Source organism: Pseudopodoces humilis, chromosome 18 (genome assembly GCF_049639895.1).
Source record: "Pseudopodoces humilis isolate 2021_Gansu_Grassland_sample_001 chromosome 18, ASM4963989v1, whole genome shotgun sequence".
NCBI classification, from domain to species: Eukaryota; Metazoa; Chordata; class Aves; order Passeriformes; family Paridae; genus Pseudopodoces; species Pseudopodoces humilis.
The window spans coordinates 4,791,807-5,075,183 of NC_142217.1; the positions used below are offsets into that span (position 1 = coordinate 4,791,807).

General features: G+C 44.9%; 7 protein-coding genes across 24 annotated transcripts; 3 read left to right on the forward strand and 4 right to left on the reverse strand.

Moving 5' to 3' along the window:
• The first annotated feature begins 619 nt into the window (after positions 1-619).
• RHBDF1 (rhomboid 5 homolog 1) lies at positions 620-37,812 on the forward strand. 9 transcript variants are annotated; one of them, XM_088063984.1, is made up of 21 exons: positions 620-720; positions 956-1,111; positions 2,409-2,464; positions 17,852-17,996; positions 19,890-20,023; positions 22,076-22,180; positions 24,987-25,200; positions 26,914-27,120; positions 27,793-27,915; positions 28,074-28,234; positions 30,441-30,692; positions 31,248-31,359; positions 32,224-32,298; positions 32,829-32,990; positions 33,095-33,195; positions 33,806-33,869; positions 34,292-34,386; positions 35,276-35,351; positions 35,843-35,943; positions 36,206-36,359; positions 37,056-37,812. In XM_088063984.1, the coding sequence occupies exons 3-21, from the start codon at positions 2,454-2,456 to the stop codon at positions 37,473-37,475; spliced, it is 2,712 nt and encodes a 903-aa protein (XP_087920110.1). In that variant the 5' UTR covers positions 620-720; positions 956-1,111; positions 2,409-2,453; the 3' UTR covers positions 37,476-37,812. The 9 variants fall into 9 exon arrangements, with proteins under 9 accessions (XP_087920110.1, XP_014108047.2, XP_087920109.1 ...); XM_014252572.2 differs by lacking the exons at positions 620-720; positions 956-1,111; positions 2,409-2,464 and adding an exon at positions 3,109-3,285; XM_088063983.1 differs by lacking the exons at positions 620-720; positions 956-1,111; positions 2,409-2,464 and adding an exon at positions 3,109-3,285 and having other exon boundaries at positions 22,079-22,180.
• A 124-nt stretch (positions 37,813-37,936) lies between these two features.
• Positions 37,937-40,602, reverse strand: SNRNP25 (small nuclear ribonucleoprotein U11/U12 subunit 25). Its single transcript, XM_014252577.2, has 6 exons — positions 40,477-40,602; positions 40,317-40,407; positions 40,136-40,241; positions 39,977-40,051; positions 38,946-39,007; positions 37,937-38,127 (listed from the first exon to the last, which is right to left on the reverse strand). Exons 1-5 carry the CDS (start codon positions 40,600-40,602, stop codon positions 38,953-38,955), a joined length of 453 nt encoding a protein of 150 aa, XP_014108052.2. The 3' UTR covers positions 37,937-38,127; positions 38,946-38,952.
• A 14-nt stretch (positions 40,603-40,616) lies between these two features.
• Positions 40,617-41,206, forward strand: POLR3K (RNA polymerase III subunit K). The gene is made up of 3 exons (XM_005522858.3): positions 40,617-40,748; positions 40,861-40,948; positions 41,019-41,206. Exons 1-3 carry the CDS (start codon positions 40,638-40,640, stop codon positions 41,144-41,146), a joined length of 327 nt encoding a protein of 108 aa, XP_005522915.1. The 5' UTR covers positions 40,617-40,637; the 3' UTR covers positions 41,147-41,206.
• A 13-nt stretch (positions 41,207-41,219) lies between these two features.
• GTF3C1 (general transcription factor IIIC subunit 1) lies at positions 41,220-79,435 on the reverse strand. Of its 4 annotated transcripts, none has more exons than XM_014252568.2 (37): positions 78,959-79,192; positions 77,897-78,106; positions 77,567-77,743; positions 76,345-76,488; positions 75,673-75,769; positions 75,099-75,222; positions 72,065-72,220; positions 71,314-71,429; positions 69,995-70,319; positions 68,834-69,045; positions 68,233-68,348; positions 66,379-66,532; positions 65,335-65,438; positions 64,914-65,095; positions 64,302-64,562; positions 63,924-64,069; positions 63,423-63,520; positions 61,811-61,907; positions 60,923-61,100; positions 60,390-60,525; positions 59,237-59,372; positions 57,397-57,478; positions 56,576-56,761; positions 55,942-56,099; positions 55,686-55,828; positions 55,419-55,500; positions 54,162-54,274; positions 53,159-53,221; positions 52,526-52,619; positions 51,429-51,601; positions 50,606-50,890; positions 48,390-48,643; positions 46,748-47,034; positions 45,577-46,240; positions 44,065-44,104; positions 43,210-43,402; positions 41,220-41,951 (listed from the first exon to the last, which is right to left on the reverse strand). In XM_014252568.2, the coding sequence occupies exons 1-37, from the start codon at positions 79,186-79,188 to the stop codon at positions 41,730-41,732; spliced, it is 6,438 nt and encodes a 2,145-aa protein (XP_014108043.2). In that variant the 5' UTR covers positions 79,189-79,192; the 3' UTR covers positions 41,220-41,729. The 4 variants fall into 4 exon arrangements, with proteins under 4 accessions (XP_014108043.2, XP_014108042.2, XP_087920102.1 ...); XM_014252567.2 differs by having other exon boundaries at positions 41,221-41,951; positions 59,237-59,375; XM_088063976.1 differs by lacking the exon at positions 78,959-79,192 and adding an exon at positions 79,380-79,435 and having other exon boundaries at positions 41,223-41,951; positions 59,237-59,375.
• Positions 79,269-135,451, forward strand: KATNIP (katanin interacting protein). 7 transcript variants are annotated; one of them, XM_014252571.2, is made up of 27 exons: positions 79,269-79,402; positions 79,983-80,110; positions 80,524-80,599; positions 82,074-82,243; positions 86,782-86,867; positions 88,429-88,566; positions 90,567-90,831; positions 92,175-92,324; positions 94,374-94,537; positions 95,554-95,666; positions 96,072-96,186; positions 96,557-96,763; positions 100,766-100,906; positions 105,695-106,580; positions 110,811-111,539; positions 112,109-112,317; positions 115,993-116,056; positions 117,966-118,143; positions 120,456-120,621; positions 123,760-123,917; positions 124,213-124,277; positions 124,627-124,737; positions 126,494-126,633; positions 129,427-129,528; positions 130,193-130,353; positions 132,694-132,782; positions 134,077-135,451. In XM_014252571.2, the coding sequence occupies exons 3-27, from the start codon at positions 80,538-80,540 to the stop codon at positions 134,130-134,132; spliced, it is 4,725 nt and encodes a 1,574-aa protein (XP_014108046.2). In that variant the 5' UTR covers positions 79,269-79,402; positions 79,983-80,110; positions 80,524-80,537; the 3' UTR covers positions 134,133-135,451. The 7 variants fall into 7 exon arrangements, with proteins under 7 accessions (XP_014108046.2, XP_087920105.1, XP_087920106.1 ...); XM_088063979.1 differs by having other exon boundaries at positions 90,570-90,831; XM_088063980.1 differs by having other exon boundaries at positions 86,785-86,867.
• A 10,797-nt stretch (positions 135,452-146,248) lies between these two features.
• On the reverse strand, positions 146,249-200,442 carry GSG1L (GSG1 like). The gene is made up of 7 exons (XM_088064030.1): positions 199,758-200,442; positions 183,937-183,984; positions 169,078-169,230; positions 164,928-165,039; positions 160,062-160,229; positions 147,455-148,060; positions 146,249-146,949 (listed from the first exon to the last, which is right to left on the reverse strand). The coding sequence occupies exons 1-7, from the start codon at positions 200,056-200,058 to the stop codon at positions 146,523-146,525; spliced, it is 1,815 nt and encodes a 604-aa protein (XP_087920156.1). The 5' UTR covers positions 200,059-200,442; the 3' UTR covers positions 146,249-146,522.
• An 11,265-nt stretch (positions 200,443-211,707) lies between these two features.
• IL20RB (interleukin 20 receptor subunit beta) lies at positions 211,708-224,885 on the reverse strand. Its single transcript, XM_088064342.1, has 7 exons — positions 224,825-224,885; positions 219,947-220,082; positions 219,069-219,259; positions 216,172-216,296; positions 213,303-213,453; positions 212,357-212,502; positions 211,708-211,833 (listed from the first exon to the last, which is right to left on the reverse strand). The coding sequence occupies exons 1-7, from the start codon at positions 224,883-224,885 to the stop codon at positions 211,708-211,710; spliced, it is 936 nt and encodes a 311-aa protein (XP_087920468.1).
• Positions 224,886-283,377: the final 58,492 nt, after the last annotated feature.

Consider the following 283,377-nt stretch of genomic DNA (forward strand, 5'->3'; position numbering starts at 1 on the left):
TTTGTGTTGAAGTAAACTGGGGAAAAGGAGGTTATTTTGCTAAGTGTAATTTCCTAAATATTTTGGAAATCATAGCTTGCTTTACACATGCTCTTTTCCCTTTTTTTTTTATTTTATTTTATTTTTCTCTGCCTTTGTTTTTGGCCAATTCTCTCAATGAGTTGACCAAGATGAAAATTGCCATTTTGATCCGAGTGGATTTTCTATGTGCAATACAATTGAAAATAAATATTTCTGTATGGACTAGCCATGAAATCCTAGTTGTATCTCATTTTCACTCCTCCACCTCCTCCTGGCACTGCAAGTACACACATTGCCTGTGGCTAAAGCCAGGAATGATCAATTGCAATTAATCTGGGCAGAAAATGAAGGGCTTGAATTTTGATGTGATTTCCTTGTGCTCTGCTGGGCAGCACCCCTATGGCTGTGAGTGGTCTGGGGTACCACCATCTTCCCAGATCAACGTTTTGGCTCCTCTCCCTGCTTGTTTCCTGCTCCCCAGCCCCAGGTGGACTTGCTGATGAAGTCTGTGAAGGGAATTATCTGTCCTGATTTGGGCTGAATAAGCTACAGGCAATAATGACGGGGCTTGGCTTTATTTTTGAACTTCTTCCATGGGCATAAACCTGCAGGTCTGCTGCCAGCTCAGCCACAACCAGCACCTGAGCAGCTACATGGAACTGCCAGGCCAAAGTCACCTCTGTGTCCTCCTTGCCACAGGTGTGACCCCACACAGTAATGTCTGCACTGTCTGCTGCTGCCTGAGGGTGACAGAGGCTTCAAAAGACCTTCCACCCAGTTTGAGGTTTTTGAACTTCACGTAAATTGACTGGCTTATAGGAAATTGATGTTGCGACATAGCTGCTTGTTAGGAGAAGTTGTTTGGCTCTTTGGGGTTTTTTTTGGGAAGTGAAAGGTTTACACTCAAAAAAATGTCAATATTTTTTTTTTGCAGGTCAGCAGCACCCTCCCCGGCTTGGCATCCACTCTGGGGGCACCAACACTCCCACGGTGTGTGAGACAGGGCACTGCTGAGGCTGGGTGCTCAGAGCAGCCCTCTCTGCTCTCCCTGGGGCAGAAAGCTGGGCCAGCTGCACACCAGGAGCTTCAGGTTAGTAAGGAACAGGGGGAGATATTTCTGTAGCAGCTCTGGTGAACAGATCCTGCTGTACCATCTCCACTTCTCCTATCCACAGGATTCCACACACCCATGTGCAGCTGGGGGTGAAAACCTGATCGGCTGTTGGTACCCAGAAACCTGGTTTGCTCCCCAGCAAGGGGCTGTAGGTCCAGCCCTCTGCCCTGGAAAGGCATTCCCCAAAGGGAATCCCGTCCTTTCCCTCCTGGCAGTTCCCTCTCTGGCTCCTGGCCAGGCCACCTTGCGTTTGAAACTCCGTGGGACTTCGCTTGGGTTTCTGTGTTATTAATCCTCCCCAGAAGAAATCCCAGGCCTTTCTGGACCTCTTCCCTGTTTGCTAGGACAGCTGCCAGGGCTGTGCTGCTGCTTCATGTCAGCACAGGAGGCACTGCAAAGCCCGTGTATTTCCAGAGGGCAAGGGGAGCTCTGTTTTTACTGGTCAAGGCTGCAATCTGATGCTCTCTGCTGTGCTTGCAGGTACTGGGATGCTTTCTTGGCATAAACACTGAACAAAGCGGGTTGGAATTGAATCATCTGTCTAGGGAAACAGTGATCCTGATAAAAACAGACCTCTGTGCTCCTGGTGTGTCCTAGCTGTCCTCACAAAACTGTCAGGCAGGGCACACAGGCTGTAACATTCCATTTCCCTGCTTGGATTATAATCCACATTTAGTAGAGCCGCAATTTAACACTTGGTGACACAGGATCAGAGCTCCAGGGAGTGTGGCAGACAAATGTGCATGCAGGAGGGGATGCAGCTGGAGATGAGCTGTTGAACAGTTCTGTCCAGTACCTGAGGGCCATTCTGCACCCCTCCTGGCTGGTGCAGACCCAGCAGTGCCTGGCTGGAAGCAGGCAGGTGTGTGGCTCACCAGGCCTCGAAGCAGTTTTAGCAAGCTGCAGAAGTGAAAGTGCTGATGGATATCTATTTCATCGGGTCTTTAACCAAAGATCACAGTTTCTCATGGGTTGCAAGTAGGGAGGAAATCTCAGTTTCCAGCAGAGAAGAATGAAGCAAATTCATGTAATCACATGTTTGCCTTAAACATAACAAGCATCAGGAAAGAGATCTCCTTTAGCTGGTCCTCAGAGGCCACATTTCAAATAGAAGTATTCCCTGAAGAGGGAGAAAACAAACAAGGTTTTTGGGCTAGATGACCTGCTCCAGGCCAGGAATAGTGGGTGGTCAACACTGAACTGCTGCCATTCACCATCTCGTGCTTGAGCAGTCAGAACCCCCCCTTAAGTCACCTTTTTCCATCTATTTTAGGCTAGGAAGACTCAGTGCACCGAAGGAGAACCACCCTGGCTGGTGATGGCAGCAAGGTAGGTGTATTCTTTACCAACAGGGTAGATTTTATCCAGCTCTGCAGATTCCTGCAGCTTGGCTAAAAGAATCCAGAGTCTGGGAGCTGGGCAGGAAAGCACTGGGGAACAAGAATTTGTGGGATGGGGTTAGCAGCAGTGCCTGCAAGTGTTCTACAGGAGCAAGAAGTCACGTTTCAGAGACATAGCTTTGGTTGCAAATTGCACATACTATTGGCAGGAGGCAAAGAACGAGCAGGGGTGGGTCAGATTCCTACTCCAGCTCCAGAGCGTTCCTCCCGGGAGATGCTGAAGGGCCCGGCATTACTCGATGCTTCTTTTCCTTGTTTATGTGGTAGAAACATCTGAAAATAATTTGTGCCTGCTAAGCTTTGCGGACAGTCAGGGTTCTGCGTGCGATTTGGTCTCCACCTCAGCCAGGACTAGCTGGGGCTGCTCTGTGTTTGCTCATTAGCTAACGAGACATGATATGGTTAGCAGGGCTCTCTGGGGGCTGCCTTCGATGCGTGGCCGCCGTGGGCACGCGCAGCGCTGGGTGCGGTACCGATGAGCTCAGCTCGTCTGGATCACGCAGGTCGGCGGGGAAGATGCAGTAAGATGGGAAAGGAACATCATCCCCCCAGTTATTACTAACATTGAAAGGCATCTGGAGCTGTGGGTTGGGGACCCGCTCAAGAGGGATGTGCAGCCTGCGGGCCTCGCTGGAGCTCCAGCAAAGCTCTGCGTGAGCAATGCGTGCTGACTGATGCTCCTTGGAGGATGGATGGAGAAATCCTCCGCAGCGATCCCAGGACAAAGGCGAGGATGGCTGAGCAATCGAGGTGGGAGGATGCCCTCCAGAAGGGTAAAATGTTTAAACGGGGAGGAAAGAAACAGCTTAGAGGAGGGATGATACGCTAACCACATGGCTGGAAGAGGAGGTGTGAAAACTTGATGGGAAACACAGCCTTAAGTGTAGGGGAATGCGGCGGGGAGAAAGTAAAGTACAGTGAAACAGCGAGAAAGAGCGAGGGGAGAGGGGTCCCCGTCACCCCCCGAGTGCGGGAGGCTTAGTGGGGAAGGCTCCCGTGGGGGGCAGCGGGGCCAGGGCTCGGCAGCTCAGCGGTGCCCAGCCAGGGCACTCCCGGCACGGGAATCGCGGCGGCTCCCGCAGCGTTGCCAGCAGCCGCGGGGCCGATGCTAACGGGAGCCGGCGGGGCTAAAGGGCGCTGCCCACCGCCGAGGCAGCGGGGAAGGCGGGGGCTGCGGGGGCCGCGGGCGGGCCGGTGGCTTCCGCCCGGCGCGGCGCATTCCTACCCCGTGAGTCAGGGCGGCGCGGCGGGATGCGGCGTCCCGCGGCCCCGGGCGCTGGCAGCTCCCCGCCGGGACTCTCAGCGCCGAGCTCCGCTCGGCTCCCGGCTCCTATTTGCATGCCGAGGCTGTGAATGGCGTGCCCGCCCGGCCGGCCCCTGGCACGGGGGAGGAGTCTCCGCGCCCTCCGCGGGCCGGGCTCGGCGGCGCCGGTCCCTTAAGCCGCACTGGGGGGGCGGCTGGAGCCGAGCGGCCGCTGCGCTTCGCCCGCCTGCACGGTGAGTGCGGGGCCGGGGGAACCAGGGGGGGGCTGGCCGGGAGGGGCATCCCGCCGGGGCCGGTCCCTGCCCGGCTGAGGTACCGGGACCGCGCCGCTCAGCCGGGCAGGAGCGGCCTCGGCCGCCCGCGGGGGAAGAGCGTCGCCGGAGGCAGGTGCCGCCCCCGACCCCCGTGTTTGGATGTTGGGAGCTTGGCGAGCTCAGGGCTTTGGGCTGTAGGTGGAGGTGCGCGTTCACGGCTTGTTTCAGCCCATCCGAGTCCAGCCCATCTCCGCGCTTTCCCACCCGTCCCTCCCCTGATGCTGGCACCCGCGCTTTTGGCAGCGACTTTGGGAGATGATCTGGTGGAAAAGATGTGGTTCTTTACGTGTAAAGGTTAGTTTTCCTGCCGGATCGGGTCCCTGAACTCAGTTCTCACACCGTGTACTGCTGGCACGAAGCGAGGGGATCACGGCAGCCTGACGCGAGCAAGACCAGAGCTTTTGCAGGATTGCACCCGCAGTGCCAAGTCCTTCTGGACTCCTCAGCGAGCAGCCCCATCCTGCCACACACATCCCCGCAGTGCCAAAGTGCCCCACGTGGGTATTTTGCGCTGTGTTTTTCTCCAGTGTAACTCAGGAGAGGAGGGTGGCAGCACAGATGAGTTTTGTCCTGTGCACGACTCGGTTCTGTGGCTGCTGCTTCTCTTGCAGGTTGGCTTCGTGGCGGGGTGCACGGAGCTGGTCAGGGATGTCTCCAAGCCGGGTCTTGGAGCAAGCAGGAAGTTGTTTCCTTTCTTCCTGTTTTTGTCCCCATGCCTGCTAATTTCCTCTGGGAAGAAAAGTGCATTCTGCAGTAAAGGGAAAAAATAGTCACACGTAACGGGAAGGGACAAGGCAGCAAAGCTTCTGAATGAAGCATGGGACAAGGAAGGAGCGCACAGCAAGGACAAATGGCTGCCTGTGGGCTGTGGCCACGGGGATAAAAACGGCCCACTTGGGACAAGCTGGGAGCAGACCCTTGGAAGAATTGCATTTCCACTCCAGTGTATGGAAGGATGTTGCTCCTCGGCTCTTCCACCTCAGTGGTACAGGTTTGCCGGAGGAGGTGATGACTCGTGTTGGAGTGCTTGATATAGTTGGAAGAAAGAGGTGAATTTTAGATACTTCCTTTAAGCTTTGATTGTTAAATGGACTTTATGAAAGGGCTTGTCTGCCTTTCTTTTTAACCCTCAGTTGCTCTAATAACAGCTACCATCCCTCCCTCCTGCTGCATCCCTCATGTCCTTAAATCCTCATGGCTGCCCCTGCTCAGCCCAGGTCTCCCCTGTCTGTGTGCAGGCTCTTGGGGAGCCTGTGCCATTTCTGAGCTGGGATAATGCCAGGCTTCCAGGAGGTGCTGTGCATTTGGAACAGGTCCCCAGCTTTGTCCTGGTCTCTGTGCTCATTGCTCCTGAGTCCCAAGGAAGGCGGCAGCTCTGGCATGTGGACGTGTGTCCATGCTGTTCCTGCTTCTGTGCGTTCCCATGAAAGGAGGTTGATGCTGTGCAGCGTAAAAGCAACTCCCACAAAACTAGTTCTGCTCTGGGACTTCCCATGACAGGCCTTTTTTTTTTTTTTTTTTTTAAGCAATCCACTTGCAAGAGATCTGCCTACAAACTGGCTTTTCAGGTTCTGGGGAAAGCCATGGGCTGGCCCTGGTCTCGGGAATGTCTTGCTCTGTGCTGGGTAGGCTTCAGCCAGCAGGATGAGCTTTGAATGTGGAGAGTGCGGCTGGCCTGCAGAGCACAGCAGACACCTCTTCCAACAAGCTTGTCCTCTCTGTGTCCTGGTACTGAGACTGTGTGGCCCTGATGTGTCACCTCAGGCAGGAATTATGTCCCTCAGAGAGGGCCAGCACCTCGTCACTGGGCTTGGCAGACAGTGCGTTTCACTTTCGTGGCAGGGACTGCAACCAGGCTGCAGCTGTGCGAGGTCGCCAGGCAGGAATAGGAATTCCTTTTGGGGTCATCAGTCCTGTTCCTCTGGAATCCAGCCCCGGAAAGTAGCCAGCAAGTCCCAACATGTTCCCTTGAAAGAGGCAGGGTCTGCTGAGTGTGGCATGATAGGACAGTTTATTCTGGGCACAGAGCCCTCATGCTCAGATATAATTAGTAAAGGTTTGATTCTCTTCAGTGTGTTGGATCCCTCTGCAGTGCAAACACAGCCTGGTTAGTGCTGAAGGCCTGAGATGGGCAACATGACCAGGATTACCGGCTTGTTTTCCTCTTCCATTCTGTGTATCCAGCAAAAAGTTGAGCAGAGCGTGTGTTGTGTGAGCCCTGTGGTGCTGGGGATGTGCCTGCCAGGCAGGACTGGCTGTGAGCTGAAGATTCTGACATTTCTTTATCTGTCACTCTACAGCTTTTATCCAGCAGACCAGTCTTTTGATAAGATTCTTCCCTTGTGGTTGCTGCCTTTCTTCCATAGCTTTCTCTGGAGGCTTTGGCACCCTGTGGAGACCATGTGCCTTTCTCAGAGGTTCCAGCATTAATTGTGGCCTGACATGACACTTCTGTTAATTGCTGTTCCTGCAGCCACCAGCCTGTTGCCTCTATATGACCCATTTCAGTAGAAATACTTGAAACTCAAGGATGGATTCCTTCCTTAACATTTTCCCTGAGCTCAGATGTGGATTAGTTTCCTTTCTTTTCAGCTGAAGAGGTGCTGGACTTCAAGTTTGACATTTATCATCATCTAGTTGGAAAGAAAGGGACATGAACTGTGTAGATCTCACACTGTTGCTGTGAGGTTGCCTCCCAGCTGCTGGGTATGTACATGTTGGAGTTTTAAGGAACCCATGGAATGCACGTGCTGCCTGCCTGCTCAAGGAGCTGTGTTGCATCCTCTCTGCTGTGTGACAATATCTCAGTGTGTGCTGTGGGTGCTGTAGCTTGAATTTCCTGGGATTTGTGTCTGGGTCATGGGTAAAACATCCTGGTAGGATGGAGATGGTTTCTTTCTTCAGAGCAGGGGAAGCCCTGGTGTCCAGGGTTGTGTAGGTAGTTCTCTCCCTGGTGGAAGGCTTTTTTTTAGCTTTGTGGTTGACTGTTTTGTTTTGCTTTCTCTTTGTTTGTTTATTTTTTGCCTTGTTCAGAACTAGTGGACCTGAATGGGCATCAGGTTGCTTACTCTAGTAGTGCTCAAGAACTCCCCTCTGAGAGAATGACATGTAAAAGGGACAGTCTTAGCCCTGCAGCTCTTAGTCCCAAGAGATTAGGCAGGCAACAGGCAGGATTTAACCTTGGAAGGAAATGGATCTGTTTGGCAGCATTTCCCGTGGTCATGCTGGCAGCTCTGTTTCCATGTCCTCGAAGAACCCCAAGCTAATTTGGTGTGTGCTGTGTGCTCAGACCATCCAGGCCTGCTTGCAGCGAGTCGTGGAGACCCTCCCTGCAGTGCACCCTGAGGTGGGCAGGGCTTGCCTGCCAACCTCTCTGTTTTCACAGAATGTCTCTTCCTCTGAGAAGTGAGGTTCCCACAGGGAGGAGTGGAAATTGTGTCTGTGCTGAGATTGCCTATTGTCATATCCTTGTTTGCTGAACTTCAGGGATTTCTGACTGTTTGCTCCTTTTTTTGGTCCTACTCATCAAGCTGCTGTCCAAGAGCAGCTTCAAATCACCCCTTTCACTCTTGTTTCAGTCCATGCTACCGTACAAATGAGGAGGTTTTATTTTTTTTTTCGATTTGTTTTGAGATGATGACGCAAAGAGCAAATTAGCAACTGAGTTTTTGACCAAATCATTCAAACTGTGGTCAAATTCTTTTGAGTAACAGTGTCTGTTTCCCACTGGGTGAAGACAGAGAGCTTATTCTTCACATTTACCTTAGCTGTCAAATCTCTTAAAGCTGTAAGAGTGCATGTTTTGTTGCTTGTGTGCTCTGCTTGCTGCACAGACAGCAAATGTCAGATTGACATAGGGCTTGTTTTTGCTGTAATTTCCTTTGAATGCACTCTTCAACTATCTAGGTAAACAATTTATTTAAAATATAATTACAACTCCTTTTTGCCTACCAAAGAAATGTTGGAACTGTGATGATACGGACCCGAGCAGCGGATATGTTCTTAAATTCTGGGGCCTTCAGCAACAAACAGACCTTGCCTTAGTAATCAGAGCATCTCTAAAGTACAATGTTTATTAAAGGAAATGTAATTTCTTCTCAGAGAAGTCTGAGGTATCATTGCACAATACTTCCCTGGCACGGTAGAGCCTTCCCAGAGGGAGCAGAGATAGCAAGCCATGCCTGATCTTGCCTTTTCTGGAAAGCTTACCTTTGCCACCTCCTCCCCTTCCTGTTTCCACTCTGCTCAGAGCCAGCCCCTTGCTCTGCTGGTCAGCAGCGATCCCTGCTTTGAAGGTTTTCTTTCCTTTAAAAAGAAACAATCCCTATGAGGTCATCCTGAAACTGCACAGGATGCTGCATTTACAGTCCTTCAGGTCTGGCATTTACTTGGCTTTGGCTCAGTGAAAGTTAGAACTGATTTTAAAATCTGGGGGGCTCAGACAGCTGGGTTGACAAATGCAGCTTCTGTATTTTGGGAATCACTGCCCTGTAGCAAACACCACATGGGAGGTTTGTTACTCTTTTGCTTAAATTCAAAGCCTTAAAGTGAACTGTAGAAAACTCTTGAGTTGTTCTGCCAAAAAGTGTACCTTCCTTTTCCCTGGCTGTTTTGGGACCATCATTTCAGGGAGAACAGTGAGCAAGAATATGCCGTTCACTCAGACTGAAGAAGTGTGGTTCACTTAGAATTTTAATATATTTTTTGCTAAACCAAACTAGAATTATGATTACTTCTATTTGCATTATGAATGAGTTGTTGCACTGGGCACGCAGGGAATGTGCAGAGGTGTGCAAGGCAAGCTTTTCCTGCAGCTGTTTCCAGTTGGACACTGCAGGAGTTGGTGTGTGCCTGGCGATCAAGCACGAGCCAGGGGAGAAATCAGAGCACCAGTGGCTCTCCTGTGTCCTTGGCTACATCAGCTAATAGTGAGGAACAGGATCTCCAGCCAAACCAGCTCTGCTCTGAATTCTTGGCTGTTTAACTGGTCCTTTGAAGGATCTCCCCTGGGCCTTGGCTGCTGTGGGCATTTTTTATTCTCTCACTTGTACCCAGGTGAGCAGAACTGTGGTGGTGCTGGAGAAAGCAGGTGTGTGATGGGGAGTGAGGATGCTCTGAGTTTCAAAGGAACACGCCAAGAAAGCTGTTCTGAATGGCTCTGTGGCTTCCATCCTTCCTGAATATAAAGTCTGTCTTCTGGTGGCTCCAGTGTTTGTTATTGTTATTTCCTCTAAGATTTTTTTAGGTTGCTATTGAGTGTGGTTTTATGTAACTTTCCATAGGAAATGTTGTCACTTGTGGCAGTTTTGATCTCTTTTGCCATTGAAACGTTTTTATTTAGCACAACAAACAGTGATTCTTAGCTGCTTTTAGTACCCAGAGTCTTTGCTGTAGAGGATGAGTAGCTTTTGGTCTAACATAATTTTTGGTTTGGCCTATCGTGATCTTTTTAGGCGAGGTTGCTTTTCCATCAGTTGTTCATTGATATTGTATTTTCTAAATGAAGAATGTTGTAATCACAAAGACACATTACTTTACGAAGAAAATTGCTCTTGAGCTGGGTGCAGGGGCAGCAGCTGTTCCAAAATCAACCAGAGCCACTGTTGACTTCTGTCCTGAGTGTCATCCCAGTGCTCTGCTCCCAGCTTGCCTTGTGTCCTGAACCCTTACAGTACTTGTGATGAATGTGAGAGCCGGTAGAAAAAACTCCAAAATGCAGAATTTCAATGAAGAGAATACCTTTTCTGGGTTTGTTTTTTGCTTCCTAATATGGGGTCATGGCTGCACTGGCAAAAGTATTTTTGTGACTCTCACCTTGCTCTATAATTGAGGCAGTGACTGTGCCCATGGTACTTGGGGGCCAGCCAGAACTTAACCGAGTATCTGTTTTACTAGTGATGGAAATAAATCTGGAACAGGGTCCTCTGAAGTCCTGTTGAATTGTTTAAATGAGTTAAATGTGCACTGAAGCAGGGTCTGGTCACTCTTTTCTGAAGAAGGCGCAGACCCATGCAGAGCACTGAGACAACTGTGCTTTGTGTCTGCTGGGGACCCTGAGCAAAGGGCTCTGCTGGCTCAGCCCAGGCACCACTGAGCCAGCAGGCAGCTGTGGTTACCTTCAACCAGGGTGCAGGAACAAGGCTTGCACAGATGATGCTTCCTCTAGTGGCTGACAATGGATCTCTTGGTGGAAACAGCTCCTTTGGAGGACCAGGCAGTGCTGACTCTGATGGCTTCCCAAGGAATGGCAGTGCTGCCACAAAAGAGCTTGGTGTGCCATCACTGGAGCTGTTGGCAGGTATCTCATCATGCTGTGCCCTGATGCAGCTTGTGACAGGCTGTGACCAGGCTTTTAGGATGTGGCTGCTGGAAATGTGGCTGTTGGATGTGGTGGCAAAGCCGCAGGGTGTGTTCACAGAGAAACATAAACAGGATGAAGGTGCCAAAGTGCTCCAGAAGGTTTCCACTGCCCCTCCTCGTTGTTGGATGGTTTATGTGCAGGCTGATGCCCTTGCTGGTATCTCAGGAGGTTGTAGAAGGCTCTGGGCTGGATTTGCTCTGGAAGGTGGAGTTGGAGATCGCTCATTGCTGGGCCCTGTGTGTGTTGGCTGGTGCTGCAGACCCACCAGTCTCATCTGGGCCACACGTGCCGAGGAGATGAGAAAGGCTCCTCTGCCCAGCCTGCTCTGCTTGGCTCCCTTCCACCTATTCCTTGTGGGTGCTCCAGGCCATGGGTGAGCAGGGGAAGCTCCTCCCTTGGGAGCCCCTCTGTGAGGCTTGGCTGTCAGCTCTGGAGAAATCTGTGGATGGTTTGGATGTTTTCCCATCTAATGACCCCACCAAAAAATTCACTCAGCCTCTGGTGACACAGTAGTGTTTTATTCCTGTTGCACTCAACACCTGCACTGAGGGTGCTTCTCAGAAGATTATTTAGAGATGCTGAACCCACCACATCCCTGGGATAATTGTTGACTTCCCACAGTGCTACAAATCAGAGTTTTTGGCTATGTTTTCAACAATCACATCAAACTGTACTGCCTTGAGAAGCAGTCCAGTCATCTGGCTCCAGCTGCTCTGTTTGTTCCTGCTTCTTCCCTTTTCCTTCTGCTGGCACAAGTGTTTGTGGAGCCATGTGGGAAGGAGCTGGGGCTGGAATGAGCCATTTTCTCTGCTGAGCTCATGTGGGTTGGTTCCCAGTGTGGATCACCCAACAGCTGTGGGGATGCTGGTGCCAGCAGGAGGAGGAGGGCAACACACAGGGCTGGGTCACTGCTTTTTCTCTTGGCTTGCATCTCTTTCAAGTGTCTGAGACATCTTTTTAGCTCGAGTTTTGAGCATTGGTTTCTGAGTTCTTACTACTATTTTGCCCTTTGTCTGCTGCAACAAAAGGACCTTGAAGATCAGCCTGTTGTTTGTGAGTGTTTGCGTGTTGCAGTTGAGGGTCATCTTTTAACCTGCATTTGAAGTTCAGCTACAGATCTGGGGACTAACAGAAACCAGAAGAGGTTTTGAAGCTTCCTGTTTTTCTTCTGTCTTGTATATGAGGGCATCACACCTTCAGGTCCCAGGTGAAGCTGCTTTGAAAGCTTTTAATGCTGGTGTTCAAATAGGAAGTAATTTTTTTTTATTGTTTCCATCATGACCTTCATGTTTTTCTGAAAATCAAGAAAATCAGTTGCTCAAGGGGATATCAGGTCTCCTTTCTTGATCATGGAATTGGCTCATGTACATCCAGACTTCATTGGCAGGTATTTTCATTACCTGTACTTAAAACTCTCTGTTTCTGTATGCAGCTGAACTTTTTCCAAGTTCAGTGGGTCCCAGCTGAAACTTGGCCCTCCTGCTGAGCCATCACTGAATAGGCTGGTCCTACCCTCTCTCTCTGGGTTGAGCAGGGCTTATCTGAAATTGCCTGAGCCTCTTCAGGATGCCAGATCAACAGGAAATAATTTATTGGGTTACTTTGTGCTGGTAAAACACCTTGTAGTGGCTCAGTGGAGTAAGGCAAGCTGCTGCCTGGGCAGCAGCATAGCTGGCAGATGGGTTTGCTTGCAAGCAGAAGCCTGAGCCCTGAGGAGCTGTTGCTGTGTGATTTGGTGCTGCAGCATCAGCCTGTACCAGCACTCAGGCAGAGAGCAGCGAGAGGGACCGTGGGGTGTGTGTGGGAACAGCAGTGCTGCCAGCTCCCTGCGGGGCAGGGCTCAAAGGGCAGTGTGTCTGCACAGATCTCTGCCAGCCTTGTGCTCAGAGCTGCCTGGACTGCTCAGACCCAGCTTCTGCTGTGGCAGCCTGCGGGTCTGCAAAGCCTTGCAGCGTTTCCCAGCTCAGCTGCTGGTGTTGGGAAAGCAGGAGAGGGCCCTGGGCAGTGCTGATGGCCTTGTTAGGTTTCTCAGGTATTTTCTTAGGGTGTGCAGTGGTGGTGGTCTCGGCCAAAGCTTGGGTGTTGCTGTGCCCTTAGCAGCTTTCCCGAGAGTGCAGGGCCACAGGCCTGTCCCACCTTCCCCGTCCCTGCCTGCCCCCAGCTCCTCCATCTGGCCTGTTTCAAAGGGCTGGCTCACGCCTGGTGTTTGGGATATTGTTTGTAACTCGCTGGGTCTGATCCATGCTGGATGGTTTTATTGGCAGCCACGAGACTGAAACCCAAGTGCTCCTCTTCTCCTTGGACTTCCTGCCTTTTCCCTGCTGTGCCAGCAGCGATCCTCCTGGAGAGGGAGGCACAGCCAGGAGCTGTCTGCTTTGGCTCGTCCTGTCTGGAGAACACTTTGAGGACCTTGGTTCCTTTGCTGTGTCCGCCTGGGTTCCTGTGCCTCAGCCAGAATAGCTGCGTGCACAGACCCCTTCAGGTACATGGGGCTTCCCTGGGACTTTGTGTAGCAGGCACTGTGAATACAATTGTTGCAGTGATGGGGTTTGAAAAGTGGAGGAGAACAGCTGGAGGCTGAGCACAGAACGTGGCGATCGGATTGCAGTGGAATAACCCCAGTGTCTGTTACCTCCTGAGGGTGTCTGTAGGAACATGCACACACTACTGGAGAGGAGCAGTGGTGTTGGAAAAAGCAGATGCTGTTTGTTTGTGTGGTAGTGTTGAATTAAGCTGGGGTTTTGGTTTGGTTTTTGTTTGGAATGTTTCTTGGGGGGGAAAAAAGCCAGCTTTATTTTAAGTGGGAATGCTGGTAAAGTGGAGATTTTGGAAGAAATCAACATGGGAATAGCTTCAGTTGTCTGCTTAAATGGAAAGATGGCCTTTCTTTGAAATGACAGTGTGAGCTTCTAAATGTATTTAGGATGCCTGTCAGTTTTAGGAACATGCTCAGGCTTCTGGACAAAGCTTTTCCTTTGCTCTTTGGGTCAGTAGATTTCACTAAGCAGCTTTGCTTGATCATGTGCCAACTTTGGTATTTAATGTGCTCTCCCACTTTCTTAGCCTGACTCACAGCACAGTGGATTTGCCTTTCGTTCTGGTTCTGTGACCTTCCTCTGGCACAGACCTTTTGAAGATGAGTTTCCCAGACTATCTGGTATTGATACATTTTTTCTTTCATTTGTTTATTTTAATTGAAATGGACTTTTAAAATAATTTTTATGCTGCTACCAGCTGATCAGTTAGAAGAAGCTGGATTTGCAAATACCCCTCATTTAGCCTTGTGTTTGCATATTCCTGAGCTTTGTGGTGCTGGTGGAACAGAGTCCAAACTCAGCGAGTACAGGCAAGGGGTCTGAAACAGCCCCTGAACGAGGACTGAGCTTCTGGATGTGGGTGTGGGAAGAGGGGGTGGTAGGAAGAGCATGGAAGAGATCTGTAGAGTCAGGACTTGCATGGAGAAGTAGGATAGGGAAAAGCTGATCACTCTTCTAGTCCAAGAACTACAGGGCAGCAAGTGAACCCAGCAAGTTTGCAGGCGAGCTGGAGCAGGCTTGTCACACAGCACGTGCTTCAGCTCTGGAGCTTTTTCATGTGCAGTTAGGAATATTAGAAGTTTGCTTGGATTAAAAAATGATCTGGATAAATTCTGGAATAATAACCACTGGATGCATATAGAGATGTATACAGAACTGTTACATGCAAAGACATTTCTGGCACAAGAAGCCTGTGAGTTACTCATAGCATGTGCCATGGCTCTGTCCTGGTAGATAGGACTGGGAGTGATGCTGTGCTCCTGCCCCGTGCCAGGCATCCTCAGCTGGAAATGAGATAGTGGCTTTAGAGGGACCCTGAGCCTGACCTTGCGTGGCTGTGCTGTGTGTGTTCCCATCCTACTGCTGTTGGTGGCCTCTTGACAGTACTGAGAAGTAGGAATTGATGGTTTGGGACCATTCAAACAAAATATGTATCAATGCAGTCAACTTTGAAACAAAGCCCATTGGTCTGATGAAATACATAAACACTGGACCCTGAAACATTGACCCCTAAAAGTAACCAAGGGGTCAGTGTGAAACTCAGCAAATGCTTTCACTGCAGTGTTGAGACAGAAATTAGCAGCACTTGGAGTGAGGGCCAGGTGTAATATGGGGTGTTACCTGCTGTGCAAAGGCTGTTGGAGCGTGTTGCTGTACAGCTGTGCACACAGCTGTGCACCGATGCTCATCTGGTCTATATATATATCCATATTTTCAGCTGGATCCACGTTCAGGCTCCCTGTTAACCCCCTGGAGACCTGTCTCTCATGACCATACCCCAGGCCTTTTTGTGCCTGACCTGTGCTGTGGCTGATTATTCATACAGAATTCACAGTGCTTGCCCTGGCAGAGCCTGATCCAGTCTTAGGTGTTTGCAGGGTTTATTTTTGGCCACTCCAAGTGCACACAGGGAGTTGGGAATGCTGAACAACTCTGCCTTCACTGCACTCTTTATTGGGAAGTGAACCTCTTAGTGAGTTAAGAAGGTTGAATTGGTAGAGGGATTTGCTCCTATGTCCTCTGTTTACAGCCACCCTGGAAACTCCTCACCTGGGGATTAAATACTGAATGCATTTAGACAATTATTATATATGCATTTTTATGCTTTGCTACTTAAATAACTCTTTAACTGCTGAAGTGGAGAGAAAGCAGAGCAATCCATTGCTCTGTCAGAATGTGAATTTGATCTTGAGATCTTCACCTTACCTAATGTACAAAGTTGAGCCAACTTTGGTGTAATTATAAGGCCACAGGCTTGACCTCTGTGTGTGCCCTGTCCTCTTTGGCAGGTGTGTACACCCTGCAGATCCCATGTGCAGTCTGCAAGGGTGGCAAGGAGGCAAGTCAAGATACATGGACATCACTGTCTGTGCCAGTTTAGGAGGGGGAACTCAAACCAGATTTAATTGGAAGTCTTTCACAGGGTTTCACGTTGTTGCAGCAACTTTTGGGCAATACAGGCATGATTCATCCTCTGCCTTCCTGGCTTGGCCTCACTGATTGATAAAGCTGCAAATCTTACATGTTTGTATTCTTTACACCACAGCTCCTGCTCACAAAGGCAGCTCTGTAGGTAGACAGGAAGGATGTCGAGAGATGTTGGCTCAGTGGTGAGATGCTGAAAAAACCAGAGTTGCTACTTCAGAGGCTCTGAATTTGCCCTTGAAGGCACAGGAAGGAGGCTCTTGAGTAGTGTGAAATAGATTGTGTTTGGTCGTGCCAGAGTGATGGCTCTGTCTCTCTTGGCTGATCTCTGGTTAGGGCACCTTTTGGAGATGTTTGTGATCCTCGGGGGTAAATGCTGAAGCTGGAGTATTTCAGGTATGAGAAATCTGCTTTGCTTTCTGACCTCATCATGAAGACAAATTTGCAAGACCTTTTCCAGTAAATCATGTCTCACAGCAAGTTTACTCATACCAAGCACAGGCAGGAGTTTCCCTAATACTCTCACTGTTCTTATCTTATAGGAAGTCAGAACAGTTGTATTTAGCCACCCCTGCAGCTCGGCGGGGAGGGAAGGAAGGGTTTGTGTCCCCCTCATGCAGAGTGCTACATCTGTGCAACAGGACTGTGCTGCATGTATGGAGGGCATGTCTGTACAGGCTAGATCATGAATTCCCAGACTTTTGGGGGCCTGTGGTATTTGCTGAAACCCAACCTTCATCCACCTACAGCCGAGTCCTCCCTTTCTGTCGTTCCGGCTCAGCTCAGCACAGCGCTCCTGGCAGCCGGCCCAGCTCGCGCGACTGAACCAGCAGCTGGCCTTCAGCTCCTTTTAGATGAGATTCTCTTTTAACCCAATCCAGATCATCCCCCACTCCCATTTGTTGACCTATTTCCCCCCCACCTGCCCCCCTGCCGTGTATGTTTTGCAGTGGTGCGTGCGGTTCCCTTTCCAGAGCAGCTGTGGGAATGCGGTGGGAATGCCCTGTGAGGCGGCGCACGTTTTGGAGAACCAGTGCCTAATTTAGGTTGGGAGGTACCCGTGCAGGTTGACTGGATCAGCCACTGCGAGGCTGGGATAATTCAGGCAGCTCAGGGCCTTGTTTAGTTGTGTGCCAAGTGTCTCTCAGGGTGGAGATCCCTCTGCTTCTGGTCCTGGCCTAGGACTTGGCCTCTCTCAAGGAGGAATCCTTGTGTTAAACTCACTCTGCATTTAAAATAAATGGGCTGTGTTAACACTGTAAGAGCACTAAGTTTTAATTCCAACAGAGTTTTTCTCCTACTCCCTGTCAAAGCATGAGTGCCTGCGGATTTAACTGGTTGCTTATTCCATCTGTTCACTGTGGTGAAGAGGCTGTGGCACTTGATTATTTTTGTCCCCTATGGCTAAGGGCCGTAGGCCAGGCTAGGGCCATGCAAGGAGAGAGCTGGGAGGGAATGGAATTCGTTGTCCCATTCTGCACACATGCTTCCCACTGTTCACTTGAAGTCTTGTGTGTGATAGGAGAGGAAGAAATACAAACTTGTAGCATAATTTAGGTTGGAAAGTACCTGTGGAGGTATCTGAGCTGATCTGCCTCCAGTGAAATCTGTTTTCTGAATTGTTTCTCTGAGCATGCACACTGAAGTGGGTGCTCTGCCAGCCTGAAAGGCTCCTGTGGTCCCAAACAGGAGGGCAAAACTGCAGCAGAGTGGGCAGGATGACAGCGAGTCACTCCGCTCACCGCGGTGTTTTGATTACACAGTGGTTTTTATTTAAATACCATGTCATTATTATTTATGTATGAAAACCACTCTTAGTTCAGGATTAGTGCCAGTTCTCTAATGTTCATGCTATACTGGTATTGCTCTGTGCACTGTGTTGTGTTTTTAGAAAGTCACTACATTTAAAAGAGATTAGGAACAGCGATGAGAAGTGGCCACTTGTTAATTGCTAAGCGGTATGTGGGTTGGAAAGTGTGGTGTTTGGCTTTGGGTGGGCAAAAAACAGTGTCTGTGAATCACAGGCTGGTTTTAGAGGGAGGTCAGTGGCTTTTGATACTGCAGTTACTTAGCTGGTTGGTCTGGATCCAGATCTCATTAAGATTTAATTCATTCTTAAGGAATCTGGATCTCACAGTAGTCTTAGCAAAAATCTTAGTGGGGGCTGACTCAAACTTGTGACTGCAGTCTCTGTATCTGGCTCGAGGTTCTGTGTCCTCAGAGTGCCAGGTGCTCAATGACCAGTGTGGGCACAAGCTGTGACCCTGAGCCCTCATGGGGCACTTCGGGAATTCTTCCCACCTGGGCTTTGGGGCCCATCAGCCCCAGCTGGGAGGAGAACTCTGCTCACCCTGCCAGCATGGGCTGTGAGGGATGAGCCAGGCTCCCTCCTGACTCTGGTGTCTCCCTGTCCTAGGCCTGAGGAGCAGCGTGGGACGATGTCGGAGGCGCGACACGACAGCACCAGCAGTTTACAGCGGAAGAAGCCACCATGGTTAAAACTGGACATCCCGGTGCCGGCGCCCGTGCCCGTGCCAGAAGAGCCCATCCAGCCTGTGCAGGTACAGGGGCTGGCGAGGAGGGAGGGTCTGAGGAGCTGGGGAGGGATGAGCTGGCAGCATCCCTGTGCCTGGGGTTCCCATCAGTCCTGGCTGAGGGAAAGGCAGCGTGTGGTGGCGGGTCATGAGGCCACATAAGAGGGGGCAGAGCCTTTGAGTAAATTTATGAGCAGTAATTAACTCCCCTTGAAGGGGATGTGGGAGGGATGAGGGTGGGTGGCTGATGTGCTCACATCAGTGGACGTGACTGTTTGGATGTGGGCATTGTGAAAAGTGTCTTGGCTGGGATATGAGAGTGAGGTATTCAAACAAGCATTTCTTAAGGGGATTAGAGGGCTGAAGGTCTCCCAGACAAGCACGAAGGCCTGGAAGTGCTGGAGCTTGTGCTGAAATGAGCGGGGTATGAATTTGACTTCTGAATAGCCAAGATAATGACAGACTTTCATCAGTAACAGCAAAGCAGTTACTGGCAACACAGAGCTGTTAGCAGCATGAAGAACATAAGAGGACCATGTGGGATGAGAAATACATAACATTGAGGAGTGCTGAAGTAGAGATGAGGTGATAGGTTAATAGGAGCTGTGCAAAGCGTGAGAGTAAAACATCCTTATTGGTGCTGGGAATAGGAAGAGTGTCAGGAATACCTGCTACAGGGTATTGAAAACTGCTGTAGGGGTGAGACCTGGGTATGAATGCTGGCTGCTTGTGTGGCCTTGCTGCAGGAACAGACAATTTGTGCACTGAAGGCAGAGCCAGAGGGTTCTTGCTGCCCAGCTCCATGGGCGTGTACAGGGCCTGCGCTCAGTCACTGATGTGAAAAAAAGTTTAGTCATTAGAGAAATGGAGGGTTATCCAGCTTCCCTGGAGTGGGCTGAGGACAAGCTTGTCTTAAGAGGGAACTTCTAATGGACTTGGAACCGCAAGAACTGTCCTCTTCAGCATTCTGTGATCCAGGGAGTCAAATGCACTTCACTTACGTGACAGCTCCTGGCAGATAAATCTTGGTTATGGCCTTCCCTTGGAAGGAAAGAGTTTGGGGGTCAGTCTGTAGGGATTAGAAGTGGAGTTCAGGATTTTACCAGTGCAGGTTGAAACCTTCTGAATCAATTATTTAAGGCTTTGATGGATCTTCCCTTATCTGGAATCTCTAGATCCAGCTGGGCACCTGGAGAGACACTCTGTGCCTGATGGAAGCTGCTGGAGTTGATGTTCTCTGGGGTCTCAGGTGCACAGCCCAGGCTGTCAGAATAAGAGTGCATTGTGTGCTCCTCTGACTTACAGCCTGAGTATCTGTGCACTCTTTTAGATAAAATATACCAAAACTGTTAATGTAAGTGGAAATCATTAGCTTTCTGGGCTAGAGAGGCTGAAGTAGTCTTGAGGCAGAGACGGTGTCTGACCAGAGGATCGATCAGAGCTTCACTTGCCAGAGGGGCAGTCTGCTCAGCCTGCCCTGTACAAGTGGGAGATGGTGTCTCTGCTGAGTTGATAAAGATGTAATCCAGAGCAGCCCTGGGGAGCTGGTTGTATGAGCTGAGAACAGCCTGATGACCTTTCACCTTGTGTCACATTTGGTAGGTGACATTTAGCCAAGACATACCAGTGTGCCCAGGCAATCAGGTTACGAACAAAGCCTTTCCCAGCCTGCTTAGGCTCCAGCAGGCATCAACTACAGACCCACCTACAGCTCTCACAGGCTTTTAGTGCAGGTCCAGAGCCACTTAAGAAGCATATCCCACTGACTGTGCTTCTCTTGACCTTGTGGAGTGGTCTAGGAGAGTGTGATCTGGGTAGACAGCAGCCAGGAGGATGTGTTGCAGGAGCTCATGCAGTACACGTGGAATCGCTATCATCCTCGCTCCCAGAACTCTGACTCCCTCCTGCTTCCCTCGGCAGCCGACGCGGCGCCAGGCGTTCCTGCGGAGCGTGAGCATGCCAGCCGACAACAGCCGCGTGCCGTCACTGCCCCACGACCCCGCCAGGAGACCGGTGCTACAGCGACAGACCTCAATCACCCAGACCATCAAGAGGTGAGGCACGGAGCTCCTGCAGCCTGCTGTGGTGCATTCCGCCGTCCTGGAGCTGTGGATCCGTGATTCTCTGCTCATCCCTTGGCAGCAGGGTTGGGTTGACTCCCTCATTACCTCGTGAGGCTGGGGAAGGGTGGCTGCAGGTTGGCCCCAATACAGAAGCCCAGTGGTGCTGTGTAGTCTGTCTGTAGTATGTGAGAATAAAGTCCTAGGAGGAGGATGCTGGTGACCAGGACAACGAATGGTGTTTGCTGCTTACAGACAGATTTTGGCTGCCCCCATGCCCCACAGGGGGGCTGTAGCAGGATGTCAGGCCCTGATGTTTAGCTGTGCCTTAGATGGGGTGTGCTGGGTGTGCTTGGTGCAGTGTCTGGGAGCTGATGGTTGCCACTGGAGCAGTGCAGGGCTCTCAGCAGCTTGGCTCCTAGCACAGGCTCATTGGCAGGTCCTTGAGATGGCTTCAAGGGGTGGTGGAGAGCAGGGAGAGGCTGCTCTGGTCCTGTGTCCCACTCGAGTCTCTTGAGACATGGCCACACAGAGCTGGATGCTCATCCCTCACCATGGCAAAGGCTTATCCCAGTTTGCCTGGAGGGAGTGGCTCTCCTAGCTTCTCTCCTAGATGACTCGAGTCCATCTCTGGCAGTGTGTCAGGCCTTCCTGGATCCCAGGAGCATCCCTGGAGCTCCATGGGTCAGGGGTACTTTCAGCCAGCCAGGCTTCGCCCACTCACAAAGGAGCAGCTTTCCAGCTCTGGGAGATCTCCCACACACTGTTTTCCTTTGCCTCAGACGTTCCTCAGCTGCCTTGGTGGTGAAGCTCTCCTGCATCAGCCCACTCTGATCCTGCTTCTTGTGAGGTTGGGAGGGCTGAGCCTGTGAAGCAGCGTCTGCTCTTTTTAGGGTATTGGGCAGCCTCTGGGCCTGCTGAGGCTGTCCTTGTACACCTACACTGTCTCTTCACTTGCCTCCTTCCCCTTGACATGTTCCTTGCCAGAACAATTAGGCAAGAGCACGTCAAGGATGAGGGGATATCCTGGGAGGGTGCTATGGAAGCCCTGACAAGAAGCATGAGGTAGAAGGGCCAGTCCTCATAACATGCAGTTTGTATGTCAGGGAGTGAGGAACTGTGAACTGCTTTGGTGCTGGTGTGACAATTTTACTTTGGGAAGGACTTTACAAGGAGCAGAAGTGCAGGAGATGCACGCATTACACAATACTAGCAATAAAAGCATTAAATGAGTGGATCAGAAACAAGGCCAGGGAACTGGAGAGTATCAAGGCCTACACCCCTGTTTTCCATTTAGCAGAGTTAGGGATGCAGTGGAGAATGCAGACCATACATCCCTAAGTTGTCTTGGGATTTGTTCTGTGATTCCAGGAAGGCCGACTGCCAAGTTTTCTGCTTAGCACAGCCCTCAGAATGCACAGAATGTGAAACTGCAGCAGGACTCCATACCATCTTCCCTGGAGGACTCAGATCAAGTGTGAACATAAAGTCAAGCCTGTGTAGTCCAGAACAAGGCATATGGGAGTGATTCATATGAAAGCATCTGACACCATTTCCAGTCTCCCAGGGCGTCTGAGATGTCCATGCAAGGCAGCAGATATGGCACAGATAGACCTGTGCACTAGGCAAGATCCTGTCAGGGCACCAGTCACCTGTCCCCAAGCAGATCATATCTCGGCCTGCTGACACCTCCGTGGTTTCACATTGGTGTCCAAAGCTGTGGAATGTGTAGCTGAGTGTCTGGGCTGAAGAAGGCAGGTCTTAGAGGGGGAGCTGAGGGGGATGCCAGTACTCCTGGTCCCATCAAGAGCAATGTGAGACACTCATCACAGGTGCACCAAGAGGATTCAGCAGCCTCCTGGGTTCAAAGATGTTGCTGTGTGGCTTGAGCTTGGTTGTTTCTCTTAGGTCGTGCTCTCAGCTGGAGGCCACTGTCACATGCAGTGAGGCACACCTGCTGCCCGTGGGGCTATGGAAGGAGGTGCAGTGGCTGCTCCTCTCCACGGCCCCAGAGGTTCCTTCCCCTCAGCTCTCTTTTCTTTGCAGCAGGCAGGTTCGGTTTCAGAGGAGTCAGACCCTGCCCGCTCGTGGGCACCGGGGGGGCAGGAGCTCCCTGAGAAAGCGGCAGTCCCTGCCCCGATCGTTTTTCAGGTACTGGTAGCACCGAGTGTGAAACCCACCCCTGCATGTGTGTGCCAGGGCTGTTGTGAACTGCACAGAGTCTGGCTGTTGCTGAGATCACATTGCCTTCCCAGGACTGTCCAAGAGGCCTACAGACAGGCAGAGTGGGAAAGTTCATGTGTGCCTCTAACAAAAAACAATTGTCACTCCTACTAAATGTGTAGGCAGCTGTCAATAAGTAGCATGGACTAACAAGCTGTCCACCCGCCAGCCTCACTCCCTCCTGCCTTTCCTAACAAGCTGTCAACCTCCTGGTGTTCACCATGGCTGGAATAATATCTCCCCAGGGCAGCTTTAGCCCAGCCTGCCTTTGCTGGCAGCAGTGCAGCATATGTTGGCCCCAAAGCCTTCTTGGGGCAGGAGGGGAAGGAGAGGAAGCAGCAGCAAACAGACACTGTTGTGTTGGTCCAGAGGGGCTCAGAGCTGCTGAATGGAATACAGCATCCACTCTTTCCCTGTTGACATCATGGCTTTTTCTAATGCAAATGTGAATGTCTTCTTTTTGAGGTGGAGGTCTTTGTTTACTTAGCACCAAGGAGATGAGCCACTCCAGGATTCCAGGGCACAATGGCCAATCACCCCAAATCTGGAGCGCAGGAAACTCTTAAATCAGGCAGACAGTGTGACTTTGTGACATGCCCGGACTGGACCTAGTGCCCTGTATTCCTGTCCTACCATCCTCACTGCCCTTGGCCAGCTGGCACTCTGGCACTGTGACTGCCTTTGGGGCTGTTTGTGTTTGGCCTTGGGCTTTCGGGGCTGCTTGGCCGCTCTTCATGAAAGAAGAGTGACAGCAGGCTGTGATGTTGGTTGTTACAGTGCCCTGGGGACTCTGTAGGATGTGATGGAGTTCCCCAGCTGAGCAGAGACATTCAGCATCTTCCCAGGGTGCTCCAGATGCCCTAAAGTCTTTAGTGGACTATTTTGGCTGTGGTCAGGGAGTGGGACAGCTCTTCACCCCAGCCCTGGCCCAGCAGTGGTCTCTGGCAGTTCCGGAGTGTTCCTCACTGTGCCAACAGCTGTGGTGGTGCTTGTCCTTCCAGACTGGTGGCAGCACAGTTTTGGAGAGCTCTGAGGGTGCTGGTGGTGCCATTCCTCAGCAGGCTCATAGGGGCCCAAATGACCCTCAGCCCCTCTCCCTTTGAGGCCCTGTGTATGGGCTTGTCACCCAAGGTCACCTTGCCATTGAAGTGCTGGTTACAGCGGTGTGTGGGGAGCCCTCTGAGCTGGCAGGCTCTTCTGTGGTGTGTTGTGCCAGAGCAGATGGCAACTTGACTCTGTGCTATGGGCTCGGTGAGGCTGTCAGGGCAGGGGCTGGCCCTGGGCCTTTCCTCTGGATGGAGAGGAAGATTGATTCAAGGAGATGTGGGTCTGTGGGAGCAGAGAGGTGCCCCAAGGTTTTCACAGAGCCCATCTCCAAAGGCTGGCACGTTGACTTGCTGGTGGCATTTGGGTCAGTGAGGTCAGGTGAATTCCAGCAATAGCCCACATGACCTCTGAAGGGTCTGTCCTGTATCGCTGGGAGAACTGGGAGGGCTGAGGGAAATGCGTGGTGGTTGCATATGGAAGGTTTTAGCCAGTAAGGCCATGGATTTCAAACACACCTTTTGACATGGTGGCAGAGCACCTTCACCTGTTGGTTGATGGGGTTTTTGCTTGAAATGGTGCAAAACCACAGGGCTAGTTTCCTGTCTCCAGCAGACTGTCTCGGTTCCCCTGTGTGACCTAATTCTAGATTTATCCCAGTCTTTACTCCAGTGTGTATTTTAATGCTCCCTTTGTGATCTGTGAGATCTTGCTTCTCAGCAGCTGGAGATCCTGCCCCTGAGCAGAGGGGCTGAGGCCAGGGGTTTGGGTTTGGCTTGGAAAGACTTTCAGGTTTCAACACCTGGGTCAGTGAGCTGTAGGCTGAGACAACTTGTCATCTCCCGAGGATGGATTTGCCATGGTGGGAAATGCTTGGCAGGGCTGCCATGACCTCTGTAAGTTTAGGGTACCAGCTGTCCTGCAGGATTTGAAATAGGCTTTTAGTCTGACTTATCCTGATCCCTCCCTGCCTTCCTTGGGATTTTGCTTCTGATCCACTGCTCTTCTGTGGCAGCAGCCACTTGGCAGCAAACCTGCCTTGTGGCTCCAGCCTTGTGCTCCTGCTTCTGCAGCCAGCAGCTTAGAACTGTGTGTGTCTGCCTTTGCAGAGACCAGAACTGCAGCAAGCTTTGCTGTTAATGCTACCCTTGAAGAGGTTAAAAATCCTGCAGCGTGAGATGGAGAAGTTAGGGAGATTCTGGGAGTGTGGAGGGGAGGCTGGGAGAGAAGAGTGATTTCTGGTGGCTTTTGGGAGAAGTTACAGAGCTGTGAAACAGTACAGTCTCACAATGGGGACCTAGAGCTGGCCTGAAGATGGTAAGTGTTTACAATAGATGGTTTCTAAAGTAAAAAAACATCTTTCAGAAAGTTATTTTCTGAATTTCTGTACCATTTCTTTTCCTTTATTTTTAGAAAAACTCAGAACAAACTGTCCTTTACCCACAGTGAACATCTCCTGTCATTTTTCTTCTGTCTTAAGAGAGAGAATGCTGTTGATGGTCAAACATTTCTGGCCAGCATCTGTCAGGTTGCTAAAACCAGCTGAGCACAAGCTGCAAGATGCTCCTGGGAAAGAGTTCTATCTTTGAATTGGGGCGGGCTGGAAGTGACCACCAGGGCTTTGTCTTTTCACGTGCACAATCCAAGCAAACATCCTTCTTCTTAGCACTTGTCTGCTGGCATCTTTCAGAGGCACAGCAGACTGGTTTGGGGTGAGCAAAGACAGCGATGCCACTCAGAAATGGCAGAGGAAGAGCCTCCGCCACTGCAGCCTGCGCTACGGGAAGCTCAAGCCTCAGGTCATCCGGGAGATGGACTTGCCCAGTCAGGACAATATTTCTCTGACAAGCACAGAGACCCCTCCTCCCCTCTACGTGGGACCCTGCCAGCTGGGCATGCAGAAGGTGGGTAAGCTGGGACAGAGGCAAGGCCATGGCTGAGTTCCCTGCTCGGTGTGTTCAGCATGCTGGCAGTTGTGACCTGTCTGCGGGCTGAGCTCTGCATCCACACGTCTGGGCTCTGTGCTCAGACACTTCTCACGTCCCAGGTACGGTTTGGCAGCTCTCTCTCTCTCTCTCTCTCTCTCTCTCTCTCTCTCTCTCTCTCTCTCTCTCTCTCTCTCTCCCTCCCCAGCAGCCTCTCTCAGGTCTCGTTGGCTGAGATCTCTCAGCTGTGCCGGTGGCCTGGAGCCCTGCTTGTCATGCTGTGACTGTGGTGATCAGGGCTGTGCAGGTGTCCAGGAGCTCTCAGCTCAGCCTTTCTGCTGCCATTTTGCAAGGACAGAATTGTGTTGTAGCCTGAGTAGCCCCTATGTTGGACCCAAATGTACAGTAGCAGGGCTGGAATCACTGGGGACATTTGTCCTGCCCCAAGCAGAATGCAGGCTTGTGGCACAGCTGCTGTCCCCAGAGAAACCTGGTTATGTTTTAGGACTTGGAGAAGTGTCTCTTGCATCAGTGGTGCTACAGCTCTGCTCATGGGTCCTCAGAAGTGGTTTTGAGTGCCTGCAAAAGGCACCTGGGTTTGGTTCTACCTCCTGCTTGTTTCCTTTAAGTGTGACCCAAGGGGGCAGGGCCCAGATGAGCACATCCAGTGACCAGAACTAACCACAATATCCAGCCCTTCCCACTGCTCCACTCAGCGACTCTAATTGGTGTGGTTGATGACTGTGCTTTGGTGACCACCACTGGGTGAGTGAAAACAATTCCTTCCAAAGCAGGTCAGTCTGTGACCTGCAGCCTTGTGGCATCACTAAAGCAGAGGAGAATGTAGTGCATTTTTCAATCACATTTCACCTTGTTGTCCTCTTTTCTGTTGAATGTCTTACACCTAATCTTTGGTGACAGGAGACTTAGAAATATTGCTGAGCTCTATGTGGGCTACATTAAATCACAACATGGTGTCAGTAGGTGTGAGCTCATTAAGCTTTGTGTTGAGTGTGCAACTATGGATTAAAAAACTCGTAAAACCTTGGGATAAAGCATAGAGGTCTTATGGAAACCACAGCTGTGATGATGTAAGGACAGAGGCAAGGTTTGTAGCTGAAGGCAATATTTTCATTACGTTGATTTGTATGTTTGGAGTAAGTGAGAGCGCTGGCCTGAGGAGTCCCAAGGAAGGGCTTGCAGCTCCTGGAAGCTTGCCTGCTTTATCCAGCTGTTAAACTTAATTAATGGAAACAGATGTAAATATACAGTAAAGTTTCAACAGGATAACAGGAAACTGCTTAAGTCCTGGGCTGTCCAGTATCAGGAAGGAAACTAGCTGAAGAAAGAACATTTCTGTTTTCAGGGATTTCTCAGACTCCTATTTAGACAGCACATACTCTGACTGTTGAGCTCATTGGCATGGCAGACAATGAAACCAAGAGCTTAGGAAGGGCTGGAGGAGGTTTGGAGTCTTATGTGAGATACTGGAACAGACTGGTTGACAATAGTCAATCCTAACAAAGGAGAAAAAAACCCAATAGGCTCTCACAATTGTAGAATTGCTCGTTGGTCCCTCCAGCCTGCTTCTTGGTCAATCCCGGGAGCCAGGCCCCGGCCGTGGTCTCAAGAGAGGGGAGGTTTTGGGAAGGGTTTGGGGATGATGGACTGACAGGCTGCTCCTCTTGGCAGATCATCGACCCCCTGGCCCGGGGGCGGGCGTTCCGGATGGCGGAGGACACGGACGGCTGCAGCATGCCCCACACGCCCATCACGCCGGGGGCCACGTCCCTCTGCTCCTTCACCAGCTCCCGCTCGGGCTTCAACCGGCTCCCGCGGCGCCGCAAGCGCGAGTCCGTGGCCAAAATGAGCTTCCGAGCGGCCGCCGCGCTGGTGAAGGTACCGCCCGCAGAGACCACCGTGCTCCCTGCCCTGGGAGATGGGTGCAGGGGAGGGAGCTGCTCAGCAGAGAGGATGGGGATAGCTGTGGTGGAGGGCAGGAAATGAAGTCACCTCCTGTTGTGTTTCAGCCATGTGTACAGGAGGCAAGAAAGCAGGGAGGGTGGTTCAGGTTAGGTACGGGTGTTGCTTTTTCTTTATTGGCCTGGGGACTTCGATTCCCACAGCCAGCAGCCTCAGAGCCTTCTAGCAGGCCCAGTTCAGCCTGTCTGGAGCTTTGGGTGGTCCATCTGCACCTGGTAAGCAGCCATGGAAGAGCAGAAATACTTGAGACTCTTGCTATACAAGTCTCTTCATCCTGCCTTGTGCCTGCTTTCCTGGGCTCAGAGGTGTTTTTGCTGTGTCCAGCAGCAGCCATCACTGTGGTTTGGTCAGACACATTGTACAGTAAGTGGCAGAGGAGCACATGGCAAGCCTGGAGGTGGGTGTGTGGGTTGAGAAGGGTGACAGCTGTGAGCCTCACCAGAAAGGTGTCACACGTCACGTCTGCTGTGCTCCATCCACAAGCATGAGCCAAGCTCAGCTCTTGGGCTGATGTGCACTGGCTGGGGTGGGTTTGTGAGCTGGGGGCTCAGGTTTCTGGGTTCTCCATGCCCCTGTCCCTGGCTGCAGGGCCGCTCTGTGAAGGACAGCACCCTGAGGAGGGCCCAGCGGCGCAGCTTCACCCCTGCCAGCTTCCTGGAGGAGGACACGGTGGATTTCCCAGATGAGCTTGACACTTCCTTCTTCGCTCGGGTGAGGGGCAGGTCTGGCATGGGGCTGGCCCAGAGGCAGAGCAGGACTCTGCTTCTGGCAGGACTGTGTGTTTTAAGAGCAGCACTGCTTTCTGCCAGGGCTGCTGTCTCAAATGGGATGTTGGCTTCTTCTGATGGGACTGCTGTCTCTCTGCCCAGGAAGGAGTCCTTCACGAAGAGCTCTCCACTTACCCGGATGAAGTGTTCGAGTCACCATCGGAAGCTGCAATCAAAGATGCTGAGGTGAAACCTCCAGATCAGACAGATCTCACAGGAGGTGCCTTGGACAAAAATGAGCTTGAAAGAAGCCACTTACTACTGTGAGTATCTTCATGGTAGCTGTCAAATTCTAACATGGGGTAGCCAACCCATTTGGAGTGGGGCCTCCTGCATGGAGGAAGCCAAGATCTGAGTGCTGAGGGTGCTTGGTGCAGAGCTCAGAGCAGTGCAATGATGGGTTTTCTTTAAATCCAGCTGAAACCTCCTGTCCCAGCTACCCATGTGTGTGAAAGGTGACTCTGAGGCCACTTCTGCAGTCACTCCAGCAGCTTCCAGCCTCATACTAACGTGTTTCAGAGATTGTATCATGCCTTGAGGAAGCAAAAGACACTTCAAATCAGCTGTGAGGATGCTGAGGGCCCAGCCTTTGGCTATGGAGAGCATGGCAAAGTGAGAAAGCTGTTGCCATTGCCACAGTCACCAGTAAATGTTGTCATGCTCCAAGGAGCGGTGAAGCATTGCAGAGTGTCAAGCTGGGCTGCATTCCTCACTTGAAATGAGAGAAAGGTGTGGCACTGATGCTGAGAGCCCTACAAATATGTGGGTGGTGCTGTACTGTGTGCCTGGATTTTTTCCACCTGAGTAACTGGTACTGAGTAATTGCTCTGTGTTGCTTCCGAGTCAGCTCACCCCGGCAGAGAGCTCTGCTGGGTGTGAACATGGAGCAGACAGGGAGGTCCTTGTTGTGGTTCTGCTGCTCTCAGCCCGTCTTGCTGTGCTGGCACTTTCCCTTCAAGTGTTTCCAAGAACTTGACTCAGTTTAACATAAGGGGAAGCACAAATGGTGGGAGTTTGTTGTCACTCCTCTGAGATGGTTTCAGTCTTCTTGGCTCCCTTTGAATCTCCTTAAATAGTTTTATTTATTGAGGAAAAGACTTTTTTTTCACACTTCAGAGAGCTGTTATCAGTCGCAGCTGGGTGTCCTTTCACGTGGTGAGATGTTTGTTTGGGCATGGGGAGATTTCCAGTACTGGAAATACCAGGAAGCAGCACATCCACCACACAGAAACCTCTTGACCTCTTGGGCAAGGGCAGGCTGCAGTGGAATCTGCACCTTCTGCTGGAGAAGGACTTCCCAAGGGGAAGTTTGGATATTCAAATGCATCTCCTTCAAGGTGCAATGTGAAAAGAGCTGAAGCTTCCAGCAGTATTTTGGCTACAGAGGTTCAGATTCTCCCTTATCCTGTTGCTTGCCCGTAGTTCAGAGCTGTCATGATCTCTCCAGATACTCTAGTCACCTTTCAGAAGATTGTCGGCTGTTTCCTCTCAGCACTTCTGACAAACAATGTCTTTGTGCAGAGTGGGATGTTTAGGAAGCCAGAGGAGGTACACTGGAGCAGAGCACATGTCCAGAGCATGCCTGCTGCTGTGCCAGGCAATGAGGATGGTGAAGTGGGAGATAGTTGGGTTTGTTTGGTCAGGTCTGAGTGCTGCAGATGTGATCTGCACCCTGCTGTCTAACAGCAAGGAAATACAAAACTATCTGGATGTGATGGAGACTTAAAAAGTAGGTATTATTTATCAGTAACCTGTGCAATATTCATCAGATCTATTTTGACAAAAAAGCCTTCTTTCAGCTCAGGATGCTTGGGATTTTTATTGTGTCATTGAAGCCTGCTTTTTTATTTTATTCTGAAAAATGCACACATTAGTACAAATAAGGGAGGAATGGAAGAGAGATTATGAGAGGTAGTTGGTACAGCATGTGACAACACTGCTTTCTTTGTCTGGGAAGCTGCTTGGATTTGTCCAATTTGCCACTGTCATTTTGTCAATTTGCCAATCTCATTGAAATGAGACATTGAAATGACATTTAAAGGTGGATATTTCCACTTAAAGGTGGGTGTTTCCACTGCTGGGCTAAACTCCACTTCCATTTCATAGCAGAGGGCAGAGTAAGAGGATTGAAATAGGGGAGGAAGTAGATGTGCCTGAGGCTGCAGAGGTGCCTGTTGCAGCCTCCCTGTTTCAGCCTGAAACACTGGAAAGCCTCAAGAGCTCCTCAGTGGTGGAGCTTTGTTTGGTACAGCTGCCTTATGCCACTTTCTGTGTGTGTGCTCTGCTTTCTGCCACTTCTGTGCTTTCATTTATTGGCTCTGTGTAATACAGCTGAAATACAGCTCCCACTTCAGGGCACCTTGTCTGCCCTCAGCTGCTGCCTAGAGGGGGTGGGACAGACAGAGGCTGTGCTGCCACCAAAGACCACGGAAAGGCTGGTCCCTACCGCTGTCCTGCGTTTGATTTCAGCCCTCTGGAGCGAGGCTGGAGGAAGCAGAAGGACGGGGGCCTGGCGCAGCCCAAGGTGCGCTTGCGGCAGGAGGTGGTGAGCGTGAGCCCCCAGAAGCGAGGCCAGCGCATCGCTGTCCCTGTGAGGAAGCTCTTTGCCAAGGAGAAGAGGCCCTACGGGCTGGGCATGGTGGGCAAGCTGACCAACAGGACCTACCGCAAGCGCATCGACAGCTACGTCAAGCGGCAGATCGAGGACATGGATGACCACAGGTGAGAGCTGCACTCTCGGGGTGTTCCCAGCACAGCTGCTGGCCCTGGGGGATTTGGGTCACTGTGTGCTGCTGAGCCTCCCCATCTCTGTCCCTTGGAGCCAGCAGTGTGTCTGTGCCACCGTGCACTGGGACCTCACCCAGCTCCTCACAGTGTGTCCGTGTCTCTGCTGCCTGGGGGAACTGCAGGTCTCTGTGCCACCACCACTGTCCTGTGGTGAACAGCAAGGCTCAGCTATCCCTCATCATCCCCCTAGAGCCATTATTTCAGACACACAGCGCAGTTCAACGTCAGGCTTCGGTGCTCTCATGGATGTTTTCTTGGGAAAGGGTGGTTGTCCAGGGTAATGGGGGAATCAGAGTAAACAGGTTCTGTTTTCAGCAAGACCTTAGGTCATTGCCTCCTGCCCTGTGCACTCCTAGGTGATCCTGGCCATGTGCCCCAGATTTTGGTGAGGTTTCTGGGGGAAAACAGCTGCTTTTCCCCTCTCTTGTGTTAATAGATGTAATATGCCTGTGTTTCTGCCTCTGATCCTTTCCCCTTCCCTCCATCCAGGCCTTTCTTCACTTACTGGGTCACCTTCGTGCATTCACTCATCACCATCCTCGCTGTGTGCATCTACGGCATCGCCCCTGTGGGGTTCTCACAGCATGAAACTGTTGATTCAGTAAGTGAATCCCCCTGATGTGCCTGGAGTGTGATTGAGTTTCAGCCCTCAGCTGTTGTGTCACAGCAAACTGGCTCCGTGCCTCCTGGGCTGACTGCTGGCTGTGCAGCCCTGGGGGGCTGCCTGGAGGCTCTCTGGGAGCCCCCACACCTCCTCCTCTCCCTCCTGCAGCCATGTTGCTCCTGATATCAGGTTATATCTGACACACAGCACCGTGGCTGTGCTGGCAGCACTTCCAAACAGCTTGTTCCCCTCCTGGTGGAGACCAGAAGGATGGTCAGGGTAGGGAAATACTTCAAACTTGAGCTAAGTTTTCACAACAGTTGCAGGATTTAGCTTCTGCCAGGAGCAGAAGAGACTTGTGTGACTTTGGGAGCTGATCTTGAAGCTGTTTGTAGCCTTCCCACACCTTGTGAAAGGTTCCTGGGGTACAGGTACTTCTACAGCCACGTCCCTGCTCCTTGCAGGAGATGTTCTGGGGAGCATCTCAGCTCCATATCTGATAGCTTCCAGAGCACTGCCACGAGCACCTGGACCTGCACTGCCTATGGGTGCTACCTGTGCTGCTCTGTGGAGCTTTGTGCAGGCTCAGGCCACTCCAAGGGCTCCAGGCCCTGGGATTTCTTGAAAGTTGAAGTAGCCAGAGATAGACATTTTAAATGAAACCTTAACATGAAGCTACCCATATTGTGATGGGGCTTTACATGTGATCCTGCAAAAGACCAGTTGGAGAAAGCTGTGGGTCCTGTCATTGGCTGTGGGGATTCCTGTTCATTGTGGGGACTGTTTTCAGTACTCCCTGATGCTTGCCCTGCTGACCCTGGGGGCTGGAGCTCACAGGGCTTTTGCTTTCTATCCTTGTAGGTCTTGCGAAACAGAGGGGTTTATGAAAATGTCAAATATGTTCAGCAGGAAAACTTCTGGATCGGCCCCAGCTCAGTGAGTGCCACTGGTGGGACTGTTAGTGGGTGGATGGGGGTCTGTGTGCTGCAGCTGTGCCACCCCATGGAGCAGAGCCCTCTGCTGCTTGCAGCTCAGGGATCTGCTGTCACTGCTAGGGAGCAGCAGCGCTGCCACCCCCACGTGCCCTGCAGAATGGGGTGCCTGGAGGTTGGGATGGACCTTGCACACTGTTCCTACAAAGACAAGCACGGGGTTGGAAAAAATGCAGAAGTTGTATGGTGTGTGACAGCTTTCCTGATGCCATTCCCCTGGGAAAGATGAAAATTAAGAGGAAACATCACAAAGTTTTCTTTCCCAGCCACAGTGCTAGCCTTCGTGGGGCTATGGGCAAAGAAATCCCTGAACTTTTGTTCTGGACTTGTCTCCAAAGCAAATATGGAGAATGTGCATGCTGTGTGTTGGCCTTCATCATGCAGGACTTGTCCCTGGCCCTTGAGTCTGCAGTTCCCCCAGAACTGCATTGTTGCCTGTCCATTGGCTGAGCTGAGTGTTTCCATCTCTGCCAGGAGGCCCTGATCCACCTGGGGGCCAAGTTCTCCCCGTGCATGAGGCAGGACCAGCAGGTGCACAGCTTCATCAGCGCCAAGCGGGAGAAGGAGAAGCACTCGGCGTGCTGCGTGCGCAATGACAAGTCAGGCTGCGTGCAGACCTCGGAGGAGGAGTGCTCAGTGAGTGCCATGGCCCTTTCCTGCCAGCCCTGCAGGCTCAGGGCCACTTCTGCTGATGCCTCTTTCTCTGGGCTTCATGGTGACACCTCTCCTCTCTCCTGCAGTCCACGCTGGCTGTGTGGGTGAAGTGGCCCCATCACCCCAGCACTCCGATGCTGGCAGGAAACAAGAGGCAGTTCGGCTCTGTTTGTCATCAGGACCCCAGGTAGGTCCTGCCTGGCCCAGCTGCCATCGTTGGAGAGATGCTGGAGAGTCAGTCCCAGGCCAGTGGATTGCTGGATGAGGCAGCAGCTGCTCTGGAGGGCTGTGGGGCAGTGATGTCCCTACACTGCAGGGGAGGCTGATGCAGGGTGTGATCATATTTCTGCTCGCCCCTGGTCTCTGTTGTGGGCTGCTCACCTGAACAGTGGCCTGTTGTGAGCTGTGGGTGCCTTCCTCAACCTTCTCCTCCTCCTCACCTGCTCCCTGCTCCCTGTGGGGTGCAGCAGTCAGGAGCCTAGCACACCTCTGTCCAGGAGCCCAGCCAGCTGCTGGGTGCCCTGGCACAGGCACTGATGTAGAGCTGAAACCAGGTGAATTCCTGCCCGTGGGGTGTGCCCACCTGGAAAGGATCCAGTTTGTTGCTGGGCAGCTGTGTGCTTTCTGTGATCTCTGCTGGAAGGAGGCTGAGGCTGATGTGGTCTAATGTGTCAGTGTCAGCAGCCAGGGACACAGGGAGGTGTGGAATGGCAGCCTGGGCACAGGCAGAGTGTGGAGATCCTAGCTGGTGCTGGGGAAGGGTATTTCTCAGGCTGACCTGTGCTTTGTTGCTGCAGGGTGTGTGAGCAGCCAGCCTCGATGGAGCCGCACGAGTGGCCAGATGACATCACCAAGTGGCCGGTGAGCATGGCCAGAGGCACAGGGCCTGCAGGGCAGCTGCAGGGTGGCACTTGCATCCCCCTGTGCACAGCCCCAGCTGTGCTGGTGGGAGGGCAGAGCTTCTGCTGCTTGTCACAAACACCAGCTCGGGGCAGCTGTGCTCTGCCCAGCCAAGGCTCAAAGGCCTCCAACAACAAAAGTTGTCCTGTGCCAGCTAAAGCCCCTGGATCCTGTCAGGGTAACAGGGAGATGGAAACCAGCTCAGCCTTGGGCTGCAGAGGAGGTGTCACCTGATGCTCAGGCAGCTGGAGCATCAGGCACCGTCCTGCTGTCAGAGGGAGCTGTGTCTGGGATCTGGCTTCTTCCCAAGGGGCTGTTTTGATTTTACCCAGCCAGCAAGCAAAGCTGTGGCTGTCTGACTGCAGCCTGTTGTTGTTTTCCAGATCTGCACAAAAAACAGTGCTGGGAATTACACCAACCACCTCCACATGGACTGTGTGATTACGGGCCGGCCCTGCTGCATTGGGACCAAGGGAAGGTAGTGAGTTTTACCTGTATGGAGGGGCTGGGTGTTTGGGTGAGACACGGGGCCTTTTCAGGTGGTAGATACAGCCATTTGGCCTCCTTGTCCTTTCCACACACAGCCCACAGCCCTGCTGAAAAGGGTGGGACAGAGAGCCATGACAGGTCTGCCAGATGGAGCAGGAGTCTGGGATGAGCAGGAGTTAACAGCCAGCCTCAGTCTGTGGCACAGCAGGGCACCTCACTCCACTGCTCCTGCAGTATGGAGGGATTGAATAATTCTGGTGGGGAGTCCTGCACTTTTCCTTAGGAATGGCCAGCTTGTTCCTGACAGGCTCTATTGTCCCCAGCCTGCAGTCCCTGGGCACTCAAAGGAGATGCCGGGAAATGACCCACTCTGGGTTTGCAAAAGAGGAGAATGCTGGTTTTCTCATATTGTCCCTGAACTTGAGTAGTAACCCAGTGCTTGGGCTTCGCTTTCCCTGCTAGGGAGAAAAATGTGTGGCTGCCCCAAGGAGCTTCTCTGTCCCTGAAAGTCATGACCAGGACACTCTTGACATAGCCCCCCCTTCCCCTGTGCCAGCTGCAGAGGCACAAGACTCCCCCAGTCTGAGGCACAGCTTCCCCAGGCTCTGGTGCTTCTTCCCAGCTCTAAACAGCAGCTTTAGGACCTGCCTTGGAGCCCTGGCATGAAGGTCTGTGGAGGCATTCCTGGAGGAGCGGGGTGTGTGGAGAGGCACTGGGCTCAAATGGGAATTGGTGCCTTTGCTGAGACACCACAGCATGTCAGGAGCAGCTGAAGGCATCAGTTCTTATGGATGGGATGAGGAAAGGAGAGTGGGTGGCCTGGGAGGGCACAGGAATGATCCATTGTGCTTCCCATGTGCGACTTGTGCCTCCTGCAGGTGTGAAATAACCTCCCGCGAGTATTGTGAATTTATGCGGGGCTACTTCCATGAGGAAGCAACGCTCTGCTCTCAGGTAAGGGTGCAGCTGGGGGGGTTGTATGGCTGCCCTTCTCCCTCCAGGTGCCCCCAGCAGCTTGGCAGGATCTGGGGTGGCAGTGCTGCAGAGTAGGTGTGGGTCCTGTGTCCTGTCCCACCCTGAGCCTGGGGGAAGCTGCTGCTCCTGACTGGAGGGGCAGAGCTGGCTGCATGTGTCCTCCTTTGGGGGCCAGTTTGGGACTTGGGCTGGCAGCTGGTAAAGCCCAGCAAGGACCACTGAGAAAGCAGTGGGAGAAGAATCCACAGTCTGCTTCGTGGGCGAGCAGATGCCTCAGCTCTGGGTGCTGGGCTGAAAAATGAGGGCTTAAAGCTGCCACAGGGAAAGGATGGGGTCATAAAAATTTGTGTTGGAGACAAGGCTGGGGACATGGTTCAACAGAGAAGTGGGAGGGGAGGCCCTCTTCCAGGGCTATCTGCGGCCTGCCCTGGGCTTGGAAAAGAGCCCCTCAACACCCACTTCTGCCCTAGGTGCACTGCATGGATGATGTCTGTGGGCTCCTTCCTTTCCTAAATCCAGAAGTCCCTGACCAGTTCTACCGCCTCTGGCTCTCGCTTTTCCTCCACGCTGGGTAAGCAGAGGTGTACAACTTCCACTGCTGGGGTGGGGGCACCCTCAGCCCAGGGATTGCTGTGAGGGTTGTGGCTGTCCCTTGTGGGGGACACAGGGATGCTGAGCTCTCTGCCAAGGTTTGCCATCCCGTGTTTGTTGGGAGGGATTAGTGGCATGGGTAAGGCCAGAGCAGGAACTCTCAGCAAGGCTGGGGACAGAACACGAGCACAGGGGTGACTTCAGTGGCTGCTGCTTCAGCTCCTGTACTCTGCACTTGGCAGGATCCTGCACTGTCTGGTTTCAGTCTGTTTCCAAATGACGATCCTGCGGGACCTAGAGAAGCTGGCAGGATGGCACCGCATCTCTATCATCTACCTTCTCAGTGGCATCACTGGGAACCTTGCCAGTGCAATATTTCTACCCTACAGAGCAGAGGTGGGTCTCCTGCAGCCCAGGGTCCTGGTAACTTGCCCTGAGCACAACCCTTCTCTACATTCCTGTGCCTCTGTGGCTGAGGCAGAGCCAGCAGAGCTGGGCTCACCACAGCCTTGGCAGCCTTGGCACTTGTAGCTCCACGGCACCACACAGTCATTAACTCCTGAGCAGCAACACCCCCCGGGGTACCATGGGCTTTCCAGGCCTGGGCTGGCTGCAGGAAAAAGGCTGCCTCCATAACAGATGGGGGATTGTCCAACCACAGGGTGAGAGAAGCCCCAGGCAGGCTCGGAATCAAGTGCTGTACCTGGTGTCAGACGCTCTCCGTGTGAGAGTGGCAAAGAGCAAAGCTCACCTTGCCCACAGGAGACTGCTTGGCTCTGCAGGACTGCCTTCCAGCTCCTTTCATGAGGAAAACTGCATGGTGGGTGGGGGGAGCCAGGGGATGGCCTTCAAGGGCTTCTCCCCTCTGGCAACTTGAACCAGATGGACCCTCTTTAGCCTCACACCTTGATCCTAAATCCAAGCAGGCCCCTTTACTCCTGGCACCCTGTTATATGGATGAAGTTGCAGAGTCTCTCTGCCAAGAACCACTGAACAGGAATTGAGTAAGAAGTGACTAATTCCTGCAGCTGATTAGAGAGGCCAGGCAGGTGGCATGAGCCTGACATTATTTGTAATGCTCTTCTTCTGCAGGTTGGCCCTGCAGGATCCCAGTTTGGAATTCTGGCCTGTCTCTTTGTGGAGCTCTTCCAGAGTTGGCAAATCCTGGCACGCCCATGGAGGGCCTTCTTCAAGCTGCTGGCTGTGGTGCTCTTTCTTTTCGCCTTTGGCCTCCTGCCTTGGATTGATAATTTCGCTCACATTTCAGGATTTATCAGTGGTTTCTTCCTCTCCTTTGCCTTCCTGCCCTACATTAGCTTTGGGAAGTTTGATTTATATAGGAAACGATGCCAAATTATAGTTTTCCAGCTCATCTTCATTGCACTCTTCTCAGGACTGGTGATTCTGTTCTATTTCTACCCCATCAAATGCGAGTGGTGCGAGTTCCTCACTTGTATACCCTTCACAGACAAATTCTGCGAGAAATACGACCTGGATGCACAGCTCCACTGACAGCAAAGACTGGCTTCTCGAGCAGGCCCTGGAGATGGACTGTCTTTGCATTGCTGTGCCAGTTCCATGGGGACAAAGCCTCTAATCCAGTGACACTTCTAACCCTGCCCGCGGTTAATTTAAACTGTCTCCTTAGCACTTGGCAGGCATGGTTTGCCTTATCTCAGAAGACTCTGAAAAACAGAATGTTTGTGCCTTGTTCAATTGTATTGAACCTTTTCTGCTGCCATTATTTTTATTACACTAGTTTCAATACTACATTTTTAACCAGAGTTGTTTACTACTGCTAAGGTGGTGATTAAATGGTGAGGTAGCGTTTTAGCTACTGTGAATTGTTCTGAGTAGTCTGTGCCTACCTTTGTTATTTAATCTCATTTCTGCTATTTCCTGTACCCTGTGGAGCACCCAAACCAGCCAGATACAGATCTGGAGCTGGAAATAAGGGCCTGAGGAGCCCCAGAAAACCAGAGGGCCTCTTTAATCCTTGGAATCCACATACAGCTCAGAGGCAAACACCACAAACAGCAACTGTAAAAACACAAGAATGTCCAGTCAGTGGAGTTTGCTCCTCTTTGAAGTGTGACAGCCTTCTCCTCCAGGAAGGTGCTGAATCCACAGTCTGGTCTTGGTAGGGCTGGATTATCTGCTCTCTCTGTTTAAGAAAGAAAATACTTGTCAGTGACAATAATTACTGCTTGCTGGGCTCTTCTCACCACACTGCTGTGATGGTCCAGGAGGGATCAGCCAGTGCCAGAGGTGACTGCTGGTCACAGGCACCCTGGAACAGGTGGCTGTTGTTAGGGCACACATTTTATTATACTGGATCTTGAAAATATGGCAGTGTTAAAAGAGGAATAAAAGGTAACTGTGGTCTAAAAGGAACAGTTTTTTAACCCAGCTACCTGGAGCAGCAAAACAACACCAGGCTTTGGACAAGCTGCTCTTACTCCTGTTCTTCAGGCACTGTGACTGTTTTTAAAAGCATATTTTAAAACTTACTAAGCCTGAGAGTGTTGGCCCCATCGTGTATTTGTGTGCACAACTCTCTCAAAATAGCAGGATTAATACCAGAATTATGTCTGCATGAGTTAGAAACACAGCCACACTCCTGACAATGATTTCCAGACATTCAGAAAGCCTAAAAGAAAGCAAGGTCCTGGAAGGAATCACAGCACCAAAGGAACACTGTGTTTAATGAGTTTAAAGACAATGTAGAAGCAGATTGAGAATCTAAACCTAGTCAGTTATTCCTGCTGCTGCTCCCACTGTCTGTTCCCTGGAGTAGCTGAGTTACCATTCCCTGCCCCGAGAGGAGCACAAACATTACCAGGATCTGGAACCAGGTGCCAGCCCTGTGCAGATGTTCAGAAATACTCTGCCAGCCAGCACAGAGCAGCAGCATCAGCTCTGAGCCTCAACACCATGGCCTGGGGAAGATGGGGGAATGCCTAATGGGCATTCAGGACTTACCCCAAGGTTACTTGTGGAGCTTCTTTATGAAGCTGACCTCATCCCGGTTCCTGATGCCGTACCTGAACAGAGAGGTTGTTGACTTCCAGCTTCCCAGGAAAAACAAGCTGTGAAAGCTATAGGGATAGCTTCATCTTTCCCAGGGACAGATGGACTCCTGCACTGCCATGCTGTGCTCTACTAGAGGACACATTGAAATTCTCGGCAGTGGGATGTGCTGCCAGCACTGAAGGATCTGCTCATCTGCCTTTAACTGCAACAACCCCTTAACTGCAACATCTGTCACTCAGGCTCACTCTTCCAAGGACAGCTTTGATTAGGGCTGTCTTGCTGTATTTTTAGTACTTCTGACCACCTTTTCTCACTGGTCTGCAACAGGCTGGCAGACCCAGCACTGCTGGGAAGTGCCTCTTGCCTCCTCACCTCAAGAATGGGCAGAGAAACACAGGAATCACCTGTCAGTGTTGTTACCATACTGAGATGTGGCTGAGCACCTCCAAAAATCAACACCCATCCTTGGGTTTCTTCATAGAATCCTGGAATGTTATGGGGTTGGAGTGGACCTTACAGACCATCCAGTCCCAACACCCCTGCCATGGACACGCCACCCCTCACTGGACCAGGTTCATCAAAGCCTTATCTAGCCTGGCTTTGACCACTGCCAGGGCTGGGGCATCCATAACTTCCCTGGGCAGTTCCTGTTTCCTGTTCCTTCTTATCCTACATCTGTGCCGAGCTGAGTAACAGTAACCATTCTGCAGGAGTTTGGGAGAGATGGCCAAGGGTTCTGTGGGCTGGTCTGAACCGGCTGAACCCAGCACAGGACAGCGGTGGCTGAAGAACCCCCTAAGGCCATCCTGACCTGCAGAGAGCCTCAGTCTGCCTGTCCCACTTCTGTGGGCAGTGCTGTCCCACCTCCCAGCCACTTTCCAGCACAGGACCCCCTGACCCAGGGCACGGCCTCGCACCTCAGCCCAGCCCGTGGGGATGCTGCGTGGGCTCCTCTCAGCCCCCAGCGCTCAGTTACTCACTCTCTCAGCTTCTTCCTGTCATCCGCCAGCTTCTCTCCATTGTACGTTAGGTGGTACGTCCTCCAGATGTACTTCCTGGGGGAAAAGCACTCAGGGGGAGCCTCGGGAGGGGGTCTGGGGTGGGACGCGCTCCCGAGCCGCCCGCCCGGCCCCTCTCACCAGCTCAGGTGCTGGACACCGCCCTGCCGGGCCTGCCTCAGCTGAATGTGCCTCCGCAGCGCCTTCTTCAGCTCCAGCACCGAGGCGTTCTGCACCACCACCACGGCTGCGGGGCGGGGAGAGCCGGATCAGGCCCGCCCGCCGCGCCCCGGGCCCCCGCCCGCCCCGGCCCCGCACGCACGCACGGTCTCGCCGTCCGCCTTGCACACCCGCACCGTCATGGCCTGCCCGTACTCCAGGGCCACCTGCGAGCCGATCTCCTCCGCCGTCACCTACGGGCGAGTGAGACGGCCGTGAGCCCTGCCCCGCCGGCCCGGCCCGGCCCCGCGCCCCGGGCGCACCTGCGGGGGGAGGTCGCAGAGCAGCGGGTCCTGCAGCAGCCGCGCCAGCGCCGCCTGGAACAGCTCCAGCACCTCGGCGTGCGCCAGCTCCTCGGGCGGCTCCTCCGCCGGCTGCTCGGCCGCCATCGCCGGAAGGGGCGGGCGGCGCGGCGGAACCGGCGATGCTGCTCTTCTGCCCGGCCTGCGGGAACGTGCTGGTGGCCGAGGAGGGGCCGCGCTGCCACCGCTTCGCCTGCACCACCTGTCCCTACGTGCGCAACGTCACGCGGAAGGTACCGGGGGGCGCGGGGGGCGCGGGGGCGGCTCGAGGCGGGGGCCCGGGGCCCGGTGAGTGCTGCCCGGGGCCCCCGTGCCCGCTGAGGGCTCCCGGTGCCGCTCCCGCAGGTGACGAGCAGGAAGTACCCGCGGCTGAAGGAGGTGGACGATGTGCTGGGCGGCGCCGCGGCCTGGGAGAACGTGGACTCCACGGCAGGTAGGGCCGGGCCGCGGGGCCGCGGGGGCTCGCTCTGCCCCGCCGGCCCCTCACGGCGTTGTCCCCGCAGAGCCGTGCCCCAAGTGCGAGCACCCCCGCGCCTACTTCATGCAGATCCAGACGCGCTCGGCCGACGAGCCTATGACCACCTTCTACAAGTGCTGCAACCCGCAGTGCGGGCACCGCTGGCGGGACTGAGGGGCCGCGGGGAGCGGGGCCGCGGCTCCTGCAATAAACGAGGCTCTGCCGGCAAACAAGCGGATGCTGAGTGGTTCCTTTGGGCCTGGCAGGGACGGGGAACGGGCTCCAGCCCGGAGCTGCGGCCCCGGGGAGGGCAGGGGTGATAAAGCCGTGCTGGAAACAGACGGGCCTGGCGGTGACCGAGCTGAAGCACGGTGAGGAAAGCCCAGCCCTGGGGCAGCTGCTGTGCCACGGCACAGAAGGCAAAGCAGAGGTGAAGCGTTGACGTTGTGGCCTTAAACAGAGCCAAAAATGAGAAAAAGAGGCCTTCGCTGTGACCTGTGAAAAACCTGTCACTTAAGGCACAAACTGCAAACTATACACTGCAACCAATAACTGATAAAAGGAGATGTACTGCAAGTAGGATCACGTATTACTTGTGTTTTAACACCAAGCTTTATTCTCGGTTTAAATACGTTCAGAAGTAAAAAGGATAAATAATTTAATAAAAACATAACGGAGCACAAATTGTAACATTTAATCTGCATGAGCACTCTCTCCCACAGGCTAAGCCAATTTCAAATGATCAGCTTTACCCTTTCTATACAGGGATAATCTGCACCCATTTATTCCAGTTCATGTCACAGGGGAAGACTCTCCCCAGCCTGAGAGTACAATCTATTGTAGGCTCGTAGTAGATGGTTGGGCTTTCACTCAGTTTGGGATTCTGTAGTTGTTCTTCCACAGTTGGCTGAGAAAAGAGTGACACGGGGGATGGCTTTTTCATGTAGAATCGTCTGATGCAACCGAGAGTTTCCAGACCCTGCAAAAACATTGACGTATATCAATTTGGGCAGTTGCAAAAAAAAATAAATAAATATACATATAAAAAAGCTGTGACTGTTGCTCTATCTACAGTGTTCTCAGAAATTTATACGAAAAGTAGCTTCACTTGAGCCCCTGAGGAGCCCATGGTTACACACAAAGCTAAAAAGGATAAACAGCTTAACAAAAACATGCAAGCTCCGGCTATAGGTGGATGTATTTAGCTACTTTCAAGCACAGTGATTGATACATGGTTACCGACACAGAGGGTGCTCAGCAAAAGATGTCAACATTTAGGACCAGTTAAAAAAATCTAAGGCTGCTCTGGATGTCAATCCCAGACTTCTGTGCCAGTCTATATTAATGGTTAATAGGTGTATGACAAACTGTCCGTGGTTTCAAAACCAGTTCTTAGTGAATTCATTGGCACAGAATTTAGATCGAAGTTCTCCACTCTGTAAAATGTAGAGGTAATTAACTGCTTGATTTTGTGGGTTTGAATTCACATTTCCCAGGAATCCATACTGGAACACCCAGAACAGGATACCCACGAGTGGCAACACTCCCAGCTGGCACTGTCACCACGGGGTACAAGCCCTGGGGAAGAAATGGCACATGGACACTGGAAAATGGATTTCCAGTTAGCAGGGAAGTCATGCCTTTGGGAAGGCTCTGCTTAAGATTCTGAATATTTACAGGAAAAAAAGAAAGAAATTGAAGTTCCATGTCCAAAGTAGCAGTGGTGGCAATTGAATGTCAAAATGTGGGAACAAAATTATAAGAAACTCAAAATTTTATTGCCATCTTTTGTTTGACAATTAAGGACGTGTAGGCAGGTCAGAAGGTCAGATTTACACATTATCTAGCACAGACATGTTTCAGTTTGATTCTCATGGAAGATTACCCATCTAGAAAGTATATAAGAAAAAAGAAATTAAAAATAGTTGGATTATCTGTGGTGATTGGGAGAAGGTTCCTTCCAACCCAAACTATTCCATGATCCTGTGATACCACTGCATTAAACACTCAACCTAGAGTTTCATGTTGACAAGCCCCCTACCTAGACTTTCACCTCCCTGTACATACATTTCAGAAGCAATCTCAAACTGTAAAATCAGTGCCAACACTGTAAATCAGCCTTCCCTCCTCCCTCACTGCGAGCAGTGCCTCGCTCTGCCTTTGGATAATTGACACCCAAGGGAGCAGCAGGTTGGTTTCCCCATTTCCCTGGGCCTGCAGCGCTGTCCCTGCTGTACCTGCAGGATCTCCAGCACGGCCACGGGCTGCAGGACGCCGCTGTAGTGCTGCAGCAGCCCGGCCTGCGTCACGCCCGGCTTGGTCATCACGTGGTAGAGCACGGCCTCCATCATCCCCTTGCACACCGGCTTGTTCAGCTTCCCATCCACGGTCCTCCACGGCCTCCCGATGAAGCAAACGTCCTCACAGGCCCTGCCAAAGACACTTCAAACTCAGCTGGCAGCAATTCTTTGGGACAGGTTCCTCATCATTACAATTGCTGCCTAACACAGGTTCTCCCCACATCCATTTTAATCCTGTGGCTGCTCTGAGTGAGGGTTGGTGCTGCTTTACCAAATCTGCATTTTTCACTAGGGGTTCACCCCTTTTAGCACCAGCAGCTGCCTTGGGTCTCGATGAGCAGGGAAGCTTTGCTCTAATATCCTCCATAAGTTATCCAAGACATGCACCATGCAGCAGCAGTGCTCTGATGGGAAGAAAATTCCTAATTTTTAGCATTTTGCTGTCCAAAAGACATTCCCTGTGTGGAAATTCACATTTCTCATACTGCAGTTTCTCCAGGCCTTTCCTGGGCACTGGAAGCTGGCACTGGGCTTACTTGAGCAGTAAAATCAGTTTTGGTCCTCTGATATTTGGAGTTTGTTGGTTTTTGGGTAAAAATATCTATCAGAGACATTTATTTCAGCATGCACAGGAGCACAATGAACATTAACAGGAACAATGGAGTGAGGTTTCTCCATCATCAATGCTCACTGCTCATCAGAGCACAAAACTGAGGTTTCCAAACCACTGCTTCCAGTACTCTTTAGGCAGTGCCAAGTGTTTGGTATTCTGCAGACATCTCTCTTACTCACCGGTCCCTGGCTGCCTGGGAGACATCTGTCATGGAGCTTCCTGGAAAGAAAAGGACATAAATTTTCTAATTAACTCAAACTCCTTATCTAATGGAAGGAGAGTTAAAGGTGGCCAAGCTGTGAAGTGCAAGAGCTTGCTAAGGAAACCACTGCAGCAAACTACTCCACGTGCTGCTCTCAGTTTTGGGGAGCTCTGAGCTGCCCCTCTGCCCTGCCTGCAGCACACTCTTCCCACACCTCCTCCCACAACCACATCTCTTCACTCAACCCAGCTTTTTGTGGCTCCTTTCCCCAGTCCCAGCAGGTTTTACTCCTAGAAGTCCGGATGAACCATGGTGATTGTATGGGCTGAAAGAACTGAGCTTCACAGAGAGCTGTGCAGGGTCTCAGCCTGGAGCTCTCCCAGGGGTCTGGCTAACCTAAAGCTCCTGGAAATCAGAGGGAAGCTGGGCAGAACTCCAAGGAGCTGGACATGTGAATGCAAACTCAGGATTCCAGCAGGGCTCAGTTTCAAAGCAAAGGCTGTCTCTGCAACTCTCATTACATTATGTCATGGGTTTTAATTAGACAATTACTTAAAGAGGTATTCCTACCACACCCAGAGGGTAACAGCTTTGGCTTAAGCACATGTAAACATTCACTGGCTAGTGGGAACTCTGTGTTTGATAACAGAACTCCTGTTTTTTCCCTCTTATGCTGCAAACAAGTCAAGCATGTTAAATCCAGGAGAGTACTTCAGTAGTTTAATTTAAGAACTGCTGAGGTCTCTGCTGTTTAGACAACCTCGAGTGCATTTCCTGCAGGAAGGCTCCAGTTAAACAATCCCAAACTGTGGGATGTTAGGGATCACTCTCTGGACCTGGGTACTGGCAGGGCTTGGCAAGGTACCACAGGAGCAGTGAGCTTGTGGTTCAGTCTGAGATGAGAGCTCATAAAAACCAAACCAAAATGAAATCCCCCACAAACTACTAAATGTAAAGTCTGGCAAGAACTACTAGCAATTAGAAAACTGGCAGCAAAAAGGGAAGGAAAATGAAGTCCAATTGGGTTACAAATGAGGCTGTTAATCTCACTGGCATGTGCTGCTTCCTGGTGAGTGGTTTAATGAGTTTAGGACTTTTAGCCATGGACATTCCAGCTAAATGCACACCAGCAGTGCTGTGTTTTCTAGGCTTAGAGATGCCTGACCTTTGGACTAAAGCCAGAGATGAGAAACTTCAGATCCAAATTATTCTGGAAAAGGTTAAGACATGGAAACAAGTTTCTAAGGAAAACATACTTCTGGACTAGGCATTCCAGCAAAAGGCATAGGAAGGATTATGTGATGTATTTGAAAACTCTGAGACCTTCCAGATGAATTAGTGTTATGCCAATTTATCTGTGAGAAAAGACAATCTCTCTGGTACAGCTGAATAAAGAATCTAGGATTTGCTTACAAAGTGGAGCTACTGGTTTGGGATCAACTGCTGATGAGCTGGTTTGTATTTCAGGGATGCAGAGGACTCTCCATACCTTTAGAGACTCCTGGGTTCTCCTGGAAGTAGGAAAGATCATCATCCTGCTCACTGGCTGATTGCTCAGGGATAGGGATCTGCTTGCTGTGCTCAGTGCTGAGCTTATCGTTCTCTACTTCCAGCTCTTTGTCCTCAGAATGAGATTTATCTTGTTCCTTGTAAGTGTCCACATCCACAGGCTCTGCAGCAGGCTCTGGGAGTTCAGCTGGGGGTTCTTCCTGCCCTCCCAGGGAGCCTCCTCCTGGAGCTTCTTCACCCCCAGTAACAGCTTCTGTCCTTGGGACAGGCTCAGAAACAGCTGCATCCAAGTTCCTGCCATCTGCACTGGCCAGAGCAGGCTGTGCACCCTGGCAGAGGTGACCATCACCCTGGGGGACATCAGTCTTACATCTCTTCCTCGGGGGCTCCTCATCACTGGCACACTGTGTGTCTTTTCCCAGCTGCTCCTCCTCTCCCAGACATTCCTGTCCTTTCCCTGGCTCCGAGGGCAGGTGTTCCTGTGGCACATCTGGGAGAGCAGTGTCTGCCCCTGGCTGCTCAGCATCCTCTGCTTTGCTCTTCAGGCACACCGAGCGTAGCAGCCAGGGCTTGGCAAACACGATTGCCACCAGTCTGACAGTGTGGCCTCCGACTTCTAAAACCTGCTGCATTTCAATGAGGTCCTGCAAAAAACAAAAAACCCCACAACAAATTGTCTCAGGAGCTTTCACTGACAAATGTCACTTTAACCCAGTGTCATGGAGTTGTCATGATTTACATGGGAGGAGTGAGAGTTTAGTAGAATATTCAGTTTTGTTCCCAGCTGCACTGAAGTTGAAAAGATGTTTTACCCCTTAAAGCTTCCTGAAATTACAGCATGAGGTGTTTTTCTTCAGCCTAAAGTAAGCTAAAAATATAACTGGGAACAAGTACTTTGCTTCCAAAGGTTGATGTTAGCACCTCTAGGTTTCTGAAACAGTCCATTTCTGTCTTTGATTAAGTGCTGCTTTAATTTTTTGCCTTCCTAACTTTGAGGCAAGATTGCTTTCAGGTGTGGTGTGTGATCTCCTGCCTAACATAAATAACTCTGTTCAATTTATAGCTGCTTCTGACAGCCTGGAAGATTGTCCTGTTCAAGGGGAATACTAAGCATGCAAACATTAATGTATGGAAAGCAGCTGTAAACCCACCTGAACGTACTGCTCCAAGCTCCTGCTGCGTTCAGCTTCCACCTGTTCATAGCTGCAGAAACATTTGCTCAGCTCAGCTTTGCAAATCCCAAAGTGGGAAGTGGCCTCTATGGCCTTCCTGATCTCCAGAGCAGCTGCCATGTCCCCAGGGTTGTACCCATAACGCTCTGCACACACATGGAGAAACTTCTCCACCTCATAGTTTTCTTCCTGGATTTTTATCAGCCTGGTGAAAGTTTCAGGGAGGCAGGAGATGCCCACAGCCATGTGATCCAGCAGGGAGGGCACTGCAAAGCAAATAAACCATGGGAGTTTAAGCTGTAAAGCAGCAGTTACTGTGCAACACACTGCAGGAAGACAGGTTAGAGGTGTTCTAGAGCAATTAGAAACAGAGCTCAGCTTTCCCTCTTCATTGCTGCAGTTTCCTTTTCTCTTTCTGCTTTGTCTATCTGTCTGAAAAGACCTGTAAAGAGAAGCAAACTGGTTTACAAGGGCTCACCCTCCCAGCAAAGTGAATTATGGCTGGAAGGCAGTGAGCACCTAGTGGTGTTCTCTCTAACACTGGGTCAGCTCAGCTCTGAGTTAATGAGGGAATTCTCTCCTTTTTTCTTGAAGAAGGTCAAGTGAAAATTCTAGGGCAAGGAAATGCTGTAGAGGACACTTTTAATCAAAAAGTCCACAGCAGAAAGCTGTTGACCAGATACAGTTTTGAACTACCACTTGACAATGCTTTAGACAATGAGTTCAACAAAGCATCTCTGTGTTCAGTGGCAGGTGCAGCACTGCCCCAACGTGACCCCCCTGTACAGAGTATCCACAACTGAAGCCATGTAACCCCTATCCCAGTCCTGCCTGATGAGGGTGCAGCTCTGGCACTGCTCTTCTGCTCCCTTCCCTTTTCCCTGCAGGCCTCTGGAACTTTCAGGGCAGCTGCCAAGGAAAAATGGGCTCAGCTGTAATGAGCAGTCAGCTCAGCACAGCTGGAGGGCAGGAGAGGCAGCAGAGACAGGAGAAAGAATTTCTGTTTTACCTCTGTCACAACAGCAGTGGAAATGGACAAGGGCAGCACCAGGCCATTTCAGCTGAAGAGCTCAAGGCTCTTGGATGCAAATGGATACATTTGCATTACAGCTGAAAACAAGAGCTCTTTAAGAAGGGGCTCTGCTGGTGAACTGCACACAGTCAAGCTCTATCATAAAAATGTTTAAATTACTGAGGTTAAGAGGACAGATATTGGACACCACTATTTTAGCACCTGCATGCATGAGACAAGTTAAATGAGAATTTCCATTCAAGGAGCTCTGAAAGATTTTCTTTTCTCTTTACAGAAGAGAAAGCCTGTGTGACATCATATGGTATTTTAAGTTGTTGAAGGGACTCAAAAATCTCCTGGAGAGGGGTAACAGGGCAGAGGACAGATTGCAGTAACAGTTTAACACAACATGAAACAGAGACCAGGCCTTGTTACCAACAAAAGCCTAAGTCTGCCATCTGTTTTAAATCAAGAGAGAAAGCCTCACCAACTTGATGTGTAATGGAAACAGAATGTTCCTGTTAGGGGGCTTTGTTTAAATCAATTCCTCAGCAGGTGAGTTCACCATCTCTCCTGCTCCAAGCCACTTCTAGGTCAAACAGAACTAACCTGGAGAGCTGAGCCTTCCTGGGATGGGGGTACATCTGAGCCTGACCTTCACCTGGCAGGAGTTGACCACGATGTTGTCACTGGGGCTCAGGTTGCGTGTGCTGACAATGCCAGGGGAGTAGTAACCTCTCATCAGTAAATAATTGGTGTGAGAGGCTTGGCGAGGTTTCACTTCGATTCTGCGTTTGCCTCCAGAGCTGTCGTCCAAGTCATCATCGTCATCATCGTCATCCTCAAGTCCTTCTTTTCCCAAGCTACAGCAAACAAAGGAGGTTGGATTTGTTGGTTTTTTTCCCAAAAGAAGAAAGTGATTCATGACACTGAGCAGAGCAAGGACACGGCGCTCCTGCACTCTGGGCTTCAGTCCTGGAGAGCTGGGGTGGTGTCCACACCAGGCTGATTTACAGCATTGAGAACAAGAACTACAGAAAAGGAAACACACTAAAGCTCCCTGGGAAAGGAAACTCTCACTTTTTTTGCAAATGTGTTGAACTGAACCCAAAATATCTCAGCTTCCAGTGCTGAAGCTCTTTGGTTCAGCAGATGCTTCATCTTGAGGGAACATCTGTGAGACATGAGAGCACAAGGGATGCTGCAGGATGGGGCAGACTGTTTACTTTTCAGGTGAAAAGGAGGAGAGACAGTTACAGATTTCAGTTACTTTAAAAAACAATAATTAAAAAACCACCAAAAACCAAACTGCAGACATCCTCCAAGTCAAGGAAAGAACAGAAGTAGCAGCCAGGATGGATTCCCAGACACAAACTTCGTCACACCAACGCTATTCCAGGACATGGTAGGAGTCACTATGTATAAAGCTGAAGGCTCTGAACAACCTGATCTAACTCTGAAGTCGCCTCTGTTTTAAGCAGGTTATGTTAGGGACAATGAAAGGTTACTTCCAATCATTTCTAAAATGAGATAGACCTTAAGTACCTTATTTTAAAACACACTTAAAATTGAAACGGAACACATTATTTAGAATAAATAGTGAGTGCACAACTCAAGATGCCCCTACTCAGCAATGGGACCAGTCCAGGGCTCAGTGGATTTTTGTTAATGACCTGGCTGATAAAACAGCTCATTCAGCTTGTACAGGATCACCCAGCTGAGGACACTGCAAGTATATGAGAAGCTGGGATTTGTATTCACAGTATCTCCAGCACACTGGAGAATCAGCCTGGAAAAGAGCAGGGAGTAATTCCCTATGACAAATACATGTTATTTATGTTACAGTACTCTGCATCTGTCCCTCCACACAGAGAGGGAACAATTAACCAGATAAAGGAAAAGCAGCTTGTTAGGTGAGTCACAGGAATTATAAGCTGCGCATGGATCGCTGCACTGGGGAGTTTTGGCTGCTATTTTTTTGGCAAGGCCATGGCCCTTCAGAATCCTGGGATGCATTAGCAGGTGTTTCACCTATATAACAAGATGGAATTGGCACAGAGCTGCCAGCAAGAGCATGGCATTTGTTTTTTGACATCACAATTCAGTGCAGAAGAAAATAATGAGAAAGACAGAGAACTGGGTAACGTGAATAAAGTGAAGGAACCGAAGCTGCTCATTTTAAAGAACAGCACACTATGGGAGAGGGACCACAATAACAATCCTCAAGTAGGTACTAAACTGCTCTAAAGAGAAAGAGAACGAAGTGTTTTCCATGTGTATTCACAATAGGAAGCAGCAGGTCAAATTACTAAGAGATTGTAGTTGCACTTTTAAGAAAGCACATAATGACTGTAAGGAAAAGGGCTCCCAGGCTCCCACTGCCTGGGGACAGTTTCAGTTCATGCCATTGCTGCAGGCTTGCAGGAAAATGAAATCCAAGAGGAGACGGTGCACAGAAGCACTGCTGTGGTGAGAGGTTCCACTGATAAAGCTGAAACCTTGTTACCAACCCTCTCAGTCTGTGTGACATGCCAAGGCACAACGCTGATGAAAATGCTCCTGTAGCAGCCAGTGCTCTTCTTTCCATGTCAGCTCTGATGGCACTGAAGTGCCAAGCAATTGAAATGTCACATGTGAAGGCAAACGCAGCCCAGGGTTATAATGACAGCCACTAACCTAAGTGCCATTAAGTCTCCTCAGAAATAAAAATCTAAACAATAGCACAGTAAAAACGCCACAGTGCAGTGCAACAAATTCTAATTCCTGTCCAGTTTCATCTAAGTTATCCCCAAACTGTATTATCTAATGCAAATAACGGCATTTACCTTTTTATCACTTCATTTTCCACCATAGAGCTGTCCACCACAATGATCTGCTCTGGGATTCTCACATTCACAGCCACCAGTCCCAGGGAGAACAGGGAAAGCATGGCCACACACTGGCCACCAGGGCCATCCATTGGAAATGCCACCATGTCTTCTGATGATGCATTTTCTTCATCTTTAAATGTGAAGTTGTGTGGCTGGTCTGATTTTTCAGCATCCTTGAGCTTCTCCAGGAACTGGAAGGACTCTGTACAAATGGTACTGGGGAAGCGCCACGTAAAAACCCTGCACAAAACCGCAAAGAAGCACAAATCCTTTAAAATCTGCTCTGAGTTTTACAATTATGGAGTGCAAAAGAGCCAAACAATTGAAGTTTCATGCTAGAGCTGGTGACCAAGCACCTTACACACCTGCTTTCACTCTTCTACTTTTTCACTAGTTCTTTCACTATTTCCAGAACATTAGGTGCTCATGTACTGTGTAAAGGTCAGGTAGCATACAGCAAATAAAAAGCAAAGATATCATCTGCTGCTTCACAGGAATGCTAAAGAAATCTTCCCACCACATTACAACTGTGGTGCTGCATCTCCTCCCCTCTCCATGTGTCTCTGAAGTCCTGCCCAGCTCTTGGCCCTATTCCCTCAGTGCCCTGATTGCTCCCCACCTAAGGACTGACTGATGTCAGCTCCACCTTCACCTTCCTCTGCAGCCTCAGCTGAAGGTTCCTCACTCCAGACACTTCTCGTGTGTTGTCACCTCCATGCCACGCTGGGGTAGACGTTTTCCTTTGCTCCAAGCCCAGCAGTGTCCCCCTGCCACCCACCTGTAGTAGCTCTGGGACAGCTGGTAGGACATGGGCGCGAAGGGCAGGGCACGGCTCTTCTTGGGCCCCAGCGTGTGGTTGACCCTGCGCCGGTTCACCAGGCTCCTGCTCTGGCACTCCAGGAAAGCCTTCACCAGGATGTCATCCCGGTACTCCCGGTACAGCCGGAACGTCTGCAAGACACCCCCAGTGACAGCTCTGCATCACCCAGCTCACAGCCACTCAATGGGTGGGAAGCAACAAGCCAGAAGGAAAATTATCCTTATAAGTTCACTTCACTCCTCTGCTCCATTTATGGCCTTTCAGACTTGCCATGGTAAATGCCAATTAAATTAATTAAATACTGCACAACACTTGATACTCGAAATGGGATTGGGCTCCCACTGGAATTATAGATATGAAAAATGCTCCTTTGCCACACATTTTGGTAAATTCTTCCCCTCATTTCAGCAGAAACACTTGGTTCTGTGGGCTTGGCTATCCAGGTTCCACTCTTGTTTATGAGATGTTAAACTCCCTTTGAACTTTGACCTTACTTAAGCACTTGACTGACTGATGATCTCTTTTTGTAGTCCCCAAGGCTCCCCTGGAGAGGCCCCCCCAACACCAGTGTCAACTGGGTATTAGGATTGTTTTTGTGATATCTCCTCCGGAACATTCCAGCTGCTCAGGTGGGCACTAAAGCATGGTACAGCTTGACCTACTGGAAGTGATGTGGAGCTTATTTCATGTGGTTTTAGGGGATTGTTTCAACCTCACATCTTGCACTCTCATCCTCAGAGAGAAAACAAACTGAAAATCTTCCTACAATATATAATTTCCTAAAAGCAGAATACTCCTCACATAATGGATACAAATCCAAGTTTCTGGGTTTCTTTTCTCCCATTTGAAAAAGGAATGTGCCAATGGAGGGAGGAGAAACTTTAGGGTTCCATGACCACATGTGGATGTGGCACTTGGGGACATGGTTTAGTGGTGGCCTTGGCAGTGCTGGGCTGATGGTTGGACTTGATGATCTTAAAGGTTTTTTCCAACCTAAACAATTCCAGGATTCTATGAGCAGTGAAGTTTGGTCCAGACACTCGCCTGAAACATACCTGAAATGACTGGCAAGATTCCATCTGGTGATCTGAGAGTGCCAGTGTGCTCTGAATCAGATTCTGCAGCACTAGAAAATGAATATCATAAATACTGAAAGAAAAAAGAAAGAAGAGAAAAACATTTATTCCTGGTGATTTTTGAACATGAGGTACTTATTAAACCAGCACAAAAATATACAAATTCCATCACCTGCTTCTGAAATAGAAGCATAGAGGCACGAGATCCTACAGCTCATTCACGTAAAGGAATCTGTTTAAAAGATTCTGTTAAAATCTGTTAAAAGGTTTCCCTCACCTTCCACCCTGAATTTTTGGATCAGTCCAGATAATCTGACACAAAGCTTCCCTGATAACATCTCCTCCTCTTAAGATACAACACCCACACAGAAAATGTACACTGTTGTCCCAGTGATAAAATAATTTTGAGGTCATCTCTGTTATCATTTTATCTACCAAATCTCTGTCAGAGGCCCCTGCAGTCTGCTCAAAGTATTTTTCTGTTAATAAATTTATACACTGCAACAAACAGATGAAAACACTGAATTAGGACACTCTTTATATGACTCCCACAGATGGGAAGGGCTGATGTGGCCTGGTTCTAATGAGGAAAGTGGTGCTACTGCTACTCACCTGCTCAGATTATCCTCTTTTGTGCTTTGATTTGTGTCTTCTCCAATTGCCAGCACTCGAAATCTAGTTTAGGGAAGGGAAAGGAGAACATTAGAACCAGATTTTCTATGATTTCCTGTTATTTTGCATCAGCCATGAAGCCCAGAGGCTGATGAGCACAACTGCTAATGAGGCAAGTGCCGGGCCAGCCCAGGGGACAGTCTGCTCCAGCAGCCCTCAGCACAAGGGTCAGACAGGAAAAGAACTGTCCAGATCCATCTCCACTCAAATATCTGTTGACAAGGAGATAAAACAATGGACAGGAGATGGTTTCAGCACTGAAAGGATTTGTCATTTTATGGAGGTTTTGGACTTCCAGTTACTGCCAGCAGCACTTCTACTGTAATGCACAGCTCTTCCTAAAATAAGAAAAACTACAAAGGTGCTAAATTTATTATCATAAAATGGTCTGAGACACAATTCTTCCACGCTGCTCTTCAAGTGTTAAGCATCATGAAGAAGCTTAACAACCTGGAGCTGGAGAATTCTGTACAAGGCTGAGTGCTCTTACTTATCAATGCTTTTAGCAGCACTGACATGATTCAGCTAAGCAACCAGCTACAATTTGTGATACAAAATGGGGCTAGTTAGTCTGGAAAATGTTAGATTTCTATTGCAATGAGAAGTTACGTCTGAGTAGTAACATCTCTAACACTAAGGCTGAGGACTTGACAATTTTGGAAAATCTGCTGTAGTGAATTTCTGGTTTAAAAGTCTTATTTAGCAATAAGAATGGTTTGAAATCAGCAAAATTGTGCAAATAACTGAAAATCACTTATATGTATTTAGGAAGAGTGGATATGAAAGAAACACTGCTGGTTGTATTTAGTAAAATTTCATTTCTTACTAAGGGTACAAGTACAGAGGGTCTAAATCATGCCCAGAGAAAACCCTGCTCTGAATTGCTGTCCCCTCTCACTGCCTCAGCCCATGTGCAGAGCCAAGAGCAGCATGATTAAAATACCTGGAAAAGAGCTCCTCCAGAGTGTCAGGAATCTCCAGTTTGGGATTCCTCAGGGTTGAGCTGAATTTCTCTTTCAGTCTTCCCACAAACTCTTTAAACTCCTTTGCACAAACCTTTGAAAAGAGGAGACAGAAATGTCATTAACCTCAATTTCTTAGAGTGGGAAAAACCCCTCTACTTTTAAAGTGTGCATGAAATCCTTGTAGCAATAGCTGAATTCTGAAGTCAGAAGCAGTAAAACAGGCAAGGCAAAGCAGGGAAAAGCTTGTGCAGTTTGTGTTTGCTGATTCACTGAACAGTTGCAGGTTCCATCTGTAATCAGCTCACAGCCACAAGCCAAGCACCATCAACATATGTTCTAAGACAATTTCCTGAATTAACAGCAAGATCTCTTGCTAGAGCTATGTTTAAGCTTCTGCTCAAGCCCTACAGGCTCTTCCATGTTCTCCATGAAGTTTGTTTGCACAATCATGGCTTGGAGAACACCTGTTATATCAGAGGAATGTTCTCTGGAAATAAATTTTTACTTCCTTCCAAAGCCAGACTCTGGGGATGGGGACACATTTATTTCAGTGATGTCTCATCAATGAACAACTGCTCTTCCTTTAAGCAACATGAATCTAACAACAGAACCGATGGGCTTTTCTGACAATGGTAGAAATTGTCATTCCTGGATAAAAATGATCTTGCTGTGACACTGTCCCAGTTCTGAGAAAATTCTGAAATTCAAAATGGAATTGTTTGCACTGAAAGAGTAAACAACTTTTCAATTTGAAATTATGGTTCATTTAAATGGAGAAAAAAAGAAATAAAATCTTTTGGTTGCTCAAATCAAGTATTATAAAATTTGTTTGTGTTCCTGCACTCATCCACAGAAGCTAAGGTGACATTTTAACACATAACTGGAATAAAAAATTAGAAATTACAGAGCAAAACCATTTTCTTGCTCAGATAACAATGTAGCTGAAAGGATAAAAAAAGTATCAGCAGACAGAGATGTTAGTCATGGGTGTTTATAAACAAGCACATTGAAAACACAATGGTTGTTGCACAGGGGGCTGTTTATGTGCCTTTGGAAAGCTGCCCTGTGTCCACTTTACTCCCAAACCAGCAATGATGCTGCATTTTTACTGTGATGCTATTTTAAAAATAGCTAAAGGTTCAAGGGAGAGAAAAGAGATGAAATCACAGCGCAAGTACTCGGTAATCCGAACAGCATAAAGTACTCTATGAATTTTTGGAATACTTCCCTCCTACCTGTGGATCTTCATAGTTATTTTCTCTATTCATGAAATCGTCAATGAGGTCTTTATCTTGGTAAACCTCAGCAAGGCAAACTCTGCAAGGGATACAATTGAAGGTGTGGCTCAGAGCTGAAATTTTCCCAGTTCAAAACAGATCTGACAGCAGCAGGTTGGAAACAAGACGGTATTTTTAAGTGACAGGAAACAAAAGAAATATGTAGGAGGACCGTGTCCCTTCAGGATGATTTAGCTTCTATCTAGAACACAGAAAACTTCTTACTTGTAATTGAGGTAGGTCTGTGGGTTTCTGACAATGTAGCGGGCTCTCCGCCCCACGGAATGGGAGGTTTTATCCAGGGACTCCTCGAAGCTGGAGTGCATGAGGTCCCTCACCACCTGCCAGGGCACAAACGGCCCTTTCACCTGCGGGAGGAACAGAAGTGTCTGCGGTTCAAACTTGCTTTGTGCACACACACGCTGAGAGCAGGATGAAGCCCTGGCTGGTGAAATGCGTGTGCTCTGGGGGTGCTCAGCACCTTGGCATTGAGCACGTGGCTGGCAATCCTGCAGAGCATGAGCAGGCTGTCCTCCTGCACCGTCCAGGTCACGCGCAGCCGCGTCATCCTCAGCAGGGCGCTCTGGTCAGCCTTGTCATGGTAGCGCAGCCGTTTGCGATTGTCTGCAGAATCCTCTTCTGACAAAGCCAGGGAAACAAAAAAAGACATTTATCTCAGCACTTCATATTCTGATGAACTCAGAGGCTAAGCACCCAAGAATGAGAGATGAGCAGGGAAGGAAGTTGCAGTCTAAAAGTGAAATGCAGCAGTAGCTCTCCCAAACATGAGAAAACAAACTTTAATTGGCAAACTGACAACCTAGAGCATCATTCCATGAGGAATCTTTAAGCCAGCAATCAAGAGCTGATCATGGATTGCAGGGAGCTGCACTGGCACAGACTCCATGAGGATTCCTCCAGCCTGTGCAGCTGTGGCTCACACACAGCTCATGGGCACAATGTGCTGCTGCTTCTCCCCAGGACAGCTGAGCGTCCTCACTGACAGAGGCAACCCACAGCTATGGTCAAACTGCCCTGTCCCACACCCTCTTTTCCAAAGCAGCTTCCTGCAGGTGCAAGCAGAGTAAAGAATGCTGCTTTTTCCTGTCTCTTACCTTTCCTTTTCTTCTTTGTCTTCTTTCCAACATCTTTCTTAAGCCTCTTCCTCTTTTGGCTTTTTCCACCTCTCACTCGTTTAGTTCGATCTTGGGTTGGTTCTTTAGTTATTTCAATACATTCCTCTTTCTGGATAAGTGATTCTGATCCTACCTTTGCTTCTCCCAAAATATTAATTTTGTTACCTAAAATGACAAATATTTATAGCAGTGGACCTTTATAGCAATAACATTCTACAATGTTAAGGTATAAAGGTCAAATGACAAAGTTCAGTAAATTAAAAGACAAATGTCCTCTCAGAATTGCTCTTTGTTAGTCTTGTCATTTCATGCCCCTTCTCAGCAGTTCACAGAATAAAATCCTACATTAATGAGGAATCATCAAGTAATTAAGTCTAGTTTACAGTGCACAAACACAAGGGAACAGAGCTGAGGTTTTACATTCAACCTGAAGCATTTTCTCCTCCTTAGCTCAAACATTAGGCTGGATAACAGTGCTAAAAAACATTGGTCCCTCTGGACATTCTGCAAACTGCACATCAGAAATTACAAAGCTAGAAATTATTGTTCTATAAGAAGTTATTTACACATCTACTTTACAGCCCCAGAAGTATCCTAGATCATTGTAAGGAGACAGGACCAACCCATGTCATCAATAGGAGATAAAAAATTATTGTTCCATATAGCCAGTAATAGGGAATAAAATCATTTATCTGTTTTACTGTCCCAGAAGCATCTCAGGTTACTGGAAGAACAACCCACACCCTTCATGCTGGGTCTGACAAAGGCAGGAGGGGCTGTGGCACAATCTCAGGCCTTACCTCCAGTACTGAGTGATAGGGGATGTTTGGTGAGGAAGGTTTGGAGCCTCGCTGTCAGTCCATTTTCAGGAACTGTATTTTCCTAAGACAACACAGCTTTAAAAAAGGTGATGTGCAAAAGGGGTGCACTGGTTTTAACAACAATCTACTTTTATAATCTGAGTAGTGTCAGAAGTAAGTTTGCAGTTTAAAGGAAAAGATCCCTGGCTACAACAAAGAACTAATTTGTGTTATTACTACCACACATTAGAATGGCTTCAGAGCTTTTCTTAAATCACACTGAAATGACCACTAGACTGTGAAGGTTAGAAATCTCCTCAAGTTTAAAAGCAGTAATTACTAGAAAAGAAATGCTGCATTCTTTCATTGCTACAGAGGCCAAGCAGAGTTTTCTGTAAAACAGTATTTTTCCAAAGCATTTTACATTCCAAAGGAACTTCTGAAAAGCATAAAACCAAAATGCAAACACAAACACTGAGTAAATGCCGCCTACAGTACATTCTGCCCATCCTAAATCTGAACCTGAACCAACTGCAATGCACTGGGAATTTTACCATTCTCTGCTAAACCCATTTCTCTTGTGTGGAGTTCACTGGGAGCAGAAGTTGGTCACAAGATGTGGAGAGGAAAGCAGAGACCAAAGAGCTGCTGGAGGTTGTGTCACTGCTCAACAATGAGGTGACTGAACAGCAGACAGAATCAAGAGTGAAATGATCCTGCCTGAGGGAAATAAATTAGCAACTCTAATATTATATCCACTGATAGGCTCTGACTTGTGCACTACTTAGGGGAGAGTAATTACAGGCAGTTCTGTGAAAGTCCCTGCTCAATGCCTGGTAATGGTGAAAAAGCAAAGGAAATGTATGAATTTCTTAGGGAGTAAAGCAGCACTGAGCAGCTGTAAAAGTCTGTGACTGCCAACAACCTTCAAGAGCTCTCAGATTGTATTTCCACCTTAAAAAAGACAAGTAGAACTATCCCAGGTTAAAATAAAGGCAGTAAGAATGATTAAAGACAGGACAGTTCCATGCTGGGAATAGTAGATGTCAGTCTTAAAAAAAGGAGATGAATATGAGATACAGGAGAGATGGTTACAAAAATCCAGTGAAACAGTAAGAATAATGAAGAATGTGTTTTTCACAGCTTCCCTTAACTCTACAATTACTGGGAAGCTTAAGGCATCAAAAAGAAGTGGTGGCACATAGGAGGAATTTGAAACACTTTGCCAAAGGAGGCTAGGGATAGTAAAGACTTACATATGCACAAAAACCAGACAAATTAATGCTGAAAGAAAAAAGCTATTACTGCTTTGAAACATCAGCCCCAGATTTAGAATGGCCTTGAGCCAAAATTGCAGACAGCTAGGAAAGCATTCTGAGGAATTATCCCTTGCTCTTACAAGCTTCCATCAGAGACAGGACATTAGCCACAATTCTGATTTGCAATGTGTTGGGCTCCCTATTTTTTTATTTTTATTTATTTTTTTCCTTGTCCATTTCCTTGTTTTGAATGTTTTGGTTTTGTCTGACAACTTCTACATTCCAGAAAGGCAAGAGGAACCATTGAGTAGTGTAGACTGCTTGTTCATTGAAGTATTTCTCCTTTGGTTGAATGTCATAACAAATTCATTGTCAAATTCAGTTCTCAAATCAAATTTATGTCCAATTCTTTCATTCATTTCATCACCAAGATTTGAGAACATCTGGCACTCATTTTGTTCCAGTGCTGCAAACCCTTACTGAGAGCATGCAAACAGTAAGAATTTGGTGTCACTACCTCAACCTTAAGAACATTAACACTTGGAGAAGTCACTACAGTGTATAAATTTTAAAATACCCACCTTCCTGGTCTTGTTGATGATGTAGCTTGTCCAGATCCAATTGCGTTTCAGATGCCCATAGAAGCTGGAATCCAGACCTGCAGCTCCCAGCCCATCTCCAGGGATGGATCCATCATCAACCACCTCTCTGCTACCTCTACTAGCAAGAGATAAAAACCCCTCAGGAATTACTTTGTACAGATTCCTTCTCAGTGCTCTTAACTGGTGTGTGTGTGCAATGTGGCAGAAATCCCCCACTGCCTTCCCAGTTTAGGGGGTAATATTACACCATCAGTTACATCCCCAAACTATTTCTTTCTTAAAGATGTCGCAGTCATCCCCAGCCTAACTGCAAATAAACACCAGATATCCCATTTAAAAGATTTACCGACACACAAAGAGACCATATGCAGAAGTTCAAGCAAGGATCAGTGGAACTGGATCCCTCAACTCCATTATTTTTTTGAGCTAACTTGATATATCTACCTGCAACATGGAACTAACTGAAAATACTTTTAAACAGACTGTTTATTGAAACAAAATAGAATATTGACAGAGCTAAACCACAGTGAACAACACAATATAAAAAATGTAGCTGGGTTCTGCATAGCTGTCACAGGTTGTGAGCATGCAACCCTCCCAGGTATTCTGGGTGTGATTAGGCAGAAGATTAAATGCTCCAGAGATCACCTTCAGATCACAGTGCACATTAGAAATTAATCTGCAACCAATTACAGCCAAGTTAGCAGCACAAAGGGACAGGATTCAGAATGTGGCACTGGGGAGCTGCTGAAGCTACCTGAGATACCATGATATAAAGCACAGGAACAGAGAACCTTGAAATTTGTTATTCCTGGCATTCACGGTCTCTGGGAAGCATTCCCTCCCTCCCAGCTCTGGTCTCCTCAGGACTCCTGCAACACGGATTTGTACTGCTCTGGAAGGAAATCCCATCTGTTTATCCCTCCCTCCAGCACAACAACCTGCTTGGCAGCCAAGCTCTTGAGAACATGCAACAGAACTACATCTCCTTTGACTCAGTTCACTGCTGAACTCCACAGAACACCCAGCTGAGATGCTCGAGTCTCAAGGGCTTTTGCTCTTGAGTAACATCCTCAACACCTGCACAGTCCTTGCCCTGCTCAAACAGCTTGCAGGGGCCGAGGTGACCTACGTGGTGTATTCCATCATGGCACACTTTCGCTCCAGGTTGTGTTTGTTCACTGCTGACTCCTGCTCCTTTTCCACATCCAGGGCAGTCTCCTCCCCTGCAAGGTTGCTCCTCTTTGTCCGAGGACAGCGGACAACTCCTGGACAGACAAAGGGGTTTCACTCTCAGCATGGCAACTCAGAATTTTACTTATTTTCAATCCACCCTGCTTTGGCAAACTACTGCTCCCACATAGTACTGCCATTTTTACCCCTTCCCAATACAACATGCCTGCCTCTCACAGAGAAGAGCTACGGTCAACTTTGACACTTCCAACAGGGCAGCAATGCTTTGCCATGAACACAAGTGGATCATAACTTCATAAAATTATACAGACACAGCTCCCAACTTTTTTTTTTTTTGTTCGCACAGGACAACATTCCAAAACAGCAGAAGTGAAAAAATAGAGCCTGGCTCAAGTTTTAGGAGGGGAAGAGGAACTGTGGTGTGCCCAGAAAGAACAGTGAAGGTGCTCAGGAAGTCAAATTGTGCCATACCCAGGGGTGTGTTCAGGCAGACACACTGCAGATCAAACCAGAAGTTCTCCACGTCCTGCAGGGTGTTGAGGACGTACCAGCGCCGCTCAAAGGGGCGGCTGCTCTGTGCCAGGTTGTAGTGCAGGTCACAGATGGTGGTGTCCACAATCACAGCATTTCTCTTCATGTACACAAACACCTGCCAGACACAGCACAGCTCGGGCTGTAAACATCACTGAAACTGCCTAATTAATAGAACACACAGTCAGGTCAGGACTGGACAGTTTCTGTCTTTGCTGTTTTTAGCCACTGCTCTGACAGCAGCCACACCCATTCCCACACTACTGCACTGTATTCCCAAATTCCCTTGACAGCAATCCAGAAATTTCCTTTCTAGATTTAGAACAGTTTCTTTTCACCCTTGTACACAGGATAGTCCAAGTTTCCAGAGAGTGGCTATTTCCTGCAAGCCCTCACTCGGGATTTGCATGGATGTGTTTGGGAGCCTAATCTTAACAAGTCTGGTCTGCTTTCTCCTTTGCAGGTGCTCTCTAGCTAAAAAGATGCATATAAATCTCATTATTTTACTCTGATCAGTGCCTTTATTCTGTGTCAGACATCCAAGCTTAACATCTTGATGGAAAATAATGTGTCATACTCATTTTTCATTAAGCCTTGCTAGTCTGGGACCTCCTGGGTCATTATTGTATGCAGTGTTCAGCATTATACTTTTGAGTAGTTCTCTTCCAGAGAAAGAGGTGAAAAATTATCTGCACAACTTACAGTGAGACTTGGATCTGGAGGTTTGCACATACATCTGAAACATCAGTAGTTCATTTAAGGTAATTATGAACCCCAGATCTTGAAAAATTTATGAAGAGTTACTGTCTTTTAATTTTTTTTAATTACCTGGTCTTTGTCTTGAAACTTCTCTGTTGGGCCAAACTGCAGCAGCCCCATGTAACATAATCTCTGAAGGTTTTCTATCACTGAAAAGATGTACCTCCTGTAGCAATGGCAGGAGTGTTACAATTAGCACTCATGAAAAAAGAAAAATTATACCAGAAAATCCAGCATTTTCATACAACAACCTGAGCTTTCAGCAAACCACAGTTACAGAATTTCTGAAGTGGTATTTTAGCTTGAATTATCAGCCTATGAAAAACATGTAACACCCCAAGGGTCCAAATTCCCTTTCCTAAAATCACAAACCAAATATTTTAGCCAAATACTAATCAAAATTTTGCGAGCAAAAAAGAAAATTAGCCAGAAATAACACATGTAAAAATGAATTAAATATGGTCAACAGCAGATCTGCAGACAATTTCATGTTATGTAAAGAGGACAGGAGTAAGAAAGCATGGCTGCTAAATACAAGCCTTTGCATGTGTATGTATGAAGAACTGGGCAATGATTCTTGGCGTTCAGGTTGTTTGAAATTACCACTCCAAGAAACTGCTTTCAGTTGCTCAAAGCTTTGGCAGAGCAAAAAGTGCAGCATTTTCCATCCTGCATACGTACATCTATGGCAAAATTCTGGCATTTGAAGGAACCTCCTGCAAGATTTACTTCCTGAGACAGTTTGTAAAAAGTAGCTTTGGCCACATTTAACTTCACTAAGATAGAATTAAATGCAGTTAAATGGGAGTTGGATTTTGGCAGGAGTTTTCTCTGGGGGTCAGAAAGATCAAGCCTAGAAATTTGGCTCAGTTAGAAGTTTTAGTGAACAGAGGCTGAAGAGACAGCTTGGTTATGTGACATCTTGTTTTGCATCAACCCATCAGATGGAGCCTGCAGATTTCAGAAAATGCCAATTTTCAATTTTTCTAATTTCTAACATTTAGCAGTAGGTTTGGAATTGCAAACCTCGGCTCCCCATAAGCCTTGGCTGCTGATGCTGCCCAGCCTCGTTCCCTCACCAAAGACACATTTTCAGGTTTGGAAAATGTCATATAAACCTCCAACCATTCATAAATTGTTGGCAGTGACTTTCTGGGGAAAACTAACAAGGTGCTCTTGATTCCAAACATTCAAATCACTTTCCTTTCTTCAGTTCAATCTCAAGTTTTACATGTCCTGGAAGAGAAATGGCAAACCATGGCAGACATGCCACGCAGAGTATGAGGAGAAACTGAATGTGTGAGAGGCAGGAGCTGGGAAATGTGGCACCTCTGGAAAGATTTATGAAGGACAGCAACACTTACACCCTATTAAATTCTGAATTTAGTAGCAGTCAGGAGTGTGTTTTATCCAGAAGCAACATCCAGCTGATGAGTTATGAAGGACAGAACCTCCCAGCTCTCAAGCACTGCGTGACAGCATACATGAATATTGTTTATTAGTTTCTTATTACCTTCTATTTGGGAGAGAAAAATACAGTTTGGCACACTATCCTTTAAGGATTGATGATCCTTGTCTTAAGTGCCACAGTTCTCTTTGACACAAACAGGAAATAACTGAGAAAACAATCAGCCACTGCTGGTTCCTCTCTAGAGTCACTTATTTTGACTCAGCTGCTTACCTTTTGTAGAGGAGCTGCTGTCGGACTGGCCTTGGAAGAAATCTGATCAGAGTGTGCTTTTTTAGTGGATCATTTAAAAAATCTTCCAGACCTTCCACCTAGAATTATTTTAGAAGTTTATCAAAATGCAAAATATAACTATCCCCTCAAGTATAAAGCTTTGCTACCAGAATTGCCTACTAAAATATTTTCTAACCAAAACTTACTGCTTTTGTAAAATGCTTTAACATTATTCCTGTTAATCAATGAGGCAGAGGACTCAGTGAGATTATAAAAAGCTCTTGGCAAAATAGTAGCTTAAGAATTTGCAGTATTACAAGGCTATACATTTTTTTTTTTCCAGTGAGCCTGTGAAAGCAACTACTTTTTCTGTAAAAGACTAAAGTGTCTCCTCTCCTCTCCAGGGTCTAGTTTTGCTAAAACAGATTAAGGGGATATTTGTTCCAGCCTATAGGTAGAGCTGACATCATCAGATTTTGAAGGAAAACAAAAGAGCAGTACCTTGTAGCTGACTTGTACAATTTGAACAAAGACTGAGAGAGGCAAGCAGAGGAGAATGTCACTGACAAGAGCCCATCCAAACCCAAACTCCCTGTGCATGGGTAGGGGGGGGATGTAGCGCATCCACGACGAGTCATCCACGTACACTGCAAACAAGAACACTGCCTCAGACACAACTAACCCAACACTTACACCACGAGTTTCACTGTCAGTGCTCAAGCACAACACAACTGGCAGCTCACAGCCTGAAAATCTAAAATTACCTGAAAATTCTTTAAACCCTTTATTTTCAAACCTTTCTGAAGTAGACTTTTATCTGTTTTTCACTGTTGAACTGTGGTAAGGTCTGTAGTAAAGTCAGGATGTGCCACTTCTTACCTGTTTGATTAGACAGATCTACTTCAGTCTCCTGTGTCTCAGGATTCACCACAGCTGACACAATTTCTAAGGTCCCATCTGGTTGTGCTTCAATTATAGCTGCATTCTCATCCAGCCCTTGTGTTTTCTCACCATCACTACCTCCTTTTTGCCGTGTTTCATTTAAAGGGTGTCCATAAATTAAGTACCAGAGGAACATGTGGACCATTCTTAAACGGGGCATTTTGGGAAGAAAGCCGAGAGACCGTCCAAGTCCTGGAACTGGGAGGGAAGAATAAAGACAAAACAGAAATAAAAAGAGGATTAGAGCAGAAGAAATATCTCTCCATGCAAAACTAATGTGAAGAAAACTGGAAGGAAGGAAGAGCAGCTGAAAGTAAATATAAGTTACAAATAGTAAAGAAATAGTAAATACAAATGCTCCAGTTCACAATTGTAAAAAAACATAAGTAGCTAAGAAAACATTGGATTGTGAGACTGGTTTAATATAAATCAAATTTTATTTCTATAGGAGAAGAAAAAACCCCTTCGTATCTTAGGAAATATCTGAAAAATATTATTAATAATAACTGGGAAGGTGAAGGATGACAGAAACCCCAAAGTTGGCTGTACCTGTAACAGGGTGATAGTTCTTTAACTGTGTTATGCCCATTTTTTCATCAGTTTTTCCTGCCCGACTATTATCAGCTTTACATGAGCTCTCTTGCATTTTTCCTGAATCAGGAATTGCCTCTTGCCCCTGGTTTTCTTCTTCACCATAGTCCTGGGATGTTGGTGTCTGGGGGACTTTAATCCTGCAGTAAAACCACACAGCACTTAGGTACAAAATAAGCAGAGTTCAATTCCTGTTCTTCCCTGACTTCAGGAGACAGGAGCACATCGCCTCAGCTTTGTGCTTCCATTTCTCTTTTGCTAACGAAGAGGTTGTTTGTTTGGGTTTTTTTGTTTACCTTGTGTTTATTTCCTCTGCATAGTTTTGCACACCCTAGATAAGCCAAGTTCCCCCAAGCCATCCCAGGCATCCCTGACTTGCCTGTTTGCAGTGCTGGAGTTGGAGATGCGGAACCGCACCTGCTCGATGGCGCTTTTCACCAGGGGATCATTGGGGCTCACTGAGGGGTGCACAACAAACTCCACCTGCTCACAGCAGCACAACACAAACAAAAGGTTTATGGAGATACTGGCTCTTAATCAGCTGCATAAATGATCTGAGATTAACAGTTAATTAGCAGTAGCCACAATGGATGAATCTATGATGTTTTTAGTAATTCACAGAACATCAACACTTTTGGATGAAAATCTCTGTTGCTACATTGCATTAAACAAGCGGTCAAAATACATGGTCTTTGTACCAATAAACTGCTAATGACATTTCTACAAACCTTGGGTTTTGTGTTTTTAAAAGCTGAAATAATTAAGAAACAAATACTTTGACTTGTAAATATTAGGCTGAGAGGGATAAATGAAAAGTCAGAGATCATTAGGTGTAAGGCCAAGCTAACACATTGCTGCTGAAAGCACACAGTTCAGATTGGTAAGATTTCGTATGTGCTCTACACTAAATATGCAGCAGGTCATTTTCAGTGGATTCAACCTCCTGCTTATGAGCATTTCACACTAGAGTAAGTGACAAGTCTCTACAACCACAGACATCTGACTTCCATAAACCTCACTAACAGTGGATTTTTGTTCTAAAATAAAAAATCATATTCTGTAAACTTCAACTCAGAAGATCACTTAGGATTTTTCATATACTCTTAGCTTTTAAAAACTGTTTAAATGGATTTTTGGTGTAGCCTGGCAGTACAGAGAGAGAACCAAGAAACACACAACTGATCAGCAGCAGAACCTCTAGGAAGGGAGACTCAGAGACTTTGATCTCTGGCCTATTCCTTGTTCTCAATTATCTGCAGCCCAATAAAGGAAAACAGTGATCTGGTTCTGCCAGTAGCTTAGTTTGACACGAAGCTTCTGGGTAGCTCCATTGTGGGTCCTGCTATAAGAAGTGAAGTCACCCATGCATTCCAGCAAGAAGACACTGTGAGAAATGAGATGAGGGCTGTGTCTGTGCTGCCACCTTTTTGCTGATGCCATCCTGGATGACCGTGGTGCGGTAGAGCCTGAGGAGCCCGTCCCGCGCCAGCCTCTGCACCAGCCGCACGATGGACTTCTTGCAGCACTTGGTGGAGACACCTTCTTGCTTCTCTTGATCCATGACCATCTTCTGAAGTCTAAAAGATGCCAAAGATACCCTACATTTTAAGGCCAGCAATGCTCCAAACTGCCTAAGTGGTTTGTTAGAGGATGTGGGGATGAACAGCCATTTCTTTCCCTACTTCTAACAGTCCCTGCTCCCTATTGCTTTTTGCTGGAGACAACTGGGAACTTTTCTTTACATTTCAGCTCTGGTTTCTTTGTACTCAAGCTTTTCCTTGTTAGGGGAGAGCTGCTGTTCTGATGACAGTAAATTCTCAATGCCTGGTTCCCCTGTGTATGGCTACAGTGCAATTATGAATGCAGCCTCCCTAAGGTCAGGAGACCCTACAGCTTTTTTAGGTGGTGATTTAACAAATGCAGTCAGTTCTTGCAGTCTGTGAGCTCAGTTCAGCTTGGGGCAGAAAGGATTTATTCAGTGGTTTTGGAGCACAGAAACAACTCCTGCATTCATAACTTAGGTACAGACACACATATCCCACCCACGTGAAACCAGCTCCCTTCTCCCTTCTTCCCTTGCCACAGCTGGCAGGGGTGTGCTCACACCTTACTTTCCCCATGCCAGTTCCCATGCACTTTCCCAAAAATGCCCCAGGCCCTAATTCCAGGCTCTTTCAGTCCTGGGGAATCAATTCTGAAAAAGACCTGGAAGATAATACAGGAATCAATAAGGGAATTGAACATACACATGGACTTCAACTGTCCCGAAAGATTACCACATCCTGGTAATTAACAAATGGAAGGCAAACACCAGTAAATTTCCTTGGCAGAGACTGGGGGGGACAGAACTTCTGCTGATTCTGTGAGGAACCTGTTGGCAGCACTGAACGGACAGCAGAGATCTGAAATATCTTCCAAGCCTGCGCTTGGATGTGACTCAATCAATCACTGATGAGGCTCTAATTTTATAACTCTGCAAGTGAACAACAGAAGGTGACAGAAGGTTTCAAAATTCTCAGACCAAGGAGAGTAAGGCCATGATTTCTAACTAAATCCCTACAGCAAGCAGCCCTGGGTATACTGACATGCCAGGATCTTCTGTGCTGACACAGAAGATGGATGGTGCAATCCTATTTGTGACAACACAGTACTGAAAATTTAGGATTTAGCAGAGCACCGGAATTCCCATTTCTTTTCGAAGGTGAAATCTTAAAGGGCTGAAAGACATTATAACATTTAGGGAAGTATCTCCAGCTCAGATAAGGTGTCAAGAGAAGACAAATAACCACACCACACAAAACTGCACTGAAAAGCAAACTTTGGGGGCCCTGTTAGGCTGCCAGTGATCAGTGATGAGTGACATGAAAACCTGAGTCTCTTCAGCCCATACAGAATAACACATGAACAAGTTTTGAAACCATGCAGAGATAAAACTGATGCAGATGCAAGAATCGTGCAGCAGGGAAGTGCTGTACCTTACAACGTGGCCCCAAGTCTGGCATACTATAAATGGTATTATAATAAGTTCTTTGATCTGTACTTATGAGACATATAATGAATGAAAGCACTCTTGTGTAATTATCTGCATGCAACTATTGTTGTTTCCAAACAGCTGATTAAGATTCAACCTCCCACAGCCTCTCTTTGCCACCCTCTCCTTCCTTACAGCAATGGTGCCAGCAAAGATGGGACAAGCAAAAGCAGAAAGGAACAAGCCCCCAGTGCTCCCAGCACCCCAAAAGCAGAGCCTCCCCCATGCTGCTGTGCCCTGGCTCACGTGAAGAGGCTCTCGATGAGGCGCAGGTTCCGCACGGCCTCCACGATGAGGTTGCGGCGCTTCAGCAGCCTGCAGGTCTCGTGGGACCTCTCCACTGCTGCGGCCTTGGAACGCTTCTGGGGACAGCACAGCACATCAGAACAGGACATCAGCCAGCCAGGGGCTGCAGCCTAACGGGGGCTCCTCACACTCACCAACAGCTGAGCGGTTCCCAGCTTGGACGGATTTATTTGTAACAAACTACTCAGATGAAGATTCTCTCTTATTTCCCCTTCCCAGGAAGGCAGACAGTGGATGAGAAGCAGCACTTGTGTGCTACATTAAGCTATGACATGCATTCAGTCAACACAGAATTTGGAGAGCACCAGGAAACTAACCCAGAACTGTATTTTGGACATCTACCCTCCTATCTCCTAAAAAAATTTTCACTTACACCTACAATAAAACGCAGCCAAAATATGAATGTACTTTGAAATTTTTTTAATAAATCCCAAACAATTTGATAAATACAAAAACTCTAGTTTGAAGTCTTGCTAAAAGAGCACAAAACTTAGCTCAGACAGCTGTACCAACAAGAAGATATTAAGACATGTGGTCTTACCTTAGGATCTTCAAGTCTGACTTCCTCCACCACAGCCACATCTCCATCTTCATCCGTGGGATGAGCACAGGTTGAAACACTGGACTCCTGCTTTAGGGTTCCCAAAGTAGAACTATCCCCTGAAACGTTGTCTGGAAGCTCCTCAGGATCTTCAAGAATTTGAGGGGAAGGCTGCTTCTTCTCCTGAGACTTCACAGCTGTTGGCTTTGAGGCTGGTTTGAGAACAAAAAGCCTTTTATTTGTTCTGTTCTCCCTGTTCAGTGCTCTCTCTAAGAGGCATTCTCCCATCTACCCAGGTAGCTGCACTTAAAAGCATTCTGCTACACTTTTCCTATATTCTGCCCTGCTGGAAGCAGTGGTTTGCCCATGAAAGACTGCATTCAGCCTCCAAAAGTAAAGTTAAAAAAAGTATGAATTTTCTGTCATCAAATAATTCTCTCCATGCACAAACCTTTTCACACCTTGGAAAGCCATGAAGGGGTTATCCAAAAATTGCTGAAGAAAGGAGAGTTTCTGTCTCAAAGATTCTCAAGTTGTGCCAGAAACATGACTTTTCTGACTTAAAGCAGAATGAGAATTTAATTTTACTCTAAAGATAATCTACATAGAAAAATAGAGGTCTTCTCTTTTCCCTTGGAGTTCATCAGAGAAGATGTAAGAATATTTAAACAGGTAAAAAAAAAAAAATTAAGTAAACCCCCCCCATATATTTTTAAAAATGTCCCCCAAAGGCTGGTCTATTTTCTGAATAACTAAAGAAAAAGCTGAGGTAACTAAGTTCAGGGGACAAGACATTTTTGCAACAAAATACTCAGGTGAGTAAGGCTGTGGGTCAAGTCATCCCAGCTCTGAATATCCAAGGAGCACAACGTGTGAGCTCAAGAAAAAGGGGTGACATGGCATGGGGTCAGGAGAGACAGCACAAACACTACTGGGACACAGGCACCAGGCCACACTTGAGCCCTGAGAATCTCCAGAGGCTACCACACTTGATGTTCCAAACCATAACACCTTGGGGGAAAGCAGGGAAATAACCAAACAGGCTTAAAAATAAATTTGTGACCAAAAACCATAATGGAAATGAATAACAAGTTATTTGTTCTTTAATAAAATGATCCATAAGAAAAATGTTGTTGTTCAGATTTCCAAATCACAAGTTACCTTTGGTTGGTGTTGTCTGATGGACATGATCTTGGACACGTGATTTCAACGGAGAACCAGAGTTGGCCTTTTGACCTTTTCCTTTCTTCTTCCTGTCCTTCCTTTCCTCCTCATTGTCAGACTCGGAGGCCACAGTCTCCTCTTCTCCAGGAGACCCATCTTCCACAGGTGGAGAATCTTCTGGCACCAGAGCCAAAGTAACCGTAGCCAACTGCTCACTCCTGGCCTTCTCCCTCTCAAACTGACGGTTTAAATCACTCTCCTCGGCAAAAATGTAGGAAATGTACTTTGTTGTCCTCTGTCGACCTTCATCCTCCATAAAACCCTAGGGAAACAGTTGGAATGTTATTGTATCACTTTACTTCTCCCATCTTGCAGTGTTCTCCAGCATCAACAGTGGGAAAATGTTCTCAGTGTTACTCCCCACCATCAAAAGATAACGTGTTATTCTTTTTTTCTAAGTAATAAAAATGTCTCTAACCTTTATGCAGAGAAGACAAAAGGAATTCTGTGCTTGAAAAATAAACAAATCTGGATTACCAGTGTACTAGAATGAAACTCCTAAGGTATGTGGGATGGAGAAAAGTATGAGGAAGAACAAACAGTGTGTGATCAGAGTGGAAATAATTTTTTCCAGAACAATAATGTTTGTGAAATAAGGGCATAGGAGCTCCCTGAGTGACTCAGGCTTCAGTGCAAGTGCTGCTGCCCTGTCTGCTACAACAGGAGCTTTCAAGGATCTACAAACACACACTTCACCAATCAATAAAGGAAGATTTCATTCTCACAGCTAACTGGGGAAAAATATGTATAGCTATTCCAATGGTTTATTTTTTAACTCTACAGAACTTTTTACTGAATAACAATATTTTTCTAAAAAGATTCCCCATTGAGGGAAGATGGCAATTATCCTGCCTTTGTGGAAAGGGACTGTTGGGTGCATGCAAGACATGACAGCTGAATTTGTCTTGTGAAATGAAAAAAACATTGAAATATCTCAAAATAGGAAGTTTAATCATCATAACTCCTTGAGAAGTAACTATTTTGCTCCAGAATTTCATGGTACTTTCAAAAGGCAAGTAGATTAATGATTTTACATGGACAGAGAGGGTCTTTGAGAAGATCCTTCAGTGCTCTGATTAGAGCAGATTACAACCCTAATACTGAACCCTTGCCTTACACACCTTTTATCAACTGAATTAATTATCTTTTCAATCTTACCAAGACTCTCCCACTGTCATTCTCAAATCTCTGCTGTTTCTAATGTTTGAAGGTAACAATGTTACTGCCAGAGTAATCAAATTTTCCTTCAGTCTTACCTTGACAAGTTTGTACCTCTCCAGAAGACGACAGAGCATTCTTGCTTCCAGCTTCCCCACATTCATAGCCAGGCGAAGTTCTGCCTGAGAAATACCTTTGGTTCCTCTACTTTCAACTGTTGCAGAAAGAAAAGCAACCAAAAAACAAATCTCAGAAAAATAATCAGACTGAATTATATATATATATATATGTGTATATATATATATTTCTATATACATTAATTTTTCCCTGAACAACAGTATATGTCAGAATAGTAAATTTAAGATTCCCCACTAACTAAAGACATTTTCATAGACACATAAAATAGTCAGCCAAATACTGTCATAAACCATAATTTTACATGAAGCAGTGCCCAGCAGAATGCTGCATGGAGGTGACAAGCTTCAAATTAGAAGCACGGATGATTTTTTTCCCTGGCAGCTTTCCACAGTTGGATATTCATTTCTCCATTTGGAAAGGAAAAGTGATAGGAAAATAAGGAACACTTTTTGCTTCATCTTTTCTCATCCCATCACAGCATCCTCTTTCTGCTGGGTGGTACTGAATAGTTGCTAAGCTTCCAAGAAGGGCTAAGGGTGGCAGCACCTCCAGTCTAATCTGGACATAAAGCTCATTTTGCGATGAAAAATTGACACTTTCTGATACAAAAGCACCCAGAATGTCAAAACACCTGCAATACATACATTTCTTTTATACTACAAGGAGTAAGGACGTAATGGGAAAAGTCTTCAAATGTCTTACATCACCTACTTAGCTGATAAGCCTGGGTGAGCATATCCCTCTCACAAACAATATCCACAGGTGGAACAACTTTTGTGATGATCTCTTCATCATCATCATGATAATCTTCCATTTTCTTCCGAAATTCCTTCAGCAGTTTAAGGCAACGGACCATGACATCGGTCCCTGTGAAAAATGAGTGTTAGTAACAGCTCCTAACAAAGTGCAGAGGGCGTGTACAGCTTTAAACAAATCTATTTCTCTCAGAAACATGAAGAAGTAGCAGTGCAATGGGGAACAAATGACTAAAGAGAGCTGGGTATTTCTAGGAAAGGTTTGTTACAGCTTTTCCCTTTGTATGAATCTGGCAATCAGGTGAATTTTTGAGATGCTCCAAACCTTCACATCTGTGCCACTGATAGGACTGTCCAGTAGGAGAAACTCCCACAGCATAAATAAATCAATGGAGGGATTAAGCTGAACCACAGAATTACACCTGGAGAACACATATTTGACTGGGAGATCACTCACTGTGTATAAGCCCATTCCTTTTTACAAGGACAGAACATGCCCACCAGCCACAAGATTCTTGTAGATGATTTAATTTCATAGCATGTTCCTGTCCATCAGCTGCGCTGTGGTAACTTCTCCACTCACTGGGACCTCCCAGCAAAGGGTAAAGTAGGGACAGATGGCTGCAGGAGAGCTGAGATCCTGCTCTCCTCAGTGTCCTGATGGACCACTTCACACCAGTGGTAACTCAAACTGCGTTACTGGACACTGCCACCTTGGCAAGTTGCAGTGATTCAGCAGCTGCTGCAGCAGCAGCCAGTTCAACCTGCAGCAGTGGAGAGAACATCTCCAGCCATCCCTGCTCCTCTGCTACAGACTGCTGTGAAAAGGCCAGGTGAAGGCTTTAGCTGGAATCACTAAGGTTTCAGGTGATGAATTTTATCTTGTGTTTATATATCTGAGCAGTTACTGACGCCCAGCTGACACAAATTTAACCCACAGTCACTTCACCACATGACTGTGCTCCAGGCCACATGATTCCATTATTTTCCCTCAAGATGAATCCTTTCTCTAGGATGCTGCTTAGGATTTAAGTGCTGACATTTTGGTTGGGTTGCAAGCACTGTTTTTATATTCTTTGTATTTCTACAGCCCATTAATTTTCACTAGAAGCAGTATTTGAAAAAGCAAAGAAAAAAACTCCACAAAGAAAAGAAATCTCCCAAAACAAACCAATGCCTTTGCCTTTAGCTCCTGCTGCCCAATAATGTTCTTCCCATAGCAGATGCTCTGGCTTCATCCTCAGTGTGTCCCACATATTTCTATCTTCTTTTCTGTATAACTCCAGAGATTAGACTATCTTGATCTCTGATGAAAACCAGCTATTATTAATTCATCCTCCTTTAATACCTAGTGTTTTAAGGCATTTTTGTGGATTTTCAGCTTTTACATCTGTAAGATGGAATTATCATTCAAGTGAAAGATTCATCACGAGGCATTTTTCCCAATAAACTTAAGTAGTAAATGCAGCTGCTGTTCTGACAATCTCTGACAGAGCACAAAACACCACTGACTTAGGGGCTACCACCAGGTTTGTAAGTGAGCTCGTATTTTCTCATCTTCTAAGTAAATACCTTAACTGGAAGTTAAATGCTTTTACTCTTGCCTATGAACTGTTTTTTAGGAATGCTGTCTAATCTTTTGGAGTGTTTGCAGCTCACTGGAACACTCCTGAAAGACCTGGGTCATTTCTCTCTCAGCCATGCTTGATGCTGTACCTATTTTGGCCTCTGCTTCTCTTTGTTCAGAATACACCTTCCCTACAGACAATTTCCTTCTCCTAGACTTAAAAGATTTGAAGGAATTTGTCTTATCAAGAGCCTTAATCCAACTCCATGTAATCAGCACTCTTTTTTGTCCTCTGGAATTTTTCATGGTTCTATTGGCTCTTTCACTTGCTCCTTTAAGATCACTCCCATTCACAAAGACTACGTAATTTGCAATGTTTAGCTCATATCAGATTTATTCTTTTTTCTCAAAAACAGTTCATGTTATCTCTAAAATAGACACTGTTCATCTTTCAGAACTACTTTCTTTTTAACTCTGCAAATCTGCTTCCTAGGATTTTCTGTGATTAAGGATTTGGTTTAGATTTCCATCAGGAATTGCATTAATTCAATTGGTAGTACTATCCTTCCTCATACTTTCCATTATTATTTCTTGTAGTTTTTTCCCTGTGAAAGTTTTATCTGTATCTTTTGCTGTGAAGAAAAAAACCTTTCAGTCTTTGAGAAACTTTCTTTTGTTCCCTTTCCTCATGCAGTCCTGCTCTTCTTTGTCTTTCCACTACACGTTTGGAAGTCAGCAGCAGCTCTTGTGAACCAATTAAATTGGCATTTAAAGCTGGTTATGCATTAAACCACCCCTCAGCAGACTGTGACTTTTTTGGATAGCAGTTTTGGGCATCTCACCTACCTCAACCCTGATACCAGCTCAGCTGGTGAGAGCCAATAATGCCAAGGGTGTGGATTTGACCCCTGTATAGACTGTTCACTTAAGAGTTGGGCTCAATGATCCTTGGAGGTCCCTTCAAACTCAGAATGTTTCTTTCAGGAAAACTCATAAACAAGAATGGTCTGGTTTTTAACTTATTTTGTAATGAGCCTTCTTTTCAACATAACTTTTTTGTTCAACAACACTCTGCTTGTATTTTTTTTGTCAAGTTCATTGACTTGTCATTTAACTTCAACCTGAAAGGTCAGCAGACTGCTTTGTAACTACTCTGCATTGGCTTGAGCAGTCTTATTTGGTCCCAAGACCACAGATTACATTGATACCCAACAAACCTGATGATACTGATTCCTTAAAAATGTGTAACAAATGCTTAATTCAAGTGGGCTGCAGCATTTTGACTTTAATAGCACATTTATCTACATAATTGCATGGACAGATTTTTTACTTACACCTCCTTTAATTTAAGATACAAATCTCATAGATAGAATAGCATCAGTGTAATCACACAAAAAGAAAGCAAAACCACTGTTCCAGTCACCTTTCTTTGTCTTGTAGGGTCCTCCATTGGGGTTTATGTCTTGCAAGGGGACAGACACGACCTTGGCCAGGCCAGCATTCATCATGTACTGATAGAGACGTTTGAAGGTTCTCTCACAAAGGCCCTGATGCAAAGTGAAATGGCAAAAGTCACTGCAGCCGAAAAGCTTCACCTGCTGCTGAGTGGTATCAAATGCATTCATACCACCTGTTCTTACAACACAGTATCTTGGGCTAGGATGTCCATGAGAAACTTTTAGTGCAGAACCTGAGATGTTCCTGAGTGTCTTGTATCCCTCCAGCTCTGCCATCCACACAAAGAGCAGCAGTGGAAAGTAAGAACTGCATGATGACCTCCACTGACAAAACGTTTTTGTGGCTGTAGTTGGAACAGAACTGCTTCCCTGTGACAAACACCAACAGCAGCTCAATCTGGTATGTTTTTAAGATCCATTTTTTGATATCCTAGCCCAGAATTTTGTGCAACTTTAGAAGCAGGTAGTATGAATGAGAGCCTTTGATACTCAGCATCTAGATTCTACTGAGTGAGAATTTGAAAGAGTAATTCATCTCACCAATTCTTCCCTCAAGTTTCTTAATGTATCCATCTGGTTTGAACGAGCACTTAGCATACTTGAGAGCTTCTCCATCAGAATATCGTATTTGCTCCTCCTAACCAAAAAAAGAGAATTATTTTACATGTAAGTATGCATATAACTTCATAAACACGAGCTGTAGCTCTAGAAACTGTCAGTCTCTAGAGAAAGTATGCTAAGTGTTCTCAGATTGGTTCAGGAATTCTAGTTTTCATCTCCTCCTGTGAATAGCACATGAGATAATTTGTCTCTAAGAAAAGAGCTCAATGAGGAAACAATGACTAAGCCCAAGCTGTTACTTCACTGGCAACCCACAGAAGCACAAGTTCTAATCATAAACAAGATAGAAAAATGAAACAAAAAATCTACTAGAAATGTGTTTAAGTGAAAACAGTAAAAATTAACGGAATGATTAGTGCTACAAAAAGAAGAGTTATGTTTATGTAGGCAAGTGACAGGCACTAGAAGAACCTGTTGCTTAAAGCTCCAAGACTTAAAAAGCTCCAAGTTTTAAAGTGTCTGACATTTGGAAGAGGAGTTAATAAACTGAAAAACGTCAATTCCAAAAAACTTTGATGGTTCTGTGACAACAGAACAATCCCTCATCACAGTAAAAGGTCAAAGTGTACCCAGGAGACCCTTAAACCATACCTATCAACATGGAAGCGAGTCAGGAGCAGCAGAATCGAGTGCTGCTGTGCTCCACTCGGCAGTCGGATGACGTGGGACTGCATCGTTATCAGACCACTTCTGTCCAATACTCTCCTGTGATAATGAAGCTTTCCAGCATCCACTCTAAAGAAAAGATGGCAAGATATCTATAGGAATAGGAATTTCTGCAAACAAATTTGAATTATCCAGCACCCAGAACACTTTACCTATATTACCTATGGCCTTAGTGACACATGCTAATTTTCAAAGTTACTCAAAACCCAAAGTCAGGAAGTGCCACAATAAAGAAAACCTGTGAAATTTATTTTCATAGTTAATCCAATTAAACAGAGAAATACCTCTGATTTTCACCTAGAGCCTTTAGGCACAGAGTGTCATGACATGGTTTGATGAGGGGGTTGAATCAGCATTGTATCTCCATGCCCTCCTTTTCCATCCTCTAACTTGTGGCTATGCTGCAGTCACTGCCCTCCTTGGAACAACTCTGGGATTCATTTCCCTTCTTGATGAGCTGGCTTGGGCCACCAAACTGACAGAAAATCATCCATAAAAGTTTTCCCCTCTGTCCCTGTCATCTTAGTTACCTACAAGAGCCCCCTAAGCAGCAAAAAAACAGTGCCAGGTGGTGTGCAAGCTACAACCCACTCATGTCCTAAAAGCAGTGAATCCTTAGAGCAATACTGATATTCTCCAGAACTTCAGGACACATCCAGAAGTTCTCTAAGAAGGTGTGTAATGCTTCTCCATCAGCAAGATACAGGGCCTAGCTTGGGAGCTGGTAATTCAGGCTCCCACTCAGTGGGGGAGATGTCACACAGAGAAATGATGTGGGCAAAAGGTGGCCATCCAATAATCCCTTCAGAACTTGGTAAGATACTTAGATAGCAATTTAGAAAATGAAATGAAAAACATTTTTCCATCCTAAATTTGAAGAAGAAATTATTTAGAAAAAGCAAGAACTTCCACAAATTAGAAATCTGTGTATTGACCCACCAGACAGGTTTTTGGCTCTCTGAGAAAATAACAGGAAGGACAATGAACTCAACGATGAGACCAATACAGTGGTACCAAACAGGCTCCCAGAACCAAGCACTCCTGGTAGTAAGAATGAAACACTACAGTACAGATGAGAGTTCAAATATTCACAGGAAAACTTAAAAACAACCTTGGACTTAATTCTCAGAGCAAGACACAAACTTACTTGAAAGCCCCAGTGTGAAGGTCCCTCTGAAGCTCTCCCTGCCACCGAGCACGGCCCAAACGCTCCAGAATGCAGTAGGAAAAGTCAGGAAGTTTCAAGTCAGGGTCCCCCTCCCAGCCTATTAAAGCTCTGTAGCGCTGCTCTTGGGAAGCAACAATGACTAATTTCTCTCCCCATCTAAGAAACAGAAGGAAAAGTAATGTATTGTTACTGGCTCCATAAAAACAGACAGATCAATCCTTTTCTACAAACACCATTACACCATTACAAACTGAATAAGAAGTAAATTTTAGAACTTTGAAGTATTTTAATGCCAAGGATTTCACTCACTTTTCAACAGCTTCTTTGTAAGTGTAACAAGGCTGCAAATCCTTCTTCCTTATTTGATCAGTGATATCTACTCTCTCTTTAAAATACTGGCAGGAACCTTGTATGCCATCTTTGTTGTCCAAAATCATGTGGATAGGATAAATATCATCTGAAGAAACAGGATCTCTTTTGGATTCCAATATTCCTGTTTCAAGGTCTATTTCTTCATATCTGAAATAAAAGCCAAGAGCCAGTATTTAACTAAGGAAGGAGTAATACAAGATTGTCACGAACAACACTGATACCTCTAGGAAGTGTCTTGGAAAAATGAAACTCTTTTGAAACCTCCAAACTGGAAAAATACAAAGAGCAGAGCTGCACTCCTCAAGCATGACCAAACTTTTTCAGCATGGAGAGTGCAGGAGGGAGATGCATCATTTAATCTTTGAAAACTCAAAGATATGGTGGGAATAAGAAAAGTAGTGGGAATAAGAGAATCATATAGTTCACAGGTAAGGAAAATGACAGGTACATTCACCCTGATGTCCAGGACAAAAATTCTGCCTGTACCTAAGTAGCAAGTAGTCATTTGACTGGAAATCAAGCCAGGACTGATATACAGATCTCCTAAATCATGGTATAATCAAAATTGGAAGAGAGCATTAAGATTATCCAGCCATCCACCAGCACTACCACTGTGACCCCTAAACCCCATCACCCAGCGCCGGATCTTAAACACCTCCAGGCATGGTGCCTTCACCACCTCCCTGGGCAACCTACTCCAATGCCTGATGCCCCGCACAGTGAAAATTATTTTTATAATGCCTGAACAGCAGCTCAGAGCCACCCTGGGCCCCGCCTGCTGTCACCGACTACCCAAGCGCTGCTTCAGCAAAGCCTGGGCGAGAAGGGGCAGCCTCTCAACCGGGCCGGGTTTAGCCCGCGATGAGCCCCGGCTCAGCCCCTCAGCCGGGCCGGGTTTAGCCGAGTTTAGCCCGGCGACCAAGCCCACGTTTAGCCCAGCAACCAGGCCCGGCTTCTCCGGCGGCAAGGCCCCGGGGCCGCCGCGCTCGCTGCCCTCACCGGTCGTGCAGGCGGAGCGGCGGGCGCGGCCGGGGCAGGAGGTAGAAGCGCACGTCGGGCAGGGCGCTGAGCGCGGCCCAGAGCAGCTGCTGCGTGTCGGGCTCCAGCGGCAGCGGGAAGGGCGGCGAGCGGACGGTCAGGCGGTGCCAGAGCGCGGCCACGGTGATGCCGTCCAGCCCCTCCAGGGCCACCTCGTCCAGCAGTACCCACAGCGGCTCCATGGCCTCCATCCCCGCCGCCGCTTCCGGGCCCGCGGCGCGCAGGAACTGACGGCGGCACAGGCGCGACCGTCGCCAGGGAAACCGAGCAACAGGCCCGGCCGGGGCCGAGTCTGCCCGGGGCCGAGTCTGCCTAGGGGCCGTGTCTGGGGATTCTGCCCCGGGATCTGCGTTCGTCCGGGGTCTCGTTTCCCGGTCCGTACCGGTTCGGAAGCTCTGTCCCGGGGTCAGTGTCCGTCCCGTGTCCGTGTCCATATGAGCGCTCTGTCCGGGGTTATTGTCCTCTGGGGACTCTGTCCGGGCTCTCTGTCCTGGGGCCGTGTCCGACCTGGGGCTCTGTTCGAGGTCAGTGTCCGCCCAGTGCCCCTCTCTGGTGCCTCTATCCCGGCTCCGTGTCCATCTGGGGCTGTGTCCGGGGCTCTATCCCGGCTCCGTGTCCATCTGGGGCTGTGTCCGGGGCTCTATCCCGGCTCCGTGTCCATCTGGGGCTGTGTCCGGGGCTCTATCCCGGGTCTGTGTCCATCTGGGGCTGTGTCCGGGGCTCTATCCCGGCTCCGTGTCCATCTGGGGCTGTGTCCGGGGCTCTATCCCGGCTCCGTGTCCATCTGGGGCTGTGTCCGGGGCTCTGTCCCGGCTCCGTGTCCATCTGGGGCTGTGTCCGGGGCTCTGTCCCGGCTCCGTGTCCATCTGGGGGCAGAGCCGAGGCGGGGCCGGGCCCCAGCCGTGCCTCGGGCTGTGTCCGGGATGTGGCAGAGCTGCCCTGCGCTCGGTAAGAGACACAAGACGCGGTGCTCTCTTTGGTACAGAGCTCAACGAAACGTGCTGGTGGCACATTTGGACTTCTCAAAGTGCAAAAGCACACCCCGGCACAACTTGAGGCAGCGGTGTGGTGAGGACTGCTGGAAAAATTCAGGTTTCCTGAATGGCAAGCCAGGTAAAATCTTCAATTAAACACTTCAAATATATACAGCCTCAGCAGTGAATAAGGTGTAGGATGAACTGACCTAACGAGTGGTAGCAGCTCAGAGAATTCCTTCCACAGCTCTTCCGCTGTGCCCCAGGGCCATCTTGCTTGCCAGGTCTGGCATTATAAACTTGTTATAGCATATGATTTCTACTTTTAGTTTTTTTTTGGTTCTTCAGTAGATTGTGAAGGGTTCTGAAAATAAGTAAAACAATTGCTGTTTCCTCTGTTCTTTCAGGAGCTTTATTTACAGCCCTGATAGCTTTATGCATGGTTGAAGGAGGAATGTTTTTCAGTTTATAGCCTTCTCATCTATTGAGGGTGCAAAACCAGTGGTACTCCATAATAAATCATTCAGTGTGACCATTATATTCTCATTTCAGGTATATGTTAAGACATGGTGACTGACTTTGATGAAAAACATGACGAATATTTAATATCCCTTCAGCAGAGAAACCGGTAAGATTTGCATTTGTTACCACTTTGGGTATGAAATATTTGTTGTATCAAGTATCAGCAGCTGTGATGCAAAATCTGACTTGCTGTGCCTTAAAACATTCAGGTGTTCTCTCTTCTTCCCTTTGTTTTCTAGAAGTTCTTATTTCTAAATGAGATCACAATATTTCCTCAGCATTTAACATATAAATACATCTATTAAAATAGTTACTTTTTCCACAGCTGACAGAAAGATTTTTGTTTATAGAGCAAGAGGTTGTAGATTCAGAAGTAACTGGCAGCTCACGCTGTGTGAGGCTGTAGTTATGAGGCACAGTTGTTATGTTGTCAGAAATACAGAGAAGTGGGAAATAAGTGCAGCCAAGTTGCCTTTGCAAACTCCAGTGTTTCTCAGACAAGTTTCAAACATTTATTTTCCTCTTTGTTCATGTGCTCCTGTCACTATACCGTGGACAGATGAACTTCATAGCTTCATTTAGAGGAGTCTACAGAACTTTCTTGCTGGATTCCTTCCTTTAACACAAGTCATAAGATTTCTAATCAAATTCTATAACAAATTTGGTAAAAAGACCTTGAAGGCCACAATTATGTTAAGAGACTAGACAATTTTTGTGACCACATGTTTCTTTCCTATACAGTACCCTAAAGCAGTTTTAGAAAATGATAAAAACAGTTTATTTAATGGTTAAACCAACTTGCATCCTTGGTATCAGAGCTCTAATTCTGACTGCTGGGGATGTGCTCTTGGGAAAAGGTGGCTGGTGTCACAACACAGACATGTGGGGGACTTTGGCTTGTGGATTGATCCATCCTGGAGTCTGAGGGAAACCAGGTGGTGCAGGGGAGTGCACAAATTGTCACCCACATGATGCCAACCTCCTGGCCTTCATGTCACCTCACCAAAGGAATTAGCATGGTCTGGCTATAATCCATGGTGAAAGGAGAGAAGATGAGAGTTGGAAGAGGGAGTGCAGCTGCTTCACTGAAACTGAGCCCATGGAAGGGCATTATTTTGATTATTTTAACCAGCATTTAATTTTCTGGTATCTCTAACTGCAATATTGGCTGGGGGCTTTCCATCTCCAGTTTCAAGCCACAAATAATCTTTTTTTTATTCTTGAAAAGAGGCAAACAGTTTTTTAAGCTTTTTGAAATTCTAATTGAAATTCTTTAAAATTCTTAAGAGGAAAGGTTAAATATGCAAAATACAAAATGGAAGAAAGAATGTGAAATAAATAACATGGGAAAAATACCAGAAAGGAAAAGCTTGGTCAAACTTCATCTGTCATCTGTGTGTGGGTGCTCATACAGACATTACAGAACAGGAACAGACCCTGGGAGATGTATTCTGAAAGGGTTCCTTGAACTGGGAAGGTATTTTTCAGCTTTGTGACATGGTGTGTTGTTGTATTTATTGCTGATCTGACCATCTGTGTATGCACTGTGCAAGGATGAATTATTGGCCTTTCTCCTTCAGGCTGCAGGAACGGTTAAAAAGAAAAGACCCTGTGCAAATCAAACTGGAGCAGTTGGAAAAAGGATTTTCTTCATATGTGAATGGAGCTAACTCTGAGCTGAGAAAGCACCGCAGGAAAATCATCCCACACAGCTCCCTGAGAAACAGGGCCAAAGCCACCAGGACAAAGGGTGAGTGCCAGAGCTGTAACTCAGTCAGAGAGGTCACTGTCATCCAGGGACACCAAGCACCACTGGAGCCTGGTGGGATGAAATTCCATGGAAATCAGATTGTTTAAGCTGGTGGTGTGTAAGGAATAGTCTCTGTAACACCCCATCAATTTTTCACTCAATCCCTCTTTAATTCCAACATTTAACATCCGTGCCTCTTCATTTGTTAAACAGCTCTAACTAAAAGTAAAAGATTAGAAATGTATACAAATTGTCAGGGGAAAATAATGGTATACCTTTGACACATAACACCATAAGAGGATTTAAGATCTGATGGACTTCAGTGTTATCCAAGTCTGGTGTCCTGAGGACAAATGACATTTGATGACATAGGCTGTAATCAAATTATACCCAGTAATAGCTTCATTAAGCTCATAAATTATGTTTAAGCTATAATAGTTGTCTTAAAAGGGTAGCTAATCTTTATTTAAATATTTGAAGTAAAGAAAATTGACTATTTTTTCCCAGTGATTAGCTGGCTTTATGGAAAAATGGGTTATTTTGTTTCTAATTTCAGTCTGTCTGTCATTGAGAGCAGTGTAGTGACAGGAATAATTTTGCATGCATGAAAGTATAAAATATGAGCTTACTGGCCTTCTAATCTATTTAGCATAATGGAAAGAAAGTTGATTTTACTAAATCCCTGTGTAAAGCAGTTTACCAGCCTTAGTCAGTTATGTTCACACTTGCTACAACCTATCTCAGAGTGGTTTTTAATGTGTGATAGCCTGCTTAAGCTTAATTTTCACCTAAAAATGAAGACAATGAGTTAAAAGAGTTACCTAGTATGATAATTTATTGATTGAAAGTATATTAATCTCAGCTATACTGGAAATTAACTTTTCCTTCATTAACTGTTCCAACCATGTCTCTAACTTCATTTCCTTAATTTGTTTTCCTGCTACACTGGGCACATAGTACTTGTTTGGAGGCTTAGGTATATTCAGCTTGTATAATTTCCTGCAGGTTATGGGATGGTGATGAGGAATCAGCTTGTCACCTGGCTCCACTGTTCTCTGTGAGAGTGAAACCTTGTGTGTAATGATGTAAAAATGGTCCTGTTCTTGGATACTGGGGAATGGTGGAAATTGGGTGCTCTGTCACACAGGCCTGATACATCTTCAGGTAGCTAAAGAGGGTGTAAATCAATGTCTTGGACTTTATGCTCCAAAAATTGTGAAGGGATATTGTGGCAGCAGTTCTAGTGGAACTCTGTCAAGAGAAATTTCCTCTTAAAGTTCTGCTGTGCAGTTGTCATGTCTCAGCTTAACTAAAATTCTTTATTTCTGTGGTCCCTTAAAGCCATTTGCTTCAGCCAAGGTGGAATACATGTCCTAGGGATCTCTGAAGACTCCAGTTGCAGTCTGTGCTCCTTTCCTCAGCTCCATCAATCAGAGACTGTAGCACCAGCTCTGCAGAAGATAACTCAGTGTTTTGCTGTTTCTTAACTCTCCAGTAGTGTTGTTTTAAACACATGAAGCTGCAGTGAAAGATACCAACTGCACCATCATCTTGTCATTTTTCCTCTTCCATTTGGATTTGCCACTGGAGTTCAGAATGGGAGTCGTGCTGGTCTGTATGAGCTTCTTGCCTGGGGGTTCTACCTTGGCAATTTTGTGGTCTCTTTCATTTCTAGGCATTTCTTCTCTATGATTGAATATGATTTTACTTACAGGAATGATTCCTAGCTGAGATACAGCACTGAGTTTTCTTCCCTATCCATCTCCCATGAGAGTTATTGCATCATTTATTACTTCTAAAGCATCCATCTATGGGATTAGTCTTCACTGAAAAATTAGGAATGGGTGGTACTTAATAATCCAGAACAGGCATAAATCCCTCTTTCTGGTTCCTGAAAGTGTCATCATAAATCTGTTTGTCAGGACTGTTTTCTTTGTGTTCCCTAGGAGTAATTACTGATAATAGTGATTGATAAAGTTTTTATGCATAGGATTGGCAATGAATTAAAAAATGATGGGTTGGAGGGTAGTGAAGCTTGGCTCTAGGTGTGCTGACATTTCTTTGGGTCTATAACCCACACATGGTTTCACAACTCTGCTTGTTGTTCCAGTGAATATCTGTGTGGTCACAAATGTGGCTTGAGGGTAGTGTGGGGTCTGCTTGGATTAGGATTAATATTTTGAGGATGTACTTTTCAGTCCTTGCCTAGTCAAACAGGCACTGACAGCTCAAATCTCTGAGGGAATGACACCAGTGGAGCTGTTCTGTGTGCCCAGACAGGTACTGGTTGGTATTCACATCCCATCCACCCCATGGGAGGGATATTTTTGTTCCAAAGTAATGTTTGTTGCACAGATGACTTGCTTAGCTGCATCAACCTCTGCCTGGGATTTCAATTACTATTTTTCCTGACTTAGAGAGACCTGGTCACATGAATCCATCACTAAATAGAGTCATGGACTCACAGAACTGGGAGGGACCTTAAAGCTCATCTTGTTCCACCTCCTGCCATGGGCAGGGACATCTTCCACTATCCCAGGTTGCTCCAAGCTCCATTCAGCCTGGCCTTGGACAGTTTGAGGCCCCATGTGCCAGGGCCTCATCATCCTCACAGGGAACAATTTTTTTCTAATATCCAATCTAAACCTGCTCTCCTGTCAGTGTGAAGCCATTCCCTCTTGTCCTGTCACTCCATGACTTGTAAAGAGTCTCTTCAGGCACTCAAGCAGTTCTGAGGATGAATTACTCTGCAGTGGTAGCAGGAGTCCTACCATCTCCCCCTTTCCTACTTACATTTGCAGCACACTTGAGGGGCTTCTGGGCAGCTGCTTTGAAGAGATGGATTCTCAGAGAGTGCAAGGGAAGGGTGCTTCCAGTTCTCTCCCAAAGCAGTGACTGAATCCAGTCACGCTTCTCACAGTGTCAGCTCAGGACAGTTCACCCTCGGTGCCAGCAGAGCCAGTGCGGCAGAGCAATGCTGACTGAAAGGATTTCTGATGTTTCTTGGGAATAGCCTACTGGAGTAGCAAGAGCTCTGGTTGGAAGGGCTGTTTCTCTTCCTTGGAGCAGTCCATTCCTTTTCCCCTCTGTGTTTAGTCCTATTTTGGGCCTCTAAGATGGAGAGATACTTTGTGCTGGAGCATCAGAGCAACATCCTGTAATGCTGTGATCACTGCAAATGGACATAAGCAAACACTGTTCCCCCAGGATGCTCCTACCCTGGGCCTGTTCCCTCCTGTCTGCTTGGACCAGCTTTTGTGCAGTCTCCTAGTGAACCAGATTGCCCAAGGGCCTATAATTAAAGGAATCTTTTATGTTTTCCCACAGTCAAAACTTGCCATATCTATTCTCTGAACAGTTCACTGCATAGGTGCATGTAGGGTTGTCCAACCCCCAAAAAAGAAAATATGGCATTGAGAGCTGTAGTGAGCAACCTGATTTAATTCAAAAGTAAGCCCTGCTTTGAGTGGAAAGCTGGACTTGGTGACCCCCAGAGGTTCCTTCCAAATGAAATCTTTCTATGATTCTATGACCTTTGTAGGACAATAGCTTCTTTTATTGGTAGTGCCAGTTCTTGCAGCCTTAGGGTGACCATTAAATTATGGGTTTAAGAAAAAAGGTTTTGCATCAGCTGTTTTTCTCCTCTGAGAAGAAATGGAAGCTGTAAATCTGTCTTGGCCATAGGAAATGAGATGCCTTTATTTAGGATGCTACTGAGAGTGTTGGTGATGCCTTTGTTCCATTGAGGACGGTGATGTGACCTGCAAGTTGTTTGTCTCCTTCTCTCAATCAAAGCATCTTCTCAGAAATCCATTGTTCCACTCTAAGTTGGGGCCATTTCCAGCACAGAGACCTTTAGTTCTCCTTGACCATACTGAGATTTTTTGCAGAAGTTCCTGAACCAGCTCTTCCTTGCCTTAGAAATGAAGGATAATGGTTGTTTGTACATTTATACATGAAGAATCCTTCTCTGCGCAGTATGTTAAATTCCCAACACATTCTGTTTAATTTGCCAATACCTTCTGTTTCCTTAATTTTGTGAGTAAATACACAATTCCTTTGTAAGCCCAGCATATCACCTGTTGTTCATCAGTACCCTGTCTGTCAGTCTGCCTTTGGTAGTTTGGTTCTGGGCTCAGCTGGCTTCCTCAGACAGGTTACTTTCTACCCAGCTGGGGGTCAGAATGATGTGTACATTCTGTTCTAGAAAGTATTTCTATATTTTCATATCAAGAAAGGTGGGGTTTCCCCTGCTGTTAAGCTATTGTGTCTTAAAAGAATTTATTCTCTTAAAAACACTTGATGATAACTGTCCCTGAAGAGGTTCAAAACTCCTGCTGCTAGAATTGGCCAGGTTCTGATATAGGATGTCTTTGCAGCTGTTGATTCCATTCATGTGTTACATTTACTCTTCTGTCCTTGGCTGGGGGGAAAACAAAAACCCATAAACCCACAAACAAAGGTGTCTGTTTGTTGTCTAATATCATATTTCTGCTTTCTCTCTTCTGTTTCCTAATCCTTGTGTGTCCCTACTGAAGAAGCAGCCAAGCTAGAAGAGAGTGGGCTGCCAGAACACAGCTCTCAGACTGCCCCAAACAAGATACAGCGCAGGAATTGGCTTCAGGTATGGGGCAGGTGGAAGAAATTGGGCTTTGAACTAATTCTTAGGTTGCAAATAACTTTGGGGGAAATTGGTTGCAAGTGGTACAGAGTGGGCAGCTGGGATTCTCTGAGTGGCTTGGATACTGAAACATGAAATACTACCCTGCCCACATTTGTGTCTGCTTGGAAGCCTGAAGAGGCAAATCTCATTGAAAGGGTTTGGTGTCAGTGGCATTCATCTCAGAAACTTTTGTAGCCTGGACATGAGTGGCTCAATGTGTCCTCCAGCAGAATAGCTGCTGTTGGATGGCTCTGATGGCACCCTAGGGAATTTATCTAGTGCAAAGGACAGAGAAACTAATTTTGGAGAGACATCCTTGCTGCCTGTTCCTGCTGTTTTCCACCCTGCAACAGGATTGAGGGACAAAGAAATGTAGTTTGCATAATTTGAGTCATAATTTGTGATAAATTATTGTAGATCATAAGAGAGGGAAATGCATAAAAATAAAAATATTGCATCTATAAGAAATTTGGAGCCATCAGCTCCACAGTTGTTGGTTCACCAGAGAAATCTCAGAAGAGAAACCTATTTTCCTGTAGCCTAAAGAAGGATCTGAGTTAACCTGTCAAGGACATAATTAAAAGAATAAATGTGAATTCAGAACAATGGAGACATGTCACCCAAGTAATTACACTACTTGATTAGCTATTGGCCTGGCTGTGTGTCCAGTCTGTGCTTGAGTGATGGGATTAGAGGTCTTTGGCACTGTGGATCAAGTGTTTGTGCTATGCATGTTGTCTTTTCTTTCAGAAAATACTGCACATTCAAGCTTTAAGGCTGCATTACTTTGTTTACCACCCTTACTGCTTAGTTGAATTCATTTTCTCAGCTTCCATTATGGCCTGTCAGGACTTCTTTGCTGAATTTGCCAGATGTGTGGCTCTGTACTAAAACCTGGTTGCTACTTGGGACTAGCTTAGGATGATTCCTTAAGACTTTTATCCAGTTGGATGGGAGGATAGGAGTTATTATATCCTTATGAACAACTAGAATTATTTAGCTAAAGAAAAGTGCAACCACAGACTGGGAAGGAGGTTGTGCCAGATGGCAGTTTCCTTTCCCAGTGATTTTCCATGGGGATTTTTTTGATAACTGGAGGAGCCAGCAATTCCTGGCCAGACCTGTCAGAGTTGGGCTGTGCAAAGGGATGCTGTGAGGGGGAAAGATAGACTCACTGAAAGAATTCACCCAGATTGTCTTAGGATATTAGATGTCTTAGGACATCTCTGCCCCTGGCACTTAGAAAATGCTAGAGGAGTGTAGGAACAACAGAGAGCAAGGTTTAATATCACTGCCCACTCTGGGCACAGCAGCAGCAGCAGCAGATGGGGAGTTTGACCAAGGCTGTTAAACATAACTCAGGAGCCCAAAGGTGAGCTCAGGGAGGACAGAAACCTTCTGTGGAACAGAGGGGAAAATCAGTGCTTGATCATGCTATTGTTATATGAAGTGTGATGGTTACTCTTTTTGTACTGCTGATACACAGAAGAAATTGAATTTCTTTGAACACTTCTTTTGACAGAAAACTGTGGCGATTAAAACAGAAGGAGGAGGTAAACTCTACATTAAACCATCTCCGGAGTACTCTGATGATTTTGAACCTTATGAAAGCTTGAATGTGGAGAGCAGCAGTGATGATGATGTTGGTCCTCTCTCCCAGGTACAATTGGCAGTTGCCTTCTGTTGTTCATGGCAGTGTCATTTGAAATGTGATCGTGCCCAGGTGTCAGCCTTGGCTGGAGCACCCAAACACAGTCTATAGTGGTGTCTTCATCAGAGAATTTTGCTTTGATGAGATGTCACAAAATGAAAGAAAAAAATGAAAAGTAAAGTTTCTTGAAAAAAATCAAGTCTCAATCAGCAACACTACAAAATGTTAAACCTTATTTTTAGGAGGTGGGATATTGTCTCTGTTGGGTTGAATTGAGGTATTTCCTGCAAGGAGCCTCTTTCAATTCACTTCTTTCACTGGTTGCCTAAGTGAACATCACTCCTGGGTGTCAGGTTAGAGAAAGCTGAAGAAACAGCTTTTTGTGCCTTTAGGTTGGTCTTTAGATAATGATGCTAAAATTGTTGCATGTCATTGTTTTACCTAACAAAAATCAGACTATTTGAAAATGTTATAATCAATGCAGTTGCTTTGCATCAAGGGTTGTTGTTATATTGACTGTGCAGCCTTCCATTTGATCACTAATTGCAGTTTGTTCTAGCACACTTCACAAATGTGAAAGAAAATGAACCAATGAACAAAAATTTATGAATGTTTTTCTGCCTAACCAATTAATGACATAAATAAAGCTTTTCTGGGTAGTGGAGTAGCATCTATATATGAAACTGTTTACAGATCTTACCACTGATATCAGACGAAATTCCCAAACATATTTTCCTAGCTTGCATCTTTCTCTTGTCCCTGTATTGCTCTTGCATTAATGATTATTTTTTGCTCTACAAGCTGGTAACTTGTTTACTCTGATGGATATTTATATATTTTATAAATATTCTTTAATAGGAAGCTCATAATTTTAAAAGAACCCCTCACTTTTCTTTTTATTCAATATGGAAATAATTTTGATTTTTGCTGGGGCTATAATGTGTTTTTTTGAATGTCTTGTTACAATGCAGATGCAGAGGTTTCAAAGGAAAAGAAAGCTTGTGCAATTTCCTGTCAAAGAGCTGGAAATATTAGTTTTGACTGTCATAAAGACATGCTCGGTATCAAGGCTCAAGTTGCTTATAAACCCTCTTTTGAACCTGACTTTGTCTGCTCTTTGTAATATATTTCTGTCAACATGGATTTCCTAACAAGTGTAATCTGTAGCAGCTTGAAACTTTCATTGCAAACTGAATATAGACTGTCACAGTTCATTTGTACCTAAGGTAGCTTCAGGTTTTCATTTTATACAGTTTGCTTACCTATGTTTATCTCAAAACTCTAATACCAACGACAAAAAAAAAGCATTTAAGAGATGCAAGGTCTTTTCCTTTTGCATTCATAAAAGCCCACAGCTCCTGCATCATCTGTGCTGTTTGTGGTGTGTGGTGAGAGAGGCAGGGAAGTTTTTTCTACAGTAAATTTCAAAATAGGTTATTTTTTGCATAAAATCCTGTTACAGTGTGTCCACTTCAAAAAACTCAAGCTGGGAGCTTAGCCCATTAGACCCCAGCTCTTTTTCTGCTGGTTTTTGAAGTACAGATGTGTACAAGGCAGGACTATTATCATCTATCATGCGCTTAAAAAGGAGTTGCTGCTACATGAGCTTGACAGTCTTGTGAAGGCATTTGGAAATTTTGGATTGCAGCTACTCTTCAAATAGCAAGGCACAACTGTGAGACTGCACAAATATATGCCTCTGCTCTCCCCCTTACTTGCTTTTTTGTAACTTATTCCTAAAAATTAGTTTTGCACATAAAAACTCCTTGGCCTACAGAATGTTCCTGCTGGTTACTAATGAGAAGGAGCACAGGAGTTGTAGGATGACTTTTCTTTACAAGCTCTCATCAAAAGAGGCCAGACATGACATAGGAATGGGAATATTTTTAGCTGCATCACAGCTCCGGGTTCATCAGATTCTTCTTTCTCCTGGGGAGGAAGAGGCAGCCACTCTGGTTTATTTTAAAATACAAGTTTGAGCTTTTCTGACAGATGTGTTTATATTGTAGCAGGAATTGAGAAGCAACTTGCAGCACAGTGTGGAAGAGGAGAGGATGGAAGAAGACTCCCTTAGTGATGATTATGACTCTGTTGAAGAGGATGTGTTTTTAGAACCATCTTCCACCGAGGAAGCAATTACAGGCTTTGAAGGCCTTCAGTTGGATAGCAGTGGGGCATTGCAGAAGGAAGGTTCTGAACCTCAAGATGCTGGGAGACGCTCTGGCCTTGATTCTGGTGCCCCAACTGTGCTGGAGTTCAGCCAGGATCAAAGCAGTAAGTCTGTGTCTTCCATGCTACTACAGTGCTACAATAATCATTCTTTGAGGGAATTACTTTTAAGGTTGATCATTAGGAGTTATTCCATACCCTCCTAAATTCTAATGCTCTTCAGCAAAGCTGTTGTTTCCATCTGATTTGGGACACTTGCATCCTCTTGTACTTCATTAAGAATTTTTTTGGCAAATCCAAAGATACAGACCTAGTTACTGCACCTGCATTGCCAACTCTCTCTAGACACTTGAACTGAGATTGTCTCAGACTGTCTGTAAGATATATCAAGAAATTTTCATGGTTTTAGATATATTTTTGAACTGTTTTTACAGTAATTCAGGCAGCCAAATCTTCCCATTCTCAACTTTATTTCACATCCTGGGTTCTGGCTGTTTGTCCCAGTGTGTGCTGTTCATCCCTGTAACTGACATGAGCCACTTCTTTTTGTCTCTTTCTTTCTCCTTTGGAGACCTCAGTGTCCAAGACCACAACCAATCATCAGGTCTCAAAGATTATTTAACAAAGGGTGGAGAGTTCAGACAGAAACCAGACCTAGACCTACTTTCAGTATTTCTCAAAATTCCCTCCCTACTCATTTCTGGTAGAGTAATTGGTTTTGGTTTTTTGGGCTTTGTTATTTTACTATGTCCTTTTTTTCCCTTTCCCTAATCTATAGTTAATTGCAGAAATTCAGAGGAACAATATTGCAATAAATTAAGTAGAGGAGTGTTCCTTTCATTATCGTAGATGTGAGTGGAGTGTGAATGGGGAGAGGAGCAGAAAATGAGACCGGAGCAAGGGATGGAACTGTAGTGAGAACAAAATCACTGGGAGAGTGCAGGACTTTTTGTCCAGAGAGAAATTTAAGAGGTGTGATGGAAATAATAGAGGCATTAATAATTCCCAAATCAAAAAGTGAAGAAGTGCTTATATGAGCTATTCTAGGCAACCCTCTCCCCCTCTGAAACTTGTAAACAAGACAACATTTGCATCTGTATTTTAAGAATTTGCTTTGGTATAATTGTGTTCACAAATGACTTAGGACTTCTTTTTTATTTTTGCTTTTCTTGACAGTAATGCAGGTAAATATCTGTCAGAGATGAGATATCCTGGTACATTATAATACTATTTTTATTTTGTTTCACTGAGCTAGTGCCAGCCATCCATATGTGCTTCTACATCAATAGAACAGTGTCAGTGAAAGGGAGGAAAATCATCACTTTTAACTATGCCAACATAATTAAAGTGGCAAAACTTTAGCATTCAAAATCCAATAATTTTTCCTGGGCTGGCTGCTTCCACCTAACTTTAAAGTTTTTTATTTCTGTTTCCTTTTTATCTTGCAGAAGTGAAGCCAGTTCGAGTTCTCTCAGCCAAAAGAAAGGACAGTGCTGAAGTGTACATTCCTGTCAAACCAGTCATGCTGAAAAATAAAGGCACTCGGCCACTCTCTGCTGAGTTCTTGCACCAGGACAGACATAAAACAATTTGTTCTAGTAAGAAATAAGAATATATGATGTCAATAAGGAGAATTTTCGTGCTTTTCCCCCCTCTGGCTCAGATGCAATTTCAGCACACATCTGTCATTATGTGATTCTTTTAGCTGTCACTGCCCTTTTTTTGTTTTTGTTTTTAAATGGGATTTTCTGTGCTTTCGTTGTTGTTTTTAACACCTCAAATGTTCTGACTTTAGTGAAATTGTGATAAAGTATTAAAGCCCGTATACTTTAATTTTCTGCCACATCTTTACCATCTTCCTTCCCTTTTTGCTTCCACAGCACAAGATTTGCTCTCTCCCTTTCAGTCCTTGTTCAGTCCTTGCTCTGTTTCCCACTTCCCTCATGGAGGTCTATTCCCTGTGGTGGTATTAATGGACAGGTGTGTTCTCCCAGTCAGCAGTTGATGTTTGGTGGAGGAGTTTAACACAACAGATTTGTAGCAATACAAAATGCAGAGTTCTCTACCACAAGAAAGGCACAGTTTTACACTTCATGACAAAAGAGCCCCGTGGCTGCCTGGGACTGTACTTGAATTACACCTTGAGCACTGAGATCAGTCTGCAGTGTTGGGTAGATATGCCAGTATCTAGGACCATACTGGAAAATGTTTTTCTTGGACTGGAGAACATAATTTGAAGCCACTGCTTCTTATTCTAAAAATCTGCTGCTAAGGTGTGGTCTTCAGCTGGGGAAAAGCCTCAACAAAACACAGCAAACCCCAAATGTAGGGGCTGAAGTTGTGACTGCAGTTGTAGTTCAGTGCAGTCCTTAACAAGTCTGATCAGCTTGAGTTTTGAAAGGTCTGAGGTGAAGTTTTCAGACCTGCCATACATACTCTGTGGTCAAGCTGCTCTTTACAAAAAAGCCAGAATCCAGATGTGTCCCAAGAAAGCACTAAGGCCAGTGGTTTTGAAAAGGCAAATAATTAGTTTCTTAATTAGCAGAAAACCAAGCAGAGAAAAAGAAGTTAATTCTTTTTGGCTCTAGAATAAATCACCTTTGTAGCTTCTGAGACCCTCACCCACCATCTGTTGGAGCAGATGTTGCTTTGACTTCCCAGAGATGTGTGCAGCATTTTCTCAGGTTATAGTAGTGCTGTTTGGAGCTGTTTCTGTCCAGCTACTGTGATAAAGCCCAAATTAATTTCATTTCAGGGGGATGGTACGGTACAGAAGAATAAGCAGGTCTTTATTCTATCCCTGTTTTTGCAGAGATGACTGATGGTTGTTTAAAGTTTTCATGGGTGTATGTGCAAAGAGTGAATGCACACAAATCTCAGCCCAGTTTGAACTTCTTGTCTTTTCAAGGTGGATTTCATGTTATTTGCTCTGTGCTCTCCTCCCTGCAGCATTGAGAGCACTCTGGCACTTCAGTATTTCCCCTCACTCTAAATGTCTGTACAACTTGAGTCTCTTCTCTTCCCTTGACTTTTAAAGTCCTGAGATATAACCACTGTGCTTCTCTTTTAGTCCAATCTCACATCATCTGTTGTTAAATTTGATTTCCTTTCTTTCAAACCTGTTTCTAGGCTGTGATGTTTCTGTTTCTCCATGAAGTTTGGGAAGATTGGGATTCGTGTGGGCATTGTGATGACTGCTTAATGATAAGGTCATTTCTTTTGCCTTGTAAATAGCAACTCCCCTTGTTTTGCTAGAAGTCTCTGGGGACTCCTCCAAAATAGCTGAACACCCCAATTACAAATTCCTGCTGTGCTTAAATTATATATACTTCTTTTTAATGGACTATTACAAGGCATTTCCACTAAATACCAGAACAAAGCAATCTAAAAGCATAAAAATTATGTTTCTCATTTGTTGGTTTTCCTCTTCTTATGACCTTGTTTTAACTGTTGCCTAAAGAAGATGTGACTTGGTATCTTAACATAAAACCAAAGTGGGGGAATTCAGCTTCATTTGGGCTGGTTACAGACTGCTTGCAAAGCCCCATGTCAGTAACTGAATGGGAAGTAGATGTTGGAATGTTCCATACTTGTATGTCCTGAACAAATGAGTATTTATTTTTTTATTTTTTTTTTTTTGGTTCCAGAGCCCTTAAGTCGACCAGAAACATCCCTTTCACTGACCAGGAAGAGTGTGTGTGAGAAGGATCCTGACTTCTCTGTTTCAGCTGTTGTTCAAGCAGTGCAGATTGAAAATGAATTCTTGCAGGGAGATCTGCAAGGGCAAGCAGTTGCCACAAACCCCCAAGAGGTATGGCAAAAAAAATAAAGCTGTTTGTTCAAGTAGCAAAACCCCGATGAATTACAATCTCTTACACATTAGGATTGTGTATGAATGAATGGTGATGCCCTCTAAGTGTAATTCTATTTGTTTTATTCTTCCAAAGGGTTGTTTCCTTTAATCTGCTTCCTCAGGTTGGCATCCCACAGCTCCCTCTTGATTACAGGGATCACGGAGCAACTGATAGACCAGCCATATGATATGTCTATACAGTCAGATGCACAGCTGCAGGCCCACTTGAGCCATTTTCATCCTGCAAGCTTTTGAAACAAGGCAATGTGTGATTTCCATCCCAATAAATCCTGCCTTCCTCCAGGACTTACTAATATGGGCACTGCTCCCTGTTTGTGCATGCTCTGCTTTTGGAGCAGAGCTGTACACTGCTAGATCTCACTGAGGACAAGCTGGGGAGGGTTTTCTGCCCCAATGTGTGTTCATTTCTTACCTCCAAAAACCATGTTTAAAAACTCATAAGCAAGTAGATCAACAAAAATCAACAAAAAAGTTGAGTAGAGTGAGAAAGAGCCCATAGCATTATAAGAATGCAGCACTTTTCCTCTGTTTTCTCTTAGGTATCTTACTGATAGCTCTTTATTTAAAAAATATTTTTTTATGCTAATAGCACTGAAGGGTTTGGGGATTTTTAAAGACTTTATGATTTTGGAGGAGAAAGTCTAGTAGACCTGTGCCAAAGCTTTGGTCATCCCTGAGTCCTACCAAATGTACACAATGAGATTTTATGTATCTATATGTGTGTGTGTATTTTCTAGTACTCAGCCTTTGCTTCTATGTTTTCTTCCACACAGAAGATCAAGCTCCAAGTTCATCTTTTTCATTGCAAATCAAGACCAATTCCATTAAATGTGCTTTAACTTTGTATAGAGTTACAGATCAGCTGGGCCTGAACTCTTCTTCCAGAGATGCAAATTGATGCTGTTTTGGTGTGACCAATCTGAATGAAACATGTTCATCTTTTTCTTACTTAGAAAACATCTTCTGTTCCATCTATTCTTTCTGCAAAGACTGAACCTCCAGAAAAACGCCAGACAAGGACTACAGTTACCAGAACTGTGGAGAGATTCTGCCCTTTTGGAAGCAGGTATATATTTTTATATATTTGCTTTAGGATAACTTCCCTTTCTGAAGAGAGATTTTTTAGAATGCCACCAGTCTAATTGCTACACCTGAGACAAGTGCAAGTAGCAAATCAGCCAGTGCAGCCTTGAGCCACTTTCTGTGGAGCAGGATCTGCCAACATCTCACTTTATTTTCTTCAGATCACCTCTGCATTCTCTTCTCCCACTCCCTCAGAACCAGCTGGGAACTGGAGCCCAGCTTTTTAACCAAACTCTGTGTATCTAAGGTGGAATGCTGCAAAAGTTGTCATTCAGTGCGTGGGTACATTTTCCTGTGGGGTTCATCCTATCATCTCTTCACCTTTGCACCAACTATTTCTTAAAAATGCAGGAATGATGAGGAAATAACCCAGAACATGTTGTTTCAGACAAAAGAAGAGATTCCTGAAAGGCTTTGTGGAGCGTGGGAGCCATTCTGTCTGTGACAGTGACAGATCCCTGGCTGGTGGCAAAGCTGGAGTAAATTCCAAGTGGAGAAAGAAGGTTTGTGCATATGTTCACCATAATTGGTGCTTCCCAGTGTTATTGATACAAAAGTACATTGAATGAGCTGTGTCCCTCAGTTCTGCCCTACATCAGGTAATAAATCTATGGCAAGGTAAGAAAAGACAATTTCTCACTGTTCATCAGAATGACAAAGGAATCAGACAAAGAGCAGAGTTTGTTCCCTTCTCTTAAGGCTTTTTAAGAGCAGTATTGGTATAACCCTGAATGATTGATTGAATGTCATCCAAATAGCCTTGACTTTGCAATCTTTTTGCTTCTGACCCATCAGTTTTGCAGTCTGAACAGTTTTGTTTCACATATTATTGGTTGGTCACTGATGTTTTTACCATATTTCATTTTGGTCCAGGTGACAGCCAGTAGGGAAGTACATGATCCCATTTATGTGACTATGGAACTTCTTTCCAACTGGGGGAATCCAGCAAACGTGGGCCTGAGCCAGGTGGAATTCTTTGATTTACACAATGAGAGGATCTTTGTGTCTCCTCATGATGTGGACATTCGAAATGCTGACAACGCAGGGGATTTGTGCTGCCTGGTCAATAAGAACTTAAAGGTAAGACAGCTTAGTCCTGGATGTTAAAATCTCTCATTATGATACTCCTATAGTACTCTATCTCCAGGTTTTTTGTTCAGAAACATTTTGAACCTGACTGCATAACAACTATCTGAGAATTAAAAAAAATACCTATAAATATTGCTTCTTGTTAACAAATCTCTCTGTTCAAGATGCTCTATGTTCAAGATGTTGCTATTCAGTTACAACTTTGTTTTAGAACTGAAATAATCCCTGTGATCTCAAGGTACAGGAGCTTCACTGCTAATTTTTTTCAGATGGATAATACAAATTTAAGTAAATTTATAAAGAAAATGTGCCTGTTTTTGCTTGTTCCCTTGTTATCTTTTTACCTAGGGAAGAATTACAGAAAAATAAGACTGTGTAGATAGTTTTGAACAAGAGATTAGGAAAAATATATGGCAGGTAGAAGTCTTTCATGGCTCTTGTGTGAGATAGTAAGATGAGGAGATCTGAAATGCACCCATACTAATGACAATGGGCAAAAGATAGTGACAGGTGTGAAAGAATTAGCAAATGTCCACAGCCTTTCATACAGCCATAGTTTCATTTGTGCTGCACATTCACTCTGTGCCATTTTTCATGGGCCTTCAGAGCAAGGATTCTAGTAAAAAATTAGTATGATTTTAGTGGATGAGGATACTGAAGGAAGTCTATTAAAAACATAAATTACAGCTCATTTCATGCTAATGGTGCTTTTCTGCTCACAAGGTAGATAAGATTTGGAACAGGACAAATATGGAGTATTTTGAAATTTAGTTGAAACTCCTTATGGAGTATCATTTCCAGACAAATATTTTTACCTGAAGCATCTTCCTTACTGTCTCCTGAAAACTGTAGTTTGGATCTCATGAATACCCATTCTCCTTTTTAGGCTGTTCTGGCTGGCAGGTGGCACTCAGTAGTAGTGGTAGTAGTAGCAGTTGTAGTAGTAACTCTCAGACTCTAGAGATATTTGAAAATAATATAGTAATACATTCATTAAGCCATTATGAACCTGTTACTCTCAGTATTACTCATACATTTATAGATTCCATTATTCTTAAGTAATGAGCTTTTATATTTCATTGATTAATATATTCCCTTGATTTGTGACTCTGTAATCTCCTCTCTTGAGGCTGCATCCAAGATGCACTCTGGGCAGGGAATATACTCTTAGGCTGTGGGTGTGGGGTGCCTGAACTGCAGATTCCTTCAGAAGGCAGAGCAGCATTTCCAGTTTGTGTACATTTCAGATCATACAGGAAAGCTTTAGGGTACGTTACAAACCCAGCAGATTAATCAATCTCCAAGCAATGAACATTTTCAACAGAACAAAAACTTGAAATAAAAACTTATTGTGTGGAAAATTCATTTTACCATGGTTAAAACACTTCCATCTTTGATCATTTAGGTGTACTTTTGTCTTTGAGAATACTCTTATTGAAGATGATGGATTTTATTTTATTAGTTTATTTATTACCCTTGCAGACTTTTAAGAAGAGCACTTAAACTGCCTTCTTCCTTGTATTTTGTGATATACTGTAAAAGAAAAAAATGCCTGGCAGAATATCTGGTGCTCTCAACTTTTTAGATTAGCTATAAGGAAGGATTCTTTACTGGGAGGGTGGGGAGGCCCTGCCACTGGTTGCCCAGAGAAGCTGTGGCTGTCCCATTACTGGAAGTGTCCAAAGCCAACTTGGACAGGGCTTGGAGCAACCTGGGATAGTGGAAGGTGTCCCTGCACATGGCAGGAGGTTGGAACTGCATGATTTTTAAGGTCTCTTCCAACCTAAACCATTCTGGGATTCTGATAATATTTAGTGAGTCATAGATTAGGTATTTTATTGAAATTGTTTTCCACAAACCTTTTTGATTCTTATATGCATGTAGAGGTCTTTTAAACCTCAGAAAAACAAGGACAGATAAATATCTAACAAAGGTGTTTCTTCCCCATGGGGAACCCTTAGACCTGTTGTTCCTCTTCACAGTGCTTGAGGGTTCCTTTAGCCTCCATCTTTTACACCTTCAGTGCCCACTGGAAGCAGTGCCAATCTCCCTCAAAATCTTAAGACTAAAGATTTCCACTCTCCCCTTTTTCCTTGGTCCAGTTCAAATGTAATTCTGACTCCTTAACATACCACGTTCAATCTGACAGTACAAAGAGTTTTTGGGTTAGATTTTTCAGCTTCAAGACAGTATCCCCAGGCTCAAGTACCTCTTGTGAAGGCAAAGATGTGACATCACTCTTTGGCATAAAACACGAGAGTCCTCCACAGTCTCTTGAGTTTTGGCATGGATCCATCAAAGTGCCTTGAATTTCTGGTGTCAGATCTTTGACACCTCATGGGGACTGTAACACTTGTGTGGTTGTGTAACCTCATCCCTGTCAGTTATCTCCTCTGATAAACAAAATTATCTTCATGGCTGCCTCTCACTCAGGACACAGCACTCAGCCTGGCTCTGATAAACCTCTGTTTTTTTGGAACACCGTGTGCAGTTTTACAGAGAAACCAGTGAGAAGCAGGAACAGGTCATTTTGGTGCTGAATCAGGTACCCACCCTTCTGTGAAGGCACCTCTGGCTGTCAGTACACCCCAGAACCTATTGATTTCTGGGGAGTCAGCTCCTGGCTTGAGAGGTCTGCAGATGCACTGCTTACTAGATGTTGCCTGCAGTTGGGAAAAAGTTTTATAATCATTCTTGTTCATAGGATGGCTTCAAAAACATGATGCAGCTTTGAAGTTGAGCCCAGAGTTGGGTGAACAGTGATTTGAGGGCTGTCCTTCATTTGTTTGATGTCAAGAGGCTTCTTTCTTTTTAAGTAGAAAGGATAAAACCTGTCTGGCACCCTCATGGCTGTTTGTGCTCCAAACTGGTGTTAAAAGGAGAAGCAGTCTCCCAGAGCTTTTTGAGAGGCTCTGGGGCAGAGACCCCTCAGAGTCTGGATGAGAGAGATGACCATGGTGAGAAGTGGATCTATTCATGATGGCTCTGAGCAGGCTTCAGGGCGCTGTCCTTACCATCGTTAGTCACACAGCTAAAGGACTCTGGAGGAGAGCTCTGTGGTTAATGTATTCAGGAAAAACTGAAACACTCACTTCAGAGAGAAAAGAGTGGGAAAAGACTGCCTGTTATCTTCTGTGTGTGTATTTGTGTACTGTGTGTCCCTGAGAACCAGAGGGGAACTAATTAATCAGCTACTTTCAGATCACTGATATGCTACCCACATGTGTATCCACTTTGTGCCCCTGTGCATCTCTGTTTTTGGGTAGCACTGGACATCAAATATATTAATATTCTACATTTTGACTCTGAAGATCCTTCTTTCTGAGCTGCCACATATCCTTTTTTTACATTCTGAACATGTAGAGGTAGCAATTCTTAACGATGTCTCTTAAGAATGAGGCATTTCTTTGGCATTTCAAATCTCTTGATTGCCAGTTGTATGTAAAATTCATGTTGGGAATTCTGTGATATCTTAGAAAATTTCTAGTGTAGAGTCCAGTATAGCTCTGAGGAATAGACCTGTAAGTGAAGCTGATTATCTGCAAAGCCTGATTAAAATAGAGGCAGGCAGCAAAGTAAAATTCTCTAAGATTCCCCTCCTAAGGGGATGAACCAGAAGCGAAGAAATTGTAAAACGATTGTAGAATGTCCATTGTGCTCAGTGATCCCCCCCTAGTGCCAGCAAAGCTGATTAATTTGATAAAAATAAACTGGGCTTGCTCTGTCTGTGCTCTGAGCGTGCAGATGTTTCCCTGGGACAGCAGGCAGCTGACCTTTAGCTCATTGCCAGGTTGTTGGGAGCTGTCAGGCAGGCGGGAGAGTGGGATTTACTCTTGGGAAATGAGGCTGAGGTTTTGCTCTTTGCGTAGCAGATTTTATGAAACGTTTACTTTTCTAATGGCCGCCTGTTCTGCTGGGGGGTGGGGAGTTAATTAAAACACCCTGCTGGAGGAGAAGGAGCATTAGTGATAGTCTGCTTATCTGTGTTTTTAGCTTCCCAAGGAAAGATGCCTTTGGATGTGCCCTTTTCACCCACCCGTCCAGCTTTACTTTGTTATCCGCAATCCCACCTGCTCACGTGACTTTGGTATATCCAAGATCAAGATTTGGAATTACAACACAACAACCCCCAGTGTAAGTAGTCTTTTCTCAACTCCTCTGTATATTTGCTCTTGCCTTGCCTAGGGAAATTCAGTGTGATTTTCTTTCTAAAAGCATGAAATAAAAGTAGATACAATTTCCTGTAATAAAACAGGAGCTATGAGATGTCCCTGTCTGCTGTAAAATTTGCTTTTGTCTTAATTGTAAGTGCTAACAATGTAGTGATAATGTTTTCATGGGCACAATGAGCATTTGCTTTCAAAGCTATTAAAGATCGCTAAAGACCTAATAAAAGGATTGCAGGTCCTGTCATTAATCCTTTACTGTGGTAAGAAATAAAGATACAAAGGTAAGTGCGTCTCAATATTCAGGGCTTTCAGCTGTTTAATCACAGTGTAAATAAATAAGTGTTTAAATATGTGTTTTCTGGTGTCTATAAATATAAACAGGCTGACTGCTGCTCAGTTTGGGGTTTGTCACTTTAATGAGAATCATAAAATGGTTTGAGTTGGAAGGACCTTAAAGATCATCCAGTTCCAGCCCCCCTCCCTGGGCAGGGACAATTAAAAAGTCCACTACTGTGTGCTCATAATAAAATCAGTAATCTACTGTTACAAGAGAGACATATCATGGCAGATGGCAGATGGTCTCTTGTCTGTGTGTTTGAATGTCACCATGAATATTATTCTTGTTTGTACACTGCAGTGTTAAGAAAAAATCTCAGGTACTGGATCAAAGAGGATTTGCTGTCCTGGATTATAAATAAGAAGCTTTATCCCTCTGGTTTTGCTCTCATCCATGTTCTTATATAAGCACATATGGTAATTTATACATACAGAAATGGCCATGGAAGGGACAGCTTAAAACAAATTTACTACAACATGATTTATATTTCTTTTCCTGGAATTTTAATAGCTTTTCTCACTAAAACGTGGTCTACAGGACGTTCCATCATCATTAGAGTGTGGGAAAGGGCCGCTGTTGTTGGAGGTAATGGTGTGATTTGTTACCAATCTACTGAATAGAATGCAGGAACTACACAGAAACGTCTGTCCGTGTTTCAAGGCTCTGCTTCTTTAATAACCTGCTATGAGGCAATGTAAAAAATCCATCGGGAGTATAATCCTATGGACTTTGGGGGAAATGCAGCAGTTTACCCTTGCTGAAGAAATGTCTCATTATCCTTAAGATGAAAGAATAATGTTCTTATTAATTCTGTAATTTGTCATGAGAAAGTTTTGTCTAAGAAGTATAAACCCCTAAAATACAATGAACGAACAATTTTCTTCCTGCTAATATAAATCCAGAGCCAGATTTCTGTGTGGATTTTGGGAATAATTTTAAATGCCTTCTTTCCCTCAAAAAACATGAAAGTGAGAGATGTCCAAGTACTGCTTCCAAAAATAGGCCAAAAATTAAGTCAGACCAGTACTTTTGTATATTTGAATTTCAGAACTTAAGCCTGGAAGGAGAAAAAAATATGTCTGAAGGAAGCTGTAAAAGTCAGATGACATCATTGTCATGGATTCACTGATTAATTGAATGACAAGGAAGATCTCAGGCTTCATTTGTCTTTCTTTACTTCAGATAAGACCCTCCAAAAAGGAAGTGATTTTTAGTCTGCAGGAAGGAAACAAGTGTAAGGGCAGCCAGTTTTTTTCATGTTTATCTGCAACAGTCAGACATTTTGCAACTACACGATACAGCATTGAAATTGCATAGTTACTTGGTGCTATTAAAACTTTTTTCAAAGATCCAGTCTAATGTCTGTTGTATGTCTTCACAAAACTGGGAATGGAATCAATACCAAAATGCCTTAAGGTCTTAGTTGCTCTCCAGTTAAATAAGTCTCTTCTTCAGGTGGTTTCTTGTGTGTTTGTTCCTTTTGTGCCTGTGTTCCTGTCCATTCTCTTGGGGTTTTTTTCAGTGCTGGATTACCCCTGGGGTGCATTGTCTGTAAGGATGCAGCAGCTTTCTTCCAGCACAATCAGTTTTGTAGAAAAATTTTCTTTGGTTCTTGACTTCTTTCCTACTGCTTCTTTTTCACACTTTTCTGAAAAGTCAGGCAGAAGCAATTTCAGGTCCTCTGTCCAGGAGGAAGTCTCAGAAAAGCGCCTCTGGTTTTAAGCTCTGTCCTTTGTGCACAAATATCATAGAAATGGCCAGAAATACCATCCCCATTTTCTCCTTGGGAGGCACTATCCCAGCAGACACTCTGCGAGGGCTGAGGGTACAAGCTGGGAAGGAACATCAAAAGGAACCAGAATTATTTTCACAAAATATTTTTTCTTCCTGACACTTCTCATCCCTATCTGCTTGTTTTGAGACATTGTGCCCTTTTAATTACTCTTGCAGGAGGGAAAAGCCCTGCCTTGGATGAAGTATCCAGTGTTTGTTTACAGGGTGGGATTACTCCTGAGGAAAGGATTTTTCCAGCCTCCTCACGCTTGAGGAGAGCTGAGCAGTGGTGCTGGGGAAGCTGAGCTGCCAATCTTTTCCACCAGAACAGATCACTAAGCAACTGGAAACTCAGCAGAGGGGTGGGAGGGAGTAAAAAAGAGCAGTTCTTAGTCTTGTGCCTGCATATGTTTGTTCTTGGAGTCTCTGAGATCTGTTGAGATTTTTCCTCCCTGAGGCTCAGTCTGCTCAGGATTTTGGTGCAGATTTTCATTAGCTCTGCTGAGCTATCAGCTGTTGGAACGCCTGTCCCAGTCCAGTCTCTCTCTGTTATCCCAGAAATACCTGGCTGCTTCATCTTGGTACAGTTCAGACGCCTTTTCTGCTTCCTAAAATATCTATCCCAGACATTCCATAACATCAGAGAGTCTCCCACTGACTGGAAAAGTAGTTTTGAAGTGAGTGGCTCTTTTTTGGGCTTGACTGTCCCCTTTTCAGGGAGAATGAGCTCTACTATCTCATTTTGTAGTGTTTTCTCTGTCTACCTGACCTCCTCTGCTGCTGGTGAGTGCAGTGGGATTTCAAAACAAGTTGTTCTTAAGAAGTTGCTGATTTTAATTTAAAAAGATGACATTGACAAATACTTTTCAAATGTATATCTGTATTTTTGTGATCCCCTTCAGTTTATACCTATTTCCAGGTAAAAATGCAGAACAAAGGGCTGGGTGTTCCTAACACCAGTAGAGCTGGAATGTTATGGAGAAATATTCCAGTTATCCCAAATTCAGCTGTGAATATCCAATATCTCTAGCATTTAAGCAGTACATTGGCAGTTTAGATATACAGAAATTTTAAAAATAGCATTATTGGGACATCCTGATAGTCTTTCTCTTCCCCATCATAGTTCTAGGCAAAGACATGCAGGTAGTTTTCAACAGATTGCAATTATTTAATTATGTAATTATTGAAATGTTTTGATCCCTCGTTAGATCAACCTAGCACAGTGTCCTCATTCAAGGTGAAGAAATATCCTGTTTTATGGCTGACTGCATCAGCACAGAAATACAGCACTGGATGATCCTACAGGAGTTCCACAGGCAGCCAAGCCATAATGGCCAATTAAACTGGGTTTACAGTTGCTCACTGGGAACTCAGTGAAGGTTATCTTTTTCCTATCAGGAATGTGTCCTGCATTCCTTCACCCACTCCCCTCCCTCACCTGTAGCTTTCTTGTCATGCCTGCATCTTCTGCTTTTCCTCTGGGTAGGTCCATATTGCATTTTTTGGTCTCAGAGATGTTATTATTGGGAAGGCAAAAGGATGGAAGCTCTGAAAACTTGTAAGGCTTAAACAGTGTGTTCAGGAGTGGAACCAGAGAGACTTTTGTGCTTGGAAGGGAAGGAGTGACTGGTTTAGTCTGGGAGCAGAGGAAAATTTAATTCAGTTTTCAAGGAGAACTGACAGGCTGGAGATGAGAAAGAGGGATGAAACTGAAACTTCTTACTTTCACAAAAAGCTTCTTAGTTTTCACAAAAAGAAAGAACAGAGAGTCTCTGAAAGACTCCACGAGATGGACAAGTTAGAGAACAGAAAGGAGATGGATTGTGTCTCATCTTCTATATTTTCTTTGAAGATAATGGTATTTTTGTCAAGAGGGAGAAAAGGTTATATTGAAATGGTGAGGAGAATAGAAAGAACATTAGTTCTAACTTCAATGGAATAAAGAAAAATCAGGTATTGGTGAATGCCACAAAGAAGGAGAACATAGAGATAAAGTTGTGAGTGGCAGAATTGTGTCTGAGATAAAGGTCTGCTGTTTAAAAGGCTAGTTAAGTGTTGGAATAGGCTATCTAGGCAGATTAGTTGAAAACAGTTAAAACTAGATTTCTTCACAATGGTGTAGGTTATTTTACATTCTTCAGTGGAAAGAGATGGACTGGATGATTTTTTTTCCTCACTGTACTTTCTAGCTCTGCATTTCTGTGACTGTAAATCTTTTTAACTCTGGTGGCTTTGATCTGGGTGGTTGTTGGCTGTGGAACATGTCGTGAAAGTGGTGAATCTTAGAGCTCCTGAAGCAAAATGTGCCTCTGGAATTTATATCCTGATCAAATATAATTGTACTTAATCTAGGCTTTTTTCCCTCAAGCTTTTCTAAATAATCAAACCTTGTCAGACAAAGTGGTTCATAGCAGTGTCTAGCAGGGTTTTCAGTACTTTAAAAAAAAGAAAATCTTACATATTCCACAGTATTTTTTAGTAGTTTCAACTTTAGATTAAAAAGCAGTCAAAAGCATGTACTGACCCAGGGCTTAATTGTTTTCATCCGTCTATTGATTAAGTGTTTCAAGTGTCAGAGTCCCAGAGCTGTGATATCTAATGCTTGAAAGCTTGATTGAAATCTTCATACCTTTATTTTGGTAGGACCTGGATGTTGGAGCAAAGAAGGTGAAGTTGTATGTTGATGAGAACCTTGTATTTGATGGTGAATTAGAGAGAGGCTCTGGAGATTTCCTTGCTGACCAGAACACTACAATTGACCTTACAGATCACAAGCAAGATATCTCAGCATCTTCCTCAGCTGAGAGGAAAGAAGGAAATGCACCTGCAGGCCCAGACAAGAAAACAGACAGACATTTTAAATGCTCAGAATCAAACAGTGCTTCAGTGAACTGGAAAGCTCTGCCAGAAGAAAATCTTCTTGAGCCTAAGATGAATTCAATCAGCTTTACAAAGAAAAATTTGTCTCAGTTAGAGGATGATCTAAAAGTGTTCCCATCTCAAGTTTGTATAAAAGATGCCAAAGAGGAGGCAGCAGCAGAGCACGTTCAGTCTGATGATGAACTTTGTTTGAGTGAGCAAATGGAAAAGTTAACAGGAAGAAAACTGACTAATTCTGCAGGTGCAATTCCTTCTTGGTTACAGTCATCTTCCCAGGTAGCACAGAATAATCAAGTTACTCCCAGTAGGCAGAAGCCTTCGTGGCTTGCTACAGAGCAGAATTTCAACTCAAGATTTCAAACACAGCCAGATGAAACAAAGAAAAACTTCTCAAATGTGATAAACGAGGATGTCGAATGTCAGAGGCATGAACTGGGAGGACCCAATATTAGAAATGCAACTGGAGATGGGAGATCACAAACACTGACCAGAAAGGATGCTGATGAGGACTTGGACATTTTTGACCACCTTTCCAACAAAAACTGCTGCAGTTTACAGAACCCTCTGAGTGGAAGGAGAAGTGTCATGTGTGGTAAAAAACCAGGATTAAACTCTACAAATCTTGGAGAAGATGATTCTGCTCTCAAAGGTAAGAAGACACAATAGCAACCTCAGTACAAGTGCTGACGTGTTCTCCATTTTGCAGAAGCACAAACTCATTTTGGGTGGGAAGGGACCTCTTGAGAATCCTGGAAGTTTAGACAGGGCATATTAGTTTGGCTATTTGTGATATTTTCCTCGTGAGAATACTCAGTCTCTCTCCTGGTCTTACACCTGATATGAAACACTCTTTAGGAAAATTTACATTCTGATTTAGGGGCTTTTATTTATTTGGAGCAGCTGGAAGACTAAATTTCAGTAAATTATGTTCTAAAATTTGACAGTCCTGCAGACAGCAAATGTTTGCTAATATCAATTAAAATCTACAGAAGGATAAAGAAGATTGCATCCCAAATTTGCAGAGTTCATTTGTGTAGTAGCTTTGTGTCTTTCTCAGTGAGAATAGATGCTCAATATACTTATTCAGAGTGAATGGAAAACTACCCTTATTTTTCTTCTCTGCTCATAACTTTACAAACCTCTCCCTCAGACGTCTTATTTATAAATAAGTAATATAAATAAATTTAGCTGTTGTCTGCTCTGTGCTGTTGATTATCCTTGTTTTCCTTCCCCAAACTTCCTGTTGGAGGTGGAGGATCCTGTGGCAGGATCCAGCAGCGTGTCCCCAAGGAACAGTAGGAGACTTGTGCAACAAGTTCTCCTTTATGCCAACATCTGGCTGTCCATGGCTATGAAATCTTCAGGGCATGAATAATAAGATAATATTTTTGTCTTTAACAAGTGTAAATAACAGAAGAGTAGAATTTCTTACCCACAAGTTCTACTTTGTCTCTTTTTCACCCAACACACCATTGCTTGGGATATATTTTTGTCTTCCTTTTTCAGTTTCAAGCTATGTCACTCTGACTCCTGGTTTTTGGACCCTTCATGCCCCTTCCTTGGCATTCTGTAATTCTTCAGCATTCAGTATCTTGTCTCAAATGAAGAGTTTATTACAACAAGGACAAGAAGACCCAGAGAATTGGAATAAGATGTTACAAAACTACAAATTGAAATTTTGGGGATGATTGAACATCAGAAAAAATTACATGAATATGTATCTTACTGTATATTGAATTTGGGTGTTTGCATGAAAGTAAGGGTGACAAGGGACAGAAAATGTACCTAAATGAAGGAGTGCCAGTTCAAATTCTACTGCAGGTACTGCAGGGATTTTTTCAGACCAAGGTGAGGAAAATGGTTCTTTCTAAACTTAGAATGTCTGAATTTTTCCTTGTCTGACCTTCTGTGGAGAAAACAGCAATTTCATCAGTGTGTCTGAAGTTGTACCTCGAAGAAGAGAACAGCAAAGTTTGGAATAGATGCCACCTGTCCTTCACCCACCCCACTCCCTGCAGCCCATTTACTGTTTCACACATTTTACAGTATCTGTTACATTAAAACCTTCACATGCTGAAAGCTGTAAATAAATCCCACCTTGGGAAGTTCTGTTCAGTTGTGAAAATGGAGATAAATTAGGAACTTCAATGTAAACTATAAGATGAGGGTTATAATTTTTCAATGTAATGCCCTCTGGTTTTGTTCAGAGCTGGTTGTCCTGTGGTGCTTAAAGCTCCTGATGTGTTTTAGTCCCTGGGAAATTGCAGCCACCCAGCAGCTTTTGTTCTCTCTGCTGTGTGTGCAGGCTAAAGCCATCTTCAAAGCGGAGCTGAGAAAGCTTTAACAACAGGGAAACCTTTTAAGTGTTTCCCTGAGAGTGCTGGATTTTAATTGGCCTGGGGCTGGGAGAAGGACAGTTCCCAGTGGAGGGTGGGACAAAGGGAAGGCTCAGAGGCTCCTGTGGATGTCACAGCATGGCTTTGGTCACTAAATGGTTCGTAAGAGCAACAGGAATTAGTAACAGCACGTACAGGCTTGTCTCGAGTTAATGTTGCTATAAAAACATCAATTTTTCTTTGATAACCAGTTTAATGTGCCAAGGAAATGGCGGGAGTACGCTGATAAAATTTGCAAATACCATATAATTTGGTTTATTATGAGTTAAGGAGATTGAAGAACCACACAGAACGATGAACTTGAGGACTGGAGCAATGGAATGCAATTCACTAGAATGCTTGCAGGCTCATCTGGGGACTAATAACCAAAAATTAAGTTGTAAGCTGAGTAATCATCAATTGCAAATGACTGAGGAAGAGAAGAATCACGGTTGAGTAGCTGATAGCAGATTGACTGAAATGCTGGTGTGAGCAGTGATTGGAGCAGTGCACTCCCAGGATGGATCAGCAGAAGCATTTTGGGTACTTGGGAAACCTCAATATCTCAACACAGGCACTTGTGAGACCTCGGTTGGAAAGCTGCAGCTCTGATCATCCATTTTCAGGAAAGCTGATTACCAAGTGGAACAGATACAGAGGAGAGCTTTTAGAATGATTTGGGAAATGAAGCATGTGATTGCAGCACGGAAATATGATTGCTGTTTATAACTGCAGGGAGTAAAAAAAGATATTAACACAACAGAGGGAGAAGAAAGGTGATTTTTTTCTATGTAGTCTTGCCCCAAAATGTAGTCTACTAAAGTTTTGAGAGGATTTGTGTGTATTGCCATCAGAAGCTGAATTGGTGGTTCAAGACACTCCTGAGCCCACAGGGGACTTGGATGTTTGGGGTGTCAGTAATAAATAATGCATTTTAGAGTCTTAAAAAAGCCACACCCTGTAAGCCTGTAGCCATTCTGCTTTTGGGCCACCTCTGCTTTCCTTTCAGAGCTCCACTTGTGTTACACTCCTTAAAGTAGTTCATGAACCTCTTCACTTCCCATTGCACTGCCCGAGAGGGCCTTCAGAATTGTAACCTCTAGACTTTGGAAATACTTAATGTTTGAAAAAAAGAGGGAAAAACCTTCCCAAACAAGGATGGTCAATGGTTGTTAAGTACTCTCATCCCAAAATCTTCAAGATTTGACATTTTCAAGGGGTAAATATATGTACAGTACCTTGTCCAGGTGAATTGTGAAGCTCTGGGATGTATTGTTGGGGATCACCCACCTCTTGGTGATATCACTGATAGTGATGTGAGCAAGAAAGTGACTTATAAATGTCTGATGTTATCTGAAATATGAACCTTTCCTTCATGTCTTCATTTTCCTTGTGGTGTAAGGAATGGCCAGGTTGGTCTCCAGACTTTCAGTCTGGAAGACAACCCTTTTCTAGGTAGTTTCCCGTCTGCTTTAAAATTCTTAATTTTATCTCACGTGTCCCCACTGTAAATTATTATTTGCCATGGATAGATTAGGAACATTATATCTTTCCAGTGTTTCCAAAAACACAGTTAAAAGACTTGAGCAGTCTTTTGGGAAAACTTCATTTTGCATTTCACAGCGATTGGCATTTATTCTTGATAACCATTTGTTTTAGTACCCACCCAAGGACACTGTACAGAAGTAAAATCTGGCTCACGGGCCCGTAATTGATTAGTACTGCACTTCCTTTTCTTCATTTATTTGAGGAAAATACTTGAGTGACTGCTTTATTGAAAATCTTGGTTGTTATCTGTTCTTAATTGTTTTGAGATGGAAATGAAGCAGTTCCCTAGTGCAGCCATGAGGAGAACATGCATTGCTCCCACTGTGCCCCTCTGATCTCTTATCCTCACTGCATTCCCATTGGATAGCTTGTCATTATCCTCCTTCTACACCTCACAATTGCTGAAAAGTGGGAAAAATATTTGGACATTACCTGCCTAGAATGCAATGCTTACCTCATCCTCCCTGTCTGCTGAACCTACTCCTTTTCCCACCACTTTTCTTTATATACCTGTGGCTCATTTCAAGTGGAAGAACCAGCTTTTCTCTGTAATGCTTTACATTAACCAGTTCAGCCATTTCCAGCTGTATGAAAGACCTGCAGAAATGCAGAGGGATGGTTTAAACTCTTGTGACAGCCACAGAATAAGTATCACTGGGCAAAAATCCCCATTTCTTTAAGGGCTGAGGCAAGAATTTATAGCCTCAAACTTATTTGCAGTTTGTACCATGGCAGAAGTTCTGCCCCTCTACAGGTAAAAGTGATTTTGTTCATTGTATCCGAGTGGGGAAGGGAAACTGGGACATGTGGCCTTCATGGTAGGGAGGCAAAGTAAAAGTGCTGCTGTCAGAGAATTTCACAGTCAGGGACTCGGCATCATTCTGCAAAGTCAGTGTTGGAATGGTTTGCTCCCAGTCCTGTTTGTACATTAAATACCTTTGTAATGTTGTTTTCAGATGAAGGCTTTCCCATCAAGGACGTAGCAACCTCTAGAATGAAGTGGTGCAGTGAGCAAGAGCACACTCTGCAGGAGTCCTGGAACTCATTGGTGAAATTTAATTATTCCCACCGTGGCCGGATCTCGAACATGGATTTTCAGGGGGATATCTTTGATGAGTTTCTCCATCAACAGAAAATCAACCGGCCCGGAGAATATCAGAGAAAAGAGGGGCTGCAAACACTACCAAAGAGGCAAGAGGAAGAAAATTCTGTGGAGATACAGGATGGAAGTGATTTCAAAATCCCTGTTTTACCTTGTGGGCAGCACTTGGTGATAGACATCCGAACAACGTGGGGAGACAGACATTATGTTGGTCTTAATGGAATTGAAGTTTTCAGTTCTAAAGGAGAGCCTGTTCAGATTGCAAAAATAACAGCTGAACCCTCTGACATAAATATTTTACCAGCTTATGGAAATGATCCAAGGGTAGTAAGCAACCTAATAGATGGGGTGAATCGGACCCAGGATGATATGCACCTCTGGCTGGCACCATTCACCCCTGGAAAACCTCACTTTGTCTTTATTGACTTTGTGAATTCCTGTCAGGTAGCGATGATTAGGATCTGGAATTACAATAAATCCCGAATCCACTCCTTCCGAGGTGTGAAAGACATTATCATGGAGTTGGATGAGCAGTGCATCTTTAAAGGAGAGATTGCCAAAGCCTCAGGAACCTTGTCTGGAGGTAGGCTATCATTTCTTATTTTGCTTGTGGAAACAGGGGTACAATACAAACAAAATACATTTAGCTTGTTTGTTATCACTTTCCACTTCAAAGCAAGCTGGCCCTTTGTCTGGTGTTAGATTTAAAACCATAATGCAAAGCCCATTAATGCATTCTTCACTGATACTGGGGATTTTAGCAGCATACAGAGCTAATCTCCATTTTTAACTATGTCTTAGCAACAAGTCTGTGTTTCAATCACATCAGATAGACACTAGAAATTTCAAACTTGCAGCTTTTTGCTTGTTTTCACATGCATGGTCTTTTGGAAAAGGTGATTCAGAAGCTTTTTTCCCCCATTTTCTTTTATATGTATTTGAAATCTGACTGAGTTCTCTGGGTTTTTTCCACTGTGCAGTATAAATTTGAGAGTGAAACACTAATTATAGGCATAGTCAGTATCAATTTGCCACATATTATCTTTAAACACTGCTGCCAATTAAATGCAAAGAAGGACCAAAAATAATTTTTCTCATTCTTTATGTTCCTTTTGCATTATTTCTCCATTTAATTCTGTGTGTTGCCTTCAGCTCCAGAGCACTTTGGGGATACCATATTGTTCACTACTGATGATGATATTCTTGAAGCCATTTACTGCTATGATGAGACATATGATGCAGAAATGGGAGATTCCAGCTCCCTGAGATATGAGGAAGAGCTGAAGAGGCCAACAACTGCAGACAGGGAGGGAGATGAGAGACCTTTTACACAAGCAGGGTTGAGAACAGAGGATCAACAGGTGGGGGCCTCTATGTTCAAAACTCTCTATAAATGTCTGTTTGAAACATGGAAGTAATGGACACATTTCCAGGCTGGAATAAAACCACAGAAGAACTAACACAATTATGACTATTTGAAAGTTTTTTTTTCACCAGATCAATAATTTATGCTATTTTTTTAAAGCCCTAAAGGTCCTCCAAATGTTGGTTTCCCTGATTAATTAATAAGCCTACTTCTTCACTTGGACAGAGACTAGGGGGAGTTCTTTATGATTTGGGTACTCCTGAAGGTTGCAGCCCTGTCAGTGATTTTTCCCATGCATTTACTCCTATCATGAGTAGCTGTGCTCCCTGGCACTCCAAGTTAAAGGTTTTAGCATAGTTTTCATATTGCTGATTTTTTCCTCCACAAATTAGGGATGTCTCTTCCTCTCAACCCTTCCCTTATTTTCCCACTTTTTCTTTCTTTGACTAGCATTGTCACAGGTTTGGGTGCATTCTGCAGTATAAAAACACCTTTTTTTTATTCCATGCAGGAGGTATTACACTCCTTGGAGAAAGGCTGTATTTCCAAGCACTCGAGCTCTTGCCTTATGCCATTCCAGCCCAGCAGTCCAGTGTCTGAGCAAAGATCCCACAGGATTTTCTCAAGATGATGTGTGACAGTCTTTGCCCTGTTTTCCTTAAAATTTTCTACTTTCTCAGGATCTTCCTGAGCACCCTCTGTTGCATCAGTGTGGTTGTCTTTTTCTAGGGTTCACACTCTTGTGAGTCTGTCAGGAGATCCACACCTGAATCAATCCAAATTCCAGCTGCTCCAGCCAAAACCTTCCCAGGGATATGTGGTTCCTAATGAACCTTGTGGGGTTGCCAAACCTTCCCCTTCTGTCTCGACCTCTTTTTCTTGTGGCTCACAAGACAGGAGGAGATCCAATGGCATTGGCATTTGATCTCACTGTTAAGACCACAAGTCAGTGGCTTTAACCTTTGGACTTCTGCAGTAATTTTGATCTCATCTTTGCTTGCAGTATCTGAAACTGCTCAGAACCTTGTGCAGTGCACGATTTCATGAAGACAAGCTGAAGTTGACCTTTCTTTTCCTGTTCACGTGTTTATTGTGAGCATTCACCAGGACCTCTTCCATGGCAGAAGCTTGACCCTGGACTGTCTGGTCCTTGCTCAGATACAGGCTCTGCTTTTCATTTTGCTCTTCAGCTCTGATGCCCTTCACACCCCTGTTCTGACTGTGAAACTGCTGTATCAGCGGTGGAACAACAAAAGCTGTTGTGACTGAGCCATTGATCTCCCTGTCACTGTGTGTTTGCTGGTTCCATCAGGATTTCTGTAGGGGGATGTTTATGTTACCAGAATGATACAGATCCAGTGCACAATTTGTCTTCCCCAGCCTAACATTGTCAGAGCAGTATTGACCAGTTTGAGCAGTCCCTGCTGTTGATCATTCCCCTTTATTCCCTGTTGCACGTTCAGCAGATGAAATGGTGTGTTTTACTAAAAACTTCCCAAAAGCTTGTACAGAAGTGGCTTACTTTTCTGTCAGTGTTATCCATGGCCATCTCTCTGTCCACTTTGAATTCAAGAATCCTTAACATGTTTATTTTGTGGCAGATCAGACTGTGGCTACTGCCCTTGATTCAACTCTGGGGCCAGTAGTGGCTGCTTAGAGAGAATGAAAGAACAGCACAAACATAGAGCAGTGTTGCTCTGAAACACTCATTCAGCCCCTAGAAATGTGTCTCACAAGGATTTTTTTCACTTAACCTCTGTGTTTAATATCCTGCAACAGATTTTTATTGCATTAATTCATCCACCAGCTTTTTGAACCCACGTGCACTTGTAAAATTTACAGTGCTCTGTGGCAAGTTTCCCAGCTGAACCTGCACGGCACAAAGAACCTCCTTCTGTTTGTTGCTAGTTTCATTTAATGTTCTCTAGGTTTTGTGTTGGAAGAAACAAAACAATTCTTCCCCACTCCCTTCCTCAAGCCACTCAAGAGATTTATACCCCTGTGTTAGCATTCTAAATCTTTTCCAGAATGGTTGCTCCTACTTTAGTTATTCCTCCCAGGGAGGGTGTTGGACAGTGTGGTCAGGTGTTAAGACCGTGGTAATACTTTCTACTTTTTATTGGTAATACTTCCTACTTTTTATTGCTTTTCCAATAACTCCTGTATTATGGTGGTGTTTTGTTTTAGCTGTAAGAATCTAAGAACACAGGTAGGACAATGCCTACTAGCAGAAGTAGTTAAAATAATAGAAAATGAGACCATATCTGAAAGAAAATATATTGGGCATCAGTGGAATGGAATCATCAGGAAGGGATCTGAGTAGATAAGAAAGGGAGAAAAGAGGTGATAGGGTACCTTGGCACAGATGGTTTCTGGTCTGCTGGGGAGAGCATTGTTTTGCAGTCAGTAAACGCAGTGCCTTTTATTGTGTCTATGGGTTTTGATTTTAAATAAAGTTGCAAATTTTAATTCCCAGACTGGTGTTTTGGAATAGTTCTGAAGAACAGAAGTGGTTTGTGAGAGAGGTACCCCAGTGGGAGGGATTTTCCATGGTTTAGATTCTGTGGTTTTATTTCAGAGCCCATTTCTTGTTCAGTCTCACCTGAATTACCTTGACTGCCCCAGGGACATTTGCTGCCACATGAAGGATATTGCAGTCTGGGAACACATGAGATCCTGGGGATCAGTGGTTAAATTGCAGGGATCTAATGGAACTGTAGGACACAAGTGTTGACAAGTTTTTATTTATTTTTCTTAGGCACAGTGCAGATCCATTTGATGTATTGTGGATGACAGGAGGTTTATTTCTAATGATGAATTAAAGAGTAGGAGTCTGGACTTCTAATTTCCTGTTTGGCCTTTTGACTACTAATGAGGATTGAGCTGGTGTTTTTATAGAGCTACTTAGAAAAATGCTAGGATTTCATTCTAATCTACTATTATTTATTCTGGAGCCAGTACTGGTATACGTGAAATTAGGATTGTTTTCTCTGTGTAACATTTTTACATTTGTCCACAGAGAACAGGATTTGCCATTTTATCACACTCAGTGAAGTGAATTCTATCTGCAATCCTTTGCCATTTTTGTCTTTACTACCCTAATTGGCCCAGTGTGATCAGCAAATTTTGTCATCTGTTTCTTCACTTTTCTGAATAGCATAGGCAATTTTTAATTAGTATTGCCAGAGCACAAGCACAAGGTTTTGGACAAGTTTGCTTGTTTGTTCTGCCTCTTAATTCCTGAGAAGAAATTGTGGTGGCACTCTGTGGTCTTGACTTCCTTCCAGACTCCTTGTCTCTGCAACAGATTTGCAACATATTGCAAATACAGCATATTATCACTTACTGATGGCAGTTTGCAAGGAAATAAGTGTGATTTAAGGATTTCAGCCTCTTTCAGGAGAGGAAGCTCACACTATGGAGTCTCCCATTTCACATTTCTATACGCAGTATGCAATAAACCTGCCCTAATAGTCTTGGCTTTCTAAGAACCCACCTGATACTCTACATTTTGGGTCATGTTTTCCATTGTTTGCAGGACAGCCTGGGTGGGGAGGCAGAGAGGAGATTGATACACAAAAAGAAACAGGTACAAATATCAGACTTTATAAGCAGTCAATATCAGTGTACTACTGAACCTGTTCCTTGCACCTGTTGACTTTCTTTTTAGGTTCAAGAGCCAAACTCTGTCTCTGAATGCATACCAAAGGAAACAGGAATATTTACTGGAAAATGTAAGTTCTTACATTTACTTCTTGATAACCAGCCTTCCCCCGAACATGTTTTCAAGGAGGATCTGATTTGTCAGAGCTGCACAGCACTTTGTGACAGATGCCAGGTCTAGAATAAAGAAGAGTAATTGAATATTTAAGGCAGAAGCTTTGTTTGCTATGGCATTTACAACATTATATTGTAACAGTTGGTTTTTAATCTCAGAAAAGTAACATTAGCCATTTGTCTAGTCCCTGAATGGGATTTCTAATAGCTGTGTCCCTTACCCAGTAATTCTCTCCCAATCCTTTGTATTTATGTAGACTGACTGAATTTTTTAGATTGGATTGACAATAGAAACCCTAGAGTAAAGCTAGATCAGAGTGTTATATCCCTGCCTAAGTACCTGATTTATTATCCTATACCAAACCAGCTCTCTGAGGCCTTTCAGTTGTTGTCCAGAGAGTTTCTGGGTAGCCCAAAAGCTTCAGGAGCAGTTCCTGGTCCTTTGACAAGAATTTCCAGCAGGGTGTTAGGAAATTTTTTTCACCCTGAGAACAATCCAGCACTGGATTGGGAGGGTTTGGAGTCTGCCAGCCTTGGAGACAGGATAGCTTCCCCTGGATAAGCTTCTGAGAGCCTTGATGCTGGCCTTGTTCTGAGCTTGGAACTGGATTAGGCACCTCCAGAGGTCCCTTTTCCCTAAGTCATCTTCAGATTCTGTGAAGGAATCCTAAACTCTGGGGAATACTAAATCTGTGTGGATGGTTGCTCCAGTGCAGCTTTCCACTGGAGACCAGAGTGATTCTCCTGAGAACTCCTGCCTGCCTGTACCCTGAGCAGCTTTAGTCTCAGCACTGGGCTTGGGAGCAGTATCTGCTGGCAGAATAGCCAGAGCTGCAGATTTGTCAGCTGACAGAGCTGTTTATTTCTTTGTGTTCCTGCAAATGCTGATGAGGTCTTACACCCAAGTGAATCTCTGTGTGTATCAAGACTTGCTCTGGCTTTTAGGGGTAGCTGCACTGGGTGGCTTAAGAGGTTTAATTCTTGTTTGTTTTACAAACATCATGACTGCTGGTGTTTCTTTAGACATTACCTAACCTGATTATTTGTGGGTTTTCTGTAGTGTGTGAAATGAAAGGTATTTTTAATGTATTGAGATGGATTTTTATGGAACCTGATCAGATTGGAATTTTACTTGTTATAGCTGTAAATGCTATTTCTATCTTTTCAGTAAGGGATAAGACAGGTGGAACAGGAGATTCACATTCAGCCTTTTGTGCATCCAGCTTTTCTTTCCTGTTTATTTTCTGGAGATACAGCCTAATCAATATTTCTGCTTCTCACTGATGCTGTCCCATAAAAATACTTCTATGTGTCCAGTTCTGATGTGAAGAAAATAACTTAAAAACATTCGTAGACCAAATTTTTTCTTTGCTTTAAGCATGTGTAGGTGTTCTCTAAAAATGTATGGATTTCTGAGAGGCTGGATTTATATGAATCTATACAGTCACTTAGCTGGTGAAAGATGATGGATAGACTTCAGACTAATGGGTCCTCTCTGTGTCTGCATGATCACAAAATCTGTCATGGAACTGCTTAAATCAGTGTCAGTGGCTGGCTGTCAGTGTGCAGTCCCAGTAATGAGGCACTTGGGAACATGCTTGATCAGCACTTGTGTAATTTCAAGTGAACAAGGTGTTGGTAGCACATTACAGAGCTGTGACACAGATTAAAAAAGCTGCTGTTATGTGGAGGTGGACAAACAGAGCAGGAAATACCCGATTCCAGCATATAAAGTTATTTAATCTATACAAAAATATCCATGTTGCTAATCATTGGGGTTTGCACTCATGTTTATATTGGGTACAATAATACTTGCTACAAACCAGTGAGTTTACAGAGATATTAAATGTACATTCTTTTATGTAGGCCTGCAGCTGAACTTTACCATGACCTGGGGAGACTCTCATTACCTGGGACTTACAGGACTTGAAGTGATAGGAAAGGATGGTCAAGCATTAAAAATCAATGCAGAACAGATTTCTGCTTCACCCCAAGACTTAAATGATCTTCCAGAGTACACAGGAGATTCCAGAACGTTAGAAAAGTAAGTAACCAAAGACTTGGGCTGCATTTTACATCAGATTTTCTAAAATGACAGATTTCTATAAACTTCTGTTATGTTAACACATGTTAATGTGAACATGATTTTCATCCCATCACTGCTCATTCTTGGAATTCACAGGCTGTCCAGGAACAGCTTGTTGTAGAAACATGAATGAGATGTTTCCAAAAGATGGTGTTTGAGCTGGGAGATGAGAACATGCCTGGTTGGTATTTCTGCCAAGGACTTTCCAGGAAGAAATGTGGGTGTTCTTTAGCATCTGTCTGTGCATATTGAGTGATATTTATGCAGGATTTCTGGATAATTTCAAGGAAAACTTTCACGTTAGCGAAGAGTGAAGATGTGTTGGGGAATTGCACAAATAGGTGCCATTCTTTCGGCCACTTTGCAGCACTTTTTGTTGGCAAATCTAATGAAGTTTTATTCATTGACAAGTATATTTCCTCAGATTAACTTGTGCATCTAAATGGCAGCAGTATAGAAATTGTAGGCTGTAGATCTGGAGAGGACTTGGCATTTGGATGTTATTGAAGCTGCATCCTGTTGTTTCTGAGTCATCTCTCCATTTGAAAGGGTATTTTTGGTTGTAATCCTGTCTTGCTGGCATGTTTATGGGCTGTGACCAGGCTTATGAATTAGGACTTGTCTTTTCAAAGGCTCTGGAGTCTTCCTTAGAATGTTGTATTTATCTCCATGCACACTAACTCCGTTGTTTGTAATTTCTGCTAATCTGACAAATGCAGATATCAACCTCACTGGTGTGTAATTCCTTGTTCCTTCTGCCATCTTCTATCAAAATCTCCTCTGTAGGCAGTTGCTGATCTAAGAAATCTTCCCATGACATCCCCTGTGATGAACAGATTCTGGTGGGGGAGTCTCTCCAGACCCCACCCTGATGGACCCAGATGCAATGAATTAATTTACTTTTTTTGTTGGTGCCTTCTCCTCTCTGAATGCTCCTTTTGCAGCCTAGTGATGTGTTGATCCTACAGAATTTTTGGCAAGCTTTCAGATCCTGATGTATTTGAGGGATTTTATTTCTTGCATCTTTTGCTTGCTAGCCTTCAGACTCTTTTTTTGGCCTGTGCATATGCCTTTAACCTTCCAGAGTTTATGAGTCTATCAATTTAGGGCTTTTTTGATCATGAATATTGCTGAGAGATGGCTCATAATAACTTTGTTTATCCTGCTACTGAGCCAGGCTGGCTTTGAGTTTTCAAGTCCTCCTTCTTTCTAACATCTTTCTTAGTAAGTGGGTTATATTTTTAATTTTTTTTTTTTTTACATTCTTGATTGTTTTGCTGGAGAACTTTTTTGGGCACAAGAAGTAGAGTCTCTTTTGGCTCTGGGTATTCCTGCAAGCATGTTGAATTTGAGTATATTGCAGTGCTCTCAACTGTGGCATTTGGAATAGGTCCCGTGTACTATTCAAGACCAAATCAAGAATTATCTCTTTTCTCATGGACTCCCTAATCAGTTCCTCTATGGAAGAGTCATTATTCAAATCTTTTTCTTTAAGGAATTGCCAAGTCTGGCATTCATTCTTCCATTAAACTTTTAAATAAATAGTAAGTATAGACTTACTTTTTTTGGCAGTGTACCAAAGTAATTACAGTGGAAAATTAATTCATGTTTCCCTTTACTCCATCTCTGTATGGCACAGTTTCTGGTAGAAGAATATAATGTCAGAAAATACCAGATCTAACTTTGTTCAGTCAGCCTGAAGTGTGTGCTGTGATGAAAAGACATTGTCCTGCTGGTTGGAAGATAGCAGGGATGTGCCTAATTGTGGCCACGAGGGATGTGAGCAAGCCCTGGTCCTGCTCAGGGTTCTCCAGCTGCCATCCAGCTCCTCCTCGGATCCAGCAGAGCTGTGTTGGCATAGAAACACCCTGCAGGGTGCCAGATACACTGCTTTGGGCGTGGAGCTGGCTTAATAAATTATATCGTGGCTGGGTTTGAGTTCTGCCTTCAGCCACTTGGCTGCAAAGGCAATTGAGGTTTCCTTTTCCTGTCCCTGTTCACACAGGGAAAACCTAAGGATTTTGCTGTTTTTCCTTAAGCAGACCCAACTAAAGAAAATACTGTGGTTTTCTCCCCACACTGCCTTTAGTTCAATATTTGCATGCTATTTTTGATGTTTTCTATGCTTTTAATTGCGTGCACAAGGACACAAGAAGCTCTGGAATTTGGAAGTGGCATCTAGAATGAAATGAACCCTAGGAAAGTCCCTGCTTTTGATGAGAGAAGCCAGCTTTTCCCTTTGTGCAGCTAATGGACTTTTCTCTTTGTAGGTTAATAGATGGGACTAATATCACAGTGGAGGATGACCATATGTGGCTCATTCCCTTCTCTTTTGGAGAAGATCATCTGCTCACAATCCGTTTTGATAAAACTGAAAGTATTGCAGGGCTTCGCTTTTGGAACTATAATAAATCTCCAGAGGATACCTACAGAGGGGTAAGTAAAAGAAAAGGAGCACTGCCAGCAAAAATATACAGCATTGGAAAATTGGTAGTGTGATGAATGAATATAGCTGCCTTAATGGAACACCATAAATCTTTCTAGATTGTCTGAGGCTGAATTTTGTGGCAGGTATAATGCATTTCTGTCTCCACAAACAGCAGATAGTAAAAAAAAAGCCAGAGATGGCTTAAAGAACTCTTCAAAACTGATTTTTTTAAGAGACACATACAATAGCACATATTATTTTCAGGATATATGATTCTGAAGTGTTATCTTCTCAATATCTTGTATTTAGACCTGCTGTATGATTCTGTGTTTCCTGAAATGCAGGGGATGATATGAGGGAAGCTTTTCCAAATAAATTCTGTTTAGTTCAGGCTCAGAAGGCAACTCACTCAGTACTGCCTTTTCCAGGAACAGTCTTGTGAAATATTAACATTTAATAAAGGGAAAGTTGCCACCTTCAAGCAGATTGGCTAAAATAATTTAGCTAAAATTGTCTGATATAAATTCTCTCTTATTTCCAAATTGCCTGGTTTTTATTTTTTTTCCCATACTAAATTGTTGGGATTGACAGTTGACACCTAATGGGGATTATTTTATAGCTTTTCACTCTGAATTTGGCTGCCCCTCCTTCCCCTGCTGTACTTACACATGTAATGATAATGAACCAGAGGTTGCTGTTCATTGCACAAAAGTTTAGGAATCCACCTGTTCCCAGATTTTCCACCCCAAAAGGCAACTGTTACCCACTCCATGTCCAAATTCAGGCAATGAATAAGAATAAAAATGTTGGCACGTATTAAACTGGAGAGAGGACAAAAAGGATCTTCCAGTTAAATCCCAGCTGATCCAGAGATTTGAGCAGAGGGCCCTGGTTTTGTGCTCCATCACATTTGCCCAGCACGTTTCACACATGGGAGGGTTCCTGGAGCATTTTGAACATTACCATCTAAATATACCCCCTGTACAAATGGGGGCTTTTAGTGACATTTGTGTCCTGATTTCAGCTGGGATAGAGTTAATTTTCTTCCCAGGAGTTGTGTTTTGGATTTAGGGTGATAATAACGTTGGTAACTTACTGATATTTCAGTTGTTGCTGAGCAGTGCTTATTAAATCTCTAAATTCTAACGTGGAATTTGGTCTCTGGAGGCCAAACCAAGAAAAAAAAAGGTGTATTTTCAGCAGTTTACTTGGCTAGGTAGGAAAAAGAAGTGAGTCTGATACAGGTCTCTACCTGCATGAATACTGAAAGTCCCTTAAGAGTTAGTGGATCCCACTTAAAGGAGGAGCCCATACCTGCAGTCCTGTAAAGCAATAAAATAAATTATTTGGAAAACAAAAGATGCAAGGTCCCCTGGGCCACAGGAAAGGAGATTTTAGGCTGTTAACCCGGGGCATCCTTACATCTGTCTATTGAAGTATTTCTGCTCCTTCTAGGAACCAGTCCCTGGGTGTGAGATGGAATGATTTGCTGGGCAGCTGCAGGCTGGGGGATTCTATTCACAGCTTTAGTGTGAGAGGGTAATGGCAGCGACTGTCAGAATGAAGACTTGGGTGCTATTTGCAGCTCTGTGAAAAATCACCTTGTGAGAGCTTTGTTATGCCATTTGTAAAATGCAATATGTGATGGCTGAGTGCCTCCTCAGATGATGAGAATTACTTAGAAATGAGGGCTGTAAAGGGCACATAAATATAAGCAGCTGTGGTATAATAAGTAAGATTCCATCTCTGGCTCTCCAGACTTCCCATTTGCTACGTGTTTCCGTTTAGGAAAGTGTATTTCAGTGGATTTCTCACTTCCTCTCCTTAGCCTGGCAGACTTATTCAGCTGCAAAGCAGCATGCAGAATAGTTTCTCATATGAAAAAGATGTTTCCTTTATTTGATCCCAAGTGTATTAAAGATGAGGCCAGAAATAGTTATTTCTCCACATTTGGTAGTCATACAAACATTCCCGCCTAATTAATCTTCATGGAAATTAACTGAGCCCCTCCTACAGTCTAGCACAAACTGGTACTTAGTGCAAGACCCAGGGCAGTAAATGCTGCTTGTGATGAACATTAAGTTATATTTAACATGTTAGAGAGCAAGGTGCAGTGATTGAATGGTTCTGTGCCTGGGATCATGGATACGGCTCCACATGGTTCTGCTGGGGGAGGGTGAAGGGGCCAGGACTCCTGCATCGTCTGAATAAATGTGCCTGAATTATTCACTTTAATCTCCAGAGGTTGGATAAGGTGTGCTCAATTGTCTCTGTCTGGTACAGGTACCTTTTTCTTTATTAATATGCCCTGAGGTTACACATAGCCCTGCCCAGCAGAGGAGTTTGTGTGGTTCTGGAGAAGTCCAAGTGCCACCTGCCACAAAGATAAATAGAACTGCTGAAATGCAGGCTGCTGTAAATGCAACAGAAACACCAAAGTCTGCTCTGGAGAGAGCACCAGGCTGTGGGATTTCTGGAAGGTTGCCCCCAGCCAGGGTTGGGCAATCCCAGCTGATTTAGCAGAGCATTCAGGTGCATTCAGGTCTCCTCAGATTCCCTTTGTGACATGGGCTGACTTGAGAACTGAGCATTCCCATTCTCTTGGTGTGTGCAAATACTGCTGCAGGCTCAGGAATCAGAGGGTTGTTTAGGTTGGGAAAGAGCTGTAAGATCATCATGTCAAATGCAAACCTCACACTGCCAAGGCCAGCACTGACCCATGTCCCCAAGTGCCTCATCTACACCTCTTTGAAATCCCTCCAGGGATGGGATCTCCACCACTTCCCTGGACAGCCTGTGCCAAATGCTTGACCACCCTGTCTGTGAAGAAGGGCAGCTTCAGTTTGCTGAGATCCAGTGCCACACAGTAATTGAAGGATCTGTCAATACTTTTTTTAGTATTTCCCCCCCAAATCCTCACCTCTGCCATGCCCATCAGTGCCAGTGATGACATGGACACTATGGATTGCAGCTGGTATCTGCTGGGTTAGGTTTTCTTTTGCCAAAGGAAGTCACACTCTAGAGGAATGAAATAAATACAGCTGAATGAAATCATTTCAGTCTCTGAAGTGAATGGAATTGTTTGCAGTTATTTTTTAATGTAAGTCATGTCATGTCATGTGTTATGTTTTGTTCTTTTAAACCAGGCTAAGGTGGTCCATGTGATGCTGGATGGGCACAGCATTTCCCCCCTGGAGGGCTTCCTTATCCGCAAGGGACCAGGCAACTGCCACTTTGACTTTGCTCAAGAAATTCTGTTTCTTGATTATTTACAGCCCCAGCCAGCTCCTAAAGTACACAGGAGGTAAAACAGGATGTCTTTGTTGTCTGAATCACAGAGTGATTTCTCTTCACTCTTGTAGTGTCATTTCACATTGCCTGTTGGAGCTGTCTGTGTGAGGCTCCTGGATGAAAACATGGAGCAGAGCAGAGCTTCACTTGGTTTTAACTCTGACCAAATTTCACTGAGGTCCGAGGGGAGTCTGGTCCATCATGGGGTGGTGTCTGTGGAAATTTGGTTCTTTTTGTTTGTTCTCTTCTTTTCTGAATGAGCCAAGGGTACATATAAAACCTGTTTTGCCTTGGTTTTTTATTGGCAGGACTGCTTCAAGAGCACTGGAACAAGCCAGTATGGACTATGAAGCACCACTAATGCCCTGTGGTTGTATCCTTCCCTGTCATCTTCCTTGTCACATGGAATATTTAAGAGTTACGTGCTATGGTTAGGAGTCCTGAGCTTTTTGAATCCAACAATTTCAGGTGCTTTAAGATATTAACAAGATACCAAGAATATGAGAAAGGCTACCATAAAGTATGGCTTAAGAATAAATCAGTGAAACATCCTGTATGAATATGTGGCCTGTTTTCAGATCCTCTGGTAGCTTTTTCTCCTGAATTGCAAATAAGAGCGTCTGACATTGTGGGCTGCACAACCATTTTTCAAACTGCAGATTATATAGTCTGCTAGGACAAAGCTTCTGTATTGATATTTTCCTTAATAGCATTTTGCTTAGTTATTTTCCAGTTCCAGCTCCTGACGAGTTGGGGTGATCCCTACTACATTGGTTTGAATGGGCTGGAGCTGTTCAATGAACATGGAGACCAAATCCTACTGACTGAAAACAGTATCCTTTGCAGCCCTGGCTCTGCTGATGCACAGTTTACTCCCTGGCAAATTGTCACAGGGCATCACTTCCACATTGCCAGTTTGTCTGGGATAAACTCTGCTTCTATTTCTCTGTATTTGGGTGATGAATTTCTTTTCCATATGTTTTTGTGGCTTCTGTATACTTCCAGAACATTTCTTCTCTCAATGGGACACACCAACAAAGCAGGACAAAGTTAGAGAAGGGAAGGCTTAAGAAGGGTTTGGTATTTTCTGCTCTTCACATTTCTTCTATGGTGGGGAAGGACCAGAAAGTTTGCTGAGCTATAAATTCGTAAGAAAAGATGGAGTTCAGTGCTTTTTTTTTTTTCTTTTATGGAATCTTTCATTGTGCCCCAAGAAAGAAATTTTTCATAGCTCTTGCTCTGGAGATTGAGGCTGTTCTAGACAACCAATGCAGTCAGGAAGATCAGTGAATCAGTGTTCCCTGGATATCCAGCAGAGGGAATGAAGGACATGTTAGGAAGATGGGTGTTCATCAAGGTTACACTTTGTGTTCTGTACCAGTTAAGTCTTTCAAGAGCTGAAAGCTTCATAACCCAACATACAACTCCCATAGTTCAGGTACATAGAAGGAACATTTTTTAGCCCCTGGAAAGAATAAATATCACAAATGCTGCTGGAATTGTTTGTCTCTAAGGATCCTCACTGCCTAATAAACAGGGAATTAAATGAAATAAATGCTTTTTCCCAAGTGCTGTTTTGATTTTTATCTTGTACGATACACCCCGAACTCAAAACATTTATAATGGACAGGAAGCATTTTGAAATTGAGAAGTGGTAACAAGTTGTCTTGAAAAACCAGGGATCTTTAATTGACCTGGTGCAGCTCTACAGTGCAAAACAGTGCCAGGTAAAGAATCCTCAGCTCCTTTTGAATGATCACCTGTTCCTGCCTGTGCAGTTGTGTGTGGGATGTATTAGGATCCCAAAAGGGCATATTTGTCTTAGTGCAATATTTAATGTGATAATTCACAACTGAATCAAGCTTTTCTTAAACACGTGAGGCATTGCTGTGTCATTCCTTCAATTATTTATAAATACTTACAGACTTTTAGAAAGCACAACAGGGGGAAATTATTGTCCCTCAAAATGGATTGCTCAGGATTCATAATTCTGAAGGCACTGTCATCCATCCCCATTTCTTTGCATGTTTTTAACATTCATATATGTTTTTAATGTAAATGTTCTCTTACAGAGAAAATCTGGTTCAATGGGAATTTCATCTTTCCCTCTCAAAGAAATGAAAAAAGGGTTTATTACACAGTTACTGATTTTTGCCACAAACCTTGAGCAACTTAAGCAAAACCTAATCTGACTGATGACTGCCTCCTGTAAAGACACTCTTCTTGATGATAGGTTTTATATGATGAATTTGCACAAGTTTATGATAAAAATATGTGACTTTGTCACTAAAAAGATGGGAAATGCCTATTCTTGATAATGGAAATTTATTGATGAAGTCATAAGTACAAATCTGAGAATAAATTGAATGCAGCTAGTTACTTAATTCCTATTTTAATAATAAATTGGAACACCCGAATATCTAAGGATTGTCCTGCTTTTAAATATGTGCCCCCAAATTCCTCAGCCATGCAATCCTGGCAGTACTGCTGAAAACTCACTCATGGAGTTGGGAAGAGCATAAACTTTTAAATACAGTGTTTCTGAAATATCCCTTTTTGTGTTATTTATGCTTAAAAGTTTTTTTTCAGATATTGCTGCTTTTCCAGATAGTGTCAACATTTTAGATGATGTATCTGGAGACATCCGGACTCCAGACAAGCTGATTGACAGAGTGAATGACACCACTGATGGCAGGCACATGTGGCTGGCACCAGTTCTTCCTGGTTTGGTACATTTTCCATTTTCATTCTGTTTTAGTGATGTGTGTGGATGGAACTGGAAGCATGGAGGAAAGAGGAAGCATATAGAATTCATAGCTAAATTTGGTATTAGTAACAGATGCTAAATCACTGCTTTTTAGAAGTTGTTTTTATTGCATTTTATTTTATTTTATTTTATTTCTCTGCATTGCAAAAGCAGCAGCAGTGGTGGTTTCCCAGGTTTGTAATCTCCTCTCTCCAAGGGACAACAGCAGAAGATTTTCCAGAGATGGTTTTTGAGTCACTGTGACAAAGATACTGAGGAAGGAGTTCTGTGCAATAAACACCTTTCTGGTGCTTTTAAATTAATTCTTACAAAATGCAATGAATGTTGTTCCAGCAGTGAGAAATTATTTTTTAATCTCATGATCTGTGTTGAATTCAAATTCGTAGATTAGGGATGGCAGACTTAATATTTCATGTCCTAAGGCCACGAATGATTCAGCCCTTTTATAAGTCCCATGTTTAATAGCTGGGATATCAAAAATCTAAACAGGAAAAGTAGATAAACTTAGATGACTTCTGACCTTGTTTTGGGAAAGGACATTTTTTAGGGACCCATAATGGACATAATTAAGGTGGTTTTATTTCTTGTAAGAGAATGGATTTAAAAAGAAAACAAAGTATAAACCTGACATGTGGTAAATTATCACTTTCTCTGTTGGTGAAATCCTCACTCCAGATGTTGCAGTTACTAATTAGGATATTAAAAGTGAGGAATTGTTAATTTTTATCATGATGTGTTGTATCATGAAGGGCTATAATTAAGGTAAAGCTTTTAAGTGTACTTGGGAATAGTGAGCACTTGCATTTCCTAGGCAAGTGGAAACTCTGTGTGATGCTTGAGGCTCCTGCTGTGTAGATCCCACACCTTGAATCCTGGGAATTTGATGGGATGCTCAGATGTCTCTTATAATAGGATGACTGATTGATTTGACAGTTATCTGAGTGTGCTCATGTCCTTACAACAGACACGCTTGCAGAGGCTGTTTCACTTGGGAAAAAGGAAAATAACAGGCCCTGGAGTTCTCTCTCTCTGTGTTGTTCTGCCTGACACCAAAGTAGTGCAGAAGAGCACAAAATACCAGTATTAAAGGGTAAATTGATAATGTGTGAAATGTAGGAGGCAGAAGCAATTTAATGGTGTTTTCTGTCCTTGAACTGTAGCAAATGACACCTCTGTAAGACCCACAGAGTATTTTTCCCTCCTCCATCTTCCCTGGGATGGTTGTTGAGCTGGGAGGTGCTGGATGGAGCAATCAGCCTATTGCTGAACCAGAGCTTGTGGATGCTCCCATCCTCAGTGCAGGCTGCCTGGAAAGCTGCATTAACTCTTTGATGTTCTGGAAGCTTCAAAAGCTTGAAGGGAATTGGTATTATAGCCTTTCTTTTCCTTCCTAAATGTCTTTTCCTTTTTTAAATATAAAAGTGGTTTCATGTTGTTCAAATGAATTTCTTACATAAGCAGAATTTGAATTATTTGTTCTCCTGTTACTGATTATCATTTTTTTTTGTTTGTTTGAATGGATTTGCTCAAATATATAATTTTCTGTGGGACTTACAGTTATTGTTGGAGACAATGCTCCAGTTGTCTCATGGAAAATCACAGATGCAAACATTTCTATTAATCCAATCTACCTTTCTTTCTTCACTAAAAAAAACCCAGCATAATGATTTAATATAACCTACAGTATCTTCTCTAGTACATCAAAGGATTAAAACTTCAGAGGATGCTAAAGATGAAGCTTAAGATATGTTGATCCAAAGTTGATATAGTGGCTCATAAAAGGAAAAGCATGGAATTAACTGTAACAGGCAAGATTGGTTTCCTGCCTGCCTAATCTTTGGTCTTAACATCTTGACATTAACGTCACTGGAAGGCAGATGAATAATATCTCAAGCAGTAATTGTTTAGCAAGCATCTGGAGAATTGTCTCTAAATTCCTGGTAGTATAACTCATATAAAAATTGCAGAATTTCTGCAATAGGTTTCAGGGCGTACAGGGGAAATTTTAGTCTTGAAAACAGAAAGGTGGAATCCGTTTGTATTTGGTAGAAAGAGATGGAATGAAATAGAATAAAATCATTGATTCACAGAGTGGTTTGGGTTGGAAGGGATGTTAAAGCTCATCCAGTCTTACCCCCTGCCATGGCAGGGACACCTTCCACTGTCCCAGGTTGCTCCAAGCCCCATCCAGCCTGGCCTTGGACACTTCCAGGGATGCAGGGGCAGCCACAGCTTCTCTGGGCACCCTGTGCCAGGGCCTGCCCACCCTCCCAGGGAACAATTCCTTCCCAATATCCCATCTATCCCTGCCTCTGGCAATGGGAAGCCATTCCCTGTGTCCTGGCAATCCAGGCCCTTGGAAATTGTGTCTCTCCATCTTTCTTGCAGGCTCCATGTGGAGTAGAACAGAACAGAGGAGGCACCAGCTTGTCTTATCCCTAAGGACATGTCTGTATTTGGTTTATGAAATACTCATTAAAAGTGTCTTTATGCCCTTCCTCCAATTTCCAGGCAGTCCAGGATGACAAGGATGCTCTAGAGCTCATCTTCTGTGTTTTTGAGAGCAGCTGTGGGGTAGAGCCAACATCTGGGAATTATCAGCAGGGATGATAGCTGAACTTCCATCCTCAGCATCAGTTATCTCTCCTCCAGCTATACCTCTTTAAATATGAACCTCTTTTGATGTAACATGCATGAGAATTTAATTTCTTTGGGGAATTTGTGCTGTTAAATATAAATTAATTCTCTTTTACAGGTGAATAGGGTATATGTCATTTTTGATGTACCTACTACCGTGTCAATGATCAAGTTATGGAATTATGCCAAGACGCCTCAGAGAGGTGTGAAGGAGTTTGGTGTAAGTAATTTTCCTGAGCATTTTGTATGTCCTGGTGAGTCAGCTGGCTCCATTCTGTACGTGTTCTGACAGTTTGTTGAAGTGTGATTCCATGTAATCTCAAAGGATGGGATTCATCTCATTTAACTCTGCATTTAATATTAAAATGACTAATCTATGCCAGTCATCTGTCCTCCCTTTTTTTGTCCAGGGAAAGAAAACTTTATCTGATTTTTGTCTTAGATAATTGTCTTAAGTCAGGATAACACTTGCCTTTTTCCACTGACTGTAGAGTAGGCCTAGAAGACTAGTTTGAACTACACCACCCAAGTTTTAGACAGCTGAAGTGAGGTGAGATTCATTAATTCCTAGATTTAAGAGTGATTCACTCCAGTGAATAGAATGGCAATTATGTAAAACACAAAATACGTTTTTAATTACCTACTTGAAAGCTGCATTAAAAAACATCAGTGACAAGATAAAAAACTTGGGGAGGAAAAAAAAAAAATCATACTCCAGCAGCAAATAGAGAGAAATGGAAGTTTTAAGGAACAAAAGCTAAATTAATGACTGGATTTGTGAAGCAAATAGAGAAAAATGCTTTCTAGTTAATTGCTGGAGACAACTGCTGGAAGCAAGGCCTGATTTCTGATGGATTTTTGGTTTATTTCTTCAATGTTTGTAGCTTCTGGTGGATGATTTGCTGGTGTACAATGGGATTCTGGACATGGTGAGCCGTGTGGTGTCAGGCATCCTCCCCACGTGCGACCCCGTGGTGCCCTACCACACCATCCTCTTCACGGATGACGAGAGGATTTGCCACCAGGAGAGGAGAACTGTTATCAGGTACGTGAGTGGATCTTGGCTGGGACAAAGAATCTTGGCTTTAAAAACTGGTTTGATGTGACTGATGTCAGCAGTGTGTGTATTGCTGAGGAAAATTCCCTTCCAGAGCATCCCTGGCCTCACTTGAGGAGGAATAAGTAGATTTTTAGATATGAGGACTAAATTACCAGCTTTGTTTGCAAGCATCTTTTAGCACTTCCTGGTATTCATGATTTATATTTACATCTGTTTTCATGAAAGCTTGTAAACACAAAATAAAAAAGTTAGGCTTCCTTAGAGAAGGATTAATAAATCCCAATGATATTGCATAGAGGGGGAAAAAAATACTTAATGAAAAAAACCAAGCATCAAAATTAAAGAAAATAAACTCCTCTGACTTGACACAGATGCTAATTAAGGAGCCAGAATTCTACTATTTTATAAACAGTCTAAAATAATGACTAAATTCTAAAATGAGAAATGAATTGCATTTGGGGGAATGACGCTTTGAAACCACTAAGTTGGCAGTCTCATGGAGAATGTGATGAAATCCAATGAAAAATGCACTTATATTTAGAAGGTCAGGATTGGTAGGGTCTAAAAAACAGTCCCTAGCAAGGAAAGTAAAGATTTGAAAGAATAATTTATTTTAAATGGGATTGAAAAATGAAAAAATAAAAATTTATAGAAATGAACACTTTCTTACATGTTGGACAGCTGACAAATAGAATGTTTTGCACATTTATCACTTGGGAAAAAAGGCAAGTTTTGCATGGATAAATGGTGTGTGATCCACTCAGAAGGATATTTAAACATTTACAAATAAGCAGAAGGAACATGAGATGCCCTGAATAAAGACAGAAGTTCACATTTGCCTACGGCGTTTGTTTTCTTGTGTTTCCCTAAAGCATTGGCTTTTGTCTACTGGGTCCTGCCAGAGGTTAAATAAATTATTATTGTTTGGATGTGTTGTGTTGGATTCATGTTTTTGTATGAGTGGCCATGTTGTCATGGTAAAACTTGGAGGTGAACAATTTCTTTAAGTGAAAAAGTCACTGAAATGAAAATGCCTTGAGGAAATAAAAGTTTTGAGAACATTTTCAGTGGAATAGAAAAAGGAGGAGGATGGGAAATGAACCTTTATTTTCCTCAGCTTCAGATCTTTCTATGAGTAAAATGATTTTATTGGAACCAGGGAGGCACCAGCTGTAATCACAGATCTTTTTCACATAACTTCCTTTGCACATATTTATAAGACATATGTCCTTTGATCTACTTTAAAGAGGAGTTTTTGGGGTCACAAACACTGCATAGTCTCTTTTTCAGTCAAGAACATGCTGAGCCTCTTCTCTTCCAGACTTCTGTGCAGGAGTTTTCCTGCTCTTTCTTCCCAACCTGGTCTGCAATCATCTTTTCTCTCTTTTTTTCCCTCCCACCCTACTAAAATACAGGGTACTTCAGTGGAAGACCTGCTGGATAATATCCCTTCATTTAAAAATGGTCTGCAGCTTTTAGATGTTGCTGCTTGTGATGTTGGTCTATTCTCTTTCACACAGCACTGTTCAGTATTTTATGAACTTGAACTTGAGTCTCATATTATTATCAATAGTGTAAGTTTTGGTTTGCTTCAGGTTTGGCTCTCCTGCTTCACTCTGACAGTTTGAGAGACATTACATTTTTCTTCAGAAATAGAAACCCATTTTGTGCAGTATTTGGAGAGAAAAGAAAAAATACACTTCTTTTATTGCAAAGACACAAATGGGGTTTTTTTGTGAAATGTGAAAGGGAGATGTTATTAGTGATGTTTCCCTTACCTTTCAATTCAGCTCATGTTTTTCCCTGTAATTTATTTAGTTTAATTTACCTTTGAAGTTATTACTTCTTTCCCAAAAAGAAATGGTTAAAATTTTTCAGCAGCCTGCAAGCAAAACTTGTCACAGTAAATGAATTTTGTTTAGTTCAGAAAAGTTTCAAATAATGCTCTTTCAGAATTACAAAGCAGTGTGGAAGTCCCATACGAGGATTTTTATACCCCCTTTGTACAGCTCTGATTTAAAATCTCACTTTGCCTTGTGGTTCAAGCTGTGTAGGCAGGCTTGAAAATTGTAGAGCGAATATGATATTTATATTTGAATGTGTGCCTGAATGAATGCCACTAATTAAAACTGGCAAGAAATCCTTCAGGTGGATGAGGACAGGGTAATTCCTGTGTGGATAATCCTGTGTATTGTGGCTGTGCTGTGGAGCTGTTCAGGCTGCAGGACTGCAGACATCCTTTCTTTGGTATCCTTGTCCATGACTCTCATAACTTTTCCCAGTGTTGATTGTTTTGGCCCATTGTACTGATTTCAGTCTTTTCAGCAATCATGTGGAGGATCAGGATGTACGAATGATGAATGAAAATGAGATTGTCACCAGCAGCAAAAAGAAACAAGTTGTGGCTGATCCGGGTGAGTTCTGTCTTCCACATTTTTCTTCTGCTCAATTCCTGCAGACACAGTGTGGATAATGAGCATTGTTCCAGCCCTAAACTGGGAAAAGTGGGAAGTCTAATGTATATTTAGCTCTGCTTTTTCTGTCATAGAAAGACAAACTGCAAATTTCATCATCTGGTGGGTTTCTACTCTGTATCTAAATCTGAAAGGGGATGCTGTGGTTGTGGCTCACAGCACCACAAGTGCAGAAATCCTCAGCAAAGAAACTGGCTGAAGATAAATTGAAAATGGCTGTTAATTGTGCAGGTTCATTGATAGTTTTTGGAATAATAAGCTCATTGCATCCCCACTGGCCTTTTAAGCAGCTTCAGAGATGGTGCAGATGTGTCTGAGAATCAGCAGCTTGAGCAAACCCAAAATCACAGTGAGTGTAACAAGGGGGAAACCGTGTTGACTCTCTTCCTCCCACTGTCTTTCTGGTTGGTCTTTTTGCTTACAAAGTGCTAATTAAAAAGACAACCTCTCTTTTTTCCCAAGGAGAAAGAGTAGATTGTATTTATAGTCTGAAGAGTACCAGTCATTCATTGTAAATTACTCAGAATAGCTCCCTAAATACATCTCAAATTCTTAGCCAAGCTGGTATATTCATGATTGGTTTTCTCTCCTGAGCATGACAGTTTCTCCAATTAGTTCTCTAGAAAGTGCTACAGATATTATTTGATGGCTTTTAATAACAGTTCTATAGGAGAAGGATTTGAAATGCCATTGCCTGTAAAAAAACAGCTTGAAAGTTATTATATTTAACAATACTTGTCAAAAGTATCCTGGACATCTCTGTGCCCATTGGAGTGGCATCCTGGCTCCCAGAGCAGACTGCCCAGTGAAGAACAGCTGTCATTGCCATGGCCATCACATCTTTTCCAGCACTGAGGACACAGAGCTTCTGAAGTCACCAGCTGAGGGTGGCCTGTTGCCCTCTGGCCCAGTCCTGTAGAGGATCAGCCACAGAGGGTGTTGATAACACTTTTGTGGAATGATTTGGGTTGGAGGAGACCTCAGGGGGATCCAGCCTCCTACTCAGGCCAGTGTCATCCCTGAATTCACAGCAGGTTGCACAGGAAAGCAATTCCACGGGACTGTGGAAAAGCTGGCAGCACTCATTGTCAGTGTCAGAAACATTACTGAGAAGGGTGGCTCAGCTTCCTTCTGGGGTGGGAAGAGAAATGGGAATTTTTGTTCCTCATTTCCATGTTGCATGGCTTCACTGTTAGTGTGCAGTCCTAAAGCAGCCCTTCATTTTCCTCAACAGCTCTGCGCCCCAAAACCTGCATCAGTGAGAAAGGACTGCAGAGGAGGAGAAGATAACAAGGAAAGTCCTGAATGCATCCAGCTCTGAGTAGCTGCAATCCAGATCTCCAAAATATGCATATCCAAATGGAAGATTTTCCATATCTGCTGCTGCTGAACCACCTCCTCTTTTGGGAGGCAGTTTTATTTGCTACAGGAAATTTTCTTCAAAATGAAATCTAAAGCATGAATTCAGTTTCCTGGGTTTTTTTTGGTCATGATCTGTCTGAATTTTCCCCCTTATCTCTTAACTGAAAATCCAGGGAAGAAGGAACATAAAGGAGATAGTGAGAACCTTTCTGCTGACAACTGTTCTGCCAAGTACCAAGAACTTGATTAAGCAGGATTGTGCACAGGTTTTTTAGATTATTTCTAAAACTTTTATTCCTAAATCCTAGCTGAATGATCATGAAGACCCTCACTAGAAGGAGGTGTTGCTTTATTTCTGATGCCTGTAAATAGTTCTCTGGGAAATGCACTTATTAGAGGAAATACACTTCAGCTGTCTGTCTCTGGGCATGTTTTGATGCCAGGACTGTCTGTAGGAGCTGACACTGTTTCTGACACCTAGACAGGTTCCACTGGGCTTGCAGAAATGTGATGGATGCTTTTAGGAAGTGGAGATCAGGAATTGGCTTTATCAAGGTTTAATAAGTGCATTTCAGCTGTCACCTTTTCATGTTTTGCAGTGAAATAATTATTTCTTTCATCATTTTACTACCATGGAAAAAGCAAGTGAGGTGTTTTGCCTGGAGTGCCATTGACAGGTGCTCTGCACATCCTTCAGAGTCCTCCTGCTACAGAGCAATGTTTTTTCCTCCTATTTTGCCTGAATTTATATGAACAAGGAGGCCATGCCTCTGTGCTGCACTAACCAGATGTTGCCAGCAACAGATCATCACTTCTGAGAAATGGTAAATGCCTTTTAATTAGCTGAAGGTAAGGAGAGAAGTGCATTTTTAAACAAAAATACCCTGCACATGTAGTCATTTAAATAAAAAAACTCTAACCAAATAAATATGCTGCAGGATTTGCTATGCAAATGTACTTTTTGCTGAAAACTTGGTGTTTGTGACAACCTGTAAATCTCTTCTATGGATTCTCATTTTGAACTTGCTCATTCCTGTGATTCTGTGGTTGTTTCTAGAGAACTGAATGCTGAAGTCAAGATGGGCTTTTACACATAAACCAGAGATATTGGTGCAGCTTGGTTTAGAATCCAGCTGTGCTGCTTCCCTTTCTGCCCTGTCAGGAGTGTAATATCTTGTATATTTGCTTATTAAAACCCCACTGCTGTTGCCTGAGCTGAAAGGACACAAGATAACAATGCATTTCCCTGGTTTCTGTGTACTGATGGAACAAAAGAATTAATTTTGTACTAAATACAAACTGCTTTACTTTTAAATGTAAAATAGTGTGTGTGAGTACGTTGTACTTTGTTTAAGGGTTCTTCCCAAGCTGCACTGACTGAAGAGTCCTCTTGTTCTGAGAACTCTCCCCTCGTTTGTTTCTGGTGTAATTCTACCAAAAACCAAGTGCTAATTTTTGCTCCAAATCATATTACAGACAACTCCAAATGAAAAAGAGGAGGAGCTGAGAGGAAGGGTTTTGGAAGGGCACAGAGCAGATATAAATGTCTGTGTTTGGAAGGGGAGAGGGTGTAGCAAGGTTTTCAAGGCTTAAGGCACAATCACAGATTTGTCATGTGGGCAATCTCTAGATGGGATGGGGCCTGTCACATTTTTTGTTCTTCTGAAAAAATTGCATTGGCTATGCAGAGAAATGAAATGTGCTGTTTCCTGGCACTGAACAGCATCTCTCTTACTGATCTGAAAAGGTGTGAGGGGGAGAGGACTTGCTGTGCTCACCTGTCTTCCCTGCATCTGTCTGGAGCATCTCAAGTCCTGCGTGGTGGGCTCATGATTTTTCATCCTAATGCTCCAGGTTTTGGAAATTATTGCAAACTATTTGTTTGAGCTCAGATGGGTCACAGTTCTCTGTGTTTCCCTGCCACCAAGTTTTCCTTACCTCAGCTGGTGACTGCAGCCAATTTTCAACACCTTTTTCCCCTGGAAATCTGTCCCCAGTGGAGCTGGTCAGAGTGGACAATTACCATCCTCACCCAGCAGCCCTTGTACCCACTCAGGAGATTCCCCACAACTGCCACGGTGTGGAAACACCATGATAGTCTTGAAAATATTTTAGAAGATTGTCAAGTTGTGGAACAGCCTCCCTGGCAGTGTCTGTGTGTGAAAGATGGGGTTTGCCAGCCTGCTGTCTGAGGTGACAAAAACCACCAAGGCACAGCCTAATGGAGTCCTTGGTTCTAGTCAGTCATTCTAGAGAGCAGCAGAATGTTTAGAAAATACTTCATTCATCTCTGTGGGGTAGGAACTGTCAGTGTTTGCCCTCCTAATTGGAGCTGAGATGTAATGACCCTTTATATTACCAAAGATAATTAAGAGTCCTAGTTAGCCCTATATACTCAAACACGGACATTTGATTCATTTCCTCAGTGAACCAGGGTTAAAAAAAAACAGGTTTATTCAATTTATCTCCTTTTTTTTAACTAGCTACTCACAAGTACATTCATGTCAGACTGGCATTTACAGAAGGGACAAGAGGAAGAGTAAACATGCAATCATGAAAATCCCCACAGAGCTCTTGAGTCAATGTCAGGCACAGTTTCAGCAGGAGTAATTCAGCAAGGATGTGTCCAGTAGCATCATTTGACATTGTCAGAAGCACAGTAAAGGGAAAGGAAGGATTCATAGGAATTCTTGCTGAAGATTTTGATGTAAATTAATAAAGTTTCACCCAGTTTCAATATCTGAGCCCCACAAAGATCTTTATGCCATAGTTGCTCACCTTCACCTGTTGGATTTCAAGGGCTTGGATCAAGATAACAGAAATGAATTTGTTTGTCCCACAGTGACACTGAGAAGGGCAGAGGATAAAGAAATAATCTGTGAGGAAGAACATGCCAGGCTGCCTGCTTTTTGATCTAGAAAAAGATATTTTTGTCAGTCTTCACAGTGTAATCTGAAATGCCTGGGAAGGCCTGCAACTTTTCAATTTCTGCCTTTTTGTGCTTCAGTCCAGGAGCATTTAAACAGCAGGGAGAGGCACATGTCCATGGGTAAGGGAGCAAGCAGTGATGCAGGGTGTGAAGGGCTGTAAAGAAGTCATGGAAACCTGTGTATTCCTGAGTCAGGGCTCTCATCCACGAATCCATCTGGGCTACAGCCAGCAGCTGAATTAAACTGAGCCCTGCTCATGGCTTGGGCTGGACTGGGACATGACTTGCACTGCAGCATCCTGCTCAGGTGGTGCTGTTCTCTGTAAAATCTCTGCTCCTGCTGCTCTTGTTCCGTGTCCCTGCTGTGCTGTTCCCCTGGTGATGCCCAGCCCTGGCACGTCAGGGGTGTGTGCTGGGCTGGTGGCACTGGCAGTGCCCATCAGGGACTGGATGGAGGTCTTGGAACAGCCTGCAATGGCCAGAGACAGGAGCTGCTGCCAGTGAGGCTGTGAGGGGGACAGCAGTGCATGAAGGAGGTTGAACGAGGGGGTGTTTAAGCTTTCTGAAGTTTTCAGGAAATGCTCACTTCCCAGCAGAAGTCAGGTAGGAGCAAACATGAGGGGCTCTGTTGACATCTGGGTTCTGCCACATGCAGGGGAAGAAGTCGGCTTCCCTTCGATTTATTGGTAAGGGACACATTCCTCATTCCCTCCTGCTCTCTGCAGCTCCACACCATCCTGAGGAATACAGCCAGTGGTGGCAATCCAGACCTTGTGTAGGGTGCCTTGGGCTGCCCTCCCTGTTCTGGGGCTGCTGATCCAGAGGCTGAGCTCCAACAGGAGCTGCTCTTGTGGTGAGAGTCACTGCAGGAGCCAAATCTCTTCCAGCATTCTTCAAGAAATGTAAACTCCACCAGACACCACATGGTGATGGCTTCCCCATTGTCCTTCACCATATACTGCCGGCACTGAAACTCTGCACCCTGCAGTATTTGAGGCGCCTTCCTGGCTTCCCTTTTAGCTTCTTTTCCATCATGACTATCTTCTAGCTTCATCATCATGCTCAGGAGGTCAGTTTGTCTGCCAAAACCATTCTGAAAGTGCTGTTCAGAGTCACTGTTGTGCCTTGCTGGTGTGACTAACCTGTTACACTCTGCAGACACACGTGCTCAGGTGTGCTGCAGGATTAGTTTCATTTCTCACATTTCCCATATGAAGGGCACCTGCTCTCCGATCCGGGGTGTCACCCACTCCTGTGTCACAGCACAGTGGCTCCTCTTTGTGTGGAGTCCCTGTTTTTGGGCATGGCAGTGCTGTGTGCTGGGCTGTTGTGAGCCCAGCAATGCTGCAGGAGAGCTGTTCATTTTGGAGGTGTCTCCTCTGAAGAGCAGAGTGTGACACCCTGGGAGGGTGTTTGCTGAGGCCCTGCTGCTCAGAGCACAGGAAGGGACTTCCTGGCTCGGTGGCCTCTTTGCCCATTTCTGTGACTATTTGCTTGTTTGCTGAGAAATGACTTACAGCCCGTGTGAGACACAAACATCCCTTTATCACACAGCTTGTATCACCCTAATGGAATTCTGTCAGCTGAGGATAAAATGTGGACTAAGAAAGCAATTATAGAGTGAATCTCCAAGCTGCAGGAAGAGCTAAGAGATGGGGACTGAGTGCCCAGCTGGAGTAATTTCTGGTCCAACTGGCCTCTAAATCTTGCTGTGAAGAGATCAATTTTCCACCCTTGTCTGACAGCATCAGTTCCCTTCACCCTGGCTCAGGACCCTGTGAAGTGCTGCAGTGTTAAGATCTGGGCCCAAAAAGAAACACTTGCAATTGGTGACTTCCTTCTTACTGACCTAGGAATTACTGGAGAAGGGGGACATCGGGCTGTACAGCTTCTGTGGCAGCTCTCTGGTATTCCCTTCAGCTGCTGGCTGAAGGAGAGGACTGACCATCCCAATGAGCAGCAGGGCAGGAGTTTCCCAGCCTGGAATATTGCTTCCAACACTCATGGCTCACTGCTTTGGCTCTAATTAGGAGAGGAAAACCACATGACCTGTGAGCCACCTTCCCCAGGTGTCCTGGTTATTTCTGGAAGGTCTCAATTATGCAGTGAGACCGCAGTGGGATCCTGCCTTTAGCTTTCAGCTCGCTCAGGGTCTCTTTGGGTGTGACTGAAATCAACTTGACTCAGAAACTCTTAGTGTTGGTCTCTGTCCTGTCTTTCATGGGACTTCCCAAAATGCCAGCATGCACAGACTTTGTGCAGTTTGTGGAAAGAGGATGGGAATTTTGGGGAACTATAAATCCAAGGAAATGTATCAGACAGATAGAATTAGCTCATGGTCAGCTCCTCCCTCTGAGATATCACAGAAGCATTAGGGATGGAAAAGACCTCCAAGATCATTGAGTTCCAGCCTGTGACTGATCACCACCTTGCCAACCAGACCAGAGCATTCATAACTCTTCAGTTACAAAAGCAGGCAGGTCTCCCACCCAACTGTGAAATAAAACATCTAAAAGAACGATGGAGGGAAACAGCACATTAAAGAATTACAGGATTTTCTTGGCAGTAATGTGGCACCTGAGGTAAGGTCCTGCTTGGGCAGGAGGTACATGTAATGGAGCCTGAGGAGGATAAAAACACAGAGGGAGGGGATAGGAGCAGATGTGTTCCTCAGGGAAAGTGAGCTGCCTGCATGTAAATGCAAGTGAAATGCAGCAGTGCTGGTTGGGATCATGGAACTTGTTTGTTTTCCTCAGTTTCTCTGCATCTAACTGGGAAAGGATCTTCCCACTGGTTTTTGACAGAACATGGTGCTGGACTAAACACATGGAGGTAAATGTCAGGGAGTGCTGAAAGGACTTAGAAATAGCCAAGTCTCCTTCTCAGCAAAAGAGCATTTACAGCCTGAAAGTCTTGTGGCCCTGGAGGAGCCTGGGGTGGGAGCAGTGGAAGTTTTGGGTCTGGACACCTCAGAGCCATCATAAGGTCCAGAAAGAGACTGGTTCTCAGCTGCTGCCTCCTGAGAGTGTGAGCCCAGCTGAGAATTATGGACTAAACTGGTCTCCAGACTATCCCTGAACTGTATCCAGGCTATTCCTGAACTGGTCTCCCTGAACTGGTCTCCAGACTGTCCCTGAACTGTCTCCAGACTGTCCCTGAACTGTCTCCAGACTGTCCCTGAACTGTCTCCAGACTGTCCCCAGTCACTGCAGCTGCAGCTGAAACATGTGAGGCAAATTCTGGGTGCAGAGCAGGTGTGGTCAGCAGCAGGGAAAGGGAGCACAGAGGAAGCTGCCGTGGCTGGGAAGGTTTCTCAGGGAAATGAATCCTCACCCAAGACCATTGTGCTGGGGGAAGAGAAGAATCCTGTGGTAAATACGAGTCAGGACGGCTGAGCCCTTTTATGTCTTTCACTGAGAGTTCTCTTCTGCCTGACAGCGTGAGGTGGCTGCCAGAACAGAGATGTCTGTGTGAAACAAGCTGGGGAAAGGACTTTCATCTTGAGCAAGAAAGAGCTTTTGTGTCTCATCAGAAGGGGCCGGGGCTGGGGGAGCCCCAGCAGAGCAGGAGGATGCTCTGGCCAGCACAGGGAGCTGGGACACAGTGGGGCTCAGCCCTGTAACTCCCCAGTGGGGCTGTTCCTGCCTCTCATTATTCCTGGCTCTGTGCTCCCATTCATCAAAGGTTTCCCTGGCTGCCTTCTGCAATTACACACCTGGTTTTTTTAACCTTACACAAGTCAGACCGGGTGACACAGAGCTTCAAGCCATTTGGCCTGGAAAACTTCTAGGGATGGAGGATGCACAGCCTCTCTGGGCAATGGTTTAATACTTAATTTTCTTAATAGGAAAAAAGTTTTTCCTTTGGCACATAATAACCTGTACTTCCCCCTCCCTGAATAAAGGCACAGATCAGCATGGATAAGACTTCTGGCATTGCAGAAAGGTCATCTCTGTTGTTGTCATTGAGCTGTGTAATAATAAATTCCATCTCTCAACTGTAATTTCAGATTTGCAGATTAGCAGAAGTCTTATGATCCGCCTCTTTCCTGGTATGCTGGAGACACTGCTAAAAATAGAGTAAGTAGCAAAGCTACCTGAAATGGTCTGAGCCTAAACAGTGGTAAAAACTAATTTACAGTGAATGTCAGTTCTGGCTTGTTTCCAAAGGAATGTTTTGGGATGGCTTGCTATATACTGGAAATTGTTTGGTAAGGATTCGTTGGTGAACAGATGAATCAAAGTGACATTTCCATTACCAACAGGAGATCTGTCGGTGGCCAGAATTCATGGGGAAGGATGTGGGATGATAGTATGACTTTTCATTATGTTTAATATTGTCAGAGAAATTAAATAGCCACTATTATTCATCTCTGGGGTAGTAACATATCTGAATAGTAACACAAAATGGGAGATCTGATCAAAACCCACTGACCCAGCAAGACACTGATGTGTATTTTAATCACTCTCTTTGGGCCACTCAGATAATTTACTCTTCATAATAAATCTGCAAGAAGCTAGGATATGCATTTCTCAGGGCAGTGCTTGGGAGGATCAGTGTTCTGTCCTTGTGTGTTGGTCTGAAGCCCTTTGGGACGCCCCAGTGTCGCTCTTGTTCCCAGGGGGAGCAGCATTATGGCCCTCAGGACATCTACACTTTTGTCACCTGCCTGTGGGTTGAGAATAAGTGTCCAGAGATGATTTATAGGGCACTTGTTTCCCTGTCAGGCTCTGAGGAAGGGAGGGGTCTGTGGGGGAGGGCTCTGCTCAGAGTGGAAAAGTAACCACTTACAGAAATGGATGGATAGGAGAAATGGAAAAGGGTCTCGGGAGGCACTTTCACCTTGGAAAACAAAGATTGTAGGTTTATTGTGAAAATTACTGAAGTCAGGTTGAAATGGAGTGTGCCAGAGGCACTGGGTATATAAATGTATAGAGAACACATCATGAGGAGCAGACATTCAGGTAGGACTAATGGAGAAGGCATTACTGGTAATTAATGGCACTGCCCAAACCCTTGTGACTCGCAATTCAGGACAGATGATGCCTGTAACTGATATAAAGATGCAGACAGTTGCCTAAAACTTGCTGTGCTGTATTGTAAGTCATAAAGCAGAAGGGCTGGTGGACTTGTTTTGCATAAAGCATTTGCATTATGCAGGGATATTATTATTAACAGTACAAAGGGGTAACCCTTGAGGTCATAAAATGCATGGTTCAATGAGTGACTTTGACTGCAATTATGCATTAGAGATATTAATGAGAAGGTTGATAAATGAATTGGTGATGCATGTAGATTTAACCACAGCAAAGAGCCCTCCAAACCAGTGCTACAAAAAGTTTGTAATTTATCTTCTTTATCCACTGATGCAGATGTACATTAAGTTTTTTTTATTCTTTTTAAAATGTTGTTGTTAGAAGTTTGTTTTTATTGCAGTGGTTTAGCTTTTGCAGCACAGAGTTGTTTATTCAGGGTTTTTTTTACTGGAATGCTGTCTATCAGAGGGGTTGGACAAGCTGACCACCAGAGACTCTTTCCAGCTGAAATTATTCTGTGATTCCATGAGCAGTATGCATCAGGACCCTCTGTTTAACACAACTTATCTGCTGTAGAATCTGCTCTGCCAACTGGAGCCCATTGAGCCTCAGCAGGGGGGATATTAATAGGTTGCTTATTTAATGCAATCAATCAGTGCAAACTACAGATTGCCCGAGGCTGGAAAAAGTATTGTTGTCCTCACACTTCTGACCAGACATCTGCTGTGGGAGATGACAAGGGGAAAGGCAGGCTGTGCCAGGCTCTGAGGACCTCAGGATGCAGGCAGGATGAACGCCAGCACATCCCTTGAATGAGTGTGATGCTAATGACTCTCCACCCGGGCATGGCTGGAAAATAGCAAATGTAATGCCTGGAGTTAAGAGAGAAAAGGAAAGAAAGTCATTTGGTCTGGTATCGGGTCTTGGAGCTCGAGAATATGTGTTATGGTTTAATGAAGAGTAGAGAGAATGCAACATGGATTTAAAGGCTAATTTTTCACCGTGTGTCTGATTGCCTGCCCTGCCTGTCTCCATACAAGTGGAGGTGATAACATTTTGGAGAGAAGGCTTATTTATGCTAAGGGGCCGTGCAGGAGGGGTTGGAATCAGTGTGAATTGTCCAAGAAGAACAATGGCTGAATCTCTGTGAGTGTCACAGTAATGGGGCTGTGTAATTACTTTTCTGTCTGAATACCAGGCAGCAAGACCTAGAGCCTTAAGACAGAGCAAACTTGCAACAAGGCACATTCTGGCAAGCACAGGATGTTAAAAATCAACGCCAAAAACATTGCTTTCAGGCCTGTATATTTAAGACACTGCTGTCTTAGTTTGGTTGTGCTGACTCAGTTCTGTACTCTGCAGGGAGAAGGGCTCTTCCTGCAGGTGTGGGCGGCCAGCCCTCGCCCTCCTGTTGTGCTAGGAGTGGGTGAATACAGAAAAAATAGACTGGACACAGAAAAACTCTTTGGGATTGTGGGCAGACAGCTGTGCTGCTCTCCCCGGCAAAGCAGCAAGGAAAGCTGAGACTTGTGGAAGCATGAAAGGACTTGGTAATGCCCATCAACAAGAGGAAAATGAGTAGAAAATCAGTGGATTTTTCTACCTCTATAGAAATCAGGGAAGGTGCCTCAAGTACAAGGAGATGCTCACAGAGATAATGCAGTGACTGAAGATTGAGACAGCTTCACAGAGCAGAGCTGCCTTTGAGCTATAAATGCAGCAGAGGGAAAAGAAGAATTGAGGAGTCTGTAAAGGACAGGTGGAGTGGGTTTGTCCTGCAGCTTTCTTCTCCTTCCCTCACAGCTGAGGGCTGCTGTGGCTGGCAAGGCTCTGGGACAGACTGTAGGGCTCAGAAGGTGCAGATTAATAATAATAATAATAATACTACTACTACTACTAATAATAAAAATGATGTTGTATAGAAGCTCTGACAAGACTGTCCAGCTCCAGACAGAATAACCTGGAATAACCCAGAATAACCAAATAACCTGGAAATTCAATTTGAATAGCTAAAAGCCAAAACTAGCAGGGTAAAAGACCTGATGCACATCTCCAGAGTGTGTGGAGGTGATTCACAGCACAACTGACCCTGTAGAAGATGACACAAACCTGAAAGGGACCCAGAACTGACATTATTTGACAGAAGCAGCCCTGATGATGTAAAGTTAATAAAAATAATTCATGGACTTGTGCTGGATCTGAGGCATGAGGAGAATGAGGCTAAAAGAGAAAATCTGAGCATATTGTCTGGCCTCATGAATATGAGAAACCATAGAGCCTGTTCTCACAGGAACAAATGTATTAAGATTTTACAGGCAGGAGGGCAGGCAACACAACATATAAAGACTGATATCGCTGAATGTGTTTTTGTCAGTTCAGTGTCCAGTGGGGGTTATGGAAAGCTCCAAAGAGAGACCTTGGAGAGAGCTGGGGGTCTGGTCTGCCACAGAAAAATGAGTGTGAGCAGTGCCTGTGTGTGTTCTGTGGGAGGAGGATCAGCCTGGTCCCACCCATGTCATCCCAAAGGACAGGTTTTCCTACAAGAAAGAGCCATGAAAGAAGAACAGGATGCAGGGAGTGTTTGTGTGAGGCTCAGACACCCCTTCCACAGTGCACAGAGCCTTCACTGGCTTTGTGATGGTGCACCCTGGGGGACTGGCTCTGAGGGGACACTGCATCTCCAGTGACTCCGATCATCCTACTCCCCCTGTGCCCACCAGTGGAGGGAATTGGCTTTTCCCAGTCCCTCTGGGTGCTGCCACTGGGCACACACAGTGCACAGCCCTGTTATCCCTGCAGGTCCCTGGAGGTGCCAGCTGTGGATCTTGGCTGCAGCGTGGCACAGAGGGGCTGTGTGGGCAGTGTGCCTGTGTCTGCACAGCAGCTTGGAAGTGAAATAAATTGCTATCAACAGGGAACTTAAACCAATGTCTTTGTGAGTGCAGCAGAGACCATCCTGCTGAAAGGCAGGTGGGAGCTCTGCCACTAAAGTCGGTGTCCCCAAGGAGATGTGCCCAGCAGGTTCAGAGTGTGGCTGTGACCCCATCCCATCACCCAAGGTCATCTGTGGTGGCACTGGCAATGATCTGCTTTCAGCGTTTTTGTAATTGTTTTCTTCTCCTCCTGTTATTTTTGGAATAAGCTTGAGGTGGATTATAGCCCAGCAGAGGGGAAGAGGGGCTGAACTCTCAGGTTACCTCGTGCCCTCCTCGGGGCCTGGCAGGAGCGGCAGGATGGACGTGTTCTGGGGTTTGATGGGTTTGTCACACAGACCAGGGAAGTGACTCTTTCCAAGAAGTGTCACTGACTCTGAGAGGGACTGGGTGATCCAGTGGGGAGTGTGGCCGCCACTGCCACTGCACAATGCAGCACAAGGACACTGCTCCAGCCCTCCACCCTCACCTTTACAGCGCAGGCTGCATGGCCAGGCCTGTGGCAGAACCTGGGGGACAAACTGCTCACCCATGGCACGCTGCTGGTTCCCAGATGGGGAGGAAGGAACTCCAGGGACATTTTCCTGTGTTTCCCCATGAGCAGCATCCTCCTTCCCTTGGGACAGGCTCCATAGTGGTGCTCCCCTTAAGGGACCCTTGCAAGGGGCCACAACCTTTCAGCTGGGTTATCCCATCTGAGCTGCTCTGTCAGCCCAGTCAGCACAGACTGGGAGAGCTGGAGGTCACAGACCCTCCCCTGTCTCACTGCTGGGTTGGTGATTTAGGAGCAATGGCAGAGTTTTGTACCCTGGCCCCTGTTTCCTGGCATAGGACCTGGTTGGACTCACCACAGCTGCTCACCACTGTGCCCTGGGTTTGTGCCCCTGAAAACAAGGGGGAGGTTTGAGGAAGGTTTGAAATTCCCAGGTCTCATTCCAGTTGTGTTCAAGTTACGATGCTGATTGATTTGATGTGCAAAGCATTTTTAGACAAATAAAAAAGAACAGGCACGATTTTCTAACAAGTAATGTCATTTAATGAATGATACACTCTAGAAAATAGAAACTACCCAGATGCTGGTTGGTTGGTCTGTTTGGGGCTGGGAGAAGGCCCTTGCTTGGACGTACAACGCCTTCGTGGGATTCTTTTGTCAGCGTTTGTAGTTGCTGGAAACAAGGAAACGTCCATAGATTGAAAGAGACACCAAAGGAGCAATTGTTTTCTAAAACGTGGGAAGAGTGCAGGATGCCCTCCCAGTCTGTGTCACTGGGCAAGTGGCATGAGGGCTCAGAGCTCAGCAACACCTTCCCAGACAATCCATACCTAAAAGGGACAGACTCAACCGACGGGAGCTACCACAGTCCAGTCTCTGAAATCACCGCAGACCTCGCGCCTTGCACAGCACCCCTGGGCTCTGGTGCTACTGCACTGCTCTCTGGGTGCCTTTCTGCATGTCTTGTGTCTCTTCCCTCAAGGTCTGGCTGCTTATTCCAGGGAATATGCTTTTCAGAATGTCACAGTAGACCATGTACAGCTCTGGGTCTATTTTGGGCTTGGGCAGGGAGCGGGAGTTGCAGGCCTGCTCGGCGGCTGGGCGCTGTGGCCAGTAGACATCGCTGAAGAGGACGGTGAGGATCTTGTGGGCAGCCTTGTAAGGGTCATCCTCAAACTGCACCATGGCCTTGAGCTCCGTCAGGGTGTAGCCGTTGTACCTCTTGCTGTCCTCAGCCAGGGGCTGCACCGTCTCCCCGATGTGTCTCACCTTCCACTTCAGGCATTTCAGGTCTTCCTTTACATCCTCTAGCTCTTTCTCCATGGCTTGGAATTCCTGTGTGGTTACAAATCTCCTGCCAAGGAAAGAAGTGGCAGAGACAGGGTGGAGTTCAGAGGCTCGGAGCAGTGGGATCAGCCCAGCTTGCCTGGGGTTGGAGCAGACCGTGGAGGTTTGGGAGGGACATCCTGGCCATGTCCCTGAGCACCATCCCCTGCTCTGCTCTGCTCTGTCAGGCTCCAAGTGACAGCAGAGCTGTGCTCTGCTGGTACAAGGGAAGGTTGTGCTGCCTCGTTTGGAAGGAAAGGAGGCACCTTTAAACTGTGCCCTGCTGGAGGAGCTGAGGTTGGCAACCTGCCCCAGGTCTGTCGTGAGGTCTGGAGAGCTAACTGGGTACATGGAAATAGGGCATTTTGCTTCCTGGGTAACAGGGTTTAATGGAAGCACAGCAAAATTAACACTGGGAACATCTCAATCATAAAAGATATTTAATTTTTTTTTTTTATGGGGGGTCTCTTAATGGTTCTATACCAACATGGGCCATTTGAGGACTTAGACACCTGTGTGGTCTGGATACATACCTCTCATGATCAGGATCTTCCAGATCTGATTCAAACCCCTTTCCTGTATTCTTTAATTCAGTTTTAGAATAGCCGGGAGCCTGGGAACTCTCTTCAGGAGTCGCTTTTGCTGGAGGCCTTGTGCTTGTCTTGGTTGGGGTCAGTGTGTGATCTGAAGCTGAAGCTCGTACGTTTTGTGCTGTGTGAGGACAGAAGGTGGAGAAGGAAGCTGCACTGATCCCTGGGCTGACAGGAGAGGAGTCAGAGTATTGCTGTGGCTTGGCTGAGCTGGGTGTTAGATTGAGCCTGAGGCTGGCTGGGCAAGATGCTGGAATAGTCCTTGCTCCGAGTGGGCTGGAACACGGTATTGCTAAATTTGTATCTCTTTGCTCAAGTGCTTGAGGGTTTGGTGATTCCCCTGGGGCCAATCTAGTGATGGAGGTGATGTCCAGCAGGGTTTGATCCTGAACCATGGAGATCTGGCTGGTTGGTTCTGATGAGAGTGAAGAGCTGCTTGATGTGTCGCTGGAAGAGCTTGACGTAGCGAATGGGGGTATTTTCTGAGCATTATGGTCACTCCTGTTCCTCTGTGGGCTAGTGACACTTAGAGCTGGGTGTTGTGAAGCCCTAAAGAAAGACAAACACACACTTTTTCCTCTGGACTGGGCTAAAGGCTTATAAGAAAATTTTAGTCCTATTTTGGGACAATTTTAAGCCTGTTTCCCACAGCTGCATTTCCCCACAGGCTGATTTGCCTCTCTTTATACATGTCTGTATAAAACCCTCTGCTTCTCATGACCAAGAGCAAAGCATTTGTGAATAAGGCACATGAATTCAGGACCAGCTCCTCCCTGCTGCCAAGTGAGCACGTGTCAGCCATCCTCAGTGTGAGAACCACTGGGACATCCACGCTCTCCTTCCCAAAAGTCACACTGCTCTGCGAGAACCAAGCATTTGGCGCTGGGGAAGGACAGGAAGGGATGAAAGCTGCTGGCACAATGACTGGGAGAACACAAAAACCTGGCTGCAGGTGGCCACAGCACCTCTCCCTGCCCATCCTGGCCAGTGTGCAGACCTGCCTTCCTTCCATGGGCCCTCGTGCTTCAGTCTCCTGGGGGCACTGCCTGGGAACCCAGGGAATTAGAGGATGGCTGAAATTTTCTTAGTTTGTCAGTACTGATGGCAAGAGAGGAAGATGTTCCACCCCTGTGGCCTGGAACTGTCCTGGCAGGTAGGGAGTGCAGCTAGAAATGCCTTGACCTTGAAGGGGAACACAACAACAACCACTGTGCAGATCATGGTGCAGGACTTCTGGCAGCCAAAGGACATGACAAGCTTTTGTAGTGATGCCAGGGACCAAATGAGTCTTTTTGTGCATCTGGTAAATTCTTGTGGTGGAAGACAGCAGCAAATCCTGGTCTGGGTGGGATGTGGGAGATCTGTACATGAGGTCCTGTCCTGTCAGCACCAGCGCCCTGAATTAGCTACACAGTCACTTCTCCTCCCTGCACCTTTTTCAGTGTTGGATGCAATCAAACACCAAACATTTAAGGTTCTAAAGAGCATGTCTCACACCTCTGGGCTTCAATAGGGTTAATTTGCTAAATCACAGCTTAATTATCAGGTTTAAATCAAATTTAAAGGTTTTATAATTGGAAATGCAGACAGTTACAGAGCTACTGCAGAAAAGCAGAGCCTAAAAGGAATCATAAAATGGGTTATGTAAAGGGCAGGAGAGAAAATAAGCACACGTGTGTCCCAGGGAGCACCTGGGAGTGCCTTGCCTTCTTAACCTGGCTAAACAGGGTGTTCAAACAGTGAGAGGCCACGAGAGGTATTGGGAATCTCCATCCTTGGACATGTTCAAATCCAACTGGATGAGGAATGAAGCAACCTGATCCAGCCTGGACTTTCTGGGAGCACAGGACTGGACAAGAGCCCTCTGGGGTCCCTGTCCTCACTGTGTTATTCTGTGGTTCTGCCTAACTGTGATAATAATTTATTCCTCCCCCAGTTCCCCTTTCTCCTCTCTTTTCTCCCCTCTGAGTCCCATCCTTCTCTCCCGTTGGAGCCTCTGGGCTGTCCCTTTTCCCACTGACTTTATATTGCTTGTTACAGGAGAATCCCTCATGAATAAAAATGTTTTTAGAGGTAAACCAGAGTTATTTGGCTCAGAGGGATTGCTGCCCCTTCCTTGCATGTCGGGGTTGGTAGCTCAGGCTTTGGACTGTGGGAGACAAGAGACATTTAAAGGCAATTAAAACAAAAATGCATTTTTGCTGTTAAAATTACATGCATTTATCCAAAAATATCTCACTGTGTAAAACTATCTGAACCTGAACTGAGAACAATCCCTACCTCCATTCTAGGGGGAATAGGGTATGCACAGAAAGTGAAAGGCTATTTGGGTGCACACACGGTCTGAAAGACTTCATTTCACATGTTCAGTGGTGTGGGACAGGGTTGGCTTCTGCGGGGGGATGGTTTGGGGAGTTTTTTGCATAAATCCAGGATTAGCTGTAGGAGATGAAGCATTTATTGAAAGATGCAATTTAAAAGAGTGACAGAAAGCACGTTTCATAACTAATCCCACTGAAATTTATATAAGAAACCTTTCAATTCACCTGTGTACTGGAGGAAACAAAAAATGTATTATAACCTGTCAGCTTATTTTGCTTCCCTTTTCCACCCCTTCGTTTTCACGGACTGCCGTGCTCCACACGGGACTGCATTTACTTTTATCATCCTCTTTATCTCAGAAACAGGAAAACTGGTAGCTCAAGAAGCAATGTCAAAGCAAAATGTCAGTCTGGATGTTAGCAGAGGTAAAGGACAGAACTGAGACCTTTTAGCTTTGGAATTTCCTAGTGGGCAAGGCTTTGCCTGAAGACAGGAACGAGATTCCCACTGCTGCCAGAGCAGCAAGGCTGGATCTTCGACCTCAGCCATGGTGCTTTTTCAGAGGGGATTTTCCCCCCCCCCGTTTTTTTTTATGTGGTGAATCACTATGAACTGAATAAATTACAGGAAGAATTGCAAGACCTGGAGTTGGAATCAATGCTGACATGAAATAGGCAGCTGATTGCAGCTGTCAGGTACCTCCACAAGGAGAAACCTTGGCTCAACTTTGAGCGACACTTCAAATGCGTCAAGCCCTTGTTGTCTGCCGCCTCCCAGCCCGTGCTGCTCAGCATATAAAGCATGTTCCCCGTTGTCACAGTGACCTTGGCTGCCGTCTGTGCCTTGCCCTCTCCAGCTGAGCTGGTGCTACAGACTTTTTTGGAGACATTTGAAAGTTGCCTGCACATCCAGCACCACTTCGCTTCCATGGCGCTCACGACCGAGGGAAAACAAAACAAACCATGGATATTCTTTTTCTTTTTTTTTATGAATCATTCCCACCGTGTTTTAAACCTAGAGTTCTTCTGATGAACTTGTCTGAATAGAAGAAAATTACACTATGCTTTAGAGTGAAGCACTGAGGGATTGGTTGCATAAATCTCACTGTAGACAGCCGGGGTGGGAGGATGGTAAAAGAGCTGTGGGATGGACCCAGGGGAAATGCCTACAGGGTGATGACATGAGAATAAAACTATTTTTTTCAAGGCCTCCTCTTTGTCAGGTGACCCTTCTGAAATGCCCACGCTGCCAAAACAGTGACATGTTATTTCTTTAACACTGAATTAATTTTGAATAATCTTTCAGTTTTCTACAAGAGAAGCTGGTGTCCTGAACTCTGGGTTTATCTGCCTCAAATAACACCAAGGCTTTCAGCCACAGACAATAAGAATTTGCTGTTTCCTGCTCAGCTCTTCCACTTCTGATCTATTTATCTCTTCTTTGGCTTTGCCACCACACTTATCCCTCCTTGTTCTTTGTGATATTTCTCCTGTCTCTCTCTTGCCCATTGGACATTCACCATCTGCACCTCTCCCAGCTGCCCCGTGGGATCCAGGCTCCTCATATTAATGCCTCATGGTGGGAGAACTCTGGAGGAAAGGGTGGAAGTGGCATGGACACAGAGATGTCTGAAATCAGGGACTATTGCTGGCTGCAGCCTAATAACAGTGAGCATTTCTTGCTAATAAATTACTGTGCAACAACAAAAATACCCTGATGTGAAACTTCTGTATTTTTGTGCAGTAGCTATACACAGCTGGAGCATCGAGAGCTCCCAGCCCTGCACTTCTGAAAGAAAAAGCTGAGACCTCCAAGGTCAAAAATGACAGCAAATAGACTTTAAAAGTGTCTGGAAATGCTAAATTAGGTATGTCCGGGGGTATCAGATGTATAGGGGCCAGTGCCATATGTTTGCACAGGAAGGCAGCTTGGGGAGAGCAGAGGATGCCAAGTTATAGTTAGAGCTCCCTGGTGCTGTCCTCAGCTCAGGTAAGTTTAAACCCTGCTAGAGGGGTTTAAAGGAAAGAAAATAATTTTCTTTTTAACTCTGTTAAAAAGAAAATTATAGGTCGGTGATGGACATTAAATGGTTCAATAGAGAATTATCAAGACTGAATAACTGCATTGTCCTGATTGAGAGTCCTCTGGATTCAAGCTTCTGATGGAATTTCTAATTTAAGGCCACTTCTCAAAACAGAGAGCTCAGTCTTTCCAACAGAGGAACCTGATATCCTGCCCTGGCATGAGGCCCTTTGTGCTACCTGTGCTCCCACAGTGCTGTTGGGATGCTCAAAAACCTTTAACATTCTCTCTTCCAAAATCACCTGGCCAGGTAGGGTTTGTCTTCCACAAGCGCTCAGCCTTGTTCTCCTCTTTACAGCTTTTGCTCTTTCACTCCTCAGGGACACTCCCCCAAATCCTTTCCTCTCCACAAGGACAGATGTCCTGTTGTGTGTTCGTGGGAGGACAGAAAGATTCACGATGCCTGAGGATGAGGCAGCATTCCTTATCTGCAGTTGGGTTCAGATTGGAACCTCCTCAGAGCACTCCTGGGTGAGGGCAGCTGGCAGGTCCTGCAGGGAATGAGGTGCTGGTTGAGGAGAGCAGCAGGGATGACTCCAGGTGGTGCCTCCTGGTGTCCTGCTGGCATGGGACCACCCCTGTGGAAGTGTCCATGGAGTGCTCCCAGTGACCTGCTGGCATTTCCTCTGCTGGTGGCACGTGGCTGCTGGCTTGGTCTGTTCCAGGTGATGTGTCCCCTTCCTCCACACCACCCATGGGGTCAGTGTGACCTTGGTGGCTGCTCTGCCTTTAGCCAAGCCCTTCTCACGCCGTTCTCTCCCCATTCTCAATCCTCTGCTGGCCACAGCCCCTGGAACGGGGAATGTGACAAGGACTGGGGGTGTGGGACCCTGGAACCAGCATCAAGGAGGATCCTGGGGTCAGGCCCAGGCCAGTTATGGCTTGGTGGACTTGTTCGAGGAAGGAGAGGTTCATCTGAGCATTGTGAGGCTTTGTGCCATCCCAAGCAGCAGTAACTAGTGGTTTTTCCTCCCTAATAAGCATGGATAATGAGCATTTTGCAGTTTCTATTGGATTTGTAAGTAAACTGTGAAATGAGAGCACAACTTCACTCCTGTCACTTCATTAATATTGATCTGATTTCATTACAGAAGGATGTGAGGCTGAGCCTGATGGAATATTGAGGGATGGCCACTGTTCTTTAACCTGGCTCTGGGCTTCTCGTTTGGGGTTTGCTTTCAGCTGTCAGCACTCTATGGGGTGAGCTCTGGGTCTTTTAAAATGGAAACACTTGGGACAGGGCTGGCCATAGGACCAGCAGAGCCTGTTCCTTGGAACACCTATTGTCAAGACTTGTTATTGGTTCTTTGAAACAAAGACCTCTGGAGAGGCTTCGATAATAAAATAAGCACATCTGAGCACCCACCAGGAGCTTGGCAGGTGAGGAACTTCCTCAGGAAACACGACCCAGATCAATTTTGTACCAACAGACATTCTCAGGCCTGTGAGAATGAAGGACATGGATCTGCCTGTGGAAAAGTCCATGACTGACATGACATTTTCAAGGAGCAGGAGTTACCAAGTGAGCTGATGACAAACCAAGCTGGAGAGCAGTGCCAGCACTATCATGCCTGTGGGGACACCACCTGCAGTGACATGGGACTGGAGAGCTGTTCCAGCAGGTCTGGGGAGGGAGCAGGACCCTCAGGGGTTGGGGTTACAGACACCAAGCTTCCATGAGTATGTGGCTGAGATGTGCATCTCAGCAAGACAGAGGCAGCAAAATGCCATGAGGTTTCCAAATTTTAACAGCGCAGAGCCAGCAAGTCACTCTCCCAAGGCTCCCTCCTGCTGAATGAAGGATCACTTGCTTTCTTTCCAAGGAAATAGATGCATGAAACTGCACACATCTTTCCTGGAGAGTAAAGAAAAAGTATAGTATTCAGAGCAGGGCAGGAGCCATGCTCCAACATTGCTCTGTACATTGAACCACTGATTCCCATAGCTTAAAGCAAGAGCTTTTGCAAACACTGAATAAAAGCACAGCAATTTCCAGAGAAAGTGCAAGAAATGGCATTAATTATACTAACGTTATTGTCTACCAAAGCTGCTTTCAATCATTTTTATATTCAATAGCATGCATCATCATGAATTGGTGATAAATATAGATGAGAAAAGGTAGTGATAATGAAAGTTATACAGGTGTAAATTAGAGCATATTTTTAAACTACTATGAAGTCACAGCTTCTTGAGATAACACAAAATTATAGGATATGTGCACATCCTAAATTGAATGCTGGAGAATTCTGTACTGTTCTTATGCTGGTTGGTTATCTCTTGGGCAATGCTGTCTGGGAAAGCAACAAACCTCTGTTCCCAAAGCTTCCTACTCCAAACCTCATTCTGTGCCCCGGGGAGCCAGCGTGGGGACAGTGCAAGCCATTGTGTGCAGGACACATTCGAGCCATGGTCACTTACTATTTGGGGAGCAGCTATGGAGGCACTGTAACCTCAGGTCCCCAGCCTCAGCCCTCTCCTCCTCAGCCCTGGAAAAGAGAATATACAAGTCGTACCTTTAACAGAAACAAAGGCTGCTCCCAAATGTACACAAATGGAAGGGTCAAAACCAGTAAGAGTCCAACGTACCTGGGCTCCTCCATCTACAGCCAGGCCCACCATGGAGATCGTGATGGGCTCAGGAAGGACTTGGTTCCCCTTGGCATTGCCCCTCTTGGGGAGAGCTCATGTTAAGAGGCCATGGGGAATAGAAATGAGGGGTTCAGGGCTGCATCTCTCCACTCTTTACCTCCTGAGGATGGATCTAAGCACGGGGGCCCAACAGGATTGTATAGTAGGTGTGTGGTGGAAGTGGGGATGGTGCTGCTGCTGCACCATTTCAGTGCCAGTCCATGTGATTTCCAGAAGGAGCAGCTCTGTGGATAAAGCTTCCTGTGTCGCAGGATAAAGTACAGAACAAATCCAAGGCAGGAGGTGGCACTCCTCCCTGTGCACTGGTGAAAGAGGAATAGGAAGATTGGAAATATTGGTGTCTGTGTGAAGAGCTCCTGACTCTGCCAATGGGAGGTACATTAGGTCAGGAGCTGAAACCCTGCTCAGGTACCTGGGTGACCAAGGAGGAAACCAGAGCAAAAGGCTGGCATGTCTTTGGAAGGTGTTGGTATGATCTGCACATCTGACATGAGCACAATGGAGTCAGGGGAAGCCAGCTGTGAGTATGATACATTACAGAAATGTGCAAAGAGGGAAAAAATAGCGTGTGAATGATGATTTGAAAAGTTCTGGTTCTCACAGGGTTGGGAATAGTCCTGATTTATAAGCTCTGCAATAACTTTGGTCCTGCTGTCTGTTTCAAACTGATCCTAGTACTTAAAACTACATTTTCTGTCCCTGCAGAGATATTTTGTCTGCACTGCTATCAATGGCTGTTTGAACTCAGCTCACTCCAGAATTTCACCAGTAGCATCTGCCTGCTTAGGTTGGTGTTGCAGATCAGAGTAAGGGCCCTGTCAGCAAGAAAAATGTTGTGAAATCAGCTGCAATGGCACAATGGGTGTTGATGGACAGCTGCAAATGCTGTGCTACGGATGGGTGAGCTGGGGGAGGCTGTCTTCCAGATTTATTTGCTAAAAATGTTGGTTTAACAGGCCCTGGTAAGCGAGACTGGCTTCATGAGGCTGGGTACCAGACTGGGACAGGGCTGTGCTGATCTCTGGGGTCCCCCCTCTCCCTGGTGCCAGGGTGGGATAACCCCCTGACCCCTCTCTGCGGTGGCCTCAGCTCCAGTGGGACCCTGCACCCCTGACCAGCCTGGATGTGCTCCCAAAATCTGCTCTTGTCCTCACTGGAAGAGGGCCATGGGTAATTCCAGTTTCCTGACATCACAGATTTTCATTCCTTGCCTGAGGCAGTGATGAGCTCTCCACAAAGATCCCACTTGGATTTGATTTCCACCCTTTCAGGCCCCTTATCTCCTCAGGCTTCAGTCCTTCACCCAAGCCTGGACATTCCCTTGTCCTCCCTGGAGCTTTTCCTGTCCTTGTCCCTGCAGCTGTGCCCCTTGCCCAGGGGCTCCCTCTGCCCCACCAGCAGTTCCTGCTCTGCCCCCAGCAGAGCAAAGGAGCAAAGTTTTCATTCCTCACCTGAAAGCAAAACCCACCAGAATCCTGGGTGTGGTGGTTTCACAGTAATTGACTGGGAGAAGGGAAAGGTGTGTTGGGGGAAAGCAGGGAGTGGTGCCCAAAAGGTTCTTTTAATATGTGAAAAAAAGAAAGCAAGAATCTGAGAACAAACTTGGAAGGACATTGAGTCTGGGTGAGCTGGCTGTGCTGGCCCTGCAGGGATGGATGTGGTGATGGTGGTGGTGGAGCTGGTTGGTCTAAACGAGCAGAATTCTTGTGAATGTAAGGACAAAGCTGCCAAAACAGCAGGACAGAGCTAAAGCTGCTAAAACAGCAGCTACTGAACAGCTGGGCAGGGGAAGAGGAGAAGGTCTGTCACCATTCCTGCAGCTGTGGTCACAGAGATCAGCAGACTTGATGGGGGAGAACAAAGAATCCCTGTCCCTTTGGATGGGAGGGAGGGAGGGAGGAAGGGAGGAAGGAAGGAAGGAAGGAAGGAAGGAAGGAAGGAAGGAAGTGGCGGAAGGAAGGAAGGAAGTGGCGGAAGGAAGGAAGGAAGTGGCGGAAGGAAGGAAGGAAGGAAGGAAGGAAGGAAGGAAGGAAGGAAGGAAGGAAGGAAGGAAGGAAGGAAGGAAGGAAGGAAGGAAGGAAGGAAGGAAGGAAGGAAGAAAGGAAGGAAGGAAGGAAGGAAGGAAGGAAGGAAGGAAGGAAGGAAGGAAGGAAGGAAGGAAGGAAGGAAGGAAGGAAGGAAGGAAGGAAGGAAGGAAGAGAGCAGTGAGGGCTCCTCCTCTGCTGGCTGGGGTAAAGCACAGACGAGGGACTGTGTTCATCACCACATGGGGCAAGAGTATTCATGTAAAACAGAGCAGAAAGAGAAACTGGGAAGGGATGGAAGAGAGATACTTGTTATGAACTGACAGCAAACAAACCAAAAAACACAAAAAGATGAGCAAAAGTTATAGACAAATGTTCATTTCAAAGGAAAGCAAGAAAAAAGGAAGGAAAAACACTTGAAGGACAAAGACTGAAAGCTGACTTTGCAGATAATTCTGTTAATTTTATAGAACACTTAAAGCATGAATAATACCTCCAAGTCTGTATAACTGCCCTGGTTTTCTTAGAGAAACCCTGAGGGCTACTGCACCTATTATATCTGAAGACCTCTGGTATCTTTTGATTTCATAGTGTGAACTACAGGGCCTGTTTTGTCTGGACTTTTCGAAGTATCCCAGGCCTGGATAGGATGTAATTGTTTGTAACATCATGAATGTTTGATTTTTCAGCAGCTGCTGAAATGTTTTCCCAGTGGCAGGAACAATGAGATGCTCTGGTGGGGGACAGAGCTGTGGGGTTCAGGGAGGGTTTGGGTGTGCTCCTGGGGGACTGACTGAGGGCTGCTAACTCCATGTGCTGGCCAAGGTGGAGTCTTGCCAGGCTGTGGAGCAGAATTTGGAGTGTGCACAGATATTTGTGTGGTGTTAAAGGCCTCCCCCACGCTCTGCAGCCCCTGGGATGAGGAGGCTGGAGTTGGGGAGCAGCACAGCAAACCACGGCATGATGTGGCTCATCCCCTGCACCTCCTGCTCTGCTGGGGGCTGTTGAACTGGGAGCTCTCAAGAGACCATTTCAGCTCTTGCATCCACATTTCCAGCCAACCTTCTGCTGTTACATGCAGTTGCATGCAATTAAAATGAAGCACAGTGCAGTGAAATAATTGAGAAAACACGTGCAAGATTAGCAGCATTTTACTGACAGTACTTTCCATAAAGCAAATTTCTTCCCTGGGAGCAAGGGCCTGTAGGATAATATTCAGACAAAAAAGTTTTATCACGCAGAATGGGGCTAACATTTTCCTTCCCTGAGACCCAGATGATAAGTGGAGCTGCTGGGAATAACGATAAAGCTTTAATTTTCAGCAGGCATACAAGAAAGTGCCTGCTGCACAGGGTGTGTCCAGCACAGAGGTTGGATGTGTGCTCCAGGTGGTGCTGGATCTGCACTGAGGCAAAGAAACAGGCAAAAAGGGTGAAGATGTGTGCAAAGTAACTTGAAGGAAGAAAGGCTTGGAGGGTTTTATTCATGAGGTATGAAAAGGAACATGGAGGTGGAGGAGTAGGAGGGAATGTGAAGTATCCCTGGGTATGTGCACAGGAAGGAAAGAGGATTTATTTTATTTTCTATTTGTGCAAAGGCAGATGGGAGCTCGGGGAAGTTGTGTGGGACTGAGGGCACGCACAGCGTGCAGCAACAGGGTGTTGCTGGTGGACAGTCCCTGGACCCTGCAGCCAGAGCATTCCCAGGGCACAGCAGTGAAGCTGAACATGAAAATAAACACTTCAAAAATTAAAAAAAAAAAAAAAAATATATATTTGTATATTTCTGCACAGCTTTGAATCTCTAGAATGATCCCATGGTAACACTGTCTCTGGGCTTCCTATTATGTATTCAGATACAACAATTAAAATAATGTGATATAAAAAAAGAGAGTCATAATCATGAAGTTAGGGAACACCACATGCTTGAGCTGAGTGTGCCAAGTGCGTGTGGAAGGGCTGGGAGGAGGTGACCGAGGAGGGAATTGCTGGGGGTGGAATTGTGTCATGCAAGAGGAGCACAAATCAAACCCACAATGCCCATGTGAGAGAAAGAGATCCCTGTCCTCTGGGCCATTAATGTATTTTGCTATTTACTGTTTCAGAAAGGGCAGTAGTGATACTTCAACAAGTTTCCTTTATATTTCCCAGTCTAACTCAAGATACTGTTCCTTATAATTCTCCTGGGCTCTTATCTGCAATTCTGACTTCAATAATTTGTCTGTTTTTCCTCCCTGAGTGCTGATTTACCCTGAGGCACACATTGACCCCTTTCTCTTCACTGTGTCTGGGCTTTTCTCCCACAGAGAATTTTTTAGAATTCACTATCATGTCCTAATTCAAAATTAGGAAAATCATCATTGTTTTCCTCACTTCTCTTTTCCTTCCAGACTGTCTGAAAGGTAGAGTGAAAACTTGGATGTTAGCAGGGAGATAACTGCAACAACAGAATAATAAATGAGATAAACAAGGAAAAGCAATAATCATGGAAGCTCTCTAGTTCTGCCCTCGCAGGAGAGCTCCCCACTCTGCTGCTGAAGTGCTGATCTATCCAAACCTTCTGTCCCCTCAGAGCTTCCCAACCACTCTCTCCCACCACAGAGGAACTGCCCCACTGCTCTGACAAACAGAAATGCATCCTGCTTGTATTTTCTGCCCCCAAAATATCTTTATATCACTTCAGGCCATAGACTCTTGGTGAGGATTTCCTGTACTTCTCAGCTCTTCATCCTGTGGAGGTCCATCGCCCTGTGGAGCCCATCCCTGCTGGGGGAGCCCAGGATCTGTGTGTTCTTTAAAATCCATAGTTTTAAACAAAGCCTGAAGTTTGTCTCCAAAGAATAAGGGCAGGAGGTTCCTGGAGCAGCCACGGGGGCAGCTGCTGGGCAGTGCCAGAGCATCTCTGGGCCTTGGCACCCGCCAGGAGTGCGGCAGAGAGCCTGGTGGCAGGGTGGGTGGCACCGTGTGGGTGTCTCTCTGTGTTTGTGTGGATTTGCTCCAGAGGATGGGTCGTGCAAAGCAGCCAGGGATGGATTGTGGGCACGTGACCGTGGGAGATGGCAGCTCCAAAGTGGCCTGGGGGTGGCTGGAAAATGCCTCAGCAGCTGTTGGGATTATTGGGGGGTGCCTGTCGCACGTGCTGAGGAAGGATGGGTGTCACATTTGGTACACCCCCACGGTTTTACCTTTCTAGAGAGGGAAAATCAGCTTACATTGGCAGAGCAGCTTTTTGTGAATTGGGTGCATATTGCAAAGATTTTAATGAGTATAGGAGAAAGGGTGGGCACTGGGACATCACAACATTTAAGAATTACCAAACCAGGGAGGACTTTTCGCGTTTGCCTTTCACACACGCCTTTCCCAGGTGTCTCAGAGCCTTCACCCACACGTGCTGAAGCGGGTGAGAGCCTGGGTTTTCTGAAACCAGCAGGGTCCATGGAAACCTCCCCTGACCGAGTGACTGACTGCACTGACCTTTCTCTGAAGTACTTGATGGCTTCCTGGTCTAGGAAGTTCTGCTCTTCTCGAAAGCCCTGCTCAAAGATTTTGCGCTTGTGTCTGAACTCAATGACAGTCTTAGTGTAAGAGTTGAGGGTGGTGACGGAGGCCGCCATGCAGCAGGTGAAGGAGCCCCACGCCAGACTGCGGAGAGAGAAACCAGCAGACACAGCTGGGTTAACACAGCAGCTCAGGTCGTATTTCTGACACAAACACACAGGCTGGGAGCTGGCAGGGAAGGTGGAGGTGACAAACACGTTCTGCTCATCTTACCTCGAACAGCCTGAGGCTCCTGCTCAGGCAGGCAGGAGGCTGGGCTGGGATCAGCCCTCACCCCAAGGAGAACCCCGTGTGAGGTGAACACTTGGTGCTCTCTGACACCAGGGCCAAAACCCTCCCCATCTCCCTCCAAAGTGCCTCAGGCCTTGCAGACAAAGCACTAAAATCCACACACTCCTGGAAGGAGCAATGCCCCAGAGAGCCTTGGAGCAGTTTCCAGCATCTGTGGGACACTGGCTGCACAACACCACTGCAGGGATGGTTTCTAATCTGGTTTTCATGCCTTCATCAGAATACTGTATTTCCTTCTTTCCCGGGTCATGGACACCTCTGGCATTCCTGGCTTGTGGCTGGTCTCTGAAAGCCTGACCAGAACAGAAGACAACACTTCCATTTCCAGTTTCCTGACTGACTCCTGGTGGGAAGGCAGTGCCAGCCAGCCCTGGCCAGCCAGGGAGGCAGAGGGAGAAGGGCAGTGGAAGGAAGGAAAAGGCTGGCCCAGTGGCAAGCTGGAGCAGCAGTGAGTGTTGTCCTGGCTCTCCTGGCAAGCAGGGCCAGCTGGGAGCTGCTCTGCTCCCTGCCTGTGGACAGGGTTTCCCCCCAGCTTCTTTTGCTCTCCCTGACCTCAAGTTCAGATGGGGCTGGCGAGGGACTCATGGCCCCAAGGAGTTGAGATGCTTTGTGAGCATGAAATGAGGCTGCATTCCTCAATTCCTCCTTTTGTCCACAGAGCTTCTCTGCCCTCCAGCTCCCCTTGGCTTGACTCATCAACTCTGGCTGCACAAAGTTCACAGTGGCTGCCTAACTGAGCTGGATTAACTCGATCATCTGTGATGGTGACACGCTTTACCTGCTCCTTTTTGCACTTTTTCTTTAACAAATTGATCTGAATTATGCAGAGCAGAAAGAATCCAGCCCCAGTAGCATTATCTTATAAATACTCATTGTCAACACAGCCCTCAGCATGAGCTATTTTCCCATTCTGCAAAGGACCTGCGGACAAGGAAGCAGTTTCTCATTTCAAATTAGACAAAACTTGAAAAAGAGCACATATTCATGGACTGAAAAATCTGGGGGAAAAAATGGCTCAAGTAAACAGAAATGGCTCATTTCAATGATTTCAAAATTCAGCTTATAACAAGTCCTGCAGGGAGTCCTGAGGCAATGAGATGTGTGGAGGCACCTCTTTCCCTGTCATTTTTGAGCCTGTTTGCCAGATGCAATCGAATGAGAAGGAAATGTAGTGACCCCTGGGGTGACAAAGTTCCCTGAAGTTTCCCATGGCGGGGAGGAGAAGTGGGAAGGGAGCTTGTGCTAGGTGTGAGTGTCCAGGCACAGCATCTTCCCGGCCTGGCATGAGTCTGCCTCCCACGTGGAGTGTGGGGAAGAGCTCCAGCAGCTGCAAACATTTCCAGCTGGGCTCCCAAGCAGTATCCAGGAAGAAGCCAGCCAAAACCACATGCCTCACTGTGCCTGGGGAATGATATCTGAGGGAGAATTTCTCTTGGATGTTTCTGATGGTTTCTAATCATGAAACCAGAACTGCTGAAAGGGTCAGAGGAGGAAATACAGAAAGAAGACTCTCAGTGCCTGGCATTTGGGAAATCATAGTAATTAGGTAATTAGGATAGATGTACTTTAGTTTTTATGAACCTTGGCTATATGCTATTTATTTTGAATTGTAAAGAGTGGTTGTCCTACCTTAGGAGTTACACCTGCCTTAGGTGAAGGCCTCTTTAGCAGCAGTGTTGTTACTGCTTCACTCCAGCTGTGCCCCAGATGTGCTGGGACTGTACCCACAGAGCTCTCAGGCCCCTCCATGGCTCAAACAGCTCAGGCTTTTTATTTATTTTCTTTAGGGAGTCTGAACTTGAACATCTTCTGATCCTCAGAGGCACTGAAACCCCTGCCTGGAGAGTCCCCTGGCCCACTCCTGACTCGTGCCAGAGCTCAGAACAACCTCCAGGCTTTGCCAATGGCTTGGGAATGGGGCCAGTGGCAGGCACCACCCTGAGACATGTGAGCAGACCATAAGCATCATTTTGGGGGGGGGGGGTGTTTTTATCATTCCCTTTTGATAGAAGGGAAGTAGAGTCATAGAAAATTTAGTTTTCCCACTGGCCCTTGGGAAAGGGATGGCAGTGGGGATCCCCAAGGCCCTTTGGCTCTGGGCCAGGGTTCCCTGTCCCCCCTGGCCAGGGCTGTTTCAGTTCTCTGGACTCTGCTCTGTGGCTGGGTGCAGCAGTGGCACATTTACAGCAGGCTGGAAATAAGGGTGGTGGTGGTGGTGACAACTGCTGGGTCAGGGCTTCCCAGAGTTCATGTTCCAGGACATCACCAGAACCCAGGTGGAACAGAAAATAATTCCTACATGTGTGGTTTTCCACCAGGCTGGGTGGGAATTTGTAATTAACCCTTCCTAAAGAATGTGTTTGAGTCTGGGTGGTGCCAGGGGAGGTTGTGGTTCTCTGGTCTGTGCTACAGTGGTGGCTCAGTGTCAGCTGGAGGGCAGAAGCCTTGGTTTTGCTTCTTTTGACCTCCAGCCCTTCTTTTTCCAGGTCTGCTACCCATCACTAGCATGGCATGAGGGACCCCTTGGCCTTCCTCAGGCTGCTGAGCACCACTGCAGGCTGAAAATGCTGCTGCTGCTCAGGCCTGTCCCAGCTGAGCTGGTGTTTGCACCATGCCCCACACCCTGCATGGATGAATGTGCTGCCTTGGAAGCACCAGGGAAGGGAAAAAGGGACATTTCTAAATGCAAGAAGGAGCTTTGTGACTGCAGTGGCTGGAGGGGAGCTCAGCTGGAGGGAGGCTGTGTGGAGTGAAGCTGAGGTCTCACCCCAGGAACACAGGCAGAGGGGATCCTGCTCTGGGGGTTGGATTTCATCCCCCATGGAATGTTGTTCCCAGCTCCATCTGCCATGGGACACAGCTCCCAAACCCATCTCCTACGGGACACAACTCCCATCACTATGAGACGTCAGTTCCCAACCCAATCTCCCATGGAACAGCAGCTTCATCTCCCATGGGACATCAGCTCCCAGCTCCAGCTCCCATGGGATATCAGATCCATCTCCCATGGGACATCAGATCCATCTCCCATGGGATATCAGATCCATCTCCCATGGGACATCAGATCCATCTCCCATGGGATATCAGATCCATCTCCCATGGGACATCAGATCCATCTCCCATGGGACATCAGATCCATCTCTCATGGGACACAGCTCCCAGTTCCATCTCTCATGGGACACAGCTCCATCTCCCATGGGACACAGCTCCATCTCTCGTGGGACACAGCTCCATCTCTATGGACACAGCTCCCAGCAGGGAGTGTGGGTGGGATGAGTGGGCCCAGGGAGAGCTCAGGATGCCCTGAGGGACCCTGGTGCCCACCCTGAGCCATGGGCTTGGACAAGAAGAAGGAGAATAATCTAATGAGTGTTTATCATGCAAGACATTTAACAACATTTCGAAGTTTGAGTATTGCAGTAAATTACAAAATAGATTACTGAAGACAAATATGCCTTATTATTTAAATCTATTGAAAATTATACAATTACTGTGACAGAGTTGTTATAAATATTAATATAAATATTATAAATATGTGAATGCAATGTATTTATAAGTCCATCATCACATGCAATAAATATTCATTATTGAGACACCAAATAAGCTGTATTTTAAATATAATGTGATTCGTATTTTGTAACATGTTGCTAAAATAGTAGTAACTCCTCCTATGAAACAGTAGAAAGAGGTGAGAAGGAAAGACTAATAATTCCCTGCAGTGCTGTGCATAAGAAGTATTTATTTATTGGTGTTAGCAAAGATTGTTCTCTTTGCTTCGGGATGGATAGAAAATAATGTGCTATATTTAGAAATGACAAGAAGAAAGTATTTTCCCTATCCATCCAAGGAGACTGAGGTCTCTGGAGGACTGGGGATGTTGTTTGCAGGTATTTTTATTCTCCACAGCCTCCTGCTCTTGGTAAGCTTCTTATAAACTTGCAAGCAATGTAACACAGTTGCTGTGTCTTGGCCAAATTAGCTTGATGTGATTTTAGAAGATAAGCTGTAAATGCAAAAAAAAAAAAAGCCATGTCCATTTTCCCAGCTCTTCTCCCCATGATCCGCAGGGAAGTCTCATCGTGCCAGGAGCACTGCACCTTCCTCTGCAGTTGTGTTCAAAGCTGCACCGTAAGGTTCAGCTGAGACATTAATTAAAAACAAGGGGAATAAAAAAAAAAAAAAAAAAAGAAGAAAAAAAAAGTCTCAGAAATGCCATGGCAATTATGTTCCTAAATTGAACTTTAATGAGAGTGCTCAATCTGTGTTGGTAATTGTGGGTGCTGTTTATTTACAAGTGCTCTGTACCTGCTGATAGCACAGCCACCACAACTGTCCCCCACACCTCAAAATCTGCACGGCCCTGGGGGCCAAGTCTGGCAGCTGCAAATCCACAGGGGTGTTCCTGACAAAGGGAGGTGACATGTACAACATCCCAACAGGCTGATGGAACAGCTCCAAAGAGAAAAGAGATGAACTGGGGGTGACACTTACCAGAAGGACCATCCATAGTCCCAGGAATGTGGTCGCCAGTCCTCTGGCCCAAGGCTGACTGTCACTTGGAAAACTTGAGTGTACATCATGTGTGCCACCATCCCCAGGAGACCTGGGAAGCAGGGATTAGAACAGGAATTTTTGTGCCAAATGTATTTTATTATTCTTGAGGGAGCTACTGCTGGAAGTGCTTTGAGAGCTCCAAAAAAGTCTTTGTTGTACTTTTATGCCTCCTGTTCTGCTGTGGAGGAGGGAGCTGCATGGGCAGAGGAAAGATGTGACTGAGAGCTCATTATTTTACATCATTCTGAATTCTCAATTGAAAGAGGAGTTGAAGAAAGAAAATCGTTGAAGAAAATGATGCACAATGAGCATCCCCACCAACCCTGCTGCTGCAAAGCAGGGCTGTGCCACCCCCAGCTATCTCACAGCCCATCACAGACAGGTGAGAGGATGGGGAGAGGCTTCTGCAGGCAGTGCAGGCTCAGTGTGCTCACACCACACAACTGTATTTTGTCCCAGCAGTTGCTCAGATTTATGAATTTGAACACTTGTAGAACACTTGGAAGTTGCACCAGGAAGTGAAGTGAGCTTGGTTCTCCTGGTGTGTGGTGACAGGACACCACTGGGGCACTTTTGGTGGTGCAGGGCTGGTGATTCTCTCCTGACACTGTTAGAGCTCTCTGGGAGGAGTGCAGCTGGGTGAGGATCAGACAATGTGTTAGACTTTCAGTGACACGTTAAAGAACAAGGCTGCAGGAAATCACAGGGTGGCCTGGGTGCCTCTGCCTTTAGCTGGCCACTGTGGTCCTGCATTTTAAACACAAAAAAACCCATCTGAACTTTATATTTAAACACCCCTTTGAGGAAAACCAAAGCCCACTTTTCAAGCAGTGGTGGTCAGGAGCAGCTCCGAGGCTTGGAGAATTTTCTAGCTACACTAATTTGGGATGTTCCTGCCATGGCACCTGGGCACTGCAGAATGATGATCCCAGTGAGCCCTGGAAAGGGTTCAGACTAAGGAGATGGGGCTGGATCAATATATCCCAAATAGTTCTTGGTCCTACAGAAGTGCAAAGGCCTCTTGTGCTGCAGTGGCAAGTTCAAGGCGCTTAGAAATATCAATATTCTGCCATGGTGGGTACCATGAGGTCTGTGTGCTACACTTTGACTGTTCATTCACTGCTCTCTCTGACCATCTGACTTGTTCCATAGTTTTTCTTCCTGTACCTGGAAGATCCTGATTTCCCTCCCCCAATTACACCCAATTTTTGGCTTTTCTTTCCTTCCTACTCTCAGAACCGAAACCACTCCATTAGTCCCAGCCATGTGGATGATTCAGGGCACTTCTGGGGGAGGGAAGCTGGGGAATATTTGTGTTGTGGGCATGTTGAGCAGGACCTTCAGCAAGACAAATGTCAGATTGGATACAAACAACTGCAGAGGCTGAGGGAAGACATTGTGTTACAGGGAGCTGGGGTGATTTTCTCATCTGCCTCGTGTTGGAGTGACACGCTGCAAAGATAGGAGGTGGAAAGAGCAATTCACTCCAGGAGAAATGAGATTTGGGCAGGGTGGGTGGCCTAATGGGAGCACAGCAAAGTGCTGCACACCTTGCTTCTTTCTGGTTGAATTTAATTTCTGGAATGCACCGGGAGCTTGCTGAACTTTTAAAATCAGTGGATTTTTCTTCAGCTGACAGTTATGCCTTGATCTTAAGTTTGGAGTTTGCTGTTTCTATATGTCCTGTCAGTAATTTTTCAGCCCTAATAAAATATTACAGCCTGCCCTGAGACCTGTCATAGCCACTCAGAGGCAGCAGGAGGTTTGACACAGCCTCAGCAGGGCTGAGCTGCTCGGTTCTGTCACACAAACCTCGCACAGGCTTTCAGCCACCTCCAGCCCTGTGCCTGTGTGGAAGGCTGAGGTGACACTCACAGGTCCAAGGTGAGGAGGGGGTCACCAGAAAACACTGGAAACGTGTTTTGTTTTATCTGCTGGGGCAGGATGGGGCTGGACCTGCAGCTGGCAGGGCTGGTGGTGCTGTTATGCCTCATCCAAACTAAAGCAGAATAATGCAAATCTTTTGTTGTGCTGCTTCATTCACTTTTGGTTTGGTCTATTTTAGCTGTGCCTTGCCAAATTTTCTCCACAGGGAAACCCTCTGGTCCTTTTGTCTGTAGACTTTAATGAGCTGCAATGAGCTGCCTGTAACACAAATTAACAAAAGCTCTGTGCCCAGCATCATCTTTTACCCCAGCTGGTTTTTTGAGGCTGGGCAGGGAGGGCACAAAGCCTGTGCCCACCCGGGCTCCAGGGCAGGAGGGGTTTGCAGATGGAAAATCCTGGTGATGCTGGAGTGCTTGGCAGTGCAGAAACTCCCATTGTTCAGGGCTGGCTTGAGATCCTGAGCCCTGCAGGAGCAGAGTTGCTTGGGGGTGTCAGCAATGGGAGAAATTAAGGAACTTTGGAAAGCTGGAGGTGAAGGAAATTTGGAAAAGACAATGTATTTTAAAGCATTTTCCAATATTTTTTTACTGGAAATGCTATTTGTGGAATATATCACATCAATTAAAATGTTTTATTATAAATATTACATGATAGACATATGCAGTTTTTTAGTTTGTGTAAGGTTAAGTGGGATACCAAAATTGTGATGTTGTGGGGTATTTTTTAGTGGCTCATAGGAACAGCAATAAGTGACCACACTGTTGGGATATTTTTTCCTGGCCTTTACATGTTGAGCTATGAGAATGTAGAGATCTCATTGCACTTTTATGAGGGAACTCAAGCATGAATTTAATGAGGAGTGTTATGCTCCAATGGAAAGTCCTTTTCATTACCTAATTTCTATTAAGCTATGTCATTATAAATATGCTAAGCTTAAATAAATAGAGTTTTCTTCTTTCCTCTGATATCCCTGTCATTGAACAGAACAGCTAGCAGCGTTCTGAGGTTTGGGGGTTTATCCCTGTTTCAATTCCTCTATCATTTTTCCCTGTAAAATTTTGAAGTTTATATTTGGACTATCTTGGCAATGTACTTAGAAAGAGGGAAGGCCAAAATAAAAATAGAAAGTTGTGTAGGAAAGAAAACTTCATCCTTCTTACAAAACTTTAAAACTGCATTTAGTGGTGAAGGGAGAGAGGAACAACATGGAAGTAATTGACTGAATGCTGAAGAATTCCACATAGTTTGATTTTGAAAATGGAACTGATTTTTTATTTTCCTAAGTTCCAAATTATATCCAAAGCTGAAAAATATGCTTTGGCAGTTCTAATCAGATTTCTTTGTCACTCAGTTCTACTTCTGACCTTTCCTCTTTGTTGTTATTTCACCATTTGTAACTATCCCTGAAGATACAAAGTCCTTCCACTGCCTGCTGTAATGTCTTCCAGCCTGAAATGCAGCACAATAAAATGCATTTCTATTGCAGAAATTCTTTCTTCCCCAGAGGTCTGTGCAGGAGCACTGGCACAGGCACCCTGGCTGCTTGTAGAAATCCTGGAAAGTGGGGGTTTTAGCCAGAAAATCCTCACAGAAGTGAAGGGGCACTTTACCACACGGCTTGACCTATTTTAGAGAAGTGAATTTCTCAAGTTCCTATGGTGAGGAGCCCCAAGTTCAGCCTGAGCACAGAAACAGCCCGAAGGAGTTGTTCTGAGAGATGCACATGTCCCAGACCGCTCCTGGGGCTGCTCCTCAGTGCCATTATTAGAACCCTTTTCAGTCTCAATTTTGTTAATTAACAAGATGAGCTCCTTTCTTTGGTTTTCCAGCCTTCACCTACTTTCAGGATTAGCACAGAAAAAAGACTTTTCAGTGTTAACGTGTTTTTAATTTTCCTCTGGAAAATGAGTGTGATGATGCTGCAAATGGAGCTGAGGCTGGAGCTGTGGTAATGGCTGTGCGGGCTGGGGAAGGATAATTACTGCATTGCTGCTGTGAAATCAGGAAGGAGGATATTCACTTCTCCCTGGCAAGAGGAGAATTTATCATGCAGTCTTTGTGCCAAAGGAACAAAAAATTACAGTGAAAAATTGCGATAGCTAAATGGGGATAAGAGAGTCTTGGAGCCTCTGGTCTTTTATTCTTTCAAAGTTGTAGAATTTTGCTTTGTGGTGGTCAGAGGGGAAGGGGAGGTTCATACCTGAAAGCACAGTGAAGACAGCAGCAAAGGCATTTAACTTGAGCCCATCTATGACACTGCTTGAATGAAAGAGCTCGAGGCACATGAGGCTGAACCCGACGACCAACAGCATGATGTACAACACCTCGGACACCACTGAGAGCCACAGCACACCTGGGGGCAAAGAGCAGCAACCACTCGTTACTTGGGGAATGCTTTCCAGAGGTTAAAGTTGGCAGAAACTCATTAGGAAACTGGGAATATCTAGGAGTAACTGTGTATTAGGAATTTTTGTAAAAAAAGTTGGTTTTTAAGGTCGCTAATTTTAATTTGGGTTTTTTGTTTTTGGTTTTTTTTTTAAATGTTTATCACATCCACTCTATATTGGGAAAAATTTCTTTACTGAAAAAGTTATTAAGCCCAGGGAAGTGGCGGAGTCATCATCCCTGGAAGTGCTCAGAAAACAAGTAAAGGTGGCATTGCCTGATGTGGTTTGGGAACATGGGGGCCTTTGGTAAAAGGCTGGCCTTGATGAACTTGGTGGTTTTTTCCAGCCTTAATGATTCTGTGATTCACAGAGTTTAAACTCATCAAACCACAGCCCAAACTCTGAAAACCAGAAAAAGCGACAAATGAAGATGTGAAGAGTGGCAGGGTGGTAAAGACACTGCAAAAAGAACAAGCTGCTGCTTGTTCTTGCTCAGCTTGGCTCCAGAACCTCTGTGCGTACGTGTGAGAACCTCTTGGCTCCTCTGAGCCAAGGCACAGCTCACAGAATTAATTTTCCCACCTGTGCCACAGTTTAGAGAGCAGAATCCACCACACAGGGAGGTGATGGCACAGGACACCTGGCTGGCTGTGTGCTGGTGGGAGTTGGACAGGCTTGGATACCTCTTTTCCACAAAGAAAATATATTCAGTCCATGTTTTAAAATTCTTGCCACAGCCTAGTGCTGGGGGCAGTTATTAGAAACTGGAGGATGGCTGTTCTCTCTGGGGGTGTTTGGATCCACCTCACAGGCTCTGTGCACAGAAACTGCCACAATTGCAGCAGGGTGGGCACAGATGTTTGTAACATGCTCAGCTGAGGAGCTGCAGATGCAAACCTGGGTCTGGCTCGAGTTTCCTGAGCCCCTGAGAGCCAGGGCTGTGTTTGGGCTCTGCAGGACCCGGGGGCAGTGCTCAGGGCAGGGCTCTGGGAGCACGGGGCAGTGCCCAGCAGGGACTGATGCACCAGCAGGAGATGTCACCTTTGGGATTCCAGCACAAAGCCTCCAGCAGGATCTGCTGAGTCTTTGAAAGTCACCAAGCCATGGGGTAAATTGGAGAGGATGGGAACAGATGATAAGATTGAGTCCCTGCCCAATTTCCAATTGCTGTTTCAGCATGAGAATCTGCTCGAATTCTCCAGTACATTTGCTAACCTGATTGCTAGAAAATTCACCTGGAAACAATGAGCAGTGATGGAAAATTTCAGCCTAAGCAGTTGAAACATGGAAAGTTAAGCATCTGAAGACAATGGCTTATATTAGAAAATGTTAGCTGTAACCATAGAGACTGCTACAGGCTTCACTTATATTAATGCCTTCTCTCCTCACTGCAAGAGCACATGTGTGATAAAGCCTACAGTCCAGTTATCAAACCAGATATGCAGTCTCACTTCTATCAAATATTTGAGTGTCCTCTTGGTGACCAGGTTGATCCCAGCTCATATTTTGTCTGGGAATTCATCTTTATAATTACATCTAATTAATATGTGCTATTCGTTGTTGCCACTGTAGCTGACCTTTTGAGTTCTTAAACCACACTACAGAGATAGCAATAAATAAAGCTTTTAATTGCTCACAGTGGCTGTGTGTGCAATATTGCATCCATCAACAGCAAACAGCTGCTTATCTCACTCCTCTTAGTCAATTTGGTATCAGGCAACTGGCACACTCTTCCAAAAAGGAATGCAAGTGAGAGAGAGCAAGGGTGTTGTTCTGAGATACAGCAGGGTTTAGAAGGGATTTTGCCTCATTTTCTCAAACCAGCAGTGTTTGAGAGAATGATGGAATGATTTGAGGTTGGAAGAATTAGATGATGTAAATCTGCAGAGAGCCCTAACTGATGAGCTGCAATTCATTTGGTCTGCACTTGAAATATTAATGTACAACACACCTTCCCAGGTATTTATTGGCCTGAGTGGACCCCCACAGGTGCACACCAGAGCAGTGCTGAGACAGTGTCTGCAGCTCACCACTGTGGTGTGGCTCCATCTCTGCTTCCCTGGGGGAACAGCTGGGCTCAGGGAGCTGCAGCCCATGGGGTAACACCAGGCTGGTGGGGCTCAGGTTTAGGGACAATTCTCTTGGATGTTTTTATCAATGATCTGGACACACTTAAGGAAGTGAGACTTAAGGAAGTTTTCTTGTGATGAGCCCATATCAGGAGGAGACCTGGAGTCCCTTGAGAGGGGAGAGTCCTTAGAAGGAGATCTTGGTAGATTTGGGTGTGTCACCAGCCACATGAAATCTAACAAGGACAGATGCTGGCTTCTGCTCCTGGGCCAGGATAATCCTGGATGTACCCACAGAGAGGGGAGCAAGAAGCTGGAGTGCAGCCCTGCAGGAGGGGTCTGGGGGTTTGGTTGATGGTTTTGGGGGTTTGGTTGATGGTTTTGGGGGTTTGGTTGATGGTTTTGGGGGTTTGGTTGATGGTTTTGGGGGTTTGGTGGTGGACTCAGGGCTATCTAGACACGCTCTGCCTGTTCCCCACTATGAGGCAGTGCCTGAAGCTGGTGCTGCAGGTTCCAGTGCAGTGTCTGTGGGAAGAGCAGGGAGCTGGGGAGGTGCACATGTCCCTGTGGGAGCACTGGGGTTCCTGTGTCCATTGCAAGGGGACACGTTCAGAGGGACAGGGGGGCTCTGGGAGCTGAGCCTGGAGGGCCTGGGAGCCCTGCTGGTGTCCTTGGTTCTCCTAAGGAAGGAGAAAGGAACAGCAGGGAGGAACACCTGAGTGTGTGGCTGGTGCCACAGGGAATGCTTTGGCTTCCCTTCCCACAGGCTGGGACAAGAGTGGCTTTGCCAGCAGGATACCCTTGCAAGGAAATGATGAAAAGCTCAATGAGACGTGAGTTTTGCTCTCCTGAAAATCGTTTTTTTCTGATGAGACACAAAGGCTGGGTGAGTTTGCTGTGGGAGGCATAATCAATTACTACTTTTTTGGGGCTCTGTTCATATCTACCGAGGAACTCTCTTGTCTTATTGGTGTAACTGAGTACCTGCTCTGTGCCTTTTTTTAGTGCATCCAATGTGGCGAAAGGCAAGTCCCACGTGCAGTATTTGCATAGTTCTATATCCTGTCCTGCTTTGATTTTGAATTTCATCTGAAATAATAACACCCAGAAAATGCAACCTCTGTCTGAATTTTGCATTTTCCTGTGGCTGCCTGAAGCAGAACAGTTGCTTCAGGTTATTAATTCAGGAGACAGAGTCTTTCTGTTCTGTGCTGATGGTGAAGTGATCTCCCAGTGCTCCTCCCTCAACATGAGATTCATGAGGCACTCACTTGGCATCACTTCCACTCACAACCTCTTACAGCCTCCTTCCTGCAAAGTTGAGAGCTCCTTCTCTTGAGGGGACCTCAGTCTTTCCAGGTGACAGGGAAGAAGATCTCCAGGGGATTTTTCTCTTTTCCAATCTTCTCTGCTGTCATCTTTTCTGTCTGCTTGCTCCTCTCCAGCCTGTGTCCTCTGCCCCAGGGATTTGTCTGGCCTAACTCAGCTTTTATGAAAAATCTTTCCTTCTGAAGAGTCAGTTCTTGGCTCACTTAGAGAGTTCTACCTGGATGGCCTGTAAATGAGGATCTGTCCTCTCATCCATCAACAGACTCCTCTCATCTTTTGGTCTTCATCCTGTTTATGCATGCTTGTTTGTTCAACAAACCCCCTGCTGCCTGTGCAGGGAAGGGGCTGGGGAGGAGCCCAGCTGGGATGTGCCCAGGACATTCCAATGTCAGCTCTCCCAGGAAAGGAGAGTCTTGGACTTGAAAGCAAAACTGAGCCCCAAGTGGTGTCAGTGGTGCTCCTGCACGTTCTCACGAGGGTGTTTGTGTGCCAGGAGCCCACCCAGTGTGCAGGCACTGAGAGACACGATGTGTTCAGCCAATCTCTCCAGGATTCCCTGGAATAATGCAGAGGATGACAGCTGTCAAGTCCTCCTCACGCCTGCTGGGCTTTTTTTAGGTGAGAAAAACCTGCTGGGTTTGCATGTTCCCTTCTGTGCTGGCCAGGAGCTGACAGGGACCTGTCTGGCTGTCCTGACACGTGTCTGTGGCACATCAGCTTGTTGTCCTGGTCATCCTGGTGTCTGAGAAGCTGCAGGGAGATGGGCACTGTGATCTGGATGACCACTGACATCAGTACCGTCAGCACCTCCTGTTCTAACACACCTTTTCCTGCCATTTCTGTCCCTGGTGCTTCTCCACCAGCCAGTCTGTCACTCCTCAGCAGTGCTGCTGACAATGACAGAGCTACTTCTGTGCCCTCTGGGGCACCCTGGATCTTTGCTCCCACCCCACAGACACACTGTACGTCACAGACTGCACCACTGATTGTGAGGCTGTTCCTTCAGGACAAGCTCCCTGTGAAGCAAAATCCCTGAAAGTCCAGGACCTGGGCTCAGCTTCTCACCCAGAATCTGAGATTAAAAAGATCTCAGAATCTGAGATTAAAAAGATTTCATACAAATCAACTTATATCACAGGACTCCTGCATCAGAAGGAATCATATCACATTCCTCTCATCTGACCTCGTGACAGGAAGAAGATCAGTGCAGTAGCTGGGACATTAAAGAACTTTGTGTTTCTGAGCTTTGTTATTTCCTAATCAATGTGTGAGAGATCCTGGTGGGAAGCACCAGTGCCACCTCCTCAAGGGCTTAGCCCCTGCAGCAGCACTGTTACAAGGAAGTTAATTTTCCATCACTCTCCAGTGAAGTGGACATCCTCTTCATTGTGACAGAGAGGAGAACTGTCACCCACAAGATCACGGGGGTTTGAGGCACTCGAGTACTCCATGAAGCATCTGGCAGGATCAGTCCCTTGCCTTGCTGTCTGACAGCAGAGCAGCAGCATTTTGGAAGAAGATCCATAGATCTGAGTGGGTCTCTGCAAAGATCAACTTGAGTGCATCCATCTGAACCGAGATGTTAGAAAAGGGATATTGCAGACAGCCCTGAATGGGTGAAACAAATGGAACATTCCTTCTGCCAGTGACAGAAAGAACCTTTACCTCAGCCTGCAATGAGTCTCAAAGTTCTTCCCAGAGCCTGAAACCATCTCAGGTCAGCCCTGGCCACTGTGGGTGGGCACACTGTCACCTCCTACCACAGAGCCCGAGGCAGGGAGCTCCTGTGCTGAGCTTCCTGTGGAACAGGGACTCTGGGAAAAGCCATGGGAATTCTGCTTAGAAGAACTTGAGGTATTCAGTGAGTTCCTGATGAAGGAACCTAAAGAACGGTGTTGTTAATGACTTCCAGGAGGTTTGAGCTGAGTTCGACCCCAAGTTCATTCCTTGTTCAAATCCACTGCCATTTCCTGACACAAAGCAGCAACAGTTCACTGCACATTTTCCATGAGAGAGCTCTGGTTAAACTGAGGCATGCCAAGCCTGACACGTTCTTCTGTGCTCCTTCCCCACAAAGCACCAAGGTGGTTCTTGTGTTGCATTAAATAAACCATTCTCAGGCTTGTTAGCAATTTTAGCAATTTGGATTGAAACACCAAAACTCAGCTAACATCTGGATTATGCACAGGATGATAAAGAAACATTTGCTGCTCTTTCTGGAATGCCAAAGTTCCATAATTTCAATTACTGTTGAGTTTTTGAGATTAATGTGGCCAACAAACCAGTTCTGGAGAGTTTAGATCACATCTATACTTCCCACCACCTACAGTCACATGCAGCCATGGAATTTGATGCGTACTTGTCACATCAGAAAAGTTGGGTTTTGGTGCCAGCTCGCTATGCCAACGGGATCTGACGCCAGAGGTCCTAGCTCCAGATGAAATAATGAAATCTTCTTCTGGAGGCTCCTTCAGGCTGGTCAGACCATGGAAATGACTGTCAAAGATCCAGTGTTGATGCATGTTCTCAGGGAAATACTGAAGAGGTGGCCAGCAGAGGGATTGCTAGGCAAGTTCAAAGCATTTTGAATCCATAAACATGAGCTGTTTGCTCTTAAAGGATTTCTTCAGGGAAAATCATATTGCTGTTCCTGAAGGATGTTGCTCAGTCATGTTAACCATGTCATACCCAGCAAAGGCAGGGATTGTGTGCCTGGAAGTGTCTGTCATGCGATTTGGAGAGTGGCTTGGACATTATCCAGCATAAAGAAACCCATAAATGAGTGTAGTACCTGCCATGCTGTGTGACACTGAAAGCCCAGCCCTCCTCAGCACTGCCCAAGAGGAAATGGTCTGGAACCTCTATTGATTTCTGAGGGCCCTTTCAGACAGAAAATTAGCTTCCTAATTGGGGCAAGCTGACATTCAGAATGCCTCAGTGGGAATTTATCCTCCTTAGGAACACCCACTGCCTCAGCCTGTGCTCCCTGTGGATCTGTGGCTGCTGCATCCCAGCCCTTCCCAGAGCAGAGCTGCCCTCGTGGGGTCAGGGGCTGACCAGAGCAGCCTCCCCTGGGCTGCCACGCTCTGCCACGCTGTCCCTGAGCAGGTGGCCAGGCTGGACAATGCTGCAGGCAGCCAGAGGGCTCTGGGAGAGGTTTGGAGCTCCTCATCACTCATTGTCACACGTCTGTCCTGACAGCCAGGGTCTGTCTGGTGAGACACCAGCTCCAGTCACACCTGCCAGCTCAGCCCTGAGCCATCTGAGAAAGTCTGATGCAGGCAAGAAGAAGCTTTGGGGGGTTTTCTGCATCACAGTTCATCATATGACAAAAAGCCTTCTGTCTGCTGAAAGCAGTGGAGCTGAGCAATGTGTGCTCCTAAATAACCACTGAGATCCTCGTGCCCGACTGAGATGAAATCAAGAGTGTGGCACTTGAAGGACAAGCCAGTGTTGCATTGTTGAGCAGCTGAGGAGACATCAGTGCCCAAGCAACGCTGTCCTGGAGGGTGTGGAACCTTCTCAGCTCCCCACTGGCTGTGCTAACCCAGACACTGCTGCTGCTACGTGGGGAGAAAGTGCTGCTCCCACCCTGCAGCTCCCAGTCATTGTCCCCAAGACCCCTGGGGTGCCACAACACACAGTGACACCACAAGAGGCTGTGAGAAGTCAGCTAGACAGATGTCACCCCATGTGGGAGGAGAAGAACCATGTCTGAGGGCCAGCCCTGGCTCTGGCTGCTGTGAACCTGCACAGAGGAAGCCCTGCAGGGCTCGTCTCTTCTTTGTGCAAAGTCATTTCATTCTCCTCCCTGGTCTCCATTCACACCGTGGCAGCCAGGGACATGGGGAGCTGTTACCCTTGCTCATGGTAGCAGCAACAAGAAGTTCTGCTCATGTGTCTCCTAATCTGGTTTTTTCTGTCCTCATGTTTCTTGACTCGTTTCTCTGCTTTTTCAGACTTGGAACCGACACCTGGATCTCGCTTAAATCTCTTCTTCAAGAGAGAGGAGAGGAAAAAATAGGGCAAATGGGCACACACTGAGAAATGCTGTGCACATTTTGTTGTTTTGGAAGAGCGGGAAGGCCAGCTTCACTTCAATCTCACTCTCTCTTCCAGTGCCATTCGGATGGGTTCAGTCATCTGCTCTCCTCTGCTACTCCAATACTGGGAATTGCAAGCCAGAAGTACTGGAGTGGTCAATAAAGGATGGTGAGGAGAATAAAGCCTGAGCATGTTGTTGTGGCTGGCAGCAGGACCGAGCGCTGCTGGTTAATGCGCCACAGCAGAGCCGACCATCTGCCCGCGCCTCTCGTGCTGCAGAGGGGAAACGCTGCGGGAGGCACTCCACAGAGCCATCAGGGACACTTCCTGACCCTCAGTGTCACCTCAGCTACCTAAAGCTGGTTCTGGTCAACCAGATCAGGCAGCGAGGGTAGCCAAAGGGCTTGCACCCCGACAGGAGACTTTGCAGAACATGGGAAAGCAGAGGAGAAACTCCTGACGCTGCTGAAGGGAGAGAGGAAAAGCTGTGTTTTGAATTTGTTTAGCTTTAGCTCTTCATTAGCTTCTTTATTCTGGAAGGTGAGGTGGAGCTGTGACTCACAGAATGATTCTCTTCAATGTGATGATGTGTTTTCTGTGACTTTTGATGGCTCTGGCATCGAGCAGATTGAATCCTGTGCCTGGTACTGAGCAGACTGTGGGATATCTTTGTATCCACATTCTCTTTTTCCTGGTGTAGTAGTAATATAATGAGCAGAGCAAGAGAGTGGAAAAGATGATGAAAAATGCTCTAAAGGAGGTCTATCCCATGCACCTTACTAAATATATTTGGGCTCAACGTTTCCCTTTGAAGAGCAGCAGTGCAGGGCCTGTGATGTAGTTCCACACTCAGCACTGGGCTGAGAAATGAGTGATGTTCAGACCAGCGCTCCCCACGTCTTTGACATTCCCAGGGTGAAAAACAAGACTGTTTCCTCCTTCAGTAATTAGGAATTTAGCTTGAATTCTGCTGGTAAGAATGGTTTGATCTTTGTGTGCCTAATTGCCTTTTAAAACTAACTTCAGTGATTCATAACAGATGTGTAAGAAAACACAGATAAAATACAAGTAACATATTTTTTTCCTGCACACTTAATCATAGCTCTCCTATGACAAGTGCACAGGTATTTTTCTGTGTGGGTATGGATTTACCCTATTGCAGATATATGAAAAATAATGCAATAGGAAGTATTCAAGGAGAATACAGAGCCTGTTTTGGAAAGTGTACAGTTTTTGGGGAGAGCCAGTTACATTTATTTTTACTGGTGCAGGTCTCTAAGAGTGCCTCTTAGAAAATTGATCCTCTGTTTTTCTTCTTGGGAATATCTAAAAAAGGAGGTTTATTTTTTAACTTGGCTGTTGCAAATCTCGTTTGTCTTTTTGCTAGCCTGAAATCTGCTCTGCATTGTCCTTCTCATACAAACAATTATTTCCCTATTTTTGACCATAAATGTCACTTTTCTCTCTGTCTTTAAATTTTATTGTCAGTGCTTTGAGCTGGGGCTGGCAGGGGAGGGATGAGAGGTGCTCACAGGGAGCTGCAGGTGGGTACATCATGAATAATTGTGGTGGCATGGTGACTTTTTTGTTTTGTTCTTTGTTTCCTACGTTGATCCTAATATTTCTTTTTCATCTTAATCTCTGCAGAGCAGTGAATTAATGTTTTCATAGAAGTGTCTGTCATTGCTCCAAGAACTCTATCCTGAGGGGAAAAGCTAATTCAGAACCCATCACTATATATGTAAAGGTAGGATGACTCTTCATGTTCCCCACCTCGCATTTATCAGCACTGATCATTATCTGCCACTTGCTCTCAGTCACTCAGCCACTGAGAAGGGTTTGTGCATGCCTCAGAGGCCTGCAGTGTATCCACTGGTTTTCAGGCTTTCAAGCTTCAGTTGTCCTTCTAGCTGAACATTTTAATGTGTTTTAATCAGCTCTTGTTTTTCTTGGGTTCCATTCTTCACAACTTCTAAAAACACTTTTATTGCTTCTGAAGGATGCTGAATCTGTTAGTCAGCCATGCAAGGGATCTCTTACTAACATTTTGAATCAAGTGCAGGGGTAAGTCAAGAGTAACAAGTTTCCCACTGATTTCTCTATGCTCATATCCAAATTCTGTCTCTACATCATGCATAACATTTCTTGGTCTGTGTATGGTGTTTTAGAGTCAGCTCCTGCTGTTTTGTTTTCTGTCCTTACACCCTCTCTGTTATCAAGTTTAACCCTGCTGTCTCTGAAGGTGTCCCAAGAGGTGATCACTAACATAATTCTGCATTTTTATCTGAACATGGAATCCATCCACAGAGATTGTGTTGCTCATTAATGACATTACCTTGTTATTCTGATTCAGCTTGAGTACATGACATCTGCTTTGTCTTTCAGTGTAATCAGCACCAAGACGTTATTGTCCCTCTAATTATCTTTTTCCCATCAAATTTCTGGTACACCTATTATGTCAGGATCCATTAAAATCAGGCATCCAGTTTTTCTCTTCTCATTAATTGCTGTTGGTGTGCTGGTTTAGGAGTATGTACAGAACTGGCTTAGCTTTCTCTTTTTTCTGTGCTGTGTTTAGGTGAGACTTGATTTGTTTACTTGCTGTTTGCCATGTGCTACTTGAGCTCTGCCAGCCACCTTTGAGGCAATACAGAATTGTTATTGCTTCATCTCTCCAGGATGCACCATCGGGCTGTGTGGAGGCATCTCCTACCTCTGCCAGGACAGTCTCTCATTTCAAAACCCCCCATGTAAGATTTTGGACTGTTCGATGTTCTCTAGCCACGAGCATTTTGCTTCTGCAGGATTTTGCCTTGCCCCAGCCTCTGGGGTCTCTGAAAAGCCTTGTTTATTTTATGCATGTGAGTTTATCAATAGTAGGAAGCAGAGCAGCTACTGATGGCCTGCTGCCCTGCCATTCCCTGTGGGAGCTGCTCCACAAAAACAGGTACTGCAGAGCATTGCAGTGACCTGGACCAGGCTGTAGCACATCTGGGAGGAGCTTGCCCTGGGAATCCTGCCCTGTGTTTGTGTGGCCATCTCTAAGTTTTGAGCCAACACTGACATTTGAGCCTGTTCCTGCAGCAGCTGCCCCTCAGGGCTCCTCAGGCCACAGCCCCTCATTTCCATGCTGTGGGCACTCCAGGTGCTTGCAGAGTCACAGCCTCCATCCCAGAAACTCTCGTGGGCACCACATTTCCCGCAAAGCCCTGCTCTTCTCCAGAAAAATGCTTCCAGCACTGATTTCTCTTGCCCAAGGAGCTGGGCTGGGCTCGCCCTCTGGCTGGGGCTGACAGCTGGCAGTGAGGTATTCAGAGCTGGAACCCCCACACAGCCCCAGGCAGGGGGAGGAACACCTGTGGATGTGTCCAGCTGTGGTGTTATCGAGTCACTGAAGCCATTTATCTGATCGTTTGATGGGACCATTGTGGTGCCATGGTTTCCAGATGCAATTTTTGGCCTTGGTTTATTCTTTTTGGAAGTATCCTCCGTGGCCTCTTGGGATTTCTCTTGGCACAGATGTGAGGCCACGGGAAAGGGAGGGCAGAAGGTACCGTGGGAGGAGGAGTGGTGAGGAGTGTGCCAGCCTCAGTGTTCTGGAGGGGCACCACAACAGGGACAGAAGTGTCCCTCGCTGATTAGGTCACCCTTTCCTTCCTCAGGCAGCAAAATATCCAGCAGCAACAAAACTTCCATTAAGTTCTGGGGAGAATATCCCAGAAGCAATTGAGAACTGAAATACCAGGTCCAGCCTACTTTGAGAGCTCCCTTCCAACTCCTTTTGGAAGTAATTGCTGTCTTACTGCTCACATCTGTAGTGAAAATTAGAGCTCTTTGTGGGCCCCAACATCTGCTCTGTGAGAGCCCATTAAAAGTCCTGGCCACTGTAACCAGCTATTGCTCTATCATTTTTATCAATAGCAAATGTAAATGTTTTTTTTCTAGTTAATATCTACCATCATGAAGCTGATTTTGCTAAGCAGCTTTGGCACTAAGAACCAGCAACAGCTAATAAATTCAATGTTAGGCTTATGAGGTTCTGACAGATTGCTGGCAGCTGCCTTAAATGCAGGAAAAAGCTCTCCTAGTGTGGGTTGGAAATGCTTATTTATACCATACTGTGGGTCTGTTTGCCCCAAATTTTGCTGCCTCCTTTTAGTAGATGTCATTGGTGAGCTATATGAAAAGGGTACAATAACTGATCAGAGATACAGCTTCCAGCTACACTGGAGATCAGCACTCATGCATAAAGATAGGAAGCTCAGCCATAAACTATTAGATTTTTACTGTAAGAATTTTCATTTATGAATGCAAGGTTTGTGGTAAGGATGTGACTAGACATCCTCATGGATGGTTTTATTTACTGTGAGTTTTTACCATAGATTTTTTTTTTCCCCAATATCAGAGGGTTTTAAATAATCTGCAGGAGTTTAACACCACCTTGCTGTTAATTGGTGGTGGACTCAAGCAAAGATGGGCTGTGCAACTACACTGAGTTTGTTCTTAACACATCTTAAAAGTGAAAGATGATGCTCTCAGAAAAAGGCATGGGCTTCAAGAGCCTGTATTTAGCTTAGGAGTTGGTCAGACAGGGATCTTTGGATCATGGAAAACCAACTAAAAGGAAAACTTTGGGAAACCTGAGTGCTCAGCTGCAGTAATGGAGCTTGTATTGCAGAGAAATTTCAGATAAACAACCGCTTTTGGGTGGTAAGTGATGCTAAGAATATGTACAGAAAGTGAATAAGTTGCAGTTTCATTGTGAAGGTGTTTAGTCCCAAATTTCCCAGTTACATGATTGCCTGTGAAAACCACAATGTTTGAACTGAACTAAAATTTGCTATTCACTGTATTTCATCCTTTCTCATTGGCTTGGACTGGCTGGAACTGAGTAGTTGATAAACCTCTGACCACTAAAGTCAATGCTGAGAGAGGGGATGAAGAAATTAAAGGAATGGGAAGTTCCTTCTAACTGGAAAAGAGCAGATTAGTCAAGACATTAAAGAATTCTTCAATGAAGGTAAATCAGGCATCAATTTTCTCTTCACATGTGGTGAAAGTAGCTCTGGAGAGTACAAGACTGATGGTGAAAATTCCAGATTAACCATGTTGCATGTCCAACTTGATGTACAGTTGTGGAATTTATCCTGGTTATGTTTATGAGTCTGATGGTCAGCACTTTCCATCTCTGACAAAGCATTCCCCTCTCTTTCTGTCAATATGCCTTACAACTCCATGGAAAGTCTTCTGAAACAGATAGAATTTTCTTTGTAACACTACACAGAAAGAACCTTCCTTCCACAAAAAAGAAAAATAGAATCATCTAGAAATATGCACTGACATCATGCAGCAACTCTAAAATTCTCCTGGAAAAAAAAAAATGCTGACAGCATTTCACACAACCAAAAGAAATCCTAAAAGTAAAGCACCAAATGCTGTTTTGGAAAGTGTGTGGGTGATGCCACCAAGCATTATGCACCATGATGAGGTTCCACAGAAAGGGGATAAAGCAGAAAACCACCCCAGTGCCTTTGGAGCCTTGTGCTTGCTCTGGTGTCTGCTGTGCCCACAGCCCTGGGGATGGGAAAGGCAGGGAGCTTCCCCTCCCCAGGATCCAGCCCTACTCACATCCTAGTGAAGAACTTTCCAGAACTTTGATTATCCTCACTGCTGTTCTGGGAGCTGCACTAAAAAGCCCCAGAATACCCCACTGTATTACAGGAAAGTGCAGCTTTCAGCTGTGTGCAGGGCTCCTGCTGTACAGGCTGCTCTCTGCCCTGCTCCTGACCATGCCTTAGGATTTTAGCTTTTATATATTTTTCATATATTTGCAATCCTGCAGTTCTTTAGTGTATAACTCCAAACTCCACACACAGTGTGAGCTGCTGCTTTCCCATTTTGGTCAGGCACAGCAATTCCTCTCCAGGCCTGGCAATCCAGGACACCTCAGTGCCTCAGGCCCCAGAAATGGAAACAAAAGGGAGTTGGGGGCAGCAAACTGGGGGTAAAGGACTTCATTCCCTGAAGCTGGAATTGGAAGATTAACCCTCAGTATTCAAATGGACCAGACTTACAAGAGTGTGAAAATGACATTTTTTGGGTGTAACCTCTGCGGGGACTTTGTCTGCCCAAAATGTACCTGAAGGCCCTTCAATAAATACAACTGCTTTTTATTCCCTTAATTTTGTCTGGCCTCTGTTTTTAGATAGCCCAAAAAGGCATCACTGAGTCCTTTTGTAATGTTTTCTAGCACAGAGTTTGTTTTCTGGTGGCTGTTGAGTGTTGAGCTGGTGTCTTTGTGCCCCAAGGTCCCATTTGTGTGTGTGAGATTTAACTCGGAGCCCATTAGCGACACTAATCCCAGGCTTGCTCTTCCCTTATGTGCATAATTTATTTGGGTTTGCTTACAATGAATTTCACAGAGGCTCTGTGGCTGTTTCTCTCCCTGCAATATCCCCCTGCTTTATTAGCAGTAATTGCCTTTCTTCCCGTTTTCCAGTGGATCAGCAATTCAGGCAAATTAAGGAAAATTGTTGCTTAAAATACGCCACTTACTGCTGCTCCACCAAGCCTGGGGAAGGCACCTTGTGCCCAGAAGGTTTTGGGATTATCTCAATTGATCAGACAAAATATATTGGGCATATCAGCTGGGGCCAGGATGGGCTCAGTTCACTTTAATTGAGCTCTATGCATTTTTTTTCTCTTATATATTTTCAAATGTGGGGTCAATTGCTTCTGAAAATGAGAGAAATCTCAATATTTAATCAATTAAACTCCAATACCAGGGTGAGAAAAATGTTTGCAACCTGCTTCTGTGCACTTGAATATATAACTTTTCACAAGGGTAAACCAACCAAAGAAGCATCTGGATGATTCCTTCTCACAAAGAGATATTTGGTATTGTGACTCTATTTTTCTCACCATAAATGTCTTCACAGCCTGAGGAGACCACGCAGCATTTCCTTCCTCACTAGAGGAAGAAGGGAAATGTCTGTCTTACAGTATAAATCTTTATTTTTCTTGAGAAAAGCCATCTGAGTTAAGATCAAATAAATGACAGGTGTGGATAAAGTGAGCAAAGAGCTGTCACAAAGCCTTGGTGCTTGTTTCAGCTGTGTAACGTGGATGGCACGTGGCTCCCTGTGTGCTTCCCCTGCCTCTCAGGTACCACAAGACACAACCCTGATGCAATCTGTAAAATGGGAAGAAGCCTTGGCTGTGCTGTCTTACCTTTTTCAGAAGCCGGGGCAAGGTCAATAAAACTTCGACATTTTTCACCTTTAAAAGAAAAGGATTGTTTTAGGTGACAGAAGCTGGTTGGTGTCACTGTGCCTGCCCTCACTCCCACCCCAGCACCGCGGGGCTGTCTCACACTGGGGACAGACATTGCCCTGTGTCCCCACCCTGCCCAAACCCCTGTGCCCAAGGGCTGAGCTTCCCTTGCACTGGGATCCAGGGAATGGGTCACAGGGAGAGAAGAAAACCCTTCTTGGCTGGCTGCTGCCTGCTGGGCCAGTGCTGCTCTCTCCCAAGGGCAGGAGCAGTGCTCTCTCAGTCTGGGGTGGCACAGGGACAAACCCTGGGAGGGCAGGGGCCTCTTGCACCCACACTTCTGCCCTCCTTCTCATCACCAGCAATTTCTGTGCCCCACCCAGGGTGACTAAAGCTCCCAGTGCTGGGGCACTGCCACGGGCACAGAGCTCTCCATAGACAGGTGTGACACACGTGACTAAGAAAATGTATAAATGCTTTTAAAAAATGTTTAAAAAGCAGGCAAATGCCTTGCTCTGAGCATCACAGCCTGTGCCACTCCCTGTGCTCCTCTCTAAATCAAAATCTCTCTGCTTAGGACCCCACCTTTGGCCTTGCAGGGATTCTTGAGAAGTTTCTGAAAAGGAAATGTAACATAGGGTGGATGCTTTGACCTTTCTTTTTACTTCTTCAGGTAACCAAAGAGGATAAAATAATTCCTCTGCCCTGAGTAGATCCCCCCAGCAAGTGTATGTGCTCCTTTTGATACCATGTGTTCCAAGGTGTGCTGGCACATCTGCCAGAGGTCATGGAACGAGTTCATTTTGCCCTTTAAGCCTTTAATTGATGCAAAGGCAGTTATAGGACCAGACTGATTTCGGTTTTTAATTAACTTTGCTAATTTTTAATTATAAAGTTCAAAAGACTAATTTAGGAAAGGTGAGCCATTAAAAAAGAATAAACAGTGAAATGCCACAGTGGTGGTGAAGTTTGTGTATATTTTGCTTATTTGTAATTCAGTATCCATAAAAATCAAAATAAAGTGTTCATCTTTCTGGTGTCTTTGCTGGCAAGATTGAGATAAACATAATCATTCAAATGATAGCTGTGCTGACATAAGAATCTATTATTATAATGCTATTATTACTACTTTTTATCTACTTTTTGCAGTTTTAAATCTATGCTAAATCCACCGAGAGGTGATGTGTACATAGTCCGTTTTCTGTGTATAAGTAGCTATAAAAGAAAAGGTTCTCTTGACATTGAAATGCACATTTTGATATGTCCAGGGGAAGGATTTCTACTCTGTGAATCTAGAGGACAGCCAAGAAAAGGAAGTGACACTTGGCTTGCCAAAGCACTGTCTCTGTTTCGAAAGGGGTGGGCAGGGCAGTGTGTCTGAGCAGGAGTGTCAGGTGAGCGAGTCAGTGAGTTTTGGGGCAGACACATGGAAAGATAACTGATGCATCACAGAAATCACCCAGATTTCTGAGCAGGGCCGTGACTTTTCCCACCCAAATTCTGAAATGCTTCAAGGATGGTGATACCCATCCCTTAGTGACTCAAAGGTGGAATTTCTTCCCATGCCAATCCACTCCTGGAGAAGGGTTTCCTTATACTCAATCTGAACTTCTGTAGCTGCTCTGGCATCAATGTAGTCATCCTTTCTCTGTTTGTAGGGACATGAACAAGCACATCTCCCCCAGGTTCTTTACTTTAGGCTCCTGACCAAGAAATCCAGATAAATAAATGGACTATAAAAGATACTAAGGTGTAAGCAGAAAACACTCTCCTCCAGAGCCTCTGAGTTTTAGGGCATGAGGTTTTTCAGGAATTTTATTGACATAAAATCAAGGGAATGTAGGGAGAGTGACCTTTAGATTTGGACTTGGTATAAGCAGATTAAGCAGGATTTTTCAATCTAGCTGTATGGATCTGTGGTTTGGGTCTGCTTTTTGTGGTGTTTTGGATTTTTTTGTCAGATGTAAGTTATTACTTTTATCACAGTTTTATTTGAACCTGACTTCAAGCTGTCTCTCAGTGATCATCCATCACTTGTGTTACAGTGAATCCAAAGCCATATTACTGGAAACCTTTAGCAGATACCTGACTCTGCAGAATGTTATCCCAAGACAGGCAAAGGGGAATGGCTTTTGCTACAGGAAAAACTGCTCAGGCTGTCCTGAGGGCTGGTGGTGTCCTTCAGACACCTGGCAAGGGACAGAGTTTCTCTGAGTTACCAGAGTGTTTGGCTGTAGGTGCCTTATCTGCAGGACAGAGGAGAGGGTGGTCACAGGCTGTTGGGAGGAATGTGCATCCTCTTCCTCCCTCAAATTCAGCTTGCCCAGAACACTACCTCTCCTTGTGGTGAGGCCTCCAGTTTAAATAACATGGACAGAAAGTGCTGGAGTGTCCAGAAAAAGTCCTTTAGGATCCATAGCAAAAGGAATGACTGGAGACAGAGGAGAGCCTGGATGTCACCTCATTTTCAATGGCTGATTGTGCCTGGTTTGCTGCTGAAGGTCATGGTAGGAACAGCACAAGCAGTTCCTGACCCTCTCCTTTGTTGCTCCTGATGCTGGAGCACTGGAAAACCCTTTTCCATTTTCAGTGGTAACCACTGGTGGTATTTATAAAGCACAGCCACACTTGCACATGCAGACATGCATCTTGCTGAGAACTGAAGATGTCAGCAGTGCTTTCACTCTTCCTCTTAGGATTTATTCTAAGTTATTTTTGGGTATCTTGTATAACTGATCTCTTAAGCCCTCTTAAGTTTAATTTTAGACTTGGCAGAGTTTATCCTGCTGTGCTGTCCTTTTCCAGATGCATCTTCTCCCCCTAACCAGGCTCCTGGAGAGTCTTTAGAGAATACAGAAAAGGCTGTTCAGAGAAGCAAAAAGAAGAGTCTCTGGGACTCTTCCCCTGAGAGTCCTGCCTTCACCTCTTTGTGGCTGTGATCCTGACAGAGAAGAGAGCCAAGGAGTGACCTCTCCTGCACTTCACTCAAGCAGAAAGAAGAGGTGGGAGCTGGCTGGAATTCTCTGCACTTCCACACAGGAGCAGTGGCCATGAAGAGTGAATGTGAGGCTCTGTGGAGCTCAGCAGGGACAGGGAGCTGCTGGAGGCTGAGCAGGGAGGGCTGACCAACACCTAAACAGCCATGAGCAAAGCACTTGGCACCAGCTTCTTCTGTGGCTTCCCAAGGGTGCAGCAGGAACATCACCTGTGCAAGTCCTTGCTCCCTCCTCACCACACTGACCCTGCACAGACCCAGCTGTGCCTCTGCTGGGCTTCCCAAGCATGGGACATGGGTCACAGGGATCTGCAGGACTCACTGGGAGCTAGCAAGAGTCCAAAATTTATCTGTGGCTAATTAATCCTAATTAATTGATCTAATTCTGTATATCTGCATGTGTGTGAGAATTTGTAGCTTGCTGGGGAACTTCAAACTGCAGCAGCCAGAGAGTGGGAGGAGACACATCTGGAAAGATGAACTGGTGGGTGGGGAAGAGTCTTGAGGTTGTCTGGGTAATAGATGTAGAGCCCATGGAAATATCTGAGGGACCACCAGTGTGATGTCCCCACGCAGCTGCAGTGGGAAGAGGTGGAGCTGTTTCAGCAGGATCTGCACACCTGGACAGGCAGAGGGGGAAGAGGAGAGATTTTGGTGCTGGGAGTGATGTTCCTGTGGGTGCTGTGTGTTTGGTGTGTGTTTGAATGCTTGCCCAGCCTGGATGGGAAGGGCTCAGCAGCAAACAGATGAAGGAAAAGGAATTCCCTGGGCCTTAAAGTCCCCAGGCTCAGCTTCCTGGGATTCTGCTCTGCATCCTCCCAGACAGGCTCTGGGACTTCTCCCAGCTCTGCAGCTGGGGAATCCCTCAGCTCTGCAGGATGAATGCTTTCTGCTCCATGGCAGTTTCTACTGAGGAAGGCTCAGCTTTGGGATGCTGTGTGGCCTCAGGAAACAGAGGGAAGTGTGGATTTGATCACTGCCAGGGACACAGGGAAACTTGTGACAGTATTAGGAGATGATCTTTATGTCTTGCTTGCAGCATGAGACTCCTTCTCCTCCTTGCTGCTCACAAGATGCTGTCAAGTCCTGAGCTCCCAGCCTTTCCAAGCCTGTGGCTCACCATGAGAACTGCCTCCTGGCTGCAGTATCAGTGTCCGAGGAAGAAGCAGAAGCTGGAGCAGGGCAGGCCTTGAGGCAGAGCTGTGCCTGGGGCAGGGAGAGCTGGTGAGAGCAGGGCTGAGGCAGGGAGAGGAGGAGCACTGCTGGTGACAGCTGCACAGGGTGGAGGGGTCACTCTCACCCCAGGCAGGTGGGTGAGTCTCCCCACACCTCCCTTTCCCTACAGAGTGGAGGAGGGGGGCTGCTCCAGTACCTGCTCCACTGAAGGGTCAGTGTCACACACACTTGGGGCAGCTGGGACTCTGCTGGAGGCAAATCCTCACACCTTCCCAAGGCAGGATTCAGAGCTCAACACCTCTCCAGTCTGAGCACAATATGAAAGCCCAAGCTCCCCCAAGTTCAATCCTGACAGAAAATCGAGGCAAACAGGTCCTAAAGAACCATCAGGTGCCATGGTTTGCTGGGCTGCCTCCCCTGCCCTGCACATCTTGTGGGTACATCACACATGCCTGGCTGTGGCTTCCAGGGTGGAATTCCTCCCTGGGTCCATGGAATTAGAGAGCAGCAGAGGGCAGCTGAAAGGCAGGTCTAGGTGCACATAAATTGGGTCTGAACTCCAGCACACAGATGTTCATCCAAGCCCTGTGTGCCCTCTGCCCTTAAGCCTTTGGGAGACCCACGTTCTCTTCCTCCTTCCACCTAAAATGTGGGATTTGTTTGCTTCTGTCCTCAGGACCTCACACAGGCCAGGAACCCTGGTGGTTTAGACTGGAAATGAGGAAAAGGGCAGACAAAACACCAAAAAAGCTCTTCAACTCCAAGACAATATTCTGTTTCTAATGTGGCTGTTGTCATAGCAAAGAGCAGAATTTGATGTTCTGGGTCCTGCTTATTGGTCTTGCATTCCTGATTTCTTTCCTCTCTGAGCCAGGGGTAAATGCCTGATTAAGAATGAGAGCAGCAAAATAAAAACAGCCCTGAAAAAAACTCCTACTTTGTATGTCTTGCAATGACACGGTTTGAAAATATTCGAGTTAAATAAATTGACTTAAAGGAAATCTGGTAATTCTGGTTGAACTCTGTTATAACTCTGCTTTTCATCTCGCAAAAAAAAAAAAAAAAAAGAAGAAGAAAGAAAAGCTGTCTGTATCCACTTACTCTGCATAAAATTTTACGAGTTCAAAAGTGCATTTATGATGGAAATTTAAATGATTACATTTCTTTTAAACAACATTCCCTTTTAGTAACACCCTGGCTCCCAGCCTACGACAGACAAGGTCCCCTTTTTTCCCACTAGGCCCTAACACATCTTTATCTCTCCAATTATATCTGGAATCATGTGATTCTGATGAGATCCCACATCATCTACTGAGAGTAAAATCATTGTATTTGTCTAAAAAAAGATATAACCCTCAAGGGATCCCAGCCTAGACGAGGCTGAGGATTCCAACACAACTTCAGTGAAAAAAAAAATACTACATGAGGGAAAATACAGGTTAATGGGCTCACTCAAACTGAGTTGTATCAGGTTAATTACCAACTGAAATATTCAAACTTTGATTAAAGTCATCTCAGAGCACTTAATTGACTATTTTTTTTCCTAATGAAAAATTGAGTGTTTGTTAATCCGTAAAATCAACATTTTCCAGTTGACCCTGTTGATTTTGCTGGAGCGATATTTTCTTCTGGAAAATAAACAAGCTGACACAGAATTGCACAAAAATACGTCTCGAACTACGCAGATAATTATTTTCTCTTCCTCTGACAGCTGCCATTCATTGCTGCTGCCCATCAACGTTTCTGCTACCTCTAAACACCTCGAGAATTTGCCCAATTTCTCGGTGATTACTCACAGCCTGCACCGCCTTTGGGACTGGTTTTAAACCTGAAATCTGCGCTGCTCTTCTCCTTCAGCAAACCCAATCCCTTCCAACATCCTACGTCTCAAAGTGGAAAAATGTAAAGCTTCCCACTTTTCCATTTCAGGCACCCCTCCTCAGTTTGCACATTCCCAAAGGAATGCTGCTAATTTTATCCCAGAGGTCCCATTCCCACGGTGGGGTTCCCTCCTGGGGGGTTGGAGCAGGGAAGGGCTGTGCAGGGCAGGGAGTGTGGGCAGAGCTGGGAATGCTGTTGGTGCTGCCTGGGACTATGCCATGGCAACTGCTTGTTCCAGGCTGCAGCTCTCCCTGATGTGAAAAATCTTACCCAGCATCTCAAAGCAAACAGCTCCACGGGCTGCTCTCAAATCATGTCTAATTGAAACCCAGCCAAGTCACAAGAGTCAGCTGATTATCTTGGTAAGACCTGAAGGATGTGTACACACATCCATCACTTGGAGAGATGGAAAGGAGTTTGGGTTTCCAAGTGATTGTGAAAATCGGGGGAACAGCAGTGCAGAGAGAGGTTTTCAATGATTTTGGTGTCAAATTAGAGCTGACTTCATTAAATCAAGGAGCTCTGAGTTGCTTGAAGCGTTTGAAGCTGTAGAATGGGAAGGGCTTCACCTGCTCGTCCCAGAGGTGACACACTGTGCTGACCCTGAGCCAAGGTAACTATGCCAAAATAAACCTAATATTGGCAATCCAGGATCCCTGAGACACACAGAAAACTGGGAAAGACAAAACCCAGTGCTCTTCACAGAGGATGTAGCTGCTGTATGTCCCTCACTGTATGAAGTCTTGCCTTCTCCCGTCCTCCTGTGCCTGCCCTGGCTGCTCTTTGGGTTCAGATGTCCTGTTTTTCCAGGCAGGAACCCCCAGCTTGGGGTATGGAAACAAGCAGCTTTAATCTTTTCTCCTTGACTTTTAAAGGAAGTGAACTGCAGCACATTGGGAATGAACACCCAGTTTTTGAAATCAAGTGAAAAAAAGTTGTGCTTGCATTTCCTCTTGTGGACCTTATTCCCAAGCACGTACTCAATAACTTTGAAACAAATTCTCATTAGTGTTTTTTGTCTGCCTGGGTGATGCACAGTGAAATTATGCTGCATGATGAGTGTTTTTTTGGTCTCTCCAAGCCTACTGAGTTTAAGCATGGTGGAATGTCTCTACCTCTCAATTGATTTTCCACATTGTGAGCGTGGTTTGAGCCCTTTTTGCAGCCAAATGGAAGGTGGAACACAGGAAAGTGGATTTTGTTTGCCTGTGACTGTTCTACAAGCCATGTCATTCCACAGTAATTACATCTGCTTCTTATTACTCACTAGCTTTTGTATTACTTTCTAAGCTAGATCAGCAAAGATTGATATTGCCTTTTGGTTTAGCAACAAGAACACTGATGTTACACCAATTTGTGACAAGCACAGGGTCCTGGTAGGAGCAGCCCTCCTCTCCTGGCTGCAGCAGGGATAGAGTCCATTTTGCTCCTACAAATGTTTGGTTTAGGGTGAGAATGATGCTGATAACACAGAGGTGGTTGGGTTGTTGCTGTTGCTGGGCAGGGCTGGCCCCAGCCAAGGACTTTGCAGCGGCCCATGCTCAGCCCTTGAGGAGGTGCACAAAAAGCAGGAGGGATCATGGCCAGGACAGCTGACCCGAGCTGGCCAGGGGGATATTCCAGACCATAGGATGTGATGCTCAGTGTGGGAATTGGGGAGAGTTTGCTGGGAGCTGCCAGTCACTGCTGGGCACCAGTGAGCTGCTGCACTGTGCATCACTTCTGGGGGGGCTTTAGTCCTCTCTCTCCCTTTTCCTCTGCTTTTATTACTAATTGTATTTCACTTTATGGTAATTATGAAGCTGTTCTTATCTGAACCATTTGGTGTTACCTTTCTCTGGCTCTCCTCCCCAGCCCACTGGGGCAGGAGTGAGTGAGGGGCTGAGCAGCACTTAATTATCAGCTGTTAACAACAACCTGTACGTCCCAATTTTGAGATCAGCCACTTCTCCTAACTCCACATAAGGAAAATTTTAACATCAGGATTGAGTCTAGTGTAATTTAAAAACCACAAGGATACCACGGTGATTGATCTTCCATCCCTTATGTATTTCCTCAGCCCTGAATGCATCTGTTCATATTTTGCTCTGACACTGGAGTAAGGCATCTCAGTTCCCTTTGAAATCTGGGACCTGTGTGTTAATCTTCCAGCACTTTGAAGTTTATCTCATTTACAAGGAACTACCAGAACTCCTCAGATGTTTCCTTTAAGGCTACTGGGTTAAATGGAATGGCTGAGAACAGACACATCCAAACACTCATGAGGAAGAGTAACATATCTAATAAGGAGGAGCTAGCTGCCTGGTCCCTTTGCTCAGCCTGCAGGGACTTTATGTCCATGTTTTAAGGATGATAGATGCTCACACAGCTAGTCTGTCTGCCCAGCAGGATCAGGAGGACCTAAAATCCAAAACTCCCAGAGCACCGCAGACACAAAATATCCCCAACATGCTATAAAAACCTGAATGTCTGCAATAAAGCAATCACCAGCACAGAAATCACAGCTATCATGTACCACAGGAAGGGAGCAAGAGTTCTTGTGAGGAACATGAATAAATCTGTAAATTCCTGTGGCCAGACCTATCTCATCCTGAAAGCAAAATACCAGGGATTTGTTAGGAGGAGTTCACAAGTGCTTTTCTACAATAGATCCTTCCCATGCTGTAAAGAACGGCAAAAAATTGTTACTTTCCCTGTTATCCAGCCTGAGGGAGATTTCCCTTCTGATCCCAAATTAGATCATCAGTTTAATGTTCAGAGCATGAGCAGCCATACCAATTAGATCCTGAGCAGCTGTAATAATGCCAGCAGTGGCAGAGCAGCCTCCTCACACACTGCCTCCACCTGGAGCCAATTTCTGCTGCTTTAGGGAAGGCATTAAAACCTCCAGACAAGCTGCTGGGCACCCAGTCAGGAGCTATTTTTTTTTTCCTTGGCTCCCACTGGTGCCCAGCAGCCACCCTGGAGCAGGGATGTCACAGAGCAGGCAGCGAGTGAGCCAGGGAGGCAAGAGGGCTCCTCCACACCTCCTTCAAACACCAGCACATCAGCGATGCAGGACTCTCTCCAAGCTTCCTCATGCCAGAAATATTCCTCTTCCCTCCTGCAGTTCTCCCTGGGACTTTGGAAGGCTCCATTCAGCCCATGGGTTTCCTTTGCTCACACTGCCCTCTGTGGAGGTGAGGTCCAGACACAGACACGCAGTTCTCTGCAGGAACCTGTCCTTGCATTGCCCCTTTCCCCCCTCGATTATGAGTTACTTAAGTCATATTATTTTCTTTATCTGTGTATGTGTTCAGCTCTTCAGTCTGGTACACTACATAACACCAACTTTCTTTTCTTGAAGGAGATTCTCTTTTCCCTAACTACCTTGGAAATCCCACTCTGCACCTATTTCACCTTCCCCTTCTTCTTACCATACCCACTGGTGTTGCCTGTGGTGCTGATTTTTCCCTGGAATAACCTTTTCTTTATGCCACAGCACTTGGCAGCCCCCAGCCACTCCACAAATACTGGCCCCAACTTGGTTCTTATCTTCCCCCTGTAACTGGTACCCACCTGAGACCTCACAGAGCTTTGGGCCACAGATTCTGGTGCTTTTAGCCTGTTTTAAAATGTAATGCTGTTCTTACAGCTCTATCAGGCCAGCTGACATTTTCAGTTATGCAGGGAAATCTCTATTCCTTAATGCCAACGTTCCCAGATTTTGCGCGGCAGTGTACGTAAGAAGCGCGTTCAAAGCAGGATTATTCTCTTCAAATTAAGACTTGTGTGTGGAATTGCAGTGTCTTGGACAGATTGTCTTTTGGCCAAGGAGGCAAACACGCAATGCCAGGGCTCAGTGCATGCCATGGGAGGGGCAGTGTGACCTGCTCTCCTCTCTAATGAGGATGTTGATCAGTTTGGGCACAGACACCCACGTTTGCTGATGCCTGCAGGATTCATCTCACCTTTATTTTTTTTAGGTCACACAAATTGTAGCTAGCTCTTTTTTTGCTGGATTGCTAATCCCAGCAATAAGAGAATCGGTCCCGAAACCAAATTTGAGGACAACTAGAAATATCTGGTCTCCATTGGGATAGTTCTCCCTTTTGTGTTTCCACAGTCTCCTTGTAAGACTTTTCTTTATTCAGTTTACAGTCTACTTATCCCAATGATAATCAATAAAATAAGGCAAATCTGAAACACAGGTTAATGCAAAAGGTCTCCCTGCTCCTCTTTGTGTTGTCTCCAGTGACAGATATTTAGGGAAGAACGAAGGGGTGGGCACAGGTCATTCTGCTCCTGTACTCCCCTTGTCACACCACTATTGCAGCAGCAGTTTGGGGACTTCCCAGTCAGGGGTTGCTCTGAAATCATCCTGTCAGTGACAGGAATGGAGGTTTCCTCTCTGGATCCATGTAATTCCCAGTTTTGGCCTTCTCAACATTCCCTGGCAGGGAGCTCTGCAGCCAGGAGTACTTATTTTTGTCTGCTATGCTTTTTTATTCTGGAATCAGGGAAGCACTCAAGGGTGTGCAGTGTCTGAGCTCTGTCCCTGTCACTTGATCCCCACCAATGTCACATCTCTGTGCCCTGGGCCTTCTGTCCAGCCTGGAGCTCAGTTCAGTGGTGGAACAGGCTGGCTGTGCAGTGTGGGAGCCTGCCTGCCTCTCTCCTTCTGTTCCTGCCATCCTCCCCACTCTCTGCAGCTCTCCTGGAAAGAGCTGGGACATTCCACCAAATATTTTTTGCAAATCCACAGAAACTTGATCTAATCCATGGCCCTTGTCTTAGAAGTGGTTCATCTTGGTAAAAGGTTTACCTTTAATAAACCCTTACCTTTGATAAAACCTATTTGTTGCCATGCAATGAGTGCTTTCTCTGAGAACTGTCCTAAAATTCCTGGGTCAAGTGACCTGTATAATTTTTTTCCACTTTTATTTAAATACAATGATGTACAGATTCTTCCAAACTTGCATTTTCATGTACCAATTATTTCAACATCCTCAGATGGAGATTATCCTGGCCCCCTGGGTTCAGTTCCTCTAGCACTGGAAATTTTATCTTTAATATAGAGCTCTACCTCTTCCATTCCTTTTACCACTCTTTCCTTCCTAACAATTTATAACCAGCAATTTTTACATTCCAGTCATGCGAATAAACCTGCCAGGTTTCAGTCATGCCAATTATATTGTATTTCTCATAATCCAGCAAGAATTCCCAAGTCCTCTTGCTTTTAATTATAAACTCACAAGGTACTTCGCCCCAGCCCCTCTCTGGGCAGCCACCTGTTGTGAATCGCTGTGATGTGTGATTATCACAGGGGCAGGGGACAAAGGTGTTGCAGAACAATTCTGCAGCTGTGAAAGGCTGTGGCAAGTTCTGGTGTTTGTGTCACAGATTTACTCATTTCTGCAGGAGAAGCCCCTCTCCTCTGGCTCCTCCTCAGAGTGCCCATACTTCTGGCCCATTTTGACACATCCTTACATCCAATTTAAATTCTGCTCTAGCATTTCCTCCTTCAGGAGTGCTGAGGAATAGGTGGCACACAGCACACATAAGGCTAGAGACTCCGTGCCGTCTGAAAAATTCAGTTTAAACCCACAAAACAAGCCATGCATTACCATTCCTGATCTCCTGATTTCTCGGGAGCATGGTGAGCATCCTTGTTCATTTAATGGGACAGTACTGTTAAAAGGGAACTGGGCAGCTGCTGTTCCCCTCTGGCTGTGGATGTTAGTACTGAGCTTGTCTATTCACTGGCAATTAAAGGTCTGAGTTCATGTTTGTTTCTTTTCTATTAACATCAAAGCAAACACAGTATTGAGCAAAACTGGCTGACTTGTTATTTGGAGTTCTCAGCCTCCCCTGTCTGGATTTGATGTACCACCTTGTCTGCTTCATGGGTGAATTTTTTCATGGCCTGTGTGCTCTGGACTCATGGAACCCAGCAGCTGCTTCAGCACTGCTGCACCTCTGCTGTGGTGCCTCGTCAGGTGCCCAAGCACAGAGCTAGACCGAGTGTGTGCAACAAGATCCGCACTCAAAGCCATGGTTAAAAAGAGATGGAATGCTGGTGAGCTTGGCTCTGAGACATGTGGCCATGGCCAAGGAGTTCACAGCCCAGGAGGGTGGAACAGGGCTGATGAGCAGCACAATCTGCAGAGCTTTATCTTCAGCCCCTTCTGAGCTTGGGTGTGTTGCTCCTACAGTAGGCACCTCCACCTGCACCTCCAAAGCACTGAATCCACTCTGAAAGGAGAACCTCTTTCTGGTAGACTGGGATTCAGCACACTTTTGAGTCAGAAATTGTGCTAAATAATTACAAATTGCTAATAATTACAGGACTCCCCCACCAATGAAATATAAATGCTCCAGTCCCTCTTTTCCCAGAGGGGATTCACAATTACATTTCTCAGGTACTAAATGCTTTTTGAATTCTTGAGCTGTCCTAGACATGCTGGATAAAAATAAACTCTGGATTCACAAATTATTTCAGAAATAATCACAGCATTCAATCTCTGTTAGAGCTGTCAGTGGAAACCAGAAACTGGCACCAAGAGGCAGGCACGGTCCGCTGGGCTCTGCACAAAGTGGATGGCATGCTGCTTGCACCTCAGCCTCTGGAATCTAAATGCACATTGCAGATAAACAGGGGCAAGGAGAAGACACTCAAAAATGTGTGTGCTTGCTGCCTAAATGTCATTTTAAGGTGTGACTGAGCCCCAGCTCCTCCAGCCAACTGGGAATCCTGTTCCCTGCAGCACCAACCTGCTGGGAGCTGCTCCTGTTGGCACCACAAGATCTGCTGTGCTGCAGCTGCACCAGTGCAGGGAGCACAAAGTTTTGACAGTGTGGCTGGAGGAGAGAGGAATCAAAAGCCTGGTGGCTGGAGGAAGAATGTGACTCCTAGCTGTGAAAGTTTGGAGGCTCTGGAGAGTTTTGGCAGTACCACGATGACACAGAGAGTTCCTGACATTCACATGTGCCTGGTGAGATCCAGCACAGAACCACAGAGGAGCCTGTGTGGGAAGGGAGCCACAAGGATCATCAAATCCAGCTCCTGGCCCTGCACAGACACCCCAACAATCCCACTCTGTGCCTGAGGGTGTTGTGCAGACACTCCTGGAGCTCTGGCAGGCTCCGTGCTGGGACCAGTACCCTGGGCAGCCTCTTCCAGCGCCCAAACACTCTCTGGGGGAAGAACCTTTTCCCAATATCCACCCTAAACCTGCCCCAACACGACTTCAGGCCATTCCTTTGGGTCCTGCCTCTGGTCACAACAGAAGAGATCAGTGCCTGACCCACCTCTTCCCCTCGTGAGGAAGAGGAGAGGAAGCTGTAGACTGTGATGAGGTCTCCTCTCATGTTGCTTAAATTCAGCCATGAGTGAGTCAGGGAGGAATCAGGGACAGGCTGGGAGCTGTGGGAATGGTGCTGACCATGGGCTCCGGCCATATGTTCTGCTGACAAAGTGTGAGGCTGGGAGTGACTGTGGAAGGGACTTTGCCTGGAGCAAGGCTGCTGCTGCAGTCACTTCAGTGCTGCTGGTAAAGCTTCAGGAAAGATGCTACTGACAGTGTTCAGTGCATTTGAGCTGGGGATTTTGCCTAATTTAATACACTATTATTTAACAGTATGAAAGCACTGCTATTCAACACACACCTGTGAGCGTGTGACTTGTGATGCCTGGGGTCAGCAGGTGTGCTGAGGATGGGGATCAGCCTCTGGGGTGGATTCCTCACAGGGGAATGACTGGGGGCTGTCTGTGTAAGCACAATCCCTGTGCTGCTGGCTTGGGGCTGGTGCCTCGGTGCCCTGCAGCTCAGATGAAATGATCATCAGTCAAGCTGCAAAAGGCCATGACAACACTCTGACAGTCTGGCATTACAAACCCATCAGTCTGAGCGAGGAGCTGTCGGGTATTTTATGTTGGCACTATTAGGGACAAATTTAGACCCGTGTCCATTACATTGCTCCTGTCCTCACCAGGAGAAGATACAGTAAATCTGAAAGAGGCAGCTGTCTGTCTAAGCCAGTACATCTCTGTACCTTTCTGGGTCACTTCCAAAGGCTGGTCACTCCTAGTTTGCTCACTGAAGAGTTTCAAATAAGAGGAGACACTCACTGAGCTGCTGTGGGGGTGTGGGGAGGGAGAAACAACCCCTTCCCTCCTGCTTTCACCATAACTTTTCAAAGCTGGCTTCCAACTCTCTCCTGAAATCACCCGCTACAGCACAGCTTTGTTTACCCGGTGCAGAATAGATCACTGTGTTTCTCTTCTCCCACAGATAACTCACTTTTCTGAGTGGGCTAGAGTCACACAGTTACAACTTATCTCACACATAAATCTGGACTTGGAAAGATTTCAGTATCTGCCAGAAATATGGGCATCCTTGATCGTGCCAACCCCAGCTAAGATGCTCAAAAAGCCAGAGAGTCTTAGGCTGCTCACTCAGGCTGCTGTGGCCTAAGCTGATTCCCAAATCAGTAAGACAAATAAGCTTTTTTTCTGTGTTTTTCTTTCTAACGTCAAGAGTGTTGCTTTGGTGCTCTCATTTCAGCCTGGAGCCGTCGCAGTCCCAAGGCTGGAGTCCATGAACTTTCCTTTTTTTGTATTAAATAGAGTTTTAATAAACAATTAATTCTGCAAGTACTCTCCTCAAAAACACCAGGGAGAATACACAACCCCTTGGGATGAAACAGGCTGTGAGCACTTCCCCAGGTTTGCCTCATTTAATAGTACATTCTCACAGAGAATTCTATCAATTCTAGCAGAATTTTACCCTAAACTTCCCATTAGCAGAGAGGCTGTGTTCTCAGAGGCATAACACACCCACGGTTAACTGTTCCTCTCTCCCAGCAGTGAAGGACCAGCTCCCTGATCTACTCCTTGGGCAGTGGCAGGATGGGGTGGGAACAGCCCAGTGAGGAACAAGTATCCACAACCCATCATCTCATACTGTGTCACATTTGTAAACTTTATTTCTCAGTCACATAACCCAGAAAAGAGCCCTTTCAAAGGCAGAGTGTGGATGTTAGCTCTAGCAGACAGCTCTGGGAGTAGGGGCTGTCAGTTTGCATCTGCTGAGACTTAAATTGGTCCCAGGGCAGCTGCCTGCCATCCACCCTCCAGTGTTTTATTCCTTGGGAAGTGCCAGGCTACAGCAGAGGAAATGATTGCACTGATAAGCTGGAGAGATGTCTTTTTGAGTGGTTCCCAGCAAGGAAATAGCTGAGCAGGGAAGAGAAATGAGCTTTCCCGTGCCCACTTGTGCCCTTTAGCTGAATTTCTCTGCTCAATAAACACACCGGGGCGGGCTCGCGGGTGGTCATTTACTTCAGGGAGAGGGGAAAAGGGCCAGGCTGGGCTCCAGCTGGTGAAACCCGTGAGCTGTGTGCTGCCGCTGTGCTGGGGGCGATTGCAGGGGGTGTCAGAGCCCCCCGAGCCGCGCTCCGAGCAGCGGCCGGAGCCGAGCGCTGCCCGCCCGGGGCCGCAGTGCCCGGCACGGAGCTCCGAGGCTCGGCCGGAGAGCTCCGAGCCTGCAGCAGCCAGCAGGTAAACAAGCAAATCGCTGCTCCCGCAGGAAACAGGTTGCTTTTCGACAGAGAACTGTTAGAACCCTGCCTCTCTCCGCAGGGCGAATCTGCTCTAAGGTAGGGCTCGGAACGGCTCGCCCGCCGCCTATCACACCGAGGAGAACACGGAGCTACACAGGCTGCCAGGAAGTTGTTTTATACTTACCAGCAGCATTGATATTTTCCTCACAGGAGTACCAGATCCCAGTGTGGAAATACCTGAAAAGGAAGCGGTCATCTCCCGTCTCCCAGCTGTAATGAACCACATTCTGGTTCGTCTCATTTGCAGTCTCATTCCCGCCGTAGTTGAGGCAGTTTGTCTTCTTCTCTTTCCCACAGCTCGGCTTGGGGACCCTCTGTGTGCCCTCACACCAGTGGGTCGTGATAAAAGCTGTTGTAGAGAAGAGGAGAGCCATCAGATTCAGACTCACTGCTAGCAGGGCTCTGCATCTTCGATTTGTCTTCATGGTAAATCCGCCCTCCCTCCCCCTCCTGCTGAGAGAAGAAGTCAAAGGGGTTTGTTTTATTTGGGAGGGGGGGGGGTTTCAAAGCCTCTCACGATTCAGAATCCAGTTGTCCAGGCACCAAAACTCTCAGCCTCTCGCAGTGCGCTGTGGAAGCGGTGGAGGAAGCCGTGCAGGCAGCCTCCCATTCTCCCCTAGCCTTGAAGCGCTGTCTTTGTGCGTTAGAGCCTCCGCAGCTGCCGGCCGAGCGGGGCCGGTCCCTCGCAGCCGCGGAGCTTCAGCGCGCTGAGGGCAGCGGAGCGGCTCTGCCTCCCGAGGAGCACCAGCGGCGAGTGAACATCTGCTCGGCTACCACACATCATCCTCCCCAGGGGCTCCGCAGCCTCCTCCGCCGGGAGACACCTGCAGGCTGCCAGCCTCGCTGTCCCCTGCTCCCGTAGGATGGGCAGGAGCGGCTCAGCGTGCGGCAGGAGGAGGCAGGGACAGCTGCCACCCGCTGCCACCGTGCCCGGCACCGCTCCGAGCACACTGCAGCACGCCGGGCTGGGGGAGGTGTCACAGCTCAGTCCCGAAAAGAATTATTATTATTACTATCACTATCACTATCAGTATTATTAGTATTAGTATCAGTTTATTATTATTATTATTATTATTATTATTATTATTATTATTATTATTATTATTATTATTATTATTATTATTATTATTATTATTATTATTATTATTATTATTATTATTATTATTATTATTATTATTATTATTATTATTATTATTATTATTATTATTTTGAGCTGTGAAAGGTATTTTTTGTATACCACAGGGTAGTGATTGGTCCAGGAGGAGGAGGGATGGAGTGGTACTTCAGCATTTCTGCTCTGAGCTGGAGAGTGGTAAATCCAAGGCTTGATTCTGCTTCTGGCATAATGGTGTAAATGTCTTTCTTCAGAGGCTTGCTCTGGCAGCCCCAGAGGAATTAAGGTTTGAAAGGGTGTGATGTGTGAAACCCACATCTTTCACAACACCAAGTGGAGCCCCTTGCCCAGGCTTTTGTTCCCAAACATAGCTCTTGCAGGTGTTTTGGTTGAAGTGGATCTAGAGGAAATTTTGTATGTCCAGCTTTGTGTGGACAGACAGAACTAATTAGAGCAAACCCCGGGCTTTATTCACCAGATGGCAATGCTGAGAGCAGGGAACACTTAATACTCAATATCCCATTTCCACAGAGAAGTGTATTGTCCTCTCATGATGTCCAGCTGGCTCGTAGAGTTTCTGACCCCTTTGCCCATTGCTCAGAGCTCTCTGGTGAGCGCTGAGTGCCGTGAGGAGCAGAGCACCTGGTGATGGTGGAGGCACAACCCATGAGACCCCAACCCTGAGCCTGGCCACACTTGTCACACAACAGTTCAACCCCTTCGCAGATGGAGGCAGTTTTCTGTGGTGAAGAAGCTGTTGTGCCTTCTAAGCTGTGTTTCCTTCTAGTCTGGACTCCCTGCAGAGGCCATGGGGATGCTGGTAGCCTCTCAGAGCAGTCCAGCAGTGGCTTTCCCCAGAGATATCTACGTAGCCAAGCAGGCTCAAGGACAGTGCTCATGGAGCCCACAGGCAAAACTCATGCTGTCTGCCTGCTGCAGACAGGACATGGGGGGCAGCTTCCCCAGCCCCTTCAGAAAGCCAGGGAGAATGAGGTGAGGTTTCTCCTTAAGGCTTCTGGGACCTGTTCCTGCCTTCCTGGTGCCCCCTCACAGGTAGCCACAGGACTCGTTGTGGCTCTTTTTGGTGCCTGTCCCAAATGTCTGAGTCCAACTGCTGATGAGATTTTCCACTGTTTCTCCACTCACTTGGCTTTGGTCATTTTTCGTTATAAATAAACTGGAAAGTTAATAGAGAACTTTTGTGAGAAAACTCACAGGGCTCTGTGAGAACAATTGTGATGGCAGCTCTGCAAGTTTGGTGAAATAACTTTGTGCCCAAGAGCCTTTGCCTTGCCCACTCCTGCCTGATGAGTGCCACCTCCTCAGGACCAGGTTTCTCCCTGGGGGCTGCTCTAGCAGAGTGCCTCTCCTCGTCCTGTAGGGATTGCACAGCACCTCTGTCTGCCCCAGCCCTTGCAGCATTACATCTTGTAGCCAAATCATCAGCATTTTCTCCTTGGTTTTTATTGCATTCAAGAAATCGAAGTGATAGCTATTCAGAGGACCACAGGATTATTCAATTATTTTTAAGTTACAGGATGTTTACTCAGTAATGTCTTTGTGGTGTTCCTGTGTTTGTCAGGGTTATCCACTTGCTAAGAGGAATAAATAAAGCACTTGAAACTTTGACAGAAAGCCTTCACAAGAAAGCTGGTGCTGTTCTTCAGGACTGTCTTTCAAGCAGCTGCCAGCATCTGAATCATCACACTTCTCCAAGTGTGAATATAGGTCTTTACAGCTCTTTTCTCACAAATTTTCTCTACCTATTGCCCTGTGGATTGTGTTTTCTGGCCTGCAGCACCAATGCCTGCACACTCCGCTTCTCGCTGTGCCCATCTCCCTGAGGGGTGGCCATCCAAGACTTTTGTTATCTGGGACAAAATTATCCCTTATTTACTTCTTACATTTTGTTTTAATTCCTAATCCTAACAGATATTCCTATTTCTGTTCCTCCTTATCTTCTTCATTTTTTGTTTTTCAGACTGGCAGAGTTGTTGAGAACCGACATGGTGGCAGTAAATTAAAAAAAAAAAAAAGAAACAAAGGCAAAATAAAGCAGAAATTCGGTTTGCTTTGTGATACAGAGCTTTTAGAATCTTAAGCATTTAAAAATACTGAGCACAAAGTAAAGTAGGCTCAGTCAGAGAATTTTTTAGTATGAATAATTTTCTTTTTCCTAAGGAAATCAGGTTTTTTTTCATTGTTTGGATTACTTGAAAAGAAGGAAACTGTTCTTTGCTATACTCGTGCTGTAATACTCCAACGACTTCTCTTTATATAATCTCTGTTTATCAGATCTGTTGTGTATAAAAATGGAAAGATCATACATATGTTGCAGAAGTCAGTTCAGATGCCTGGATTAAGGAGTATTTATGTGGTATTATCTTTAATGATAACGTAGAAGGGTTTGCTACAGAGATGTAGTTTTCCAGATTGTGGCTACAAGTATCTTTAAAAACCTTTCTGCAGCAACAACTTTTCTCTGATATTGTGAGAAAAATTACCTTCACAGGTTATAGTAACCCCTTTTCCTTTAGTATTTCTTATAGGATCTGTGTAAATTGTTATTACTCAGTATTTACTCCTGTACAAAAAGAATTTGACCCGGAGGATTCAAAATAATGATAGCTTTTGCAAAAGGAATCTTTCAATCAGGCTCTGTTTTTCACTGGTGGAAAACAGAGGCACCATTCACTAAAGTGAGAGGAAGCCCTACTTTTGGGTCCTCTGCTGCTGATGGGGACATGGTGAGCTCAGTCTGGCTGTTTATTTGGAACCAGCAATGTCAAATACGTGGGATTGTATGCTGGATTTAAATCAACGCTTTAAACCCCCTATGGCTTTCATTTAAATTTTCATTTCTTACAGCTCTGTTCCTCCTGGGCTTCCTCATGTGTTTATTTTGTCCTTCTCAGCTGTCACTGGACTGGATTTCTCAGCTCCTCCTGCCACTTTGGGCTGGACCCCTCCTGGCAGCTCCTCTTTGCTTTTCCTCAGCACCACGGAGCCACTGGATTCATTTGTTCAATTCATTTGTCTTGCAAATGGCTCAAAATCTCCTTTTCTACTTGGAATTTTCCTCCCTTGACATAGAGCTCTGCAAAGCTCATATTTTTCATCTTTTTTCATCTTTTTTCATCTTTTTCATGGTAAATATGAATTACTGCTGTGCCCCCAATACACCTTCCCTGTCTCAGCTCTGTCCAGCAAAGTGGGAAGTTTCTCCTTACCTCAGTCACTTAATGGGCTTTATTTTGATATTTGGAGAAGAGGGTTGGGATGGAAATTCTGTCCATATTTCCCCAGATTGTTTTACCCAGCTGTGAAGTTTGTGTTCTCTCCACTCCAGACTCAGGCTCCTTTTTGCTGTTTTCACCCTGGTTTTTATCTATTTCTTGGCTCTCTGACCCAAAGCAGTCTGTGTTCAGCAGTGATGCTTGGCACTCTGAGCACACAGGCTGGGCTGGACGCTCCTGCTCCTCTCAGAGACGCTGCTGAGAGATAATCCTGATTTTCTGACAGAAACGAAGCCCTCAGCAAACGGGGAGCCCCCAGGGCTTCATGTGAAGGTGGGCTGAATATTGATACCACAGGAAATCTTGGTCATCACTTTAATTTAACGACTTGCAGCGTGTCTTTCACGTACTTTGCTTGTGGGTATTTAGGCAAGGACAAGAAGATTGCTTAGGAAATTCTCCCTGTTCCTAAAGCAACCGGGCAAAAAATGGTTTCTGACAGTACTGTAGCAAAGACCTTTAGCAGTCTTGACAGAAATGAAAGTGGTAAAATAAACTGTTGCTTCTCCCATAACAATTTCCTCGGTCAGTGGGCAGTGGACAAGATATCCCTGAGTGCCCTCTGCAGAGGATCTGCTGTGGATGCTGTGACCAGCCCAGATTGCCCATCCTGGCTGGGACAGCAGGGACTGCAGGCACCCTCCTGCCACACACAGGGTGCCCTGACTGTCCCAAACAGCGCCACATCCATCATCCAGCACCGCTCCTTGTGCCAAACTGGGGGGCACTGGGATGCCAGCAGATTTGTACTGATCTCCTATCTGAGTTAAATTCTTCCAGCAGCTGGTGGAGAGGAAGGGAGATGAAAAGAAGTGAGAGGTCTGAGTCATGTCTTGATTCGTGTCTGGGAGAGCTGACTGGCTAAATTGCCTGAAGAGGCAGTCCAAAAGGTCAGGGCTGAGCAAGCACGTTATTCCTGAGGCAATTCCCAACGAGCTATTTACATGTGCCCACCCATGGTGGGAGTGAATGAAATGCAATGCTCTCCTACTTTTGATCCTGAATTAGAAATTTTTCTGTCTTAGAGTTACAAGAATTATTTCCTCACAATTGACAGTTGGATTGGATTAAGATGAAAGTTTAATTAATATTTAGTGCTCTTTGTTAAGGCTAACTTTGAAATGTCTAAGTCATTACAAGAAGCTACAGGCCTACTTAAGAAGAACTCTTAAAGCAGAACCCACTTCATTCTTTATTGCTGCAATTAAAGAAGCATTCTTGCACATCAAAGCCTTAATGGCAGCTTGTGAGTCTTTCAGTATTCCTGGGCACCCTGGCCTGGCGTGAAAGCAGCCCCAGAGCAAAAGTGGCCACGACAAAGAGAGCAGTGCTGAGAAATGTCAAAGGGTTCATTACCCAAACATGCTCCTTTATAACCCAGGCATCTGATTTCTATATTCATATAAAGTTATATATTGTCATATCCCACTGTGCTTTTGGAAGTGCCTAATCCACTAACTACAGATGAATTAATTTATATTAGTGGCTTGCTGTGTTTTTTAAGACATTTTTTTCCTTCTCTTATCAATGTATTTTTAGGGACAGAAGCTAGAACATTTAAATGTCTGTAGTTTTCAGTTCTGCCTGGCAAAGGAGTAAACTGTGTGCATTTGGTGTCATTTATACGAAGAATAATGTTGCTTATTTGTATGTCCATGTATTTTTTTTCCCATAATTAGGACTCATCCGTATGTCCAGCCATTTTAAGAGGTAGATTATGATTTGCAGTGGGATTTTAGTTCAGGAAAGAGTGATAAGGGAGATTTGTTTGAGCATGCTCTGTACCTGGAGCTTCATGTTTCTGTATCTTCTCTGCAGAAATTGGACCCTGTGGAAAATGCACTTGGGGAAATTGACTTTACCAGAGCAGAGTAGAAGAGGCTGCTTATGTGCAGGGATGGCTTTTTGATGGGGCCATGGAGATTTTCAGAAGATGGGTGCATGTTGTGTCACTGTGGGTGTGTTCCAAGAGCCCCTGGGATGTGCCCATGGTCCCGTCAGGGCAGTGATGCTGAAGGTGAGGACAAGGCTTGCTTGCCACAGGAAGGCAGGGTGGCCAGGCTGGCTCTGGAAGCTGAATGTAACAGGACACTGCATTTGGCCTACATTGAGAGAGAAGTTACAGAACACAGCAGATTTATACATACAGCCAGCAGGTTTTAAACGTTTCAGCAGCAAACCTCAATTTGAGCAGAAATCTCTCCCCCAGGAGTAGAGCAGGAGACAAAGCAACCAAACTAAAAATCAGGAGATCAATACTAAAAGCAAAACATAGTGGCAAAGATCTCCAGAGCAAAGGCAGGTAATTGCATAACTGATCCAGGGGGAAGAGAAAAGGTCAGCAGGCAGAAGACAGGCTGGTGCATGGAAAGCTTCTGCCTGCCTAGGGACAGCATTTCACAGTGCATTGGAAGGAAAGTGAATGAGGATGCAAAGGTGACTAAGAAAATGCCAAACTGCCTGAGAAGGGCTGGGTTAGACTGTCCCAAAATAGCACACAGTGTCCTGGGGAGAGGCATCCTCCAAACTGCAGGACTTTTGAGGCAGCACCAAACCCAGCAGAGTGCTGCGAACAATGTCAAATTTCACAATGAAGTTGTAGCAGATGGCAGAAGAGGGAGTCAAGGCTGGGAGTTGGCAGAAACAGGGAAAATGTTAGCCATCAGCCTGTCTGGAGAGCAGCAGGAGGGAGGAGATATATGAGCAACCTGGAGGACGAGCAGGACACTCAGCAGAGTGAGAGCAGAGAGCAGGAGGCATGGTGCAGGGAAAGGCTGGTTTAGAGACCACATAACATATGATAATAAGTACAGAGCTGCAGCTGCCTGGTATCAAAGACCACTCTCACAGGTCCATGTGAACTCTCTGGCCCCAGCAAAGGGGCAAAATGAGAGAGCAATTCTTCAAAGGGAAAATGTTATGAATCTTCTGGGAACTTAAATGGGAATGAAACTACAGGAGGGAAAAGTTCAGCGGTATCATACTGACTGCTCAGCTTGGGAGCTGTATTTCCAGCTTCACAGCTGGTCATGAATATTTCCTCTTTCCAACCCCTTCCTTGACTAGGTTTTGGATGGGGAAAAGTCCTTTCTATTCTCATTTTATCTATTCTCTATTCTCTATTTCTATTTCTATCCTCCAAGGTCTCAGGTAAGGAACACTCTACCTGCCCACTTGACCTCAGAGGTTGTGTGCATTTTTGAAGAGACCTTTCTTTTCTCACTGTTAGTGCCTAAGTCATTCAGGTTTCACAGCCCCCTGGTATTTGTGTGTGTTAATACAACACCCTTAACAGAGACTGCAGGATTTGATACAGATATAGAGCACTCTGTTAAAATAGTTCTGCCAAATGGGAATTGTTTGGCAGGTAGAATGTATTGACTTAAACCTCTGCTCATTCTTTACACAGGCCTCACGCTCTTGGTTCAGATGTCTGATCAAAGAAAGAATAATATAAATTATTTTTTTTTACAAATCAGATATTGCCCAGGCCCCTCCTCAAGTCAGCCCTTAGCACCATCAGGTGCAGCCACATCAGCAGAGCTCAGGCTGGCAGTGTCCTCGTGTCTCTGCTTGATTCCAGCACTGAGGATGTGTAACTGCAGTGGAAGCTGCTGCCACCCCTGGCTGGGGCTGTGGGGTGGGCAGGGTGTCCGTGGTAGGACCACTGTCTGCATGGGGACAGAATGTCCTTGGCTCTTAACAAAGGTCTGAGTTGATCCCAAGCAAATCATGGACATTAAAATCCTCAGACAGGGCCATTTCTGTAATAACAGCTAAATTATAGCCCATGCGCTGCAGGAAACCAAATTAGGGCTCCGTGTGCAGTATTTACTTGGGCAATTTCACTTAACCTTGCCATCTTTTGATTGCTTTTATATCTTGATTTAGTAATTTCTGGGTTTTTTTTTTTAGTAGTTCTGTTTATTGAGGAACCCACAAGAGATGTGAACTGAGTAATTTTCTGTTTCTGCAGTTTTGCACTGTAATAGCAACAGAATCATCTGTAGGCAAATTCTTTAAACAATAAATATCTGTCTGTGGTTTGGATGTTTACTATTTTTGTAGCAGTTTATTTGCAGGACAGAGTGCCAGCTTCACCAGGAACTGAAGTGATTTGCAGTCAAAGCAGTGCTTTTGGATTTTGGAAACTTCTAGATTTTGTAAGAGACAAAATATAAAGCAGTAATGCAGGAAACATGTAAAATGGTAATTTATCAAGTTAAAGATCTCCATTTGATTGGAGAGGGAAATGCTGGACTGAATAAAAATTGCAAAAAACAATGTACTTCTAATGAAATATACTTCAGAGGAAAAATTATCCTATATTCCAGCCTGTTAGTGTCATGGAACAGATAATTGAATTCCTTGCTTTCTTGTCAATGTAGCAATATGAAACTCTGCTCAAAAGCTCAGGTAATCAACAGTTTTTATGCTGATCTTAATAACTTGTTCTTTAAAAACTGTTCTAATTACCATTCCTTCTGTCCTTACAAAGTCTTCACAAAAAGGTTGGGTTTTTATACTCACATTCCACATGTGAAGGAGCACAAAACCAAAACTTGCTCAAAAGACGATGCAGGCTTGTGCTTTATTTCCATGCAACACTTTTTGGAAAAAGTAGAAAAGTTTATTTTGAAGGAAATGAAGCTACTTAGTACCTCAAGAAGGGAAAGGAACAGAGCAAAGCTCATCTGTAGATTCGTCATTGTGGTAACTGCTCTGGGCCTTTTTGCAAAGCGCTATCGTGGTGGTGGGAGCAGAATCAGTTGTCAAAGGCAGTGTTTGCCATGCCAAAATTAACTTTTGGATAGCAGGAAAGTGAATTATGGAGTCCCTGATGGCAGCTACCTATGCCAATGCCACCCTGCTCCTGTGTACCTGGCGGGAAGAGGAATTGCTCTTGTTCTCTACCATCACTTTCAGGCTCAATAAAATGCAGCACATTCTTCAAAAGAAAGTTGAAAAGGATTTTCAATCACCACTTCAAATTTGGCTTCAAGCTGCCATAAACTGGAATATCCTAATGTAAATTGAGAATAGTTTGCTAAAGGTGGCAGTGGCACTTACACAGTTCCCTCCCATGCCCCAACTGTAAGAATTTTTTCTCTGTGTTTCTTTTGTTTAATGTTGTGTGTGCAGTTTTCTACAACAGTTTAACTGCTTTATTGGCAATGAGGAAGGACATAAAATCTGTTATTGCAAGTGAGGAAGAAACATATGCTCTATGCTTAATGTGCAGCTGGAAAATACACATTAAAATCATTTTTTAAAGCCCTTCACATTCAATGGCCTTTTATTTCCCTTCTTTTCTATATGCCCCTAACAATTGCTGGTGCTGCCATAGCTGGTTAGAGGATGGAGCTAATAATGCCAAGATTATGGGTTTGATCCCCGTGTGGGCTATTCATTTAAGAGTTGGACTTGTTGGGCCTTGTGGGTCCCTTCCAGCTCAGAAGATTCTGATTCTATGATTCTGAAAATGCGGCAGTGTTCGGGGAAGAGATAGGAGGAGCAGCTGAGGCTTCTTGGAGCTACAGCATGGACAAGCCAAAGGATAATTTCCTGCATGGGGACACCCCTGTGGGGTGGTAGAAATCAAGACATCGAACTCATCTGAATCAATGGGGTAAAAATAAGGATAAATGTGAGGCAGGGGAGCTCCCTAAACCAGCCCCACTAGCGAGGCCTCTGAGATGTGGAGCTGCCGATGAAAATTCAAGCACTGGGCAAAGCTGTGCAAGGGGACTGATGGCCAAGAGCCCCTGATCCTGCAAGGAACTGAAGTTCTGTGCTCCCCAAACACACTGCAGCTCACTGCCACAATCACTCACTCCCCTTGCTGCTCCAGCTTGCTTTAGGGAGGGTGAGACCTGCTGGCCACTTTCATATCAGCCCATAAAAATGCCCTTTTCCTCTCTGCTTCCAGATCATCTCTGGGTCCAGCATCTCGTGGGTGCTTTTAACCAGGCATTTCCCAGCTGATTATCAACAAACTGATAATGATCGCTGAGTCTTCAATGCCCAGATGTGCACAGATTTTCTCGCCCTGCAATTTGCTCAATATTCAGCAATATCAACCTTACAACTCAACACCCAAGCACTGCACTCCAATAATGCCCAGAAAGAAGCTAATGAGACAGGAATAAACCCAGCAAGTGGGGTGCTAGAGGAAAATGAGGTGCAGGAGCCAGGAAAAGCATTGCCTGGACAGAGCACAGGTACAGGCTCCTGAGCCACTCCTGCCTTTCCACGGTGCTTTGTTGCCACCCGATGGCCTCACACAAGGTTGCAAGAATGGGACTGGAAAAGGTGAATTCTTCGAGATGTTCTGCGTGTCATTAAAACCACTGAGAGCTTTTGAAAGAAGCTTCTCAGATCTACATCTTTTCATGCCCTGCTGACACAAGTCTCTGCTTAAAGGGTGATAAATGATTTTTTTTTCCAGTGTGACAGCCATAATTGCAATATACAGAACACATGTATTTTATTCGTATTTAGAAGGAATTACACTTGTCTTTTGCAATTTCTCTCCTTAAGAGGACAAGACACCTAGAGGATAATGGCATTGTCAGGCCTGGGATGGTCAGTAAATGGTAATGCTGTGATGCTTCATCCGTCCAGCCTGACATTCCTCTGTTTGCCAAGATAAGCGCTGCATCTGCTCCTCACCCTGGCTCTGCTGACCACAGCAACACATCTGCCTTGTGTGAAATAATCACTGTTCTGTTTCAGGTATGGTGTTGAACCACAGGGATGCCCAGGAGGCACCCTGGACAACCCTGACCACTATTCACACATATTTTTTTCTCTTTACCCAATTCTTTTACTATTTCTGGAGCCTACCTTTCTCTGGCTTTTCCCAATCTTTCTCTACTCCAATCCTCTCTCTTTTAAATAATTCACCCGCAATTTTCTTCTCCCTCAAGGCTAAAAATAAATAAATTTTTCCTTCATGTATGCACAGCTTCGCATTTTGGACCCCCTGACTAGGTGATATTGGAGCTGTACATTGTCAGTGATGCTGTTGCTCTTGCAGAGCTCTGCTCCTTGGGAGGTTCCCAGTGCTCCCTCTAAACACTCCTGAAATCTGGCTGTTTCCCACATCACTCCTTCCAAAGCACTGGTGGAAGCCAGGCATCCCTCACGGTGTTGTCTGCAAGATTTGGTGGCCCCAGCATTGTGACCTGTCCTGTGCACAGATTGGGATGATACATCCACTTACTGCCCTTTTCAAAGAACGTGACTTCAGGGTCTGCATCTTTCCCCCTGCTCATTCCAGCTGGCTTAGCCACATAAGCAACCCTTACTGAGGTAAAAACACCGAGGCTGAAATGATTTGGGACTAGGGGACTGCTCTCCATGCACTGCTCTGGTGAGCTCTGCTGTGGACCTGATTTTCCGAGTCTGAGAGAGTTTTTCAGCCTGTCAGTGTCTGATCTGAAGAGGGAAAGTCTCTTGGGAAGACATCAGACACTGATAGGGTGAAAAACTCTCTCAGACTCAGAAAATCAGGTCCACACTCTGCCTTGGGAGCACCAATGTGGCTGAAAAAGGGAGCTTGGGTCACCCTGTGCCCACTCCTGGGCAAGGACAGGAACTGGCAGCTGTCACCTTTACTTGCTTCTGGTGCTACAAAGAGGCTGTTTGTGTTCTGGGGTGCTCTAAAGTGCTTTTTGAATACACAGCTGGAGAACTTCTTCTGAGGGCATCACAACCACCATCAGGTCACATTGCTCAGCCTCTTCACTGCCCTGCAGGATCAGATGGGTAGGGGGTTCGGATTCTTTCTGAAAAACAAATCAAACACCCTCAGGCTGCTGAGTTAGTCTGCTTGTCCTCTTCCCCACAAAGTGTTCCTCCTTCCTGCTACAGCTGCCCATATACCCACAGCCACAGAAGCTGCTAACCTGCATTCTCACTTGAACTGGACATTGAAACATATTCCTGGGGAGCTTTTGATTGATTTCTCCTTAGCAAGTTGCTGAGAAGCTCAGAGAGGGTAGCAGGGGACACGGAGCAGTGCTGACAGGGGCACAGCTGTTTGGTTCAGGGAGCAGCTGCTTGGGCAGGGTCAGGCCCTGCCTCCCAAACCATTTCCCCAGAAGCACCAGGAGCATCTTCCCTGTCCAGGGCTCAGGGCCAAAGGCAGTGACAGCTGTGCAGCCAGTTCAGGGCTGCTGGTCCCTGTAGATCAGCTCCTCACACCGGAATGGGCAAGGCTTCCTGGGAATCTGCTTCTTCTGCCTGCCCATGCTCCTGTGAGTTCCCAGCACGCTAAAAAACCAATAAAGCACAGTAAAAAAAAGTTACCAGTGTGTCTGGCAGGACAGCAGCTGGGCAGCAGGCATATTGGAAGACTTTACTTATTTTCCAGGTAAGGAGAGGCAGGGTTAAAGCTGCCACAGCAAAGCCAGCAGAGGAGATGAGGGCAGTAACCAGCCACACAGATGTGTCACCTGGAAATGACAGAAACAGCAAAACTTCTCAGAGACACTGCAGGGACCGAGTGTTAGCATTCAGGAGCACACATAATCACGGGATGATAATATGAAGGTGCTTTATTGAAGAGCTCTGGGTGTCAGGGGTACACATACCCAAATCTGACCCGATTTGGTTTTGAGTTGAACATGTTTTATACTCTATTGTTATGCAACTTACATATTAATTATTAAACTTACATTGTTCTATTGTATGCATTGTTTTTACCCAAGCATGGATTTCTCGTGATCCCCCCTAGCCCCCTAACATTGTTCCTCATGTTCTTTAAACAATAATTATATCTAATCACATCTAACAATTGTATCATTTATCATATACTGATTACACAGGTGCAGTTTGACCTGGTCTTTAGCAAGCACAAGGCCTAACATTTCTCAGGGCCTACTTTTCCCAGGGCTTTCCAAACCTAACTTTCTTTCTAAATCCCCAAATTTTCTAAGATTTTAAGACCTTTTACTATCACAAGCACAAACTTCTCAGAGACACTGCAGGGACCAAGCACTCACTGCAGGGCCCAAGCACTCACTGCAGTCAGCCTGAACCCTGTGTGGCTGCTCTTCCACCCACCCTGAGGAGATCCCTCCCCAGCAAACTCCAGTGTGGGGGACTGCTCTCCTGACTCCTGTTTTACCTCTCCCAAACTCAGGAGGTTCAGGGTGGAAACAAGAGGAAGAGCTTTGGGTGGAGGAGGAGGAGGAGGAGGAGGAGGAGGAGGAGGAGGAGGAGGAGGAGGAGGAGGAGGAAGGCTGGCTCTTACCCTGTGCCCTCACACACTGTGTGGGGCTGAAGCTGCTGCTCCTGTTGATGGCCTTGACGTGTGTCTGAGCCTTCACACAGTACTCAGCTCCTGCCTCCATGGTGTCCAGGTGAACCACGGAGCTCACCACCTTCATCACCTTCTGCTGCACCTGCCACAGGCCCAGAGCAGAAAGCATCAGGGCCCAGGGCAAGGAGCTAACATCAAACAGCAGCTCTGCTACCGATGCCTTAAAGAATCTGGGAATGAAACCACACACACTGGAGATACCATCAGTACAGGAGGCAATATATGGAGGTTGGTCTTTATTGGAGGCCTCCAGGGGCAGATATGGAAGGTGTCCACACAAGCCCACCCCCACAGGCTGATTCACAAGTTTAGTAAACCAGCACAATTGACAAAAAGCACCAGTTAGGAGCACAAGTGGTGAGGCAACTCCCCCCCACCCAAGTTCAGGCCCTTCTAAATCCTCCCCCCTCAGTTGGAACTGAAGTTTGTTGGTGAAAATGTGTAAGAGCTGGATTTTGGCCTTGGTTCCCAGCCAAGGTAGGGTAGGGGCTTTGGAATATGTTTTGTCTTTCTGCCTATCAGGGCCGGGAAAAGGACTGGGAAAACTAGCTAGGAATGCAAAAATGGGCTACAGAGCTCCAAAAACGTGTGTAAAGAATACAGAGAGCATAGAAAAGAGAAAATGCAAAAAAATGATTTGGCATCACCATGATGCTTGTCCAGCGAGAAAAGGAGGGAGCAGCAGGGGATGTCTGAGGCCTGTGTGAGCAGAAGAAAAGAAGGATGAAAGCAGCAGAAAACAAGAAAGCACAGTGGAGTGCAGAATGAGCCCACACACTTCAGGAAGGGGATGGAAGGAGGAAGGTGTAAGCCAAAGAGTCTTGATGATTGTGCTGGGCCACAGCACTAGACCAGAACCTGCTGCCCTGCTAGGAGGGGGATGTCTGAGGTCTCATCTGAGGTTTTTCTTGGTGTGATGGATGCCAAAATCATCCCCATGCAGTGCTGGGGGTGAAAAAGCTGTGCCAGAGGGCTCAGAGAGGGGATGGACTGGGCTAGGGAGGGCTGAGTGAATTTGGTGTGTGTTTAACACGCTCCAGCAAAGCTTGAACAGCAGGTGAGCAGCAGGACAGGATTTTATTGCCAGAAAGAGGTCTGTATTCATGGCTAGCAAAATGAATTTGCTGTTTCCAGTGTCCCCAGCCATGAGAGGATGGGTAACATCTCCCCAGCTGCTCCTCCTCCTGTGCTGCAGATGCAAACCTGTTCTCACAGAGGGCCTGATCAGCCTCCAGCTCCACACACATATGGAAACCTCCAACAAGCCAGGAGGGCTCTCCTGGCAGGGCAAGTCCTTCCCACCATCAAAATAGCCTTCTCCACAGAAACCTGATATGGAGGGACATCCATTTGAAAAGATTTCAAGGACAAAATTAGGTCTATGACTGTCTGCTCTTGCAACAACATCAAATGAGACACGTCAAATGTAAAAATAGTCTTAAAAATAGTAAGAGTCCCAGCATAGAGCTTGTATTGACCAGCAAAACTAATGGTTGCAACAGTCCAATTGGTAGAAAGTATTCTGAAATTTGGGATTAATGTTGAGGTCATTAAGATCACATACTGAAGAAGATTTAATATTTTATTAATAAAACACAATCAGATACAGACCTATTGATTGTTTTTAAGGTGTCAGCCCATGGACAAAGCTGAGCTAATTTAGCTGGATTTTACAGTGGGCAGTCCTGCTACTGGTGGCTCCTTCTAAAGACTTTTGTATGAGTAAATTGCTAATTGAGAATGGCAGGAAGTCATGGTGGGGACTCACATATTAGCAGAGGTGATCAGGAATTGAAATGAAAACTGATACCTGCTAGTAGTACTAAAAACCCACTTCACAATAGTAAAGATGACAGACAACTGTGAAGAACAGCAGGAGGATCTGGGAATAAAGCAACAAGTGCAATTCAACACCGATAAATGTGGAATTGTGCCCATGAGATTTTTTCTCCTACACTTTCACAGCATCCTCCATCAGAAACAGGAACCTGGGGTTCAGGTTCCATGGGACTGTCAGCTCTGTGGCAGCCACATTAACAATTGCTGGAGAGACGAGGGAGTGGGAAGACTTGTTTTGTTTTACGGTGCTAACACAGAGTGTTCCTGCACCTTGGACTCTGCAGGTTTCTCCCTGCCCACCCTGGTAAGGACAACCCGAAGAACCCTGTGAGGGCTTCCACAGGGAGCAGCTAAGTAGCCTGGGAGTCCTTGGCCTGGAGAAGGATACAGAATATGAAACTAATAGAGTGGTAGGGAAAGTGAATGGGGAATAATTGTTCTCTCTCTCATCCCCAAACCAAGGCTGAGACTGCATAACAGTTAAGATGCAGAATTCCTCATTGCAGGAAGTTGTACAAACTAGAAGTTTACATAGATTGAATGCCAGAACAGATAAATCAATAGAATAAAAATCCATCAAGGACTACTAATGCTGGAATTTCTGACTCAGAAAACTGAGAAAAATTCATCAGTACCTCAGTGTGACACCTTAATCATGGTCTGAGTAGACCAGATGATGTTCAGGAGAAGTCAGCTTTAGCAAACACCTTTAGCTCCTGATTTCTGGTTCCTAGCTCTAGCTGAGGTATGTGAGGGGATTGCTTTTCCCAGAGATGGAAATGTGGAAAGAACAAACAAGCTTTTCCATGAGGTGAGGTGGCACAAACCCACTCCAGGCAGGTCCTTCAGCCCCACAGCAGGAGGCTGAAGGCACAGCCCCTGGCAGACAGGCTCTGGGCAATGTCTGTGTGCACCCCTCAGGGCACTCTGTTATTGCCTAACATCTGAGGGTAACACTCACCCTGCTCTCCTGGCCCTTCTTCCAGTAGAGCAGCCGGAACTGGAAGGAGGGTCCCATGTCTGCCAGCTCCACCAGTAAATGGTGCCCCTCCACCACGACCCTCAGCAGGGGTTGGGTCAGGGAAGCTGCCAACACAGAGAGCACCATTATCACCCAGAGACAGCCCTGAAATCCCCCCTTTTGCCCAGACAGGAGAAGAGAAGAGGCTGCCACCACCAGTGGAGTACCATTAATCTGCAAGAACAGCCGGCTGCTTCAGTGGGGCAGAAACCTCTCTGCTCTCCCTCCCTGTGAGTCCAAGAGCAGGAGCAGACTTCCAGCAGGAGAAGGACCATGACTGCTATTGCAAATGGGGATTTGGCAACAGCTGAGCTGCACAGAACTTGAAAGACTTTGAATTTTCTCCAGTGGAGGAGCTGCCTGGCCTGAGGGTACCATGAGAGCAGCTGCAGCAGAAGCAGCTGGGCCACAGAAGCTGGGACACCAGATCAGGTCAGCTCTTGTGCTCCGGGGCACGAGCTCAGCTCTGACACACAGAACAGGAGCTGAGAAACCACTGCTTTTCATGGGAATTTTGGCAGTTATTCAAACATGAAGGAAAAAACATTATGAGCCTCAGGGTAATTCACATGAATCCTGATTTCCTTTTAGTGTCTGCATGGTTTTAGACAGACTTGGGCTGATGATCTGCCGTGACTTCAGGTCTGGCAAATATATGCAAGTAAATCTTGAGGCGATTTGCTTCCTGCTTACTTTGATATTCAAAGCTTGGTTTTGTCTGGGATTCTGCTGAGAAGAATATTAGTGAAAAAATGAGAATCAATCGAGCATAGATGAAACTGCACTGTACATTTATGAACTGGGAAGTTCAAGGCAGTACAGAGATCATGTTTGCACTATTTATCTGTGCCATTATTCACACTTATCTATGCCATTTTTTACCACTCTGCTGCAGCTGAAACCCCCTTCAACTTCTTTGCTTTCAAGAAAGGGAGTGATGCATAGTGCCATATAGATGAGATGCTCTTAATAGAATTTGCTCTTACATCCAGTGAATTGCCACTAATACTGAGCAATATGAAAACATAAAATCCAACCATGTACATGATGAGTGTGCCACAAATGGGAGCCCTGGAAATCTACTTTGTACTTTTAAATGAAAAGCTGAAAAAAAAAAGGTAAAAATCTCAGCACCACGTCTCAAAATTGAAAAGAAACTGTTATCTGTTATAGCTGTTATAACTGTTATCATCTGGAGCATTAAAAGCAAATATTGTGCTAATGGATTAAGAAAAGGACATTTCAAGATGCAGCTTCTAAACAAACAGGAGCATTTCTATTTAGCTCTGTGCTGGCACACTGGATACCAACTAACTGAATGTTGAGAAGTGAAGAAGGAAGGCTGACTAAATGGTTTGCTTTAGGAAGATCTTTTCAAAGTGTTTCGCATGTGTTATCATACATAGAAATGTGTTTAATATGTGCTTCTACCCCTTTGGCTCTGTGCAGACTGGAGGAGCTGTGGGCTGTGCTGCTGTGAGCTCCTTACAGAACCCATGGGCTGTGTTTGGATCCCTTAGCTCCTCTCAGACTCACTGCCAGCCCTCCTCAGAGCTGTGACAGCAGAGCAGTAAAAATGCATAAGGACAAGGCCTTACAGTGACTTTTCTTTCTCTTTTAAACATCTGTCACATTCCCATTGAATCCCAAAGCAAGCTGTAGCCTCTGAACCATCACAGCCCAGCCAGAAGACTCTTTTGGGGTCCCTGAGACACAGGACTAGTTGTCAAATACTTCACTGAACCATGAGAAGCTGCTGCTTTTGTTCCTGCCAGTCTCAGGGATGTCCTTCCCCTGTCTCTGCCTGACAGTGCAGTCTGTGCCTCCACAGCTGCTGGAAAAGGGAAGGATTTTTTTACCTAAAGCATTCTCCAGACCATGTTCCCACACAAAGGGAGACATTCACCAACTTAGGTGTCACTTCTGATGGTGCTGCTTTGACCAAGACCTCCGTGTGGGTGAGGACTGCTCCCACATGAGGTAAAAAATAACTTCTAAAGTTGGATGAATTTTTACTATTGTGTCAGTTCTGGTGTAGACAATTTTTTCCCTGGCTAAAGCTGATGGGTGCTGCCCATCCCAGACTGAGAGCTGCAGTCTAACAGTGACCTCAGCAGAGCTTTCCCACCACAGTTTTTGTTACTGAAAGCAGTTGACTAAATGGCAGAGGAAATTATTCCAGAGAAATCCTGGAAGGAGTACACTCATTTTAGGCTGTAACATGATCCTTGGGTTGAGCTGGGCCTCAGGCTTTGCAGGACTTGGAAGGACATGGAGAAAACATCCTGCATTTCTAGGATGAAATGAATGCTGTGGGTTCCAGCTTTCTCTCCTCTTCTGAGGTTACTTCACAGATCTGACACCATGGGAAGAAGGAACCATGGACTGGGATTTTCAGGACAGTACAGGGCAGACAGAGCATGACAGGGCTGTTTTCTAGAGTAAAAGCTCCCTTAGGATCAGGTTCTGGACCTCTTAGAGGTGACTACAAGGCTTGAATTAAATGACAGCAAGCCTAGTTGGTCAGAAACCTCTAAATTTAGGGGTAAGAATGACCAGCCTGCAAAAGGAAATTCCTGCAGTCATCTTGCTTATCTTTGAAACCCTTGAAATTCAAGCCCAGATGAATTTGGCTCTGCTTTGGGATGGACTCATGTCCAAGAATATTATCTGAGAAGTGAAACCCCCCAACCCAGTGTGAGGGGAGCTGAGAAGCAGGGGGTGCTCGGTGTGGGCTCTGTGTGCCACGCAGTGGGCACAAACAAGCACCTCAGGGTACCTCAACACCCAGCTCTGGCATGTGAACACCAAAGATGTCATTTAGGGGCAGGACGCACTCGTGGCACGGTTGAAGAAGCCCTTCGTGGTGCCCCACTGGGACCTGGTGGCACCAAGATCTGCCCTGACACGCAGCTTGTAGGCCACGGTGGCTGAGATGTCCTCTGTGATGTTGCACACCGTGGCTGTGGTGAGGGAACACTCCGAGATGGGGATCCAGCTCCCGTTGGCGTATTCCCGCTCGTATTCCCTGCGGAGAAGAGGAAGCAGACAGGCAGCAGCCTGGCAGGAGCTCTGTCTGCCCAGCTAAGGCTGCTTGTGGCTTCTTTCCAGGTGAAACCTGGACTGGGATGCACTGGGGAGGGAACACCACAGGTGTTTGGAACCTGTGTGGGTGTGGTTTAGGTCTCAGCTGGAGAAAATCAGCCTGAGCTGAGTTTGTGAGCCAAATGCAGCACGAAACTGTGGGAGGTGGGGACAGCCAACGCTGGGTTGGTGCATCAAGCCCTGCCCATTCATCTGACTTGATCATCCCCAATTCCAAAGCTGTATTGGAATAAAAGTCAGAGCTCAAGATGTATCAGAAAACTCCTGTGGTGTGTGTCAAATGTTTGAAAGGTTTGCAAGAAATAAAGCTCAATGTTTTCTCCTTCCTCTTCTAAATAAAATGTTGTAAACCTTCTTAACTTTTGAATCCTTGGGTAGAGGCAGATTTCTTATATGGAATTGATGCACACTCAGGTTTCTATTAGCCTGCAAACTGTCCCAGAATTGGAACAAAAGGAATTTTCCCCCCACTTCTCATTAACAGTGCTAAAGTGTCAAACTTCTCTTAGGATCGTGAACTGAATGTGATCAAGACATCCAAAAATTTAGAACTTAAATTGAGATAAACAATGCTCAAAAAGCAAAAAGAATGAAAAAAACGAGTAGTTACCCCTGAAACTCAACTGAGTATCTCACAGTTGCTCCCTGGACGATCACAGGACTCCAAGTTAAGAAGTGTTTCATGTTGGTTGAAAGAATGGAGATATTCTGAGGTGCTGGCAACAAAGCATCTCCTCCTAAAATTCCTAGCAAAAGAAAGGAAAAAAAAAATTGTATTTACTGGAAAAAAAAAAGAAAAAGAAAAAGAAAAGCTTAGAACAGAGAAAACTGTTTTTCATCAGAAATACACATGCTTCATTTCAGTACAGTCATTTCAGTGTCTGAAGTATTTTACAGAGCAGAAGAAAGGACAGAGCAGCTCAGTTAAAGCATTCCTTTGCCTTATTTCAGAGTTTTTCATTGTATCACTAAACCAGCTTGACCAAGACCTCTGTGTGAGTGAGGACTGCTTCCTCATGAAGTATTGAATAACTTCCAAAGTTGGATGGATTTTTAATATTGGGTCAGTTCTGGTTTAGGACAGACACCTTCTTGCCTGGCTAAAGCTGACGGGTCTGACAGTGATCTCAGCAGAGCTTTCCCCACAGTTTTTGTGGTGGGAGGAAAAGGCCGAGCTCTCCAATTGGATTTAACAAAGCCAAGTAACAGACTTGGCTCTGTTGCACTCCACAAACTGCTCCAAGAAGGTTGTGGTTCCAAATGTGCTGCTCCTTTCCAGGCTGGATTCGCTGCTGTGGGAGATCCCAGCTCCTTCCACACTGCAGGGTTCTGACAGTGGAAGGGGCTGTTTGCTGTGATATAGAATAAACTGATTCCACGCTCTATAACCGGAATTATTTTCTCTGAGGTCTCCACAGCATGGCTTGGGGTGGTGGTTGATTTTACCCTGGGCTATCTCGATGTAAAATCCTTGGCAATGTTTGGAGCACAGGAGGCAGGATTCCCCACGGACACATCCAGCACTTCACTGTGGGAATTTATCAGACTTCTGCTTCTTTCCAGTCCCAGGAAAATCCCATTCTCTCTGCTCAGCAGGGAATGGCTCCCAAAGAGCCACCGGGAGGGGGGAATGGATGGGCTGGTTTCTATCAACCCACCTGTGAGCACTCTCCCCAAAACAAGGTAAATGTGCTATCACAATGTGCTACTTAAAGATTAACTTTTGATTAAATTTATTTCACTTAATCATGTTGGTCATCCAATAGTCTTTAACTGCCACTAAAAAGGGTGTTTTCTTCTGAGCCATTTTTACACAGTTAACCAGTAAATTGTCAGTTGTTCTACCCAGGATCAAAACCAGGCTGACAAGACCATGAGCAATGTTTTCTAAAGCATTGGAACAATATCTGTCTAATTTTCTGTATCATATCTTTATAAAATCACTAATGATGTGAGGAACTATTATGCCAGCTCTCTTATGATTCTTTGGCACAAATCATACAGGTCTGTTGACACAATGCTCAGCTGCTCTTTGAAATAAAATTCAGGTTTCTCTGGGATGAGAAATTTTCTTCCTTATCCTTTAGAAAACAGAAGGGTCACTCTCTGCCACAGCAGCAGTTCAGGTAGGCTGAGGGTCCATACACTCAGAGCACTGTAGTCAAGGCATTTTTAGTCTTTAAAAAATGAGAAAAAGCAAAGTTTTTAGTGACCTTCCCACTGCAGCAGAATCACAGAACGAACTAGGTTGGAAAAGAAAAGCATAACCACCCATTTGTCTCTTGTGCTCTCCACACTTCTCAGCCTTCAGATTTCTTGCTACTTTTCCTTGGGTGCCATGTTTTGTTTTGGAATTTTGCAGACCTGAGTGTGAATTCCACACTAGATTTCATTTCCATGAACAAGCACTGATTCTCTGCAGGGCTCACAGACACAACGAAGCTCCAGGTCTGAGCAGGGGTGAACTAGAACTGAAGGTTTTCCTGTTTTTTCAAGTCCTGACTTCAGGAAATTTTTGATATAAACTTTTTGGCATTGAATAGCACTAAATCCTATATTATTAAACTGTCTAGAAACCTATTTTAAAAGCAGAGAGTTCTGAATTGGGCTATCAGTCTTTTAATGGCCCGAGGGTTATTTCCCGTCTGGCGGGACCAATCTTCATTTCCTGGCTATGCTTGGCTTTGTGCACTCTTTTCTTGTCAAAACCAGAGAGTCTTCTACTGGCACAGTGACTGCCACCTCACTTCAGCTGAACCACGAAAGTTCATACAGAAATTAGGATTCTCTCCTGCTTTCAGTAGGAAAAAACTCTGTACCCAATGCTACATGCCTCTAGAAAAGCAGTTCACTGATTTTCTGTTTGGCATTTTATATGCTGAAAGTTGTAGTTTGGAGGAGAGGTTCATGCTTTTCCAGAGTACTTTTGATTTGATAATCCTGTGTCATAGCCAAGCAAATTATATTTGTGGTTTCTCCCACCCATCTGTTGCAGCAGCCCACAAAGCAATTGTAACAAATACAAGTTTAACAGTGGGAGGAAAGACAATTCTAGGTTATATAAACAGCACTGAGTACAAACAGTGAAGTGCTTTGTTTGAATGCTGAAATAATCCACCAGCTCTGCTTTGTTCATTTTGAAAGAAGAGGAAACAATAATCATCCAAAGTGCAGGAGACAACTGGACAGAGAGCACAGGCAGGACCCAGAGGGCTGAGAGCCCAGGGCTGCCACATTTCCATCTGGATTTGGATTCACCAGCAGCTTCACAGGAAAAGCCAAACTACACTCATTCAAGCCAGGGTAGTGACTCTCACCCTAATGTCTCCAGTCATGCCAAAGAGATGGCATTTTCTCTGTAAATAGTGTTTTTGTCTCCTACCCTATCAGCACTATATTCTATTTAATGAGTTACACAGAGAATACATTTCGATTTAGAATGGTGATGACCCTTTTAATTTAGTATTTTTATTCTCTTTGTGTTAGAGAATTACAATTAAGAAAAAACCATGGTCAAGTCTAGTACGTTTGTCTGTCTTACTTTTCAATTTAAAATACCTTATATAAACCTTGATAAAGTTCCATTCCTCTGGGATAGATTTTAATATCCTTGTTGCTCTGTGAATATAGAACAATATAATATTTCCCCATTTCTTGCTGTTACTTCATCACTACTATCGCCACTACTTACTGCTGAGTGTATGTGAACACTGTAAACATATTAATACAATTACCTTTTTATTCCTAATATTATCTCCTTTCAGGGATTCAACAGGCAGCAACTTCAGACTTGGTGCTGCACAATGTTCAGGAGTGCTTTATCTGGCATATCCCTTAAAATTTTATATATAAGGCTGAGAAATCCTTCCTGGTGTGGTAACAAGCATTGCCTTTTTGAGTTCCAGTCATGGTGTTGTTTAATCTTCTTTTGCTAATCTGGAGGGCAACAATGCTACCAGCTTTCTGTATCTTTCAGCATGGTCTGTATTCCATCTCATTTTATTTCCATTTGAGGAAATTTCAGTGGAGGGGAATCTGACAAGGGAATTCTGAATTCTAAACACTAGAACATCTATGTCTAGAACATCCTGAGAAGATAAAGGCATTTCTTTTTTAGCTAAATATTGAAAATGAAAGCCATACATCTCTAAGTCCTAAAAATAGCAATTTAAACAAAGATAATAAATTATGCTAAAATCTTTTTGTCTAGAACTCCAGCCTGCAGGCTCTGGGGACATCCCTCCCTCATCTGCTGATTACTCAAACTCACAGCAAAAGGCAAGACCCTGCTACATCCCCTTGGCTTTTCCTGTCCCCAGCACCCCAAATCAAACCCAGACTTCTGGGCTGGACAGGAACACGCTCTTCTGACCTGGTGTCTGCTCTGCACAGCCACAGGGGCAGCTGAGGGCAGAAACATTCAACCAAATAAATGTTCTCTGCTCAGAAAGAAGACTGGGACATGAATTTTTTGTATTTCAGGTCGAGGCCAAGAGAAAGGCAGTGTAAGTTATCCCACCTTCCCCTCCCACTCCCTGTCACAGTGTGAGAGGCTGGCAGTCACAGGCAGCAGGCTCCTGCCTGGAAACAGCACTCAGGTAGCCAGGCCTTCAGCAAAAACATAGCAAAAACAACCCCACATTTCTTTAAAGAATAGTTCCCCAGCTGTGTCATCTTTTAAAACACAATCACCATGATCTTCCCTATTGCACAGAGCAAACTTTCCACTTGATGCTGTCACTGGATTCTGTCTGAGCATCTAAGAACTATAAATAGCAAAGCAGCTGTAAAATTATTTTTTCTGAGGCAGAGGAAAAAAAATGGAGCACAAGACAACCAGAATGTTGTTGGCACAAGCTAAAATGGCACATTTGGGAAACCTGGACCAGGGAAAACCCAAGCACTCTGGCAAGCCATGTTTGCTTTGTAGAGGACTGCCACTGCAAACACTGGGATGCAGTCAGGAGATTTGAGACCAAGCTCCTCTGGATGGGTCTGGGGTGTAGCATTTGCTTGGAGAAGCAGATTGCCAGTTGCACAGCCTCCTTCCAGGATAAAGGAGACCCTGAGAGAAGTGATTTGAGCTATCAGTTAGCAGTTTATATCCTTCCTCTCTGACCCTGCATCCTCTCCAGAGGCAGAGCATCCCTGTGCTCAGTGATCAGCATTGGAAGAAGGGAGTTCAGCTTCTCACAGAACAGCAAAAGAGCAGAAACAAATACAACATCACTTCAATTCCTTCCAACTGAAACTTCCCTTTAGAGTTCAGAAATTACCTGCAGAACTGAATATACAGGTTGTCTTTTTCTGATATTTGCTTTTTCTGATACTCATTTTAGAAAAAGAATAAAAATTCAGGATCACCTGACCTTGTTCTCCTTTGGCTTCAGTGCTGCCGAGGCATACTGAACAAAAGGACAAAAGAATTTGTTACTCACAGCCTCTCTGTCTTCTGACTGGAGTCAGTGAAGCTCTTTCAGCCATTTACCTGAGAGATTTGGTGCACTCAGAGCACAGAGGAGGAGGAAGCAGGTGAGCTCTGGTGGCATTTTGCTCAGGTTTTCCCCACGTTCACACCCCTTTGCACATCCCAGCAGCTTCCCCTCCCAGCCAGGGAGCCTTTTCTGAGCCAGCCATGGTGGGCAGCCAGTGGAGACTCCAGAGCAGAGTGAAACTCCTCCTGCAAAGAGGCACAGATGTTTTTTGGGAGGGTGCAGCTGCAGGGAGTGCCCGGGTAATCGCTGCCAGCAGTTCTGTGCAGGTCTGTGCAGCTCTCTGCTGGATGGGGCAACCCTGCTCCACTCCCTGAGATTACACGGCTTAAACAGGCCTGGGAAGGAGGAAAAAGGATATGTTGGGTTTTTCCATACAGCTCTAAGTGCTCACTCCTCTGCTCAGCCCCAAACTAGATAAATCCTGATGCCTCCAAGCACCAGGAAGGTTTCCTCATATTCCCATGGCATGTCTTATGTCCTTGCACAAAGGGCTGGCACCTCTGGGCTGATGGAAGGGACCTGTGTCCTCCAATTGATCTCCAATGCCACTCTGGCTGTGTTGGCTGTGTGATGAGCAGGAAATTGTGTTTCCAGGTCTGATTTGGTGCAGGCACAGGTATCCCATGGTTTTTCCATCTTCCAGAGTCCACTGCTTTCCCCCTCACCTGGAGTGAAGGCAGGGTTTTCATCTGGATGACCTGAGAGCCCAAACCACACCAGGCTCCAGCAGCAGCAGCTCCCTTTGTGCTCCAGGCTGGGTCCTTCAGAGGCCAAGGGAAAGGCAAAGTTTAGGGGGAAGCTCCTCATGTTCTGCAAAAGGTCATTTAAATGAAATGCAAGCCTGTCTGTACAGATAAGGTAAGCAAAGGCCAAATCCCACCAAATCCCACCAAATCCCACCAAATCCCACCAAATGCTTTTAGCTCTGATGAAAGCAAATATTAGAAACCTCCCTTCTAAACTACTTCCTCCTTCTCACCATTTGCCACCTTAAAAGGGGCTTTCAGTTCTCAAAAATCTGTTTTCTCCCTAAGACCTTTTAATGGCAAATATAGGACTTCTGTTTTCAGTGGTGGACAAAAGGGATCTGTCAAAACTAGCCCTGTACATATTTTCCAAGGAAAAAAGGGGTGGGGTTTTTTGATTTATGAAAGAATAAAAATAATATTCAGTTAAGCAAAAGTCTCCAGATCCTCAGATGTGCAGGAGCAGCACAATCAAAAATCCCCATGTTTTCTCCTTCTTTCCATCATCTCTCTTTTTCCTTTCACTTCTTCCTTCCTTTGCTTTCTTACCTCCTCTCTTCCCTTTCCTCCTTTCTCTCCTTCCTCTCACTTCCCTTCTCCTTCCATCCCTACCCCTGTTCCCCTCCTGCATCCCTCCCAATCTCCCTTTTCTTCCTCCTCTCCATCTCTGGGACAGGCTGAGAGGTCTCTGAGCACTTCCCAAACCTGGGCATGTTTTCCTTCCATGGCAGAAGGATGTTCTCTGAAACACCTTTCATGTAATCTTTTATCTTCTTGCTCTTCATCATCCCAATTTCATCCAATATCTGTTCCCAATCTCTTGCTACTTTTATCCAATATCTCTACTGATAACCAAAAGGTGGCTGTTGTGGTGAGTGACTTTATTATTGTTGTGAAAATCATGAGGTCCAAGAGGAAAACATGGATGTGTTTAACAGTATTGGCAACAGGACAATGTGCTTTTTGCTGGGAAGTAAAAGAAAGATTTGCAGAAGGAAAGCAGAATTTACTTGTCAGTGGGAAAAGCCACCAATTTGTTCACTTGTTGTACCAAGAAATTATAAATAAGGCAACTCTGAAGTATTGTTCAGTTAGAGCTGAATGGCAATGTCTTGTTCTTCCCTAGGTTGTTCTTGTGGTGCCATAAACCTGTGGATGACTTAAATATTAAATATATTTATATATATTAAACATGATTAAATATTCAGCCATAAGCTGAGAAGAATCTCAGAGCCTGTATAATGTGTAAGAGTTGTGCCTCACATCATCCACTTTATTACTCAAACAGATGCACAGAAAAGGGTTTTTATGAACTGTTTTCACAGTTTGCATGGAATTTACTGGAATCAAATCCACAGCCACTTTGGAAAGTTTTGCTTTCCAAAGATTTCTGCCTTTCTGTGAGTGAGTCAGACAACTTTTCATTTTCAAGGAGTGGGGGGAAGATGAATGCAGGCCCATTTCCTAATTAATCAGTGATTAGCAATGAAAGGGAGAGTGGGTCTGCCATAACAATGAGGATTGCGGCTGCCCTGAGTTATCAGCAAGGTTCCAAAACAAAAGCTGTGGTAACCCTGTATTATATTTCCTGCCTTAATTACACCCATCAAATGTGGTGTGTGTAAAGAAAACTCGAGGTGGAAGCTGAAGGGCTGAAGGACAGCAGGCTTGGAATAGAGGGGATTATTTAGATTGCAGCAGCAATAAAAGTGGCAAAACACCTTCTGCCATTTCCCCCTGTTCTGAAATGCTGTATGGAAACACATGGTTTTATAGAGATAAAATGAACTCTTCCAGCTGGGCTGTTTTGCTTTCAGAACTGTACCAGTTCTACAGGTCTTTTTTGAAATTGCTGAAACAAACATTTTCATAACTTGTCCTTATCAATTATGGTCCCAATTCTGTCCTGTGAAATATTTCAATGTTATTCAGCATGCGTTTCTAAAGATAAAAGGTACTAAACATGTATTTCTAAAGATAAACATCTGTCTGATTATCTTTGTTTTGCAATTCTTGCCTTGCATTTCAAGTTATTCAGGCCAGTAATTGCACCAGTAAACCAGGATGCTGTGGAATTGCTGTGGAATCCATGCCTAATTCAGTTTGGGTTGGCCATGTGAGGTTATTTCCAAGGAAAATGGATTGAAGGAACAGAAAAGAGAAGACACAGGTGACAGTTTGAAAGGAAAGGTCTCAGTTATTTGAGTAGCAGCTGGTCAGGGTTTTATACAATTCCCTATGGCATCCTCTGTTACACACAGATATCCAGGTGGATGTTAAAACATTTAAATAACTGATTTATTTGTGTGTGTACTGTGATATGCTTGAGATTCCAATCTGTGAGAGGACCTAAATAAATGTGGAAAATATCAAAAAATATTTTATCTGGACCAAATCACTGAGGGAGAAATCCCCTGTGATTAGGAGAAGAGTTGAAGCCTTGCAAATATGACCAGTGTGTGTAGAAGTTGTGTCCTCTGGAGACTTCTCCATGACCTTGCTGTTAGTGCAGAGCCTTTGCTGAAGGATTTACCTACATTGCAAAACCATTGTGTGGGAGTGGAGGGAAGGGAAAACCATATTTTGGGAGGCAACATGTGTCTGGAAACAGGTCTGGGAACTGCTCTCACAGTTATTATTTCACAACAATAAAAGTCACTCACCACAACAGCCACCTTTTGGTTATCAGCAGAGATATTGGATAAAAGTAGCAAGAGATTGGGAACAGATATTGGATGAAATTGGGATGATGAAGAGCAAGAAGATAAAAGATTACATGAAAGGTGTTTCAGAGAACATCCTTCTGCCATGGAAGGAAAACATGCCCAGGTTTGGGAAGTGTTCAGAGACCTGTCAGCCTGTCCCAGAGATGGAGAGGAGGAAGAAAAGGGAGACTGGGAGGGATGCAGGAGGGGAACAGAGGTAGGGATGGAAGGAGAAGGGAAGTGAGAGGAAGGAGAGAAAGAAGGAAAGGGAAGAGAGGAGGTAAGAAAGCAAAGGAAGGAAGAAGTGAAAGGAAAAAGAGAGATGATGGAAAGAAGGAGAAAACGTGGGGATTTTTGATTGTGCTGCTCCTGCACATCTGAGGATCTGGAGACTTTTGCTTAACTGAATATTATTATAATATAAAAACCCCACCCCTTTTTTCCTTGGAAAATATGTACTCACAGTTTCCAACCAGTCTCTTTTTGGAGACATTGGTGACTGCAGTGCTGCTGGGAAGCAGCTGAAGGGTTAATTTGGCTGAGCTGGTTGGGAGTGGGCTGATTCAGATCCTGCAACTGGTTATTTGGGCAAAGCAAAGTTCAGGGAATTTATGGATCAGAATAAATGAGCTGGGAGGTTCCTACTGCTGGGAGATGACCTGGCCACACCAGAGGTCCCTGCCCTGAACCACGAGCTGGGGACAAGGCTGGCACAGGAAAATAAATTTCCAGAGGGAGTAGTAGTGTAATAAAACACAGTGCTGAGTTCTTCCAAGAGAAATTATAGTGCTCCCTGAGAGTAACTCGTTGCTGTGTACCTAGAAAGCCTTTTTTAAACTCTTTAAAGGGAAGAAATTTGGTCAGGACAGACAATGGAGCCCTAAGCCAGCTCTTTAAATTCAGGAATTTTAAATGTTAACTTAAATACATGGCTGGAAAAGCTGCAGTGCTGTGTCTTTACAGTTGTTTATAGGCTTGGGCATAAAGGTATCCTGGAGCTTTCTCCAAAGTGAGACACTAATGGCAAATATTTGCTTTTTGGGTACTAAGGAATGAGGTGCTCAGTTAAATAAGTGCACTCAGGAAGAGGCAGTCACATCCCTTTTCCCATGGTTAGACAAATAGCAAAATGACCTGTTTTACCCATCCAACTCTCCCTCAAGCCTCTGATCTCTCCTCTTTCAATGCCTCCAATCATGCAGATATTAATTTGCTGCTTCCACTGAATGGCAGCCTGTAACATGGAGAAGATGAGTACAAGAGCTGCTGCTGCTGTGATGAAAATGGCATTACCTGACTGCCTGATTTTCTCCTTTGCTCTCCCAACAAGCATTTGCTCCATGAGAATTAGAGATCCAGCACAGGACACTGAGTGGGCTCTGGAGTTCACTCATCTCTCAATATGCAGACCTTGTCAATGGGCTAAACTAAATAATTCTGTTTGAAAACAGGGCCAAAAGCTCTTTTAGGTTCATGTGATCACTGCCAAGTCTGATCTCCTTTCTTGTTATGGATGGAGTCCCTGGAATCAGAGTGAAAAAGCCAGAAGAAACACTCATTTATCTCATTTTTAAAATCCCAAAGGTGCTCCAAGGCCTAATTTCCCATGCAATGGTCAATTAACCCTCACAGAAGCTGCTTCTGTATGAACAGTGAGGTGTATTGACACCTCACAACACATGGGAATGCACCCACAAGTATTTGGGAAATAAATGTATAAAAATATAAATAAATTATGGAAATAAAGGAAATCTGATCCTTGCAATCTGACCTGTACAATGCTCTGCTTCACTCTGGTTCTCACACGAGGACAAATTTCTCTGATTGTTAAATGTTTTATCATGTTATGCAAAAGAGTTGATTTTCAAGGAAGATCCTCGAAGAAGTTATGTTTTTAAAGAATCTATGTTGATTTATTATAGTAACAGAGCTTTTCACCCCTTTGCAAACACTGCCTACAATATACAGAAGAAAGAGGACAGAAAATTAAGTGTGAATTTCAGTGGGAGTGACAACATCTGCTACATGTTCCCAGGGTCATCAAGACGTTAAAGGATCAACAAAATTTAGGAATTATTTCAGTCACCACTGAATGTCACTGTTGCTCCACACAATGGCTGTAGGCATCTCATTTTGTCATGGATAATTTGACTTTGAAGACAAAACCTCTGGAAGCTGCAATGCAAACTGGAGAATGAATTTCTGTTACATCTGCATGAGACCTATCATCAGCTCATCCAGAAAAAATATTCATTTTAGAGAATCAAGAACTTTGTTAAACCTGTCCTTGAGGTTAAACAAAAAAAGGAGCCCTCTTTTTTCTAAAAACCACTTGATTTCTGATATATTTTCTTGAATCATGAATCTAGCAAGCCTAGTGTAACTGAAAAAAGTGCTGGAGTGTTTGGGTTTGGGGCTTTGCTTTTGGTGTGGTTTTTTTGGTTTTTGTTTTTTTTTTTCCCAGAATCAGTATGAGAAACAAAATTAAGCACCTTTAATTGTTAGATTGTATTATGGGAACCTCTAGGAGGTACATCCTGCAATTCAGTGCAAAAAGATAATCTGGGAGCCTTAATTTTGAGAAAGAAAACCTAATGTGTGTTCTAGTGAGGATTAGTAATTCCATGTTTGAAAAAAGAATATTTAAATATTTCAAACTGGCCCGAGATACCCAAGCACAGGGAAAAAGACACAACAAAACTCCAATTATCAAAGAATATTTTTTTCATTTTTTGGGGTGAGGAGTTAAGGAATGTTTTGCTGTGTAATGAATGTTTTGCAGTTGCTATATAGAGAATTACTGCCTCCAGTCTCTAATACCTGTTGCTCAAAGCACCTTGGCCTGGATTCTCTGCTGTTGCTGTTCATTGATCTCAGCTCCTGAAATGCCCCTCTGCTGCACACCACTGGGGTTTGGGAGGATCAGGACTCCCTGACTTGGGATGAAATTTCCTGCCATGGGGCATGAGCTGAAGTTCAGTCATTTGTGATTCTTTTATTCTCAGCTGTGCACAGAGTGAGTCCCTGCTCCTGGTAAATGAATCCATCAGATGTCTGCTCTGGTGACTGCAGGTGAGACACTGCACGTGAAATTAAAGGGGGAGAAGGGAAGGGAAGAGGGAAAAGGAGCCCAAACCATCACTCTGTTCAAACCCTACAGCACAAGCCCACACTTTACACAGCCAAAATATACCTTGGCATAAGCATCACAATTCTTCATCCCTCCATGTGAGCAAGAACACACTAAATTATGATATTCAAGTCAGTGGAAATGACTTTAATAAATATTAAACCATAATTTTCTTCATATTTGCACAGAAGAAGAAAAGTTCAGGCAACCTCAAGTTCTCTCTGAGCAAAGCCTGAATTGCCAAGGGCCAAAGTGTCAATTTTCATTGATTTGTTTCAAAATAGCCTCAGCCACCTTGAATCATTCATGAAAGGATCATGGTTTCTTCCCCAAAGGTACAAGGAGCAATGCATGCACAGAGAAATGTTGTGACATTCTCTTAATAAATTTAGGCTAGATACAGACTCTAAAGTTCTGTGATTTCTCTGGCCATCTTATGCTTATCCCCTTTCAGGAGTTCTGAATTGGTGCCTTTGATTGTGCCACATCTCTTTCCTAAGGCTCAAAGTGGAAAGAGCCAGAGAGGAACCTCCCTCTCAGGAGGGAGGTCCCCTCCAGGAACCTTCAGATTTTGTCCCAACAGAACATTTTCTGTATCCAGCCAGATTTTCACCTCAAGTAATAATTCCATTGCAATCCAGGAGTGAAATCCCTTCTTTCTGTTCTGAGTGACAGCAGCTCCACTGCGGAGATGCAGGACTGAAACCACCATAGTGCTTTTTTTCCATTTTAAAGTATGGTTAATAACAGGGCTTTTATTTATTTATTTTTTTTCATTGTGGTCCTGCTGATTATGAATAACCATCTACCTATGTCTCTGCTGACTTACAAACAGAATTTCACCTTTCTGATGGAAGGTCCCAGGAGATGTCTAAGTGAGCCTGCTAGGACAATACAGGAATTCAGTGATCTTTAACATAAAGTTCATTCAAGTTTATCAGGCCTTCAAAATGCTTTTACTTGGAAAATTTCCTTTGCAGCTCAAGGTGTTTTTATTGATCAGAGTTCTAGAAATGCAGCACAAAACACAGAACAAAATGTATCCTTCCGATGTTTTCCACTCTAATTTATTATTCTATAGAATCTACTATGATATATAATCTATTTTTATTATCCAAGGCCCTTGTGCACACTACATCATCAGAGCAATGCACTTCGGTGACTTCTGAGTATTTTTCTAAATTATTCATACATCTTATTTTTATATCACCTACCGTGGCATCAGCTAGGGACAAACAAATATTACAGACATGGCACCAATAAAAACAGAATGCATAATCAGTCTCTAAAAAGTCTGCATAGTCTGCCAAGTCCTGAATATTGCTGCAGAATACTAACAGCCCCTGGATCCCTCTAGTTTGAGGGTCCCCTTCTAAAAAAAATATAAATTATTTGACAAACTGCAGCCCATTTTCTGCTTTCATAGATGTGATTGATTCCTTTCGAATGCATGGTTTCTTTATAATTTGGGGGGTTTTGTTGGCTTTTTTTCCCCCTACTTTAATATCAGTTTTTTAAATCTTGTGGATAGTTTGTTTTGTTGGTGATAAGTAATAAAGATTTTGATTCACAGATGAAATAGCAAAGCACACAAAAGCTTGAAGACATCCACAATGCTGATTATGAGTGCATTTTCACTAGGGTGAATGAATTCAGAGAAAGAAAACTAATGATTTGTGGATGTTGTGAAAACGTACTCCAGGATGCTGATATTGCTTCATTAGTACAGATTCCATTCTGTTTTTCCTTCACAGAAGGGTGGACACTCAAACAGCCTTGGTTTTGTATTGTTTGCTCATTTTTGAGCTGCATATTTTAACCTAGATGTCAGAAGAATTCAGTAAAGCTGCAAAGATCTTCAAAAGCAGCTTAGAACTGTCTAAAATATTGAAAAATAGTCTAAAAATTTTAAAATGAAGAAACTGTGAGTACAAATAAAGGGCACTATTAGATGAGCCAGCTGCATGGCAGAAGAAGGAAAAATCTGATTCATTTAAAACCTCAGGAGTTTAAACCTCAGGTTTTAAACCATCAGCCACCAAAGCAGAAGGGTTAATCTTTGGCCTGGGGCTACCTCAATGAAACAATTTGGGGATGCCCCAGCTCCCAGGGGTGGCACAGGAGCAGCTGGGGCTCCCAGGATGAGCCATGGCCATGCCCTGAGCCAGCTCTGCTCCCAGCTGAAGCCACAGGCACAGATGCTCTGCTCTGGATGCCAACAGCACCAGGGTGCTCAGAACTGCTCAGTGAGAGGGGCAGACTCAGGAAATGCCAAGTGGTGCAAGGCAGGAGACAGAGCAGCCTTTGCAGTGCTTTTTCAGAGGGGTTAATGCCCAGATCTCAGCCTTTTTTTGGTCCATGGGTGAGGTTTTTTCCCTGCTGCCGTCTGAGGGGAGGAGCACAGGGGAGCTGATGCCACAGACAGCAGCGTGGATTTAACCTTCCTGTGCTAAACCTGACTGAAAAGTCTCCCTGCCTTCTTCACCTTGAGAAAATGTAGCATTTTCTGGCTGAAGAGGGAATGCTTCTCACCCAACTCTACCTCATCAGGAATTCAGGTGCAGAGAAAGGAGGATGGATTCCCACTCATTGATTTCTCCACTGAAGTAACATATCCCTACAACCTTCACTTAGCAGTGCAAATCATTCCTTGTGCTATAGCTTCACTCTTTTAATTAGCAGAACCTAAGAATTCCCCCTGGAATTCATAAATTCTCTCTTATTCCACCTGGGCTAGAAAGTCATTCTCAGTAACCCAGAATGTAAATGATTGACTTTTATTTTTTTGAGTGAAAATAACTCTGCAGGCCCAACCAGCGAGGAAATGGGGCTTGAGAGGAGAACAGAACTGGAGCTAGGAGCAAACAGAGCTCTGCAAGGCAGCTCTGATCAGCTCTCAGGCGCTTTTGGGATTGCTGCTCCCCTGAGTTCTGCAGCTTTAGTGTGGGAACAGGTTGGGAAGAGTTTGGTGACCGAATTGCAGCAATGGCAAAGCCACTCTCCACATCAACCAAATTCACCCATCTTCCCCCAAAACGGAGATGTTCAGCTCTGCCAGGGACAGCTGTGCTAGAAACCTCTGGGATACCCTCAGCTTCCACCCTGCTGACCCCTGAGGTATTTATTTATCACCTAAAGGCACAGGATCTCATAACATCTAAATTCAGGCAACAAAGATTGTCTGCCTTTTTTCAGCCCTTATAAATGATGTTTTCTTTTTGTTCTGTTCACTGCTTTGCCTTTACAAAACATTTCACTCCTGGTTTTTCCTTTGATGCATATATGTGGTGATGCATAAGCTTGGCTGTTCTCCTTAGCTATTCTTCATTCAATGAAAACAAAATACAAAGGTGCCAAACCATTAAAGCAATGCAAATTTATAAGGTGAGGCACCCCTCTAAATGATGAATGGCTGAGATTTTGATTTATTACCTTTCTTTTCCATATAAAATGATGACTCCACAAATAAATGAAAGCTGAAATGCTGCCAGTATGCTACAATCATAGAATCCCAGGAGTTCTCTGTAGCAAAGGGTTTTGTGTCACCAAACCATATGGTAACTCTTACTAAAAGTATAAAAAGCTATAAAAGCTCTGAAAGCCCAGGACAGCCATAACTGAAAACCAGTGCTGGTACAAGTGTTGGGATTGACCTTTCCACCTACAAAAAGCAGATTAGAGATATCTTGGTAGATATTAAAAGGAACAGCTGATAGCTGTGCTGGCCCTGTCTGAAGCTCTGGGCCAACTCTGGAAATCAGAAGAGTTCTGGAGGAAGATACAATAAATAAGTAAACAAACCATATAATTTTCATCTTCTATTTATTTTATTAAATATTAACTTTTAAGAATTCTTTTTTTCCTGGTAAAGGGGAATATAAATATAAATATAAATATAAAATATAAATATAAAATATAAATAGCCTTCTTGCATGTAATTCAGATTTGAGCAGCTCCAAGAGAGCCTCCATAATTTCATGGGTACCCTGCTCTGGGCATCAACAGCTCATCGCCTTGTGACATTCAGTGCAGTTACCTGTAAAGACAAGAAGGGTGTCAGAAAGCAGAGTAAAAGAAAACTGTACAGGGTATAACTGAGATGATTTCCCTTCAATTGCATAAATTTGGAAATATTTCTTCTCTAAAAAGGCAGAAAACATCACCAAGTCATCTAAAATGATCTATACATTATGTTGTCCCCAACATTAGGCATAAAAGGATAAAAATCCCATATAATGTGTAATCTCATTAGTGCTGATGTGAGGCAGACACAAATTAATTCCTTTAACTCTATATTCAACTGTAAAATACAATTGTAGGGAATATAAACTGAAATAAAGCCCATCTAGAAGAGGTTTTTCTTTGCAGCATTGTCTCTGACTAATGAGCCTAAGAAGAGAAAAGCCTGGAAAAGTGGAAAGCAAAGCTAAGTTTCCAGCTATTATCTTTGCAGAGTTGACATACACAGGCTCATTATTGCATTATGTTTTATTCAACAAAATCACTTTAATGTTGCAGCTTAAATTGAATTCACTAAAGCATCTCTTGCCTAATGTGTCTCAAGTGTCTGCTTGCTGTTTGCATTTTCTTCAGAATTATGGCAGGGAATCTTTGGAAACAGCAAAATTATATGCAATCCTCAAAACAATATGGCTGTAATGGGGTAATCGGCCTTCAGCATAATTAAAGAACCATTCCCTCATCAAAGTAATTCTGCAACAGACCTAGAGGCTGTATTGTACAAATCATCCACTTAGTAAAATTCTTTATCTGATTTGCATTTAAAACCTAGTTATGCAAATAGGCCTGCTCAGTGGATCACAAGGAATGTAAAAAACCCTGTAGTGATTAAACAAACCTTCTTCTTCCCCATAAATCACGGGGTGTGACTCACCTAGAAATATTTCAATTCACCTGTTATTCACCTAGAAATCCTGTTATTCACTTAGAAATAATTCAATCAGTCTGTTGGAAGAGGTCTTCTGCAAAGCAGGAATTGCTTTGATGTGTCCACACAGTCCTATATGAAATCCACCCTGGACATGCCAGTTCCACTTTCCTGATTCCCAAATCATCCCACAACACAGGGAGAGGCAAATGCCCTTTCTTACCTGATCATTTGTGTCAGAGCAGAGGAACTGCAGCTCCCATTTTGATCTGCAAGCTCCATTCCCAGTTTAAACCAAAGCAAAAGGCAGTGAAAGGTGAGAGTCAGTGAGAATTAGTAATGCACCATGAAAAAAGCTCATTTTAGAAGGGTTCAAGTCCACTTGTAGCACATGGGAATGTCCCTTTTCTCAGGCAAGCTTTGCTCTTGCAAAGGCAGTCTTATGCAGAGATAAGTCTCTAAAACCAACACTTAAGGGTTGCAGTCTTGATTTGTGTTTTGCTGCCATTCTGTGGCTGCCAATGCTTTAGTTCATGTAACCTTTTGTCAAAGTATACCTTTTGTTTCTTTCATTATTTGCAGTATCTATACACACTGTTCCTGTAGTGTTTTTGCTAGCAGGGATAGCCCACTAAATCACACCAACCTTTCTCTTAAACATCATTTCAGCATATGAACAATGCATTTTAGACAAAGCAGTGTATGAGGCTGAGCAAGGAAGCATGATGAATGTCTCCTTCACTCAAACTCTTTAATTTATACAGATAAACCTGTTCTTACTCCTGCTGTACACAGCATGACAGAGTCAGAGCCTAACAAGCCCTGGGATGGGAATTTGGCCATCCACAGCTGCTTGGGCCAGATCACAAATGACTTTTTTCAGCTGCCCTGTGACACTGTGTGATGTGTGAGCCACAAGAAATGGCTCTTTGAAAAATCAGTGAGAAGACTGCTGAATTTAGGAACACCAGCTGTATCTTTTTCGTTTGGGATAAATGAGATATTGTAGACTCTCTCTTCAAATCCCTCCCAGTCCCTACAAGGTGTGTGGGGGAAGGTTTTTGTGCAAAAGTGGAAGGTACTGTAAGCTGCTCGGTGTTTATTGTTGCTGGCTAGTTTAACAGAGTGGATTGGGAAGATTTTGGGCAGTCAGATGCTTTGAGGTGACATTTCCTCTCCAAACCTGGTGTTTCCCCAGGCAAGGAGGGAGGATGGCCAGAGCCGTGGGGTCTGGCCTGGGGGTGCCAGTGGCAGGAGAACTCCTCTGGCTGATGGAAGCTCCATGGCCATGCTTCAGGAGCAACAACAACATTTTTGCTATCTGGGGAATAACTCATGGGCTTCCCCAGCCTGAAAACCCTGAGGGCTACGGGAGGAGAAACAGCAGCTGAAGTGAAGATGTGTCTTTGCAAGAGAAAAACAGGCACCAGAGAATACTGCCTGTCTTCAGAGCAGATTATTTAGTGCAAGGTAGGGGAGGACACTGGGCTGTGCTTTACAAGCAGGGTGGGCATCACAGACCTGAAGGGGTGTGAGCAAACCTAATGTTCCTCCTGAGCTTGCAATTAAATTGTGCATTTTGAACTGGCCTAGGTTGGCATAATACAAATAACACAAACCCCCACGTCTGCCATCTCCAGACTGGGGTGCTTAATAATGATTTTCTTTAGCTTTAAAAGATATAAGATATAGAAACCAGAAAAAAAATAGCAAAAACTTCCCAGGAGGATGAGGCATTTTGTGGTAAGTTCACACCTCAGTATTGTACTTGGATGTCAAATACAATGAAAACCTTGCCATTGCTTTCTTGGAATTTCACATCTCTAACAGAAGCTCCTGAGGAAATCCAGGAATAAGATGGAATTTGTCTGTTTTGGTTATATGGGCCTACTTTGTACAGGCTTGCCAAGCTCTGCAATGCCCCCCTGTTGTGATATAACCAGCAATGATCTGTTTTCTAAACTTCAGCTTTAGGAAAGTTTTCTGTGTTTTTGAGTGTTTTTTGTTTGTTTGTTGTTTTTGTTTTGTTTCGTCTTTGCTGTTGTTGTGGTCTGGTTTTATTTTGTTGCCCCTAACAGAGGGAGCCTTCAAAGATGTAATAAATAACTTGCAATTGAAGTAATCTTCTTTCCTCCAGTGCTTAACACATACCTGAAACAGGGAATGCAGAATGCTAGGCATGGGCTAATTTAGCATGTAAAAATTTTAATTAACTATTGATTTGGGGAATTTGTGTGCTGAGTTTAATCAAGTTGAATGAGAGTAGATAACTTCAGTCAGTTTGTTTGAATTTAAGATATATAAAACAGATGCAGAGTACCTGTATTTTAGAAGTATATACTCTTCCTGCTAGGAGCATCCAATATCTTCCCTGGGGCTTGGAATTCAAACTACAACTCCCCTTCAGTTTATTGGAGCCTCTCAATTGTAAAATTTTATGTGGCAAAAAAAAGATTTGATCTTTAAAAAATAAACTTTGTATTAGAATCTCTGTCCATAACAGAGTATATATGTAGATATATTCTGGAAATGATGCACTTTTTCTTTTCACTGAGGAGTGGAAGAGGATCCTGCCAGGGTTGGCTGAGGTCCCAGGGTTAGCTGTCGAGTTGGGGAAAAGTCCAGCTGCCCTTGAACGTGGGAGTTTCTTTGTTCACAGTGAGGAGAATGCTCTGCCAAAGATGCAGTTTCCTACAGGATGACTGGGAGAAAAGTCTTGTTGCACTATCACTTGAAAATCTCGCCAATTACTCCAAATTAATGATTCTAAAGGATTTAAAAGAATCCAATAATGGACCTGTAAGTCTGTTTAGTAATGGTACCACAAATAAAGTATAAATCTCACTGCTTTTCTCCTCAGTCTCCCTGTGAGCCCTTAGTCTATGAGGTATTAATGAAACGGCTCTGCTCTGGTGATACCAATTATTCCATGGTCTAGGAGGTTGCACTATTAAAGTTTCTGATATTCTGAATTTTAATCCTATTAGCTGAATCCCTGAAGAGTCATCTCCCTTCTTGGTGTGTTCATCCTCCATGTATTTCAAGAAGGTTATTGTTCCCCTCTGTGATTATTTAGTCAAGGTATTACACAATGAGGCTTTAATTGTTTCTTCTGGAGGAATCCCTTCAGCCCAATTTGTGCCTTAAGTATTTGTGCTTATTGACCAAAGTGCCTCTTCAGTACAAATGGACCCTGTTCCTGCTGGCAAGCTTTAAATCAGCAGAGCAGCTTTCAAGGGTTTAATGTGGATTTTCCCCAGCCCTCCTGCTGGCTCAGTTCCACGCTCACCTGATGGCCTTTCCCAATGTTTTGCTGGATTTTCCACGGCCAAGCCTGTTGTGCTCTGTGTGTCACAGCAGAGCTCTTGCTGCTCCTCTACTCTTAGAGGCCCTCAGCTCCCATTTGGAGATGCTTTTTCCCGACATGAACGGGATTTGTGGAGGACAGCAGCAGAAATTCATTGCAGGGGAGAAAGGAGCAGCAGCACGAGTGACCTGGGGGATCTCCAGTGGCACCTGGGACCATTGAAATGGCTCAACTCCCTCCTGGGAGCCCTGGGGACAGGGTCAGATTAGGAACACCCAGTTCTATTACAGAACCTGGCCTTTAGAAATCTCTTTTCATGCCCCTGTGATATGATAAACTGCTTGAAGTACTTCTTTTTTCAAGGGAGACGTGGGATTAGACCCCAAAGCCTCCTTTTCAACACCCTGCTCTGTGTATTTTTAATCACAGTGCTTTAAGCTGACACCATTCAAGATGGTTTTGCACATCTATAGTAAAATAATGTTTAAAGATGGGGAAAGAAGTAACAGATCTATCAAAGCATTTGATAGGAAGATGAAATTTAGTATTTATTTAAGATAAGCTTACACAGCAATTTGGTACCTATGTAGAAAACTTATTTTTTGAGACTTGGATCCTGTTTTCTGCTTTGGTGTTTGCCTGGAATGATTAACAGGGCAGTGTCTTAACTTGTGCTTCAGTTTCTCTGTGTACAAACTCCTGGAATAATTGCAGGTGGGTTTCAAGAGTCCACGTGTTTCTGTTGATACAAAAACTGTGCACTGGAAAAGTTAGACACAAAGGATACTATACAAGAAGGTAAGAAAATAATAGAAGAAATTCAAGTAGAAATTAATAAATATACAGAGGTGGATGTGTTATAGTATAAGTTGGTGGGCTGTATTTGTACAGTTAACAGATGGATTTCTGTTTGAATCACCATCAGGAGATGTTGGAACCTTTTCACCAGGTCTTGGCAGATCTGTTGGGCTGTACCCTCAACAGAGGAGGGATGTTCCAGTGCCCACAGACCTCTGTGACCTCTCAGAAAAGATCAGCTCTGAGGAAAATCATCCAGGATGTGCTGTGTACTGAGAACAAGAGATGTGTCTCTTTAAACATGTAGACACTACAGATCTATTATAAAAAATTAAACCCCTCTATTTATTTGTAGAAGCAGAAATGCAGAGCATTCAGTCTTCATGAAAAGATTTTAACTAATAGCTTTCAACTTGATGCCTAAACTTAATGGTTTGCCTAGGTGGTACAGAAATGATCAGTCAACACACAACAGCTGATGTTGTACATGTGTTATAGCCAGCATTTTTATTAAATTTAATAGCTTCTCTCCAGGATTTCAAACTCTATGGCATTTAGTTACTTCCTTGTGTGGTTTGTACCACAAAGCTACAGCTGCTTAAACATGCCTGAGAAAGAAAGGGGAGACCTTTGAAGCTGGGAGATGCAGAGGCTGTATCTCAATTTTAAACAGATCATTCAGGCCTGGTTAAAATGCAATAAATGAAAGGTTCTGTGATGTAGAACAGAGCTCAGCAAAGCACCCTCCTGTGTTGTGAAACTCAGACACTGTGGTGGTGCTCCAAGCACACCTGGCTCCCTGGCACCAGGCAGCTTTGGGGCACAGGTTTGGTGTTCTTATCTATTCATTTCTGAAAACATTCTCTGAGGTTTTAAATGCACATTTTCATTCCTTATCTGGAACGGAACAAAAATTATCTGTTGTAACAACACCGTTTGTGTGTGACCAATTCAGTAAATGACAAACAATTCTGTAACTTGCAGTGGAACCATGGAATGAAAACATTGCCTGCGTTCTTAGCACGGTGTCTTTAGCTGTCCTTTACTGAAATGTAATTTAAACATCAATCTCTCTGAGTCCATTACCAGCCAGCTGCTTTTTAATCCAAACCCAGCTTCATCACAAAGCCCTTTGGACACAGGAGTGCACTGGGTAGCACTAGTGCAGCTCAGGTGTGCCTTTGGTGCCAGCCCTGAGCTGAGGAGTTTGAAGCAGGATTTGTGCACTCAGCCCATCTGGGATTGTCCTTCCCCTTCCCCAGGGGTCCCTGTTACTGCTGAAGATGAATAGATCACACGGACACAGGTTGAGGTGTGGTGGAAAGAAGAGCAGAGTTTATTTTTCCTCCCAGGATTTAGAGGCTCCTGCCCACGGCCAGGGATTGGAGGGTCAGGATAACACTTCCTCACTGCACTGGCCATGAGAGGTGCCCATCACAAGATGTGTAACAGAAAGAATGTACACATCTCTATGTTTACAGTTACTGTCCTGGGAAAGTCCTTAGAAAACCATGTCAGCAAGCTCAGAAGCTGAGTTTTCAGCTATCTGCAGCCACTGAAGGAGGTCCTGCCACAGAACCAGCCCTGCCACAGCCACAAAGCCGGGTTTGACCTGCAGGCTGCCTCTTGGGCTGGCAGCACAAAGGAGGAAACCTCTCTGCCCCTTTTATCCCAGCAGGTGCCTGAGGGTAAACCCAGGCAGGCCCAGTGATTTCACCTGAACTATGCAAAGCCTGGCACAACTGCACCCTTTAACACCTGCAATTTCTTGGTCTCTTCTCTCCCCCAGCAGAATTCCTGCAGGGCCCATCCAGTGTCCAGAGCTGTCTGGCTCCTTGGCATTGCTGTGCAGAGGACATTACAGAGCTGGCTTTACCTGGGTCCTGTGTGGAAATGAAATATAAATTCAATATACCTCCTTTACTGTAGCTGTTAGTTCCACAGAGGTATGGCAGGATTATTTTGTCCCCTCCCAACAATGACTAAGGTAGCCCTCCCCTTGCTTGTGTTGTAGAGGATGCCAGACTGATTTATTTCCATAAATGAACATAAGAGATTGTAATTCTGTCACTTTCAAAAATACATCCTGGATGTTTAGGGCATTTATTAAGTGAAGGCTTGTGATTACACAGCACAGGAAAGGAGCACAAGATGTGAAAGGTCTTTGTATTCCAGGTTTGTTTTTGTCACCTGGCCTTCCCACCTTTCACTTCAGTGTTTATTTAAAAATATTTATTTCACCACAGCTGCATTCTGAACATATCACATCACTGAAATAAGTGATACTAAGAATGATCAATGGGCACTTAAGGGGGTTAAGAGTCTTTTACCTGAAATACTGGACTCATTTTGAGGCTGATATGAGCAGATCTGCATTGCTCTGCTCTGTTGCCCTCAGGCAGGTTTAAAAGCAAAATCCTGCTTTACATAATAGCAGATATTAGCAGATAGGTGTTAGTTGTGCCACCAAAACCTGCATTTTATCCTTGGATTAGATACTTCCTGTGGTAGTATCTTGAAATTTCTACTGTCTCTATTATAAATTGCTTATACAGCACTTAGACTTCTGAGATAATGTGTGTCTAAACGAAACCAGATAAAGCCTTGCCTTTGCTGCTTGATAACAGGAGGAGACAAACAACTTCCCTACGATTTTTAGACACTGAATGGGTTTCTATAATTGTGCTGTAAAATGCTTTGATGGATCTGGACATATCTTGTGATCCCACATAAAGCTGAACCCCCATCAGTCATGAGCTGCTCTCACAAAAGGCAGAGACAGCTTCATTCTGCCTCGTGACTGAAGGAAATGGGATCTCTTCCTTCCAGGAGTGATGCTTGGAGGAAAGTGAACTTGCTGAAAACCTGTTGGGATTGCATTTTATTTCCTGTGGAGTACCCTTGATAACAGCTTATCTCCTGCTGTGGATCTCACTCTGGTTTTGTGGCTCAGGTGGCAACAGACACCCAGAGTTCCACTTAATTTTCTTCCTTTGGTGACGATGTGAAGATTGCTGTCTTTTACCAACAAATGCTGCAGCTCAGTTTTACCTACTTTTGCTTTCAGATTGACCTAAACTGATGATTTTTTGCTTGGATTTTACCAACTATGCTTGGTTGAAGGGTTTATTAACATGTTTGGGTTTCACCTGACTCCCTCTGTACTCCTGCAGCACTAAGAATATTGTTGTTGGCTGCCAGAGCCGTTTATTGTGTGGTGGATTCCACTGGTGTCTGCTGGCCCCAGGTACCTCGTGGAATCACAGAGTGTTGTGAGAGTATTAAATTTTGTTGCATGAAGTTTTTAAAGCATGAGGCCTGGCACCTCCTCCAGAGGGACACCCAGAGCACAGGGGTGGGATGCTCGAGCAAAGCAAGACCCCCAAAGTGTGAGCAGGAAAAAAGCCTGCTGAAGGGAGTGGGGTGAGGGGGAGGCACTGAACACAGCAGAGGGTGCCAGGTGAAGATGCTGGGGGAGCTGCAGGATACCCAGGTGACAGACACTATGAACACGATTTCCTGAGCCTGACTTTTCAGCCTCTCTGTTTCCAAAGGAAAGTTTCTTGAGAGCATGTTTCCCTCAAGGATTGTTGTTTGTAAATAGGTTTTTGGCTCCCAAAACAATATTATACAGATGTCCTGAGTGTTTTCTCTTGTCCACCAACGGGATGAGAGCGGTCCTGTGCCCTTTACCAATCATGTTAAACCTGTATTGAAACACCTTATAAAAGGGGCTTAAACACCCCAAAATAAAGCCTTCTACCTTCAGATGAAAAGCCTCTGGCTGCTGTGATTGAATCCATGCTCCTATTTTGTGTCCACTGGGGACAAGTCACCATTGCAGGGGTGGCTCGATGGTACAGCAGCTCCTTCATCTCTTGCAACCATCTCATTTGTACCTTTGTCTTCTGCTCCTCCTTCAGCAGGTATAATCTGCAGTATTTTAATGATAATTTCAGCTTTTCAGCTGACTACCTCCCTGAAATCACTGGTATCGTTTCTCTTGACTCTCCTGATCAAGATGCCATTGTTAACTGGAGCAGTAGTGGGAAAAGGAACAAAATCCCTGCTGTGTTTAGGAGAGCCAATTGCTGCATTGTTCACGCTGCTTGTTTGGATGTGCCAGGAGCTCACACCCCAGAGCTGCAAAGGGAATTTTTTCTTCAAACACGGAGGAGGAGAGAGCAAAGGGCAGCTCTGCAAGCCTGGGCTCCCTCACAAACACACCTGAGTAATACAAATAAGTTTGTTCCAAGGCGTGACAGCTGTTGGTGCCGAAACTCTGGGGTCTGTTCCTAGCATGAAATCTAATGATGAGTGAAATGAAGGTTTTGGAGCTGCCAGTACCATTATTAAACCTCAAACACAGATGGTGTGATAGAAAACATCAAAACCCAGAAATCTTTAAGGAGAGATTTTGTGGAGAGTAGTTTTCTTGGTGGTACTGTGTTGAATATGTAGAAAGCAAGAGATTTCTGTATCTTTACAGAGGTATTTGGTGCTTTAAATAATTTTCCTGTGCACCATTTTTCCCTCCAAGAGGAGGCAGTCTGAACTAGGTTTAGAAACATCTAGAAAGGAGACTTGCATGAAGCTGGTCTCTGCTGGTCCACGTTTCTCCACGTTCAAAACTTCTTATTCAAAACTCTGAGGATGAGCAAGTGCAAGGAAAGGGAAAACTCAACCTCTTCATGCCTGGTTTGTGCTTGCCTGGCTGGGCTGGGGAACAGTGAGCTGGGAGTCAGTCTGGAGCGAGACAAGCTGCTGTGGTGGTGAAAAGTGCTGTTTCACTGGGAAAGGCAGTGGTGTTAAAGCATGGCCAGGGAGAGGAAAAGAGGGAAGAAAGAAAAACCCAATTGTCCTCTTGCCTGAGGCTGAGCTGTGTGATGAGCCAAGGAGATAATATTGACTACACCCCTTACTGGGAGCTTGAGTGGAAGACATTTATTTATTTTATGACCGAGGATGCTGAAGGAAGAACCTAATAACTTCCTGTACTGGTTATATTGTATTAAAAAAAGGCTATAAGACAGAGGTAGATATATCCTTGTCCTCCTTTCTGCCATCCTTATCTCAGTCTGTTTTGCCTGCAGCAAGGAATCATCCGGGCCCTGAGAGCACTAATGGACCTTGATAGCACAGAGCCAACTCAGCAGTTCCCCTCCCTCCTGTTCTGGGGCAGCCCCAGGAATTTCTCAGCACAATGGACAGATTCCAAGAATTTCCCAATCATAAAAGCTTGCTAGTGCCTTCTAATGTTTTGAGAACATTTAGCAAAATATTAAAATTCATATAAAAATAGAAATTTAGCCTTTGTAAGAGCAGGTGTTGGGAGGTAAGAGGGTTTCTGACTGCCATCTCTTGTGTAGCATTCTTTGGCTGAGGTGCCTTTTGCTGATTCCTGTCCTCCAAAAGATGTTCTGGGTGATCTGTCCAGGGATGGGTGTCTTGGTGAGGTTGTTATTAAATGGATTTATGTTGCAAAGAGTGTTCAGTTTGAAAGTTGTTTGGGCCTTAAGGTTTGTGAACTAGCTTGAGATTGGGGAAAATACCATCTCCAACAGGAACTCCAAATAGTTGAATGAAGATGTCAAATTAAAATGTAACCCTTTTAAAAGGGCTTAATGTCTTGGAGCACATAAATAAATACACTCTGAGCATATAAACAGCTGCAAATTACTTCAGCTTTTTACTGCTTTTCTACACAAGATAAAAGACAGTACGTGTTTTGAAACAAACATGTATTATGTATTTTAATGCCATGGCTCAGCCTTGTGCAATAGTGGAAATAGCACTTTACACTCCTCAAGCTGGTGAAGACTTGCAGGCTTGGCTGTGGCTTCCCTTCAGAATGCCCAGCACGTGGCCTGTGCTCCTTTCAAAGAGGAGCACAGAGAAAATGTTTGGAGTATTTTTGGCTGATCTGCACAAAAATGAAACCAAACCTCAGCAAACAAGTGAGAGCTGCAGTGTGAAGGCTGCTTCGAAACTTGTATTAAACTGCTGTTGTCCTGGTGGATCCAAGTCCAAACTCCTTTCAAATGATGGAGTTATAAATCCATGATTGACATAATTTGTGCCTTTGTCCTGTACACAAAAGTGCAGTTTGCTGCCAACAATGGATGGAAAGTGGATGCTGAGCTGCTTCTCAGGTCTCTACTGAATATTTGTCCTCTCTTCATTTTCAAATAAGGAGTGCAAATCCTTCAAAATGCTTCTTTTATGAGGAAGTTTTTATACAAGAAGTATAATCACTTGTTTTAAACCTTTCTCCTATGCAACAATTTTTTTTTTCCAGAAGAATTTTTTCAAAATTATTTTATTTTCTACCCCCTGCAAGCTCTTGCAGCCTTCCAGTAGTGGTTTGGTCCTCTCTGGACATTTAAGATTCTCTTTAAAGAAAGCACAGGAAAGACCTGGAATTTTGATGCTTTCTATAAAATTTGCGATGTGATACGCTGTGTTTATAAAGCCTGTAGTAATAATCTGTCTTTTAATTGGTTCTCTTTCTAAACCTATTCCAGCTGGTAAGAATTACACAGCTGGAAAGTGATGGAGGGGAGAGGAATTATTTTAATCATCTGCTTTGCACTTACCAGGTGTGAATCCAGAGTATTTGGATAATTTGAAATAGCTTTGTGAAAATTGCAGCACTGTTTTTTGGCCTGAGCAGATGAAGAAATGATGCTGTTACTCTGCTCCCCAAAGAGGGATTGCAATTGCAGCAGCTTGAGAACTGAACCTTCAAATTCTTCAGAACACCTTGGGTGTTGCTGTAAATTAAGTGTAGACTGGAATTTGATCTGAAAACCTTGGGCAAGGCAGCAGGTGACATTCACAGTTCCTACCAGGAATTGCCTGCTTGAAGAGAGGTTTGGAAAGTTTATTTAAAGTATGAATATGTTTGGGTGTGCTGAGACTAATGGGAAATTGGAGGTGGATTATACACACATATATTATACATTATATATACATATATCTCATGTGCTTGATGGAGACCACAGAGAAAACAGCCACTGATTTGATTGAATATTAATCCCCTTAATCAATTAATTACCCATAGGCATATTGGTGACATTAGACAAACCAGCTCATGAATCCTTCCTTTCTCTACTCTGATTCAACATTATTGAGGCTCAGGATTATCAGTAATGGACTGGGATGTTAAACACTCTTTAATCAGAAGCCCAGAGTGTGAATTGATGGCAAGATTTCCAGCTGAGAAGGATTTTGGAGTGTTACCAAAAACTATGTGGAATAATTTACTGTCTTGGGAGGGGTTTTGTGCCTGCTGCCTCCATGTGGAGCTCATGGCAGAGTAAGGAAAATAAAAGGGAGAGATCCCAGCCATCCTGTGGGTTTGTAGCAAGGAAAGTACCGGGTCAGCAAAAGGAAGAGCTGCCTTCATTAATATATTTAATAATAAATTAAATTTATTATTATTTTGCAGCTTTGGAGAGAAACTTGAGGATGTAAAAATCAGATTGTTTCTGATCCTTCAGGAGAGGTGGGAGAAACCAGATACACCACATGATCCCAGGCTGGATGAGCCTTTCCATGGTCTGGAATATTTAATACCTAGTGAAGGCCTGGCACACTTCTGGTAGGGTTTAAGGGGATATTTTGGTATCTGAGAGGTTCTGAAGGATTCAGTAGTCAGCAGCACACCCTGCTTTGTTTATTTCCTGTGGCCATCATAGCAGATGTTACTGCAGAATAAGTTTACAGGGGAACATGAAGCTTTAAACAATGGAGTCAATGTCTCTAATGTTTGCTGGTGGACATACAACAATAATAAAAACAATGAAACATTTATAAACTTTCAGAAGTAATTACAATGATGAGGTGCAGAGTTTAACTTGGAAGCAATAGCAAAATAAATGAAAAATTAATTTTCTAGACTTACTGGTTCATTTTCAGACTTATTTTTAATAACTTGGCCTCCTTGTAGCAGTAAGATGTGCCAAATTACCTGATTAATGTAAACTTATAATTCTGTTCTCCACCTATTAAAGTAATTGTACAAGTGGGGAAACTTGCCTGTTTTTTTTTTTTAATCAGAGAACACATGAAAAGAGATGTGAGCTTTTACTGCTGATTATAGTGGCTTTCATTTGCAGAACTGGCATTTTATGTTCTCCTGCCACACAAATAGACTTACAGAACCTGTGTTTTCACTGTAGAGAGGACATACATCAGAGAGCTTTAAATCAGATTAGTTTTACATTGGCTTGCAAACTAAGGTGAGGTAAGGGAATGCAACAAGTATTCCATTAAATTAAACATCATAGTGCTCGGATATAAATGCCATTCTGAGGTAATTCCAATAATTTTACTCATTAAGACACTAAAATCAATGAACTTCTCTTTTATGGTGAACTGGTTGAGCTGAATTACAAAATTATTTGGGGATGTTCTGACTCTGCTTACAGTGGAACTGCTGGTTTTGATGGCAGCACAGTTAGGTGACAATATAAAATCTCTTGGCTCATCTGTCCTTGAACCAAGAACTTCACAGTAAGTGTTGTTTTCTTGCAAGAATTCAACAAAGAGATGGAGCTGGATCCAATTAATGCACCATCCTGCAGGGCATGCTCACCCCTGAGCTGAGACCACTGGCCTTGGTAATTTGCTTGTTTACAAAAAGATAAACTTCTTTACATCTAAGCTTTATGAGACTCAGTCAGTTGGGTTTTCTTGCTTTCCACCTGTGCCCAACCCCCCTAAAAACCCATTTATCTATTCCCTGGTTCCTTGTATCCAAATCCCAGTGGCTTTTGGGTGGCACTTGGAGGAGGCCAGGCTTTCCTGCAGGGAGCAGCACAGCTCCAGCTGCCTCCTGTTTCAGTGTTTTGCTGGTGCCCAAGAGGGGGAATATCCCTCAGTTTGAGTCTCAACATACCTATTTTATTTCATTTAGTGTATCTTACAGCCCAAGAGGAGATGCTGGCTGGAGTTGGACTGACTGCTGACAGTGGTGTTCCATATGGTACCGGTGGAATTTCGGCAGTTCTGGGTATAACCACATTTTTAGCAGTGTTTTCAAGCTGAAATCCTTTGAAAGCAGTTTGTGCAAGGATTCCCAAGGTCTCAGAGCACTTGTTACTCACTTTCACCTGCCTCCCTGGGTAAGGGCCTCTCTGATTTTAGTGACTTGTGGCTTTATCTGGCTCAGGATTGGTTTTTGTGAGGGGTTCTGTGGGGAATCAGCACGGACTTGACTCTGTAACTGCTCATTAGGTATAAAGTGGGTTCTGTCAAAAGGCAAGGGCTGGGCCCTGGCCTAGAGGCAAGTTCTGATGCTAAAGGGTTTCAGGAGGTGAAACAGTAAATCAGGCTGATATTGGGCAAGGTATGTGTCATACAGGATAAAAAAGGGGGCTGGACATGCCTTGAGCATTGAATCTCAGCTTGATCCCTTTGTCCTCTTGTGAAATCTCTGATGATCTGAGAGACTTGAGCTGTTCCTGAATGAGCTCCCTGCATGAAGCCTGGTGCCCCAGCCAAGTGTGGGCTTAGGTGCTGCAGAACTTTCTGACATCATGGAGCCTTTTGGTCCTGTAGGAACACAAAACAATGACTGCCTATTCCTGCCATACAGTATTTGTGTATAAATAACAGGAAGCAAAGGCCTGACCAACCATCGCTCCCAAATACCAGCAGAATTTATTTCTTGCCTTGCCATTTCTCCTTCTCTTTGCATGAAGATGTTGGCATTTCAAAAATGTTTGATTCTCATTAGAAACAAAAATGCATTCTCTGTCTCTATAAATTCTCATTTCTTCAAAACCAGAGGCTGTGCTTCAAATACGAGAGAGTGGGTGCTTATTTTCTGATTTAGAAGAAGCTGGCTCTGCCTGGGATCTGGAGACAGAAATGTGCAGGGAGCCAGCAGTGCCTGGCAGGCTGGGCTGGTCACTGAGGCAGCCTGAGCCGCCTGGTTCCACTTCAAACACAAATAAAATACTGCTACCACTGGCAAGGTCTTGCCAGGCACTTGAATTTCATGAAATCAAAGCTTTTGGATGGAGATATGCTCCAACAGAAATTGATGCAGTTTACTGTGCAAATAAGCCTGAAGAGTATTGTAGCTAAAACAGCACTTCTGTTTCAGAATTATTTCTGTCTTTCAGTATTTTAGGTGAGGATGGGAAGTTTAAGAAAGAATAAACAAAGTTGAAATAGAGAATTAAATGGCTTGTCTGATGGAAAAAGCAGGTATGAATGGTGAGTGAGCCCTAGAACTAAGAAAGGCTTTTGCAATTTGGTGAAGATGATCTGTGTAACTCTTTCAGCAGCTTTAAGCAGAAGGAAAGGTTGGAAGGGGTGGGTCATGTTTTAACAATTTGGGAAAGAGGGTGAAGGATTTTTTGAAGTCAACAGTTCAGCCTAGGGGATGTGACTTTTGAAGAAAATCTTCTTCAGTCCAGGGTAGAAACCCTGTTGTTGGTCTCTACTGCTGGTGATGAGGATATTGAGAGGTGTTTATTAATGGTTTATTAATGGTTTTCTTTCCTCCTGAGCTTGTATGGATGTGGGAACTCATGGCTTTAAGAAGTGGGGCATGACCTGTGTTAATCTGTGCCCATCTGGGGTGAAAGCCTTCCTGCAGTACCTGCCTGGCTGGGCTCTGGCTGACAATTCTTGTTTATTGGAGAGGAGCAGTCATCAGCTGAGCAGCTTTCTTCTGCAGGCTCATCACAAGTGGACAGGGCTCCAAACTGAGGGCCAAGCTGTGGAACTTGACCAGTGTGGGTTACAAGGCAGGTGAGGTTTGATCCAGCACCATATGAAAAAAACCCTCAGCTTTATTTTTCCTCTGCTGAGCCCACCAGGTTTGTGTTCATCCAAGTCTGAAAGTGTTTCCAGCCAGTGCCCACCCCTTTGCTGGGACCAGTGTTAGCAGTGGATGTTTCATGTCTCCAGTTCTGGGTGTGCAGAAATCTTGGCTCTCTCAGAACTGCTCCCTCACCCTCCTGTGGATCTGGAGTGTCTTAAACGAATGATTCCTCCCCTTTGTTCCTTCTTGAATAATTGACACAACGTTACTTGCTCCAACTAAACCCCCCCCTTCATAATGTCAGTGAAATCAGTGCTGAGACACAGAATTCTGGCCACACAGACCTTGTTAACACAGCAGAAAATGGAGTTTGACTCAGTGGATTCATCCATACCTGGCACCACTCATGCAGTTCTGCCCCTGAGCTCCTGACTGGAACATATCTGGATATGTGCAGTGAGCTTCTTAGAGATTCACTTCCTACTGCAAGATATAAAGAGCTTTGTTTAAATCTACAAGCATTTAAGCAGGAGAAAACAGGACTCCAATTGCTATTTCTTTTTTTTAAAAAAGCCCATTCTTCATCTTGCCTTCTCTGTTAGAAGAATGAGCAGCACATTGCAATCTATATGTCAAAGCACTTGGTTATGTTTTTTTTTCAGGATTCGACTATTGCACCAAACCTTTTGATTATGTGCGGTAGTGTTTTTAAAAATTTGTGTAAGAGAGCAAAAAGAACCTCCAAACTGCCTGTTGGCTTGCCCTAATCTCATTTTAATCTCATCCCTACAGTTCTAGGACCAGAATGTAATGTGAAATTTGTGTCACAGTGGAATGTGGATTTAGAAGATGCAAAGTTAATTTAACAGAGCAAGGATATCCTTATTAAAAAAACCCCAAACCTTAAACCTGTAGTGAAATTATTTTGAAATAAGCTGTTTGGAGTTAAGGCCACCTTTGCATTTTAATGGGTAATTACCCTTGGCATCACTACCAGTTTATAACCAAAGCCCACAGCATCCCTGGGGACAGAGGTAAATTTGGATTTAACGACGGCGCAGCTAATATTTTGTACTTTAAGGAAAGCCAATTTCCGTGGATCAGGGAGAAGAGAAATCCAAGGGTTTTGGCGCTGGAAGCAGCAGCAGCAGTGTGCATATAATCGATAGAGGAAAGGTTATTACTTTTCCCGAGGAGCGGGGCTGGAGCTCCGTGCGCTCGCAGCCGGCAGGAGAGGGCGGCAGAGAAACAGCTCCCGGAGCCTGCACAGCACCCAAATTTTTAACAGGAGCGACAGCACATCGCAGCTCTCGGAAGGCAAATCCCCTTTCAAAACGGCAGCTTCAGCAGCCTCTTTTTTTTTTTTTTTTCCCTTTTTTTTTTTTTTTTTTTTCAGGGAAAAAAAAAAGTCCGCAACACTTTGAAAATGTCAAATTCCTGCGGCAGCCCAGAAGAGTCGGGGAAGCAGCGAGGCAGAGATGGCAAGATAAAGAGGGAGGATGTGGATGATTCCCAGCCTGAGGGAAAGAGGTTGAAGCTGGGGAATGAAGGAGGAACCGGTGGAAAGGACAGAGAAGCAGCAGCAGAAGATGCAATAATGCCTTGTTCAGGCAGAGAAGAGCCCGTGCCCGGAGGAGGTGGTGAAGGCAAAAGTGTAAGTGAGGATCTTCAGTGGCTCAGGGAAAGGGGGAAGGGCCGGGAGGTTACCTTTGAAATTATTTGTCATCCTGAAGTTGGTAATTGGACATCAAGAAGAGCGGGAGGAATGCAGTCCAGCGTCCCATCTCACCATGAGCCTGCTCCTCTTTAATTCCCGATTTGCCTGCACGCTTTTTAGTGCAGGAGTGTGTGTTTTGATCTGGCTCTCACTGTCAGCTGCTTGAAAGATGTGTGTGCCAGAGGAATTATTTCTTTTTTCTTGGGGAGAAGAGAGAAGGAATATTAACTGCTGAGCTCGCTTTTCAGCCCCCCATACCCATTTAGAAATTGAGTAAGGGTTGGTGCATTGAACTGGACAGTTTGGGTTGTGGATCAGTCTGTCCACGCAGACTTTCAACTGCATTTATGCTGGGTAGCACTATTTTACAGCTAGGGATGGGGGTAGAGCCTCCAGGAGAGGAGGAGAATTGGTGGTTAGAGATCTCATCTGGTGAGATTTTGCCAAAAAAGAGCTGCTGAGCAGTTGCCTATATAAATAAATATCAGTGTTCCCAGATCTTTATAGGAGGGTAACTTTGCTGTCAGCAGCTCCTGAGGCACAGCAGAGGGAGAGAGGGGGTGAACATTTGGGTCTCCAGGCAGCTGAAGCTTTGCCTGTCCTGGTGCAATTCGGGCCAGGTGCTTTTCCTGGACACATCCTGGATGCTTCCCTCGGTCAGAAATGCAGGGGAAGGCTGGTGGGAACAATGTCTGGGGTGTAGGATGTTTCCTGTGTGAGTTGTCATAGAGGGAGAGTGTAGCTTTAAAGCTCACTTAAGGGCTCCTGGAGATTCCAGTGCACTGATTTTATCCAGAAGTTTTCTGAAATGTGGGTTTTTTTCTCTCCTGGGATTGATATCCTGAATTTAGACATCTTTCTTCAAATGAGGAGCTAAGTAGATGCTCTGTGTTCCGGTAGGATTTACGTTTTTAAATCATTTGAAAGTTAGTTTATTCAGTTCATTCTTGGTGGAAGGTCATCTCTAAATTCAACAGTTTTCCTGAGCTACAAAGGAATTTAAACTGTGTGCAGAGTGTTGGTCTGTTTATCCAAGCAGAAATCTCTTTTATCAAGCCATGTAACTGCAGAGTGTTGCACTTGGCTCTGTGTTTTGGGTTTCCAGTGCTTTGTGAAGCTCAGTTCTTTCTAACTCTCAGACAGTGAAGTACCACTCTTGTTTTTATACCACTTCTGGTAGACACTCATTCTTTTCCCCAAAAGAAATGTAAAATACAGGCAAGTTAGTTGGTCAAATCGCCACCCTTGATTTTGTCTGTTTTTATTTTTTTTCCTTTTTCACCTGAGAGTAAAAGCTTTAAACCACTCTACTTTGTGATAAATATCGAGAAGTGAGCACCACTATGGCTTGGGGTGAAAGTGGTACATGTTACCATAATACCTAATTAGGAAGTTACTGAAAAATAAGCCTTAATTGAGTAAATTTACTTTGTCTTTTAAGGGATCAGTGCAGAATATATGAGAATATGCATACCTGAATCACTGGGCTCTGCCCCAGCTGTGAGGCCTGGTTTAGCCCCTTATTTATGTTCTGCTATTGCAGCAAAGTTCTGTGCTGGTGAATACCTGTCCTTTTTTTTTGTCCTTTCAAGGACCTGGAATAGCTGCTCCAACTTTACCTTCTGGCTATTCATCAGGGGATTATTAAAAATATTAACAAAACAATCCGTTAATGAACAATTGTTTCACTGCTTGTCTCTCCCAAAATCAATTTTTAAATAGTTTTTATAAAATAATTGTTCTAATAGTAATTCTTAAATTAAACTGAGTCTGATTCAAAACTCAATGAAGCTCTTCTTTCCCCTCACTTGAGTGGATTCTGGCTTGGCATGTTGCACTACATTTTGTATAAAGTTCCAGTAATATTTTTCCCCTTCCCATTTAAATCTGTCTGTCTGGTTTGGATGCATTATTAGAAATTAATTATGTGACATTTGAAATTCTGGTAACATAAAATATTTTCTCACAGCAATAAAATCTTGTCCAACAATGACTGTAAGTGCCTGTCACCTTGTAGAGAGCAAGCTGCTGGAAAAGATGGACTGTATGCCCTTAGGAAACACTGGAATGACTTCATTTCTGTGCTTAGAAGAACCTTTATTTTATAGGCATAGTGGTATGGGTAATCAATGCATGCATTGGAGGAACATTTCCTAATAGTCCATTATGTCTTCCACTTTAAAGAAGGACATTTAAAAAAAATTATAGGCTTTGACTCATTTTTTGATTAGCAATAAAAAATCAGCACGGTGTGTGTGCTATTTCTCTGATTATTCCACTGCTATTTGCCACATCCAACATCATCCTTGGGTTTAGAAGGAAGAAATCTGCTTTGGCCAGCTGCTCCAGCTCATTATTCCACTTATTATGGAGTGTTGTGTTCTGGAGAATGCAGACACGAGGCTGCTGAAGGGATGTGGGCATTTCCCTGGCACCCCCAGCTCCCAGCAGGAGCTGCTGCTGGGCACAGGGTGGCTGCAGGAGGATCTTTGTGCCCCTGGACAGAGCTCTCCTCCCTGCCTTGGCAAAGAGGGGCTGCATTTGCCAGCAGCACCTGGAGTGACTCCTTCCCTTCGTGCTGGTCACTGGTTCGTGCAGAAAGCCGGGGTGAAACTGGAATTGTTCATTTAGGTATCTATTCAAGTAATTTCCTTCTTGCCTTCTCTTTTTATTGCCTTCAGAATCTTCTATTCTGGCGGGGATGCTGCTGGTGGCAGGTGTGAATCACACACTGCACAGCCCTGGAATTGTTCCCTCTGCAATGTTCCTTCCTGGCAGAGCATTGGGGTGAATGAAACTTTGCTTCAAAGGAAGGGGCTGCAGCCTTTGAGTGAGGTTCAGCTTGAGAAAGCCTTCACTTGGTGCAGATGGTGGGGAACTGGCTGGTGAGCCACTGCTTTCATCAAGAGTTTGGGTAAAGGTCTTTAACCAGAGAATCCCATTCCCAGTTGTGTGTCTGGAGCATGACCACAGCTGTCAGCTCCGTGATGCCACAGTGGTGATTGTCACCCTGCCCGTGACCACGTGCTGGGAATTGTTAAATGAGGGTAAAGTCGTGTTTCCTGAAATAAAAATCGAATGAAGAATGAAACATGGGAGTGCTGACTCCTCTCTGGGCTGACAGAAATGAGATGGGCTCACAGTGACCCATGAGAGGTGATCAGGAGTGTGGCTCCTTGTAATCCATGCATCTTTCTGTTCCAAGAATGGTCTCTTTTTATCTCTCCTTAACCAACTCTTTGTCCACATGCCTGGTGAAGGTTCTTTGGATTTTGGTGCAAAGATATTTCTGTATCCACAAGACCTCCTTTGTTATGAACCAAACTTCCCCCCCCCCCCATAAATATTTGTGCCAAGTTTAGAGAACAAGACTAAATTTCCTGGGTTTGGTTTGACTTCTGTAGTGTTCCCAGAGCATCCAGCTTTGTTTTCATCTCTAATGCCACCTGTGCCAGGAGAGAGCTTGAACTTTTACCTTTTAAACAACTTTCAGAATGACTTTCATGCATTTGTGAATTAATGTACTGTTTTAATTTATTTTTAATTACCTTTGTGAATACTTGGAAAGGAGGAAAGGGTAGAAGTACCACAAAGAAAAAAAAAATGCAACTTTTTGTTGCTAATGTCAGAAAGAACATTTTTATTTAGTTTTGGGACTGCCATGTTGCAAAAGAAAATGTGAGAAAAGTATCTGAAAAAGTGCTTAGTACTTTTGTAGGAGGGGAAAACTGGTTTTGCTGATCAACTCTGAAGAATTGACTACACCAAACTTGTATCATGTGACAAATCCAGCCTTGTAAATTGCAGATGTTGATGGAATTGTAAATCCAGTTTAGATGGGGGGGATGTGATGTGCTATGCAATGCCCTTGGCCTTGCATAGAGAACAAATTGAACCTTGTCATTATTGTGAGGAATTTATTTCAGTATTCCTAAAGTGTAGAAGAACACACCTTGGAAAGCTGAGAAACACATATTGAAAAGCTGATCATTTAAAAGGAGGAGAGGAAGGGTTTTCTAGAAATTGAGAATTCTTCAGCTCAAGATAAAATTCCCTCATTTGAAGGGTGGGTCTGGGTTCATGGTATCAAATTAAAACTCTGTCAAGAGCAGGTGTGGATGTAGGAACTGAACCTGGATTCACTGCAGTGACTTCAGTGTGCTCAGAGGTGTGAGCTGCTGTCCTGGAGGGCTTGGGGTAAATAACAGAGACATTAGGAGACTCTGAAAGTGAGAATGGTGTTAATCTCAGTGAGTGAAACACACATTTATTATCTCTCATGTTTAGCTTGGGTTAAAGTAATTTTTGACTCAATAACTCCAGCCTTTTTCATGAAATACATTCATAAAGAAGAATTGAGGGTAAGAATTGGATCTGAAGTCTGACAATTTGACCTTTCTGTGCATTGCCACACGAGGCTACACTGTGTTAGTGCAGTTTCTCATGTGGATTTTCTGGCTTAGGACATTTATTTGTTCCTTACAGTTGGTTTATTACAAACCTGATTTGTGTGTGTATGGCTTTGTGATCATGACTGCATTTATAAATATTACTTTAAAGAGGAGATGTGTTTGAGAAGGGGAAAAGTGGAATGGTGGGTTTGTCTGGACTGAGAGTCCAGTTGAAGGTGCTGATTTTTGACTCTCAGGGTTGTAAGCAGATTGAACCATTCTGCAATCAAGGCTGTGGTTTAGTTCTTTTTCTCTCCTCTTTATAAAAGTGTTTCAATCTATTGAGTTCCTTTTGTCCTCAGATATTATTGGATGTGTTTTAGGAGAGCACCATAGATTTAAACTGTTTTGAAGAGCAGGACATTTGGAACATTGCAGACTGCATCTGCCTTTCCTCTCTCTCCTTTTTTGGGTCTGATTATCTCGCCAGAGGATAACTTTAGGATTTAATCTATTGACTTGTTAGGCAGACTGTGATGGATGCTGGAATTACTGCTTTTGTTTTGGTTCAGAAGACAATCAAATTCTGTGATCCAGGACAGAGACATAATGATTTGCCTTTGGAAGTGGGCAGAAAGGAGATGATAATTCTTTAGAAGTCAGTTGGTGGTACTGATGCAAGGTGCTGGAGTTACTTCCACAGGAATATTTGCTAAATCAGAGTAAAGAAGCTTGGGTAGAAAGGTGTGGATAAATCAAAAATTGGTTTGGACTTGATTCCAAGAACAAGAACAAGCTGAAGGAAAATGTTCTCCCTAAAACTGATTCATCCTCCTGTTAACCTCTGACTGGTGTCAGCAAACTGTCAGCAAATAGTGGCACTGGAGCTTGAGCAGGAATAATTGCAGCAAAGAATTGCCTGAGACAAGGAAAGGCAGCAGAAAGAGACCCTCATGAGTGACCTTGCTTTGCCATTTTTCCTGGAGCTGCACGAGATGGCAGGGGATAAGTGTGTGAAGAGAAAGGCTTTGTGTGCATTATCCTATTATTTTGTCAGGATGGAAATTTAATTTAATTCAGCAGTTTCAACCAAGAGCAGCAGTGGCCAGTTGTGTTTACTCCTTGGAAGTTCAATTTCACTGATAAGGCACATTTGTGGAACATTTCTATCCCAATTTGACTAATCAATTGCCTAATATTACAGTTTTTGTAGAGTGACTGGAATATTACTTTTGATTGAAATTACAAATGCATTAAAATCTCCCAGAGTGCAAAGGAAGACATTTGTGATCTATGTTGAATTAGAGGAGATATGAAATTAAGATATTTATATGTTGCTCTTATTTGCTACGCTTTCTCCTCCTGTATGCCAATGGCAGCCATGAAAAATATTTTTATTTCAAGTCTCTGTGATTTAAAGAGCAATAAAATTATTTACTTTATTTTTCCTTTTTTTTTTTTTAATTAATATTTGCAGTTTTAGTCATTAGTCCAGACTACAGCAATGAGGAATAAGCCTCAGAAGCTATGCAAAAACTGAAAATGGAATCAGGCTGGTGCTTCACTGGCTGTCCCTTTCCTGTGGAGCACTCAATGTTCAGACTCATTTGGGATGCGTTATCACTAAAGAGTTGTCTATTTTGTTCCATTAAATTAGGCTGCAGGATCTGCTGCACTGCCACCCATGTAATTTCCCCCTCAGGAACTCACTTAATGTGCTCTGATGCTTTGCATTGTGCTTCTTAAACAGCCCAAGGAGTTGCAGGCACTCTTGTCTACACTAGAAAGGATCTTACCCTTGAAATTCAGAATACAGAACATTTGCTTTTGATGGCCCTCTCGTGTTCTGAACTCTCCTTCTGGCACCTTAAGGTCCCTTTGAAATGGGCACAACTGGTTCAACACTTGTGGTCACTGCCAGAAAACTTCCAATAGCTTGGTGTGGGAAAATGCAACAGTTAAGTGACTTAACCTGGTGTGTAACATTGACTCTAAGTGCTACATAATGAAGTAATTCTCAATTAGTTGTACTGATACTTAATTAATAAAGCTCCATCTAAGATTCACAAATCAATGAGAAGTGTCTGCAGTCCTTGGTAAGGATACTTCCATCCAGGTCTGAGAAGCAAAACTTGTTTCAAGTGAAGGAGATTTCCTGAGCACAATAATTCTTGCACAGTCTATTCTCCCTTCACCTGCTGTTTTCACCCCTGCATGTTTCCCATACATTGGATGTCAGCCCTACTGCACAGGGATATGGCTTTAGGATCCCTGGGAAAGGACACAACTCTGGTCCCTCAGTTCATAGAAAGATTTTTCTTTACTGAGCTGGTCCCTGGACACACAAGTGGAAGGGTGGAGGTGTGCTTGTCCCAGGTTTTATATCAAGGATTGTGCAGGATCACAATGGCCTTCAAGAACTGAGCAAGGACCACAGAACCACTGGCATGGACTCAGAAGGGCTCTCTGTTATCCCATTAAATCTGTGTTTCCCTTGAGGAGCTGAGCAAGGGCAGCACAGGACCAGCCATTAATGGATGCACTGAAAGGGTTTTCTATTTCCTCAGCTCTTGTAATTATTTTGATTATATTGGTTACCCTTAAGCGTAATGAGATGGTGAAAAACTAACAGATTTGCACAAAGTTTCCATTCTTTTTACTGTCTAGGAATAGTTTGGTAAATTCCTTTTTTAGCTGAGTTGCACTGTGCATTCAACATGTATCATCTTCAGGGAATGTTATTTTCCACAAAATGAAGGCTAATCAGAAAAATATAAATGAATTTAGGATGTAAAATTATGAAGTCACCACACTGAGACTTAGTTCCTTGAGTTGGGCCACAACTAAATGGAAATGAAGCATTCTTATCAATAATGCACTGAGGAAGTAACATCTGTTCTGAGATGCTGAGAGGTTGTTTTTTCATTCACTAAAATATTTATTTCAACTAAAAAACCTTAATCTTTTCACTGTCTCCAGAGGGCAGAATCATTGACTGTTATGTTTAGAAACTGTCTGTGAATTACAAGAGTCCCTATAAAATGGAAAGAATGCTGATTGAGCAATTAATCACTTTTTACTTAATTTAAAATAAATAATGACATTACAGAAAGCTGTTGCATTAGCTCCAAATAAAAGACTGATTCTTGGAAAATCAGCAGAACAAAACTTATTTCTCTCACTATATAGGCTGGTTTCCAACTCTTGCAGGCACAAAAACAATAGCTTTTGGTGATGTGACAATATTTTCTTCTAATTAGCCAGTGTTGTGTTACACCTGTTACATAAAGGTTGCTGTTCTTGGCCACTCATCTAGAGATGCTTCTTAGATTTCAAGGCTGGAATTGACTGCTAGAGCCTGGTTTCTGGTAAAAGTTAATTCTATCTCCCTAAATTCTGATTGAGCTTACAACATGGAATTTTTTACAAAAAACAGCCACTGTTGATTAAAGGCTTCAGGTCATGGAAAATTCCTCAAGTGTCCAGGTAAATTTCTGGCTGTAGATAACTATTAGAATAAAAATATAAATCCTTGCCTGGAGCTGGAATTTGCCCAACTGCTTGTCCCAGCCTGAGTGGATTGTTTTGCACCAGATGTTATTGACTCCCATGATGCAAATAAACTCATCTCCTCCTCCTGGATGAGCCAAGCATCTGGATCCCTGTGCTTTGTGTTCCATCCTGCAGGTCTGTGCTCCCCATCTGAAATAATTCATCCGTGCCCTCGCTGGCTCTTTGCAAGTTCAACGTTTTTGCAGAAAGCTGATTCTGCTGGATGTCCCCTGTTCATATATCAATGGTTCAGGTACTGCTCTGGCCTGGGCTCCACATTCATTTACCAACAACTGCCAGTGCCACAAAACCTTCTGTGTTTGTCCACGTGGAAATGCATTTTTGCCAGGCAAGCCCAGAATTTATGACTGCAATTTGATTAAAATTGTCTGAAAATTACCAATACCTTGATTTACACATACCCACTTTCCAATTCACTGGGAAAAAAAACCCCACTGAATAATATTCATGGAAGAACAGATCCCTGTGGGATGTTAATTGCAGAGGCATCTTAATTGGAATAACTCTGCTCCTGATCCTATTTTTCCCCCCCCATCTGCTCAGTTTTAATTCATTTTAAAGTGTCCTGTGTAGCTGTGCACACAAACCAATCTGGAGCTGTATGTCAGCAATTCTGAGTGGTTCCTCAATTGTGATTTGAAAAAGAAAAATTCATTATGTAACTGAGCAAAAAACCCCCAAAAAACGAAATTAATACCTTGTTATCTGTTGACCAAAGGAATTTGCCCCAGTGATAACTTTCCAAGAGCCTCAATCTTCCCAGTCAGGTCAGTTTGGATAATTGTTCCTGAGACCCTGTGTGGTGTCTTGGGACTCGGTGTCCTCCAACCTGGAAGCTGCTGAGGCTGTTCCTTTGGGGGATGGTGTGGATTGTCAGCAGGGAAGCTTTTAACCAAAGCAAAATGAGGAAAGAAACCCCAGAAAAAGCTCAGCTGTGTGGCTGAAATAAATCTGGGGCCAATGTGGGTCTGCAGCTGCTTGGTCACTGCAGGGAGAACCCGGGAGAGAGAACTGCGGAGTGGATTTGGGTTTGGATTTTAGGAACACCTACTGCACAAGCTCAGCAAAGTCAGTGCCTGGCGGTGTTGAGAGGGCAGAGACACGTTTTGTGTTGTTTTTTTTTCTTGTTTGTTTATTTTCCACTGGGGAAGAAACAATCCCACAGAGGAATATCTTTGCTTAAAATACCATTAAAAATAATAAAAATCAGTAATTCCTGATATTTCTTGCCAATTGCTCAGTTCTCTCATGGCAGTCTTCATTAGAACTCCACATACACAAATGATAGCACCCCATTATCTTTAAAGGTTTACTTTCTTAAACCTTGTTTTTTGTAAAATGAACAATTACTTAAATTGCTAAAGCAGATTTTTTTTTTTTAATTCCAGCTGAATAATTGCTAAGCTTTCTGCTCTTAAATCTGTTTGCTAAAGGAAAGGGGCTCTTTGATGTGCTATGCCTCAGCCCTTCATCTGGAGCTTCTGAGGAAGCTGTTAGAGATTATCAAATCAGTCCTGAGATCTGAGCGCTGCCAGCAGAGAGAGGCTGCAGGACAGAATTGGTCACATATGTTTTATGTGATTGTGCAGATGTGTGCACATCCTTGGTGCTGCTTTAGTCGTGCATCAGTTTTAGTAATTGCCAGGAATGCTTTTCTTCTCCTGAGCTCAAAGTCCAAAACGCTCTCCTTGATTAATGCCTAATTCTGGTGTGCTGACCTAAGGAATTCTGGAAATGAAATGCGCCTATAAACAAAAGCTTTCGACTTTCTCAATCACTGGCCCCACTCCTTGAGCTGAAGAGCTGTTATCTGAAGAAAATGATGCCTTTCAAGGTATAAAAGCTGTTCTTTGTCATCTCAAGAGATTTCTAGGACTTTGAAAATTCACGGATCTTTTCTTTCTGCTCCTCTTTAGTTTGAACTTTTAAAATTGATTTCCCTGGGAGCGGGAGGATGGATGTGCACTCTGGGGGTGTGGAGCATGGCTCCAGCTGGCAGAGATCACTGACCCCAGCTCTGGGGCTGTTTATTTACTCAGCAATAGCATCAGGAACAATTTCAAAGAAATGGACATTTGTGTGTCCCTTACTGGCAATGTTAAGTCAGGGAGGTGACACCAGCTCTCTCTGCTGTCCCAGTATTGAAATTGGCCCGAGGCAGTATCCAGATCATTCTCCTCACAAAAACAGCACTCAAAACCCACAATCACCCACTTTCCATAGAGTGCCTGGTAGCTAAGTAATTCAAAAGGCATCTGGTGTGAAGTGCTTCGAGTGCCAGAGAAGTGATCAACAGCTTCAAGTATCAAAAACTTCAAGTCTCATCTGTAAAAAATGATATAAAATCATCTGAACAGCCTTCCTTATGAAGGCAGTTTATTATTTATAGAGACCTTAAAGGGGATTTGGAGGCAGGTTGATGAAATGTCACTGCTTTCACCTCACAAAGTAATTGTATTTTAATGAAGTAAGCTTCTCAGTAGATGATGTTGGCTGGTGGGGGAATACAGACAAAATGTAAGAGAATTAACTGGGGGAAGAATCTGCTTTTCTCAGAGGTGTCAAGAAGAGAGGGAACTAATTCAAGGAATTGTAAAGCTCCCAAGGTGCTTCAGAGTTCTTGATGCTCCCTTGAAACCAAGGAAATCAGTCACTGAAGTCACAGCAGCAGAGGAGGGGACCTGTGTCTCACTGGATGTCAGGCTTTATTCAATCAGCTTTGCTTGGTCCTTGCCAATGTTCAGATAATTTGGTCCTGATGGCAGTGTTTAACTGAGATGTTTGCCAGCTGCTGCTCTGCAGATGGATGGCAAAAGCCAGTGCTTCAGTGTGTCCTGTCCCAGGATCCATTCTTCAGGAAACCACCAAGAAGAATGTGTGGACCTGACTCATCTTTTGTTTTCTCCCTTTGCACGGTGATTTTCCTCCTGTATCTTTGACCTAGAAAGAAGTTACAATCTCTTTGCTTTTAGTTGTACTTATATTAGTTCAGTCAAGGATCCCCTGACTCCAAGAGCACTTTCTTAGCACAATTTCCCAAGAATTAGTTGCATCACCTAAAGCAAGTAGTTCAAATTCTCACATTCTAGGATTAGCCATTTTTAAGCAGCAACAATAGAAGTTGAACATAGATATCTCCATTAGGTTCAACTAAAACTGATTTTTACAAGTATCATGGGTTTCTCTGATGAAAGGTTCATGTAAATTTAAGAAATGTGTTTAGTATTGCTGACAATAAAAGCCAAATTTCTTCTGAAGGGCTGATAAGCTACAGCTTAAAGGTGACTTTACATATCCAATGTAAATTTTTTTTCATTCAGTGCCAGGAAGTCCTGCAAAGGCCAGGCAGACTCCCCCACCTTCAAAATTAATTTTTCAGTGTGACTGCAGCAGAGTTTGATTTGCAAACACAGCATCTAATTTTCCTTTAGTTTTGCTTAAGGGAGCTGTTTGATTCCTATATAACACCTAGTACACAAATTCTGTTTTCACTTAAACCGAGGGGGCAAAAACTCTGGAAGTGACAGTGGGATCCTCCCAGATCTCCTAAGACCTGAGCCAGAATCTGATTTTTACATATGCTCAAAACTTTGACCCCCCTGATACTTTCTGCAGAACTGACAGAAACATTTCATTAAAGAAATTATGATGTTTGTTTTCTTGTGTTTAATTTTGTTTTCTGTCCTTTATTGTATGGTGCATTTGCATGAAAATGGCTTTTTGAGGAGTGATCTGTTCCTGATGCTAGTCCCTCACCTGGAGGCACAATCTCTGCTTGGATTTGCAATTATTTCCTGTGGAAATGATGCAGTGGCAGAGCTGGTGCTCTGCTCTTGGGTGGAAAGGGAGCAGCAGGAGCTGATGAACACTTAAACCACCCAAGTGTTATGCAAAGATCTCTGCAAAATTACACACACCGGGGGAAAGATGAAATTGAGTAGCCATACAGATGAAGTGGAATGGTCTTAAAAATGTTTGCATCCCTGACCTGTCTCTCATCATGACAATGTCAAATTGGGAACCACTTGTGCTGCAGAAGAAACAAAGTTTATTGGAGCCTGCAAGGAAATGCCCAGAGGTATTCTCAGACTATTTTAACTGGGATATCTGTGGTTGGAGCAGGATTTCTGTTTTCTGGGGGAGGAAATCATCACTTCATGGTCTGAATTAGGAATTCCTGAGGTATGAATCAGGATAAGAATGGTGGCTTGAGCCAGGCACCAAACCCACCTCTCAAACAGAACAATACAGAACTGTATTAACATTGTTTAAAATCCTAAAACCATAAACCCATAATTAATTAATAAATAAACCTAAAACCATATTCAGTGAGAAAGTAGAGCAGTTCTGGATTGAGGCAACTGCATCTTCTGGGAAAGTGATTTTTTTAGAGCAGGTGTCTGTGCCAGCCCCTCAGTTCCGCCTTTGTCCTGGACAGATGCAGCAGATGGCTCTGATAAGTGTGGACTTGAACTCTGTGAGACTGAGAAGGAAGAACTAAACTGCTTTTGCAGTCCCCTGAAGGTTTCCCTCCCTCATCATGACTTGTTTTCTTAGCTTGTCCCAGCTGTCAGATCAGGTATGCTTTCAGTTCTGTGGGTGTTGTAAGGATGTCTTGGGGAAAGTCACCAAGGGCAGTGTGTTCTATCTGGCACAGGATTTTAGTGTGTGTGGAAAACAGTGTTGAAGAGAGAATATCTCACTCAGATAAAAGTGTTTGATCAACTTTGACCCTTGTTCTCAAATTCATTTTGAGGCAAATGAGTTTGGGGTTTCTTTTGTGGGTTCATTCAGTTTATGGATTAGGAGCAGGGTTGAGGGAGATTCCTTCACAGTGTTCATGGAGATGAAACAGCCAACATAAAGCAAACGCACCTCCTTTCCTCCTTTCCTCCTTTCCTCCTTTCCTCCTTTCCTCCTTTCCTCCTTTCCTCCTTTCCTCCTTTCCTCCTTTCCTCCTCTCCTCCTCTCCTCCTTTCCTCCTTTCCTCCTTTCCTCCTTTCCTCCTCTCCTCCTTTCCTCCTTTCCTCCTTTCCTCCTTTCCTCCTCTCCTCCTCTCCTCCTCTCCTCCTCTCCTCCTTTCCTCCTTTCCTCCTTTCCTCCTTTCCTCCTTTCCTCCTCTCCTCCTTTCCTCCTTTCCTCCTTTCCTCCTCTCCTCCTCTCCTCCTCTCCTCCTCTCCTCCTCTCCTCCTCTCCTCCTCTCCTCCTCTCCTCCTCTCCTCCTCTCCTCCTTTCCTCCTTTCCTCCTTGCAGCACGAGGTGCCTCGTAGAACATGGCCAGAAGCTCTAAAACACGAGACCTGAAGCAGGATGTGATGAGATGTTTCCAAGCAAACATTTCCCAATGTGCAGCAGGCAGGTGGAACGAAAAAATTGCTCAAAAAAGGTCCCCAGATGACTGAATTGTTAGTGCTGAGTGAGATGCAGATGTGTGGGTGAGGACTCCACTGACAGGGCAGGCTGGCAGTGCAAACCAGGTTTAACATCTGGGGCAGAGAGTAAGTCTGTGTCCCAGTACTTTGTAGTTACTAAAGGAACTGAGAGAATTAGAATTGCCTTTTATGATACAGGCACTTTGGGAAGTCTCACTGATTTGCTCAGTTTGAATCCTGTTGCATGGCACTGGCCTGAGAGGTTGGCAGCAAGACTCAGAGATGTGTGAGAGCTGATAAAAGATGTCTCACTGTGCCTCTGCACAGACAGGTCACATCCCAAAATAACACAGGGGCCTCTGAAACCCAAACACAGTGCTGAGGCTGTTATCACATTGCCTTCAGTGAGGGCACTAATCAATGCTTCATCCTCGCTGTCCTTTCTGAAGTTGCTTTTAGAATCCTGATATTTAGGAATCCCCCATGCCTCGCTCTTGTTTCCTGCTTTCCTCCCTCCCTCAGCATCCCCTGTCCTTCTGTGTCCCTCTGTCCCTTTGTGCTCAGGAGCCAGCACAGCTCTGCAGGGCTCTGCCTTTCACCCCACGCTTTGGGAGCTGCAAGGAGAAGCTGCTAATTAATGGACTCCCTTTCTACCTCCGTGGCCTGTTCATCTGCAAGATATGAATATTTTAATTTCCTTGGGTGATTAAGGAGCTAAATTTCAAGCCTGCTTTTATTATATCGTGGCAGTCTCAGTTTGCTTTCTTCTGCTTTGCTTTATTATTATAAACACTAAATAGCCATTTTACCTTCCCACTGTAAATGCTGGAAGGCTGCAGTGGGAAAAGAAAGCAGCCAGCACTACCTGCTTTGAAAAATAAAGGAATTAAATAATCCTGAAGCTGATTCCTATCATGGTCTTTGGGCCACACCTGTTGTGGAGGAAAAAAAAATAAATTAGTTTCTGTAAGAATAAGGACAGTTGTATCTGTGGGGACTCAACTGCCAAATGTCACCTTAAGCAGTATAAAATTTTCCAAGAGATTAACATTAAGAAATACAAGAAATTGTACAATTAGGATGAGAAGAGAGTGTGTGTGTATATATATGGAAACTTTCTCAATCTTTTAAGAAATATGTAGGATTTATCATAAAGCTACTCTTGGATTACCAACTCCAAATATTAAATTGTAAGTGAACCTATTTTTTTTTCCTTCACTTCATGAATCTGCCTTCAATCATATTATAAAAGTAGCAATTTTAGATGCAGTTTTCCAGTTAACTTCTACATTTTAAGCTGTTTGGGTGATATTTTAGTGACAGATTTATCTGTAAGACTGCAAACAGGAATGTAAGCCGCTACACAAGAATGTAAATGAAAAACTGAATTTTTAGTAAAGCTGAGTTTCTGAAATAATTCCACCACTTCAGCTGTATAGAATTTCAAGAATAAACCAAAATGTTAATGAGAGACTTGATTCAAAAATTGGAAACTTAGAAGCATTGATACTTGCTTGAAAGAAAACTCTTTTAAATCAAGGGAAGTTTTAAATGGATTACCAGAACAGGCTTTACTGTGAAAAATGGTTTTGTTTATCCTTTTTATCAATCACATTTGAGTTCAGGCAGGTGAGCTTACAGCACTGGTGGCCTCACCTCCTATTTCAGCAAAACCTGGGATGTGCAGCTGCTGGCACTAAGTGGGGATCACTTGTTTTCTTTCAGCAGATTTACAAAATAATTTTAGGAACTTTAAGAACATTTGAAGCAGGATGAATTCGAGCACTTCATAGGGATTTGACTTGATTTCTTTTTTGAGCAGGGTTGGAGGACAAGTGCTAAAATATTCCTGTCACTATTTGGAATGCTCTTTGAAGAGAAATTTTAATTTTTTACTGAGATTAAGATTGAATGTCCATTTTCCATAAGTTCTTCATTCTCCTCTTCCATTGCTCTTTATAAAAGATTTAGATGGTTTGGGAAGCTCAAGTAAACACATGGAACTATTACAGCAAGACAATCTTGACATAACTTATTCAACATCAATTACTGGTGTGTGTCTGCTCTTCAGACAGCACTTGACCTGTGTGATGGCATTGATGGGCTCACTGTGCACTGGCCTCATCTTCATAAAAAAGGCTCCATCCATCTGTGAAGTGGTGAACCAGATACAATTAGCATTTTTAAAACTAATTCACAGTAACAGCACATTTTTGAGGGAGAGAATCCCCAACCTCTTTACGTTCTCTTTGAGGTTTCTGCTACGTAAGTGCAACACTTCCATTTATCCAAGGAAAAAACCAATGTGCTACACAACCCAAAACAAAACCCTTTGAAAAGTGATTTCTGGGATGAAATGCATGTGGAAGCAATTAATGAAAAAATGGTGATAAATCAGATGAAACTAAAACATCCCTTAGTTCCTCAGGTCCTGGTTGTCCATCCCCTTCAGCAGGCTGGTCCCAGAACTGTGGTGGCAGCTGGGGCTCTCCTCCCCAGGGACAGGAGGGATAATTTGCTGCTCTTGGGCAGTGCCTCATTTACAGAAAGTGTCTGACCTTTATGTGCTCAAAACCCCCTGAGTGTTGCCACAGTTTTTAAACTGATCCAAAGTTCTGTGGTCACTCCCATTCTGCCTACCTTGTGCATTGCCTGCCTCTGTGCCATTTAGAGTGAGAAAAAGGCATTTCTAAGTGGTTTTTTCTTGTTTTTGTTCTTCCACGTGGTTGTACAGCCTGGTTTGGCTCTCCATCACCACCGAGGGCAGGTTTGTAAGGCGACAGAGAGGAGGGAACACAGCTCCTCACACACTGGGGAACACAGCTCCTCACACACAGAGAGGAACACAGCTCCTCACACACAGAGGAACACAGCTCCTCACACACAGAGAGGAACACAGCTCCTCACACAGAGGGGAACACAGCTCCTCACACACAGAGGAACACAGCTCCTCACACACAGAGGAACACAGCTCCTCACACACAGAGGAACACAGCTCCTCACACACAGAGGAACACAGCTCCTCACACACAGAGGAACACAGCTCCTCACACACAGGGGAACACAGCTCCTCACACACAGAGAGGAACACAGCTCCTCACACACAGAGGGGAACACAGCTCCTCACACACACAGAGGAACACAGCTCCTCACACACACGGGAACACAGCTCCTCACACACAGGGGAACACAGCTCCTCACACACAGAGGAACACAGCTCCTCACACACAGGGGAACACAGCTCCTCACACACAGAGGGGAACACAGCTCCTCACACAGAGAGGAACACAGCTCCTCACACAGAGAGGAACACAGCTCCTCACACACAGAGAGGAACACAGCTCCTCACACACAGAGAGGAACACAGCTCCTCACACACAGGGGAACACAGCTCCTCACACACACAGGGGAACACAGCTCCTCACACACAGGGGAACACAGCTCCTCACACAGAGAGGAACACAGCTCCTCACACAGAGAGGAAAACAGCTCCTCACACACACAGGGGAACACAGCTCCTCACACACAGGGGAACACAGCTCCTCACACAGAGAGGAACACAGCTCCTCACACACAGAGGAACACAGCTCCTCACACACAGGGGAACACAGCTCCTCACACAGAGAGGAACACAGCTCCTCACACACAGAGAGGAACACAGCTCCTCACACAGAGGGGAACACAGCTCCTCACACACAGAGAGGAACACAGCTCCTCACACACAGAGGAACACAGCTCCTCACACACAGAGAGGAGCACAGCTCCTCACACACAGAGAGGAACACAGCTCCTCACACACAGAGAGGAACACAGCTCCTCACACACAGAGAGGAACACAGCTCCTCACACACAGGGGAACACAGCTCCTCACACACAGGGGAACACAGCTCCTCACACACAGAGAGGAACACAGCTCCTCACACAGAGGGGAACACAGCTCCTCACACACAGAGGAACACAGCTCCTCACACACAGAGAGGAACACAGCTCCTCACACACAGAGAGGAACACAGCTCCTCACACACAGAGGGGAACACAGCTCCTCACACACAGAGGAACACAGCTCCTCACACACAGAGAGGAACACAGCTCCTCACACACAGGGGAACACAGCTCCTCATACACAGGCCCTGCTTTGGCCTCAGAAAGTGCCCATGGTTTTCAGGACTGTGTAAGCTCCACTTCAATCAGTGGTGCTTAAAAATCACTTTAAAATAGGGTGGATGTGAGCTCATCCTCAAAGTCAGGTCCCTTTTTCATTGCTCTGATGAAGAGGAGAGTGAATCCTGGGCACATTGCAGCAGAAGCAGACTTTTCCCCCTGGGTCATGGGCAGGGTGAAGAAAGTCCTGTCCCAGTCTGGAACCGTGGCAGGGTGGTTCCAGTGAAGTGTATTTTGGATCATACTTGGTGTGTGGGGGACACAATATCAGGAAATTTGTTGGTGGAAAACATCAGCAGGCTCTGGGTGAAGTGGTTTCCAGGACTCCAGTATTTAGAGTTGGATGCAAATGCCCCTTGCACTCAAACCATGGTTCAAACCTGCTCACTGCCTTGTCTAAGAAGCTGCCTTCTGGAGCTTTTGGTCTTCATTTCCAAGCCCCTTTGGGTCTCTGCCTGCTGGGTTGATTTCTTTGTTATATTCAGAGGCTAAATGAACTGTCCCTCCACAGCACTGGTAGCACTGACAAGAAATAGCTGATGTCTGAGAGCACGACTGCTTCAGGGTTAGTGTTCATCTGCCAGCAGGTTAAAATTAATCTCTGGTTCCTCAGTCAATCAGCAGGAGAGCATTTGGTTGTGTTAAAACTCAGCTGAGTAACTGAGATGAATCCTGAGTGCCACGTGCTCCCACAGCCTTGGGCTCACTGGGTGATGTGTTAGAGGATCATAGAAACACCACCTGCTTTCAATATTTGCTGATCTATGAAGCCACTTTATTACTCAGGTGTCTAACAATATGCAAATGTGTGTATTAATGGTTTCTGTGCCATAAAAATGGCAAGTTTATAACTGTGCACTTTATAGAGCCTGTAGAATCTAGTTAGCAAAGTGTGCTGTGTTGGAAAACAAGATTACAAATCAATTACTCCTTGCTTGACACAGCTCAGATCTCTTTCCTGAGATCCTTGTTCAGCTGACACTGGGAAAATGAACATCCCTGGGAGTGTGACCTATTATTCAGAGAGAACTGCAGACTAATAGCAGTTTTGATCATTGAGAAATCTATTATTTTTTGACCTGCAAGACAGCTTAAATGGCCCACTTTTATAAAGGAAATTTATAGTTTGATGAGATCTAACATTCAAGCCCCTTTTAGCTGGGAAGTGGAGGCCAATCCTAGATGCAGAAACACAGGAATTTCCATCTAACCCCTCTCCTTTGCTGCAGTTTATTCCCTAGGGGAGAAAAATGCAGAAGAGCTGACTTCAGGAGAGCAACTGCACCCTTCCTAGCAGAAGTAATTTATCAAAATACTGCTTTGAAGAATGGCAAGGATTCAGTGGTACTGAACCCTCCTTGTAGTGTATGAAAACAGAGCTCAAATCTGATTTGGCTGGTGAGGTTCAAAGATTCTCAGAGCAGACTTCAGGCTCTCAGGTTTTCTGTCTTCCTTGAATATTGAGCTCTAAGAGGAGGGGCTGGCCACACAATTAGGCTGTGGCTACCACTGGAGTCGCCATATGGTGAGTGAGCTTTGCTCTTAGAACTTCTGTTTTTCAGTGTGTGTACTTTTCTTGCAGAGTAATAACGCTTGGGGATTTACAGTTTGTTTTTGCTCCTCAGGTTTAATATTGCAGCAGAAATCTGTAGCTGACATTCACCATGTTATTAAGCAAACGTTTCATATGAGCCGTGGTTTATTTTTTTCTTTGAGTGACATGACCATACTTTCTTTTAAAACTCAGTGCAAATAAAATCTCTGGATTTAATATTATTTTTTTCATTTTTTCTCCCTCTTTTAATTTTTTTTTCATTTCTCTGCTGTTGAATAGGGAAGTCACTTCAGGTCCTTGCTATTTAGTATTCATTTGGGGGTGGTGTCTGCAAAATCCTCTTTTTAGAAATTAAATATGTCTCTCATATTGTAACAGGAACTTTGAATCTAATACAAAATCAAAAGAAATAATTTATGAGATTCTTGTTGTATTTATACAACCATTGTTGCTTGTTTGAGTAAAATTTAAAGCAGACTTTTTACTTCTCAGTGTTGGGCTTTGCACTTGACAATACAAGCATTTTTTATTTTTTCTTTTGTGTTGCTATTTCTTTGCAGTGATGTGAGGACTCGTATGAACACATCTTCTGTTCAAGAATTCTTGTCTTGCATAAAACTGTGAGCATCTGACCATTTCATGTTAGTTTCTGAATATCACAGGGCCCCAGCTTGAAGCAAAGGTATTTTTAGGTCATGGGACTACAGATATCTAAACAGAAATAAGTGTAGATATTCCACTAAGTTTAGATATTTCACTAATTGCTGCAAAAGCCTGTATCCTACATCTCTGGTATAAAAGAGGTGGAAAATGTTAAAGTACATATGGAAATATATTTTCATCATAATAAATCTTGCTTTGACTCATCGGTATGCAACCACCACCTAATTAAATGTAATTGAAGTACTGTGCCAGAGGTGTGACCCAAAAGTAATTGCTCCTCGTGTTCTGCTCTGCAGTGTGGTCTAGGAGCTGAACTGAATTGTCTGTTTGACCTGCAGAGAATGAACAGCAGCTGCCATTATATCACACTACACCTGCATTTCAAATGCTGCTAATTAGTCAATATTAACCTAATAACAAGGCAGCAACAGACACTGCTGAATATGTGCAAGGGGGTGTTGGACTGTGGGGAGCGTGCAGCACACACACACCACACAGGCAAACATTTCTACCCTGCTTTGTAACTAAGAGCATTCAAGGATTCCTTGTGTTCTTTCAGTGATGTGAAACCTCTCTGAATTTATTGTGCCTGTGGAAATACTTCTGGGCCTGACCAAATAACCTTCTGTAATTAGTGAGGTGCTCTATCTATACCCTCTGTGTAGCTCTTGTAGTCTGTGTTTGTTAAGATGTCTTAGACCAAGTTTGTTAATTCATTAAATTGGACATTCTTGTGCTGCCTTTGAGCTGATATAAATAGGAAACTCCTGCTCTGCAGCAGTGAGTCCTAGACTGGACAACATTAGTCATGTATTTAAAATGTAGGGGTTTTTTTTCAGTTTTGGGTTGCTACAAGCTATGACCATCACTGAATTTGTTGGAGACTGAATTAAGGGTATTTTTATGTAGTGGGACTACAGATATTTAAACAGAAATGAGAGTACATCTATCTCTATCGATCTAGGAATAGAGAAAACTCCCTCTATGGCTATGTTTTCACTGGCAAATAGCAAGGCCCAGATAGTGGTTCGTTAGAGCAAAACTAATTATTGCTAATGACCCACTGACACCACTGACTTGCCTCAGAAACACCGAAGCACTTGTTGATTCAGCTCACATCAGTCAGCGTTTCATTGGGATGAAAACATCCTTTCATTCCACAGGTAATGTGCTTTGGAGGGGACTCCCTGCAAATTGATGTAGAAGGAATCCAAAGCTAGGCTGGTTTGAGAGGGATTTAATTACCAGGAGTCACAAATGGTTCGTTGCCTGATGGAAATGAGCGGTGTAATTGCAAATCTAATCTGTTCATGCCTGGAACTTCAGCAGCCCTAATGTCTGTGATGGAAATTGCATCAAGTTCCTTTCCAAGGTAGGCAGTGGTATCAATTTGCTTGATTGATATCTTCCTCCTGGCCACATATCTGTCACTGAGCAAATACTTATGACACTGTTGAATTAGTTGAAATAATGGTGGCTATGTTGTGTTGCTCTGGGAAGTCAGTTGATTCTAATGATGACTCTGAAATATTTGGAAAGGAAAAAAATTCCAGTGCTGCCCTCAGAGCTTTTTCCTAGCCTATAAATACTGGAACTTTAGGCTGTGTTGTAGCTGTAATGCAAATAACTCCAGAATTAATATATCCACAAGAATTAACATTTGTAGTGAAAAATGCATATGACACAGAGGCTTTTGGGTACAGTATGCTAAAAAGGGTGTCAATTTTACTTGGCTCTATCATAATGGAAAAACTGCCTTTTAAAGAAAACTACTATTTCTTGTCTCTGAAAAATGTGCTTTAAAGTTTATTTTGCAATTTAAAGCATTTTTTTCCTGTACTGTTACCTTTTTCTGCTGTGGTTTAACTGGATTTTGCTGCTTCTCATTCTTAAAATATATGGGAAGTATGTGAACAAGATCTGTCAGTGTTAATCTTGAGAACTTAAAACAATTTTGGAGTGGTGATCAAAAGAGGCAGCGTATGCTTCCAGGTCACTTTGGATTACAAGTGCTGATTTCTGATTTGGCACTAAAGTTAGTTGGAAAATGAGCTTCTATTCTGGGGAAAAAAATTAAAAATTTCCCTGAAATCTTTTTGACTTTAAACTGAGGTGGTGTCAGTTGTGCAGCCATGAGGCTGCTGAGTGAGGTAGCTTGTATCTTTCCCTTACTCACAACTCCCTGAAGAATCCTTTACTATTTCAATGAAAAACTCCAGCAGGTGAAAGCAGTGTTTGCTTCCATCCCAGTTTTCCCAAGCCCTGTGACTTAAGGCTGTTGAGTTCTTAGAGATTTACCCTGCCTAGAATATCGCCATTAATGAATGTTGAGTTTCCAGATTTGTTTTTGAAATGTAGCAAAGTCTTACTCCACTATTCATCCTAAATTAAAGCCAGGCAGAGATAGGTGAGCTTCAGAGTAATCAGTGAATGGCATCTGAAGAGCAGGAATTCCAGGTTTGGGCTGTGTTTATTTAATTCCTGTCACGTTTATATCCCCTCCAGCATACCTGTGTACCAAGCAATGCCACACATCAGCTCTTGCTGAGGTTCCTTTGTGCAGGAAACATTGTATAAATAACTAAACGTGGCTAAGGCTGGAAAAATGTCAGAATCTGTCTCTCTTGTCCCTGTCGTGGACAAGGCTCTGGAGTCACCTGGTTGTTCTTGAGGTTCAGATTTCAGCCCAAGCCATTTCTCTTAAGCAGGATTTCTTTGAGCAGTGTGATTAGCAGGAGCTGGACCGTTGTGATAATAGCTTGAGTTTATCACTGCCCAATTATCTCTGTGAAGAGAGAGGCAGTGTTTCCTCTGGCTTTCCTGTTTTATCACGCTGCATTCAGCGCCCACTGAAGGCTCAGGGAGCAGCACACCTACCTGCACATGCTCCCACAAGTCCAAACTCTGCCCTAAGACTGGGCTTGCTAAGATGGGAGATCATGTTCTTTTCCATTTTCCTAACCTGCCATGCTGCTTCTCACTATTCCCTGCTGCTCCGTGGCATCTGGAATTGGATTTTGGTCTGCATAGCACTGGAACAGATGAAGAATGGGATGAATGGGATGAATGGGATGAAGGGGCAGGTGTGGAGCACCAGCCCTGTGCTGTAATTTACCTTGTCACAGCCTGTGCTGTCCTCGCTGGATCATTTCTCTGAAAAAGCCAAAGAACCTCATGGCTCAGGAAAAAAGGGGAGACTAAAAGCAGAATGAAATAGTGACTGAATGTCATGGGTGAGCACTGCAGAGTTCAGGCTGTGCCCTTTTACTGAAGGCTCAGGACTGTGACTGCTGGAGGTGCCTGTTGGGAGAGCCCAGGCAGCCCCTGCTGGGTGTGGGATCCATGGGAATGCCTCCATGGGAATGCTGTGTCCAGAAACTGCCCACTGCACAGCTGGAGGGCAGAGGGTGCAGCAGTGCTCTGCACATCCTGCTCAGACCTGAAGCCTTGCAAATGTGTTTCTGCTTTTAGTCCAGCTGTGGGGAGGGTTAGGGTTAGGGCTTTGGTTGTTGCACATTTTGGAAGGAAAAGCAATTTGAGGTCAGCACAGAGTTTGGATATTATGGACAATCCCGGTGAAATCCTTTAGTGGAGAGACACTGGAGGGAGATGAACCAAAATTGAGTACAAAGGGCAGGTGCAGAAGGTTTTTGTAGCCACCAGAGCCCAGGTCCCAGCTCCTGGCCAGAGACAGTGCAGGAGAGCAGGGATGGTGGTATGAGCTGTGCCTTCCCCTAGTGAGGGGCTGTTTTCCCTGAGATGAACTTCTCTAAATTCAGTAACAGCTCCGTGGAGACTCCTTGATGCTGTTCTGTGCTTCCCATGCTGTGGTGTCACAGTGGAGGATTTTCACTGGGGACTGCTCAAAAAGCTGTCAATAGCTTTTTTTTCCCCTTTCATTTTAGAACATGTTGATGCTGATAAAATAGGCTGGGCTGCTTCTGCCTTTTGATAAATTCCTACCTCCACCCTTTTTTCGGTGCTGTTTGCTATTCAAAGCAGTAAAATCAACCATCTTCTTAGGGGAGGACTCATTACTATAAAACTTGATTACATAGTGTTTGTAGCAGAAGTATTTTATGGGTCAGCAGGAAAAATAACCAATTATTGCAGACTCCTTGCCACAGAGCATGGCTGAGTTGCTGTGTTTCATCAGGTACAGTGTGATCCAAGCTGCTGTGAGCCATTCAATCATCTCCATAAATTAGACCCTCTGCAAAAAGGCATTTTCAAGCCCAGCATGTAGATTTCGTATTTAGTTAGAGGAGATAAAATAGTTGGGTTTTAAGCCAACACTTAATAATAATATGGTTTATGTTTCACTTATAAATACATAAAATCTAAATTATTAAGAAACCTAAGCTGCATTTTCAAAAGTGATCTGGATATGTGAGGTTTAAAACCTCAGTGGAAAGGAGGTGATTTTGTATTTCTGAGTCAATTTGCTCCAGATCTTCAGATGTATTTGGAAGCCTTATTGCTGTTGACAGTAAGACAAGGTTTTAATACCTAATTAGGTAACAATCTTTGTATGAAGTTCTTACCTGCAGAAAAGGTAAATTAAAATCTAGATTAAAAGGAAAAGAAACTTGTAACCCATATGGTGTAAAAACTGACTTCCTACTCATACATAAGTTATGACTCAAGGCAGTGTCAGAGGCTTTGCAGTGTTTTATGGGATTCCAGAGCTCAATAAAAATTGCTTTTTTCCTACAGCTCTGGTGGAAGGGAGTTTAAACACCGAGGTTTCAATAGATGTTACATAATTTTGTCCCTTTTTAGACTTCCTCAGCACTGCATCAGGATGGTGGACTGGAGAGAAAGGGGGTAGGGATTCCTTCTGCAGGTGCCTTAGAAAAGGGTGAGAATTCACTTCCCCACTGAAAGAAAGCCATTCCAATATTAACAAATAACCTGATGTTAAAAAATTGCTTCAGTTCTGGTAGTGTAGGTTTTGTTTTTTTTTTTCCTTTTTTAGAAATAATTCTATGGAAAAACTAAATAATTCAGCTGGATCTGGATATAACAAAACAGGAAATCTGAAGGCTTTCAACTCTTGGGAAAATGTTTTTCCAAAAAAGTCTTTCCTAGGACTCGTATTTAGGGACACATTAAGCTCACTCTAAAATTCAAAGTGTGATTTAAGATCTGGAAGCTTCAAACAGACCTGAGTCCCTGGGTGAGGGATGCTTTGTTAAATCCAAAAGCCAATCCTCCAGATGCTCCCTCCCAGAATGTATTGATTTTCCTTTAAGGAGCTGGCATGCATCCCTGGGAAGAGGTCTTTGCTCATAAACCTTGATCAAAGGCATTCTCTGTGGTACCTGCAGGTAAAAATTCTACAGAGGCTTTTCTGTCTAAATCTCCAGACTGATTTATAATTTGTCTACACACTGATTAACAAAAAAAAAAAAAAAAAAAAAAAAAAAAAAAAAAAAAAAAGTAGTAAATAGGTTTTTTTCCTGTCTTTTAGTGAATGGGATTTGCACAAGAAAATCAAATAAAGCAGAAAAAACATGCAGTTGATGGCTGAGTTATGCACTGCAAACCCTCTAAATTGAATTCAGGCTAAATACTTACATAAGACAAATATAAAAGCTTTGTCATTATCAGTAGGTCACAGCATTAAATGAAAACTTAGTTTCTGATCCTCTGGAGCAACAATGAGGTTGCACTTCCACAGTTCAGCCACTTCTGAGAGCATTCTTTGTAAGGTTTCCCATATGCCTGTATGGACCCTCAGCTGTAGGAGAGCACTTATTCCTACTTAGACATGAAGGTTTGTACACCTTTAGAATCCCTAAATCTTTGTTGCATATTCCTCCTCTTGCAGAGATAAGGGCTAATACTCCTTGTAGAAGTTGAAGGGGAAGAAAAAAATATTTGTTTTTCTTCTGTGTGCTACATCACTTATTTTGATCAAAGAGTAAAACATTTCCAGAGAATCATTTACACTTTCTTTCAGGATACAGGTCTTCAGCTCCTTTTTATACATCCCAATCTTCTTTATCAAGTCTATAACTTTGCATTTATTTCTCAGGTTTGAGTGCAAGTTCCCTTTCAGCAAACTGTGGAAAGACAGCATAGAATATAATTTTAGAGATTCTGAAAAGGAAATGCTGAATGTTTTGCCCAGTGCTACATGGATCCAGCACAGCTCTGAAAGAAACACAGCTATGAGAAGTTCTTGCACTTAAGACTGGTGAAGATGAGCACTGAGTAAAGGAAAAGGGAAACCCCACCTGCATTAATAAGGTCTGTGAGTAAAACAAACCTGCTGGAAAATGAGAAGTCAATCAACCTATTTGTGATAATAATCGATTGATGTGAGTGGTGTTTTATGGGAGGTGGTGCCTTGGAGTGGGAAGCTTTTTAAAGGATTTCTGTCAGAGCTGCTTGCAGGTTTTGTCTCTCATGATTTTTAAAGCTGAGTCTTCTTAGCCACTTAATTTTTGGGAAAGTGCTAACATAGGAAAATGTCTGAAAAAAAAAATTATTTGAATCACAGGCTGGATGTTTGTGATTTGTTAGATGTTGAAGTTACAAGAATATATAAAACTAAGGAAAAAAATAACAGTTTCCTGACCCTGCAGATTAGAGAAGTCAAAGCTATTGTTCTTATTTCTTCTGAAACTGTAAGACACAGCATTGCAGACAGATGCAGCAGATCATCTTTAATGTGCATCCAGGGTATTTTTAATCTAGATATCACTAGTAAGCCTCTTTTGTTTTTCAGCATAAAAAAAGCTAAGCCCTGATAAATGCTGCCCTAGCAATACCTGGTTACTGAGGAGACAACAGAAAACTCCTCAAGGATAATTGTGCTATATGAGAGGGCAGGAGAAAGCTCAGCCTGTCACAGCTGATGGGGAAGTTTTATTTTTATTCTGCCCATCAGCATTTGTGTTTTTGTATTGAGGATTTTGTCTCTCTTACCTCTTAGGCTGCCATCTCTGTTTTTGCAGCCTTGAAGAAGAACATAAAACATGCTGCCTTTATGGTTGGCCAAAATTGCAGCATTAACAAGGAAGTGTGAGTGAAAATGCTGGTACCAATGACATGTATTGCTGTCATTTAGGTTCTGAAGTTGTTACACTCCTGAATGAGGAGTTACAGATGCTCCTGTTACCTTGAAGTGTCTTTTTCTAAGCCCCAGTTAAATCTGGCGTCATCTGTTTCCCAGCCCTACAGTCTTAATTTGATACCAGGCACATTTTTATCTCATCTGAGTGAATGTGAAAATATGAAAAGAGTGCCTTAGGGGAGATTTCTATTTCTGGAAGTAATCTCCATCGATACATTGTGTGAGCCTTCAGAATAAAGACAATTGAAGATGGGGAGTGGGTGATTCTTTGTTTTCCCCTACTTTCCTATTTATTTTATTTTTTTTACAATAAATGAACAACCTATAGAGAGATCCTGTCTTGAGGAAGTGCTTTTATAGAGCATTCATTCAAAAGTGGTCAGACTGAATATTTTTTTTTCCTTTTTTTTTTTCCTTTTCTCACTGTTATAATGAGGTGCCATAAGGGCAGGTTCACCTACCCCCTTATGAACTGGTTTTATCTGGTGTTTCTCCATCTACAGCCAACGTGGCTCTTGAGCTGATTTTGTCATGAGACTCTAGGGGAAGTTAAAATTGAAGTGCAGTGAAGCTGCAGGGTACAGCTGCTTGAGTTTGTGGCTGTCCTGAGGAGCATCTGATGTTGCAGTGGGAACTCTCCATTAAAACTCTTGGTCTTTACACTTTCAGACCATTGCTCCATTCATCTGGAGGCAGCAAGAAATGCAGGAATTCAGGTCTGTGGGTTGGTGTCCCTTTGGGTTGTTAGTATCCCTCTAGCATTTTATTAGTGACAGAAATAGTCATCAGTAGAGTGGTGACCTGCAAGAGCCAGAAACACAGAGAAACCAGACAGACAGGATAATGGATTTAAGGGAACTTTCCTTACAATCTTGTCCACACAATGTTGTAAGCAAACAAAAGGTATAGTTTAGTTGTATTGTAAAAGTGATACATTTTTCATGACAGAACTCCTGAATTCTCTGGAATGTAACTTTGAGAGGCTGGTGTCTAATATTTCAGGATTAAGGTCTTGCCTTTAAAGCTGCCTCACAAGGTGCTGACTTTCCACTAAAGACACAGAGTTCAATTTTTGTTGGAGTTTAAAAGATAATCTCTGTGGTTTGCAGATGCAAACCTTGTGTATGAAGACAAGCTGGCTGTGTGAAGGACACCCTCTTGGAGGAACAGACTATTTTCATAACTTAGGACTTTTATTTATCTAAGGGAAGTGACTGTATCTGTTTAGTTGGAAAAATAACTTTAATCTCACCTCAATCACTTTAACCCATAATGTTTTCCCAAGGCTGTTGCATTCTGTGCACCGTAGAAAGCTGAAAAAAATAAAATCATATTTCAGTCTGTAGCTGCTATCAGTCTCTGTAAAGGTGGATTCAAATTGCTATTTGCCCTCCTGTAAAGCACCCTGAGGGGTGTTAGGTAAAACAGGGTTGTGTTTGCAGCCTACTGGGGACTCTCTAACTCCACTGTTCAATGATCAGGCCAACAACATCCAGGAATTTGCTACAGCTGTAATCTGAATATTGTTTCCATTGATCAGTGCAGGTTGGACAGAGAGCACAGTGATGCAGATATTAAAGCTGGAAAAGGAGGTTTGAGCCCTGCTGTCAATAGCAGGTGGGTTGTGCTCCTGTGGCACGGGGATGCCATTGGATCATAATGATACAGCCATTGATCACTGGAATTGGGCTCTTCCAGAGAAAAATGTAGCAAGCTGGACAAGCAGGCTGAGATTTACTGCCTGAGAACATCCTAATTCTGAAAGTTCTCATTTGGAGATTATTGAGGATCCATCGTGAAGATGGAAAGACAGAAATCAGTGGATGCAGGTCCCTGGGCTGGGAGCAGTGTCCCCTCCAGAGCAGGTTCAGTCATGACCCAGACACAGCTCATTGACCAGATTGTTTGCAGAAGGAAATAGCTCACCAGAGCTGACATCTGCCTGGAATGCTCTAAAGACCATGGCATTAACAGTTGTCCATGTTGCCTTTTGTTGTTTAAAAACAAAATCCTAATCCCAACACAGGTGTCCTCTTTGTGCTCAAATATCTCAACCTGAAAGAATACACAGAACACCTATATTATTAAAAGTATTCAAACTTTTCTAACTGCTGCCTTGAGCTATTTTGAAAACATGCTTAGATGCTGCTGTTGTCAAAGTGCTGTTGTGTTTTCTAAATAAGGATTCCTGAAAATGGGAACAAAGTAAAGAAATGCACTCTAACACAGTAAGGAGGATGCTGGTGATCATGGGCCAGCCTGACCTCAGTACCTGATAAGAAAATGAAGCAGTTTATCCTGAGTGCCATCACACAGCACGTACAGGATGGCCAGGGCATCAGACCCAGCCAGCGTGGGTTCAGGAGGGGCAGGTCATGTTTGACCAACCTGATCTCCTTTTATGAGCAGGTGACCCACCTGGTGGATGCAGGAAAGGCTGTGGATGTTGTGTACCTGGACTTGAGCAAGGCCTTTGGCTTTGTCTCCCACAGGATTCCCTGGAAAAGCTGCAGCCCAGGCTTGGACAGGAGCACTCTGTGCTGGGTTAGGAACTGGCTGGATGGCTGGGCCCAGAGAGTGGTGGTGAACGGTGCTGCATCCAGCTGGGGGCCAGTGGTGTCCCTCAGGGGTCTGTGCTGGGGCCAGTCCTGTTCAGTATTTTATTGATGACATGGATGAGGGAATTGAGTCTTTCATCAGTAAATCTGCAGGTGACACTAAGCTGGGAGTTGTGTCCATCTGTTGGAAAGGAGGAGGGCTCTGCAGAGAGAGCTGGAATTGTTGGATGGATGGGCAGGGTCCAATAAGATGACATTTAACAAGTCCAGGTGCTGAGTCCTGCACTTTGGCCACAATAACCACCTGCAACACCACAGGCTGGGGATGGTGTGGCTGGACAGTGCCCAGAAAGGGACCTGGGGGTGCTGGTGACAGCAGCTGAACACGAGCCAGCAGTGCCCTGGTGGCCAAGAAGGCCAATGGCCCCTGGCCTGGATCAGGAATGGTGTGGTCAGCAGGAGCAGGGAGCTCATTCTTCCCCTGTGCTCGGCGCTGCTGAGGCCACACCTCGAGTGCTGTGCCCAGTTCTGGTCCCTCAGTTTGGGAAGGACACTGAGACACTGGAGCGCATCCAGAGGAGGCAACGAGGCTGGTGAGGGGCTGGGAACACAAACTCTGTGAGTAACAACTGAGGGAGCTTGAGTTGTTTATCCTGGAGAAAAGGAGACTCAGAGGTGACCTTATCACTCTCTACAACTCCTGAAAGGTGGCTGTGGGCAGGTGGGGTTGGTCTCTTTCTCCGGGCAGCACTGACAGAATGAGAGGACACAGTCTAAGCTGCACTAAGGGAAATATAGGTTGGATATTAGGAAAATATTTATTATGGAAAGAGCAATAAAGTATTGGAATTATCTGAGTCACCATCCCTGGATGTGTTTAAGAAAAGCCTGGATGTGGCACTCGGTTTAGTTGAGGTGTTAGGGCTGGGTTGGACTCGATCCTGGAGGTCTCTCCCAACCTGATGATTCTGTGACTCTGTGATCTGACTGTGCTGGGCCATGTGTTGGTGCATTTGAAGCACCATCTCTGGTGATTCAGCTAGGTCACACAGAGCTGCTGATCTTTTTGTCTCCAGAGGTCACAGCCTCAGCCTCAGAACACATCAAAGGCTCTGGGG

What these genes read in the sequence shown, in the direction of transcription:
- RHBDF1 (XM_014252572.2), top strand. Translation starts at nt 3,224, where the DNA reads ATGGATGGAGAAATCCTCCGCAGCGATCCCAGGACAAAGGCGAGGATG. An exon ending in GAAAGAAGCCACTTACTACT is followed by an intron (nt 28,235 to 30,440) that starts GTGAGTATCTTC and finishes GTTTGATTTCAG; the next exon opens with CCCTCTGGAGCGAGGCTGGA. An exon ending in TGCATTGGGACCAAGGGAAG is followed by an intron (nt 34,387 to 35,275) that starts GTAGTGAGTTTT and finishes TGCCTCCTGCAG; the next exon opens with GTGTGAAATAACCTCCCGCG.
- SNRNP25 (XM_014252577.2), bottom strand. Translation starts at nt 40,602, where the DNA reads ATGGCGGCCGAGCAGCCGGCGGAGGAGCCGCCCGAGGAGCTGGCGCAC. An exon ending in GGTGTCCAGCACCTGAGCTG is followed by an intron (nt 40,052 to 40,135) that starts GTGAGAGGGGCC and finishes CTTTTCCCCCAG; the next exon opens with GAAGTACATCTGGAGGACGT. An exon ending in GACAGGAAGAAGCTGAGAGA is followed by an intron (nt 39,008 to 39,976) that starts GTGAGTAACTGA and finishes CTCTCTGTTCAG; the next exon opens with GTACGGCATCAGGAACCGGG.
- POLR3K (XM_005522858.3), top strand. Translation starts at nt 40,638, where the DNA reads ATGCTGCTCTTCTGCCCGGCCTGCGGGAACGTGCTGGTGGCCGAGGAG. An exon ending in TGCGCAACGTCACGCGGAAG is followed by an intron (nt 40,749 to 40,860) that starts GTACCGGGGGGC and finishes CCGCTCCCGCAG; the next exon opens with GTGACGAGCAGGAAGTACCC. An exon ending in GAACGTGGACTCCACGGCAG is followed by an intron (nt 40,949 to 41,018) that starts GTAGGGCCGGGC and finishes TTGTCCCCGCAG; the next exon opens with AGCCGTGCCCCAAGTGCGAG.
- GTF3C1 (XM_014252567.2), bottom strand. Translation starts at nt 79,188, where the DNA reads ATGGAGGCCATGGAGCCGCTGTGGGTACTGCTGGACGAGGTGGCCCTG. An exon ending in ACCCTACAAGACAAAGAAAG is followed by an intron (nt 72,221 to 75,098) that starts GTGACTGGAACA and finishes CATTTTTCACAG; the next exon opens with GGACCGATGTCATGGTCCGT. An exon ending in AGAGGTACAAACTTGTCAAG is followed by an intron (nt 70,320 to 71,313) that starts GTAAGACTGAAG and finishes CTGTTTCCCTAG; the next exon opens with GGTTTTATGGAGGATGAAGG.
- KATNIP (XM_014252571.2), top strand. Translation starts at nt 80,538, where the DNA reads ATGGTGACTGACTTTGATGAAAAACATGACGAATATTTAATATCCCTT. An exon ending in CACCAGTTCTTCCTGGTTTG is followed by an intron (nt 126,634 to 129,426) that starts GTACATTTTCCA and finishes TCTCTTTTACAG; the next exon opens with GTGAATAGGGTATATGTCAT. An exon ending in GAGAGGAGAACTGTTATCAG is followed by an intron (nt 130,354 to 132,693) that starts GTACGTGAGTGG and finishes CAGTCTTTTCAG; the next exon opens with CAATCATGTGGAGGATCAGG.
- GSG1L (XM_088064030.1), bottom strand. Translation starts at nt 200,058, where the DNA reads ATGAAGACAAATCGAAGATGCAGAGCCCTGCTAGCAGTGAGTCTGAAT. An exon ending in GGAAAATATCAATGCTGCTG is followed by an intron (nt 183,985 to 199,757) that starts GTAAGTATAAAA and finishes TTTCTTTTAAAG; the next exon opens with GTGAAAAATGTCGAAGTTTT. An exon ending in TGCCCCGGCTTCTGAAAAAG is followed by an intron (nt 169,231 to 183,936) that starts GTAAGACAGCAC and finishes CTTTGCCCCCAG; the next exon opens with GTGTGCTGTGGCTCTCAGTG.
- IL20RB (XM_088064342.1), bottom strand. Translation starts at nt 224,885, where the DNA reads ATGCCACCAGAGCTCACCTGCTTCCTCCTCCTCTGTGCTCTGAGTGCA. An exon ending in CTTCTTCAACCGTGCCACGA is followed by an intron (nt 216,297 to 219,068) that starts GTGCGTCCTGCC and finishes CTGTGTTGGCAG; the next exon opens with CTTCCCTGACCCAACCCCTG. An exon ending in AGAAGGGCCAGGAGAGCAGG is followed by an intron (nt 213,454 to 216,171) that starts GTGAGTGTTACC and finishes GGCCTGTGGCAG; the next exon opens with GTGCAGCAGAAGGTGATGAA.